The sequence below is a fragment of the Bombyx mori genome, chromosome 26, assembly GCF_030269925.1.
Source record: "Bombyx mori chromosome 26, ASM3026992v2".
Lineage (NCBI taxonomy): Eukaryota > Metazoa > Arthropoda > Insecta > Lepidoptera > Bombycidae > Bombyx > Bombyx mori.
In genome coordinates, this window is record NC_085132.1 from 3,531,602 (window position 1) to 3,765,186 (window position 233,585).

Here is a 233,585-nt window from a genome sequence, read left to right on the forward strand (position 1 = left end):
TAAGTTTGATAATTATTATTTTTGTGTAATTTTGTTTTATTTGAATAATAATTCTTAAATTAGGAAATCGTAGTTTGTTTGTAATACATGTCCAACTTCTTGCCGCATGAAATTGAAGCCACAATTGAAATATAATATCGACTGCCGATAACTTCAAAGAAACATAACTGAACTTGGGGCCGAGGTAAGTAGGATGATAGCAAGGTGATATTCTATAACCCTATAGACTAGAAGCAGAACATGCCAAATACTGTGAGTACAAAATATACAATGAAGCTAAATACTGGTATTCTACTGGTGGTAGGACCACTTGAGTGAGTCCGCACGCGTGAGTCCGCACGAGTAGGTACCACCACTCCGCCTATTTCTACCGTGAAGCAATGCGTAATGCGTTTCGTTTTGAAGGGTAGAGCAGCCGTTGTAACTATACTGAGACCTTAGAACTTATATCTCAAGGTGAGTGGCGCATTTACGTTGTAGATGGCTATGGGCTCCAGTAACCACTTAACACCAGGTGGGCTGTAAGCTCGTCTACCCATCTTAGCAATAAAAAAATAAATAGTCATTTTGAAATGCTAAGTTGAGAGTAGTTTTATTAGCGTAAAATATACTCATTAGTGTCATAAAATTTACTGTAGTACCAGCCTAAAGTAAAACATATATTTGGATTTGCTTGACTATTGTAACAAGCGCTATTTCGTTTTTATGGTAATATAAACTATTACGGACTCAGCTAAAATTAAAACAAAATTGAACTTATTATTTTAAACAAGGTTTTTGCCGATATTGGTCAATTCCTTGAATTTTTTTATATATCTCAGCTGGAAGATGCGCGGCCCTGCGTACGAGCAGCCTCTGCTGAAATGAAAGCTGCATGAGCCAGTGGTTCGCCTTAGTTTCCATTTTCTCCTCTTTCTACAACTACAGCTCACGATGTGTCTACTCTTGTTTGTTGTCCGCTATAGTCTAGATAATATAATGATTGATTAACATTCTTACTGCAGTGAGTGCAAAGAGTACCTGGTTAATTAATAAAAAGAACTTACTAAATATCGGCCTGATATTTGCAATGAAGCTTCTCTTAAGATGGCTTCGTCGACGAAAAACTGGGCTAATTATAAAAATAAATATTTATTTATTGTCTTAAAATATTAGATTCATTTGTTTAAAAATAATATAGAACATTAAGTTAATGTCTGACATGAAATTTCCTATTCACGTCATATTGCCCATGACCTTGGGTGAACATTATTTTGAATAGTCTGCACAGCTTTTATTTCCCTTCAAGCTGTGAAAGACTGCACTATATTTCTGGTATTCAAATCAAAGCCTACTCTTGCCAAGTCAAACAAATCCACTATCTATTACTTGATAAAGAATAGCAGCATCTCGCCTAGAATATCATCGACTGGTTGTTCTAGCGTTGTCGGCCTCATGTCGGCGTGAGATGGATTTGTTACACAGTTACACGTTATTATTGATAAAACCATAAAACTAACTCATTTATTCTAGAATTTACTATTTGAAATCGTCGTGGCCTAAGCGGTGTAGTAGAGACGGCCAACTTTCTAATAAAGATGCGACTGAACCAGTGTTAGAATCCCGCAGGCAGATATCAATAAATCCAATGAAACACGTATTTGACATATATACATGGAAGACTTCCATGATTATGGATTCATTCATCTTTTATTTAAAATCAAATTAGCAAATATTCTTTAAGAAATCGTTGGTGGTAGGGCGTTTGATTAACCCGCAAGACCACCATTCCGCCCATTTCTACCGCAAAGCAGTAATGCGTTGCAATTTGAAGAATGGGGCAGCCGTTTTGGTATACAGTTGAAACTCAGACCTCGTTTCTAAAGGTGGGGGCGGCATTCACGTTGTAAGGTCTATACCACTTAACACTAGATGGGTTGTGAGCATATGTACTTAATTGTTAATGAAATTAATAAATTAGGCTATAATTTTGATCCATTCTTTTTTAAAATAGTTTCGTAACGTAAACAACTATCTGATTACAAATTATCAAACGATTGCAAAAAAAAATGTTATCAGTGTTTGACATGACACAATTACATTTTTATAGCTATTTTTCAAAATAAAGCAAAAATTATTATTAGATCACTTATTTTTAGTAACGCTTCATCGAAAAGAACAGAATTAGCAGCTCTCACTTGGCGTTTCAAACGTGAATTCCACTTAAACATTTTGAAATGTTTATATGTAACGCGCTTTTATAAATTCATTTGCCGGTTTGTTCAGCAAAAAAAAAAGTAATGTGGCTTTTTAGTGCCAATTATTGCTACCCGATTGCGACTGGCGCTAGTTGTATGACAGAAAACTGCAGTAAGCGGTAAGCGAACAATCGCGGTACGTGATACGAAATAATTTGACGTTTTGCGATCGGTCGCGACGCGTCTGCACAACATCTGCAAAATTGTGGCTGTCGCAAATTTTTACGTGATCAGGGGGCCGGTCGGTTTGCTACAGAGTATTATTAAAAAAAATTAACTTGTGCAAGATAGGTAATAGTCTGAGGTATGTTTTAAAATTAATTGCAGACTGATTGTCGGTTAGTTACAAATATAAACCTCAAGACATCGAAAATTTAGGGTTCGGAGAATCACTCATGGACTCTCGGCGGGCCGGATTAAATACTTTCGCGGGCCGGAGTTGGCCCGCAGGCCGTACTTTGCCCATCACTGATCTATAGCTATGTCCGGTAGGTACTTAGTTAACTGTAAGAGGTGAACTCCCCCGATGAAGGTCAAAGGCCGACCTGAGCGGGTAGAGGCCGCGCGGCACGCTACCAGCACTCTAGCGCGCTGCCAAGGAGTATCTATAATAGAGCAACCGGTTGGCGGTGTATCGCGTCCCGAACCGACAGGTTGGCTCTGGTCCAACGGAGTACTCTGGGACACCAGCGGCACCGTCTGGGCGGCCTGACGGGCTGTCGTACCGAGACGGCCGACGTTTTAGAGCCTTCGATTAGCCTTTAAGATTCCGTCGACCGGGCTTCCTTGGGGTGAGCTGCGCTGTCTGGTTGCAGTGTTGACCGCGGTAACCCCCCCTACCTCATCCGGTTTCTGACCTCGGAGGGGATCGGATACTTGGACGAAGAGTGCAGGGGAGTCGTTTAGTGGGTAGAGCCTTAACATTCCTTGGGCCCGCGGTCTGCTCCCAACACCTTGCAGATCGTCACATACCCCTCGCGCCCCCTAGGCACGGGGACCTCGTAAGAGGTTCAGCCCACGGCCCAAAAAAAATATGTACTTAACACTAGATGGCCGTCATGATCTCGTACACCTCTAAATATAGTAAAAAAATGACCTCAGAATGATCTGTGAATCGTGCTCATTTTGGTTGGTCAAACATATACATAACTATTCACCGTGCTCCCTAAAATTTTAAGTATTATCTATGCTGAATAAGTCGTTGACAAAGTTACATTAAAAGCATCAAGGCCTACAAGTCAACTAGTAGACTGACATCGATGAATAGTCGTATAATATATTAGCAAGATCCATATCTTTTTCGTATCTAAGTAGACATAAGCAAACAAATTTTGACGTCGTAACGTCTTATAAATCTATGAACATCGGCTGCACGCACGAAAAAGTGTCACGTTCCGTCTGGGTCTGAACGTGAAAGCGAAATCACGGAACAAGCGATAGAGAAGCACGATTGGCCCAAGTGTTAATGTAACGAAAAAAATTTGAATTTTCAATTAACTTATTTGTATTATACAGAATGATGATAGCTCAGTAATATTAAATAAATTCAATTCCTAGAAATATGCAATATTTTTTTTAATGTTTCTGACGTTATCACCTAAAAATATCGTCCGTAAGCTGACTTTACAGAAAACCATTTCTTTTCTGTTAAAAAGTAACAAATTTATTCCTTTTATCTTAACCAGTCTCAACGACTTGAAAATTAACATAAATTGTACATCTTCCTTTTACTTTAAAAATTCAAATCAAATTACATTCCCTTCAACAAAAATAACAATAATTTGAATGTGTTGATGATTTATACCTTAACGTATTTTATCTTGTTATAAAAATCCTACATAAATATGTTGAAAATTATTCTAGAATAATAACAACCGATTGTACATAATTCCAAATCAGTGGAAATTCATCGATGGTAATATGAAATGAAATAACAACTTTTTTTTTTTTTAAGAGATTTTATGACCTGGTAACTAAGACCTTTAAGTCATATCTTATTTTACTTTATATTCTTAATTTTATGAAAAATGATAATATGGAGTGAAATGAAATGAAGATGATTAATTTGAGACATTAATCAACTGGGATGAAATTTAATGAAATTAAATGATATGGGATGAAATATAATCGCAGTAAAATGGTGGTCATTTACTGAGATTTTTTCAGTGGACTTTTTGGAGGAACCTGAGAAGTTACGTCCAGCAGCTTTGTTTCATTTTCCCACATTTGTGCACTTTCACAGATATTAAACAGTTAATAAACCACCATTATTACACATTTAAACCTGAAGAAACACTAAATAGACAAAATAAAACAAATCACACAACTTCACTCCTCGCGTTCCCGCCAAAAAGTCCTGAAATAACAACGATAGCATCTAAATTATAGATTATACACTTAGGGATTTAGATATATGTTAAATATTAATTGGGTAATCTATGTATTTGACAAAAGCGTTTGAATTTTTGTGTTTTACGTAAAACCAAAAGAGAAAAACACAACTTACAGAACAGGTTTTCACTAACAATTATAAACTGTTTATTATTCTAAGTTTGTAGTGTGTCATTACAATCATTCCAGTGTTTTATAAATACGTTAAAAGTACATATATTGAGGTCGTTGTTATCTTTTTATCAATAGACAAACTTAGTTGATTGAACAATTTTATTGTTGACAGTTTTCAGTGTTATTTAGTCTCCGTTTTAGAAAGACGTGTTCTTTAAATTTTTATAATGAAATTCGCGGAGCACTTGAGTGCTCATATTACGCCCGAGTGGCGTAAACAGTATATTAATTATGAAGTAAGTACTTAATGTTTGGTACTTCTGTTATTACTTATTATTTTATTTATTTCTTATCTCGTGTTTCAACACCAAGATGCTACCAACTATATTTTTTATCAATAAGAGTTATAAAGAAAAGATGACTAATTTTTCCAACTAAAGTAGAGGTGATAACTGAAAAATATTTTGTAAACATTGTACTCTGCAAATTTTTAGATTGTAGTATTAGTTATTATTAAATATAGTGGTAGTAATCAAATTACTATGCTGGCACAGCTACCCAGTAATAATTGTATTACAAATTTTTGAAGATATTGAATGAAAAAAAGTACGGATAAACTAAAAATGAAGTAATGCTCCTAAAAATGCAATTTAAAAATGTAAATTAGCTATACAAATTAACTTTAATTAAATTACAATAAAGGTCAGATTTCAATTTTATGGTCTTTAAATCAGCTAGGAGAACATGTTTGAAAAAATTGAACTTATCAAATAACATTGATGTAGGCCTACATTACTGAATAGGCAAAACAATAATTTCTCTTTGTTAAGTGTCTTTAAAAAAGAAGAAGATAAAAACATATAAGTTTCTTTACTTAGTTTTCCTCAAAATTAGGTTATATTTTGGGACATTCACCGAGTATCTTATAATGACATTTAAGTTGAAATGATTTGAATTTCAAAGGTAACTAATTTGCTAATGGATTTTAAGAGCTCTTTAAATTAGCTCACAATATTCTATACCACCAATAAATATCAATTAGCAATTGAAACATGCTCAATTGAGGAATATTTCTTCATGATGGAGTGGTGTTGTTCTCAGCCTACATCATACAGCTATGTATATTGTTAAGTTTATCTTCTTTCTTTCTGGTCGTTCCCTCAATGCTGAGGATCGTGACTGTATGTCAATCTTCTCCACTCGGTCCGGTTCTGCGCCATATGTACCGCTCCCCATATCTGGCCTCCAGTCACCTCCTTGAGTTGGTCAACCCATCTAGTTTATAGCTTCCAATATAACATGTAGAATGTTAAAATGTACAAAGACCAGCTTATTTGCTTTGGTCTTAATGTCAAGATAGAAGATTCAGCATCTCTTTTACTGTTACAGTCATACCGATTATAAAAATCAGCAATGTCAGCACATCTGTGAATGTAGTATCTGTGTTATGAAACAAGATATCCTACTTAACATACTACAAAACCCAACCAAAGCGCTTTGCTTAGATTGGTAGATAGATAATCTATTCCAGGTTTACTATAAAAACTGTACAATGTACTGGACTGATCTCATTCATTACAATCTAAAAAAAATCTTAAAATGTGTCAAAACAATAACAGGAAATGAAAGCAATGTTATACACAGCGGTCGAGGAGGCTCCTTCAGCTGAAAATGTGGAACCGGAGGTGTTGTCTAGACACTTTGCAAACTTTGATGAGACATTCTTCCATTATTGTGATCAGGAGTTAAAGAAAATTAACACATTTTACTCAGGTAAGTGTTTTTTTTTTTTTTTGCTTAGATGGGTGGACAAGCCCACAGCCTACCTGGTGTTGAGTGGTTACTAGAGTCCATAGACATCCACAACGTAAATACGCCACCCACCTTGAGATATAAGTTCTAAGGTCTCAAGTATACAACAGACAAGATTACAACTGCTGCCCCGCCCTTCAAACCGAAACGCATTACTGCTTAACAGCAGAAATAGGCAGGGTGGTGGTACCTACCCGTGCGGACTCACAAGAGGTCCTACCACCAGTAATAAGTTTAGATATGTTATAAAATGTGTATTTCTGATCATGAAAGGGAGTTGTCTGCTCTCAGAATAACTTGCCTGTGACCTTCATCGGGTGAATTAAATGCGTTTTTTATCATTAATATTATCAGTAGGTATTTATCCAAATAAAAATAATTGAATTCTTGAAGTTGGTATCATGTTATCGTCATTATTGTTATTGATAACTATTCATCTTCGTTTTGAGCTACGTCAGTTATTTCATTGAATGACGAGTTTAGCCCCAAGGCTGACTGAATCATGTCGCAGAGAACCGAATTCAAAGAACATCCTTCCCCATTCCAGAAAAATTAGCCGAAGCAACACGCAAATTCGCGACACTCCAAAGTGAATTGAAAACAAATTTCGACACAATTAAAACTAAAGGGGGAGGCGATAAAAAATCTGCGGTGCCTCGTCGAAAGGTCCAAGAACTGAAACTTGCATTCAGCGAATTCTATTTAAGTTTAATACTACTACAGAACTATCAGAATTTAAACTATACAGGCTTCAGGAAAATATTGAAGAAACACGATAAGGTCAGTGGCGGTCAGTGATAAGATTTATTTGGCCTCCTGAAACGTCTAGATAGAGATAGCCGTGAAAGGAGCCGCATCGTTCCAAATCAAATTGGGTACAGAAATTTTGATTGATAAGTAAGTCCATTGTCTCGTACTGACCATGATTTATCATTTGAAAGTTTCACGTCTTGATAAAGGTTTTATTGTTTCGATAGCAAATGGAAATTTCCTTATCGAATTATTTGTTCTTCCAAGTGCTGTCTGTCTGTCAAGTGATAGCCGTGACACAAAAAATCACAGTGGTCAGTGTGGGGCTGTTTGCCCAGTCTGTCAAATGCCCTAATATTTTAAGATAAGATAGGTGTAGCCGTGGCTGCGTAGTTTAATGACATCATAAGGCGTGTGACGCCACTAATCTTATAGACAAGTTTTAAATTTCAATTGGTTTAATTATATACGAACTGTGTTATACATGCAGTTGCGTATATATAAAGGGATTATAATAATCCTTCCGTTGTAATTGCAAAGGTTTTTTGATATCCAATAAATATATGAAGATCTGAGCTTAGAGTTAAGCTAAGAACTTACTTAGTATTAGTAAGAACGAATGATTCGGAAATGAATTGATAAGCTGTTTGTACAACTGCATCTCAATGATCCGTGCGTTGTAGTGGTATTACCGTTTTATTTAAATAAATATCTGGTGTTAAATAAACCTTGGGTTGCCCTGAAGGCCTACTGTTTCTAAAAGAAAACCGGCCCTTGTACTATGGTATGTTACAAGTAATCGTGTAATAATTCCAGTACGAATTAGTGCAGAATCTACCGAATCTGGTTAGCACAGGGTAGCACAACGTTACATTCATTTTCTGACGTATATACATATATTTTTAGTTATTAAATGTAAGCAATGGAGCGCAATGGCGCGCGGAACACGTTGAAACCTCTCAATTCTACACGAACAAAGACATAGATAGACTAATTAGTGATACGGAAGCGACAGTCACAAATGAACTGGAAGGAGGCGATAGACAAAAGGCGATGAAGAAACTAAGAGTGCCACCTCTCGGGGAGCAGCAGAGTCCGTGGACCACATTCAAAGTTGGATTGTTTTCAGGGTCATTTATAGTATTAATCATCTCAGTTGTTTTGTCAGGTGAGTCTGTTTTTATAACTCTAAAGTGCGCGTTCATTCCAAGCACCAAATGATATAATATTATGATGAATTTAAAGCTATGAAGTTGGACATCAAAAGTAAAAGCTTAAAATGAATGAACAATAGGCATGCGTTAGGCAGCGGCACACGTCATTACGGATCCTCCCGATCCATTAACGGTGATTTTAGGTACCTCAAGCACCGGTCTCCGTCCTCGCTGAACCCGTCGCTTGCGACGCAGGGCTCGACGAGTAAATTAACCCGTAGACACAATCCAATGACTTTCTCGCTGGATCTTCTCAGTGGGTCGCGTTTCCGATTCGGTGGTAGATTCTGCGAAGCACTGCTTTTGCTAGGGCCAATGTTAGCAACACTTTCGGTTTGAGCTCCGAAAGCTCACCTACACGCTAGGGTGAAGCTAAAATAGCCTCTCAAGCCTATCAGCATAGATAGGAAGGAAAAAAAGGCAGCGGCATGCCTTTCCAGCAGCCATTGTTGACTATGGAATGTCTATGAGTGACGGTAATCCCTAACCACCTGGTGGACCAATAAGCTCGCCTGCTTCGAAAGACTATAAAAACAATAATAGTCAAATGCGTCAGTGAACGTCTATAGGTTGATGATGCTGTTACGGTTTATTCACTAATCAGTTTGTACGATCGATCCAAACTATTATTAAAACCTTGAAGGTTTGTCTTTAATAGAATGAACAACCGCCACCGCTACACTATATTTATTTGATATTATAATTTTATATCCTTGAAAACAAAATATTCTTTAAATCTAAGTTTAGGTTTGAAGTCTTGTTCAGAATCACAATAGGCATAAAAATAATTTTAATTTCCGTAAAACAATTACGAAACGGCAACGATTACCCAAATATTGAGTAGGTACCTACCAAACATGCGATATTATAATATATTTTTAATTATTTCCTATTCTGCTACGAATGCTTCCGTGAAAATCAAGTTCTAGCTTCAATTTTAACTATTTTAATTATTATTAATTACGTTTATTATTTACATTTTAAGAATTTCGTTTCCGATATAGTATAGACTTTTGTGGTCACGTACAACTAAGATGTTAATCCGTCAACATTTCAATAATGAGTAGACTACCGTCAAAATTTGCTTAAAAATCCGAGAAAATTTAGTTTCCAAGTAGGTTTTAATGACAGTTGTCGAAGAAAAAAAAACGTAAGGCTACAAAATGGCTATTCTACACTAATATATTTATTTATTATGACAACCTTTTCAAACATATACAAAACCATTGACCAAAATTTTATGTTTAAAAGTTTGTTAAAGAAATACAAAGGAGACTGATTCATTGAAATCAAAACATGATGTTCACTGCTGTTATCGTTTTTCCTCGATGAATAACTTGTTGACCTAACGGTTTTCTGGAATTCGAAGTGATGTAGCTTTATCAGCGTCAAGACCGCGCACTAAACACATTGTGACTCGTGAAGATACATGATCATAAATATTTTAATTTATTTAATTATTCATAAAGCCTTTATTTCTGATTATTACTTTTCCCTTTGGAAAAGGCCTCCTCAAGCGTTTTCCAATCTTCTCCATAATGGTCCAACTGTTTTCTTGGTGCCTTCTTCCCGCGTTTTTATCTGTCATCTGTTTTTTTTTTTACTAGAAAACTACAGTGATGTCTTTTGACCATTTTTCTGTCTCGCTTCTGATTGGGCTATGTTATATGAGCTATCCAATTTCAATTATGATAATTTCTTATAGTCATAGTCTAGATTTTCATAGTCATAGTCATTTCTGATTATTCTCAATGCTTTACGGCTTTTGATATTTACTGTTTTATCAGAGAACCCATAAGATTCGATCGATTACGACGAAGAGTTTGATAAGCGAACTAGTCCATAGACACAACCCACTGAGTTTCTCGTCGGATCTTGTCAGTGATTCACAGTTCCGGTCCGGTGGTGGATTCTGCGACACACTACTTTTGCTGGGGCCAGTATTAGCAAATCCTTTCAGGTTCAGACATGTGAGCTCACTCACATATCAGCCAGGAATAGCCTCTTAGACTACCAGCGAATAGATAGGAAAAAAAGTTTGTCTAATAGTCTGGAGCGAACACTCAAATACTCTAATCTACTAAACTACTAATCTTTAGAACAAAAAATGGTTGGTCTTACCTATTGAATTAAAACATAACAGCTTAATATTTATCCGTTAAAAATGTGCAACACCAGAGTTTGCATGAGCAAAGCAAAATTGTTGTTTTGTAAGAACCAACCACGATTTACGTGCGAAAAATAAATTTATGAGATTCACTGATTTCATAACTTCGGCAATTATCGGTGTTACGTAACAGCGCTGTCCGATCTTGTGTCTAGTTTTAAACTAGTTTCAGCCAAAAGCCAAGGAGACGTAGGTACGCTCGATATTATTAAACAGTTAAATACATTTGGTAGAAATACATTTTTCTAGAAGCATATAGAGCGAGCATGTTAGATTCACATAAAAAAAATGTAAACAAAACGTAAACCATTGTAAAATAAACTAGAATAATTTACGTAAAGTTTACGGAAAACTTGACAGCTCCGATTAAATTTATTGGTTTTATTAATTTTAAATACGGTTTATTTTAAACATATAGTAATGTACTTATGAAATGAAATGCGTTTATTTCAGGTAACTTAAGCCCATAAAATTTCACATACAATTACATAATATTTAAATCGAAATACAATAAAATTAAAATTACAATTTATCAGAATGATTAAAAACAAAAATGAAACCAAATCAAATGAAACCGAATCAAAATTATTAAAATTAAAATTGTCAACTACTAATATAAAATTAAAATTAAATAAAGGAACTAATACAATACTTTTACTTTTTTAATACTTTTACTGGTGGTAGGACCTCTTGTGAGTCCGCGCGGGTGGGTACCACCACCCTGCCTATTTCTGCCGTGAAGCAGTAATGCGTTTCGGTTTGAAGGGTGGGGCAGCCGTCGTTACTATACTTGAGACCTTAGAACTTGTATCTCAAGGTGGGTGGCGCATTTACGTTGTGGATGTCTATGGGCTCCAGTAACCACTTAACATCAGGTGGGCTGTGAGCTCGTCCACCCATCTAAGCAATAAAAAAAAAAAAAAAAAAAAAAAAAAAAAAAAAAAAAAAAAAAAAAAAAAAAAAAACAATAAATAATGAAATAATGTTAACTGAGTAACCGCCACCATACCAGTCACTGTGTTAGATTAATGAGAGATGAGATGCTTATTACAACAGTAACGTATGTGAGTACGTATTGGAGTTGGAAAAAAATTTTTTTTTTTTTTATCGCTTAGATGGGTGGACGAGCTCACAGCCCACCTTGTGTTAAGTGGTTACTGGAGCCCATAGACATCCACAACGTAAATGCGCCACCCACCTTGAGATATAAGTTCTAAGGTCTCAGTATAGTTACAACGGCTGCTCCATCCTTCAAACCGAAACGCATTACTGCTTCACGGCAGAAATAGGCAGGGTGGTGGTACCCACCCGCGCGGACTCACAAGAAGTCCTACCACCAGTAATTACGCAAATTATAATTTTGCGGGTTTCATTTTTAATTACACGATGTTATTCCTTCACCGTGGAAGTCAATCGTGAACATTTGTTGAGTACGTATTTCATTAGAAAAATTGGTACTCGCCTGCGATTCGAACATCGGTGCATCGCTCACGCTCGAACGAATGCATCGGACGTCTTATCCGTTAGGCCACGACGAAATCGTTCTCAACAGAGATTTTACTGTAAATAGCGTCCCATATAGTAATGCTTGAGGCACGTTCCAAACGCTATCATCTACCACAACATAAAAAAAAAAACACAAAGTGCAAATTATAATCTACCACAAAACCATGCTATAAATTATCTCGGTAAATCCAATTGTAAATAACTACATAACCTCAAAATTTTCTAACATTTATCATTAAACAATAAAATACACAACGAGGGGATTAATAGACAAATGTAATTAAACATAATCGCGTAATGCCGTTATGTAAGCGTTGCTATTTGCGCGGATAATCCGCCGATTGCAAGATTCAACAAGCTGATATTGTTTCGTTTGAATTCAGTGCATTAAATAAACACTGTATTTGATATTCGAATATTTATGTAATACTAACTGTTACCGGCGCGGCTTCTGCATTGTCGGGGAAAAGTAATGTAGTTTCTAGTTTTCTAGTGGGACTGAAAAGTAATTTTGTCTTTTTGTCTTTGTCTTTGTCTCTATATATAAAAATGAATTGCTGTTCCTTATTCTCGCAAAAACTCGAGGATGGTTGGACCGATTTGGCTAATTTTGGTCTTGAATTATTTGTGGAAGTCCAGAGAAGGTTTAAAAGGTAGATAAATATGAAAATGCTCGGAATTAAATAAAAATAACAATTTTGTTTTACCTTTGATGTGTCGTCGGACGGATTCCATTTGTTTGTTTTAAGTTTTTTTTATACAAAAATTTAGGTCTTTTATTTTTCGATTGAGGCACTATGAAGTCTGCCGGGTCAGCTAGTTTTGGTATAAATCGTATCCATTCATTCATTTTCCTGGCCTAAAATTAAAGTATCAATTTGAAATATCATGTCAATCCGTTGCTTTGTTTCGACATGATTTTTTCCTACCTCTTACCTAATCTTTGGTAGCTTCAGGGGCTATTCCAACTTCACGCTCACCGGGAGGTGAGCTCACGGGCTCAACCTAAGAGAACTGCTATTTTTTTATTGCTTAGATGGGTGAACGAGCTCACAGCCCACCTGGTGGTTACTTACTAACCCCAAGTGGTTACTGGAGCCCATAGACATCTACAACGTAAATGCGCCACCCTTCAAACCGAAACGCATTACTGCTTCACGGCAGAAAAATAGGCGGGGTGGGGATACCTACCCGTGCGGACTCACAAGAGGTCCTACCACCAGTAATTACGCAAATTATAATTTTGCCAGTTTGATCTTTATTACACGATGTTATTCCTTCATCGTGGAAGTCAAGAAGTACATTTATTATGTACGTATTTCATTCTAACACTAGACCTAGCAAGAGCAGTGCTTCGCTGAATTTATTACCGGATCGAAATCGTGATCCACTAAGAAGAACCGGCAAGAAACTCAGTGGATTAAACTACATGACAGATGGACCTAGAAACACACAACAAACAAACATACTATCACTTTTATAATACTAAAAAGTATGAATAAGCGCACCCTTGTGGGGGATTATAACTATTTAGTTATTAAGCTTGAATGCTTAGTGTGCGCGAAATTCAGGTCATTCATATATAGATTGATGCATTCAAAATAGCGCCAATGTGTTTGTTTAATTATAAAATATAGGTCTTTAAATATACGAATATATTTACAATCATATAAGTGAGAGCTTGGACGTGTTCGTTGGAATTAATTTTACGATTGTTTGATAATGAAGCATACAGGTGATATTTACACATTGTTCAATTTAATAACCGGTGGAACTGGGCACGGCTTTTTTTTTACAATAACATATAAAAATAAACAAGACCTCATACCGACAACTTTTAACCCTAAATCTTAACGAGAAACAAATCCGGAACTGCTTTTTTTTATTACAGCTCTATTTCACGAAGGTGGATCGAGCGATATCAAAACAGCCATTCGATTATACAGAGGTCCGTTCCTCTTGGTCGAGTTCATATTTTTGATAGGCATTAACGTATACGGATGGCGGTCGTCAGGAGTGAACCACGTGCTAATATTCGAACTAGACCCAAGGAATCACTTGTCCGAGCAGCATTTAATGGAATTAGCGGCAATTTTCGGTGTCGTATGGGCGCTTAGTATATTAAGTTTTATATACAGCGCGAGCCTTAGCATACCGCCTTTTGTGAATCCCCTAGCGCTGGTTGTGATAATGCTTGCCTTCTTGATGAACCCATTCAAGGTTTTCCGGCATGAAGCCAGATTCTGGTTTTTGAGGATATGTGTAAGTATATTTTTTTTACTTTCGTACAAGTTTGTAGCTTAAAAACACATTTCGTCTTCTCGCATTAAAATTGTATAATCTCAAAACTTACTAATTTTAAATGTTTAACATGTGGTATTTTTAATATTAATCATCTTTGCAACATTAATTTTTTTTTTTTTTACCAGATGCATTATCTATCTTTTAAGGTAAGATAAAATTATGTATTAATTTTGTTAATAGTAGTCAAAATATAGGAAAACCATAAAAATAATAATTAAAAGTAAACTACGCTCTTTTGACAGTATTTATGAGAAAAATACTGGTGATACCAAATGATTCCGCATATTAACTCAATTTCGAATATTTTTGGAAATTGTACACTTTTAATGCGAAAACACGATTTGTTGCTTTGTTTGTAAGTTGTACAATTTCGTATGATACCTTGCGACAGCTTTACCAGTTGATCATAAATATGAGCACCACATTGTTTTTGTGACATTTGATGATAGGGTCCTTTGAGAACAATTTACGTATCAGCATTCTGTCGATTCGTGTCGTGCTGGTCATGGACTTCGATCTAATGTCTCTTAAGTGGCTGAGAGCATATATTTTGCATCTTTGAGATCCTGCAGTCGCTTAGCATTGGGTGAAAGAATACGTCAAATTCAACGGCTCTCAAACTCTAGTTTGTGAGTGCAAGAAATGTATAAATATCTACGTACAAAACTAAAGGTTTTTTTTATTGCCCTAGTAGGCAGACGAGTATACGGCCCACCTGATGGTGAGTGGTTACCGTCGCCCATGGACTTCAGCAATGCCAGGGGCAGAGCCAAGCCGCTGCCTACCGCAAAGGGTAATTACCTAGGGTAATGTCAAACAGCTCCAACCAAGGTTGACGGAGGTGAAGACATCTAATTAAGATTCATGGTTGAGTTCGCTCATCACAATGACCCGAAAAGTGTTCTGAATCTCATCTAATAGGATTAAAAACATGTGGACACCGCCGATTTGGGTCGACTATACGATAATCCTTTGGATTCCAGGGTCGGATCCTCGCAGCGCCATTCCTGCCCGTGCTATTCGCCGATTTCTGGCTGGCCGACCAATGGAATTCGTTCACGGCCGCCTTCGTAGACTTTCACTATCTGATCTCTTTCTACGTGGCGGGCGGTGATTGGTTCAAAGTTAATAGTATGATTATTATAAATTATAATGTGATTTGATTTGATATTGGAATAATGGTAGTGCAAAGTAGAGGTCGACCGAAGAAGACATAGATGGAGTGTGTGAATGATAATATGAGAGTGAGTGTTGAGATGACGGCTGATAGGAGGGAATGGAATAGAAAAATTCGCTGTTCCGACCCCACCTAGTGGGATAAGGTGGGGACAAACAAGAAAAATGTGATTTGATTTCGTGCCTATATAATTGAAAATTGCTAATGGTAGGGGGTTGTGAGACCAAAGGAGTGGATGCCACAGTACTGCTTGTTGTTACTGCGTAACAGTCCTCATTCCGGTCTGAAGGATGGGGCATTCGTTGAAGACAACAAATTTTTTTATTGCATAGATGGGTGGACGAGCTCACAGCCCACCTGGTGTTAAGTGGTTACCGGAGCCCATAGGCATCTACAAAGTAAATGCGCCACCCACCTTGAAATATAAGTTCTAAGGTCTAAGTATAGTTACAACGGCTTCACTGCAGAAATAGGCAGGGTTGTGGTAGCTACCCGTGCGGGCTCACAAGAGGTCCTACCACCAGCAATAAATTAAGATTTTATCCGCATGTCTCAAGGTCGGTGGCTGTTAAAACTATATAAGCCAGGGGAATTTATATAAAAATATTCGTTTTCAACAAAAATTCGCTACCAAAGCACGACGCTTGAAACGTAAACGTGACTAAGCGACAATAACTGCTTTATACGTAAATGATAGGCAATGACCATATTCGATGCGCAAAAAAAAATATTTCTAGGTCTATTAAAATCATTTCAATCCTACAGCTAGATTCGTTAAAATAGATTTTTTTTCAGGTATTTCAACTTTAAATTAGTCCACTGTAAAGTTCACGCTTTGTCGCTTAGTCACGTTTGCCTTTCAAGCGTCGATATATTACTGATATAATCTTAATATATATATAAATCACCTGTCACCGTTGTTTGTCCGCGATGGACTCCTAAACTACTTAATCGATTTTAAATTAAATTTGCACTCCTAATGCAGTTTCATCCAACTTGAAAGATAGGATGGTTTTTATTTCGATTAATGGTCGAGCGATATTTATTAATTAACAATAAAATGCAGTATAGTAATAATAAATAAACGCATTGTCGCTTAGTCACGTTTGCCTTTCAAGCGTCGACATGTACCCGAGTCGTCCGGTAACTGTCCGCAGACGAGTTCGAAGCGGCCCAATGGTTCGTGTTGAGCCGCGCGGTCGTGAGCGTGGTCCCGGCCTGGACCCGGTTCTGGCAGTGTCTGCGCCGGTACCGGGACAGCCGGGAGGCGTTCCCGCATCTCGTCAACGCCGGGAAGTACTCGACCACGTTTTTCGTGGTTCTATTCGCTACGTTGAAGACTTTGAACAATCGTGAGTTCGTTTTTTAAACGGTTAGCTACACTGATCGTTCGTATTGTTCAGCATTATATTAATATTATATCTATATATTAATATGTGAAGCAAAAACTTTGTATCCCTTTTTACGAAAATTGCGCGGACGGAGGAGTATGAAATTTTCCACACTTATAGAGAATATAGAGAAGAAGTGCATAATGCAATTTTTTTTTTAAAATAATGCATAAAAGATACATGAAATCAATAAAGAAAACATTACACACACTGCATACCATGTATTTGACGCACACACGCATGCATACTATTTATTGTCAAACTTTTGTTCTTGACGTCTGTTGTCAAATTGAGAATAGATTAAATATTGTTTGTCTTTGTTAATATTTTTTATAGTGTAGTCTTGGCGAAATTTGTGATTATAGAAGTATAAAATACAATCATAATAGTGTACAAACTTACAATTTCAATTAATTATAGTCGAATTTCGACTACTGCGGGACCTCTTGTTATATTAATAACGGCATTATTAGTAAACAGTACTGTATATTGAGTTCGAGAGACTTTTTGGCGGGAACACGGGGAGTGAAGTTTCTTCAGGTTTAAATGTGTAATAACGGTGGTTTATTAACTGTTTAGTATCTGTGAAAGTGCACTAATGTGGGAAAATGAAACAAAGCCACTGGACGTAACGTCTCGGGACCCTTCAAAAAGTCCACTGAAAAGATCTCAGTAAATGACCACCATTTTACGGAGATTATATTTCATCCCATATCAAATCATTTCATCTCATTTCATTTCGTTTTATTTCATACCATTTTTTTTTATTGCTTAGATGGCTGGACTAGCTCACAGCCCACCTGGTGTTAAGTGGTTACTGGAGCCCATAGACATCTACAACGTAAATTCGCCACCCACCTTGCCATGTTTCATATTATATATATAATATAATTTTTCGTATAAAATAGTTTTCATTAAAATTCAAAAAAGACTTGACCTAGAGGTCTTAATTACCAGTTCATAAAATCCCTCAATGTTGTATATTGAATTCACATCACATTTTTTGGTGGGGATTCGAAAGTCATTTTCTATCCCTTTCTGACAAGGCGAATGTAGGCATGACTTCATAGGGCTCAAGTTCCTCTCTGCTCTTCAAGTTGCTAAAGGATTTTTGGAAAAAGGCTTATAAAAGCTATAACTTAAAAAAATACAAAAATCAAGGCTAAATTTACAACAAAATCATTTTAAACGGTTATTTATAAAAATGTTATTAACTTATTATGCGCGCACTAAGATAAGTCCGTACAGAGGTCGATACTTAATACATATTATTATATATGCAAATAGTCGACCGCAAATAACCGACTTCAAAAGAGGAGGGTATCAATTCGACCACTTTTTTTTTATCTATTCTGTTTCTATTTCTTTCTTCTATTCTTGTACCTATTTCTGTTTTCATTTTTTTGTTCGAAAGGATAGACTTTCCGAATGCTCTTGTAAGAATCAGAATCAAGATCCGATGATGGGATGGGAGAAAACCAGAACAATTCTGTCGTACATGATTTTAACGAAACTTTAACCGTTTCCGCAGCGCACACAGCGGAAGCTCTCAAAAAGGAAAAAAATACGATTTTGAAACATTCTTTATTGGTGCTCCGTTTGTCTTAGCGTGATGTTATATAAGTGATGTTATATAGTACTGAAAGAATTTTTCAAATCGGACCAGTAGTTCCTGAGTTAACCGCGTTCAACCAAACAAACAAACAGACTCTTCAGCTTTATAATATTAGTACATATAGATAACGATTTTATTATTTGCGTTTTTTTTTTAATACAGATAAATATCCAGATTCGTCTTTCGACAATCCGTTTCTGTACGCGTGGTTCGCGTGTCAGCTCGTGTCGTCCGTGTACACGTACACGTGGGACGTGAAAATGGACTGGGGTCTGTTCAGCTGTGGGCCCAGCGCTGAGAATAAGTTCCTCAGGGAGGAGATCGTCTACAGTCCGGGGGTGAGTGACGAGCACTCATGATGGAATTTTTGAAGTGAAACTTCTTTGGAATCGTTGTAATTTTAAACTCGACGAAACTCGAACGAAATGAAACGAAACGAAAAAATAAGTGTGCCGCCATTGGCTTGCCGAAGCGGCTCCGAGCGGCGCCGACAAATCACGAAGTGCTCCACACGGTCTCGCGTCCCCGACTAGTTAAGTGTGTTTTTGAAGTCCGTGCACGCTGTCGTGACTCTCGGAGCGCCCTGAGATACTTTTATTTCTTAGTTTGTTATCGACAGATGTCGCTGCACACAAATTCAACAATTACTGAATAGCAGTGACGAGATTTTACACAGTTGATAGACGTTCTCGTATTTCTCTTGCTAAATTATACTTACCAGGCTTTGGGATACCGTGAGCATGGAGACGGTTCCTCCAGGGTGAGGCTGCTCCAGTGCTCCATTGCACTGCGAAGTGGTTGACCCTTGCGATTATTTTTATTTTTTATAAGATTAACTTCTACCGTGTGTAACTTGCACACACACACATTTCTTTTTTAAAGTATGGCAATGGCTTGGAGCGGCGTCATTGTTGCCATTGCCATCAAAGTGTGTATGTGTGAGTGAATTCATTTTACCAATTATTTCGAAGAATTTTTTCAAATTTCAAAAAAATATTTCTTTATCACTCTTACAATAAGACAAGTACAGCTATTTATGTTTGTGTATTTCATGTTGTGTATGTATAATATCATATGTATTTCATATGGGCCTCAATCCTCAGATTTTAAAGTAAATATCCGCTATAGGAGAATAGTTTATCATCATCACATTTCCACAGATAATCTGGCGTTATTGTTGTCAATGAGATAACATATCACATTCGAGTGAAAAGTCTTTGTCGGTGCGAAAACTATTTCTCAGAGAGTTGTTAGCAGTTATCTCATTGATAATATTTATTTATATATATATTTATATGTTTATATTTATCTATATGTATTTATTTAAGTACGAGTATTTGTATCTATAAATATTATGTATGTTATATATACTACACATAATATTATGTTTAAGTAATATCTCACTACACCTACCAAGATTCATCTCTGCACTCCCCTAAGGTAGACTGTCAGAGAATGCCTATGGCATTAAGTCCGTCTTTATACTGTCTAGTATATAAAGTTATAAATAAACAAAATAAAATTTGTTTTTTTTTTTTTTTCAGTCTTACTACTTTGCGATAGTAGAGGATTTCGTATTACGTTTCATATGGACTGTTTCGTTCGTTCTCACGGAGAATAAATATGTCGGCTCCGAAACTATGACCTCCATATTGGCTCCCCTGGAAGTTTTCAGGTGAGAATATTTAAATTACGTTTTCGTTTTTATTGAAATCACTGACAGACGGTTAGTATATAATTAATAAAAAAAACATATTTTATTTACACTAATAATTTATTATTCGATTAAAAAAGTTTCGTTCCGTGGTTCACAGATGTCGCCACATGTTCGTACCTTCTAAGCCTCACTCACTTCCATCAAGTTGTTATTGTTGAGTGACTGACGATTCTAATGATTTCGTGGGTCATTTAAAATAAAGGCTACCGGGCATTACTATAGAGAAAAAAGTATCATAATATTAAATATTGTATTTTTTTTTCAAGACGTTTCATCTGGAATTTCTTCCGTCTCGAGAACGAGCACCTGAACAACTGCGGCAAGTTCCGCGCCGTCCGGGACATCTCCGTGGCGCCCCTGGATTCTTCCGACCAGGCCGACATCATCCGGATGATGGACCATCCCGATGGAGTTATAAACAGGTACCACCAATATTTTTTTATTTCTCGAATTGACTTCGAAGGCGACTATTCGTGAGTTCTAAAGGTTGGCTCTAAAGTCGTAGCGGCCTCAAGGATTACACTCAGTGGCGGATTTGCAGTCTCGGCCGCCCCAGGCCCCAAGCCATCAGCCGTCCCTTTCTCAGCATCCACCATATAGACTACATAATGAAATTACTTTATTGTCAACTTTTATCTAAATAGATTTAGAAATTTAGGTTAGTTTTATGCGGCATAGATTCCACCATGCAGTGCAGTCCGCCCGCCATACGTTATAATAAGTTTTTTTGATACGATTGGAGCCGCCCCTAAATCTGGCCGCCACTGATTACACTATCGGTGTGTTCGAATCAACAATTTAGACATACGTTATATTAAAATAACAATGAATTTGACATTCAGATGCACTAGAGAATATTATGTTTTATTGCGTCAAGCAGCACCCATGTTCTTTTATGGAATCTCAATATTATTGTGAAGAAATACTACCTTAAGGATCGGATCGGACGCGTGCGTTTCAACAGGAATTGGTGGGATAGTTGTGTCCACCTTTTTTTTTAAGGGATTTTATGACCTGATAACTAAGACCTTTAAGTCATGTCTTATTTTAATTTTTATTCTTATTTTTATGAAAAATGATAATATGGAGTGAAATGAAATGAAGATGATTAATTTGAGATATTAATCAACTGGCATGAAATTAAATGAAATGAGATGTTATTATATGGGATGAAATATAATCTCCGTAAAATGGTGGTCATTTACTGAAATATTTTCAATGGACTTTTTGGAGGATCCCCAGAAGTTACGTCCAGCGGCTTTGTTTCATTTTCCCACATTTGTGCACTTTAACAGATATTAAACAGTTAATAAACCACCGTTATTACACATTTAAACCTGAAGAAACACTAAATAGACAAAATAAAACAAATCACACAACTTCACTCCTCGCGTTCCCGCCAAAAAGTCTTGTACCCACCTGTCACCACTCTAAGTACAGATTAACCTAATGTAATAACAATGGTGTCTTTTTTCCTGCAGATTAACGAAGAAGAAAAACGCAAAAAAGACAAAGGAAATCGACCGTCGGCCGCTGCTGAAGAAGGAATCGATACAAGATCTTCAATTAGAACTCGACTTGTCCTCCAAAATGATGTAACCAACTGTGATATGCTTATTACTTATATTTGTAGGAATTTACATAGTATTATTCGAATTATATTTATAGTAAAATGATTTTTTTTATGTTTGTTTGTTTTAATTGAAGCAGCAGCAGCGAATTAGTTATTCGGTCATGTCTCTTTAATGAAGACATTGCTTTGCTGAATTGTACAGGTGAAGGAAACGAAGTAATGGTGATTTCTGATACGACGTGTAACATTAGTTTATTTAAATTTTGTTGATTTTTTTTATTTTTTATTGGTTAGATGTGTGGGCGAGCTCACAGCCCACATGGTGTTAAGTGGTTACTGGAGCCCATAGACATTTACAACGTAAATGCGCTACCCGCCTTGAGATAAAGTTCTAAGGTCTCAGTATAGTTACACAGTTTTGAATAGCAATGTAAGACAAACATAAAAAAAATACAAAGCTCTTTTTGTACGTCCTTATTCTCTTGTATGCCGTTATTATCAACCCTAGGTTTGAAATCGAATTAAATTAATTGGGAATGTTTTAGGAAATGATTCAAGCGTTAAGATGCAGGTAGAGCTTTTTTCACCTGCCATAATGATACATATATTAAGTTTTTTTACGTTGTAGGTACGCTGCGGTTTTATTGAATTACTATGTCGATATTTTCTAGCAAATTTATATACAGGTGTACAATTTTAACTGAATTCACGAAGTGTTTAATCAATTAAACATTTGGTGTGAGACAATAAAATATATAACTTTTAAAATAAAATGTATTTTGTTAAAGATAACTTTTAATATAAATAAAAACTTAATACAATACATACAACAATTAGAATCAAAATCAATAAGATTTATTTACAAAATTATTTTGTAAGGCATCTGTTAATCTCCATTCGAGCCATGAAGCCACCAAATAAAGTAATACTTCTTTCGAGTCTGTAAAAATAAATAAAACATTTAAAGAAGCATTTTTTGATCATATATTCTACAGTGCGGGTGATACTTCTCAATACTTTGAAACAAAAATTTTGTACTTTGAACAGGTCAAAATAGAAAATTAATGCTACAAAGTATACTAAACTTGTCAAAACTTTACAAGGAACTAATAATAAGTAATTACATTAATTTTCAATTTTCATAAGAACTTGTGTCGGCTTTGATAAATATCCCGTCCCATTTCCCACAGGAAAAAAGATATCTATACCCCAAAATTTTAATGAGATTATATGTCAAAAATAAAAAAATGAATAGAAAATGACTAAATGATGGAGAGAACCCTAGCGTGTGTTACTGTAGTGCCTCTTCTTCCTCGTATTATATTGTATTATATTTTTTATATAGTTAATTCAATGAGACTGAGACTTGAACCTCATATCTAACTGTGTATGATGCAATTTCAATAGTGTCTGGTAAACAATTAGGAACCAATGGCTTATTAGTGACAAACCTGTCTAAATACATAAAAAAAAGTATATAATTTATTTACCTCTCTCAAACTCTGTTCAACTCTAAGACCGCAATGATTCTAATCTAGACTGCATTTCGTCCAGTTCGCTTTCGTCAGGCTCCGGGACTGGTTCCTCTTCTTGTTGGCTGGTGGACGGTGCTCCGACAGATGTGGGCGGTGCCGGCGCTTCTCCTAATTTTCCTTGAGTTAATTCCCATAGAACCTGTGCTCAAAAAGTTTCATACAAAGTTAAAACAATAAAAAAACCTATTCGGTTTCTATTGGTGATAGATATTCTGTATAAAAAAATATTTCATGAATTACAAATTCATTAGTGAATATGACAACATAAATAAGGGAAATTCAATGGTTGTAAAAAAATATACACAACATTTCACTGAGGTAGTAAAAACAAAGTGCCTATATTATTATTAATATTAACTCTTTTCCCTTACATAGTGTTAATAAGAAAAAAATCACTAGTGGACAATAAAGTTTATCTTCAACTAGAATAGTGGAAGAGACTTAATTACCTTATCAACTTCACTTTGCGCTGCTTCTTCCATTTCCTCTTCATCTTCCATCCCGGACATGGTTTCGTCCAGCATCTCCTCTATGATACCAGCTTTCATCATTTCCTTGCTCAGCTCCTGCATCGTAGCCGCTACTTCTGGGAGACGTAACAGAGCTTGCATTGCTTGCATCACCTGAAAATTAATTCATTATTTTCTAATTAATTTTCAGAGGAAGTGTTTGTTGAGTATATTGCATAATATACACAGGACAACGTTTGCTACCCCTTAAGGAAAAGGTCCTTCAAACTGAATAAGCTTCAGCCGTAACACCAGGTTCGTTATTCCACAAGTGGCGAGCCGAAGTTAAAAGGGCTCTAAGAACGTGATCTTGGATTGTTCAGTATATGGCAGATAAGCTAGATAGATAGACTTCCCAAAACGCAATGATTTATAATACAAAGTGTCCCTTCATAGTAAGATGAGTTTATAACACTTGCATTTGGCCTGATGCGAGTGTAAATCTTGCTGATGTGGCCTGCACCCACATAAAATCCAGCTTTCTGCAGGACCGCTTTCAGAGCACCGCGTTGGCTGACGAATCGTCATGATGACCTAGGTGTCGAACCCAAAGTTAAGTATGGGAAGTCAGCGTCGGAGCGGTAGAACCCGAAACCATAACTCTCTTATCTTGGCCGCAGATAACTACCTCCCTGAACCGGCTGATGCGGCAGCTAAGCACCGCCGACGCCCTAAACGCGGCCTGATGGATCCACCACATCCACTCCGAGTACTATTGGATGCTTCTAGTTCTAACACTTAGCAACCACAGCAGAAGTGACCGTAATCATCAAACTCGTCGATAACATCAACCCATAGAATTTAATTTTTTTCCGGCGTTTCGATCTTCCGATGCAGTTCCAGATCGATTCCCGATCTGCAGCAGCTGTTCTTGAGTTGTTAGGCCTTCAGAGGCGCTTAGGCAGTTGTTTGCCCACTCACCCTGGTGACGCTGGAAAGGCCTCTAGGCCATCAGCAAATCCTCCACCCAAAAAGAATCCTATTTGTAAAACACAATGCTCATTTTGGTTGCTTGTTTGTCTGCAAGCATTACCATTAGTAAAAATAATGAATTTGTCAATATTTTAAGCAGTTTTCTAATCATGAAATTATTAATGTAACTATTTTCTTTAGTTAATTTAATTTTGTAACATCACTCTAAATTGCCATTAGGCCATTGTAAGCATACCTCTGTTGACTTCTGCAACGATCCAGCAACTCTTAAGGTAGCTGAAAAGTAATTTAACAATTCAAGTGAGAGAACTGCATTTATTTAATTCAAATTTAGATAAAAAAGGTGGTATTATTATTGCTGTAGCAAAATCAGTCTATTAGATTTTGATGAATGATAGATTACTAGACTAGACTAGGTAGATTGACTAAATTGATTTGATAATAGGCAAAAATATAAAAAATAAAACATTAAAATGTAGAGAGAAACAAAATAATCATATGCATAAAAGAGAAATGATTTTTTAAAATTAATTTAACTGGTAATTTATATCCTATTTTCCTACATTAGTAACATGATTTCCCAGAGAAACTTTTTCCATGAAGTGCTTGCTATATCTGCTATTTCAAAAGGCTACAAAATATTCTTTCTAAATTGAGAACATCTTGTGTTTTTTTTGTTGTATAAATATCTGAATGATTTCTTGGTTCACCTGGTATAAAATGTCTACCGGAGCCCATAGATATCATCTTGAAACAGGAGAACAAAGTGCTGTACGACTCTTATAAGCAAAACACATGAGTACTCTGGAGCAGAAATAGGTAAGACAGTTGTACCTACCCATATAAGCTTAATATACCAATAATATTAGTAATCTCAATGTGACATAAAATACCAATTTCATGACTGACTATATATTATTTTACTATATTTTTTTACTGGTGGTAAGACCTCTCGTGAGTCCGCACGGGTAGGTTCCACCGCCCCGCCTATTTCTGCCGTGAAGCAGTAATGCGTTTCGGTTTGAAGGGTGGGGCAGCCGTTGTAACTATACTGAGACCTTAGAACTTATATCTCAAGGTGTGTGGCGCATTTACGCTGTAGATGTCTATGGGCTCCAGTAACCACTTAACACCAGGTGGGCTGTGAGCTCGTCCACACATCTAAGCAATAAAAAAAAAAAAAAAAATTGTCAAACTAACCCAATTGATTCTTCATTTGTAATTGTACTGAGTTGAGATGTGCTTTACTTGTGTATATTTTATTGATTGCTTTCCTGGATCTGATGATTTCTTTTGCTAGTATAGTGCATACTTGTTTATCGTTTTTAGTAGCTGCTTCTTTCAGTGATCGTTTAATTTTTTCTTCTTCTCTTTGGATAGCTGAAATTTTGATGAGCCAGTTTAATTATGACTGTTAAGCTTTGTGTGATTTTTACTAAAAGATTTTCACTTTATTCTAGACTGAAAAACATGTTAAATAAATAAGAATGTAATTTCTTATGTCAAAAAACTAAAATGTGGTTTGAATACAAATTTTAATATAGTGCTGTTTTACTGCAGGCAGTAACTCGGTCGCGCCCATATTATCGCTAACCCTTTACCGTCAGGTTGACCGCATACTCGTCGACCATCAATGGCAATATGGTGTACAACTTTCAGTCGTCCAGGATCGTATCCTTAAGTTTATTGTTATATCATTCATAAAATTTACCTCTAACTTGTCTGTCCAAATTGTATCCTTCTTTGCGAAGTTTATGCGACCATTCATTTACCTGGAATATAGAATCATAGAAAAATTTTCATGTTTCACAGTTCTGGGGTCTTCTGATTTATCTTTTTTAATTGACTTTACCATTTCTTTAGGGTTGCGCTCTGGGGATTTACCGAAAAGGCCCATTTTTGCTATATCTGTTTATTTAAAGCTTAAATTTTCACACGATTTCCGATTTGTTTTGACTAATTTTGACAGTTTTGGTCATTGACAGAAAAATGACATCATCGACATCTTTGAAGAAAATAAAACGCAATGTTACAATTTAAAAGTAGTGAACTTTAAATATTTATTATCTATTTATTTATACTGTAATCAATCAAATTTATCAAATTATTCATCAAATTAAAGGTTTTGAATTTAAGGATTACACTTCAGAATCTCTTGAAGGGATTCTTATTGTTTGTTCTACAGCAAATTTTCAATCATTTTAATGTAGTAAATTCATCAATTGCAATCATCATTCTTCATAATCACAATTTTCCCGAGTTTCATTACATCGATTTCATTTAATTCTGTAATATTCCATTCTATTTCGGTTTAGTTTTCATTCAAATAATGATGTTGGCATAAAATTACAAAAGCCTGAATTGTATGGCCTTTCAAGGAAACGATCTGAAGTATGCGACTAAGAAGAAGAAGTATGGTCCATGTTCCTTTAGTCTAACTGAGTCGACAAAATAAACAACAATAAAAACAAACAAAATTTTGTAAATTTCGCGGCATGTTTTTGCTTTAGTTAATTCCATAAAAAATTAACACATCGTGGGCTTATTTCCTACCAATCGTATCATATTCAGGAGAAAGTGTGAAACTTTCACCGGACAAGAAAAAGGTTAGTGTATTTATGTAACAAATAATATTTTAATGGATGTAACCTCTTAGTTTCGGTTAGGTTTAATTATTAATTATATACTAAAAACGCTGAGATCTTTGGGTACATAGTCAAATAGTATTTTTCGTTTATTTATATATTTATTTACTAGCTGACCCGGCAGACGTCGTATTGCCTCAATCGATAAATAAAAGACCTAAACTTTTGTATGAAATAAACTGAAAACAAACAAAAGGATTCCGTCCGACGGGGGACACATCAAAAGAAAAAGAAAATTTTTATTTTTATTTAATTTCGAGCATTTTCATGTTTATCTATTTTTTAAACCATCCCTGGACTTCCACAAATAATTCAAGTCCAAAATTAGCCAAATCGGTAAAGCCGTTCTCGAGTTTTAGCGAGACTAACGAACAGCAAATCATTTTTATATATATATAGATTAGGTTGTTTCTAGAATAGCCTGGTACATTAATAAATCCAAAAGACAAGATCCAAGAGTGGCGTACGGTTGAAGAGTATATAAAAGCCAACTATATAGTTATCTAAATTATTTTGAACTAATTTGAACGTTCTTAATTCGGTTTTATTATAAAATCAGCAATTTATGGTAGAAAACAACTTTTCAAACTGTGTTCGAACGTCTTTAATCCGATTTTTTAAACTTGCACTGTAGTGGGTTTTTGGTAAGGTTTCTAGCAACATTGTATACAAAATAATAAGTAAGTAATAAGTTTAAGTAAATTGTGCAATAGGCTTCATTAACAAAAATGACATTATTTCAAAGTTCTGTCTCTCAGAATCAATACAGTAAGTATCTCTGACAAATACATATTTCTGTAAAATGTACCTAAGTTTTGTATGTGTAAAATACATACAAAAGATCGTATAGTAATATAAGGCTATCATAAGATTAGTATTTAAACAAAGTAGTAGTGTAGTTTAAGTCATGAAACCACTCATTGGAAAAGTATAATTTATTTGTTTTAATCTTGTTTTTTAACAAGCTTTTATTAGCTTGACCTGTATTTATCATTATAATGGAATCTTTTAATGTAATATCAAGAATCAATGATGTAATGTTTTATTTATTACTTTGGCTTTATATTTGTTGACCGGGACCACTAAAATGTACCGTAAAACTATTAAAAAAAACTTTTTTTACCAATGTTCATAACAATAAAAATGATTTCTGTTTTTTACTATTGGTTTCTAAGAAAAGCAACACAGGCAAACTAATAGATATAGGAAATAGATATAGGAAACAGATTTAGTGGTAGGAAATCAAATTACAGATGGACATCTTGGTTTTGACTACTTTTATCTTTCTGCCACAAAGCTGTTGCTTTGCAGTAGGCAGCGGCCTGGCTCTGCCCCTGGCATTGCTGAAGTCCATGGGCGACGGTAACCACTCACCATCAGGTCGGTCGTATGCTCGTCTACAAACAAGGGCAATAAAAAAAAAATTTAGGGCTTGGAGAGGCACTATAAAAAAACATATTCAGGCATGTTGTGTGGCAGTATTCATGATGTCACATTGAAAATTATTTAACATAATGTGAGGATAGATTAAAATCTAAAGCAATCAAAAATTGTACAGATTCATAAATGTACTTGGTATTTATTGGTATGTATTGTTTTTTTGAAACCCTAACTTTTGTTAAGAATCTAAGATATAGATTGGACATACAAATTTCTGTCTCATTTTACAACTTAAATTTAATGTTCTTTTGAGAAGAATTATGAGTGCACTTCATATTACAATCTTAAACAAAAATATTGTAAGCATTCTCAATACTACATTACTCGTAAACGTTTATTGGTTTATCTAATAGGCTAATGAATTTCAGTATAAAAATACAGGTTAATTAGAATCATTCGTTATCTTCTGGGTCAACTTTAACGTTTGCTAAATAACAATATTATAATGTGTAAATTGTTATTACACAACAATGTATGACGCATGAAATATTATCTATCTGGGTTCCAATATAATGATTTAATTGAATGCATTTTACAAAATCAAATTAAGAGTTGCATTGAGCAAAGTTTTTATAGTAAATGTCAAAGCAATCCTTGGCACATAATAAAAACAGACCAATGAAATGTGATAATAATTTGATTAAGGTCACAATTAAGATTACTGTGTTTATTGTCATTAGGTTATTTAAGACGTTTTCAATACTTTAAAGGATTTGTGGTCACAGATGATTAAGATGTTATTCGTTGACATTTTAATATCGTGCTAAATATTGCATATTTTGCTATAAAAATTGCTATAAAAATTATGACTGTACTTCAATGATTATGTGTACTTGCATATTGACCTCCATAGGGTTATCTGGCTGGACTAGCTAATGCATCATTTATATGTAATATACCGTTCAACAGACCAATCTAATGTTTTAACCTTATCCTTAAACTTTTACTGGTGGTAGGATCTCTTGTGAGTCCGCGCAGGTAGGTACCACCACCCTGCCTATTTTTGCCGTGAAGCAGTAATGCGTTTCGGTTTGAAGGGTGGGGCAGCCGTTGTAACTATACTTGAGACCTTAGAACTTATATCTCAAGGTGGGTGGCGCATTTAAGTTGTAGATGTCTATGGGCTCCAGTAACCACTTAACACCAGGTGGGCTGTGAGCTTGTCCACCCATCTAAGCAATAAAAATAAAAAAAACATGGAGAGTAGTCATTAGGCGGCGCGCAGGGTGTATCGTCACAATCTTTTATTTTTTATTGTTCTTGTATCGAACAATCTCATAACACATCTGGTCTGAAGTGGTTATTGTAGCCCTTAGATTTCATGCCCCATGGAATGAGACAAGATATTATACGATTTTGAATATGTGAAAATGGAAACGTGATCCATACTGCTATGATAACAGAGCTCTAAGCCAAATTTTGCCAATTCAGTTTTAATATTTTCCTAGAATGTAACCGTTGTGTGACATGAGTGTTGAGTGTCATTGTTTCGTAATAACACCGCGGTACTGTGCAATGCGTATGTCGGTTTGCGAAATTCTCGTTATAGCTCTGTGTTATTATCGATGTCTCAGATGTGGTATGAGTAGGGCCGTTCGAATCACGGCTGGCTTCGGAAGAATCTCTGGACCTAAGGATTACTCTTGGTACTCATGGAATGATACGAGTAAACTTATGAAATAGAAAGTTTACTGGTTCCTAATATGCGGCTGTTGATAACCACAATATCACGGTAGGTTTCGGAAGAATCTCTGGACCTAAGGATTACCCTTGGTACTCATGGAATGATACGAGTAAACTTACCTATACTAATTTTATAGAGAGGAAAGATTTGTTTGTTTGTTTGTATTGAATAGGCTCCGAAACTCCTGAACCGATTTGAAAAATTCTTTCACTGTTTGGAAGCTACACCATTCCAGAGTGAAATAGGCATCCTTTTTGAAAAAAATTAGGGATCCTTACTAAAACTCCAATAATGTAACCCAAAATGTAAATAAAATACTTAATATATTCTTTACATCGCGTGCCCTCGAAAACTATTGACGATTGAATAAAATAATGTACTAGGACTTTGTAGAACACATTATTATTTACAAAAAGTGTCGCGGCAGCATATTTCTAACTATTATAGTTATGCCGCAATAAGTGATATTTTATTTAAAAAAATAAAACGTCAAATATCGTTGACATTTTTGTTAAAGACCCGAGCGGAGCCGGAGCGGGCCTCTTGTAAAAAAGAAAGTTTACTGGTTCCTAATTTCCCACCCCCAGTCTTCGGTCCACACGCGCGTATGGCGCTTGCAATTGTAATGAAAAATCGAATCTGAAAATCGCGTTAGGAATCTATCTAAAATCTATATATTAATACGTGAAGCAAAAACTTTGTATCCTTTTTTACGAAAATTGCGCGGACGGAGGAGTATGAAATTTTCCAAACTTATAGAGAATATAGAGAAGAAAGGCACAATGCTAATATCTTTAAAATAATGCATAAAAGATACATTAAATCAATAAAGAAAACATTACACACACTACATACCATGTATTTGACGCACACACGCATGCATACTATTTATTGTTAAACTTTTACTCTTGACGTCTGTGGTCAAATTGAGAATAGGTTAATATTGTTTATCTTTAATATTATTTATCTATAGTGTAGTTTTGGCGAAATCTGTGATTATAGAAGTCTTATTAGTCTTTGACAATAGAACCTTAATAATGTTCAAACTTATAATTTCAATTACTTAATTATAGTCGAATTTTACTGCGGGACCTCTAGTATATTTAAAATTTAAAGGTTTTTTTATGTAGATAACTGAAGGCTTAAACAAAGCTTGATATGATTAGATTAGAAAAGCTGTTGTTTGCACAATACTATACTGTAACTCGGTGCATTCAAGGACATTTGAACCCGATGTAAACATCGTAAATTGTTTTTTAGCATTGCGTCACATTGTTATCCTCGGTCTTTATCGGTCATGTTATTTGCTTGGAAACTGCTTATCAAATGTTTTAATAGAAAAAGGTACAATTACATTACTGCCTCATACGTTGTTTTGCCATATCAATTATTTCTAGGAGAGATAAATAACCTAGATACTGAGTGCAGCGCCCTTTGCCGGGCTGATTTGTGAATCTAAACCATCCAGGGTCCAGCCAAACGCATACAAAAGAAAATCATTCAAATCGGTCCAGCCGTTTAGGAGGAGTTTAATGACCAACACGCACAGAAGAAACATGTAGGTATATAAATACAGTCAAACCTGGATAAGCGAGAGTTCAAGGGAGCACAATCTCATTCTCGCTTATAGAGGTTTCTCACTAACCCGAGTTTCTCGCAAATACTCCCTCTAAATTTCATTTCGCGATTTTCCGGATTCAAACGCATTCACTATTTTAAGTTTATCACTGAAAGACAGTACTTTAATTTTCCGTTTTGACATGATGCAGAACAGAATTTTCCTTCGCAATTGGTTAACGATAAACTGAGTAAGTCCGACAAACAGGACGCGTGTCCATTCGAAAAGAATGCAACAAAATAACACTGTTATTTGGTTCCACGAAATAGAATAGGTTCAATATTGACGAGAAAACAATACAAAAACAACGGTAGGAAGTTCCATGAAAGTTAAGAATGAGTCATAAAATAGCAGATGTTAAATTTGTAATTTGTTTTGTCATTTGTTCCTCGTAATAATATAAATAAATAAAGCTCGACTGTCGCTTATAGAGGTATAGATAAGTAGCAGTCTCACTTACGGAGGTCCATAAGAGTAAAACGACTCTCTCTTACAGAGGTTTCTGTTTCTCGCTAATAGAGGTTTTGGGAGCTTAAAATGACGGGTCCTGGCTATTATTCTCACTTATAGAGTTTTCTCACTTATCCAGGTCTCACTTACCCAGGTTTGACTGTATACAGAAACAGTGAATATAGAATGGTACAATAGAATGGAACATACTTTAGTTGTAATAAGGTCTATTTTATTTTCTTACTAGCTTTTGCCCGCGACTTCGTCCGCGTGGAATAGTTCACAAATAATGCTTTATTTTTAGTACAAATTTGGTTAGCATAAAAACGTTATAGTGAGATAACCTTAACATATAATTATATGCTTTTTTTTAGATCTTTTAAAGGGGAACAATTCTGTCATGCATTATTTTAGCGAAACTTTAACCGTTTCTGCAGTGCACGCAGCGGAGGCTCTCAAAAAGAAAAAAACCCGATTTTGAAATATTCTTTATTGGTGCTCCGCTTGCATTAGTCTTAGCGTGATGTTATATACCCTATAGCCTTCCTCGATAAATGAGCTATCTAACACTGAAATAATTATTCAAATCAGACCAGTGATTCCTGAGATTAGCGCGGACAAACAAACAAACTCTTCAGCTTTATAATCTATATATATATTATATATATAAAAGAAAGTCGTGTTAGTTACACTATTTATAACTCAAGAACGGCTGAGCTGATTTGACTGAAAATTGGTGAGGAGGTAGTTTAGAACCAGGAGAAGGATCACATTCCCGTGGGACGTGTCATAAAACGTGGTGTAACAAAACGCAACTAATATGGAATAACAAAACGCAACTGACAGCTAAACGTAATATATTCTTTGGTTAATTATAGTAGAATTTTGAAGTTGACCGGTTGATGACCGTTTGAAACAAACCGTGTGGCGGAACAAAGTTTGCCGGGTCCGCTAGTATTAGTATTATAGATTAGTCCATTTGACGACGCGTTTACAAAGGATATTCGGTTGGATACCTACATATTGGAATCCTTTTCATCCACGCGTATGTACTTATGTGCCAATTAGATCGCGATTAAAGAAATCTTTAGCCGCGATTATGCGGTTTTAATATGGTTGCTTTTTTTTAAATCCGCGATTAGTAAAAAGTAGTAAAAACGCGATTGAAGAAAGCGGGCGATAAGGTTCTTCACTACATAGTATAAAACAAAGTCGCTTTCTCTGTCCCTATATCTGTCCCTATGTATGTTTAAATCTTTAAAACTACGCAACGGATTATGATGCGGTTTTTTTTAATAGATAGAGTGATTGAAGAGGAAGGTTTATATGTATAATAGTATCCATTAAATAGTGGAGAAATCAATAATAAATTACAGCTTCCGAAGCGAAGCGAGGGCGGGTCGCTAGTTTGCTATATATGTACCATATGTGTATGTACCATACGGTTCGCAACTTCATTTCCTCCTTTCACAGTAACGAATGTTAATATTTTGTGGCGGTAGCCATCATACAACGCAAGATAGTTGACAGATGCCTGAATCTCGATTACGACATTTTCAAGATAAGCTCGTATATAAACAAGTTCCGAACAACAACATTCGGCGTCGGTTTACCGAGCAAATATCACCCGCTCAGTGGAAGATCTTCCCTTTGTCGTTAAACATCCCAAAATGTAAAGAAACCAAAAATGTAAAGTAAACAGTATACTAAAAATTTACAATGTTCTATACAAGAAATACAGAAGCCTAATTCACGTTTAAGACGTGAAAAATATCTAATTCGAATGAAATCCACATCGAAGGATTATAAACTACTCAAAACAAAATAGGGCCCACCATGTTTTTTAACTGAATTTTACAGATTCTTTTTCTTTTTTCAGTTTTTTTGATTAGGAATGAATAAATTAAGGTTTTTGAAAGTGTGTAAACATTAACAAAAGTAAATTTTGCCAATTTTATGGAATTTAGTCAAAATTTACAGTTTTTAGGAAAGTTGACAGAAATTATTGATTTAAGTAAAGTTTGATTTTGATTTTTATTATTGACTAAATCAATGAGTTTGATAGTGCATAATAGCGAGTAGGTCCTCCTCTGTTCCGTATGCACTCTCTGACCCTATCTGGGACACTTTCCATCATGTGGGTGATGTTTTCCTCGGGTATTCGCCCCCAACACAATTTTAGGGCGTTTATGAGCTCTTGTCGATTAGTCACATTACTGAAGTTCGATTTGAGGCTTATTTTCAGTTGGTCCCATAAATGTTCAATGGGGTTAAGATTGGGACTCATGGCCGGCCACGGTAAAACCGTAATATTGGCCTCAGAGAAAGCTCTCTGGGTTGTTCGCGCTGTATATGGGCGAGCATTGTCTTGCATAAAGACGAAGTTTTCACCTACTCTTTGTGAAAATGGGATGCTATGGGGCCGAATTATTCGATCAACATACCGGGAGGCAGTTATGGAACCTTCTTCCAGAATTACCAGCTCAGTTTTACCGAGCAAGCTTATTCCAGCCCACACCATAACATTTGGACCTCCTAAACGATCCCTTTCACGTATGCAAGGTTCTGAAAAACGTTCTCCTTCTCTTCTCCACACATCACTCGACGATCATCGCTGAAAAACTTCACTTCTACTTTCATCCGTAAAGAGTAAATTTCTCCAGTTGTCCGTTGTCCACTCCACGTGCTCGCGAGCAAACCTCAAACGTGCTGCACGATGCGCTATTGTCAATTTTAGACGAATAACATGAGATCTGGAACGTTGTCCGTCTTCATGGAGCTGATTTCGAATGGTTTGATCACGAGTTCGTGTGCCAGTCGATTGCCGCAGTCGATTTTGTAAGACGCGGGCGAAAATCGTACGCTCTCGACGTGCAGTCAATCTGATATACCGGTTTTCCTGGACGGTTGTAGCTCGCGCTCTTCCTGATCCAGATCGCCTTGTGACACTACCTGACTCTAGAAAGCGTTCCCACGCGATTCGAATAGCTCGTCGCGACACACCAAGACGTCTTGCCTCTGATCTCTGAGATTCTCCCTCCTGAAGCATAAACACTGCTCTTGTTGTTGTTTCCACATCCATATGACGCCGAGAGCCAGGCATAATGATCGCGAGTAACACCGAAATCGAGTCAAAATGAAAAAAAGTAGACGTGCGACTGTAACATTCAGAATGTGACTGAGGGTACAAATGACTGAGAATTTGAGTAATAAACGTTTTTTGGAGTACTTCACTTTTTTTGTCTACACACCATTGAATTCATGACTTGAAACATTGATAACGTTAGATAAACATGTTAACAATACTTCGAAATGCTTAACTTCACTATCTACTACCAAACAATTTTTTTTAGACGAAATTCGAGATTAACTTAGAGTGGGCCCTATTTTGTATTGAGTAGTTTATAATCCTCCGAATTACATCTACAAGCACTTGGTATTTAGTTAGACCCTCCTAAGAAAATTAAAGATAATCTATTAGTAATGTCATGACTTACGTAGTCCAGTGTGTTTAGTGAAATTATTAAAGAAACATTAAGTATGTACAATGTTTTCTAAACATTATCGGAAGAAAATAGAACATATTGTCATTGACGTCACCATAATTATGTTGTTTATCGTGAAAGTAATTTTTGCGCAATGAATCTATCAGATGATTAAAGTTTTAATCTCCTTTTATTTATCGAGTCCTCTATTGTTTTGCTTGTCGCCAAGTACAATAATTATCGTACAAAGGAATTAATACATGTAGTTCAAGAACTAATGAAGTAGTTTAAAAATAATTCAATAAATTTTGTTGTAATTGATACGGATATAAATTTATAAGTGAATAACATCCGGGAGATTTATTGTTATAATTACTTCAAAGGATTCCGTTACTAAATAATGTGGAGATAATATAATAATAACTAGGAACAAATCACACACGATCATCCGGTCCTAATTTAAGATTCCACGTGTTATGGGGTATCAGCGGCTAACAAACAAACTTGTACCTACACACTTAAATATATACATAATAAACACCCAGACCAAGAGCAAACAAACCTGTTGATCACACAATGTTTGCCCGATATGGGAATCGAACTCACCGTCCCTGGGTGCAACAGTCAGAGGCGCTAACTACGGCACCACCAAGTCAGTTAGAGATACTACAATTAGGTATATGGGAACACGACCATGTAGCTACCTACAGTCAAATCAATGCCTTTTCGGTAATGAAGTCCCAGAGGCGTTTCCGAGGCAGACGTTCGTAAATTTTGCCTACTGCTGGGAGGAGACTAATGGGACGGTAACTAGCGGTTTCGTTTTTCGGTTTGCTCGGCTTATGTATACCGATAACGTCCGCTTCTTTCCACACCGCGGGAAAGATACAGCTCGTCATAGCGACATTTAAAATGGTAGCCAATATTGCTATCAGTTGGATTGGTAAGATTTTTAAGGCGCGATTGCGGATGCCGTCGGAGCCATGTGCTTTCCTAGGTTGTAGGTTGTGGATCGCTTTCTTAACTTCGTTAGTGGTAATGGGAGGTAACGCGTCCGAGGGCGGCAGGGAAGCTCTGCGCTCGACCTCCCTGTTCACTAACTCGGTGTGTTCGGGGTCCGCGTATTAGGTAAGCTGTGCCTTGTCATCACGCCTGCGAATTCGAACACCGTTGCACCGTTAGATACGAATGCCCAGGACATGTTATCCTTTAAGCCAAGACGACTTCAAGAAAAAAAAAATTAAGTTCTTGCACTAAGTAGGTAAAAAAAGCCTATGTAAATTGCCTAATATGTAGATAAGTATCAGTCGTTGTTTATTTCTAAAATTAGTAATACCTATTCTTATCGAACCGGACTCTGTAATCTACAGTGATCGTTAAAATAATTAAGCCGATGTACTTTTATAATCCGAACCCAGTGTACACATAATAACAAAATTTAAAATTCGAGAAGTGTTTTTGTTCGTTTGTTTGTCTTTCACGAAGTTTTGCGGAAACCGCCCGTCAGACCATCTTTTTTTTAAAATATGTTTTCGGAACACAGATTCGTCAATAATGGGACTTTTTATATAAGAAACGATGATCACAAATTTAGCGCCCTGGCTCGGCACTGCTCACCTAGCATTTATACGTTCGTAAGGCATGACGCAAATTTTAACTAGGAATAAATAGAAATAGATAATGAATGCCTTTTGAATACAGCCATTTGTAGTCATATTATTAGCATTTTTGGCATGTGATGTCCAACATTTTTTTGGCATGTAATAGACCAGTACCCAGGACCGTAGCTAGTATTTATTATTTACTTATTATTTGTGAAATCATTTCTTGTGCATATAAATAATTTAAGATTATGCGTATTTTGATAATATAATGCGTATAAGACCTTAGGTCAATATGACGTAGAAGATTGTTGTAATCATTTAAAACTAGATATACGACCTAAATTATTGAGTGCGTAGTTCTGTTTTTTTTGGAACGAAGTTCCTTATCGCGCGTTGTGAAAGGGGGCTAGACGGAAAAAATTCTTACGAAAAGTTGTCACGACACTTTTTGCTATAGTAAGCTATTGTAAGCTGTGCGGCGTCGCATGTTTCTCTGTCTGTCTGTCTCTCTCTCTCTGTCTCTCTCTCTCTTATATAACATTATATTTGTTAATAATAAAAAGAATATTATTATAACTAAAAAAAAAAAAAAAATTATTACAATTCCTTCACTAATTAATCGAAAGGAACTTCGTTCCATCCGGGTGTCCCTTGACACCTCTCAAGTTTTTTTTTACAAAACACGTTTTCTTAGGTTTTTTGATGGTTTCCTTATGCTCGATGTTACAGTATTGTGAACGAAATCGGGTTCGCTGGATGTTTTGAAATCAATTATGTTGAAACCAAATCCATTGATAAGCGTATTCATTAATACCGTCGGTTTATTGTTATGAATAACCGGCTGTTTTTAATATTATCTATTCCACCTTGGCTTAGTTTTAGTTTCATTCTCATAATTCAAAATTAAAATTTCCATAAATACAACCACTGAAGTATCTTATTGAAGTAAGTTTGAATGTATGTTTACATAGCTTGTTATATAGCTTGACTATTGCCTCAACACAACTGATAGTTATATTTAAAATGACTAAACATTAAAAAATAAGAACCTAAATTGAAACTTTCCACATTGAACGGCCCTAAGCTATGATTTCCTCTTCTGCTATAGGGTTCGAAAACATGATAGACCAGAAAACCGACAAACAAAGCCCAGATATAAATTTTTTTTTGGAATATAGATAAGTCACTGGTTACTCGACTAACATGGCAAGAAATGAAGAAGAACCTGTTTTTTTCTAAAGAGCATCTGGCAAAAAACTATACAAGTACCTTATAAAGGTATATAATTAACTAATTTAAAAGTTCTACTAGTTGATGTTTTCTGTCTTGCAAAATATATATGCTAGTGGAGCTGCTTTTATTTCGTGGGAAAGTTATTAACAGTGTCACACTGTGGCACTTATGTCTGTGTGTCAATTATGTAACCCTTACTGTTGTCGGAAAACAGAAACGAAGTTCCTGATATTGACTAGTTACCGTAAATTTGTAAGATAAATTCTTTTTTTTTTTGAAAGAAAGAATCACTGGTGGCCCGAAGGCCTTTCCAGTTTCACAAGGACAGGTGGGTGAGCACGGGCTCAGTCAGGAGGAGTGGTATTTGCTAACAGATGTCCGAACGCCTCCAAAGGAGACCTAACAACTCAAGAGCAGCTGCTTCACGAATGAATCTTCTACTGGATAGGAATCGCGACCCACTGAAAAGATCCAGCGAGAAACTCAGCTGACCGACGCATGGGTTATGATTATCCTGTAAATATCGTTGGCGCAATTACATGGCTTCTAGTACATAAGTGCTCTAGGTCGGAGGCTGTGCCCTATGTGCGGTGGCATTATACTAGCTGTGCTTACCTTACACCTGCCAGTACCGATCGAAGTCTGACTGAAGTCGGTCGAGACTAAACTTGATTCCTGTGTCAATACCGTGAGTGGTGTTACCTCGATTACTGAAGATATTCGCTCATAGGCTGCACGACTTTACCGGTGGTAGGACCACTTGTGAGTCCGCACGGGTAGGCACCACCACCCTACCTATTTCTGCTGTGAAGCAGTAATGCAATGCGGTTTGAAGGGCGGGGCAGCCGTTTTAACTATACTTGAGACTTTAGAACTTATATCTCAAGGTGGGTGGCGCATTTACGTTGTAGATGTCTATGGGCTCCAGTAACTACTTAACACCAGCTGGGCTGTGAGCTCGCTTCTAAGCAATAAAAAATAAAACGGGAACTTGATTTGTTCGCATAAAACGACTCTAACGTGATCTTGTTATCGTCAGCGAATATCTTAAGTGACATTTAAGTACATCTTTGCGCGTTTTTTTTTTCCTACAAATAAATTTAATTAACATCACATCCTTTCCATCCGTCGTTGTAGTTCATCGGATGTTCAATCTTCTCAAATGATAGGTTACACCCGAACACACTTAACCTGTTAATATCAAGTTTCAAGATCGCATTCGTGGTTCAGAGGCATCATTAACTAAGATGTCACAGATTACAAACTCGCAAGGCATCTGCAAATGTTCAATTGCTACTTCATTTTTATTTGGAACACATCATAGAGTTGACAAGCAGACAAGAAAAAGAAGCATAATTAGTAAATTTTAATTCTTACTTAGGTTTTCATGAATCGTGATGTCTAATCGCGAATCAGAATGTCATCAAAGGCATATAATATATAATAGTATTCGATATTTGTAGAGCGTGTTTTTTTTTTGTAATTTGATTAAATTTTAATAGGTCCGATAAATAGATGAATTGCGGTAATTACCATAAAATTCGTTAAAACCCATAATGCAACTTCTATATATTATTCTACGTTAGAATACGAGCACTACTTTACTAAACCGACCTGTTTATCTAAACTAGAGGTCCCGCAGTAGTCGAAATTCGACTATAATTAATTGGCATTGTACGTTTGTACACTATTATGATTGTATTTTATACTTCTATAATCATAAATTTCGCCAAGACTACACTATAAAAAATATTAACAAAGTCAAACAATATTTAATCTATTCTCAATTTGACAACAGACGTCAAGAACAAAAGTTTGACAATAAATAGTATGCATGCGTGTGTGCGTCAAATACATGGTATGTAGTGTGTGTAATGTTTTCTTTATTGATTTAATGTATCTTTTATGCATTATTTTAAAAAAATATTAGTATTGTGCACTTCTTCTCTATATTCTCTATAAGTGTGGAAAATTTCATACTCCTTCGTCGGCGCAATTTTCGTTAAAAGGGATACAAAGTTTTTGCTTCACGTATTAATATAAAGATAGGCATGATGACAGTAGTCAAGTATCGCCGAAATATGAAATTGATCTATAATGAAACAGGATTCAAGGATTTTGAAAAATGTATTTATTTTTATATTAATGACGAGATTGATGATTTATTTGTTAAAATAAATCTACAAAATACAACAATCAGCCATGACAGCTTGAACACCAATCAGAGTGAATTACGTCACGCCTTAATAAACGTCATCTTGTTTCGTTTGAGCTTACGCGCGATCACTGCAATTTTAACAAAAAAAAAAACTATTGTTTTCGCTTTACCTGTCGCTAAAATACATTTTATAATCGTAGTTTACCATTTCCACAACAGAAGTTCCACAAAAGCTATCATCAGCAAGCTCTCTAAATGGGTTATTTAATCCAATTTTCTTGAGTGAGTATCTTTTTTTATTTATTTTTTATTGCCTTTGTTGGCAGACGGGCATACGGCCCACCTGATGGTGAGTGGTTACCGTCGCCCATGGACTTTAGCAATGCCAGGGGCAGAGCCAAGCCGCTGCCTACTAAATCTTGTTAGCAGGAATATTAGTATGTTTTTCTATTTATGTAATAACAGCTTTTGGGAACTCCAATGTAAGATCGCGGGCTCTTTGTAATTTTAAGCAAGGTACATTCCAGAATTTTAGATGCCTCCTGTTTTCTATCGTTTTGTATCATCTCACTGTAGTCTAATATAGATTTAATTTGGAGAGATATTGTTGATGGTGATGATAGATCGGAGAAGGTTTATGTAATGTGGATGTCCATGGCAACGTGAAATTGCTTCTTGTAACTTTAAATGGTGATGTAGAAACAGAATGGGTATGAGGTTTCAAGGGTTTGATGTCGTCTGATTTATTAATTTATTTTCTCTTTGAACGGCTTTACTTCTGAACTTGTGAGTAATAAATACTTAAATAGACTTATCAGTCATTCTCGAGGCAATGTTTTCTGTTAAATTTTCTTATATGTTGTCATGCAAAACTAAAAAGTAAAAATAGCAAATTATTAGACACAAATAAAATGCAGGACTTAATAACATACCTAGGTAAATACAATCTGCACTTCTTTTTACAAACAATAAATCAAACAAAGTTGACAAAGCATTTAGTAGATATTTTATAATTTACTTTTTCCGTAATAAATGCTTAGCGGGTTAAAATATTAGATATGCATGATAACAGACAATGGTTTTAATGGTTATTGTCTGGGTTGATAAATTATGGTAAATAGTAAATGAAATTAATATTTTCTGTTATCTATAATAATCTTAATTGTTAGTTTTTTTCTGTCTATCTGGCATTCAAATTTTGTGAGAATACAGCCCGGTTTCATGCGAACCTGCGACATCAAACCCATTGTCCATAATAATTGACCATATCATGTGGTAACTGAAAAATGAATAAAGCATTCATTGAAATAAATATTACTGGTTATTCAAGAGATAAATTGTAATCTCAGAAAGTATTGAAGTTATGAAATTTTAGACCTCAATTAAGGTCACACATCATTGTAGAATTTACAAAATATGTACAAACTTACATCAAAATGATCTTCACAGAAATAAATTGAAATATTTAGACTTAAACCTTTTGGATCTCGCCGTGCAAGACTCAACCGTTTATTTCTTATTGTTTTTTTATTTGGGACGTAAACAAATTAACTTCTTAGGAGTTTTTATAGATTTATTATTGCACTGAGGGACCACACACCACTTATACACTTTTGAATTCATATTTATTATGCAAAATAACTTGATTTATTATACAAGCATCTAATTACTATTGACGTACTGAAGTTTACTAATCCGTGACGTAATTACCGACTCCATGACACTAAACAGCGTTTTAGCGCGAAATAAAAACTTTAAATTTAAATTTCATTTTATTGCATGAAAACCTGTATTTTCTACAGAAATATGATGTATTTTTGATATAATAGATACTTCTGAATATCATAGAATAGATATTGAAAATTATTCATCATGCCTATTATCAATAGTAGAGTATTTTCAATAAGATTCTCTGATCAAGAGATGTTTAAATATAATTTTGATTCATACAATAACAAAAATTGAGGAAGTCTTTGAGTTCTTATGAACATTACGCAACCCAGGACTGGAAAGTTTAAAGTAAATTCATTGTTTATATTAATTGTTTTTTCCTGACGCGTAAATGTTCAAAGTTCAATTATGTATGCTTTTGTTTTCGTCCATTATCGAATTCGATTATGGTAAGGACATTGTTATCTTATCACCGAAATTCAGGTGTAAATAATTAACGTTAAGTGCTATTGAAAGGAATCGGTTGTTGTCCCACGTTGCCCGATACTTCAAATATCAGCAGATAATAATACTTATAAATTTTCAAGTGTCAATAAAATTTATTACACAATCCGTATAAACAAATCGTTATCAATGTAAACATTTTTTGGACATTGGAATAACGGCTATCCCGACCCTTGTAACTGGAACGCATCACTACTTCGTCGTAAATAGGTAGGAAAATAGTATCGAACGCGCGGCTTCTTATCGGTAGGCAGCGGCTTGGCTCTGCCCCTGGCATTGCTGAAGTCCATGGGCGACGGTAACCACTCACCATCAGGTGGGCCGTATGCTCGTCTGCCTACGAGGACAATAAAAAAAAACTATTATTCTAACTATTATATAACTATAAGTTCGATTCGGCTCATGTTTCATAGAAACACTGAGTAGATTCACAAATATATCTCATCAACCAAGACCGGTCTTCGGACGTAAAAATCGATTAAATTCACAAAAAAATCGATACCATTATTACGATTCCGATTAAAACCTATTATAAAGCCTTATTAGTTCAATTTACTGTACACTGTTGCGTGTAGATGTACATTCGAGGGCTATCAATTACTGTCAGTGTTGTCCAATTACATGACCAGGGACCGGACAAGTTAGCAATTGTGTACCGTTTACGGTCACTGGATATACTCACTTTATCCACACAAAGAGATGATGATCGGTTTTGACGGTGAACTGGTAATGATCGTAAATTATGAAGTGTTTTGATGTACGCTATGGGTTGGATCAAAAATAAACGATGCTAAAAAGAAAGACAGTGCATAATTTATGCCACCTAAATAATATAGCTATAATAGCCGACTTATCCTATCGTTTGAAATAAAATGCATGATTGCTTCACTGTGATCCAACCTTACTTTTCTTACACTCAAAACACAATTCGAACGAGTTAGACAGCAAACTATGCTGTAGGGACTAAGGATATTTAGTTAGAGGGGGAGGGAGGTAGTTTCTTTTTTATTGCTTAGATGGGTGGACGAGCTCACAGCCCACCTGGTGTTAAGTGGTTCCAGGAGGCCATAGACATCTACAGCGTAAATGCGCCACACACCTTGAGATATAAGTTCTAAGGTCTCAAGTATAGTTACAACGGCTGCCCCACCCTTCAAACCGAAACCCATTACTGCTTCACGGCAGAAATAGGCAGGGTGGGGGTATCTACCCGTGCGGACTCTCAAGAGGTCCTACCACCAGTAATTATGCAAATTATAATTTTTCGGGTTTGATTTTTATTACACGATGTTATTCCTTCACCGTGGAAGTCAATCGTGAAAATTTGTTGAGGACGTATTTCATTAGAAAAATTGGTACCTGCTTGAGATTCGAACACCGGTGCATCGCTCAACATGAATGCACCGGACGTCTTATCCTTTAGGACACGACGACTTCAGATGATGGCGGAGACCTAATTTCATTAAATATTAATTAGTTTTAAACATCACGTTGATGAACTAAAATAAGAAACCCCGGTCACATCCTCGTCGAACCTGTCGCTTGCGACGAAGGGCTCGACGAGTGAATTAACCCATAGACACAGCCCACTGAGTTTCTCGCCGGATCTTCTCAGTGGGTCGCGTTTCCGATCCGGTGGTAGATTCTGCCAAGCACTGCTCTTGCTAGAGCCAGTGTTAGCAACACTCCTAGTTTGAGCCCCGTGAGCTCAACTACACGTCAAGGAGAAGCTGAAATAGCCTCTCAAGGCTATCAGCATAGGTAGAAAAAAAAAAAAAACTATTGGTGTGTATAATTTGTATGGGCGAGTTAGGTTAGAAGCTTGGAGGAGCTCGGGCAGCTGTTAGCCAAATCTCACCCCTCCCGACTGAGCCTTTGCTCGCTCACCTATCCTGGTGAAACTGGAAAGGCGTTTGGGCCACCAGTAATACCTCATTCATAAAAAAAGAAGCTTGATTCTTCCTAAAGCTACTTGTGTTAAAATAAAATATGCCTCCAGTCACGAAAGAAAAAGTAGCGGGTGATAGTCTTCAAAATCTTCGAATTACAATCCTTATTTAACAAATTTCGTTCACGACATACGTTGTTGCAAGCAAACGTTCGTTTTCACTGACCACACTCGTATTCAGTTATTTTTTGTTGACAAATTCGGAATGACTTGTTCGCGTGATGTCTAACTAGCACTACTAGCGCTGATGTAAGAGATCCGTTAGTTAGATGAACCGTGCTTGCTGCTAAATTACGCGCGCACTTAACATTTCTTTTTAAATAACATATACTATGTACTTTTAAGATATTATCACATAAAGACACATACATAAGTCTTCCTTCTTAATTTTATTAAAAATTGCAAGATTAGGATGCCGATGAATATACATCTATATATTAATCAATACGTGAAGCAAAAACTTTGTACCCGTTTTTACCAAAATTGCGCGGACGGAGGAGTATAAAATATCCCACACTTACAGAGTTTAAAGAAAAGGATTGCAGAATGCTATTTTTTTTTAAATATGCATAAATAATACATTAAATCATTAAAAAAAACATTACACACACTACCATGTACATATTTGACAAAACGCTTAAAGGAACATTTGTTATTGTATAAGGTTTGTGGTCAAATTGAGAATAGATTAATATTGTTTGTCTTTAATATTATTTGCCTATAGTGTAGTTTTCGTGAAATCTGTGATTATAGAAGTATATTAATGTTCAAACTTATAATTTCAATGAATTATAGTCGAATTTCGACTACCGGGTGACCACAAGTATCTATAGTAGGATTTTTTATTAGACGAAGTCAACTGACGTTTACTGTGCTGTCAGCTTTTGATGAAATAAAAATTGTGTTGTGACAAAGTGAACGATTGAAAAAACTCCTGAATTAATGAAATTGCCTCGATTGTCTAGTGAATAGTTGGTGTGCCGAATTGCCGGTATCGGGTACGGGGTTCGAATTTTAGGCGTGCTTTGTACATACCAACGAGTTTTCGACGAAATATTATGTTCCTATAGTATCTACCTGTACTGAACACCGAGTGTTTTAAACATTAAGAAAAACATTGCGAAGAAGCTTGTAAGACGGTCCTATTTCCAATACATCATATAGTTGAAACTATAGATGTATAAAATATAACAATTATAGGTAGGTAATGCAAATAAAAAAAACTGATTGTAGTTACATACTACTGTTAACATATATTGGAGCACTTTAATACAATTTTATTGTAAAATATAAATAATATTCTTTTATAGTTTGAAATTAATGATTAACTCTTCATACTCATTGTTCATTCATGTGATTGAACGAGAACTGAACGCATCACTATTACTTTAAATATAGCACCATTATTTCACAAAGTGACATTAGCTACTGTCAGCTGGCTTCGTCTAATTAAAAATCCGACTATAGTAGATATCTAATAGATGAGTGCGTTCGCATTTAGTTTTAATTTCTTTCGGTAGCATGCACCACTGTTAGGTCGGTAATAGGACACACGTATTGTATATGTGCGTGTCGGGCATATTTTCTACTCTGTCGAACGAATTAAGAATCTGTTCGACGAATCAGTATCGCGCCGACAACGCGCGTGCGCACACGTTTCGCGTTCTGTAATTTATCGTTCGCGATCCGGTAGTGTTACATAAAAAATCACATTCCTTCTTCATTTTCGCCTACCGCGTCTGTTCAAGTGTTCTATTCATAAATTCCATCGGAAATATTAAAAAATCAACTAACGTTTTAACTATCGAATGCATTATTTGGTTTTTCTAATTAAAATATTATTATATATGGTAAGACCAAAAAATACCTCGAATGTCTCTCGGCAATGTTTTAGCAGAATTATGTCTGATAAAACAACGTGGAACTTCTTTGTTAAAAGAATATATTAACATAATTATAAATTTACAGTAAATGCATAAATCACCGAATATAAAACTAAAAAAAAAGTGCCAATTATGTAATTGTTGTTATAAAAATACTGTAATTTTGAATTTATTCACGAAACAATTAGAGTCAATATTTTGTTTACGCAACTAAAACTGAGGGAACATAAAGTAATTTTGGTCATGAAATTTCAAATTATAAAACCAAAATGGCTGCAATATTTTCAAATAAATCATTTTACTCACAGATAATATGCTGTTTTGAAATAAATTCAACAATCAAGATATTGAAAAAGAAAACAAAGATATATAAATTATCAGATATGCAAAGTTAGAATTACGATAGTCCACTAATTCTTGATGACCTCTGTAAAACGAAGGTTAACCAATAAAATCGAGGTCCCATATCAAGAATCATCTAGAAAAACAAAATTGTCTAAAATATTGTTGTTTCAGAAATTACCCACAAAACGTTTGATTTTCGCGACACAATTTTGAAGAACCAAACCAACCTTATAAAGATTATTTTAAATGCACATTGTGTGGATTCTCTTGATGTAAACCGCCTTAAATACTTTCATTCGGTTTGTGTTTTGAGGTATTATTTTTCTTTGAAACCCTTCTGATGTTATCTGAGATGCTCTTCAACCATTCACACATATGACTAACTATCCGAAATATTCCTCAGAGAATATTTATTTTCAAATTAATTTACCTCAAAACCCTAATGTCTCATTTTGTATATTTTTAAGGGTATTCGTGTAATTATTTCTGTAACACAATATAATTAGGTTAATTAGCTATGTTTATCTTACGTTAATGATCTTTAGATACATCAGGTGGCCTACTAATCTGTTAAATTTTCCTACTATTAACGCCCTAAAGAATTTCTGAAAAACAGTACCTATTGCTTATAAATCTACATGAATCTATTGCCCTAACAACTAAAAATGTAAAAGAATTTGATGAAGAGAAATGCGATTGTCCCTATTCAATGACATCAAAATGTAAAAGTGTACAATATAATAGTTTCAAACAGTACTTTGGAACGATGATCGTACATCTTTTCTAGTTCACGTTATCATAAACAACTTTCTTATTTATCAGCTATCTCTGTGCCATGAGCTTAGTCATTACGGTCCGTACTCGAGTGTAAAAATTCCCATAATTAAACCTACTAGAGGTCCCGCAGTAGTCGAAATTCGACTATAATTAATTGGAATTGTAAGTTTGTACACTATTATGATTGTATTTTATACTTCTATAATCACAAATTTGGCCAAGACTACACTATAAAAATTTTTAACAAAAGTAAACAATATTTAATCTATTCTCAATTTGACAACAGACGCCAAGAACAAAAGTTTAACAATAAATAGATGCATGTGTGTGTGCGTCAAATACATGGTATGTAGTGTGTGTAATGTTTTCTTTATTGATTTAATGTATATTTTATGCATTATTTAAAAAAAATATTAGCATTGTGCACTTCTTCTCTATATTCTCTATAAGTGTGGAAAATTTCATACTTCTCCGTCCGCGCAATTTTCGTAAAAAGGGATACAAAGTTTTTGCTTCACGTATTAATATGTAGATTAAAGGTATCATCACAAACGATTTTTTTTGTAAGAAATTTTATTGTTACAAAATCTTTGCTAAGGTTAGTATGTTGGTTGCAAAAATCGTTATCTTGTAAGTTTTTCGCGTCTATTTGCTATATGCCGGTAACGTCTCATTTTCTCTCGAGTTTACGGGACACGAAATTCATTTATTTTGTAGACCAATCTTTCATTTGTGAATTTGTACTTAGTCTTGATCGATTTGAACAAAGCCACAGGAAAGAGGTTTATGTGTTTCAAAGACTTCCATTAGGATAACAGTCGGTTGTTTTTGCAGCAAAACATTTTATTATTCATGATGCATACTTGATTCAGTGTCGTATATATTAAGTCTTTAAGTACTGCGTTGTAAGATTTTACTTCTGTTTGGGAAGTATACTAGTGAATTTGAAATTATATGGCATAAATATTTTGTTAAAGAGTCTGTTTACATAAAGTAAAAGTCTCTTGAGTTTAATAGATTCCCTATTTAAAAATACTCATTTTTTTGGAATCACTGCCTTCTTATTATCATTGTAAATTGCATGTCTTTAAACAAGTTCGTACGCGGTCTTATTATAATTCCATTCGTGTTTGCATCTACTTCGTCCTTAGCTTTTGCGATTCACTGTTTAGCCTTGCTTAGGATTTTAATCGTCACCGCTTACATTGATCAACGAATGTTTTGCAACTTATTTCGTCACTTATAGCCGCAAATATGCGACTTGCGAATGTTGATGTAATTCAATATGATTTACTAATGTAATAATTTGACCCGAAATTTGATTTCCTTAGTGACCTTGAAATTTTAATGAAACTAGTATATATTATAGCCTTTGGTCGAAACCAGTCCGATTATATGACAGTAAATCATGTGTGTATCTCTAACGTAGTCTAGGTGTAACTGATTAAAAATTAACCAATTTTTAATGATGTTTTTGCAAAGTAAACAAAACTTTTTAAATTTTCCGTTATTCGCGATATTCACTAATTATGATTACGGTCGCAGAAATGCTGGGAACGCAGGACCGCAAGCTGTAGCGAATCTTGTGAGAGAGGCTACTTTCAGCATGAGATGCCGGAAGGCTAATTAGGGAGATATGAATTAATTTAGATCGTTTTATGTCAAAATATCGCTCATTAATCTATACTTCTATACTAATCTTGTAAAGAGGAAAGATTTGTTTGTTTGTTTGTATTGAATAGGCTCCGAACTACTGAACCGATTTGAAAAATTCTTTCACTGTTTGGAAGCTACAATATTCCCGAGTGACATAGGCTATAATCTTTTTTGAAAAAAATTAGGGATCCTTACTAAAACTCCAATAATGTAACCCAAGGTGTAAATAAGTTACACAAAATATTCTTTACATCGCGTGCCCTGCGAAAACTATTGATGATAGAATAAAATAATGTACTACGACTTTGTAGAACGCATTATTATCTACAAAAAGTGTTGCGACAGCATATGTCTAACTATTATAGTCATGCCACAATAAGTGTTCTTTTATTTAAAAAATCAAATTAACAAAATGGCAATTTGACAATTGACAATAATGCCCTATCCAAAAATAAAACAGTCGATGTTACACGCACCTTGTATTTTTACTATAAAGAGGTGCTGTTTGGATTTTTATTTTAGGTCTTGTCCCATTATGTATGTAAAATTTCCACAGTTGTTCCAACAACGTTCGATCCGAGTGTCCCGATTTCGTTACCTAAAATCAGACCACGGCTTTCAAATGCTCATTTGGTTACAATAGTATTCGAATGATTCATTATAATGCACCTAAGTGGGCAGCCAACGAATAATATAATGAATCTACTAATTAACTACGAGCCAACGCTGATTCTGCTTTTGTGTGCTGTGTCTATTTACGCCGACCTGAATGTATACAACACTGTTGACAGCGTTAACTAATTGGTGAAGCTACCCGATTCTTTATTTATTTGATCGCCTTGTTGGTGTAATTGCTAGTAACTCTTGGACACTGTACAACTGGTTCAGGTACAATACCCATCTGGAATCAGTATCTTTGTTAAATATGTTTGATATACAAAGTACGGGCACTTGTTCATCATAAACCGTAAAATGTGAAACATCTATTTACTTAAATTCTCCAACTATTGATTCTTTTAGCCCTTTTCCTTAAATGTTTGAATCTGCTTAGATTTTTTTTTGTCTTTGTAGGCAGACGAGCATATGGCCCAACAGAGGGCGAGTGGTTACTATTGCTGAAAAGAGAAAAATGTCTCTAGAAACGCATTGTATATGAACGGAGTAGTTTTGAGTGGTACGGATAAGCTCTGATGTAGTGGCGGTCGTTGCGACTGTTAAAACGAGATGACGGTTTATTTTATTTTATTTTTTATTGCTTAGATGGGTGGACGAGCTCACAGCCCACTTGGCGTTAAGTGGTTACTGGAGCCCATAGACATCTACAACGTAAATATGCCACCCACCTTGAGATATAAGTTCTAAGGTCTCAAGTATAATTATAACGGCTGCCCCACCCTTCAAACCGAAACGCATCACTGCTTCACGGCAGAAATAGGCGGGGTGGTGGTATGTACCCGCGCGGACTCACGAGCGGTCCTACCACCAGTAAAAAATCTATCTTATATATTATATTCTATAAATTATTTCAAACAATTTCTCAGAGCACTTCCCGTGGAACGTGCAGTATTAAAATAAACAGAGAACCGAAGACCAGTCGTAGACCCAGCGGTTCTAAACGTGTTATCTAAGAACTACGGATCCATCTAGTCTTACGAAAAGTATATAAAAAAGGCAAGGATTGACAGCAAGAAAATTAACATCATTAAATTGGAACACGTAATCTTCGAATCCAGCACCAATAATAAATTTCGCAAAAAATGCAAATTGAATTTTGTCGATGACCTCGGATAGGAATGGTAATTGGAAGAAATGAAACGTGTTTATGAACGTGAAAGAAAATGATAAGACGCATCTATCTCTATTTAAAAACTTTTGCCAATTTAATATTTTTTTTGATTTGAATTCACTTTTGGGGATTAAAAAAATATTTTTCGTTTTTATTTTATTTATTGCTTAGATGGATGGACGAGCCCACAGCCCACCTGGTGTTAAGTGGTTACTGGAGCCCATAGATATCTACGACGTAAATGCAACACCCATATTTATATAACAGTTCTAAGGTCTCACGTATAGTTACAATAATAAATAGAATAGAAAACAAATAGAAATGTTGACGGTTTAATTAAATAGCAATAATTATAAAGTTTTTTTTGTTTTAGCCGTGTGTTTTCTATTGTTGGATAAAGGCGTTTATTCGACTGCCTACATACGTGATAAAATACTTATGTGCTGTCGGGATTTTAATTTTCTATCTATTACTAAAGATCGACTGATCCAATCCAATAATCGGTCGTCCAATTTGTCTATCACGCTGGCCCCAAGCAGTTTATATTGATTTTGTGAGGCCTTCGTTTATTTGTAGAAAATAAAAACAAATTGTCACACATACTACCGTTTACATTAAAACTGGTTTTCGGTGAGCGATCACGCCACATCCAAAGTTCACAGTGAGTTATCGTTGGGTGTTAATTTAACGAATTATCGGACGCATGATATCGATTCTTATTAATACACCTTTTGAACGTTTGAACCCTGTGATCTGCACACGTAATGTAATGATGATAATGTGCATATTTTTTTATGGATCGACCTTTCTCTTGTTATAAAAGGTCCATTTTTTGTACTTGTCAAATTAAATAGCGTAAGTCTAGAGAACAAATATGAAAATAGTATAAAATAATAGAAGATTTATAAGTAAAATAATAAAAACAATAAAATTAAAAAAACCTGGACACATTCCCATACTTGCGCGTCATCTCTCATATTTTGATGAAAAAACTGAAATAGCATGATAAATACCAAGTTTAAAAAAAATACATTCTTTTGATAGGTTACTAAGAAGCTTAGAAATTTGTCTCAACTTAAATTTTTCGTCACGATGATCACTATTAGATACTTTTTTCCCTATGTTTAAGTAAGTAGATGAGCCCTCGGTGCCGCGTGGTTTTTATACCCTACTAGCGATCCGCCCTCGCTTCGCTTCGGAAATTGTAATTTATTATTGATTTCTCCACTTTTTTATTTATTTCTTTAGTGGGTGGACGAAATCACAGCCCACCTGGTGTTAAGTGGTTACTAGAGCCCATAGACATCTACAACGTAAATACGCCACCCACCTTGAGATATAAGTTCTAAGGTCTCAGTATAGTTACAACGGCTGCCCCACCCTTCTAACGAAACGCATTACTGCTTCACGGCAGAAATGGGTAGGGCGGTAGTACTTACACGTGCGGACTCGCAAGAGGTCCTACCATCGTTATTATACATATAGACCTTCCTCTTCAATCACTCTATCTAGTAAAAATAACCGCATCAAAATCCGTTGCGTAGTTTTAAAGATTTAAGCATACATAGGGATATAGGGACAGAGAAAGCGCCTTTGTTTTATAATATGTAGTGATGACATTGGCATACCTGCCTACTCCAGGTACGTGCTCCAGGATCGACTATGAGATTATCTCACGACTGATAAATTCATCATGCGATTTAGCCTCTAATTCTTTAACACAAAACGAAAGCTCTTAAGATTTTGTTGCATAAAACGCTCATATTATGAATAAAATAATTATCTAACTTCACAAACAGATAGATAATTATGAAACAATCTGGCATTGTTCACGTGAATTTTTCCGTCACTATCGCACATCTGGTCACGCGAACTTTGTCCTGTACTTAGGTCATTGGTTTATCGGTCACCAATTAGGTCGTATCATTTACTGGTTCCACAACAACCCCGCATGCTTTGTTAGTGTCAATGTTATATATTAAAGCTTCCAATGGATGCTTTGCCGCGCGTCCAACAACTTCGTGATAATTATGACTTGGTTTGTCATTATTATTCTGACTGCCGTCGAGGCAGTACGCGTTTGATTTTAACACAACAGTATTTTTTTTTTGTAATCACATAACGACATATGTCATATGAAAAAAAAGTTTTTACTTTTAGAAAGTATTGAAGTTATGTAATTATTTAAATAAATAATTCTACATTAACTTCCATACTGATATTATTAATGAAATTAAAGTGGATTTAGCTAGCAAAAACTAGTGATTAGAGAAATTCGTGAAAAAGTGTTAGTCAAGATTAGCCCTGGAAGCCTGTCGTGGAACTTGACCGGTGGTGATGTAAAACTGAAAGCTGACGTGATGGAAACGATGATCAGCGTGTGGACTGTGGTGGAGCATGTGAGGGTAGCCAGTGGTGCCGCTGAAGTGGCCATCTTCACTGCAATACTCTACTGGTTTTTCACTTCCAGGTTTGTATATCTATCTGTAAATACTAATTTATTTGAACGCAATAAGCAAAAAGCCTTCTTTCTATCTTCTGCCGCTTTTTTTTCCAAATCTCGTATTGATTTCGAGATATCGTAAAGTTTTATACATAATAGGGTTATTAATGTTATTATACTTGGGTTGTTACTTACGTTTTTTTTTTGTAAATTATATTTAGGCAGCAGTTATATTTTTTTGATAACCTTATAGAAATTGGGTATAACATAAAGCCCCCTGGCAATACTAACGTCCGTGAGCGACGGTGACTACTTAACATCTAATGACCCGCATGCTCATCCCTCATAACTGTCTACAATGTCAATAATTATTTTAAAACGATACTATCATGTTAGATTTTGAATAAAGAACATTTTAAGTGGAGTAAGAACCTTTTTGTTACATCACTACTACTCTCAACACTAGATTTAATCGATTCCTAATTTTCTTATAATAAAAACGTACTCAGATAAAATTTGGAGCTCCTTCCCAATTAAAGAAGGTTATTTTTGGTAAAATATAAATAAACATTACACACTCATCGTTATCCTGCCCTTCTCCCAGTTACCTGGGGTCGGCGCAACATGTTTTCTCCTTCCATACTCTTCTATCATATACCATTTCTTGGCTCACTCCCCGTGAGTATTCTTAGGAAGAATACCCCCAACCCAAACTTAGCTCATGGGTGTCGTAGAAGGCGACTAAGAGCCAAAGAAAGACCAAAGCCAATAAAACCTCGGCCCAAGGTCCACAAAGCATTCCCAAGGAGGGTTGACGTCAGGCAGGCGGCTGGTCATAAAAAAATTGCCAAAACTTAGAGCAACATGAGAAGGAATAAACATTACAGTAGGAATAAACATTACACAGTAAAGAAAAAAAATATTCAAATGTATAATAATACAAAACGAATTAAATAGACAAATTACGGCTATTATGTTACGTTAAAAAATATATATAATAAATATACCGCAAATCCAAGAAAAAACTGTAATTCATAATGATTAAGACATGAGTATTTTGTGAGTTGAATAAGTTTTTTTTTTTTTTGCTAAAATGAATGATTGTACAGATTCGTGATGGTAATTCAATTCAAAACATAAAAATATAATGAACTAGCGGACCCGGCGAGCTTTGTTCCGCCACACGGTTTGTTTCAAACACATCAACCGGTCAACTTCAAAATTTAACCATAGAACGTTTAGCTGTCAGTTGCGTTTTGTTATTCCATATCAGTTGCGTTTTGTTATACCACGTTTTGTGTCACGTCCTACGGGAATGTGATAAAAAGTATCTTATGTCCTTCTCCTGGCTCTAAGCTACCTCCTCACCAATTTTCAGCCAAATCCGTTCAGCCGTTCTTGAGTTATAAATGGTGTAACTAATACGACTTTCTTTTATATATATAGATTTATGTATTGCTGATCTTTTATGGTTTTGCCAGCAAGGACATAAATATGAGTAAACTATACTTACTAAACTACAGACTTGAGTGTTTAAGACAAAGTAATAAAGAGATTGAATGCCTTCATAATTTACCGGTTGTTGACATTTCCAATTGTATTCAGTATACAAAAGAATGTACATAACAATCTGTTAAAATAAATTATTATTAGGGGAAGCCTATATCCAACAGTGGACGTCCGTGGGCTAAAATAATATGTACGTAGTCAGGTCATAAATTCTGTCACATGTCTAATGTAAAATAAATGAAACAAGTTTATTCATTATGTAACCATTCATATACCAAAATGAACTTAACAAAACATAGATTCTTATGACACTAAAGTTTATTCAAAATGACCTCCGTGATTTTCAATACAGGCCTTCAATCTGCGCGGCCAGTCGTCTATCGCAGCACGAACGAGGTCCATGTCAATATCGGCGGCTGCCTTAATCAAGGATGTCTTGAGTGACTCCAAATTGGGATGAGGCTTTGAGCACGCCTTTTCCTCCAAGTGTTGCCATATCTTGTAATCTAACGGATTCAAATCTGGACTGGAGGAGGGCCAGTCTTCGTGCCGGATGAAGTCGATTTCACGCGCTGCCAACCAGTCTTGTGTGCTCTTCGCTCTATGAGCTGGCGCCGAATCTTGTTGGAATACCCAGTGCCTGTTATTGAGCATGGTATGAGAAACAGGTTCCACAAGGTTCGTCAGGACTTATTTTGATACACAACTGCATTCGTTTTTACACCTTTCTCACTAAAATGTACCTCTGTTAAGCCCCAATAAGAAACTCCCAACCATACCATGAGCGAGGATGGAAAATGACCTCGTTGGACACGCAGAATACGGTTGCTCGCTTCTTCACTACTGTGTGCGTACACCTTATCATTTTGTATGTTGTAGCTCTCTTCTACGGTAAAATTTTTTTCATCCGAAAAAAGAATTTCCCGATATTTTTTTCCCGCGTACCGCTTCAACAAAGCGCGTCATCTCTTCAGTCTCAGGTCCATTAGACGAGCATTCAAACGATATCCTGTTTTTCTTCGATGTGCCCGAAGTCCTAAGTCTTCATTTAACACCCTTTTCACCGTGGTTCTGCTTAACCCCATCTGAAGGGCCAACAGTTTCTGCTTACGTTTGGGATTTCTTTGAATTCGCGCCTTCACAGCTTTTATCACTGCTGGAGTCCTAACAGACCGAGGGCGACCACTTCTTGACCTGTCATCTACACTAGAGTCTTCATTGTATCGTTTGATTGTACGATAAACGAATCTTTTGGTTATATTCAAATTGTTCAGTATGTTAAAAATTTGAATTGGCGCGTAAGCGCAACGATGCAACGCAATAACTGCAACACGGTATTTTTTAAGCGTCCACTCTATATTTAAAAATGAGTAAAATTCTAAAAGTATACATGTTTATTTTCATGAACAATTCGAAATTCGAATTCAATAAACTTTTTTGTGGCCAGCATTCTAAAAGAAAAGTTTTTACTGTGTGACAATACTTATGACCTGACTAGTTATATAGTTTATTATTATATTCTCAATAAAAAAATAGATAAAGGCTTCGTTCACTGACCACGAGTATTTACATAAATAGTGTAATGATGAGTGAAATATAAAATAAAATATTAAGTGTATATTGATGTTTTTCATCTATTTGTTTGTCTGGTTTTCTTTCGGCATAGGCTTCCCTTAGTCTTCTTCTTACTGCTTAGTCATTTGTATTCTTGGTATGGTTGTAAAATGATTGTGGACATGAGTTCAGGTGGTGGTGCGCTTCATAAGACATCATTATTCCTCGTGTACCGCGCCTTTTCTTGTGCCATATACATTGATATCACAGTTCGCAATTTTTGTGACCTCTGGCGAGTTATTATTTATTAGCACGGTTGACAATCATGATCTTTGTCTTGCTGCGGTTAATTTTAAGTCCGAAATCAAGACTAACGCATTCCACTTTGCTGAGTAGCTCATCCATTGCACATAGAAGATTTGAAATCCTCCGATCTTCGGAATATTTCAAATCGAAGATAATCTTTCTATTCTATCCCGAGCCAATTTCGGAATACTAAAATCTACAGTGGTTTTTACGGATGTTCCGTTATAACTACTGAGCCATGCATCCGATTGACTTGAAACTTGGTATCCATGTAGAAAATACATGTACTTAATGGATAGGCTAATATTTATATGAGTGTTGGACTCCCTATACCAGTTGCGGGGGCGTTAATGATGAGAATCATTGTCAGGGTGAGAAATAATAATGTTAATTTTAAATGCCCAGCGAAGCGGACGGGTACAGCTAGTTATTCTATATGTTTATTTGACGTTGTTCTTTGTTAGTTTCTGGGATAAAGTTTCATAATATCTTTCGTTTACTTTTTGCTGTTTGGTCTCAAGATGTTTCCGGTTTAGCAACGTTTTTAATTTTTTTTGGTAATCTCATTTAGTCTTTATTTGTTGTAAATGTTTATTTTCGCAACAAAGCGATATTTGTACGTCAACAAACTTTGAATAGCCTTGATGACAAATTTATCGATATATACTCGTCTTCGTGAACATAGTAAGTAGGTACATGAACAAAAGACATTAGAAACATGTATTATCCGCAACAAATAATGAACCTTTTGCAAAAAAATGCTATCTATATATTAATACGTGAAGCAAAAACTTTGTATCCCTTTTTACGAAAATTGCGCGGACGGAGGAGTATGAAATTTTGCACACTTATAGAGAATATAGAGAAGTGCACAATGCTGATATTTTTTTAAAATAATTCATAAAAGATGCATTAAATCAATAAAGAAAACATTACACACACCACATACCATGTTTTGACGCACACACGCATGCATACTATTTATTGTCAAACTTTTGTTCTTGGCGTCTGTGGTCAAATTGAGAATAGATTAAATATTGTCTTTGTTAATATTTTTTATAGTGGCGAATTTTGTAATCATAGAAATATAAAATACAATCATAATATCTTAAATAACTTCTTAAATTAATTTCGTTGGTGATATAGGAGCTAAATGTTAAACGAAAATTGAATTTTCGTGTAGTTACGAATTTATTTTATCGTCCAATATTAAACGTAGCCTTATATGATTATGCCCGTAACGAGAATGAAACGCTAATATTACAGTAGTAGTAAGACAGATATTTGCACTTATATCTTGGCTGTGCACTAATCAATGCGTACATCAGCAACACGTGTAGACCGTGTATTCAGGTCTAATGCTAATGAAACTCGGAACTAGCGGCATAAATATTATAATGATGATAGTAATACAGTAATCGGGCGAGGGAGAACACATACGGTAAATTTCGTGAATATATTATCCGTCTGTGTTTTTTTTTATTGCTTAGGTGGATGGACGAGCTCACAGCCCGCCTGGTGTTAAATGGTTACTGCAGTCCATACACATCTAAAACGTAAATGTGCCACCCACCTTGAGATATAAGTTCTAAGGTCTCAGTATAGTTACAACGTCTGCCCCACCCTTCAAACCAAAACGCATTACTGCTTCGGCACGGCAGAAATAGGCAGGTACCTACCCGCGCAGACTCACAAGAGGTCCTACCACCAGTAAAAGTGTGTAAGAAAGTTGATTCGCTTCATATATAATAGCTCAATGAATTAAGTTGTCAGTATCGGTACCGTTTTGTTATAAAATCTTCTTCTTTTCTTTACCTTATCCCACTAGGGGTGGGGTCGGCACAGCTAATTTTACTCTTTCATTCTATCAGCCGTCAGCTCAACACTCACTTCTCTCTTTCTCTCATCGTCATTCACACACTCCATCCATGTCTTCTTCGTTCGACCTCTTTCCCCTCTACCTTGAACTACCATTTCCATACATCTCCTAGTCACATTCTCTTAGTCCTACATCTCCTAGTTTTGTTATAAAATCCTTTTAAATTTGAATAGTACCATTAAATAAAAAGAGTACTGCTTATTCTTTAAACCTTTATACTCCTTTTCCAATAAGACGTCAACTCTTTCTAAGCAGCAATGAAAGAAGAAAGCGGTCTTGTTTTTAATATTTTAACATTATCTGAAGTCACGGGCAAGATGAACCCGTAAGCTGTGGTCTTAATTACGTTTCATATTGAGTTTTACCGATAACATTCATATTCAACAGTAGATAATGAGCTAGATGGGAGCACTCATTATTTTTATGATTCTGAATTTTTGTGCCGGTTTTTTTAAAGCTGACAATAGGAATTTTTAATAAACGGTGTTTTTGAAATATCAAGTTTTTGCTAATAGTTTGCTATGTGAGCATAGTTATCTTTTTCTATTGCTTAAAAACGGGTGGGCGAGCTCAGGACCCACTTGGTGTTAAGCGGTTACCGGAGCCCATAGACATCAACAACGTAAGTGCTGCCACTCACCTTGAAACATGAATTTTGAGTCTCAGTTTGATAGTTAGCTAGTTTGATAGAAACGCATTACTGCTTCACGGCATAAATAAGCAGGGTGGTGGTACCTACCCGTGCAGATTCACACGACGTCCTACTACCAGTAAAAAGTAATTACCTAAAAATTTTCGAAGTTTTATCTATGTAGAACCACTTCTAGTAATGTTTTAACTTTTTTTTTTCACCACGAAATCAATTTACCCAAACCAGGCTTCAGCTCTATTCGAAAAATGTGGGTATTTTTCTGTCGTAAATTTCTAAAAATCGTTAGGACCATAATCGTGTATCGTGTAGACGAGAGTCTTCAAAATGACTGCTATTCTTTTTTTAACACACTTTTAAAAGCTTTGTGATGTATTTGTTTGGAACGGAATATTTGAACGTAATTTACATCGACTTCAAAGTGAAATAAAGGTACTTGAAAATTTGCACACGCATGAAGACTCAAGATCGATGTCAATACCATAACGCTTTAATATTGCTATCAGTGTCACCAATAGAATAAAAAAAATGTTATTAATGGTCCGTTGGGTATGCTATTTATGCGTGTGATTTAATATAGTTTTTAAACTACATATCGACGCTTGAAAGGCAAACGTGACTAAGCGACAATAACTGCTTTATTCAAACGAGGCTTGTGGAGAGTATTAAGCGGTAGGCAGCGGCTTGGCTCTGCCCCTGGCATTGCTGAAGTCCATGGGCGACGGTAACCACTCGCCATCAGGTGGGCCGTATGCTCGTCTGCCTACAAGGGCAATAAAAATAAATAAAAAAAAAACATAAATGATAAGCAATAACCATATTCGATGCGCAAAAAAATATTATTTCTAGGTCTATTAAACTCATTTCAATCCTACAGCTAGATTCGTTAAAATATTTTTTTTTTCAGGTATTTTAACTTTAAATTAGTCTACTGTAAAGTTCACGCATTGTCGCTTAGTCACGTTTGCCTTTCAAGCGTCAATGTGTACTATATTTTAAAGCTCGGTTTCACAAAATAGAGATTTACCTACATTACATAGGAATTCAAATTTTCTCGATAACAAAATTGAAAGCGTTAAAAATATATTTGGGGCAGCGCCGGGTGATAATGAACACAGCTAAATAAATCACCAAACTTCTCGACATTTGTTTGGCGTTTTTAGCCACTAAATTATTATGCTAAATTATGTGCCTCGACTGAACTTTTATTTTATTTATTGCTTAGATGGGTGGACGAGCTCACAGCCCACCTGGTGTTCAGTGGTTACTGGAGCTCACAGACATCTACAACGTAAATGCGCTACCCACCTTAAGATATAAGTTCTAAGATCTCAGTATAGTTACAATGGCTGCCCCACCCTTCAAACCGAAACGCATTACTGCTTTACGGCTGAAATTGGCAGGGTAGTGGTACCTACCCGCGTGGACTCACAAGAGGTCCTACCACCAGTCTGGAGCTCGTAACTAAGTGAGGTACATATGGCATTGCTGATAACAATTTCTTGTTGTTGCAGCCGGGTAGCGGATATGCTAGAAGTGCTTGGAGAAAGGGTCGGGGGATGGTGCGGACGAGAGTCTGGCTCGCTGCGGCAGGCAGTGCGTGCCCGCAGGAGACAACAAAATGCCGACATGTATGCCAAGCTCGACGCTGACGTTGCTGTAAGTTTTCATTGATCATTATCTCCACTGCACAGATATCGCAAGCGTGATGCCGCTATCAACTCTGAAACAGGAGTCCTAATAGGTCTTTATCTAGTTTTTAATTGTTGTTTTGCATTACTGGTCATTTGAAAGGTAGTTTATGTTTTTGCCTCTGCCTAATCTTTGGTAGCCTAAGAGGCCATTAAATGCCTTACGTTGCTTGAGGGGGCGGAACGAGAGAGAGAGAGCTCTTCTTCCTTCTCGGCGCTGTGCCGCCGCCGCCAAGCCGGGGTTCGGAGGAGGGCGTTCGTTCAGCTCCGGCCCCTTTGAGGAGGCAGACTCCTCTTGGTAATAGTCACGCGGCAACCTCAGGGGGTCGAAGTTGCCCTGCTACCGTTACTCTAGCGCGCTGGCACCAGGAGGATGGGACGGAACAAAACTAACATACTGTGGAAGAGCAACCCGGTCGACGGTGTATCGCGTTTTGACCCGGCGGGCTGGTCAGAACCAGCGGGTTATTCCGGAACACCGACGGCATTGCCCGGGCGGCCTGCTGGAGCCGTACCGCGGAGGTCGACGTCATTGATCGTCGACGATCGCCTGGACAATCCGTCGGTCGGGCGGAATCTTTGTGAGAATTGTAAGCGGTCATCATGTTGGTTAGACCCTGGTTTAGCACCTAGACAATGTCTTAAAAGAAACTTTACCCCTGAGAAAGTCATGGTCACTGTTTGGTGGTTTAGTGCCGCTTTAATTCATCACAGCTTCTTACAAAATTGTACCAGCATTAGTGTATATGTGTACTATGCTCGAGAAGCTCGCGAATCTCTGCCCAGCCTTGGTTGGCTTGGCTCTTCTCCATAGCTCTTTTACAACAACGCTCAATCTCATATGGCACAACCGAAGGACTCCAAGCTAGAAAAGCTACGGTTGTAAGTTTTGCGCCAATCAGCGTATTTCTTTTCAAAGTTTGGACAACTTTTTGGCAGAGAAATAATTCCACACCGAGCGGTACGCACCATCGCGGTCAGGGTCATTCGTGGTTATCGCACCATCTCCTTCGAGGCGGCGTGTGTACTGGCTGGGACGCCGCCTTGGGTTCTGGAAGCGGAGGCGCTCGCCGCTGACTATCAGTGGCGGGCTGACCTTCGTGCCCGGGGCGTGGCGCGTCCCAGCCCCAGTGTGGTCAGAGCGCGGAGGGCCCAATCTCGGCGGTCCGTGCTGGAATCATGGTCCAGGCGGCTGGCCGATCCTTCGGCTGGTCGTAGGACCGTCGAGGCGATTCGCCCAGTCCTTGTGGATTGGGTGAATCGTGACAGAGGACGCCTCACTTTCCGGCTCACGCAGGTTCTCACTGGGCATGGTTGCTTCGGTGAGTTCCTGCACCGGATCAGAGCCGAGCCGACGGCAGAGTGCCACCATTGTGATTGCGACTTGGACACGGCAGAGCATACGCTCATCGCCTGCCCCGCATGGGAGGGGTGGCGCCGTGTCCTCGTCGCAAAAATAGGAAACGACTTGTCGTTGCCGAGTGTTGTGGCATCGATGCTTGGCGACGACGAGTCGTGGAAGGCGATGCTCGACTTCTGCGAGTGCACCATCTCGCAGAAGGAGGCGGCGCGGCGGCGGGGCGCGTTAGAGACGCGCAAGCCCGCCGCCGTCGAGCGGGGGCCAGGGAGGCGGATGTCGCCCAAGCCCTGGCCCTCTAAGTGTTTCGGGTCCCCCTCATATGTCGGTCTGGGGACCGGCGAGGGGAACCTAAGAAGACGTCGTGCAAGCTGCTCTGCACGCGTTTTACGCAAGAGCATCCGGGATGGCTATCCTCGACCCACGCTGGTTCTGACCCAGCGGGGTATTCCGTAGGATAGCTCACTCTAACCGGCGCCATCTAAGCGGGCTCCGGATAGCCTGCCGACCGAGAGGGCTGGTGGTCGTGGCGCCGACGACCGCCAGTCCGGCGTCCCGAGGGGGAGGGTGATGGGAGAGATGTGCTCCGCACTAAACACTTCACTTTCCCCCCTTTGCCTTTTCATGAGTTCTGTCTCATGTGAGGTTTGGACGTTGGTTGTTGAGCGACAGGAGGTTTTAGTCGGTTCGACTCCGACATGCTCCGCCCGCCGTCCCCAGTGGAGGGCGGAAGTCCGGCGATTTCCTCCTGACCAAAAAAAAAAAAAAAAACACCGAGCGGTAGCACAAAATGCCTTTGAAGTGCTTGTTGGCTCTCGTAGAAATGATTTCTTCAAGAAGGACATTGTAAAATTACCATTGCGCTGATCCGATACCATAAGTTTGGTAGATCCATACCATATTTTGAATGATTGAATTAAAAATTATTAGTAGAAAAAGACTATTTTTCTGTATACTAAAAGATAATTTAACAGCTAGACTTAATGTATATAAAATATTTATCATATTTTATAGTTTTAATGAGTACACAGGTGTTTAGCATTTGCTTCAATAAAAATGTACATTAGTAATACAAAAGTAATTAATTATATTAATGTGTGTGTTTAAGTAATTATGTAAATTTCTTAACGTGTAGCAGGATGTCGGATAATTTTTGCAAATCTTTATGTACTCCGTATTCGTGTTTTTGAAGTTTCCTGGTGCTTCCACATCTTATTAGATTATTGTTACAGGAAATATTATCATAGATATCCGACTTTATACCTCGATCGTTATAATGTTTTATCTTATCTATCTCCAAAGTGTATACTTGTATGTCCTTTTCAAGTTTCTAAAGCATTCATCTGACAGTGATTAAACTTGGTACAGTTATTGCCATATTAGCGAAGGCTCGTTCATAGTACAACAGATGTCCTGTGAATAGTTTCAAGAAATCCATATTTTTCACACAATTAGTGATTTGCTATTATTTTATAAGTAATCATAATGAAGAGAACAATTAAGTTGAAGTAGTAAAAAAGAACTTAAGTTAATTTTTGAGACATTTGTTACTAAAGTAGATATGTTCACATTTATAATATACATATATGAATTCCATTACATTACATTAAATATGAATACAATTCATTTGTGTGAGATATAAAGATTTTTATTTATAAATAAGTTCTAATTTGAATGCAGGGTTTTTAAAAAAAAAAGATTTGTTGATACAATTGTCTGTTTCTAGACACGTTTTTGTTAGTATCACATGACCCATCAAGGTTAAGATTCAATTAAAATATATTTCAAAATCTTTTAAGCTCAATCAAGATATTTGTACAGTCGTATTTATTTTGTTATCTCTCGCGATAGTTAACACATAGGATTCATTTCCCGTTCGATACTTTTTTTTTTTTTCCTACCTAATCTGATAGCCTTGAGAGGCTATATCAGCGGAACCTTAACTAATAGGTGAGCTCACGGGGCTCAAACCTGACAACGTTGCTAACACGAACCCTAGCAAGAGCCGTGCTTCGCAGAATCTACCACCGGATCGGAAACGCGGCCCACTGAGAAGATCCGGCGAGAAACTCAGTGGGCTGTGTCTGAGGGTGTTCGATACTATATTTTTGTCGCAATAAGCAATAAGGTGAAAATCTCAATCGTATGCTGTGATACGTCTATTCGCCTTTTTTTATTTCTTGCTTAAATGTGTGGACGGGTTCACGGCCGATCTGGTATTAAGTGGTTATCGGAGCCCATAGATAACCGCAACGTAAATGCCGCCACCCACCTTGAGACATAAGTTCTACTACTACTACAGTACAACGGCGGTCCCATTTTTTTTGTTGCATAGATGGGTAGGCTCACAGCCCACCTGGCGTTAAGTGGTTACTGGAGCCCATAGACATCTACGACGTAAATGCGCCATAGATATTTGAGATATAAGTTCTAAGATCTCAAGTATAGTTACAACGGCTGCCCCACCCTTCAAACCGAAACGAATTACTGCTTCACAGTAGAAATAAGAAGGGTGGTGATACCCAAGCGTGTGGGTTCACGAGACGCCCTACGCCCAATAAGACCAGCAACTCCTACGGTGGGAACGCACGAATATTTCGCTATTAAAATGTTAAAATAATACACAGGATGGTAGTAACTACACGTGCGGCTCTTTAGCAAAAATTTTTACCAATACATACCAGGCATATTAACATAATATGATTCACAGGTTGACAGCTGTGTTAACTGGATGCCGTATGTGTTATTGAGCGTAACTGCTATTGAGACAGCGTTTAATATATGAAAAATAAATCTTTAATCCGTTAAATAATGCAGATGTTGATATAGTATAATAAAATTTAATAAAATTGAGATTTGACCTCGTATTTCAAGGTGGGTTATCTTATTAACAGTGATATAAAAGTATAAAAAAATCTATAGTAATATGTATGTAATAACGTATAATAATATGAGACCGTCAGTGCAAAAGTGGCCTAACCCACAATTTTTCATATTCGCGTTTATATATTGCAATTTATTTAAAACATAATAAATTTTGATGCAAAACCGGCTTATCCATAGTCTCACCCATAGAGAACAGATGGCTTTTTATTTTTGTGCGTATTATTTTTGCCTACGAGGCAGTGTAAAAGTAAATTCCTACCTCATTATCTTTTGTGTTTTTTGTTTTTTTTTTGCTTAGTTGGGTGGACGAGCTCACAGCCCACTTTGTGTTAAGTGGTTACTAGAGCCCATAGACATCCACAACGTAAATGCGCCACCCACCTTGAGATATAAGTTCTAAGGTCTCAAGTATAGTTACAACGGCTGCCCCACCCTTCAAACCGAAACGCATTACTAATTCACGGCAGAAATAGGCAGGGTGGTGGTACCCACCCGCGCGGACTCACAAGAGGTCCTACCACCAGTAAAAAACTCCATACTAACTGTGATAAGCTTAGGACACTTTTGCGCTGACTGCCTCATATATGTGTGTATATTTATACACGTAAGTCGACCACACCTAAAGTGGGATAAGGAAGAAAAAAGGCTATTATAGTTTTTTTGTCGAATCGTAATAGCGTGGTTTTTGTGAGACGAACGTCTATTTCGCATTTTGTACTGTCCAATTTATGAGATGTACACCTTGATAATTAAATTTTATTTCTTAGTCTTCTGATATTAAAGATTAGATATCTACTATTGAGATCCTAAATCTTAAAACGTTTTTCTATTACTTTCACACCTGAAAATATCGTTAATTGAATTCAATACTAAATCGCACTTTACTGTTAGCGATCGAAGTAGATTGGTAGGCAGCAGCTTGGCTCTGCCCCTGGCATTGCCAACGTCCATGGGCGACGGTAACCACTCACCATCAGGTGGGCTGTATGCTCGTCTGCCTGCACGGGCTATAACAAAAAAAGCTAAAACAGTGCACATAAAAAAGCCAGACATCAAAATTACGGCTCTTAAATTGATGCCAGCAGAAACGGCTTACCGACGTAAACTTAACTAAAATAAACTGTAACTATACTTGAGACCTTAGAACTTATATCTCAAGGTGGGTGGCGCATTTACGTTGTAGATGTCCATGGGCTCCAGTAACCACTTAACACCAGGTGGGCTGTGAGCTCGTCCACCCATCTAAGCAATAAACAAAAAAAATGGTTGTGCGTATTCAAAATTATCATCTTTTTGCCCTGCGTTACTACCGGAATATGGGCGTGAAGTATTATTCTGTAAGCGTTCTTAAATTTTCAGTCAACAGCTTATTTAAAATTTTATTACGACTGAATTCGTAAAAATAGTCCAAAATGATTTAACTTTGCTTAATGTTCTTAACGATCCTTCATAACTTGAGTGGTGTTGTGTCATTACTCGTGTTCATGTGTGTGGTAATTTGAGGTGTTATTCGTATATTGTGTGGTAACATTTAAAACGGTGTTGCATTGCGAGATTACGTTGCGTGTCCGCAGATTTTGCTTCCTCTTATTCGCCGAAACTGTAAAACTACGAGTGATGTGGTGGTCGTTTTTTACATTATGCTACATTGCATTAATGTCATAGTTATTTTGTAATTCTTGCCCGAAATTTATCGGAAATACGATAAAATAAAATTAATTTCCGTTATCACATTTTTTTTTTTTTTTTTTTTTATTGCCTTTGTAGTCAGACGGGCATACGGCCCACCTGATGGTGAGTGGTTACCGTCGCCCATGGACTTCAGCAATGCCAGGGGCAGAGCCAAGCCGCTGCCTACCGCTTAATACTCTCCATAAGCCTCGTTTGAAGAAGGACATGTCATAGCGCTCGGGAAACACCGTGGAGGGGAGCTCATTCCATAGCCGGATGGTACGTGGCAAAAACGCACTGTGGATGACCGCAGTGGCTCCAGGTAGTATGGATGAACTCTACTCCGGTGGCGGGCGGTGCGATGGTAAAAACGAGATGTTGGTATCATCTCGAACAATTCCTCAGAGCACTCCCCATGGAACATACGGTACAAAATACAGAGGGAACCGAGGTCCCTCCGCAGACCCAGAGGCTCCAAACGATCCGAGAGAATGGGATTATCGACAATCCGAACGGCCCTCCTCTGTATGGAGTCAAATGGAAGAAGCTGGTATTTGGGAGCCCCGGCCCAGAGATGGGAGCAGCACTCCACGCGAGGCCGGACTTGTGCTTTATAAAGCAAAAGTCTTTGTCCAGGCGTGAAGCACCGCTTCGCTCTGTTGAGGACTCCCAGCATTTTGGACGCCAACTTGGCTTTGCCTTCCAAATGACTCCGAAACTGGACATCGCTCGAAATGTCGACCCCAAGTATCCCGATACTCTCGGAAGGTTGCAGGGATACTCCTTGGAATTGCGGCGCCATGACAAAGGGGTCCTTCTTCGCAGTGAACGCGCAAACTTGTGTCTTTATCGGGTTGAATTGAACCAAGTTCAATTCACCCCATTCGGAGACTCGCCCCAGAGAGTTCTCCACTTCAGACACAAGTTTTGATCGTCTCTCTTGCACCACGCTCCGAGAGAGACTCTGATGGCCGATATATCGCGCATCCCCCGTGCTATCATCTGCATAGCAATGCATGCCATCAATAGACAGCATGTCATTGATATACAGGATGAAAAGCGTGGGGGAGAGCACCGAACCTTGTGGAACGCCAGCGTTAATGGTCATGGTATTAGAACAGTCACCGTCTACAACGACTGTGATGCTCCGCCCATCCAAAAAGCTAGCGATCCACTTGCAGAGACCCTCGGGGATTCCGTAAGATGGTAACTTCGATAGAAGTGCCCTATGCCAGACCCTGTCGAAGGCCTTCGCGATATCAAGGCTCACAGCAAGAGCCTCGCCCTTGCTCTCCAAGGCTTCAGCCCACCTGTGAGTAAGGTATACAAGAAGATCGCCAGCTGAGCGACCGTGACGGAAACCGTACTGTCGGTCACTGATCAGCTGGCGATCTTCAAGATACTTCAGGAGTTGTGTATTTATAATTCGCTCCATCACCTTGGAAAGCAAGGAAGTTATCGCGATAGGCCTGTAGCTCGATGGGTCCGACCGGTCACCCTTCTTGGGGATAGGGTGGACGTGGGCGGTCTTCCATGAAGACGGAACCCTGTTAGTGCAATAAGAGAGGCGATACAAACGCGTTAGCGCAGGTGTCAGCTCAGGGGCGCACGTTTTCAAAACCACTGCGGGGATGCCGTCTGGCCCACTCGACTTATGGACGTCCAGGAGTCGGAGCTCCCGCCTGACTACACACTGTGTGAAGCAGATATCCGGCAGGGAGCTATCACACCGGGGGATGTTCGGTGATGTGGCACCCCCGTCGTCCACAGTCGAGTTCGAGGCGAAGAGTTTGACCAGAAGGTCAGCCTTCTCTTTCGCGCTGTGGGCCAGATTGTCATCGGACCTGCGCAGTGGTGGGAGACTAGACCTGCAGAAGTTTCCTTCTGCAGCTTTGGCGAGCGACCAAAAAGCACGGCTCCCGGAGGGATAGCTCTTCAATCGCTCGCCAACTCTAGCGACGTGCTCCGACTTCGCCTTGGCAATTACCTTCTTGTAGGACCTGGAAGCGGCGTTATATTTCCGCCTTTCCCCTGAGATGTTAGGATCCCGACGTCTCCTGGCATTATCCCATGCCACGTATGCGGACCGCTTGAGGTGTGCAGCATCCCTGCTGGCATTGTTATACCAGGGTCTGCTGCGACCCCCAACGGGCACTTCAGAGGAGGGAATAAACAATTCCATCCCCTGGAGCACCACGTCTTTAAGACGGTCCGCACAGACGTCAGGATCAGCAGAGGAAAAGCAGAACCGCCCCCATGGGTAGGATGCTTAAAATTCACGCAATCCATCCCAATCTGCTGACATATACCGCCAAACTCTTCGATACCTGGTCGTCGTTCGACGATCAGGACGAGAGAGTGGTACGGCAGCACGAATAAGGCAGTGATCAGACGATCCAAGCGGAGCGTCGACCACCACACTGTATCCGGCCGGATCTGTGGTCAGCAGAAGGTCCAACAAAGAAGGCTCGTGCCCCTCGATATCTGGGACACGGGTGGGCTGTGTCACCAGCTGGGAGAAGCCGTAGGCCAAGGCGAAATCGTAGGCAGTCCGACCCGGGAGGTCAGTGGTTCTGGATCCCAACCACTCTTGGTGGTGAGCGTTAAAGTCTCCAAGAACCACCACCTCCGCAGATGGGTACTGCTCAAGCACGCGGTTAGTCCCCTCTTGCACATGCTCAAACAGAGCTGAACCTGCATCACTGCTGTGGGACCTGTACAGGCACGCGTAGATTCGGCTACGGCCCCCGTGATCTACGCGCAGCCACAAGAGGGACAGGTCCCGTTGTTCGAGGCCCCGAAGACGGCGACAACAGACATCAGCCCGGACGAATACGCACACCCCGGCTTTACGTAGGAAGTTGTGCTCCAATACGTAGCCGGGGTATTCAAGGTATGAGGTATCATCCGGAGCAGATATCTGCGTCTCCGTTAAAAAAAGCAGGGCAGGCTGCGCCGTCTCAAGGTGGTGGTGTACGGCGTCAAGGTTGCTATGTAGGCCCCTGACATTGCTGAAATCCACATTAAATATGGAATGGGGGACCGCCTGTGAAACCCTTTTCTTTTTTTTTGTCGTCTTCATGATGTTTAAGTTTTCGGAGAGTAGGATTAGGAGAGGTAGGATGTTGGAGGTGAGATCGAGGCAACACCTGAATGAAGCGCGGAACATAGTACGTGCTCGACCACGGGTTGCGTGAGAGACTGACGCAGGGCATGGAAGGGCCCCCAGTCCACTCTGCGTGCGATCGCCGGGATCCACTCCGGTCTCCGACTCCGGCACGACGACCGCACGGCAGGATTTTACACCGGTTGGCGGGACAGCTTCCCGGGGCGGAGTTTAGTAGAGACACCCGGGTTCAGGTCCCCTACTGACCGGCGGGCGGCAGCGGGTACCGTTTCACTGGGTCTCCCCATACCCCCGTCAAACAATCACGCCCCGTGAGTTCGCACGCACGTCTGCTCCGCAAGTTCCAGGCGTCACCAAGACTCAACCCCAACAAGGAAGGGGAAAGGGAAGGGATAGAACTGGCTCTCCAACCCACACGCCGGAACACAGCTAGGCTATTTGGCGGCGGACTCTAGTTGGAGGGTGGTCGCCAGCCAGTCGGACTAGGTCCTACCACCGGTTATGTTTTCGGCTCCCGTTTAGCACCACCCAGGGGTCACTTGTAGGGAATCGCGGGTTAAACCTACGGAAGCGGGAAGCACCAACCCCCAAATATCCAAAATCATCATCCAAAATCACATCCAAAATACTCCTGTTTACTAATAAATGATCTGTCACTTCCTACTCTTAACACAGGTGTTTTGATACTGGTGGTAGGACCTCTTGTGAGTCCGCACGGGTAGGTACCACCACCCCTCCTATTTCTACCGTGAAGTAGTAATGCGTTTCGGTTTGAAGGGCGGGGCAGGCGTTGTAACTATACTGAGTACCTTAGAACTTATATCTCAAGGTGGGTGGCGCATTTACGTTGTAGATGTCTATGGGCTCCAGCAATCACTTAACACAAGGTTGCCATCTAAGCAATAAAAAAAACAGCCAGTTTGACTAATCTTCGGGTTACATGTGTCTGTATGACGGTTAAGATAAACTTTCGAGCAGGCTTAGGGAATCTGGTAACTGTACTCGTCGAACTCGGCAAAGAATTCGATGTGCAACCTAATCAATGCACCAACCCGCTGAGTTTCTCGTCGGATCTTCTCAGCGGATCGCGTTTCCGATCCGGTAGTAGATGCACTCGCGAAACAGTTGTCCTTGAGCTACATTACGTTACATCTCTTTCGGAGGCGCTCGGGCAGCTGTTAGCACACTCCACCCCTCCTGCCTGAACCTTTGTTCGCCCACCTGTCTTGGAAAAGCCTCCGGGCCACCAGTAATCCTTCCTCCATAAAAAAACCAACAAACGAACCTTGCGACTCCAAAAAAATAGTTTAACGAAATAGGATCTTACAATATGAAACATAAAATTGAAATCGGCTTATTGTTTTATACACAATTATTTCAGTTTTTTATTATTTATTTTAATTTTTATTTACTCCATCATTTGGACTGCACTTACATTCAGCAGTCACTGTCACACCGAATTTTCGTATAAATGGTGTCTTTATTTGTGGAATTAAGTTTTTATTTGTGTTTATTGTCCTCATAGGCATATATGACCATACGGCTCACCTGATTGTTAATTCATTCTAGAACTTAATGGTATGGGATAAAGATGAACTTTGATTTACTTTTTAGGTTCGTACGACGTCTCTGTATAGAGTGAAAGAGAGCCCCGTGGTTCCAGCGCCGCAACCGGAGACAAGGCCCCCAGCTGGACTGGCGTGCGGCCGGTGCGCTCCTGTTTCAAGGGTACGTAGAGTTCAATTTACAAAAAAAAGGTGTTTCATAATTTGGTATTGTTACGATGAGGTCTTTACAGATATAATCTATACTAATATATAAATCTACAGTGGTTTTTGCGGATGTTCCGTTATAACTATTGAACCATGCATACGATTGACTTGAAACTTGGTATCCATGTAGAAAATACATGTACTTAATGGATAGGCTAATATTTATATGAGTGTTGGACTCCCTAATAATAATGACAATAAATAATAATGTTAATTTTAAATGCCCAACGAAGCTGGCGAGTACAGTTATGTATAAAAATGAATTATTAACTGTAATTTTGTTGAAAGAGTGTAGTATTTCGAGACTGTTCGAACGATAGATACGATAAGTAAATTAGAGGCTTTGACGATACAAATCAATATAACCGCAAACATACTGTAAATTCGCATTACACATTTACAAGCTGTTAAGTTTGACTATGTTAGCTGTTTGTTAGCAACTTATATTATATAATTTTCTAAAGGAGTAAAATTTTAAGGAGAATAAAATTACGAATTTACCTTCACAATATATTTTTAAAAATTTCATTTAATTGCGCGTTAAAATATTGACTAGGAATAAGTATAGACCTGCATTGTCAGCCGCGGTATTTGTAATATGTAGTAGGCAACTCTTTTGCAAGCCCCCTAGGCTTTGTGTGCGCATTGTCTACAAGATATAGATAGATGTAGTGAGAAATTATTTTCCTTCGGGAAAACTCGGATCTTTATCGGAATACGATGACACTCGAACTGTCAATGAATGATCGTATTAAATGAGTGACATATTCATATCCAATTAATAAGGAACTTTATTGTTTAGTGTCAAATGTCAAAATGAATAATGTCATTGTACTTAAGTTATTTGAGAGAGCACGATAAATACGAACTTTTCCGAAAAATTACGAAGGAATATCTTTTATATGCTATATCTATACATAAAACCTTCAATTACTACTAGTTTATAGATTGGAGAGATCTGTCAAGGAAAATTAGTGCTTAAAGACGTATTATAAAGTTCAGATTTTTATTTGATGGCGTTGAGTGAGAGACGGTGCGATTGAGGCTCTCGCTACTGGTCGATTTAGTTATCTGAACTATGTGATATCTCTTTTTTTTATTTGTATCATTGTAATATCAATAAATTATTAAATACACGATATGAAAAAAAAGACATGTCCGCAGTGTTTGTTCCGCCGCCGCGCCGGTGCTTCTCTGAGCTGTAACTCTTAGAACCTATGGTTGAGTTAACAACGAACTTCAACAAGTACCAACGGTTGATGGTATTTAAGTTGAAATAATAATGCGATGTATTGAAAAGGAAACGAACACTCCCAAGGAGAGGGTTCTGCGACACCAGCAATGTATTAATCCAAAAAAAGTTATAAAGTCGTTTATTAATACGGTTTTATTCAGAATTAATTCGTGAAATGAACGTAGTTAGGTATGTAAGGCGTTGCATGCCCAAGTGCGGCCTTAATGAGGCGCACCTTGAATTCGTTCCGGTGTTGAATTGAAATCAATTAGGTCAGGTTCATCATCGTTCAACTTTTCCTTGTGAGATGTGTCGCCTTTGTTTTTCTACAAGAAAACTAAGGTCACGTCCTTTTGCCTGCTATTATCGTGCGTGATCATTATTCAAATTCTTCTTTTAAAAGACTTGGTTTCTCTTGAGTTAGGAAGAAGCTGTTCATGCCTTATATTTTCAGCACTGCTCAGGTCCATTGTCGTGATGACCATTTGACGGTAGTTGTTAGGTTTACAAGGCCTTCATTCGTTTTGCTTTACTCGAAGTACGTGCTAGAGAACATTTCTTGGTAAATGGCTGTAACGTTGACAGGAATAAGTACTAACGAGTAAATAATCTCTGTGCCTTAACCGATATTTTATTGAAAACAATACTCACTGTTAGCGATACGTTAAATATAAATTTGGAGCTGTGATTGGTATATTTGGTGTATGTATGTTTGTGTGGTGAATTCGTTTTGTTAAAAGAAGTTAGCAAATTTTTAGCTTAGTTTTAAAATAACAAGATTTGTAAGAGGGAGTGCGCGGGGTTCAACGAGAGGTGAGGGGGCCTCGGACCGGTGACCTGAGGCGAACGAAGTCAGCGCTGTGAACTGCTGTGACCAAAGCAACGAACGCCGCGCGCTTCCTAACCACTAAAGTTTTTGTCATCCGACGCCACTATAGGAAATAAATATTTTTCTCACAAAAACCTCTGTTAGTGCATTCCACCAACCTACGAACCAACATAAATTACACTCACCTTATTAAACTTAAAACTAGCGAATTGCGTATAAGAATAAATGAGGCAAAAAACAATTTCCGGAATCGATTAAGACTTCATACGGAGGTCGTCTCGTCTGACTCCTCAACCTAGATGTGTTATGACAGTGGCCGATTTGCGTGGCATTTTTAAATAACGCGTTGAAGACCGTCGATCGATCTTAAATGTACCGGTTTTTTTTTTTAAGTACATAATATACTTCACAACTTTGTTTTTATACGAATAAAATAACCTTGGATATGCGAATAGATAAAAGTAAATATTTTTGTGTCGTAGAATATTTTTTTAGTCAAAATAGAATTAAGGAAAAGCCATTCTTCACATTTCAATCCTATTCAATCAATTTCAGTCCTATGTGTAAGGCTTAATGTTCTGAAAACTGAAAAAGGAAAATACGCTGTCCTCCACATAGGCTGGATGCAATTATTCATTTGCGAAGCCTTGCAACGTTTTCGCTTTAGTAAGTGCGTATTAAACTCGAAAACCAAAACAAAGGCAGCTTACCTTCGATCTAGCCTGTGTATCTCCGCAAATAACCAAAATTTGGCTTGTGCTACGTTGCTGGCTGATTTAGATGTGTTGTTATCTGCGGTATTAAGTATCCAATTAAATAGAAATATATTTTTCTTTAGATGGATAAATGATCTGGCGTCCCTCTTGGTACTAAGATGTTACCGGAGCAAATAGACATCACATTGTAAATCCCGCCGCCATCTTTGGACACGAATTTGAAGTTTCAATTGTTTTATATTACTGCCGTCCCACTTCTTAAGCCGGATATCTTCTTTTTTTTTTATTGCTTAGATGAGTGGACGAGCTCACAGCCCACCTGGTGTTAAGTGGTTACTGGAGCCCATAGATATATACGACGTAAATGCGCCACCCACCTTGAGATATAAGTTCTAAGGTCTCAAGTATAGTTACAACGGCTGCCTCACAAGAGGTCCTACCACCAAAAGAGGTCTTCGTACCAAAATAGCCATATTAGCGGTTCTTACCCGTGTGGGGCTAAATATTGTTATCGTAATTAAGGAATTAGCTTGCCTAATCCTTTCGCCCTCCTATCTATGTATCACATTTTTTTCGTGTTAAAACTAAGCTATTTTGAAAACAAAGTTTTATCGTATTTCCAATAACATTTTCACTATTATTGTGAATCATAGCTTACATTATTCGCGTGCTAATAATACCTTTGTTATTGTAACACTGCCTATCGTGCACATGGATTTTATCATCACGCATATTTAGTGCTATTATCTATATGTTAATACGTGAGCAAAAACTTTGTATCCCTTTTTACGAAAATTGCGCGGACGGAGGAGTATGAAATTTTCCACACTTATAGAGAATATAGAGAAGTGCACAATGCTAATATTTTTTTTAAATAATGCTTAAAAGATACATAAAATCAATAAAGAAAACATTACACACACTACATATCATGTATTTAACGCACACACGCATGCATACTATTTATTGTCTAACTTTTGTTCTTGACGTCTGTGGTCAAATTGAGAATAGATTAAATATTGTTTGTCTTGATTAATATTTTTTATAGTATATAGTGTAGATTTTATTTTTGGCTTCCAATTGCAGCCTTAGTTCTATCTACCTGATATTGGCAGAGTCATTCGTCAAAGAAGAGACTCGAGCCATAAAAAAAATATATTACCGTCATTTTTTACTTCAATCACTGCCACACTGTATTTATTTACTACCGCATTATAAAGTTAAAAAAAGTTCGTGATAATAATATCCTATGAACCTAGAAATACTGAAATTTACAGTCGGCTAACCTACTCGTGTTGTTCACTATTGAGAGAGCTATGTTTAGGTTGTTTCTCATATTTTAATGTTCTTCCCTCTACTGTGTGGATTGTGCTGATACGTTTTTCTCTGAACCAGGCTTTTTTTAAGGGATTTTATGACCTGGTAACTGAGACCTTTAAGTCATATCTTATTTTAATTTATATTCATATTTTTATGAAAATTGATATTATGGAGTGAAATGAAATGAAGATGATTAATTTGAGACATTAATCAACTGGGATGAAATTAAATGAAATGAAATGGGATGAAATATAATCTCAGTAAAATGGTGGTCATTTACTAAGATTTTTTCAGTGGACTTTGTGGAGAATCCTGAGAAGTTACGTCCAGCGGCTTTGTTTCATTTTCCCACATTTGTGCACTTTCACAGATATTAAACAGTTAATAAACCACCATTATTACACATTTAAACCCGAAGAAACACTAAATAGACAAAATAAAACAAATCACACAACTTCACTCCTCGCGTTCCCGCCAAAAATTCCTGAACCAGGCTTCGAGAGAGTAACTCTGCCTACCCTCATTTAAACTATATAATAACAATCATTGTGTGCTCTCGTGATCCGCATGCCTTAGTATATATCGCAATCTAGATTGTGTTTCTTTGAAGTCTTTCATAACATCATTATGTCATCAGGTCATTTGTCGAGAACTTTCTGTTCATACACACTACCCCTTATTGTATTCATGGACTTATTATGCGTTTCTGATGTCGGTTATGAAATAATTTAAAATGTATTAATCACTACATAGTATAAAACAAAGTCGCGTTCTCTGTCCCTATATCTGTCCCTATGTATGATTAAATCTTTAAAACTACGCAACGGATTTTGATGCGGTTTTTTTTAATAGATAGAGTGATTGAAGAGGAAGGTTTATATGTATAATAACATCCATTAAATAGTGGAGAAATCAATAATAAATTACAATTTCCGAAGCGAAGCGAGGGCGGGTCGCTAGTAAATAATATAATATTATCTGTACTTTCAGTTAAAACAATTATTTACGATGTATTAATAGGAATTATAAAGATGTAGGACTGCTTGGCGATGTTTTATAAGATATAGAATGGTTTTGTCTGTCATTGCGGGCTCAATAATATTTTTCATCGCCACTAAATTGACTTTTAACGTTTGACTAATCTTACTCTTTTTTATTTCGAAACTTGATGGCGCCGTACGAACTACCATGTATATTTTTTTTTTATTGCCTTTGTAATGAAGATGTTGCGCTGGGCGGGTGGAGTGACCAGGATGGACAGAGTTCGGAATGAATACATAAGGGGGAGCTTTAAAGTCACATCAATCACAGACAAAATGACGGAAAATCGCCATATGGTATGGCCATTTCATAAGACGGAATGAAGATCATGTGGTGAAGGTCGCATTGGGCTTGCCAGAAAAAAAGAAAGGTAGAGGCCGCCCGCCGTCGACCTGGTGGTCAAACATCGAAAGAGAACTTAAGAAATCCCAATTGCCAAAACCGACAACCCAGGACAGATCAGCCTGGTGCCGTAGAGTGAGGAGACCCGACCTCAGATAACGGGAACAGGGACGGATTGTAGTAGTAGTAGTAGTATTGCCTTTGTAAGCAGAAGAGCATACGGCCCACCTGATGGTAAGTGGTCATCGTCGCCCATGGACGTCAGCAATGCCAGGGGCAGAGCCAAGCCGCTGCCTACCATAAAGTACTCTGTATTTTTTCTTTTAATTTTATTGCATTACCACGGTATGCAGTCGGATAATTTTAATAATCGCGTGAAACGGTTCAGGCAAATTGTTCTTAATTTGTTTTTAACGCTTTTACCATACAATGTAGCTAAACGTTGAACAATTTCAATTAATTGAAACGGGCTTCTAAGTCTTGGCCAGCAATATAATTTCCGTTGGTGTTGTTGGTGATCGAACGTTGATATCTTCATTGACCCTGTTAATTTTTTTTTTAAATCTATACTTGACTATTTGTTGACAACTTAATTGGAAGCACGTTTAATTAGTCTTCTCAATGGTCTTCGTTTTCTTGAATGATAATAAAATAATAATGAAAATAAAATTTAAAACAGAAAGAAACTACACGGCTGTACTTCTTAAAGCTGGTGAAAATTACGTTGAAGAATTCTGTTGCATAAACACATATTAGTCAAGCTAATAAAAACATGCTAAAAGTTTCGCTTACTCGAGGTTACCTATAATACGGATTGATGAATGGATGGTAATAGTCGGTGGCATGGAGAACTGGAGATTGCATTCAAATAGAAAGATATGCTTTAAGCGGATTGTGCTTAGTCCATACAAAAGTATTACCGGTGACTCCCAAATTTTTTTTATTTTTTTTTTATTGCTTAGATGGGTGGACGAGCTCACAGCCCACCTGGTGTTAAGTGGTTACTGGAGCCCATAGACATCTACAACGTAAATGCGCCACCCACCTTGAGATATAAGCTGTAAGGTCTCAGTATAGTTATAACGGCTGCCCCACCCTTCGAACCGAAACGCATTACTGCTTCACGGCAGAAATAGGCAGGGCGGTGGTACCTACCCGCGCGGACTCACAACAGGTCCTACCACCAGTACCTCCCGACACTATACCAAAAATTATTTATACCTGTGTATCAAATAATTTTATCAAAAGTAATTTCGATAAATAGCAATAATTAAAACTATACTATACGTACTACGAGATTATCCATGTTCTCTGGTGCTAGGCAGGTTAGGCATTCCACAAACTTAATGCAAAATTTTATTAACACAGCCAAAGTGTTCATAAATGTCATTTGTGAAACAAATTAAAATTGGACTAATTTGGAAGCAGGAAAGTTCTAACAGGACAATATAAATATCGTTTTCGACTTTGTTTAATGGACATTCTGAGCTGCAACTATCTCTTTCTCGCTCGTTTCGGGGAAGTATGAGTGACGAGACAGCAATCGAAAACGAATGAAAAAATTATTCTGCGAATTTCCACGCACCTGTGTTTCGTCTCAACAGAGTGAATTGGCGCAATGCCCATTCAATGCTTCTCAGTTTTTATCGGAAAGCTTATTAATATCATAAGAACATTAATTCACAAGACGCCCTGCTTTTTTCCTCCTACCTATTCGGTGTTATCTTAAGAGGTTATTCCAGCTACGCCTACCCTAATACGGTCGGGTTGGTGAGCTCACGGCCTCAACCTGCGAGAATTGGCTAACCTAGCAAGAGTAGTTATACGTGTGTGTGTGTGTGTGTGTGTGTGAGCGCGTGCGTGCGTGCGCGTGTGTGTGGGGGGGGGGGGTTAGTTTGGAGTAGACGAGGACGGTGGCCGGTATTTGAGGGGCTTAAAAGCATCGAGGGTGAGTTCGGAAGATCCGACAAGACATATTTTGGACGACGGCGGCTGCTTTGCGTTGCCCCGTTGCCTAAATCGGATAAGAACGTCCTACCAACATTTATCGCTACGTATGAAAACAACAAACAAGCAAAACAATCAATTGAGAACTGTATAAAATAAATGCATTATTCGTAGTCGAGAACACGTTTGTGTATTGTGCGCGGTAATTATTTAAAATATAAAACATATACTTAATATAAAACATCTATATATTAATACGTGAAGCAAAAACTTTGTATCCCTTTTTAGGAAAATTGCGCGAACGGAGGAGTATGAAATTTTCTACACTTATAAAGAATATAGAGAAGAAGTGCACAATGCAAACTTTTTTTTTAAATAATGCATAAAAGATACATTAAATCAATAAAGAAAACATTACACACACTACATACCAGGTATTTGACGCATACACGCATGCATACTATTTATTGTCAAACTTTTGTTCTTGACGTCTGTGGTCAAATTGAGAATAGATTAAATATTGTTTGTCTTTATTAATATTTTTTTATAGTATAGCCTTGGCGAAATTTGTGATTATAGAAGTATGAAATACAATCATAATAGTGTACAAACTTACAATTCCAATTAATTATAGTCGAATTTCGACTACTGCGGGACCTCTAGTATACATAATAACCCCTTGTCATGCAATATTTGAACAATGTAGTTCACTTAATATTGTAATTGGCGTTTGAATTTCAAATAAATAGTCTGGCTTGGATTTAGTCAGGTATTAATTTTTTACAAAAATGTAATTGTAGGGTTAAAGTGTATGAAGCATTCGTGACTTAACAAGTATATATTACAATTCTTACACTAAAACGTCCGATTCAAAGTCATATTTCCATGGCGGAAGTACCAGATTATATAACTAATAAAACGTATCTTAAAAACTAGTTCACCAGTCATCGTATCTAAGATCAATCCCCTTACAATTTCCGTGGGATTAATTATTTCTGCGAATACTAAATAAATAAATAAATAAATAATAAATAAATATTTACTAACAATCACGCCACGTTAACTGGTCCCGTGGTAAGTTCGTAAAGAACTTGTGTTACAGGTACCAGATAACGGAAATATATTTAAGAATTTAATTATACACATACATATATTTAATATACATCCATAACCCTGGAAAAGACATTTTATATTTATCATACAAATATCTTCCCTTGGCGGGATTCGAATCCGCGACCCCCTTGTGTAGTGACCATGTCACTTACCACTACACCAGACGGCCGTTATTAGTAACTTACCGACAAATTGAATTAAATTACGACCAGTAAATTACCGATAAGCATTATAAACGTTGGTTTAAAACCAAAGTGTTTTTATTTATTTATTGATAAAATATTTCATGTCATGTACACGATCTTCAAATGTGCTTAACCTCCACAGTACGGTACGGTTTTCAAGAGCACATCTTACCTTTTGCCTGTTGAATAACGATCACTTCTAAGCTATAGTTGAATTTGAAGTGGAAAACAAATTCAATAGTGAGAATCACAAGGAACGCGTACAATTTACAGAAGCATTGTCCTTACGGTATTTCCGACCTCGGACGTGCCCAGCGTTAGGAATATTCGAGAATACACAAATAATTCTATAGAAATACTTTCACGATAACGCGTACCTAAATTAAAATAATAAATAATAGATTAAATATATTTAATTCTTCCAACATTCTAAGTTGATAAAATATTTCGGTGAGTAATGTCCGCGTTTGCTAAATTTACTGATTGTATTTTAATTAATTAAAAAATAAAATTAATTAAATTTTAATTTTAATTAAAAGCTGTCGTAAGTTAATTTTGTAATAATACGAATAGATTAGCCAAATTGAGGCACCAAAAATACACATACATCTTCGCGAGACTAAGGTAATATTTAGTATACTTAGTAGGCAGCGGCTTGGCTCTGCCCCTGGCATTGCTGAAGTCCATCGGCGACGGTAACCACTCACCATCAGGTATGCCCGTCTGCCTACAAAGGCTATAAAAATAAAGTATACTAAAATGTTTACGATAAATTATCGACTTCTGTTAATCAATGCAATTAATATTGTAAATAAAATTCTTTACGTTTGCAATCGCATCAATTGAGAATGGCTGAACCGATTTTGCTATTTTTAGTCTTAATGTTCGTGAATTTACGTGATAGTCCAAATGAGGTTCTTAAAGGTAGTATTGCAATGATGAGGATTTTTTACGTTGGAAGGGACCATACGTCGGGGTTCTGCTAGGCCAATTCTAGGAAAATTATGTTGAGTTGAACTCGGTAGGTGGCGCTGAGGCCAGATTCTTGTTTTTCAAGATCAGGACAACGTCTAGTAATATCCTATTTATTGTACTAATTATTAATTGCAGAATGGCTAATTTTCCGCGATACACAGATATATTGGTCGTTCTTACTTTTATCTTTTTTATTAACAGCATTACATTCGCCTTCTCTGTAAGTGCGTATAGAGTAAATGAAATATTTCAATCCTCATTCACTTCTAATTGTTATATGATCATGAAAATTGGAAATTTTTATGAATACATTGGTGTCAGTCCGTTGTTGGATTTTTTTTCTATAGCATACATACATACCTTGACCTCGTTTTAACTCCATCAAGTTTGGGCTCGTTCGATTGGTCCTGACAAGTAGTGTTCACTAGTTAGTATTCATTATAAATTTAAAAATTATTCTTTAAAAATTTTAGCTGTCGCGTCTCAAGGCCGTTTGCGTTACATGTTAATTAAACAGCAATGACCTTTGCACGAATGTTTTTGTTGACAAAACTCAGTGGAAATTACCGATGTCGTTACATCCTTTCCATTCTGAAATTCATTAGAAGTTTGCTTAAAAACACAATAGATTATGGAACCGGAGAGCTCTATGTGTTTCCTTTACTAAATTCGGTTCAGTGCAAAACTTTATTGTATGTTCAATGATGTAATCAGCAAATATGTATAAAAAAAAAATTCGTACTTAAGCACGTGTGATCACAAGCCATTTCATTTTAAGTCAATACAAAAAGGAACGGGTTCTCTTATTTGTGAATGTCACATGTGTATATCTGAAGCAATAAGGATGTTTACTTGGTTTAATTTTCTTCAATACATTATGATAACAATCGATAAAAAATACCTTTTGCCTACCTACCGTCGCTCAGTGATGTCATAAACCGCAATTTGCAGTTACAAACTACCCTCATTACAAGTTTTGAAAGATTTCTAACTTGGCCATTACGGAACCATTATGCACGATTTTTGTTTTTAATTTATTTGTGTGTTCGATTTTGGATGCTAGTTTATCAATTGATAAAGTAATGCAAGAAAAATATTATGTCTATTGTTTTGACGCGGATTATTTATCACAGGTATTGGTGTTACTAGAAAATAATATTACATCGTTGAATACTTTGACAAGCACGCGCACTTCTGTAATTTGGTTGTGTAATTTTAGTTCTCGTTTTTGTTGGATAATGGTCGCGTTCGGCACTAAAATAATGTACCTACCAACACAAAAAAGGCAATGATGCAGCCTTTTTTTCGCTAATGTTGGCTATCGTTTAATATTTTGATTTCTGACATAAAGAAAGTCCTTTCTTTTGAAATATTGATATTATTTCACAATTCTCTTCTAATAAGTACGAGTATGTACCATCAAAGTTTGATATTTGATTTCGTGCCATCACGACTTGCTCGATTAACTTTGACTACACACAAAAAAATTACTGGTGGTAGAATATTTTGTGAGTGTGCACGGGTAGTTACCCTGCCTATTTCTGCCGTGAAGCAGATGCGTTTCGCTTTGAAGGGTAAGGCAGCCGTTGTACTGTAAAAACTGAGACCTTAGAAGGTGGGTGGCGACACTTGTGGACTCCGATAACTTAATACCGGGTGGGCCATGAGCTCATCCACCTATATAAGCAATAAAAAAAATCGGTTGTCTGTAAAGTCGGCTTACTCACGATAGTTGAACGTGACAACGTCATAAGAAAACACGCCTCAGAGCGAGGTAACGCCGCATGAGTCGTGTTTTTTCGTGCGTGCAGCCGGCTCCATCGAATTATAAGACGTTGTCACGTCAAAAAAAAAATTAAAATGAAAGCAGACTTACAGAGTTTCGAATTTACTTTTAATTTATATAAACAGTTGGCAGTCTGTTCATTCATTCATTCCGTGTTCGTTGTTTATCCACCAAGGCGGTGGCGTGACATCCTCGGGCCAACCGGCGGGCTCGCGGTGCGTCGACCTCCTGCGACTTAGACTTTTATTATTACTTACCGATCTCAATTACACTTACACTCATTGTTCTTCGATACAGTTCCTATTACGTTTTCACTTATTTTAGATCGTAACTCGGTATGCAAAAGGAATGGTTTACGTTTCAATTATCACGATTGGTGTTATTTGTTTAAATGATTTATTAATAGACTTGAGTGTTAGGGCGTACTGTGATCGCTCACTGGTAAAACCCGAAAGTCATTCGCAGCCGTTATATCATGAAATTGAGAAGACCTCACGTTTCATGATGCAGCATTCATGTTGCAAAGTTTATGAGCAGCGGTTACTTTGTAAGTCGAATAAATTGTTATTTCTCTGCGAGATATTGATAGTACATGTTATATGCGTAGACCTCGTTAGTCGAAGTTAGTAATAAAAAAAAACATGAATTTTTCGGTAAGTACCTACTTGAAATCACCCGAACGCATGGCAACAAAATCTAAAAATAAAAAATCTAAAATTTTGGAAAGATGCTTCTGTAACTACCACATCAAACTGATTCAAAAGCTGTTGTTTTTCGATGAGACAAGAAGACGCTCTAGGAAAAGCTCAAGCCCATGAACTTAGCAACCGACTGAAATAATCTTCAATATATAAAAGCTCAATTCGAAGATTGTTATATGGACTAACTGCTATAGGAAAAGTTACGGTCTAATAATTGACATAGTGACATTGATGATGCTGATCGAGAAGATTCTATGGCATTGATATAAAAAAAAAAACAAGTCAGATCGGCAATTAACACACTACAAACACCTATGTACATTGAAACGTATTTGTTATATAATTATTGTGTTTGTTGTCTGTGTTTTTTTTTAAAATCAACAGAAGATATCATATTTTTGTCTTTTCAAATTCAAATTCAAAATCATTTATTTCAACTTAGATGTCAGTATGACACACTTGTTGAATGTCAAAATACAAATAACTCTACCACCGGTTCCAAAAAAAGCCACAGTCCTGAGAAGAACCGGCGAAACAAACTCAGCGGGCTTCTTTTTTTGTTTTTTCTCTAATGTTTTCTTTTTTTTTAAATAAATAAAAATATTTACAATAATGGAAAAAACAAGTCAAAAAATACAATTAAAAAAAATATATAATTAAAAAAAAAAGAAAATGAAAACAATAAATTTGTTTGCACATTATAATGCACTTATAAAATGTGTTACATTAAATACTGTATACGAAAAGTATACAAGAGATTGTATCTTTCGTAGTTAAAATTTCAGCAATGGAATTAATTATCCTTTGTTTCACGGAATTCTTGTTAATACAAAAACTCACTATCTCAACGTCTGTTTAAAAGTTTTTTTTTTAAGTCGTCTGATAATTTTTTTCATTATTAAGAATTTTGTCACAAATCATCAATACGTGTGATTGAATAGTCTAAAAAAATCGTATTTTTTTTTTCATGATTAATAATTTTGTCACAGATCCTCAATACGTGTGATTATTGATTCATGAATAGTCTAAAAAAATATAATTACATTAAACATTATACTTGTAGAACAATAAATATTATCTATTTTTAGTTTGAAACATCAAAACGATTGCACTACAACTGTCGAAGAACAGTGAACTACTAACTACTAATACATAAAATAATTAGGCACACAATTTCTCAAGAGTAACAACGAAAGTTTTTTATGTAATTTCATTCACATCTTACAATGTTCGAAATCAAATCACGCTTGTTTTAAGTTGAGATGATATTTAATATGTTTTCTGCTGCCTTGTATAGTGTAAAGCATTCTAACAATCATTATAAGTTTTTAATAGACGGTGTAATCTTTTTAAATATATTTAATTCAGTATCGTGCTGTTTTTCGAAGAAAGCTTTAATTAATAAGCTTGTAATAATACTTTACTGGTGGTAAGATCTCTTGTGAGTCCGCACGGATAGGTACCACCGCCCTGCCTATTTCTGCCGTGAAGCAGTAATGCGTTTCGGTCTGAAGGGTAGGGCAGCCGTTGTAACTACACTGAGATCTTAGAACTGATATCTTAAGGTGGGTGGCGCACTTACGTTGTAGATGTCTATGGGCTCCAGTAACCACTTAACACCAAGTGGGCTGTGGGCTCGTCCACACATCTAAGCAATTAAAAAAAAATTGTATATTTTTTTATAGGCCTTGTAGGCAGACGAGCATACGGCCCACCTGATGGTGATTGGTTACCGTCGCCCATGGACTTCAGCAATGCCAGGGGCAGAGCCAAGCCGCTGCCTACCTACCTATTAATTGATACTTTGGACGAAATGTGTGTTTATTTCATTCAAAAACGAATTTTTTTTGGATTCAGTATTCCCACACAAATATGTTAACTCGTCTAGCCCCCAAAATAAAGTCGAGTTTTTTTTTTTGTTTGGCGTAGATTCGAGTTTTGACGTAATCACTATCGCCATCGTGACACTGAAATTATTCTTGCCGCACAAACACGTGCGCCTCTTGTAAACGATGCTATGTGTTTATTTATAAACTAGTTTCAATATTATACAGTGTTGCGTACTACGAGTTATTAATGTAAATTTTCGTCTCATTAACTACTGCGCCGTCTTGTCTTTAAGTATAGACAGTATCTCAGAACCACTCTTCAAAAGCAAAGGGAAATGGGAGTGCTGGTTTTTTTTTAAGATGACCTCACGATCCACCTGATAAGTGGTCAGCGAACCCCATAGCCGTTAATCACGTTAATACCCCACCCACTTAGAGACATGCGCTCTCAATATTTTAGTACAAAGGCTACCTCGCTCTTCAAACCGAAACGCGTTATTGCTTCACGGCAGAAATAGCCAGGGTAGTGGTGCCTACCCATAGCCCACTGAGTTTCTCGCCGGATCTTCTCAGTGGATCGCGTTTCCGATCCCGTGGTAGATTGTAGATTGTGCGAAGCACTGCTCTTGCTAGGGTCAGTGCTAGCAACACTCCGGTTTGAGCCCCGTGAGCTCACCCACACACGTTAGGGCGAAGCTGAGATAGCCTCTCAAGGCTATCAGCATAGATAGGAGAGAAAAAAAGTTGCCTACCTGTGCATACGGATTCCCGAGTAATTTACATTAAAAAATAACGTTTCACTGGTCTGTGTAAATGTTTTTGGCATTATCATTAAAACTAGTCATTCTCAATTACTTTCAAACGAAACAGTATTATTATTATAACTAGCGACCCGCCCTCGCTTCGCTTCGGAAACATTAAAATAAACATGAAAAAAAAAAAAAAAATTTAAATTCTTCAGGGACAATGTTGGCTTCTAATGGAAAAAGAATTTTTCAAATCGGTCCAGTAGTTTCGGAGCCTTTTTTTTTTTTTTTTTTAACGCTGGGGAATCCATTTAGTAGTTTTTAGTAGTTTCGGAGCCTATTCGAAACAAACAAACAAACAAATCTTTCCACTTTATAATATTAGTATAGATATAGATATAGATAATAATGATTTATTTCGTTTCTTTTTGGACACATACGAAGCTCACAATGAAATCTGTTGAACGTGTACAAGTAACTTCAATTGATCAACAGAGGACCCCCCTTCATTGATATATCCGGTCGTTTCTAAAAAATAATAATCAATGCCTAATGCATTCTTGTTCAAGAGCGTCGCGTTATTTCTGACGAAAGTGTGTCAAAACGAAAAAGTGTCTGTTCGAAAGGTGTCAAAATTTTTTTGACACATTTGTCTTAATTCATCATCAGCGTCATCATAGTCGGTAACTCTTGGCATAGTAGTCGTGGCCATGTGGAATCCCTGTTTATTATAACTATGTTTATTAATATTTATTAATATTAATTTCTCTCATAAAGTATTCAAATTGTGTGTGCGCTTCTTTTGTATAAGGAGAATTTTTCTAATACAGAGACATGGTTATGTTATGAATTTACAATAGATATGTGCGCGGAAGTGTAGTTTAGTGTTGAAGATCGAAGATTTCCTTAAAGATATCGCAGCAAGGACGTCGTTTTGTACCATATATTATTATGCATATTGGTCAATAATCGATGGCTCGTGGAATACAGAAGGTTTTAATTTTGTTTGTTTACATTATTAATGTCTTTCCGTCACATGCTCGCAAACAGGACACGTATCTATCGATGATTTCAAGTATAATGTAGGTTTGTTTACGAATGCTTTTTTTTTTTATTGCTTAGATGGGTGGACGAGCTCTCAGCCCACCTGGTGTTAAGTGGTTACTGGAGCCCATAGACATCTACAACTTAAATGCGCCACCCACCTTGAGGTATAAGTTCTAAGGTCTCAGTATAGTTACAACGGCTGCCCTACCCTTCAGACCGAAACGCATTACTGCTTCACGGCAGAAATAGGCAGGGCGGTGGTACCTATCCGTGCGGACTCACAATAGGTCCTACCACCAGTTATATTTTCTTGTTTTTTAGATGAGAATTAATAAATAGAATTAAGAAAAATTACATCTTCTTTAAAACAAAGAGGTGTTTGGATTGAAATTAGATAGTGTAGACTGGTATACGTTGCTTTATAATGATAACTTTGAACAAAAAATTAAAATCTTTAGACGCATTTAAACTGTCATGCTTAGGAAGTATTTTTATTTTTTTATGTAGCAACCAATATGGCGATTGGAAAACGATTTGAATAAAAAATTATAGGCCACTATCCTTATGTTTAACTGATCTTTAATAAAATCACCCTCAGTGTTATGTGGGCCGTGAGCTTCTTCTAAGTACAAGGGCAATAAAACATTAAATTATTAAAATTAAATATATTATATATTATCTTTATCTATATATATATGAAAATGAATTTCTGTTCGTTAGTCCCGCTAAAACTCGATAACGGCTGGACGGATTTGGCTAATTTTGGTCTTGAATTATTTGTGGAAGTCCAGAGAAGGTTTAAAAGGTAGATAAATATGAAATTGTTCGGAATTAAATAAAAATAAGAATTTTGTTTTTCGTTTGATGTGTCCCCCGTCGGACGGATTCGTTTTGTTTGTTTTAAGTTTATTTTATACAAAAGTTTAGGTCTTTTATTTATCGATTGAGGCACTAAGAAGTCTGCCGGGTCAGCTAGTATTATTATATTATATTAGTTATTATATAATTAATTATAGGGCAGTCGCAACATAAACATTCAATCAAAACAATTACTTAATATAACCTGGTAATAAATAGATCGATCTAGTTTTACGTTTATCGTTTCCTAATTCCTATTTGTGTTCTAATTGGCGGGGACATCAAGAAGTACGTTTAGGTGCCAAATGCTAGTCTAGAAAGACTAGTGTTTGCCAACACGCATGTTGGTCGTGATAAACTTAATGTCTTGGTATTATAATGTACGTCTCATATGGGAAGTAGAAATTCCTGTTAATTTAATAGTTGAATGAATTTTGATCAGAAAAATACAAAAGAGGTTTTATTTGGAGAAGAAAAAAACTGGTATCATATTAATCCATTAATACGCGACTAAAGAATAAAGTTTAATTAGTAAATATTAGTATGTCGTTTTAATTGAAAAAATATTTCTGATTAATAAATATTAGGTTGTCGTTTTAATTAAAAATAATAATAATAATGTAATAGTAAAAAAAGCTTATCTCGTTTTTAAAAGGAACTGAAAGGATTTGAAGCTTCTTTTTCCTACTTTAAGAAATGTTCAAAAACATAAGTCGTAACTTATCAGGAAGTCGGTTCTAAATCCGAAATTCGGAATTCTCTTTAATTAAATTGGAATATATTAGTTTAAATTTCAACATAATGCGTGACTTGAGATACATAATATATTATATATAAATATGGTCTCTTTCAGGATTCCTGGCACGACCCGAAGATCGAAGACTCCGGTACCGTGATCAACGTGTTAGATATAGGAAGACAGAACTTTGCGAATAGTGGCGTTATCTCAAGATATTTCTGTGATCTAGCGCAATGTTTCAATCTTGTCAAGTTCCAGTACAAGGATGTTATTCCAGATGTAAGTTTCGTGTGATAAGTTTTTTTTATTTTTTTTATGTTTTTTTTATTGCTTAGATAGGTGGACGAGCTCACAGCCCACCTGGTGTTAAGTGGTTACTGGAGCCCATAGACATCTACAACGTAAATGCGCCACCCACCTAAAATGGTCCTGGTTTTTTCTTTTTGCTGATCGGCCTAAGAGTCTATGTCAGCTATGTGAGCTCACGGGGCTCAAACCTGACGACGTTGCTAACACTAGCCCTAGCAAGAGCAGTGCTTCGCAGAATCTACCATCGGATCGGAGACGCGACCCACTGAGAAGATCCGGCGAGAAACTCAGTAGGCTGTGTCTGTGGGTTAGTTTACTCGCCGAGCCCTTCGCCCTAAGTCCGATTAATTAATACGCTTTTAAAGTATTTTTTTTTCTACCTGTGCTTGTAACCTCGAGCAGATATGCCAGCGTAATCGGCGAGACTTTTATAGTAACTTGTCTTGTATCTGTTTGTATGTTTTCTTTTGACCTACCTAATCTTTGGTAGCCTAAGAGTAGCCCAAGGTGGCCATTCCAATTGATTAAGTCTCATACATATTAATCAACGTCAACTCGTTTCATTTAATATCATTTTTAAGATAACAGAATATCGATTTAACAATTAAAATGTTTTCGTAAACTCGACCCTGGCAACAATGGAGTCGCAAAAGAGTCATACTTTAAAAAAAGAAGAAAAATTACTTATTTGCTTACGAAAACAAGCGAGAACTTTTCCAGTAACTACAGACACAAAATATATATCTAATAAAACAGCAGAATTACGTAGCTTTGGGAGTTGGATGTGTGTTAATTGTTCTTCGTTGGTAATCGCATCACTCGAGATCGGCCAGACCGGTCTGGCTATTTTCAGATATTACAATGTTCCTAATACTCCAAATTGAGTATTGATAGAAAAACAGAAGTAGGTGGCGCTGCAATCGTGCAATGTTTAATATACGAGAGAACGTACTGGATTATTGAAAAGTCATTTTTAAAATAAAATAATACGATTTAATCGTTCATAGAAATACGACCATTGATTTATTTCGTGATTCTAAATATTATACAAGGGTGTATTAGATTCGGAATTGTTTGCACCCTTACGGTGTGGAAAACGATTGGGAACTGAACTGTATTTTTTTAATTTTATTGACGACCTGGCATTATAATCTGTGTACTCGGTTATTTTATATACAAAGCCGAAATGTAAGATATGCCATTATTTTATGATGTTATGTGCTTTTTCAATTGGGCCTCTGAGTAATTTTCATTTGTCACAGGACCCGGTAGGTGGCGCTACGGTCATAGCCCAGTAATATATTATATTAATGGGTCAACGTCGGCGGGGCACGGTAGTTCATATAATAATTACTACATACGATTTTCGCTTCTAAATTCCAGGTGCAAAAGGATCCAGCTTACATAAAAGCTATCGAAGACACAACCGAAGAAGAACTAAAAAAGACTGATTTGAACCTAGACGAAAAGGGAGATGGAGATAATCGAAACAGCGCCGGCTATCTGACCGTGAAGAAACGCGTCGAAGCCAGAGCGAAAAAAGTCTTGACCGATATTAGTTCGGCCATGTCTTACAATATACTAAGGTATGTTGTCAAAGATTTTTAATTAAGGATAAGGATTAGGATCCGGCGAGAAATTCGGTGGGCTGTGTCTATGGGTTAATTCGCTCGTCGAGCCCTTCGTCACAAGCGACGGGTTCGACGGGAATGGTGACCGAGGTTTCTTATTTTAGTTCATCAACGTGATGTTTAAAACTAATTACTACTTAATGAAATCAGGTCTCCGCCATCTACCTCCCTCCCCTTTTAACTAAATATTCTTAGTCCCTACAGCATAATTTGCTGTCAACTTTTGAGTGTAAGAAAAGTAAGATTGGATTACAGTTTATTTTTGTTCCAACACATAGCGCACATCAAAACACTTCATAATTTACGATCATTACCAGTTCACCGTCGAAACCGATCATCATCTCTTTGTGTGGATAAAGTGAGTATATCCACTGACCGTAAACTGTACACAATTGCTGACTTGTCCGGTTCCTGGTCATGTACGTTTTTTTTAAGCTATTGCATAGATTTTATCGCGGGCTTTGAGCGCGGCGACCGAATCAAGAAATTCCGTAACGAAAATAACCTGACACCCCCACTACGCCTACTATGTAGCTCGCGTTCAACACATTCACACCTTGCGCTTGTGTAGTGTTTGTGAATAAGCGCGCGGCGTGACGTCGCACTGCCGCATGTACATAATGAAAAGTCTGTCCATCTCTCCCTCGCGTGGTCTAGGTTATGAGCGTGAAGGGGATAGTTAATGTTTTGCTTTTGTTAATGTTTATAAATATAGCGTGGTCTTATTTTATTGTTGTTTTAATATTAAATTATTATTGTCGATTTATAATTGCATAAGTTGATAAAAAATACTATAAAATAGCTTACCGTGGCAGTCTCCGAGTGCCACATGTGTTTTTTTTTTGTACGTGTCTGATACGCGTTTGATGTCCGCAGAGTGGTGGCGTGGCTGACGCACAAGGCGATCCGTCGCGTGGCGGGCGGCGGGTGCGGCACGCGCGCGGGCTCGGTGGCGCGGCTGCGGCGCGCGACGGCGGCGGGGCTGCCGCTCGTGTTCGTGCCGCTGCACCGCTCGCACTTCGACTACATCCTCGTCACCTTCGCGCTCTACCTCACCGGGCTGCGGCCGCCGCTCGTGGCCGCCGGGGACAACATGAGGATACCCTTCTTTGGGTACTAGATCCTACTCAATAAACACGTGGGCGGCTCTGAGCGCACATATCGCCTTTTCGCATTAAAAGTGTACAATTTCCAAAAATATTCGAAATTGAGTTAATATAGTTAAGTTATAGTTGAGTTAATATGTAGGCAGCGGCTTGGCTCTGCCCCTGGCATTGCTGAAGTCCATGGGCGACGGTAACCACTCACCATCAGGTGGGCCGTGTGCTCGTCTGCCTACAAGGGCAATAAAAAAAAATTGCGGAAACATTTGGTATCACCAGTATTTTTCTCATAAATACTGTCAAAAGAGTGTAGTTTAGTTTTAGTTTTATTTTGTTTTTTTAGGCTACCTTTGTTTTGACTACTATTAACAAAATTAATTCATAATTTTATCTTACTTTAAAAGACAGATAATGTTACTGGTAAAAAAAATGTTGCAAAGATGATTAATATTAAAAATATTACATGTTAAACTTTTAAAACACTCTTCTGTAAAATTATTAAGTTTTGAGATTATACAGTTTTAATGTGAGAAGACGATATCAGGATCGCTCTAAACAGGTGGTAGGACCTCTTGGGAGTCCGCACGGGTAGGTACCACCACCCGGCCTCTTTCCGCCGTGAAGCAGTAATGCGTTTCGGTTTTAAAGGTGGGGCAGTCGTTGTAGCTATACTGAGACCTTAGAACTTATATCTCAAGGTGGGTGGCGCATTTACGTTGTAGATGTCTATGGGCTCCAGTAACCACCTAACACCAGGTGGGCTGTGAGCTCGTCCATCCATCTAAGCAATAAAAAAAAAACATAAACAAGTTTGACAAATTTAATAATTGCTCATTAGGCAACTAACTTCCTGAAAAGATTACGTTTTAAACGCAATCGAAAAAATATAGTATTAATCTATTGTTCTTACGTTACTTGAAATATAATGAAATATACATTAGATTGCTACATATTAGTTTACCACAGTAAAAACTTTCCGAAAATACAAAAAAAAAATCCTTACATACAAAACAACACGCTGTATATCCATACTAATGTTATAAATGGGAAAGTGTGTTTATTTGTCTAACTTTCACAACGTAACTAAGCAATTATTTTCTTAAATTTATGATTTTAAATTAGTCAGGTGTACTGCCTTATAATCTCGAAAAAAAAACACCTCATTTCCACGGGAAACGGACTTTCACGGTGAACACAAAACAACGGATTGACATTATTATTTTAAAGAGATAAGCTTAAGTCACTCACACAAACGTACTTACCTTTACTACTACTACCTTTTATCCCGGAAAAAACATTTCATTCCCACGGACCACTGAATTAACATTTTTCCTCCAATACACCTTCACCTTAGTGACAGTCATGTAAACAATAATCTAAATGAACCCCATTCCGTGCTCCAGGTGGATACTGCGCGGCTGCGGCGCTTTTTACATCAGACGAAGAGTTGACGGTTCCGAGCACAACGGCGACCCCGTCTATAAAGCAGCTTTAAGGTAACCGACTCGTTAATTCCTAGCCCCAGGGCGTAGTGAGGTCCATACGGGTCCATACAAATCATTTGATCTTTTGCAACAGTCATGCATTTCATTTTGATGAATGGGACATCCGCATGACAAATATACCTTATGCCTCAAAAAGATATGATAACGCGAATGCCCCAACATTTGAAACACGTGGTCTAAGTCTTAATTGTATAAGGCCTGAGCGTATAATTTATTTACGTTACAAATAGTGATAGTAAATTATCATTATCTCTGAGCTTCGTACCTACCTTACCTATAAGTCAAGTTATAATAAAACATGTAAGATTTAAACGAATCTACATATGTATGTACATTAGTACAACACTAGATACATATCGTGAATTAAATCAATTTCAGATCTTACATCATAAACAGTTTGGCGGCCAACAACAATCTGGAGTTCTTCATTGAAGGCGGCCGGACTAGGACCGGGAAGCCGCAGCCTCCCAAAGGTACACACTGCGCTACGGTACCAACGTACGGACGCGCGCTGTACTGGGCGGGGGGCGCAACTCGCCCCCCGCGGGGGGAGGGGCGACCACTACAACTTTAAATCTGGTGCCCTTTAACTGTGGGTAGCCCAGTCACCGTCCTAGCTGAACCCAAGGGCTCGACGAGTAATTTAACCCACAGACACAGCCCACTGAGTTTCTTGCCGGATCTTCTTCGCGTTTCCGATCCGGTGGTAGATTCTGCGAAGCACTACTCTTGCTAGGGCCAGTGTTAGCAACACTCCCGGTTTGAGCCCCGTGAGCTCACCTACACGCCAAGGAGAAGCTAAAATAGCCCCACAAGGCTATCAGCATAGGTAGGGAAATAAAATGTGGGTTATGTGCATCTCTTTCAATATCTATCGAGGTATCCAACTAAGGGCTCGTCTGAGAATGGACAGCCTTCTCTGAGTATCGTACGAGCTTACTGCCAACTGACGTGCACTGGTGGTACCGCCATCATGCCTAATTCTGCCGCAAAGTATCACGCCTTTGTTATGACACGGTCAATGGTTGCGTTTATTAAACTTGTAATAATTCCTATGACAGTGATAAAAAAATATCTTGAAATAGTTTAAAGTTTGTTTTGCACACTAATTTGAGTAATTTTGTTTATGCTCACGAGGAAATAGAGTGTGGAAATGGTATGTTTTTAAACCCTAGAATTTTTTGGCAAGTGCAATAAATTTTTGGGTACTAGCTTTGATTTGACTGAATCTCATCTCTATATCGAATATTAACCGATACATTTTCTTGCACTGATAAGATAATCAAAAAATAATTTGCTTAGTTAGTAGATTTGAGTTATAAAATATATCTTTCTTCTTCTATTAAAATATATATATCACATATACCTGGCTTAGATTTATCAGGAACGCCTTTGTAGATAGTCTCACTTTTGAAATTCTGTCTCTAAGTATTTTAAAGTCAAGACTTCATATAATCCGATAAATAAAAAATATTAATTAAGGCACCCTACATCCATTGTTATCTAACAAAAATTGTTTCTTCATTATTAATTCGTGCGTGTCAAGTCTGTCTGATAATAACGTAGTTTGTTAACTGTTAAGCTAATAAAATGCCATAATCTTTTCAGCTGGAATCCTGTCCGTGATAATGGATGCGTATTTGGATGGCACCATAGACGACGCCCTCCTAGTCCCGGTCACGTTGAACTACGACAAGTTGGTCGACGGTAACTTCGTGAGGGAACAACTCGGCATGCCCAAGCAGATGGAGACGTTCTGGTCGGCCCTCAGAGGGATCTGGAGGACAATGAACACTAATCACGGCTCTATAAGGGTCGATTTCAATCAACCCATCTCTTTGAAGGTAAGGCTCGGTCTATTTCTACAAACTTTACATATAATATTAATGTAAATTGCGAATCGTTTATATCAGTTTATTTACACGTATTTGGCTTTATTGACTTTTTAAAACTATAGTGTTGATTATCTTTATTCTTCGTAAACCAAATAAAATATTGTTTATTTTGTTTTCAGGAATTGGTGCAATCTTTCAAAAAGTATAATCACTTCAAAGCTCCCATCGAAGCGCCTCTTGGTCCTGCCGATGACAAATTTTCTTCGGATCTGGACCGGAGACTGTTGTACAACCACAGCCACTCGAGCTTGTACGGCGACGACGTCAGCACTGACCACAAGATGATGGTCGAGGCTATTGGGAGACATATTGTTTATGGTTAGTTTTGCTTAAATATGTAACTTATGTTTTAAATTATATTTTAAATTTTAAAAAAATTACAAATACCAGCTTCGCTTCAACTGAACCAAGACCTGGCAACAGTTCTGCCGTGCTTACGATAAATACAGTAAGTCACATTTTTGTCGATATTGAGTTAAGTATATATTTGGAATGTAGAGATTGAGATCTACATTTCTGTATATTTAAATTTTTAAAATGTGGTATAGAAACTTAAATAAGCTTAAGCATAATTACAGTAAGAAACATTTTGCCCCAAAACATACTTATTATAATTGCAGTATGGGCACATACGGTTGATTTTTTCATAAAGTTTAAACCATTTCCTATGTATTGATACAGTAAGTAATTTTGCTATTATTATTTTTAAGATATGAGTATTTTTCATCAAGTATCACTGAAACATATTAACAGTAAGTACCACATACTATGATTATATTAATTGTTGAAAATAAAGCATTAGTTACTAAACCTTAACATATCTACAGTAAGTTCAACTTACTGTGTATATGATAAGTCAGCAAATTAAAATATTTATTTTTATGCATAGTCGTAACAACAGCAAGATTCACTACTGTAATTATGTTATGGAATACTTTATATTAAGCGTAGACTTGTCTGGAACATGTTAGGTAAACACGTTACTTACTGCAAATATTATAAGGTGTTTAGTTAAAGTTAGGAGGGCTCAATTCATACTAATGTATAAAACAGGTCATAATGAGATGTTTCAATCATTGGACCTTTTACCATTTTACAAACTAAAATTGTGAAAACCCAAAAGTTTCCTGAGGTGAAATCTAAAAATAGTCCCAGAGGAATCACTGCAGACCATAAAGCAGATATTATATAGAAGCTTGTACCTCTGATGCCTGAGGATAGAAGAGATTTTTGGTTAAACATTTCGAATTCTGCAACAAATCTATTAACCGAATAGTTTTGAGTTCTTTTTTTTTTTTAAATAACAGGGGTTAAAGTATGAAATTGCCGTTTTGTTGTAATAGGTACTTCGAATTGACATAGAACCTTCATGGTTTGAGATTTTTTAGTAAACATGTGCAACTTTCCATTATCGACTTTCAGTTTTTTTTTGTTATTCAGCTTAGACAAGAAAGATGGATACTTCGAAAATTCGAGTGATTTTTTAATACGATTTCCGACGCGGAACTAACGCTGCAGTAACAGCTCGCAATATCAATGTTGCGTTTGGAGAGGGGACTGCTAATGAACGCACCGTACGATTTAGTTTAAACGCTTTCGTGATGGAAATTTTGATTTGAAGAACGAACCACGTGGTAGACCGCCCACACATGTGAACAACAATGAATTGAAAAAGATGGTGGCAGCCGATCCGAGCCAAACTACCTAGGAATTAGCGGCATGGCTTAACGTTACCTTACCAACAATATTTACTATTTGGACCAAATCAATAAAATAAAAAAAAATGAAAAATGGGTGCATTATGATTTGACTGATCTGCAGAATGAAACGCGTGCTGAACCTTGTGTTGCCTTGTTAAATCGATACAGAAATGAAGTAATATTGGATCGAATTGTGACATCTGATGAAAAGGATTCCTTACGATAACCGTAAGCGAAAAATGCAATGGCTGACCTCATGTCAAACGCCGCAACAGTGTCCTGAAGCAAAGCTTACCAATCCCTGTATAGTAATGGTACCTAACTGTTTGGGGATCCCAGCATGGTGTTATTCACTATAGCTTTCTCCGATCTAGTCAAGAAATAACGGTAGATGTCTACTATGCCGTACTCCGAACAATTATAGTTAAAATTGCAGTGAAACAGCCCTTAATCATGAATCGATTTTCACCATTATTGGTCCATGATGACGCGAGACCTCATACAGCACGAGAAACCGTTTTAACTCTACAGGAACTACAATTAGAAACCATTGGTCACCCCCCGTATTTGCTAGACCTTGCTCCAACGGACTACCATTTTTTTCGTAATTTGGACAATTTTCTACATGATAAAAACTTTTCTTCCCAGGAAGTAGTACAGAATGCTTTCACACAGTTTGTAGAATCTAGATCACCAGAGTTCTATCGCAAAGGCATAAATGACCTTTCTATTAGATGGTAGCAATGTATAAAACAATATAATAATGGAAGATATTATGACTAAATAAATATGTTAAATAAAAAAAAACCAATTTCAATTTTTCAGTACAAATCGGCAATTTCCTACTTTAACCCCTAATATACTTATATTACTAGTCAATTAAAGGACATTTACTATTTTACCATAAACGATTTATTATTAATTTGTAAGATTGACGACTTATTTGATAAGTTCTTATATCGAGGATTTCATAATCTACATAATAGTTTAGTAGTAATAACCGTCTTAAGAGGTTAAATGACTTATTAAAGATTTTAAAGTACCTTATTAGATCAGGGTTGTGCAGAGCGTTCTGTCAATCTACGTATTAGTATTTTTATTATAAAGATTCCAAAGAGAAAACTGTCTTAGTTTTTTTAGAAACAAAGTGTTTATTTTTGTTGTTTTTTTATTGTGTACAAAGAAGTACACACACGAATTGAAAAAAAAAGGTACGGTAAAGGTGTTGTTTGTGTAGATACCTACAGAGCTTAGTTTATTTGGTTTATGATTATGTCATGTACGAAGCAGATTGTAAAAACACGAATTGATTCTTTTTAGTTAGTTTATGATATGATTTTCAATGCTTAAAAAATTCAATAAATGGAACTTATTTTAAAATTTTATAGTATTAACTAACAAAGTTGTGTAATTATTCTATTAAGCTGTGATTTCATAAGATCTCTTTTGTTTCTTTTATCTACAAATAATATCGAGGAAGAGTAATTAATTATGGTTCCAGTGCTTTATGATAGATGCCATAAGTTTACATATTGCTCCTAGATATAATTACAGTAAGTGATTAAGTTTTATTACGCAAATTGTGCAATTTTTGTTATTCTATTCAAACATTTACCTCATTCCGTAATCATAATTGCAGTATGTAGTTCAAACTAAAGATTGTTACAGTAAGTCACACACTTACTGTACCAATGCTTAAAAAAATGTTTTTTTTTAATTATTAATTCCTTAATATAAATATTTTTTCAAGCTTTATAATTTAAATATTATTTCTAAATAAAAATAATAATAGGCAAATTGTTAAAAAAGCCTATATTTATCTTAAAAATTTATAAAAACTTAGGTATGCTTTATACTTCGCGAGAAACGTCAAAAGTAAAATTGAAATCTTTAACCGCGTTTTTCTCAAAAGTGTCTCCAAGGCACTTACTGTATATATCACAAGCACGGCAGAGTTCTAGTTTTGACTTAATAGAAGTAATATCTATTTTACCCCAAGATTAAATTATTACAATTATTAACCTATATTTTTTGTTGATGTTCTCATAAATATATAAATAAATACATATGTTGATTTTAATAATTTAATTGCATTATGACGCAGAGTAAATAATGTTTTTGCACGTGAGTGTACTATGCGCAAATTTACCCCCACTACGTCGACAAATGCTCAAGAAGTTTGCCGGCTATTATACATACTTGTTGAACGTCAAAATAACTACTGCACAAAAAACTAGCCTCCGTCCTGAGAAGAACTGGTAAGAAACTAAGCGGGCATGTCATTTTTCTTCTTTTTTTTTTTAATCTTAGATTATTATTTTTTGGTTTGGATTGGATTGGATTTTGGATGGTCAATAATGATAAAAGTTTTGACAAATGAATTGTGATGTTCCAGAGGGTGCTCAGGCCACGGCGGTGATGTGCACGAACGTGGTGTCGTACGTGCTGCTGACGGAGGCGCGCGGCGGCGCGGGCGTGCGGCGCGCCGTGCGGGCTCGCGGCGCCGCGCTGCGGGCGGAGGGCCGGGACCTCGCCTACCGCGCCGACCCCGACCGCTGTCTGGAGCACGCGGTGCGTACCCCGCTATACTACGACACGAATCATAGTATTGTCATCGGTTTTCGCGAACCCTACATATAATACTATTTTACGATTTAATCTGACATATATTATTTTAAGTTTTTTTTTACGATTTTCATAAGATTCGAGATTAAATCGTGGCTAAGATCTTCAATGGTTGAAGATCGCCTAACCGGACTGGCACTTCTCCACGTTCATAAAAACGTACCCATTGACGTAAATGACGTAATAACGCGTTTCGGGAGAAGACGTAAAAGAAAAATTGATTTTGTTATTTAAATATATATGTATTTTGTCTATTTATATTATATCTATAAATTAAATTATAAGTTCTTGACTTGGCCACGACTATGTGACCCCCTCCTGGCGCACAAGCTGGATCCGCTCTTGCATATGACTGTAATAAGATCTAATGAGAATGTAATAGAGAATTTTCTAGAACTCAAACAAAATCAAAAAACTTAACTTTCTGTTTCTTATTTTCATCAATTTCGGTTATCATTAACTACGTTAAAAATGGTCCGTTAAAAACACATTATTTCATGATCAATTACAGTTGGAAATGCTCGGGCCCCTTGTGCAGCGAGAGCGGAGAACCGAAACACTTCGTCCTACTAAATCGATAGCCGCCGAGCTGGAACTCTCGTATTACGCCAACACTCTGGTCGCGCACTACGCCGCGCCCGCTATCGTCGGTGAGTAGAGAATTTGATGATTTATGAAAAAGAAAAAAAACAAGATTTTGAGGGATATTGTTCTCGTATAAAGGTAGTTACCTGTATATTAATGCCTGAAGCAAAAACTTTGTACCCCTTTTTACGAAAATTTCGCGGACGAAGGACTTTGAAATTTCACACACTTAGAGTCTAAAGAGAAGAAGTGCAGAATGCTATTTTTTTTTTAATTATGCATAAACAATACGTAAAATCAATAAAAAAACATTACACTCACTACCATGTATTTAACAATCCACATATAGGATTTGTTTTTGTTTAAAGTTTGTGGTCAAATTGAGAATAGATTAATATTGTTTGTCTTTATTATTTGTCTATAGTGTAGTTTTCGCGAAATCTGTGATTATAGATGCATAGTAATGTTCAAACTTATAATTTCAATTAATTATAGTCGAATTCCGACTACTGCGGGACCTCTAGTAACAATTCAATCGAGATCTCAATTTAAAGTAATGTTACGCGCTGGGGTTTGGGATAAAAAAAATCACCAAAGTACAACTAAACACTATTCAGCACTTAATACACTTAAACACCTCACAAACACTTTAAAACTCTCAATTCGCTTGTTCCGCTTGGCTCCAGGTGATCCGTTCGCTGTTTCGCTTCGAGTAGTTCCGATTACTGACTGACTGCGTGCCATCCCTACAACGCTTTTATAGTCGATACCACATCCCTAGAATTATCGAGAATGTTCCACACAACTCTAGTCGTAGTTTCCGCTATCTGTCAATAGATGGCGTTGTAATTCTCGAGCATTCTGGATTCTATATTCGTTCGACTATTCGGCGATAGATGGCGTTAATCTTACCGGCGTTTGAACATTGCAGCCACGGCCCTCGAGAGTATAGTGTGTCGGCCGGATGCGGATGGGGACACGGTGCGGCATCAGGAGCTGCTGGGCTCGGCGCTGCAGCTGTACGAGGTGCTGAGCGAGGAGCTTATCCTGTGCGCGCCGTGCCACACCATCCACGAGACGCTGTTGCGGGCGCTCGACCAGCTCCTGGCCAGCGGGGTCCTTGTTAATGCAGAGGTATCCTTTTTTTATTGCCTTTGTAGGCAGACGAGCATACGGCCCATCTGATGGTAAGTGGTCACCGTCGCTCATGGAAGTCAGCAATGCCAGGGGTAGAGCCAAGCCGCTGCCAACCATAGCCGCCTTCCTGTCAACTCTAACGCGATCAGACAAATAATCGAGATTCAAAATGTACATATACACTAGTGTTCGCCCAGTAGTCGCCTTACTGACAACCCTAGATATGAATTAATTTTATGTATAACGTTTTTGTTTTCTTATAATTAACATTTGTTTATGTAAAAATAAAAACAAAATTAACTTAGATTTATTTTATAAATTCATATATATTTTAGAATACTGAAAATCCTATACAATTAGATCGCAATAAAATTAACTATCACTGTATATGTGGCCACAAGAAATATAAATTCATTCTAAACGCAACTCTATTTGCTTGTGTTAATTATCGTTTTTCTCACACCCTGGGGCAATTACCTAATTACTGTATTATAAAGTAACGTATTCGTATTATTAAGACCGCTCGTGGATCGGTATATTTCATCACAGTACTTTTATCGGTGTAGATCAGCCTTTCCCAAAGTGGACGATAACGCCCCCTTGTGGGCGCTGCAGACTTAAAGGGGGGCGGTAAGAGACCCCGAAAAAAATAGGGGCGTTGTGTAGAGGCTTGGGAGGCGATTTGTAATTTCATCTAGGAAGACTCTTAGACACCGACCGAGCTCTCGCTATAGTGGTTTTTAAGTAGGTGAAAAAATGGGGGCGCTAAAAAATATATAAATAATTTATTCTCAAAGGGGGCAGTAGACAAAATAAGTTTGGGAACCGCTGGTGTCAATGAATGAACGTTTAAGCATTTGATAGTCAAAAATAATGCCATAACTTTAAAGTTATTTTATTACAGCGCACTGACGGCTTAGAGGAAGAGAAGTGGTCTCGTCGATTTGCCAAGGCTATAGATGACGAGGAAGACGACGGCTACGAGCGACCCGACCCGACCTTGAGAATCAAGTACATCATTCAGAAAACTCCTGAAGCGATCGCTGAGAGGTAGATAGATACATCCATTGAATTTAACATGGTATTACTTAAGTATAATTTGCGTAATTAATTACTGGTGGTAGGACCTCTTGTGAGTCCGCACGGGTAGGTACTACCACCGCGCCTTTTTCTGCCGTGAAGCAGTAATGCGTTTCTTTTTGAAGGGTAAGGCAGCCGTTGTAACTATACTGAGAACTTAGAACTTATATCTCAAGGTGTGTGGCGCATTTACGTTGTAAATGTCTATGGGCTCCAGTAACCACCTAACATCAGGTGGGCTGTGAGCTCATCCACCCTTGTAAGCAATAAAAAAAGAAAGATGTGTGATGTCGTGGGACACCGGATAGGAACGAAGTTCCTTATTGTAAAAATATTAATTTTAAGTTCTATTCGAGGTATAAATAAAATAAAACTGGTGGTTTCGCAATAACCCACGGTCATTCGGTAACGTGCGAACTTATTGTGGTACATTTCATTCACAGTTTTATAAGAGTTAGTGTATTGCGCAAACGAACGCACTGAGATCGTGGTCAATGAATGATAAAAAATATGTTATTTTTTGTACGTTATTATTAAGTTAAGTCGTACACTGTGTGCATTACTAATAAAAATTTTACGTTACGGACGTTTTTTCCCGGTTAGGTTGTCCCTCCGCATTGTTCCATAAAGAACTTCGTTCCAAAAAAAAGGACCAATGTAAAACAATGTTTCTTTCAATGTTCCCAGACGTCGCCTGCTGCTGACCCTGCGTCCCCTCATCGAGTCGTACAGCGCGTCGTGCCGGCACCTCGCCCCCGGGACCGTCAAGTCGGTCGTCAAGGCGACCATCGACGGTCTCGTCCACGACTACACTACTAACAAGATGCCCTACGGTCAGTATTGCTAGGACACAAGGGTCGTGATTTAATGACCATATTCTCAAATAGGCACTCAGTAGGCAGCGACTTGGCTTTGCTGACGTCCATGGGCGACGGTAATCACTTACAATCAGGGTATACACTGATATGTCTAAAAGGGCTAAAAAAAGTATATTTTAACACTGACTCTTAGTTTTAGTTATTGGCGATTCGATTATGATTATATTTTGTCACGCAAGATAATTCATTCGACTATCATCATAAATAATGAATAGAAGTTTTTAATTCAACAAATGTTAGTCTATAGGCTACATACGTTTAGTTTTAAATAATATATTTAAGAATAATAAATATATATAGCACTAGGTAAAAAATAGAAATTGTATTTCAAACAGATATAAAAGGACAATGCCCATTTTCTATGGGCGTTTGGGCCCCTAAAAAAAGTTGTCGCGCAATGATGGTTTTTAACTTAATTTGATAGACAAAGAAATATCGTTTCATATTCAGAAAACGATTTTTATATTCTCACCCAGGTTTAAGAGAAACCTTTTTTTTTCTGCAGCTAAAATTAAGTTGTTAATTGTTTTCTTCGAAATCAATAATCGCTCTCATAATTATTTACAGTATGAAATAAGTTAATTGTGGTTAATGTTGCTAGAAATAAGGCCTTACGTACATTTTGTTATTATTATATCCTCATAATAATAATAAAATGAAATGAAAATCCGGAAGCCGGCAACGATATTGTTGTTGTTGTTTTTAAATTCACCAATAAGCAGGCAAAGAGCGTAGCCTATACAGCCTAGTCTGTCGAAGTTATATATTTGTTTATGTCAATAAAAAGCCGGTGTATCTCTTTTTATTGCTTTTTGGAAGTTTTGACGTCAACTCGATGAATAGCACATTGAGTCAATTTCCGCAGATCTTTTATCTTGAAAAAAAAAACAGTCACTGCTGTGTGAGCCACAGTTTTATTCCAATGCCTCAATAATCGTGAACAACGATTATTGACGTTTAATACACAAAACAACACCCAATTTATATATTATACATCACAATAAACTATTAAAAAAACATTAAAATAAAACTTCAAATGACGCTTCACTCGGGTTGCTGCCAAAACTCTCTGATCATATATAATAAGAATAGAGTAATGGTAGGCCATTGAGATTTTTACTAATGGAATCATTAATATCTAAAAATAATTATATAAAGTATTAATTATTATTACATTAAATGAATATTGAATTGAACAAAAATAAACTAAAAAGTCTGTGAATTATAACCATTAGCTATTTTTTTTTATTTGTTGTTCAAGTTACAGACAACTCTTTCGTTTGGCAGCATATAGGTTTACTATAAGGCTGTATGGGCTAAGCCACGGAATAGATAAATAAGGTTGGAATGGTAATGTAGGCGGGGCAAGCGTGCCACAGTTATGATAGAACAAACATAACTCGACCGATTCTTTCATTCACCGCGTTTAGTGCGCTTCGGAATACTTGGGCGAACAGATCTCCGCTTTATAGTGCCGTGTTGTGCAATTATAACTTGTAAAACAAAAAATCAGACCTCAAGTATAGAGCGAGGAGGTATATCTTTCGATCGGTAAGTCGAAATTACCATTTAATTACAATATTATTTGTCTAAAACATAAAAATATACTGAGCATTATGAAATTCCAAACATTAACAATATTATTGCAACAAGTTATAAATGACATACATTGCGCGATGTGTACTCGCCCAATGAACGCAATGACCAAGTCAGATTCCAATGTACTACATGCATTGCGTTCTCTACACTTCAATCTTTGAAATTTCGGCCTTTGCCCTGATTGGCCGTTGCAGTTTGTCGATAGTGAGGTGACCATGTGGTGAAATAAAATCATCGACAGAATTCTCGACTATATTTACATTTGACATGGATAATTTTTGCATTATTTTATATTTAATTAATGATACCTAGTATATTCTTAGTGAGACGTATTTTAAGTAAAATAAATATGTATTATTATTATTGAATTATTATCATTGAATTAATGTGAAGGTATAATATAAAGGGACATGTAGACCTCTCATTTACGGGTATTTACTATATTGTATAAGACGTATTAAAATCTAAGTAAAATGCTATTTGACTTATGCAGTAAACTAAAAATTTTAGGTTTCCTAAAGAACCTAACGCCAGGGAACAATGGATTGACGTGACAGGTAGAGGAAACTGGAGACAAAGACGAGTACTATTTGCTCTAAACATTTTACTGAAAATTATTTTACCATAAAAAAATCAGAATACACTTAGTTTTGAAAAATTCATTCGCAGTTAATAGCAAGCGCCAACTGCTTAACAAATACGTTTTATTCCAGGGACAGTGACTATTTGTAATTAATAAAAGTAAAATAGTTTTCATTTTCAATATTTATTTCATGTTTCATTTTCTCCATTCATTCATCAGATAATTTATCGATAAAGAATATCGATTTTATCAAGCACTAGTGTGTATGAAAATTTTTATTGTCTTTTTGCGTGTGTGAGTGTGTATGCCTACAGGAGTTTTGTGCTAGTTTGCGAACGAATATCTGTCCTGAGATTTATGTGTGGGTGTTTTTGTTGTGTGCGAAATACTTGTAATCACAGTATGTGTATGTGTAGAAATTAAAATAGTGGGGATGAAGCGGCGACACTGGTTCTCATACAAAATTAGAGCAAAGGCCTTTCCAACCTTATTTATCTATTCCGTGGGCTAAGCCCTTTGCCTATTGGCGAATTTAAAAACTATGGCACTCAGTTTTGGGGTGTTATCAAATAAGTAATTTATTTTTTTGTTAAACAATGCCAGGGTGAAATAAATGTTGATACATAAACTAAACAACGTGAAAAAATAAGGCATAGTTTTTCAAGTACAAAAAGTTTAGACATAAAGTTGGCCCACTTTTGGGCATTCTCCTTTGTATATTATATGTTTATAGTTAATATATTTTGTCGAATATAATAACGTTCGATGCGAAATAAAGAGCTAAATTACTGATTGAACTCCACAGGCGCGGCCGTCTCTAGCGACGCGGTCAGGAACTGCCTGCGTCTCCTGAGGCAATGGGGCGTCATAGAAATGTACACGGACAACAAGGAACGGAAGATAAGGCTGAGGCCTCCCTACGACGACGCGCAGAAACTGAATGACATCTGCTCCCACATCTACAAGTTCAATGTCGACTCGCCTTTGCTCAGGGAGGAAAGCGCCACGTGATCTCGACCAGCTGACTGTAAACCTTTATCCGAATTAGGACAACTAAACTTGAAACGGAGTGGACCTGATGTGGTCTATTAACACATTGACTGCCGTGTAGGTGACCTACGCGGCGCACTGAAGTAATTATATCGATTTCTGTTACTTAAGCGCTTGGATTGTTACGTAACTTTGCCTTCTTTTGTTTGATAATATATGTTTTAGTCTTTTAGGTCTTACAAAAATAGATTCATTGTCAGTATCATCGCATTCGTCTTTCCCAGAGTCTACTAGATATTCCGGTTCCTTAGTAAAGTAATAGTTTAAAAAAACTAAAAAACACGCTTTACATAAAATTTAAAAAAATTTAAAAATAGAAAATAGATTTATATTGAAAATGGTGTAAAACATATATATATTTTATTGTAAAAAAAGCGTGGGGTGCTTTTTAAGATATTATTGAAATAATAATTCTTCTACTCATATCTGTCAGAAAAATATTTATAACTAATAACAAACACCATGCACCCCACGCTTTTTTTTTCAGTTTAAATTTATTTTCTATTTTTAGTTGAATTTTATATAAAGCGTGTTTTTTAGTTTTTTTAAACTATTATTTATTTTTCATTTTTTAGTTGAAATTCAATTTTTTCAATTTTTTTTTTTTTTTTTTTATATTGAATTGTCATCGGTCCTCGATAAATCTACAAACTTTGAATGAAATCTGGCCGTTTAAATTGGGTCGAAGTCGCGTCTAAAGGAATCAGTTACAAACATACATACAAGTGAAGCTAATATAAAGCATGTAAAAAGAATAAAGAGAGAAATCGATATAATTACTTCAGTGCGCCGCGTAGGTCACCGGTGTCCTACACGGCAGTCAATGTGTTAAACAATACTGATGGGTTTTTTTTTTCGTCATAAATCTTATACAACCAAAATTAGTGACTTATATGATTTAAAGTAAACCTGAAACTATGACGAATAAATAGGACAATTCGCCGATATTTTTGCATTTAATTTACATTGGTGCTTATGTTTGTGCATTTGTGTGTGGTCATAATGGGTTTTTATTTATTGCTTAGGTGGGGGACGAGCCCACTTGGTGTTAAGTGGTTGTTGGAGCCCATAGACATGTACAACGTAAATGCGCCACCCACTTTGAGATATAAGTTCTAAGGTCTCAGGTATAGTTTGAATGGCTAAAACGATTTGAACGTGATTTTCATTGGAGACATAATGAGGGTCGTGTGGGTTTTGGATTGTGAATATACCGATTTAATAAACTCTAAGCAATAATTTATTTTTATCATTTAAAAACCGTTGATCGACTTACCTTCTATTATGTTTGAATCGTTTCTCCATTGTACTATAGTGACCTGGCGATAAATCAAAGGATATCGTTTCTGTATGGTAAACCACATTAGCTCCGCTATCGTTAATTGTAAAAATGTAAATAAATAAGGTTTTAATTACGTATGATATCTTAGTTCACTTCATCTAGTGTAAATGGGACAGAACATTATTATGAACTTTAGATTTTCAATTGGAATGAGAAAATGTTGATCTTTTTGTACTTTACTGCTCATCAAAATACAATGAAAAGTAATAACGTTTTTGATGTGTTTGACAATAAAGAGCTTATGTTAGGTTAAATTTAAGGTCCTAAAGACTCTTCGATTGTGTGTTATGATCAGTGGTCGGAGTAGGTAGATTGATTTTATATAATTGCGTCAAGATATTATAATATGGACATGCCATTTTATCCATAATGATTATTTTTTTAAATTAAAAATAAATATTTTTAATCCTCATCGGATACAATTTCTATATTTATGAAATAAAGTAACAAAAAGCCCTGTCTAAGTTTTGTCTCATACTGACAAGCGTCATTTCTAATTCAACAGAAAGGGACAAAATGCGGTGTAACTATGCCAAGGCGTTTTTGAATAAAATAAAATACTGATTTCTTTCACCATTAGCTAGCACTGGTAGCGTAGATTAATATTATTAATACGTTTTTCACCTTAAACACAGATTCATGCTAATTTCAAAATTCCGGAACAAATATCACAATAGATATGAAGTTCCGGTATTTTCGAAGCATATCCATATTATCCTCTACGTTTGAAGTCAACGACCTTAAATCAATCTACCTACTCCGACCTCTAGTTATGATCTACAATTTTTACATTTGACAATATTTTTTTTCTACAAGTTTCGTTGATATTTGAACTTTGTTCTAAACATTAGGTGTTTTTGGTCGATGTCAGCACGATTAGTACAAACATATTCAATGAGGGGCGAGAGTTTTTCTACTTTTGTCTCAAATAAGTAAAATCGCGTTTTTCGGACTCAAAACACAAAAATGCTTTTAATTCTATAATACGTAGTTCGTGTGGAAACCAGTTGAATTGTGACTTTAAAAATGTGATTTAGTTTTAAGTAACATAAGTTATTTTTTACTTTAAAATGTAAAGGGGAACTTGGAAAAAATTGTAAATATAATAAGTCAAATAGAATTAAATATAAACGGACGCGAGTCTATGCATGTTTGTTTCTAAAATGTACCTAATTGTTTTATCTTTACGAGTACTATTGACAATCAATATGAACCTCATCAGTAGATTCTTATTGATAAGCGCAATCGTTGACTTCAAACAATTGAATTTTTAAATGATTTAAGTTTATTCTAGTTTACAATTTTTTTCTGATGTTTCCTTTATAAACAAAATAATGGGCTTAGAGATATAATTCGGGAGTACAACCTATGTCTACTAGATTAAAAAATAAATAATAATAAATAAACATATTTATGAATAGCATTTGCGTTATAACGTTAAGATTATTATTTTTTAAATTACGCACTTCGTACCAAAATATGCGATAGCTGACGGTTAAATTATAAAAAATCAGTAAAATAAAATCCGAATAATCTGTAAACTATTTATTGGCAAGTTATTTTTGTTTATACACATAGTTTCAATTAATTTTCCGCCGACGCAGCTACATATACACCTATATTCATAGGTTATATCTGTGAATCGGTTTAAGCAATCTTCCTCTCGATTTGATTCGAATTTCACCGTTGTGCGGTGAGACTATTCGAACTTTGCTAATAGCAGATTCTAGCGACGTAAAACTTCGTCTAATAAGTCAAAAAAAAATGGAAAAGTAATTTTAAAAGATTGAAAGATACGAAAAAATAAAGGGGAGATAATTAGAGCGTCTTTTCTTTATGTTGTTTCTTATTACAAAAACGTTCGTCAACTTACTCAATCGCCATGCGTTGCTCAATTTAAACTACATATTTTTAAGTTAATAAAAAATAGATTACTTGTATCAATCGTTAAAAAACAATATGAATTTGTAAATTAATTGTTACAGGGCTGTATAGGATGTGATCTCAATGCTTACATTGAATTAAACGAATGACCCGAATCAGAATTTATTTTTATTTTGCCATCTTTAGGAAATATTTAGTCAGGCGCTGGCTTAATTAAACTAGTTTTAACGGAGTACCTGCCGAGCTAAGGGTCGTGGGTTCGATTCCTACATCGGGCAAACATTTGTGTGATGAACAGCTTTGTTTGCTCTTCGTCTGAGTGATAAATATCTATGTTATGTTTTTTTTATTAAAACTATGTACTTCAGTTCCTGGATCCCATAGTACATGATATCCTAGGAGTCAAGTGACCATCTCAAATATTAAGTGTATAATATATGCATGTGTGACTTGTCCCTGGTCATTAATATTTATTAATACATATATATTTTTTAGGGATTTTATGACCTGGTAACTAAGACCTTTAAGTCATGTCTTACTTTAATTTATATTCTTAATAAGAAATAGTTAAATAATATTTTTATGAAAAATGTTAATATGGAGTGAAATGAAATGAAACGAAATGAAAATGATTAATTTAAGACATTAATTGACTGGGATGAAATTACATGAAATTAGATGATATGGGATGAAATATATTCTGAGTAAAATGGTGGTCATTTACTGTGATTTTTTTCAGTGGACTTTTTGGAGGATCCTGAAAAGTTACGTCCAGCGGCTTTGTTTAATTTTCCCACATTTGTGCACTTTCACAGATATTAAACAGTTAATAAACCACCCTTATTACACATTTAAACCTGAAGAAACACTAAATAGATAAAATAAAACAAATAACACAACTTCATTCTTCGCGTTCCCGCCAAAAAGTTTTATTTAATACCTACATATATTTACAGATAATTAAAGTTTTTTTTTCATATTACCGTTAACCGACTGTAAATAGCGTGCGAGTAGTTTCAACAAATAGTTTGCTTTCATAAATTTCATTATTAAAATAATGGAGTTTAAATTAGTGAGTTGGTTTTGGACAGATAATTAAAATTAAACAACAACAAACATTAAAATTAATGAGAATAACATAATCTTACTTAAATTATAAAATAAATGTGAAAGTTTGTAAAAATGTATGGATGTATGTTTATTACTCTTTCACGCAAAAGCTGCTGAATGGATTTTGATGAAACTTTTAAATAATATATCTTACACATCAGAAACACATAAGCTATAATTTATAATGAAATAGTGTGAATTACCCAATATAGTATAAAGATAAGTGTCAAGTAAGTAGGAAAGAAATCTACAATCTGCGAGCTATTCAACCGTGCGCTGCAAAAACCGTTGGAGTTAGAACGTATTTAATGTATAACTTATGAAATGGAATGGTATCTTAGGAAATATTTATCTTAAATAGTTCTACAAAATAGCGACGGCATATATCTATCTTTTATATGTATTATCGCCAAAATAGTGAACCAAAAATGCAATAAAAATTGATAATTCATTAACGCACATTTAGCCGTCAGAAATGATCCTTATATAAAATTAATACTTTTATCGCATCTGGTAAATAAAATATACAAACTTTGTCTATTACACTTCATCATTTGAACAATTAATTGAATAGTTATGACTATAAACAAACGAGTGCGCCATATCATGAAAGATGAAGAATCAAAATTCAAAGCTCATAAATTACAGTTCCTGAAGTTACATTATAAATTTCTTCAGCATACTACTGTTACGCCGCGCCGGTAAGAGTAACGTCATCTATCGCCGAATAGTCGAACGAATATTAAATGATCTAGCAGCATCTAGAACGTTCGAGAAGTACAACGCCATCTATGGTCAGATAGCGGAAACACAATACTCGAAATGTGTGGAACGTTCTCAATAATTATAAGGATGTGGTATCGGCTATAAAAGCAATGCAGAGATGGCACGCAGTCAATCAGTAATCGAAACTATTCGACGCGAAACAGCGAACGGATCACCAGAAGCGAAACGGAAGAAGCAAATTGAGAAGCTTAATGTGATTGTTGAGTGTTCTAAGTGTTGAATACAGTGTATACTTGTAATTTGGTAGAACTTTATTTATCTCGAACCCTATCGCGTAGCATTACAAATGTATCAAGGGGAAGCCTTTGGCACATCTGTACCATTTTCATGATTCTTATATAATGCTTTGATATATGCTTTCCCTCAATTATCTTCTATAAATACACAGAGTCGATACGCATTCATTTGAAAACCTTTGATTTAGGGTCTCTTTAAACGCTTATCTCAATAGTGTTAAATTATTGTTACAATGAGCTGCCGCTGTCTTAAGTATATTATTTATATCTGTCATCTTTCATTCTTTTCTTTTTTGGCTTTCTCCTAAATAGGTTGAAGTATTTACATAAATATGGTAGTGGCGTTTTTAGTCGCCACACCCTTTAGCCATAGTGAGGATGCTACAGTTAAGTATAAATTCATGACAGACACATCGCGAAAAAAAACACAGGTGGTAAGATTTCACACAGGTATTCGAGTGGAATTGTAATGTACCCTAACACCAGAAATTGAGATAAGAATGTAGGAGGTGAGATAGGAAAATACCGATGCTGCTGCTGCAGACTCATGATTGGGCAGCAGTACTTTTTAGAGGTCGAGGTCGTACTCCTCTGTCTTCAGTTCATACATTAGTACAAAACGAAGGCAAACATTATGCACCTGTTTTTGAAGTGAAATTTAAGATTGAAATACGTATTCTAAGTACAAATTCAAGTTTTTAGTTCGGTCACGCTGTTTGTGTCTAGGTCTTCTATATCGTTCCCTCACTACTGAGGATCGCGACCACATGCGACGTACTTCCAATGTGCCCAATCATGGGTGGCATGGACTGCATGGTACATACTACCACCGAGTGCTTCTCTTGCTAGATCTGACCATCTGGCTGGTGTTCTGCCCACAGCGCGCTTGCCCTCTATGCGATCCGCAATTATTATGAACTTCTCTAATTCATGTCTGGGAGACCGCATGATGTGTCCGAAGAAGCTCATAACACGTTCTCGGCAGATGGAAGAGAGCCTTTTTCGGATGTCTAGCTGCCTTAGAATGAACTCGTTTGTTCTCATGGCAGTCCACGGTATTCGTAGCATCCTCCGCCACACCCACATTTCAAAGGCATCGATCTTTTTGATATCCTAGCTTTTAATGCACCATGTCTCCGCCCTGTAGAGGAATATAGGAAAGACCAGTGCCCGCACCACGCGCACTTTGGTTTTATACCGGATGCTACGATTTTTCCAGATCTTCTCGAGATTGGCCATCGCACTTCTAGCCATACCGGATCTTCGGCGTATCTCCCCCGTGCAGCCACCCTCGGATGTTATTTGCGACCCAAGATATATGAATTCCGCTACTTTCTCGTAACCACTGAGTGCATCAGAACGTGGAAGAAGTTGCGCTCTATCTATTATCATTATTTTGGTCTTGGAGTAGTTGATTTTAAGACCAAGTTTAGCACTTTCTTCTTCCACACGGTTCAGCAGAATTGCCATTTCCTCTTCATCTGATGTAAGCATGGTAGTGTCGTCAGCGTATCTCAGGTTCGTGAGTATTTCACCGCCCACGGAAATACCGTCGTTCCAGCCTTCAAAGCCTTCAGAATGTGTCTAGGTACCAAAGATTAAATCCTAAATAATGTAAATCCTACCAGTAACAGTGGAAATTAAACTACAATCTACCACGTTAGTAGCTTTAAGATCATCGGGACGTGATTTAATCTTTTTCTTTGTCAAATAAAACTCGTTGATTCCAAAAATTTATTCCTTGGTTTCAGTATTTCAGATTAGTTACCTACATAATACGTTATAATATTTAAGTGTTGCATCCCTAAGCTTTACCAAAAGTCAACATTCAGTAAATGTCAAACGTCAGTTGAATGTCGAAACAAACGTCAGAATTGAAAAAAAAGCTATCAAATCAAACACAAAGGTGATGCAGGAACGAGCTGTGGCTTTGTGATGGTCGTAGGAATTCGGTAGTTTGCACTTCTATTAAAGACCAGTGCCTTGTTTAAACATTAATGAAATAGTCCGTACATATATTTATTTGAGAAATATGCTCTACTCTTCATTCGTAAACATTGTGGTGTAAATATGTCTCTGAAAACTTTTAATGTAACAATGTTTGGTGATTGTGTAGTGTTGTGCATGGTTTTATTATTTACGTTTGCAGTGATACAGGATGTTGGTGCACAACAACTTAGTAAGTATAAAAGTTAAATTGATTTCTAATAAGCAAAAGGATTCCATTGCCTCGAAAAAATCTGTTCCGAATTCAAAACTTGAAAATTAGGTAGATTTTGTTTTGCTTGGAACTTCATGCCGTAAATAGAATTATTATTTACTGTGGTTTTTTAATGCATAGAATTACGTGGAACCTAATGTGATAATATGTTAATGAGGTGATATTAAATAAATTTTTATTGTGGCCACTAAAGTACCGAAAATCGAAGATGTATGATTTTGAAAAACTGCTGTTTCGCAAGTGTGAGAAGTTAAATCAGACATTATTAGACTTATGCCAGAATTATGACAGTGAACTTAATTGCATTCTCAAACATCCCCATTATCAATGATCTACAGTTTTACCAAGTACACTAATGCAAGGCATTAAGTCCTGAAGCTAGGTCTCCTTTTTTATCCAAATTCTGTTGCCTAAAAATTTCAACTCTATTTCTTGTAAAATTATTTGAGGCATCACTATTAAAAGCCAGATACTTGAACATACATATAGATCTCATATGCAGTTATAATAATTAAATAATGCAGTTATAATAATAATTAAGTATATGCAGTTATATTATCATAAATTTCAATTAAACCAAAAAACTCAGACTGTAAATTTATTTCTTAAGTGTGATGGATAAATATAATGGAATAGCTTGAGTTAGTATTTTATTCAATTTGTGTGTGTTTTTAATTGCAAAAAAAATGTTATCCTAGATTGAGTATAAGCTATATATTCCTTGGCCTACTAATTTGTTAAAATGTGATGATGATCTTTGATGATGTATGATGAAATTAAGAAAGTGTAAACTTTATTAAATATGTTAGCTAAGCTGTATGTATCTCTCATATCTGCAACTTTGACCAGCCTGTTTGTCTTCTTCACAATTGCTTTTAACTCCTGCCACTTCCAGAACATAACACTAACAGTCAAAACTACATTCACAGTAAATTGAATATAATACACATATGTTTAAGTAATATCACCTTCACACTACACCTACCAAGTTTCATCTCTGCACTCCCCTAAAGTAGACTGTTAGAGAATGCCTATGGCATTAAGTCCACCTTTATACTTTCTAGTATATGAAGTTATAAATAAATAAATAAATATAATTAACCTTTCTGATTCTGACGACGGGGCAATGGAAAGTCACCATCACCCTAAACATTACTTTTCAGATCCCATAGATCCACTCTTTGATCTGACTCACGAATCTCTTATAAGCTCCTCAAGTACCAGTTACCATCATCGTCGAAATCGTCGATTATGACGAAAAGTTGAACGAGCAAACTAAGCCATAGACTAAGCCCACTGAGCTTTCACTGGATCTTCTCAGTGAGCCGAGATTCCGGTTACCGAATGTAGATTCTGTGAAGCATTGCTCTGGTTAGGGCTAGTGTTTGCAAATTCTCATAGCCCACCTGGTTTCTCGCCAGATTTTCTCAGTGGGTCGCGTTTCCGATCCGCAGGTAGATTCTGCGAAGCACGGCTCTTGCTAGGGTCCGTTTTAGCAACGTCGTCAGGTTTGAGCCTCGCGAGCTCACCTACTAGCTCGGCGAATCTAGAATAACGGCCCGAGGTTACTAGAATAGGCAGGAAAAAAAAGCAATTTCTCTCAGGCTGAACTTGTGAGTTCACCTACCCGTCTGCACGTAGTTTGAATAATCCCTTAGGCTACCAGTGAATAGGCTGGGGGTAAAACGCCCGCATGACCCGTATTGATCGATACGACTGTACCAGGGCTCTAATCCCGTAAGCAGAATCAATTTCTCAAAGAAATTCGTACCGTTGTGTTCACAAACGAATGGGAGGACAATGGGGAATGGGAACAAATGGGATGAAGGAAGAACGTTTGGAAAATAAAGATAAATCCCGAAAATGTATAGCTAATTATTGATATTGGGCGTATTATAAGCCTGCACGGTTAGGTACGAATGTCTATGCCGCGAAGGGCAAGGCAGCTCTCACGCAATACAATTGACCACTCAAATAAAAAACAAAACGAAATTTTGCTCATGTTTTTAAAGTTAAGATCAATGTGATATCCTATATTTTTATTAGAGAGTAAAAATTAGGCAGTTGAAAATTAACTACAAACATAGTTTTCGCCCTTTTATTAATATAGCTATTATATGTTAAATGACGGTATGCATATTAGCATGCCTGCAAAGGAAGTTCATATCAGATTTTAAATCACAGAAAAGGAATTCGCCAATCCTAATGCGAGGACAGCACGAAACTCCGGTAGCGGATATACTGCCTTTTTGAAATCAAACGGTATCTGATAGGCAATCAATCACATGTCATTGTTGTATGTTTAAATATCTTTCAAACGTCAATTAGTTACGTATTTCATTTTTTTAAAGGGATTTTATGACCTGCTAACTCAGACCTTTAGGTTAAGTCTTATTTTAAATTCAATGAAAACTTTTTTATATGAAAAATGATACTGCAAAATGAAATGTAATGAGATGAGATGATATGGGATAAAATATAATCTCAGTAAAATGGTGGTCATTTATTGAGATTTTTTCAGTGATCAGGGTTCCCGAGAAGTTACGTCCAGCGGCTTTGTTTTATTTTTCCACATTTGTGCACTTTCACAGATATTTAAGCAGTTTATTATTACACATTTAAACCTGAAGAAACACTAAATAGACAAAATAAAACAAATCACACAACTTCACCACTCGCGTTCCCGCCAAAAAGTCTTATGTATTTCAAGTATTTAAAAAAAAGCAAATGGCGATTTTAAATGCGTTTTTCGATCAACCAATCACCCGATGTTGAAGTGTGTGCCGTCATCCAACTCGAAATATGAAGTTTAAGTCACAATTTTATTGTAACAACAGAGTTAAACTTACCCGTAACACATGCATCCTTCGCATTAAGAAACACGCGTCCCGTTTAAACCAGTAAATAAATTCTTCAAACATATATTTATACACTATTTACTAATAAAAAAGCTGAGTCTTTAATTTCGACCAGACGATTCATGTTTGTTTCAATCGTAATGCGAAACATTGTAGCTTCAATGCAAAATTTTGCCTACCTAACCGATGATAGCTTAAGAGACTATTTCAGCTATGCTCGGACCGGTAGATGAACTCACGGGGCTCAACCTAAGAGGGTTTGCTAACACTAGTCTTAGCAAGAGCAGTGCTTAGCTAAATTTAGCACCGGATCGGAATCTCGACCTACAGAGAAGATCCGACAAGAAACTCAATTGATTGTGTCCATGGGATAGGTTGCATGTCTAACTCTACGTTGCATTCAACGCATTCGCCAAATTCTACCTTAGACGGTCTTCATTATATTAGAAAAAAAAACCCAAGACTTAATGCCAGGAAAAAACTAGTTTAAGGAAAAGATTTTCACGTGAATAATTCGCAGTAGCTTTAGAACAGTTAAATGATTGCGGATGTAATGTAATATTATTTTTAATTCATCGCTGACACTACCTACTCGTTTCCTAATGATTCACTTTGGTTTCCGATCGGCGCCGCCTGCCTTCACACGTGATTCACCCGACGCGACGTTGCGATGAACAATAAGCTAGTATGCTAATTGTTTGCTATTCATTTGTTTGTAATAAAAATTAGCATCTACATACGTTTTTTTTTATAAATATTATTTTGTTATGAGGATTTTATTGAGAATGAAACCAAAGTAGCCATTTGTAATTTAGAACGAAATCAAAAGTACGATTGTCATATAAAAGTAGTTAAAATCCTAAAGCTTTGTTTTTTATTCTATTTTTTATGAATGCCGTACTATTTGTAATAATAATTGCTTACGAATAAAGTGTGGCGTACTTAAAAACAAAAAAAAAAACGAGATTTATGTATCAATCGTAATAAAACTATATCGTTTTAAAATCACTGACTTGAGAATTATCATTGTGCTGTTATTGCTGCTGCAAAGAAATTATACGTTTTAGATTACGCTAATAAAGTCTGTGCGAACTTGTATGGATATTTCAAGGTAATTGTCATTGTAGAATAAACTCGAATTCACTTTGTTAAGGTTGTAATTACCGCGCACAATTTACTGCCGCATACGTTTGTCCATCTAAGTAATACTTAGAAGGGCTCATGCTGACGAGACAGCCAGTGTGACCAGTGTTGTTTCTGTGTGCATAGAAAGAAAAACCTTGGAGCAATGCACTTTTATGTTCTTATTGTATATAATACTAGCTGTACGAGTCCGCCATTTAAAATTAACCTTATTATTTCTCACCCCCACAAAGATTCTCATCATTAACGACCCCGCAACTGGTGTAGGGAGTCCAACACTCATATAAATATTAGCCTATCCATTAAGTACATGTATTTTCTACATGGATACCAAGTTTCAAGTCAATCGGATGCATGGTTCAGTAGTTATAACGGAACATCCGTAAAAACCACTGTACATTTATATATTAGTATAGATTTATTGTTATTGCTTTTTGATCGGAGATTATGCTTTATTGTAGTCCTTACTTATATTGTGTTACATAAGTAATACTAAAAGAAATGTGTGTACGTAATATTCTTGGCTCAAAAAGGTCGCCTCTGCATAGAAGCAGTGACATCGGTATCGCAACAATAGGTCAGTTTTTTGTTACTTGTATAATAAATACACAATTGATGTTGATATGAAATGGTGAGGATTCTGGTGACGTGTGCCGTGACTTCTGACAAAAATTGGAGATGTCGAAAAGTGTAATTAAAAGGAAGAATTAGGGCCTCGTAATAAAATACAATATTTGCATAGTAAAAGTAATAATAATCTATACATCTATACATATGAATAAAATTGGAGTGTCTGTTTGTAATATTGAAATAACCGCTTTTTACTACACTCATATGAATATATATACGGTACATACACCAAAATAACATTTTTTACAATTTTTGTCTCTCTGTCTTTCTGTCTGCCTGTCTGTTTGTTCCGGCTAATCTCTGGAACGGCTGGCTTTTTTTAGACTAGCTTCGCCCCGCTGCTTCACCCGCGGTACGACAATAACATTGCGGGACTCAGCTATCAATAATAAAATTTAATGTTCCGAAGCGTAGCGAGGGCGGGTCGCTAGTTCTGTATATATTCTACGATACATTTTCTTGGTTCACTAACATACTTAATTAAAAGTTTTCCTTACATAATTATAAACGACCCATCTGGTCGTAAGCGGTTAAGGCCATAGATGTCATAACGTGGATTTCGCCATACACTTTCAGACATGCGGGGGGATATGATCACAACATCGAATTACCAAGTGTATTGCCCATTCTTCGGCGAAAACTTTAGTCATCTTTTTCGACACCCAATCGAAGTGACGATGTATGTTATTCTTGGCCAGATACTGTCACGTTTTTTGAGGTAATTAACACAGAAGATTCTGTATTCTGAGCACGCGGTGTTCACTTTCCTGAAGTTGCATTTGATTAACCACAACTGCAACATATTGTATTGATTTATCCTCAATCATTTCAAGTTTAATAAATAATATTTTTATATTGATTTATCTTCAATTCTGTGGAATTCATATTCCACATCTATAAATGGATCATTAACAAAAGAAAATCGTCACAAGTGACTTTTAACGAGTTTTGTGATAATAGCACGGGAATACGTGATTTCTTGTCTGCTGTCTGTTCTTGATTCTGCGTCCATAAATCTCGAATGATCGATAATTTGTAACATTATACTTGTCTGATAACGTGTAGGTACTGTGCCCATGACAGAATTGACTTCAATGATCGCTTCCATAGTAATATAGGCTTTGTACTTGTCTAACATTGAAATCGCCTTATCGTTGCGGCCGCTGACTAGTCCCCGAATGTCCCCTAGTTCCCTGATCATGCAGGAGCCAGTCATCGTCGATGCCCTAGATACGTCCTTACGGATCCATCAGATCCAATAACCTTTGCATTAGCGTCTTCAGCTCTAACACTAGGAGCAGGCTTAGGGATTCCGGTAACCGTACTCGTCGAACTCGACAAAGAGGTCGACGTGTCAACTAACCCGTGCATCACCCCGCTGAGTTTTTCGCCGGATCTTCTCAGCGGGTCGCGATTCCGATCCGGTAGTAGATTCACTCGCAGTCTCCTTCGGAGGCACTCGGCCAGTTGTTAGAAAATCCCACTCCTTCTGGCTGAGCCTTTGCTCGCTCACCTGTCCTGGCGAAATTGGAAAGGTCTCCGGGCCACTAGTAATCTTTCAATCATAAAAAAAACATTTAAAGTAAAAACAAAACTATAAGATTTTTCGTTCGTGCCTTCAAATTACTTTCAGTTTTAAGGACCAATGCTCGCCTAAGTATTTTAGTGCTTTAGAGAAACTATCTCATCTATCTATAGGCTCACTTGGTGCGAAGTAGTTACTGGTCACATGGAATGTTAACACCCTCGATTAACTTGAGACATGAAAGGTCTCAATTTTGTTCTAATTTTTTTTCCTACCTATGCTCATAGCCTTGACGCTATTTCAGCGTAACCTTAACTAGTAGGTAAGCTTACGGGGTTCAAACCGGAGTGATGCTGACACTCTGACCCTAGCAAGAGCCGTGCTTCGCAGAATCTACCACCAGATCGGAAACGCGACCCACTGAGAAGATCCGGCGAGAAACTCAATGGGCTGTGTCTGTGGGTTAATTCGCTCGTCGAGCCCTTCGTCGCAAGCGACGGGCTTGACGAGGATGGTGCCGATTGGAAGCATTAACTGCAACGCGTTAGAAGTAGGTAGTAAGGATGGTGATATCCACCGAAGCGCTCGTGTGCCTGTCATTTGAATAGTGAATCAATCTACTAATGAGCTGTGACTTGGCCAGTCAAATTATGTGTAAGTACCAAATTACCACAGCAATATTATATAAAAATGTTTTTTTTTAAATTATTTTTTCTCACTGTTTTTAGTACTCAGTAGTGACGTAGATATATTTTTTTGTTAATATTTTGTGTTAACAAAAACAAAAATACTTCAAAAAAAAATTAGACTGTCATTAATGTAGTCGAAACTCAGTGAAATATACATTATTAAGGATAACCCAAAAACTGCTAGCCAGATCTTGATCTAAATGGGACCACACTAGAGGCACCATTCAAATAACTAAATCGGTTCATCCTTGGGTTTGTTTTGGGTTAGTTGCTTGCTTAGACTGTATTTTTATTTTATTTTATTTTATTTTATTTTATTTTATTTTATTTTATTTTATTAGGAAGACAAACAGTGAACTTAAACTATATAAACTCTAAACTTACAACTAAACACCATTTAAATGTCTCCACCATTTAAATGTCTAAATGTATGGTACATGAAGTTATCATGATTTAATAGCAACATATAAAGGCTTCCTTGAATTATCGTAAATCGATGTCCGAATAATTGGTAGATAAATGATATAGCTATGTTTCGCTATCGGATATTTGGAGAGATAAAAGCCGATGCTAGTTGCTGGTAGGTGAGTTTTAACTTGCAGTGGGGGCTAGATAAGCGACTTCGACCGGTCATTGGTCAATTAACTATGGCTCTCATTTCCAATTGGTTTCGTTACCGGTAAAACCAGTTCGTGATGTGTCTGCAAATTCTAGATTCAGATGATATCCTACAATCAAATATTAGGTACAGTAAACAGTCATGTACCCTTGTCCTTCAAACGAGGATTGTGGAGTGTACTTAGCGGCTTGACTCTGCCTCTGGGATTGCTGATGTCTGTGAGCGACACTCACCATCATGTGGGCCGTATGCTCGTCTGCCTATAAAGGCAATAAAAAAGCGATAGAGTTGTATAGTGCATAATCATTAACCCAACTATATTAAATTAATTAATGTTCGAGCAATGATCGAAATTCGATCATAATTACTAATAACTCAAGATTCAGATTTAGAATCAAGATACGAACAACATTTTTCATAACTTTTTTTATGAACATTAAAAAAACTATTGACAGCACCAAATCAGCACCTTTAATACCACCTACTATTAAATATTAACTGTGACAAGCAGATTAGAAAATAGTACCGAAATTTAATATAGGCAAAAACCAAATGCTTAAGTAATAAATAGATTAATAATCTTAAAGTATTGAGTTGGAATAATCAATCAGATATGCTCTTTGTTGTATGATTGAAGTTGTCCAATCGCGTTAACTTTTCTATGCGAATTATATAAGAAGAATATTTCATTAATTTATTCCAAGTCTAGCTAACTCATAAGAGCTCTTATAACTCCGGACAAGACAATTTTTGTACAAAAAAACTAAATTCTAGAGCAGACTGCTCCGTTAAATTGTTTGATCAGGTGCATTGTCTACTTAAACACAATATGCAAACAAAATTATTATATTAATAAGAATAATAATTTAATAACTAAAATATATTACTAAAAGGAGTCCCTTTAGGCAAGGTTCCGAAGATACTGGCAGCTTTCCCCATTTGAATAGCTAGACTAATTCTTTGTCCAAGGTAGCTGCCAGCTCTTCGGTCTCCTGTGGTGTCGACTAACCTTTTTGCTATTTCCTTAAAAAGACTTATAGCGCTAGGACCCCACGGACCAAGGGTCTCGACACCGAATGGCATAAAAACATATTCCGAGCCGAGACCCCTGTATTTGCATGCTTTGGCTTCTTTTTTTTTATATTAATTGTTTTTAGTTATAGTCACATAACTACTGTTCCAAAGTCAAACTAATTAAAATGATTAAGTGTTGTAACTGAAATAAATGAAAAAAAAGCTCGACTTCCGCTCCCGACACTTTATTCCACATTCGAAAACGTTAATTTAAGCGTCACGCAGTCATTTCGTTTGTTAGAATAAAATATAAAAATCTCCAGCTTGGTGGCAACGTACCCAAAGACCCAACAGCTGTTTATAGATGCGTCAATTTTATCTTGGTCCCTTTGTAAGATGAAGTTGGAACTACGGTATATGAGCCGATGTATCTTTGTCATTTGGTGTTACTTATTTCTGGACATGGCGGGGCTAGTGTCGGTATGGGAATGACGGGTTCCACATCGGGACACGGTGAGTTTCCTTCGGATGACGTCATGTCCGATACTCCGGAGAAAAAGTATTCGGTTCGATTTCATTAACTTATCAAATAAGTGCATCCGTGCTTTCTATGCACCTCATATCTGTTTCTTTAAAAATTTGGAACGTAAGATTGTCTTTCGGAAGAAATAGGTGACAGTTTGATATCATTCATTCACAATCATCATTGTCATAATTAATACGTGAGGCAAAAACTTTGTATCCCTTTTTACGAAAATTGCGCGGACGGAGGAGTATGAAATTTTCCACACTTATAGAGAATATAGAGAAGAAGTGCACAAGGCTAATATTTTTTTTAAATAATGCATAAAAGATACATTAAATTAATAAAAAAAACATTACACACACTACATACCATATATTTGACGCACACACGCATGCATACTATTTACTGTCAAACTTTTGTTCTTGACGTCTGTTGTCAAATTGAGAATAGAATATGGTTTATCTTTGTTAATATTTTTTATAGTGTATCATCTTGGCATCTTGTATGTATGTGTATATCATCTTGGCAAAATTTGTGATAGTAGAAGTATAAAATACAACCATAATGGTGTACAAACTTACAATTCCAATTAATTATAGTCGAATTTCGACTACTGCGGGACCTTTAGTTGTCATAATTTCGTATTGAAGTCATAAGACGCCTTGTTTACTCGTATCCACAATAAAGTCCGAATTTTTCTAACGAAATACGTATTTCACTCATGTTCACCAATAAATGAAGCCGTCAGCGCAAAAGTGGCCTAATCCACAATTCATATTCGTGCTTATGTATTGCAATTTATTTAAAACATAATAAATTTTGATGCAAAATCGGCCTATCCCTAGTTTCACCCATAGATAATAGATGCCTTTGTAAACATCATCATTTTAGCGCGTATTTTTTGCCTACGAAGTATTGTAAAGATAAATTCAAGCCTCGAACCTCATTATCTCCATACTAACTATGGTAAGCTTTGGCCACTTTTGCGCTGACGACCTCAAATTTCCCCACGAAAGAAAGAAATGGTGTAATAAAAATAAAACCCTCAAAAAATATTGTTTACGTAATTGCTATATAATTGAAAGATTGATATTAACATCAGGTGGGCCGTGAGCTCGTTCATCCATTTAAACATTAATGTAAATTGATTCTCACGCGAGGACTTTGTTGTCGATTGTTTTAAGTTAAATTACTACCAAGACTATATCGCTCATATTTGGAGCAACAGTGACATAATTGCTAAAAAATGTGAAATTGATTTAATTATACCACAATGATTTTTTTTTCACTTACATATGGTTGGATTTCAAGCCTAGACTTCAAACTACAAAAGAAAAAATAATAGAGATATATATTTTTTTTATTGCCCTTGTAGGCAGACGAGGATACGGCCCACCTGATGGTGAGTGGTTACCGTCGCCCATGGACTTCAGCAATGCCAGGGGCAGAGCCAAGCCGCTGCCTACCGCTTAATACTCCCCACAAGAGATAGTCATTACCTGTCAGAAATATTTAGAATCTTCATTAGTATTACGAAAAAATCATAAAACTGGCGTAGTGTAAAATTTACAAATTCACAGTTGTGTCACAGTCGCTGCAAATGAGCGATACTATGTATAACGTGCTCTACATCCAGTTACCAATATATCAGCCGTATGAAGTATCACCATGACAACGTGATTCGGTTAATGAATACACAGGATCTATGTGACGTCATGAATCGCTCGCCGGAATACGGAGTGGGTCGCGAAACAAGTGAACGACCGTACGTACAAATTTATGATGATTGTTTTCGCCTATATATACCAGTTTATACACGATAATATTGAGGTCAAACGCCATTGTGGCGTTGAATTCTTGAACGAATGAAAGCGCGTAATTTCCTATAAATGTTACTGTGACATGCGAAGGTAAATATGCTTTAAAATAAATTCAATTTTTATTTTTTATTGCTTAGATGGTTGGACGAGCTCACGGCCCACCTGGTGTTAAGTGGTTACTGGAGCCCATAGACATCCACAGCGTAAATGCGCCACCCACCTTGAGATATAAGTTCTAAGGTCTCAGTATAGTTACAACGGCTGCCCCACCCTTCAAGCCGAAACGCATTACTGCTTCACGGCAGAAATAGGCAGGGTGGTGGTACTCACCCGCGCGGACTCACAAGATGTTCTACCACCGGTAAGTTTTACAGGCCAATTTTTTATGAAATTTATATGTAACTATGCTTGAGACCTTAGAACTTATATCTCAAGGTGGGTGGTGAATTTACGTTGTGTTTATCTATGGGCTCTAGTAACCACTTAACACCAGATGGGCTGTGAGCTCGTTCACCCATCGAAGCAATAACAAAAAAAAAGCAAAAACATTTGCTCGCGATATGTGATGTATTTTCTTCCTATGATACATGTTACTCTGGTATACATGACGGTGATTGTTCATTGACATTATATATTTTATCATTATCATCACCGTTTACATAAGCAAAAACAGAAGATTTAAATTCACCATTAATCTCGTCTGTCTCTTGGGTAGTTTTCAGTTAGTTATAGAAATATCTAGTTTTTTATTTATTTAACATTTTAATACGAAACTCTTTTGAACTAAAATGATTGGAAATCTTGAAGTGTCAGTGATTCAACATTCGTAGAGCACATTGATAAAATGATTGAAAGTGATAATTCTATTTTGTCTATTTTGAAAAAAAAAATTTTTTAATGTTTTAAAATTCTCGAACCACAAATGCATAAAATAGGCACATGACTGACATACTAATAATAATTCGGATATGAGTTATTATTTCATTAGTAATTAGTATGCCACGTTATGCCTATTCGTATCGCGAAAGGCTAAAAGCGATCTCTTCTCGACAATCAGAATTTTAAAAGAAAAACGTACTCATTGCTATTTCGGTAAAAATGGGCAGCTTGCACAATTCATTTCGGACTCAGCCTTATATCCGTGCTGTGAATCGAGAATAGCAATTAGCACCCAAACCCCATTTCCTTCGATCGATAATGAAAAAAAAATTGTACTGTTATTACCTATAATTTTGATTTAGAGTATTAAAAATTGACCTCCGCATACTTAGCTAATGTTTTTAAGTACATATATGTAGTTAATTAATTTAACTATGCATTTAACCTTGGAATAGTGAATGGGTATTAGTGTAAAATGAAGTACGTCCGTTTTGTTTTGTAAGGTTCTGAATTAAGTAACTAAAAAGAAAGATAAATAATCTGTGTGAAAAGAATCGTAAATATCAAGAAATGCTTCTTTTTTAATTCGACGGTAGTTAGCCAAAATATTCAAATGTCTACGAATAAGACCTTAGTCGTCTACAAAAAACTGAAATATTCGAAACGTCCAAAGTAACAACGCAAAGAAATGCGAGATTAAACCGTAAAAGTAGTTTTAATTATGTCTACGTCTCGCGAAAACCGAATAAAATGCTGTAAAATAAAAATGCTTCTTATAAATTTTTTTTTAGAAAATGAAGAAAAAATAGAATGCACAATGGATCAAAGATATATCTATGCTTTGTCCTTTTTCCTTAATATATACATAAATAAAAACCAAGGGCTGTTCACGTTCCATAGTGTTCGTGAAACATGAAGAGAGTAAATTAAGTGTTACCTAATGCTTAACTCAATAAATGAACAATATTTTCCGTTCACACTAAGTTATTAGGTAACTTGCGATTGGGCTCTGAAAACAGCATGCTCACCTCCTGTCTACGTATACAGGGTGTGTTTTATTCGCTATCCTTCGCTGCCCTCAACACGTGTTTACGGATCCTCCCGATCCATTAACGGTGCTTTCAGGTACCTCAAGCACCGGTCACCGACCCCGCCGAACTCGTTGCTTGCGAGGAAGGGCTCGACGAGTAACTCAACCCATAGACACAGCCCACTGAGTTTCTCGCCGGATCTTCTCAGTGGGTCGCGTTTCCGATCCGGTGGTAGATTCTGCGAAGCACTGCTCTTGCTAGGGCAAGTGCTAGCAGCACTCCCGTTTGAGCCCCGTGAGCTCACCTACACGTCAAGGAGAATTGAATTGAAATAGCCTCTTAAGGCTATCAGCATAGGTAGGAAAAAAATACTCTATACGTTGTATAGTTATTGTTTCCGTTTTTTTTCTCTGTATTTTATATACTTCAAGTCTGGTAGGTATGAATAACCACATACGAAATTATCGGACTGGTATACAATCAACAATATGTTAACTTATTTTTGGCAACAAGTAAGGCTAAACTAAAGTACCGATACCAAATAAGTTTCGTTACGACTTAGAGAATCAGAAAATACTATCATGTTAATTGTTGGCGCATACTCATTGTTATACGCTAAAAGTTTTGTAATAGTAATTACTAATAAATATTTTGTACTCAGTATTTAACAGGTAAACGGATACCATTAATAAAACAATCTAAATAGTAGTTATGACAGATGTGACATTTAGAAAAAAAGTCGTTTGATTCCCTTTTGTATAATTTACTAAGTTATGGCAATTACTTCTTCAAGTGTGGAAGTATTTCTATCAAAAACATGACTTGATTGGCGTAACTCTGCGTCAGGGCCGTAACTAGAAGATATTTGCAGTAACCGTCTGTGAAATTAATTAATCAATTTAAGTCTGGTATTTTTATTGTTTAGATTAGTGGTGTCTTTAAAGTATCGTGGGTCAGGTTCGTTCATGCCTATGTAATAAGATTTTAGTGCTAAATCTTCAAAGAAATATATTTTGTTCAGTCTGGTACCAGTGGTAGTATCCCGTTCATACAATTCGCACTTTTGAAGTCCATCTGCATTCGTCATTGCCCAATATCCCGTATTTGCTATCGTAAATCTAATATTGTAAAACGGCCGTCTGGTGTAGTGGTAAGTGACATGGTCACTACATAAGGGGGTCGCGGGTTCGAATCCCGCCAAGGGAAGATATTTGTATGATAAATATAAATGTATTTTCCAGGGTTATGGATTATATTAAATATATGTATGTGTATAATAAAAATCTTACATTTATTTCCGTTATCCGGTACCTGTAACACAAGTTCTTTACGAACTTATCACGGGACCAGTTAACGTGGCGTGATTGTTAGTAAAATATTCATTTATTATTATTACTGTAGTGTATAATGAAAACCAAACTTTTGTGTTTTTGTGTTCAAATCGAGGCTCGTGTTGAACTGTTATCACCGTAAATTAATGAAACCTAATTAAAAGAAGTGTACCTAATAAATAACATCGCGTGAGACTCGCCCACTTGGACGCAATTAGAGCGTCCTCTCTCCGATCCCAGTTCTACCCATAATTTACTGTTTCAACGAAACAAGAGCACCTAATTTACGGAAATTTGTTTGACACTAACCGACTACAATTTACGTAGGTAATTGACGAACTCACGTTATTAGAAAATTGCGGTCCGAATATCAATGTTCATAGTCCATTTTTGGGCTTGGTTCTTTATTGTGTTAACTACGCTGTTTCACGGAAGCCATTTTTGTCTCGTTTACATTGTTCGTGCGCTCTTGTGGCATGATACCCTCTAAATGTGTTCTCATTAAACAGCAGTGGACGGTTTTATGTACGGAACGTTGATATCATGTTTTTTTTTGTTTTGTTTTAAGTTTGATGTTGTTTGTCATAGAGATCATGTGGTAACTGATTTTTTTCCCGTACCTATTAAAAAGGTTTTAATGGTGAATACAAAAGTATTAATCTTTAAAATGGTAATTGATCAGAAAACTAAAAGAAGTTTTATTAATAATTCAGCTCGATAATCGATTTGAATCGCTCGATTAATTTGCAACCAGTGCTGTATTATTATCGATGCAGTTATACGTGTTGTCCCAGTGAATCAATACAAAACTTTTGTCAACAAAAGCTCAACAAGACAACAAAAACACACGCTGTCGGAACAATTCAGAGACCAAATGCAACTGCTGTAAATGCCTTTTTGACACGTTTTAATTAGCTTAGTATGTACTGGTGGTAGGACCTCTTGTGAGTCCGCGCGGGTAGGTACCGCCACCCTGCCTATTTCTGCCGTGAAGCAGTAATGCGTTTCGGTTTGAAGAGTGGGGCAGCCGTTGTAACTATACTTGAGACCTTAGAACGGATATCTCAAGGTGTGTGGCGCATTTACGCTGTAGATGTCTATGGGCTCCAGTTACGACTTAACATCAGGTGGGCTGTGAGCTCGTTCACCCATCTAAGCAATAAAAAAAAACTTATATAAGTTTGTTTGTACGTAACGGATTTTTTTTATCGTAAATTTTACTGACTCAATTTAATTAGTTATTATTAACTAGAAAATTGGCACATCCATCAAAGGCCAGTTAACTGGGCCAGTTAGAATACCATAACTTTATAACTGCGCTCTGATATTCTGACTATATAGTAGCAACAGGGTAAAAAAAAATATGTTGACTGTACTATACAAACAATGAACAAAAATAATCTTTATTAGATTTAGGTGCTTCAAATTGATACAAAAATGTTTGTGGTTACGTATTTTTTTTATTTATTGCCTTGATGGATGATGGACTTACAGCTCATTTGATTAATAGCGGTTACCGGAGCCCTGAAAAATTATAACAGGGACACCGCCGTCTACCGTCTCTGAAAATGATGAGGTGGAAATCTTAATTGTATTTTTTTGTTTTTATTGCCCTTGTAGGCAGACGAGCATACGCCCCAACTGATAGTGAGTGGTTATTGTCGCCCGTGGACTTCAGCAATGCCACAGGCAGAGCCAAACCGCTGCCTACCGTTAAAAATGGCTATAATACTCAGAAAACTCGACTTCTGAACGCTGCCTATTGTCCGGGCAATCGCGTAATCGCCGGCCTTAATTAACTTATGACATTCACGGGAAGAGCAGTGGTGCCATTTTAGGATATATTAACGAGTTTAGATAACTTCAGAACATGCCTAATGGAATAACTATAAGCTAAACAACAATAGATATTATAGTGAGATGACTAATGCGACATGATCATCGTTAGAGTATTCCGTAACTCAACTCAGCCAAGTTTTGATTCAAGATGAAAGTCCGGAACGCGTTAATAGGCTTGGACTTGCGAAACATTCGCTTGATTGGCGCAGTACACACAGGGCCGTACGCGCGGGTAGTCATAATATTATTATTATTTTTTTATTTTATTGCTTAGATGAGTGGACGAGCTTACATACCACCTGGTCTTAAGTGGTTACTGGAGCCCATAGACATCTACAACGTAAATGCGCCACGCACCTTGAGATATAAATTCTAAGATCTCAGTATAGTTACAACGGCTGCCGCACCCTTCAAACCGAAACGCATTACTGCTTCACGGCTGAAATAGGCAGGGAGGTGGTACCCACTCGTGCGGACTCACAAGAGGTCCTACCACCAGTAATATATTAAGTTTATTAAAGTTCGGTACGAAATGTTTCTGTAAACGTATGTTTATTCCAGTCTGTTTGTAATATTAAATAAGCGCTTTTTACTATATGCATCAAAAATGTTTTCGTCTGTCTGTTTGTGCCGGTTAATCTCTGGAACGTCTGGACCAATTTTGACGGGGCTTTGACTGATAGATAGCTGATAATATAAGGAGTAACTTAGGCTACTTTTCAGACTAACTTCGCTCCGCGGCGTCACTCGCGGTACGACAATAACCGCGGGTAACATCTCGGGACTCAGCTAGTTTGTTAATAAAAATCTACTGTTGTACTTTGAATGTGTAAAAACTATAGATAGAGTAAAAAAGACAGATTGCATTACATAAAGTTTGTGTTTTGTATGGTAGAGCTATGAAGCACCGTCTTGTATAAGGGGCAGAGTGTCCACCTGGAAACAGTAAGTTATTGTCGGAAGACTCACCGAAATAGCGCTAGTGTAGGAAGTGGAAATTATATGAATATAGCGTGTTTTCAAATGGAGTGAAGTGTGCTGGGTTGATGTAAAGTGAGGTAGTTTATGGCGCTGTTTTTAAAATCTTTCCACTTGCTACTGTGGCGCCACCTTAATTGTTTCATTTTCATCGGACACTTTTTAAAACACTAAGATAGTGCTGCTCACTTCTACCATCCATAGTGTTTTGTCTGGAAGTGGGAACACAAAATTAAAAAAATATTAATATTTTTATTTCACTTATACGAGTAGTTCATACTGTTGCGTATGTTACTTTATTCGGCTCTTTTATTCAAAAACGTCTTATTTAAATAATAATTCACTACAATCTGTGTGTTACTCAAATAACGGATATTATACTACATACAATAGCATTGCCCTTATGTCGACATAAAATCAGGCCAAATGAAATCAGCGAATATTCATTCGGTAGACTTATCGAGATGTTCGTGGTCAAATAAATAAAACTGCCCGCTAAAATGGCCCTATATTGACCAATAATTGTCCACGATGAATAAACTTGGGCCAAAAAATTTGGAATGCCCATCAATCAAGAAAGTCGGCGCAAGACTTGATGAACCTTGCTGTATTTAGTAATCTCTCAAAGGACATCTTTATATATCCTTGTTAAGGTTCATTCTCAACTATGGGTGGCTAGGAGGATATATTACTAAAGTTTTATGGAGATGTTTCAGTCGTGCAAGGTATTTCGATAATTTGAAACCTCCCACGCCACTGAATACCCTGGTTACGGTACTGGTATCCTGGTACTCTGCTCATTGGCCAGCAGCCAATCCTCGCCAATACATACATCATGATGGGTAAACAAAGATTAAAAACATTGTTACGGAAATAAATTGCGTTCATTGATCTTACACCTAGATTGTTGTACTACGGATTTTTACGACCGACTCGAGATGAGTTTGTGTGGGATCTTCAAATTAAGTATTACATCTTCTTTGAAATACATATACAATTGATATGTAATCTGAAATTAAGGACTTAGTTTGTATAAAAAAAAATCAATGATTATAATGACTGCAGATCACAGATTTATATAGTTTAAAATTAAAATAAAATATCATTTATGGACTACGAAAACAATTCATGATTTTTAATAAAGCAATTATTTAATGTCTGAATTATTTCCTCCGATGGCACTCTAAAAAAATTTTAGATATCTTACTATGATACATTAGAACAAATTAAAATTGAAATCGCAGTGCGCTCTAAAGGATCAGAAGTCTGGTATACTTGTATTCAGTGATGTGATTATGCCGATCTTCAAATCCCACAGACAGTTATCATTTTTTCTATTTAAATGCGTACTCTTAAATTACTTCCACGATGAAAAGATAACTTTGTGTAATATAAAATCGAAAGCCCTAATATTTGCGTAATTACTGGTGGCAATGTCTTTGTAATCGTGTACCAACATCCTGTCTACCTCTGCTGTGGTCCAAACGCTGATGCGGTCCGATTTAAAGGTTGAAACAGCCGTTCTTCATGAGCCCAGGAAACAACTAGAAACCAATACCTTATATCTTGATTTAATAGCGATATTTCCATCATATCTATCGGTTCCGGTAACCACTTAAAGCCAGGTGGGCCTTCACTCATCACTCATTAAATTTTATTTGCTTCTCAGTTTTATCTTTTGTTTGTGTAGCAATAACCCATTTTACCGGCTTGTTTAGTCTGCATAGAAGTATAGGTTGAAAGAAATATATGCATGTATTTATATGTAATATGTTTATGCATATACATATTTATATGTAATATGTTTGCACTCTTTAAACGCGATGAGCACGCTTAACGAATCGATCTTGATTGCATATTGCATTACATTGCATTTGCATACACAGAAGTTATTGAGCTGGAGTGTGGGAAAACGATAGTGTTGATTTATATGCATTAAATTTAATTTATAATGCGCTAAAACTTATTATAAAACAAGGTCGGTATTTCGAGTGTAATTTTAGACGGAACCCATAAAGCGTAATTGTCGATTACCTTCAAGACAAGAGGTCAATGTTTTAATTGATTAGAATAACATATTTCACAGCCTTTTTAAAAAAATTGAAACAAATGGCAGACAATCCAAATCGATTGCTTTAGAAATTAAGAACTGTTAATTCGCCTTGCTGTCCAGTGAATGCACAGCCCGCTGGGTTTCTCGCCGGATCTTCTCCGAAGGTCGTGATTCCGATTCGGCGGTAGATTCTGCAAAGCGCTGCTCTTGCTTGCTCCTGTAAGCACACTCTCCCAGATTGAGTCTGTTAGATAACTTACCAGACATAGCGTAACTGGAATAGCCTCTTAGACTGAGCCCGGAAGCTGAACTACCCATCCGCGCATCGGAATACGGAATAGCTCCTTAGAAAAAAGTTATAGGCATAGCTTAACGAAGCGAGCAAAACTAGTTTCAATTGATAAATACGTTAGATCGATATTTGATCTTCCCGTTTTTATTTCTGTTTCTATCACGCAAAGGGGCTCGTTTAGGCAGTTACCTTCCGGACCTGTTAATTGTTGCATCGCTAAAAGACTCGCGAAAATCTACGTGACGATAATTGAACGTTAATTTTGTTCACCTCCATTATATTCCGTACGAAAAACACGATAGCATTTTTTTTATTTATTGCTTAGATGGGTGGACGATCTTAACGGCCCAAGTGGTGTTGAGTGCTTACCGGAGCCCATGGACAACAACAACCTTTAACACATCAGTTTTAAGTCGCAGTTTTTATAGCACAACGGCTGCTACACCCGTCAAAACAAAACTCGTTACTGCTTCACGGCAGAAATAGGCAGGGTGGTGGTCTTATATGTATTCTTGACCTTTATTTCCACCGCAAGGCAACAACGCGTTCCGATTTTAAAATTGGCACACTGGGTGGTGACGTGCAACTTATGACTATGCTCTTGAAGCATCGGTCATCTTACTCTTCGATTACGACGAAGAGTTCCATGAGTGAATTAACCCGTAGACTCAGACTCAGTGGGTCGCGATTCCGATCCAGTAGTAGATTCAGCGAAGCACTGCTCTTGCTAGGGCTAGTATTAGCAGTTCTCTTAGGTTGAGCCTGTGAGCTTACCTACCGGTCCGCGTGAAGTTTGAATAGCCCGTAATGAATGATTAGGTAGGGAAATTAAGTAAAAACTGTAACTCGTCTTGTTCCCAATAATAATACCCTTCACAATAAATAATCTTAATTCGCTTATTCGAAGCCTACGTTCTTACCCACTGATTTTTACATTTAACTTGAACTTGAAGTAAGCGAACGTTAATCCGGTTGCTGTTGTTACGTATTAAATATTAGAACAACCTTGTCTACATGCACACACAGTATTTAGAAGTATCTACACACATATATATTTTATGGAGGTTCTATGTAATTTTAATAAAGTTTGGTTATGCTATATTATAATATTTGTATGCCTATTGGCATAGAATTTAGACGTAACCATATTGTACCAACGAAGTAGATTTAAAGCATAAAACAATATTTTGGATGCAAATAAAATGTAATTGTAAACTACTCGTATATGTCACCATTTTAGAGTCAAATACTGAGACTTCGTTGAGAGGATTGTTTGTAATTAAATTTACAGTTGAATGTGATGTTAACAAAACTTGAAAGGACCAACAAAATGTCTCCTTTCTAAATATAAACCAGACGAAATGTAAAATGGACCGATTCTAATTCGGTGCGTGCGCGCCTAACGGGCCGTGTGTGTGTGTTGCCGCATGCAAAAAACATTCGGATGTTTGGAAGTTTTTCACTTAAGCGGGTGATATTGATGATAGAGATTATATATAGATATATGTGTAAATTTTATATTATTATCATGATATAAAATTGTGTACGTTATTTGTGTGATTATATATATATACCGTGTATGTGTTTGTATATTGTATAATGTAGTTTGGTTGTTTCACATTAAGTTATGCACCTACCACAGGATTCTGTACCCTTGGTTGACTGGTAGAGAATGCCTCAGGCATTAAGTCCGCCATTGTACTTATGTGCATTAAGTTGAATAAATAAATAAATAAATATTGTTCGGTATATTGACGCTTCGAATGTTATCCTTTGGAGCGTTTTTTTTTTATTGCTCTTGTAGGCAGACGAGCATACAGCCCACCTGATGTGCTGAAAAAAAGTGCTGTTATTACCTACAATTTTGATCTAGAGGATTAAAAATTGACCTCCACATACTGTTTTTAAGTATATGTAGTTAATTAATTTAACTATGCATTTAACCTTGGAATAGTGAATGGGCTTAAGTTTAAAATGTAGTACGTCCGTTTTGTTTTGTAAGCTTCTGAATTGATTATAAAGAAAGATAAATATAATCTGTGTGAAAAGAATAGTAAATATCAAGAAATCCTTTTTTTTGTAATTCTTTTTTTTTATTTCCCTTGTGATGAGTGTTTACCGTCGCCCATGGACTTCAGCAATGCCAGGGGCAGAGCCAAGCCGCGGCCTACCGTCAAGTAGTCTCCACAGGCTTCGTTTGGAAAAGGAAATGTCATAGCGCTCGGGAAAGACCGTGGAGGGGAAGCTCATTCCAAAGCCGGATGTTACGTGGCAAAAAAGATCTCTGGAAGCGCACTGTGGATGGACGCAGTGGCTCCAGGTAGTATGGATGAACTCTACTCCGGTGGCGGGCGGTGCGAAAAACGAGATTATGGTATCATCTCAAACAATTCCTCAGAGCACTCCCATGGAACATACGGTACAAAATACAGAGGGAACCGAAGTCCCTTTTCGACGAAGCTTGTCTATGTACAAACTTATTTTGAAAGAGTCGTATACGCGATTCACGCATCTGTCATGTATACTCTTGTTAGGCGGTGAGCAGTTTTATAGTTTAAAAAAAAAATCTTTTAATAAACACTGAATTTATTTATCCTTTACAAGAATCTGATGTTACACGAACAGAGAGACTGTTACCTAAAGATTGATGTCGAACTTTTTGAGTTTCAAGGAGAAAAAGAATATATACAGGAATAGTATTTACTAGACAATTAGTAAATGAGTCATTTAGACTATGAATCTTATTGGTAAACATATTTAGGATCCCAAACAACAACATTAGTAAATGACAGGATATTAGAAATGTGAGAGGAATGTATATTAACTAATGTTCTAATTACCAATGAAGATTTGATGTAAAGTTAAAAATATACAAATTATTTAGTAACATAAGGAAATAAGTATGTTATATATATGTAATATATTAATAACAATGATTTAGAATTTAAGAACTAAATGTTAGAGTTCATTATGTGTTTATAACAATTAATATATTATGACGTTTAATACTAGTGTGAGGGGCATAACATAACATTATTTTCTATGATAGCTACCTCTAGAACATATTAACAAACGAGAGAAACATAGTTTCTTTGTGGCCTCAAATGTTCAAAAAGTTTGAAGAAGGACATGCCTTAACCTTCGGAAACCGTGGAATAACACAAAGTTCTCTAGAAAATTCGCTTGCGAAACAAAAGCACTGAAGTCTTTCCATAGATGTAGGCTCCATATTTGCAATACCAACTGCTAGGTTTTTTAAAAATTCCTGATGCTGTTTACACAAAAATTGATACTAATGGTATCGTCTAGTACGTAAAAAATGCTGCTGAGGAGTTGTTCGAGATGATACCGGCATCTCGTTTTTACCATCGCACCGCCCGCCACCGGAGTAGAGTTCATCCATACTACCTTTTTTTTTTTTTTTTTAACGCTGGGGAATCCATTTACGGATACCCGGTCCGGGGGGGTAACGAACCGGGTTATGTCGGACTCCGGCGCCTCCTGAGAGGAAGAGGGGGACGAGAAGGTCCCCGAATTCCTCGCAAGAGACTACGCCTTGAAAAAGGCGCGCGAAGCACTTGCCTCGCAGAACGACTACCGACTAAACCCCATCGAGCTCCACCACACCGGCTACACCAGACCTACGGTACCGCAGTGCGCGCCGAAAGTCCGCCATCGCCGGTACCCGTCCTGATGATAAGACGGGAGTTCATCTCCGGGAAAATCCCGAAGGACGTCATTTCGGGAGATACACCGTGGGCGGCGCACAGGAGCCACCTTGCACCGCCCCACCACCGGACCGACAGTCGAGTACCGGGCGCCCCCGCACCCGCCACCTGATAGTCCCTACGGGGGCTGAGCGGGAGCTTCACGCCCGCGCCGGCCATCCCGCCTTCTGCGCAGAGGTGCTGAAGAGGGATCCCACTCCCTTTCACGCTCCTCAGCCTCACGGGATGCCATTACCAGATCACAAAACCTGGCCATGGCCTCCCACGAGCCCTGATCCTCTAACATGCGGGCGACGACAGCCCGCAAGGAGAGGTTTCTCCCCAGCACCGCGACGAGATCTCGCCGCGAGTGCTCCCAACGCGGGCACGTTTCGAGCGCGTGCTGCGCGTCATCGTCCGGGTGCCCGCACTGGTGGCAGCCCGGATGTGGCTCTCTCCTGCAGACCTTCCACAGGTACCTCCCGAAACAGCCATGTCCCGAGAGGACCTGCGCAAGGTGAAAGGAGAGTACGCCGTGACGCCGATCCGACCATGCCTCCAGCACGGGCACCAGGGCCTCGAGGGTGCGCCGGCGGGTGGCCGAAGTTTGGCCAAGTTCCTTCAGCAATCGCTCTCTCCACTTAGCGTATGCCACATGACGCGCAGCACGCTTCCACCGACCGACAGCCGACGGGCCGGGCGACCGTCCCCGACTCAAGGCCTGCGCCTTACGCCGATATACCGCAGTCATCCATACTACCTGCGGCCACTGCGGTCATCCACAGTGCGTTTCCAGAGATCTTTTTTGCCACGTACCATCCGGCTATGGAATGAGCTCCCCTCCACGGTGTTTCCCGAGCGCTATGACATGTCCTTCTTCAAACGAGGTTTGTGGAGAGTATTAAGCGGTAGGCAGCGGCTTGGCTCTGCCCCTGGCATTGCTGAAGTCCATGGGCGACGGTAACCACTCACCATCAGGAGGGCCGTATGCTCGTCTGCCTACAAGGGCAATAAAAAAAATAAAAAAAAGTAGTAATATATGTATAGGAACAGAACGGTATGGATGAATGACAGATATGGAGCATGACTGAGTGATAGAGATAGGAGATGTCGTGTTAGGAAGTAAGTAAGACGACGAATGAATGCGGAACATTTAGTTTTATTTAGCGAGAGGAGGGTAGTTACCGGACGCGATGGCAGACAGACGCGGTGTAACTCTGAAGACGTAAGACGCTTATGTTTTAGAGAAAGAAAGAGAGAGAGAGTATTCTTTTTTGTACACAAAAAAAAAACAATGCGATACGTACATTTAATACAAAAAAAGGATAATTGGCGGTCTTATCGCTAAGAGCGATCTCTTCCGAACAACCACTAGGTGGACATGAATCATTTAGCAACGAATTGAACGCGGTGTACCCATCCATCATATATTTTAGTTACATAGATTAACACGGTTAAGACGACATTAAAAAATCAAGTGTCAATTCATCAACCGTTTTACTGGCCCACTCTGAATATAAAACCCCACATATATAATATAGTTATTGAAATACAGGAAAACTTCCTATTAACACAGGATCTGGTCTAATTTATGACAAATTCACTTTTAATTAATTGTTTACGTAATTAGCAGAAATCCGGTCGTTGACCGAGTTTAATTTTGTGTGTTTATCGAACGAAGGTTATGTTCTAAACTTCCGTTTTGCACGCGTCTGCTGGGTGTTTTATATTAAAAAAATATATATAGAATTTTTACTATATATGTACAGATATTGTAGGTGCAGAGGTGAGTAGACCAGTCTTGGCTTCGGAGCGTGTTTTGAGCTTTTTTTTTTTTTTATTGCTTAGGTGGGCGGACTATCGCACAGCCCACCTGGTGTTAAGTGGTTACTGGAGCCCATAGACATCTACAACGTAAATGCGCCACCCATCTTGAGATATAAGTTCTAAGGTCTCAGTATAGTTACAACGGCTGCCCCACCCTTCAAACCGAACTGCTTCACGGCAGAAATAGGCGGGGTGGTGGTACCTACCCGCGGACCCGCGAATTCATGAATTATCGATTTTTTTTCAGCTGAATACTTTTTTTTCCTCTGGTAATTCCCGGATGATGGTGATGATTTAAAATGGTTTAATTTAAATTAAATCTATGAAGCGACATAGACCAGCGCATTATTTATTTTGTTGAGTCTCTTCATCAAGTGTTTTAGTTATGTATACCCGCCGATTCGGACATCTGTCAAATGAGTATTAAATGAAGCGGTTTCTCGTGCAGTTGGATTCGAGGTGGAGGAGGCGTGAGTGACATACAGACAACATCCTAAATTGTCAATATGACAATTGGAACTTATGGAATTATTTAAAATAAAACACCTTCACTCGCATCAATGAACCGTTTGGTTAAGGGTCTTCATCAAACGACCGCAAACAAAAGATGCAACCATATAAAGTAACAGAACATGGTCTTCGTAAAATATAAACAGATAACTCGTTTTGAACCTTTGTCAGCAAGCAATCTCAGGATTGTTGGTGATCACAATCGACAGTAAGCACAAATCAATTCGCGTAAAGCACAAAAAGACTTCATAATAAATTTTAATGTCTCTTAACATCTTAAGTAACCTACAAAACATAACAGCCCAAAATAAATATAAACTACAGGATGTTAGAAAAAAAAATGTTCGTCAGAGTAACACGCTTACGCCCAACAACAGCTGCCTAATGGATCGGGAAAGTGTCAATGTAATGTGCGATGCAAAAAAAATTCAAACTCAAGCAGACGGCGAGCTTTTTTGTTACGAACATTTTAATGCAGATATGGTCTTAACACGCTTTCATTAGTCTGCAATGTCACTATGAAATCAAATAGATCGTGAATCTATACTTATACTGTTTTTAAGCATTGATTCGAAACTTTGCGTTATGGAAATACCTTACGACCATACTGTTGATATTTGACGCGAAGGAGTAGCGCAGTTTTGTTTAAAAAAAAACACGTGTGGTACTCGGGGACTGCGGCGGTAAAGCTATTGCATAGCATTTTTTATCAACTTATGTAATTATAATTTGACAATAATAATTTAATATTAAAACAATAATAAAATAAGACCACGCTATATTTTTATACATTAACAAAAGCAAAACATTAACTGTCCCCTTCACGCTCATAAGCTAGACCGTGCGAGAGAGAGATGGGCAGACTTTTCATGATGTGATGTGCGTTGCATGCAGTGCGACGTTGGGCGGAGCGGGGTGTGTTAGGTTTTATTTTCGTTACGGAATTTCTTGATTAGGTCGCCGCGCTCAAAGCCCGCGATAAAAGCTATGCAATAGCTTAAAACCGTGTCATTAAAATTGTATTAAACCACCCACTGAGCTTCTCGACGGATCTTCTCAGTGTATCGCGATTCTGATCCGCTGGTAGATTCTCTGAAGCACTGCTCTTGCTAGGGCTAGTGTTAGCAAATTCTCTCAGATTGAGCCCGTGAGCTCACCTACACGTCCAAGCGTAGCTGGAATAGCCCTTTAGGACACAATCGATCAGTTTATTGGATATATTAGTGGACGAGCTTACAGCCCACCTGGTGATAAGTGGTTACCGGAGGCCATATACATCTACAACGTAAATTCAGCTACCCACCTTAAGATATGAGTTTTAAAGTCTGAGTATAGTTACAACGGCTGCCCCACCCTTCAAGCTGAAACGCATTATTGCTTCACGATCTTAAACTAGTCACGTAAGAAATGATGCCATGAATTTAATCACTGGAAGTATTGTCCGCGCTCATCTACCATCAATCGTATACGCTTTACGTCTGTCGCTGCCTTTATGTCAACGTTTCCGTTGTGTCGCAAAACATTGAGGTTTCCTGGGCTTGCGGTTCAATTTGACTACGATTTCGCGATGCAAATTTAATTCAATTATTGTACTGTTATTTTTTATTTATGTTGGGTGACGACATCGATACTGCGGTGTTTTGGGTTGTGGTAGCCACTCAACATCAAGCCCGGCGCGAGTACTTATACTTCTAGTCAAAAAATAATATTGAAATTTTAGTTAAAGTTTAATTATCAGTTTGTGACCATTTGGGTCGGTTTTTGGCTAATGCGCCATGCAGTAGGACTTTTCAATGTGAACTTCCTTAGAATCTCATTCTAATCTCAAAAAATTAAATTTTCGAATAGGAAATCGTACATCCGTGAATTGTGTCGACTGTCTCGCAAAGACATGATCTTATAATGCTTATCATCACGGGTGACATAAACTTCAATATTTGCCTAAGCATAAATATAGATAAAGCATGCGTGTGTGCATTCGTTTTTCAAAACTAATCTCGACCCAATTTTTTGCACTCGAGAATGGAATGGAGTGGAATGTAACCCGAGATAGAGATGTTCTCAAACATAAAACGTTTGTCTTGTTTGAATATAGTTTTTTTTTTTTTATCTCGGGCTGCCTATAGCTGTCACTTGTCTACAGTCCGAAAGCAGTAACAGTAACGATCGTTATAAAAATAGGAAGAAAATCTGATTAAGGCTAAAGAAAATTTCAAGATCTTGTAGAGAAACAAGATTAAAAACAATGTGTAGACCCTCAGTCTAGTGAACAAAAACGTCTGCACCGCGGAAGATTTTCCCTTTGTTGTTTCCTATATACTGGCGACTCCAACGTGACTTAAATTCATTCCCTAATTCCTAACACTAGTTCCTATATTAAGTACACGAATCAATCATGCTTTCTGATTTAAATTGTTACTTGTTCTAGCAATTCAATGTGAGGTTTTTATCTTTTTCAGTCACAAATTGCTGTGCAAAATTTATAATAAAGAGGAGGTTACAAGGTTTTGATTTTAGTTTGCAATTGGTCGTGGACAACTATTTTTCGCTTTCTACACACTACGTATTTTTGTATTCAATGAATGGCTATTCGACTCATCAAAGTACATGATCGCTTTGTGTCTGAATTTCTAGGGCGGTTATACAATCGCGTCAAATTACGAGCATTTTAAACCCCTTTTAAAGTTCTGCATTCATTTACTTTTCATTACTATCAGTATCAGTAGACAAGATCACGACCTGCAACACTGTACAGTGGATGCACACCTTTATACAGCCACACAGGATTCTCGCTTTAAAAACATCAATATAAAGGCTCTGTTACCTACATCTTCTTAGTGGGACACTCTTGACAAAGTGCTCGTGATTTCGCTAGGTAGTAGCATTCATTAGGTCCCCAAAATTTTTAAGTATTGCCTGATGCGCTTCCAGATCTGGCGGTTTGAAGCGTTTCTTGTACACCGGACTGTGGTGGCCTTCGTTGCTTTCTTTGTCAGGTCAGTTCATCAGGTTAGTGATTGGCTGCGTGATCTCCTACAGTGATTGCAAAACAATACTTCCATTCTTTGAAAACTAACGTAAACATGATTTATCGCCACTAACGTCCTGCTTCCTTTCAATTTGCAAAACTATAATATAATTATTTACATGAAATCCCTCGTATCGAAGGATGAGAATCCGTTGATAAATATGATTCTCGGTGACAATTAAATTTATTATTCCACTTTATCATTATATACAGTGTCACGTGTAAGGCCATGTAAAAATAACCATAACAGGAAAACCAAAACGTTTTAATTGGAAATTTTGCAGTTTATTAACCGCAAATATGTGTAAATTAATAAACATTATTAATTAGCAAATCAGACATTTGTTCGCGAATAAATCTATTATAATTATACATAAAAGTCGATATTTCCCCTATAGATTAATAGTAGATATAGTTAAAGAAAAAAGAAAATTTCACAGGAAATGGAAATGTTATGGTCGATTGGCCGACTATTCAAGTTTTTCTGTTCTTCGTGAAAGACAAAAAGCCTTAAAAATTTGCTGTTACAATGCACACATAACAAAGTGTGAGGATGATATCTTGAAGTGCAGTAAGCAATTTTGGAGATTTGTTAAATCCAAGAGGAGTGCTGGGGATTTTCCTAACGAATTGTTCTTAAATGATAGGTGCTCATCTGATGGTTCTGAAATATGTAATTTATTTAATGTTCATTTTGGTTCTGCCTTTTTAACTAACAATACACAGTCAGCATCATCGTTAAGTTATACCCCTGCTTCTTACGACCTTAACTGTGTAGATATTTCTTCATTTTTTATTTCGGTGGGTAAAGTCAAGCAATATTTAAAAAATCTTAATATTTCCAAGGGTGCTGGTCCGGATGGTATTCCGCCTGTTTTTTTGCGACAATGTTACGCTCAGCTGTGTTACCCTTTGCATCTTCTTTTTAATCACTCATTATCAACTGGTGTTATGCCCCGTATTTGGAAGCGGTCGTTCGTGGTGCCAGTCTTTAAGAGCGGTGATAAACATAACATAGCTAACTACAGACCAATTTCTAAAATTTGTACCATCCCTAAGATGTTTGAACGTATAGTTTATGATTTTTTATTTCCATTGATTAGGCCTCATATTATAGAGCAACAACATGGTTTTATAAGCCATAGATCTACTGAGACAAACCTCTGTAAGTTTTTGGATTATGTATTGAGCTCCATGGAGGATGGTCATCAGGTTGATGTGGTGTACACGGATTATTCCAAAGCGTTCGATCGAATAAATTTTGACATTTTGATTGAGAAATTGCATGGACTTGGGGTCCACGGTGATTTGCTGCGATGGCTTGAGTCTTATGTTAGAGATCGCAGTCAGGCTGTGACTTTCAATGGTTTTTGTTCATCATTTGCACCTGTTCCCTCGGGAGTTCCTCAGGGCTCTCATCTCGGTCCTATGTTATTTAATATATATGTCAATGACGTTTCGAATGTTTTCAGGAAATCCAAATTCATTATGTACGCTGATGACAAAAAAGTATATAAAGTTATAAAGTCCTTAAACGACTGTTTGGAATTACAGGATGATTTGAACAACTTATTTGTTTACTGTCAAAATAACTTACTCACAGTGAATACTAATAAGTGTACTATTATAACATTCTCACGTGGAAGATCGAATATCTTGTATGACTATTCTATGAATGGTCAAACTTTGGTACGCAACACAGTTGTTCGTGATTTGGGTATTTATTTGGATTCCAGTTTGATTTTTGATTTTCATGTTAATGAAATAATAAATAAGGCTTTTCGAATGTTAGGCTTCATACTTAGAGTTGGTAAAGACTAAAATACCATCTACTTTGATTCTGTTGTACAACAGTTTTGTACGGTCTATATTGGAATATGGCTCCGTCACGTGGAACCCCCAATATAATATTTATATTCAGCGACTAAAAAGAGTCCAAAAAAAGTTTTTTAAGCATCTTTTATACCATTGTCGTCGCTTTAACTCTCCAGAACCGACAGAATTTGTCTCTCTAGTCGATCGCAGGCTACTGAGGGATCAAATGTTTTTATATAAAATAATAAATAACGAGATTGAATCTAGCTATCTTCTTTCCAAAATTTCATTTAAATGTAGTCGTATTTCCGCGCGTTCTAAACAGACCTTCCACATGTCCACGGCTCGAACGAAATATGCTTCTAACTCTTTTGTCCGTAGATCTTGTAGGTTGTATGATGCTAAGTTCTCTAATGCTGATATCTTTTGCTTGTCACTTGTAGCATATAGAAAAGCTGTTTTGGAGTGTTTATAAAGTGATTTGGCCCGATAAGTGTTGTAGTTTTATAGTGTGAGTTAATGTATAAAATTATATGTGCGTATTGTGTTGCTTTTGTTTTTTTGTAATTTAAATTTCTAAATTTCTCTTCTTGTTCACTGTCTACTTATATGTGATTTTGATTGTGGAAACATATTTGGTTATTGTTTTAGCTATTTTTTTTAAATATTGTATGTTTTGTATTGTACTGTTTGTTTCCCAAATAAATAAATAAATAAATAGATTCTGAAACGCATGGACGGATTTTGTAATAATTTCCAGGAAATTTTGAAGTTTGTTAACGATTGATTCAAAGTCAAGTTAATATATTATTTACCATCTGCTATTTCCGTTTGTCACCTGAATTTCTTCTTTCTTTTAGTAACAACTATTTACGATATTTTTTTTAAAACAAATTGTCTGTAAACAAAATAAAAATTATATGTAAAGTAAAATTAATCCAAATTTTGAGGGGTCAATAGTCATGGCCGAATTTCTAGCATTCGAACGTTAGTATAATAAATACAACAATCTAATATAAGAATAGAAATTATGAATCGAGAACTTATTTAAATTGATTATTAAGAAAACAATACATAAGTTAAAAGTTTAAAACCGGCTAAAGCTAAACTTGTAAGATAACTGAAATTCAGGCTGGCTACTTTGTTCAAAATCTTGTTTGAAATTAGACGTGACTTAGTTAACCCTTAATAAATGTGTATTGGATGTAGCGATAATACTAATCAACTATTAGCGTGTCAAATCAAATCTAGATGTCAATTAATAAAGACGGGCAGAATTACCCCAATCCTCCTTAGAAATGAAGTCTTGGATTATGTCACAGTCTATGAAAATAGCAATCCTAGCACTTCAGTTTTTCTTTTGGTTAGTCATAACAATCTGGAAATAGCAATACTGAGAATAACGCGAAAATTAAGACAAATTTAAAAAAAAACATCGATTAATTTTCATTAAACAATTTGCTCTAGGCAAGTAACCCAGGACCGATATTTATGACTAGGCTCGGGGGAGACCTTTATCCAGCGGCTGAAAGTGTAACAAATTTCATTCAAAATATTTGTTCTACTCGTTAATAAAAGAAAGGTTGTTGACACAGGTACCTAACAAGGGAAAGCATCGACCGGCTTCTACCCTTTACGACTATTTTATGTCCTTACAAAGTGCTTTAACGGGAATAAATTATATGCTCGTGATTATATCATCTACGGTGTTTTGTTAATGTTAATATTTTTCTCAAGGAAATTCCAATGTTCGAATTACATAGAGGCTTCTTGTAATATTATTTTAGTATCCAATGAAGAAAGAAAATTGGTCTCTTTGTCGTATAATTCATAACTGTGACGTGTTGTGATGTTTTTGTCGTTTTACACCAACCCACATAAGTCATTAAGCACTAATTTGAATGGTCTTCATTCTTGTCATCAGGCATTTCCTCCCCCCTCCGGTTAATTGAAGCGATGACTTTTGAAGTCTGGAAGTGGTTTATGTCTATTTTCATTATTACAACGTACAAACTAGTATCATTATATATTTCTTTGTTTGTCGTTAATGATCGCGACGGTATAAATCTTATTTTTGTATACATCATACCGAGATAGATGATCATACTGTGACTTTGCAAGTAATGGATTTTGTTTTTTTGGAACCAATATTAGGAAATTACTTAAATAAATAAATAATAAATAAATAAAAAGCCTTTTATTTCCTGCTAAAATACAAAGTAAATAGGTATTTAATAATTTTATTTTTCTTCACTAATGTTTGGCAGGAACCCATTAAGCATGGTGAAGGCCTCCTCCAAGTCCTTCCATTTAGTTCTATTTTGGGCTACCTGTATCCATCGAGGGCCAGCAATAGCTTTTATATCGTCCTCCCATTTTGATATCGGGCGACCCTTTTTTCTTTCCCTTGTGGCCCTTCCCTTCTTGCAGTTCATCTCTGGTCCTTAAGTCTTGCTTCGTGATCAGCCCACTTCCACTTCAAGTTTCTGGCATAATCAAGAGCATCTATAGCTTTTTGTTTGTTCTATAATTTTTGTGTGTCTGATTTTATGAATTTTGCCTTTGATGTAAACTTCGAAGTTTGGCAGCCATAGGTCAAGCATGGTAGAATGCAGGAATTCAGAACCTTGGTTTTTAAGTGTATTGGCAACGTACTTTTAAATACTTCACGTAAATTCCATTACTACAGGAAATTACTTATCATAATTTTTATTCCTGATGTTGCGATCAGGTACAAGTAATTATTCGCTTCGGCTGAAGTTATGTGGGCAGCGAGCGGCCCTTGCCTCATTCACTCCGAGACTAGGGCAGAGGAAGTTTCAATTGGACACAACACGATAATAGTTCTGTTTCCTTCGGTGTATTCTTGAATGCCCGTATTCTTGGCGAAATTTATAATGTACTAGTCTGCTAGTACAATTGGGGGCGATTTGTTTGGGAATTCAGTTGAGTACTTTAGTTCTGAGCGATTGTGTTTTTGTGATCGATGGTACTTTTATTGTATTGTACAAATTGATGATTTTCTTTGTTGAAACTATTTTGTGCAAACATTCGTTCACTAGTAATATTTCGATTCAGTATTTACTTCGGTTTTCACAAAATAAATCGAATTCTAAACAGTTTTCGTGGTCACAGTCAATCTTGATTTCACTTCACAAATTGCGAGTGTTCCAAACATTTTTTTTTAATTAATCCATTTATTTATTTTATTTTATAAAACAAGCATATTGTTTGCCACTAGCTATGAAAGTTCAAAGTCGAACTAATAATTTGAATGTTCAAATTGAAATTTGAAGCGCGTAATGATCTAGAGAGTCTAGACGCTCGTTCAGAGCATTCATGAAAACAGCCTTGATTTCTTTTTTGTTATTGAATTTTAAACGAAAGAATCAGTGTCTGTTTTATTTTAGTACAACTAGATGATAACGCCATCTTGTTGTGTCTTTAAAGCGGTCAGTTGCCCTCAATTAAGAAAAATAGTATTATTATTCGCCAATAGATGTCGGGAAGAATTGATTATTGAAAAAACGAATAAAACAACATTTTTTTTAAATAAATCGTAGCTAGATCGATTTATCGCCCCCGAAATCCCCTGTATACTAAATTTTGTGAAAATCGTTGGAGCCGTTTCCGAGATTCAGATTATATATATATATATATACGAGAATTGCTCGTTTAAAGGTATAAGATACAAGAGTAACAAACATTTGTCGATGACACTGATGCTATCATCAACGTTGATGTGAACGAGTTCATTGTCAAGAACGACTTTAATGAAGAAAAAACAAAACGCGTTCTATCTGCAATTTCTGTGTGAGAAATCTACGTTTTGTTCGCCGATTAACGTGGCCTCGTTGGAACTCACAAGAAATTGTATCAGTTCACGTAACTGCGATTGTTAAGTAATTCTGGCCGTTTTAATCGGCTCAGGTAGTTGATGTCAAATCAAATCAAATCAAAAAAATTTTTTTTTTTTTTTTCAAATCAAATCAAAAAATTTTTATTCAACATAAATGAAAGTACATACTTGTTGAACGTCAAAAGAACTACCGCCAATTCACAAAAACTAGCCTCCGTCCTGAGAAGAATTGGCAAGAAACTCAGCGGGCATGCCTTTTTTTTTTACATATAAAATTATTATTTATTTATTTTTTAATATTATTATTTTTTTAAATATGAATTTTTTACACTGAGTATTATAACGTAACAATTACTACAATATTGAAATGCCTGGAGCGAGCAACTCATTCCCACTTTGTGCAAACTTCTAGATAATCATTGACTTTATAGTAAGCTTTATTGCACAGATGTTCTTTAATAGTTTTCTTAAACCTATGTATATGTAGGTTCTGAACATCATGTGGGATTTTGTTGTACAGGCGCACAGACAAACACCCGAATGAATTTCGTATCTTATGTAACCTACTCATCGGCACAACAAGCTTGTGTTTGTTCCTAGTATTTCTATTATGTATGTCCGACTGTTTAGGAAACTCCTCAATATGTTTACGAACATACATCAAATTTTCAAAAATGTACTGGGATGGCATAGTCAGAACTTTAATTTCTTTAAATTTCTCCCTCAGGGATTCCCTTGAGTGCATGTTATAAATAGCACGTATAGCTCTTTTCTGCAGAATAAATATCATTTCTACATCGGCCGCATTGCCCCATAGCAAAATGCCATAGGACATGACACTGTGGAAGTAACTAAAGTAAACTAAACGAGCCGTGTCCGCGTTTGTTAACATTCTAATTTTTTTTACTGCGTATGCTGCAGAGCTGAGCTTACTCGCCAATTTATGAATATGAGGTCCCCACTGCAGTTTGGAGTCCACTGTTATACCAAGAAATACGGTTGACTCAACAAGCTCCAATGATTCCTCAGAAACAATTACATCACTATCCACTTGTCTCACATTTAAAGATGGTTTAATACATTTTAAAGTAAATTTAATACATTTAGTTTTCTTACTATTCAATAATAGGTTATTGATACGGAACCAATGAACCACACACGAAATCGCATCATTCACTTCGTCATAGACTTGTAGTTGTCGTTTAATTTTAAATAATAAAGATGTATCATCTGCGAATAATACGACCTCGTGTCGGGACTCAATAAAACTAGGTAAATCGTTTATATATATTAGAAATAAAAAAGGACCCAAAATGGAACCCTGAGGTACACCCATTTTCAACAAGGTGCCTGAAGATCTATTACCTTTCACATCTACTGTTTGTATCCGTCCTGATAAATAGGAAGTAATAAGTTCCAATGCACCATCCCTAATACCATAGTGATGTAGTTTCCTCACCAATGTTTCATGTTCAACACAGTCAAATGCTTTGGATAAGTCACAGAAAATTCCAAGACAATCATGCGATTCCTCCCAAGATTTAAAAATATTTTTGACTAGATAAGCACCTGCATCAGTTGTAGAGCGACCCCTGGTAAACCCGAATTGTTTATTATGAAGCAGGTTATTTGAATTAAAATGTTCTAAAAGTTGGGTCAAAATAATTTTTTCAAAAATTTTACTCAACGTAGGGAGTACTGAAATAGGTCTATAGTTAGAGGGGTCATCAGTACTACCAGATTTAAAAAGAGGAATCACTTTACTATGTTTCATTAAGTCAGGAAATACACCACACCTAATACAATCATTAAAAATACTAACAAGATGAGGAGCAATAATGTCTATTACAGACTTCAAAATCTTTACTGATATTCCCCACAAGTCAGCTGTATTTTTTACATTAAGGCTATTAAAACTTTTTATTATACAGCTTGAATTAATTTCCTTAAATTTAAAAATTTCATTACATTTGTTGACATGTTTATGCAATAATATTTCAGCTGCTGTGGGGGATGAATTTAGAGAAGTGGTAGTTGAAACTGGAATGTCAGAGAAAAACTTTTCAAAAGCATTAGCCACATCTTCATGACTAGTTACCAATTTATCATCTATTTTTAATGAGAATTCTTGGTGGCTATTTCTGACTTTTCCACTTTCTCTACCAATGATGTTCCAAGTCATCTTTATCTTGTCAGTGCGGTGTCGGTGGTCTTTCTAAGAAAATTATTCCGAAGCGTATCGTGTGTTTTTTTTTTATTGCTTAGGTGGGTGGACGAGCTCACAGTCCACCTGGTGTTTAGTGGTTACTAGAGCCCACAGACATCTACAACGTAAATGCGCCATCCACCTTGAGATATAAGTTCTAAGATCTCAGTATAGTTACAACGGCTACCCCACCCTTCAAACCGAAACGCATTACTGCTTCACGACAGAAATAGGCAGGGGGCTGGTACCTACCCGCACAGACTCACAATAGGTCCTACCACCAGTAAATGTGTGTGTGTGTGTATTTGAATGGATTTGATTGGTTCGATTTCGAGCGAAATGTGCCGTAAAAGTTTTCATTCAATCACGTCATCCTTCCGTTCTTCCCTACTTAAATATTCTTAATGCTTTTTGAAATAAGGTACTTTATAAAATAAAAATAAAACTTAGAAAAAATAATACTAAATTTACAGCAATAAAATTTTAAATGGTTATATTATATAAATGTTATTAATTTATTAAAAAGTTATACAAGCGCGCGCTAAGTTGTGTCCGACACTCCATGCTTTATACGCATCAATAGAGAGTCGATCTATCGACAGTTTGCGCTCAAAGGATTAAAATATTCATTGACAATTAACTTTTCAAATTTTGGAAATTGGAACGAAAGTAACAAGAGTAATCTATTCATAATTTGAATACTGTAGACTACCTACAAATATCAACCACACGTGATTCAACAGTCTCACAAGCTCGCAAACTGAAAAGTTGTCCTATTTTGACGCATTTTTCAACCGAATCGCTGGGAGACCCCGAAATAACAGATTAGTTTAATGGTGTATAACTGTTATTTCTCGTGCTCTGGTAACTTTAGTTTCACCGTAACGTAATTTCGCCCTCAAATCGGTGTCCAATATCCATGGGAAGCAATTTTAACTGAACGGCCAAGAAAAGAATAGTGGACACGCTTCATTGAACTTCAGAGGCGAGGCAAACGATTATCAAGAAACAAACAGAGTGAATTTCGTGTCGATAAAATTGGGGTTTTGTTCAAACTCTTTATCATAAACATAAAATTCTCTGTCGATTTAACAACTTTTGGATGGTTAGTCACTAAGCTGATATACAATATTGAATTTAAATGCAATTCAGATATACGTTGGTAATAAATTTAATATATTAAATTGCAAATACCTTATTACACACACATACAATTATTGAAAGGGTTCTTTTCACCACGATTTCCGAATTTTATGAGTTGGCGCGATATTTTGGGGGCTGTTGAAAGCATCAAGATCACGGGAACACTGATAATGTAGATAGCCGCGAAAAATTAAACGCAACGAAAAGTTAATAAAAAAATTAAAAACAACGATCCATGTTTCCGTAGTGTTGTGCAGGATATTGAGTATGGAGGAACAAACCCTTTTTTTTATTTCTTTCGCTCACTAAATTTATTTTCTCTATATTTACTTATTTAACAAAAGAAAATTTCAGGCAGTGATATAATTGTCACTCAAGAAAACCAGCAGTGTTTAGGGGCCCGATAAAGCCGCTGCTTTCCGCTGACATCGCTTTAAGAAGCACATGTGACAGCGATCGAGATATAAAGTGTTCAACCCAGACCGCGATGCATCTGGATGGTACGATGTAAAGTGATCTCTTGAAACGCAATATTATAGATGAATGCAATAGCTCCAGATGAATTGCTGTCGCTATTACTGTTTTTTTTTATTGCTTAGATGGGTGGACGAGCTCACAGCCCACCTGGTGTTAAGTGGTTACTGAAGCCCATAGACATCTACAGCGTTAATGCGCCACCTACCCTGAGATATAAGTTCTAAGGTCTCAGTATAGTTACAACGGCTGCCCCACCCTTCAAATCGAAACGCATTATTGCTTCTCGGCAGAAATAGGCAGGGTGGTGGTACCTACCCGTGCGGACTCACAAGAGGTCCTACCACCAGTAAACCTAGTGTTCAACCCAGACCGCGATGTATCTAGATGGTACGATGTAAAATGATCCCTTGGAGCGCATTATATTTGAATGCAATGGCTCCAGATGAATTTCTGTCGCTATTACTGAAATCTTTAAATGTGAGACAAGTGGATAGTGATAGTGATGTAATTGTTTCTGAGGAATCATTGGAGCTTGTTGAGTCAACCGTATTTCTTGGTATAACAGTGGACTCCAAACTGCAATGGGGACCTCATATTCATAAATTGGCGAGTAAGCTCAGCTCTGCAGCATACGCAGTAAAAAAAATTAGAATGTTAACAAACGCGGACACGGCTCGTTTAGTTTACTTTAGTTACTTCCACAGTGTCATGTCCTATGGCATTTTGCTATGGGGCAATGCGGCCGATGTAGAAACGATATTTATTCTGCAGAAAAGAGCTATACGCGCTATTTATAACATGCACTCAAGGGAATCCCTGAGGGAGAAATTTAAAGAAATTAAAGTTCTCACTATGCCATCCCAGTACATTTTTGAAAATTTGATGTATGTTCGTAAACATATTGAGGAGTTTCCTAAAAAGTCGGACATACATAATAGAAATACTAGGAACAAACACAAGCTTGTTGTGCCGATGAGTAGGTTACATAAGATACGAAATTCATTCGGGTGTTTGTCTGTGCGCCTGTACAACAAAATCCCACAAGATGTTCAGAACTTACATATACATAGGTTTAAGAAAACTGTTAAAGAACATCTGTGCAATAAAGCTTACTATAAAGTCAATGATTATCTAGAAGATTGCACAAAGTGGGAATGAGTTGCTCGCTCCGGGCATTTCAATATTGTAGTAATTGTTACGTTATAATAATCATTGTAAAAAACTCATATTTAAAAAAAAAAATGTAATATTAAAAAATTAATAAATAATAAATGCTTATTAAAAAAAAAAAAAAAACATGCCCGCTGAGTTTCTTGCCAATTCTTCTCAGGACGGAGGCTAGTTCTTGTGAATTGGCGGTAGTTCTTTTGACGTTCAACAAGTATGTACTTTCATTTATGTTGAATAAATTTTTTTTGATTTGATTTGATTTGATTTGATCTAGTCTAATAGTCTTGAAAATTCTGTGCCTATTTTGAATCATATAGAGTAGCGATATTCGTGCTGTGGTCCACTGACTTCGATAACCACTTACACGAGTCGGTCTGTAACATCGACTGCCTTTTTTTATACATACAATAGTTAAATTGTAACCGTGAAATTAGATAGCGCGACTCTTTCTATGAAAGTCGACCCATTTTATCAGCATAATTAACTAATGTACATTAGTGTGCCGCGTCAATTACAATTACATCATCACGCTTAGTTACCACAGGTCGTAGGTCGAGTGGGGGAGGAAGTGATTACGAAGCTCTAATTATATTTCACAATTATAATCCCAGTGAAATGTACTGGTTGTATTGTTGGGGGAGTTAGGCAGACAGAAGGTAGCGGTTTGGCTTTGCCCGTAGCATTGTTGATGTCCATGAGCCACGGTGACTCCTAACTATCAGGTATGCTCGTCTGCCGACAGTGGCAATGTTGTTAAACTGTGGTAAATAGATATATGATTGGCATTACAATACAAACGCCATTGATAACCACTTAAGCATTGTGGCTAACTTTTCAAAAGTAATCGTGAGTGTTTTACGGCGCGTATATTCGAACTGGATGGGATTTTCTCTACGATACTATACGAATCTAAGCCCCACTTTATTATAAGTGTTAACTGTTGCCCTATGACAGTAACAAGGGCACATTTACACAGCTGAATTCCTGTCGCGGAAATTTTGCTGGTTCAATTAGGGCTCCATTTTCGGGTGTCATATTGAATAACATTGTGATAGATATCATGAGTTTCACCGTGAGTTTTATTACTTGTTAAAGATCCAACAAAAAAACATACTGGTCTGTTTGCGGCTTCTGGCATCTGAGTTATACGCTAGACCCTAAATTTCATCCGGGTGATGGAAGGCCGACTATCCTCGACCCACGCTGGTTCTGACCCAGCGAGGTAATCCATAGGATAACCCATTCTAACCGGCGCCATCTAGGCGGGCTCCGGATAGCCTGCCGACCGAGAGGGCTGGTGGTCGTGGCGCCGACGATCGCCGGTCCTTCGTCCCGAGGGGGAGGGTGAAGGGAGAGATGTGCTCCGCACTAAACGCTTCACTTTCCCCCCTTTGCCTTTTCATGAGCTCTGTTTCATGCGAGGCTTGGACGTTGGTTGTTGAGCAACAGGAGGTTTTAGTCAGTTCGATTCTGACATGCCCCGCCCTCCATCCCCAGTGGAGGGCGGAAGTCCGGCGATTTCCTCCTGACCAAAAAAAAGACCCTAGACTTAGTATCTTTGGTATGTAGGACACGTGCTCCTTAGTCGTTTGCTCTTGTCAGAGTGGGGACGCTGCATTTTCATTGGCTAAAGCAGCTCCGCGATGCGCCTCTACTTGTTACGACCGTCATCGTCCCTCGGGCTTATATCTGTGGAGGTTTAATGATGTCTGTCCAATGTGTAGGTGATCAACGGCATGCCCTCTTCCTCTCCACCTCGATAAGTATAGTGTCAACTATTTAATTTAAATCTTTTATTAACGAATTCAAATTGTTTTTAATTGAAAGTCGCCTTAATAAAATTAACCTTTTTTTAATACTGAAACTCAATTGGCAATTTTGATACATTAAAAAGTTCGCTATCAAATTTGTTGAATGTTTACGGAGTTACGGTTTTCCGATAAAAACTCATTTATTGTTTTGTTTTGTCGGTTTAATTAATTTGACCTTGTTCTTGCGTCCATTATAATCAATTAAAATCGCGAAGCTAATTTTGCTGTACCTATACGTTTTTGGCGATAGCTGATGACGATTACTCTGAGGATAAAATTTGAATACTCAGTTTTTTCCCGTTTTTGGCATCGTGCCGTTGGCCACCGGAGTTTATCCATGCTACCCAATGACAGATTTTATAAGCGTGACGGTGTATCATCCACTAGAAGCCCATTGAGTTTCTCGCCGGATCTTTTCAGTGGGTTGCGTTTCCGATCCGGTGATAGATTCTGCGAAACACTGCTCTTGCTAGGGCCAGTGTTAGCATCACTCCCGGCTTGAGCCCCATGAGCTCACCTACTATTTCTGTCAATCTAGAATAACCTCTCGAGGCTTCTAGAATAGGTAGGTAAAAAGATCCACTAGAATGTACATCTTAGATGACTTCTACCCGAATCGAGATGTTAACAACAACTAATCCCCGACACTGACACACAATTAAACGAAGTTGTTTGAAAGAGACGATTAGAGAGGATCAGGGGCTTGACACAAATTAATATCGTCCCCAATTGCTCAACAATAAGATAAGATAAGAACCTCCCATAAAAGAGAACCATGAATGTAGAAAAAAGAACCGGAAATACCTGAGATCATCAAAAAGAATCAGAAAATTTTAATTTTTTTTTTATTGCTTTAATGGGTGGACGATCTCACAGCCCACCTGGTGCTTAGTGGTTACAGGAGCCCATAGACATCTACAACGTAAATGCGCCACACACCTTGAGATATAAGTTCTAAGTTCTCAAGTATAGTTACAACGGCTGCCCCACCTTTCAAACCGAAACGCATTACTGCTTCATGGCAGAAATAGGTGGGGTGGTGGTACCTACCCGTGTGGACTCACATGAGGTCCTACCGCCAGTAAATTAGTTACTCATTCGTAATCTACTGGCGAAGCGACCATAATCTGGAAGATTCTCTTGTATAAAACCTTTCATTGATTATTCGGTCCAATTATAATTCAACTATCAACGCAGCCGTACAGTATACTGGGCGCCTCGTTTTCATTAAAGATTCACAGACCTGTGTTTGTATAAGCGTATTGTTATCGTTTGCTAGTGTTCATTGAAATGTTTATACAAAATTGTGGAGGCCTTAGTTTATGATACGATTACTTGAATTGTTCATGATAAGGTTATAAGTGATGGATATTTAGATAGAAATATTGGCTTTTGGTGAGGTGTTTTTTTTTATTTATTGCTTACAAAAGTGATCGAGCTTTTTTTTTTATTGCTTAGATGGATGGACGAGCTCACAGCCCACCTGGTGTTAAGTGGTTACTGGAGCCCATAGACATCTATAACGTAAATGCGCCACCCACCTCGAGATATAAGTTCTAAGGTCTCAGTATAGTTACAACTGTTACCCCACCCTTCGAACCGAAACGCATTACTGCTTCACGGCGGATATAGGCGGGGTGGTGGTACCTACCCGTGCGGACTCCCAAGAGGTCCTACCACCAGTCATTACGAGGGATTGCCTAGTATTAAGTGGTTACCGGAGCCCGTAGACATCGACGTAAATGCCACCACTCACCTTGAGATATGTGTTCTAAGATCTCAGTATATTTACAACGGCTGCCCCACCCTTAAAACCATTAATCAAAATCAAAATCACCAGTTAACATTATTGTTAATGACGCGCGAACACTCAAACTATGATGATGCTCTGACCTCTGCGTCCGAGAATTCAGGCTTGCGTTGTCTCAAAGCTAAACCATGTCTATAATACTCGTAATCTGAGGCATATCAATTTGTATATAATACTAGAATAATCATAATTTTAGTAATTGAAGAGAAACTCATTATTATGAAGAAGAAAAAAAAAAACAATTTACTCATAAATGAACATCACGAGTGATTCGCAGCACCGTATCAGGGAAAGTGCTATATGAAATTCAGTTTGAAAGCGAGCACATACATAATATGAATATTAGTTTCAATTATATTGGGAAAGTTATACAATATCTATTCGGTAGCCAATCGTGCTTATTTCATGTATTCGATTTTGTAGTCTTGTTTGTTGAAGAAGCAATTGTTTTTGCTGCATTTCTGTTTTGGTTTAATATAATGTTGTAAAATACAATATAGTGTGCGTCGTGGCGTTTGTTTACTTAAAATACGGCCAAAAGTCTGCTGTTTCGTTGATACTTCAAAAGATTGTCTTTTTAGAATCGAAAATAGAGTTAACATTACTTTTTTTTAAAAACTACGAGTATATTTAGTGTTATGACATTTTAGATGAAATATTATTTGGCTTTTATTGAGTCGTACAAAGAAGCCTTATTTTTTATTTTTATTTAGCGTAAAAGAGCAGTATTATATAGTGAACACAGAATTTAGAGTGTAGGGGATGAATTAGAGAATTAGAACGTTATCCGATTTTTAAATGTCTTATTTTAATAGTGTCTTATTTTAATAAATCAATTTATTATAGAATCGCAGATTTTAAAGAAAATGTTTGAACTCCCTTGACGGAACATCAAATAATGTTGGATTCTGTTGTTATAGACAGAAATCCCGTGATGGAACCAAGAGTCGATATATTTAATATGCGTTTCATGGTACAGATCACCCTTTATTTATAAAGGACTAGCTGACCCGGCAGACTTCGTAGTGCCTCAATCGATAAATAAAAGACCTAAGCTTTTGTATAAAATAAATTTAAAACAAACAATAGGGAATACGTCCGACGCGACGGGGGACACATCAAAGGGAAAACAAAATTGTTATTTTTATATAATTCCGAGCATTTTTATATTTTTATACCTTTTAAACCTTCTCTGGCTTCCACAAATAATTCAAGACCATAATTAAGCCAAATCGGTCCAGCCGTTCTCGAGTTTTAGCGAGACTAACGAACAGCAATTCATTTTTATACATAGAGATTGTCATAGGTTTCTCATTATATTATAATATGATAATGCTGTTATAACATTCTTCGTTTGGACCTAGTACGGACTCTCAATATATATCTGTGTCGTCTTTATACAAATAATCTTGTATGTCCGTCTTGCCCATGAAAGATATTCAAAAGATCTTTGATGAATTTTACATGCTTCTATGTTCTGTTATTTCTAATTAACTGTATAACAGGCTGTTTGTTATTTTAATCTAAGTAGGCACCGTGAATTATTGCACTTGCTTAAAATCGTTTCTTTGCAAAATTACTATGTCAGAATATATTGTTTCAATAGTCTATCTCAACGTATGAATTCCTTATTTTGATCCTTGACTTTTCCCAATTCCCTTTATCTACTACCATTGGCAAGTTTAAAATAAATTGAAAACTTTCTAATAAAGGTAATTGGCAAGAATTGACTCTAGCGAATTTCTTTATATTATTTATCTTTCATGACTAATTCTGTAGTAAGCACTACTGTGGAACGTTGATTGAATCAAGATATAACAAAGTATTCACGCTTTTTCGCTACTAAAGCGCACAAAAATAAACAAATTAAAAAATAATCGGTTATAAAGATAACAACTGCGAAACTTCCTATCATCTGTTGTTCGGCGAGTGAAACCAAATAACAACAAGGGGTCAAGAGCATCACGTCTAGTCGCATCGAATGTCTGACTCACTCACCTCAGCGCTTCTGTTTTTAAAACGGCCCAACTACAATTATAAGACAACTTTATTGCAATGAGATAGAGTCGTTTTTTTTTTCTTCCTTAAAGCAAATGTTTGCAAGACTCTTGGTAATTTGTAGTCTACGGCATGTGTTTAATATAGCCGCGTAACTGTAACGATGTGTTCTGGTTGAAACACTGAATTGATTGGTTCCATTCTATTATCTTGCCAAGTGAAGTGCTAATAAACATTGAAAATGAAGCTTACATGATTGTCACTGTAATTCTTACTTTTCTATATCTATTAGAGGTCCCGCAGTAGTCGAAATTCGACTATAATTAATTGGAATTGTAAGTTTCTACACTATTATGATTGTATTTTTTTTTATTCTTCTTTTATACTTCTATAATCACAAATTTCACCAAGACTACATTATAAAAAATATTAACAAAGACAAACCATATTCTATTCTCAATTTGATAGCAGACGTCAAGAACAAAAGTTTGACAATACATAGTATGCATGCGTGTGTGCGTCAAATACATGGTATGTAGTGTGTGTAATGTTTTCTTTATTGATTTAATGTATCTTTTATGCATTATTTAAAAAAAATACCTATTAGCATTGTGCACTTCTTCTCTATATTCTCTATAAGTGTGGAAAATTTCATACTCCTTCGTCGGCGCAATTTTCGTAAAAAGGAATACAAAGTTTTTGCTTCACGTATTAATATATAGATACTAATATATAAATCTATAGTGGTTTTTACGGATGTTCCGTTATAACTACTGAACCATGCATCCGATTGACTTGAAACTTGGTATCCATGTAGAAAATACATGCACTTAATGGATAGACTATTTATATTAGACATATTTATATGAGTGTTGGACAACCTACACCAGTTGCAAAGGGCGTTAATTATTATGAGAATCTTTGTAGGGGTGAGAAATAATAGTGTTAATTTTAAATGCCCAACGAAGCGGATAGGTACAGCTAGTATATTATAAACGCGAAAGTGAGTTTGTGTGTTACGATTTCACCTCTTTACAGCTAAATCGATCATTGTGCAATATTGGGAATACATTGTCAGGGGTACACAAAAGGACAGATGGTACCATAAATTAAAAAAAAAAAAACTATTTCGATGGAATATTTTTTTGTTCTAAATTAACTTTATGAAGCCACGGTAACAGCTGGCGTAATTTTAGCTAAAAAAATTTACCATTCCTGAAGACTTGTGACTTCGAAGCCGACGCTTTAATTATTTTACTGTAGTCTGTAGTCACTGTCGCCCATGGACATCAGCAATGGCAGATTTATTAATCATCTATCTAATACCTAACTAGCCTACTTCTGTCGCGAAGTATTCATACGTATGTACTATATACCGGGAGATTCCGGCCCAATATCTAAAGGGTCGTGGCAATCAAGGTCTGATATCTCTGGATACAAATAACTACTAAACACCTGGTGGATGTCATACATGTAGAATAAAAGCGTAGAATAGAATCCGTAGCATAGATCAGCAATATCGACAACTTACCGGTCATCGTTCTCGTCGATCCTGTCGCTTGCGTTGAAGGGATCGACGAGTAAATTAACCCATAAACACAGCCCACTGAGTTTCTCGCTGGATCTTCTCAGTGGGTCGCCTGTCCGATCCGGTGGTAGATTCTGCGAAGCGCGGCTCTTGCTAGGGTTCGTGTTAGCAGCACTCCGGTTTGAGCCCCGTGGGCTCACCTACACGTCAAGGAGAAGTTGAAATAGCCTCTCAAGGCTATCAGCATAGGTAGGAAAAAAAGTTAAGGTTACGCTGAAATGGTCTCCCAAGAAAATAAGCGTAGGTAGAAAAAAAATCTATAACTCGATACGATTTCATATCATTTAAATTTGATATATCCTCATTGATCTAGATTGATTCGCATGTCTATATAAACATCAGTACAATATCTAGGTTGCGGTCCATTCACAATTAGACCGTTAAAACTCTCCCTTCTGGTTTTGCAACGTTCAATATCTGGGCTTGTATCAAACCTACAATCCGATTGCGTTTTCACCGCCCACCCGTATCCTGTGCTCGCAGATTGTAGTGATTCATTTTGGTCTTTAAGCCCGTTTTATCTATCTTCATTTTCATATACGATTTGAATTTCTTGTTTACAAATTCACGTTTAGAACGTATGATTGATGTTTTTGACAGAAATAAGTAGTTCTTCTGTCGATTACCTTTGCTGTGGCTGTGGTCTCCGAAACGACGGCATTGCTGACGTTGTTGGAGGACGGTAACCATTCACCATCCGATGGGCCGTATGCTCGTCTGTCTACAAGGACAAAAAAAGCAACCACCTTTCAGCATTCACGACGCCTCCCATTGAATTAAGAAAGAAAAAACACCTAACAACGCCAATAATAAAAGTTAAACTAGAATAAATGCCCACAGAACCACGCTTTGTGTATAATAGGTTGGAGAAAAAGTCTTTTCGCTTTATAGTATGTATGAACTTGTAATAAAATCTCTTTGGCTATACTATTTGTATCTGGCTGGTTTTTTGGTATCATAAAAAGTTTAAATTGTAAAGAAGATAATTCCTAATTCAAATTAGGAAAATGTGTGATTTTTATTTATTTTTCGTACAGTTAAGATGAGTGAATCTAATGAAGAAATTCGATACATTTTAAATTTTTACTAGCCGCGGAAAAGAATTGCGATGTTTATGGACCTAGTGCAGTGTCTGTGAGAGCAGCACAAATTTGGTTTAAGCGTTTTCAATCCGAAAGTTTTGATGTCAAAGATGCACATCGCTCTGGTCGCCCTATTACGAATAAAGTGGATGCCATTTTTAAAAAAGTGGAGCAAGATCGGCATATCCGTAGTTACGACGTAGCTGAATAACTGGGAATTGACCACTCTTAGACACCGACTGGGCTCTTGCTATCATCATCATCATCATCATCATCATCATCATCATAATCGGTTGCTCTTGGCAGAGCAGTCGTGGTCATGTGGAATTCTTGCTCATTAAAGCCTTCACAGATGTTTTCCACAGTTTGCGAACCGAGGCCCGGCGCACACACTAGTTAAGTGGGGTTTCAGTAAGGTCTTTCACCTGATCAGTCCAACGCATGGGGATTCGTCCACGAGATCTCTTACCATTGACCCTACTTATATACTATAGCTCTTGCTATAGTCGTTTTTAAATAGGTGAAAAAATGGGGAAACTAAAAAATAATTTATTCTCAAAGCGGGCAATAGACAAAATAAGTTTGAGAACCCCTGGTGTACAGTAAAGGTTGTTCTACTTTTTAAATAGAAATGACTGTATGTCCAGTATGAGTGCTCCGTCACGGTATGCTTGAACTGATCCATGCTTCTAAAGTAGGTAAACGCGTTTTCGCGAATTCACTCTCAATAACATATCAAGGTGACTGATTACGAAACTTCTTACGTTTATATATTCGTGTTATAATATTATACCGTGAATGATTTGAACGCGCTTCGAATCCGGTTACTTAGTGACCGTTATATTTTGAATGATCTTTTGTTTTAGTGAAGACTAGCTGACCCGGCAGACTTCGTAGTGTCTCAATCGATAAATAAAAGACTTAAAATTTTGTATAAAATAAACATAAAACAAACAAAAGGAATCCGTCCGACGGGGGACAAATTAAAGAAAAAACAAAATTGTTATTTTTATTGAATTCCAAGCATTTTCATATTTATCGACCTTTTAAACCTTCTCTGGACTTCCACAAATAATTCAAGACCAAAATTAGCCAAATCGGTCCAGCCGTTCTTGGCTCCGACGAAGGACTCGGCGAGTAAATTAATCCACAGACAACAGCCCACTGAGTTTCTCGCCGGATCTTCTCAGTGGGTCACGTTTTCGATCCGGTGGTAGATTCTGCGGACTAGGGCCAGTGTTAGCAACACCTCCGGTTTGAACCCCGAGAGCTCACTTACTCGCTAGGGTAACGCTGAAATAACCTCTCAAGTCTATCAGCATAGGTAGGGGGGAAAAATAGATTTTTTCCAATAAGATACATACTTTACACGTGTCACAAATGACTTCCACGATGCACGAAGAAATATTAAGTAACAAAATTTGCTCTTGCCGTTCCACCCGGGTAGGTACTGAACTGGTAGGACCACTTGTGAGTCCGCGCGGGTAGGTACGACCACCCTGCCTATTTCTGCCGTGAAGCAGTAATGCGTTTCGGTTTGAAGGGTAGGGTAGCCGTTGTAACTATACTTGAGGCTTTAGAACTGATATCTCAAGGTGGGTGGCGCATTTACGTCGTAGGGCTCCAGTAACTACTTAACACCAGGTGGTCTGTGAGCTTGTCCATCCATCTCAGCATTAAAAAAAGGTACTAACACCCTGCTTATTTCTCCCGCGAAGCAATCATGCTTTACGGTTTCGATTTCAGTTAGATGACGTCTATGAACTCCAGTATCCAATTATTACCAAATGAACCGTGAGCTCGTTCATTCGTGTATGTAATAAAATTAATATGAAATCAATGTCAGACTTGACGAGCTGGCTATTAGATATTCGAGAATTCCGCTTCATTACCAGAAATACACGATGTCTTATTCATATAAGCATACAGGCTATATTTACTTGGATAGTTTGAAAGTTATACGATATTTTTAGAACAAACAATATTTGCTTGTTTTTTTTATTGCCTTTTCTTTTTAAATGCTTAGATGGGTGGACGAGCTCACGGCCCACCTGGTGTTATGTGGTTACTGGAGCCCATAGATATCTACAACGTAAATGCACCACACATCGCATTACTGCTTCAAGGCAGAAATGGGCAGGATGGTGGTACCTACACGCGCAGACTCACAAGAGGTCCTACCACCAGTAAGGTGTAGGTTGTCGAACATATACGGCCCACCTGATGGTGAATTGTTATTTACGAGGATGTCAAAGAAAGAGCGAAATAGAGGGGAAATTTAAGGAAAGCTGACCCCATTACCAAGTGTGTTGAATAGTCAGGAGCAGAGAGAGAATATTTGTTTGCAGTTATCATTTAAAGGCAATGTACGTGTTACAAAACAAAAGGTTTTTAATCAACGCATAGTTTTACCTGAATACCGAGAAGCAGCTAAACTAATATACGTTGCATAATATCTGTAAACAATACGATGATATTACAGTCCCGTGCGGGCTCCGCGTGTGCGGGACTGGGGCCACACACAGTCCGCAGCCACCTGTAAGAATCGTTTACAATAACAACTTTCTCGCAATCTCTAGGAACACGGTATTGTTTACATTATGTCGTTCAATAAACAGAGTATCATAGAGCTATACTATATATTTTTTATATGACAGGGAGGAGCTTCGGTTACTTCTTAACACCACGCACACACACGCACGCACGCGCACACACACACACACACACACACAAATGATTCAAACTATAACAATCACATCTATCAGTTAAAAAAAAATGTTTATAAGTCGACAAAATTACAATGAGTTCTTGTGATGCATCAAAATATGTGTAACAATAAAAAATATGTAGGTATGTCAACCGCACAGTGCAACCGAGATAACCCGGGCTGCTGCGGATGCGTAATGCAACTGTTTTGTATCAGGGCCGATAAAGTGTATGAAACTAACCAATGGATTCGTTTGCGTCTCAAATAAATATTGTTAACTAGCGACCCGCCCTCGCTTCGCTTCGGAAACTGTAATTTATTATTGATTTCTCCACTATTTAATGGATGTTATTATACATACAAACCTTCCTCTTCAATCACTCTATCTATTAAAAAAAACCGCATCAAAATCCGTTGCGTAGTTTTAAAGATTTAAGCATACATAGGGACAGAGAAAGCGACTTTGTTTTATACTATATAGTGAAGATGATTTTGAAAAACGCTCTTACACTTAAATATCGCGTTAATTTTTTTTATTTTTTTGTCGTCGACGATTGAGGTGAAATTATTGAGAATTATAATTCAAAATTAGATTCCGAATATCTCGCTTAGCTTTCTATTCTTTATTATAAAAAAAAAGTAGTTTTGATAAATATGTTTTTGCGTTTGTTTGCACACAGAACGAACTAATCACATAAATCGGTCCTTTTAAGCATTCCAAGCGCCGGTCACCGTTCTCGTGGAACCTGTCGAATGTGTGGTGGTAGGACCTCTCGTGATTACTGATGGTAGGACCTCTTGTGAGTCCGCGCGGGTAGGTACCACCACCCTGCCTATTTCTGTCGTGAAGCAGTAATGCGTTTCAGTTTGAAGGGTTGGGTAGCCGTTGTAACTATACTTGAGACCTTAGAACTTATATCTCATGGTCGGTAGTGCATGTACGTTGTAGATGTCTATGGGCTCCAGAAACCACTTAACACCAGGTGGGCTGTGAGCCGTCCACCCATCTAAGCAATAAAAAACAATGCGACGAAGGGCTCGGCGCAACGATTAACCCACAGACAGCCCACTAAGCTTCTCGCCGCATCTTTTCAGTGGGTAGCGATTCCGATCCGGTAGATTCAGCGAAGCACTGCCCATGCTAGGGCTAGGGTTAGCAAATTCGGCTACACGTTCGAACCTAGTATAGCTCCTCGAGGCTACTAGGATAGGTAGGCAAAAATGATATCACATACTAAGGCAATAAAGGTAATTATTCCTAGAAATTACTAGACACACACCCAACGGATTCGGATTTTAAATTGGTAATTAGGAAAATAACAAAATATATTACATGTTCTCGGAACAAATTGATGCTTGTATCAAACTTTGGTCCATAAACTATATCAGTCTTTATATAGATCCGTTGATGCAACGTTAATAGACAAACCAGCAAACAAATTCCCGGGTAATGTTTTTTTTTTTATTGCCCTTGTAGGCAGACGAGCATACGGCCCACCTGATAGCGAGTGGTTACCGTCGCCCACGGATTTCAGCAATGCCAGGGGCAAAGCCAAGCCGCTGCCTACCGCTAATAATACTCTCGAGGCTTGCCTCATTTGAAGAAGGACATGTCATAACGCTCGGGAAACAGCGTGGAGGGGAGCTCATTGCAAAGCCGGATGGTACGTGGCAAAAAAGACCACTGGAAACGCACTGTGGATGAACGCAATGGCTCCAAGTAGTATGGATCAACTCTACTCCGGTGGCGGGCGGTTCGATGGTAAAAATCAGATGATGGTATCATCTCGAATAATTCCTCAAGTTATTTAAAAAGTTAGTAGTATTGTTATATGTAAATAGAAGGTTAACTTTAAAATCATAACTACACGAAAGAAAAAAAACGCAGAAAGGACCGTACTAAATTGAGGAATACCGGCTGTGATGATGGATAATAATGTGGATCTCTTAATTATGACCTACATGTCATAAGAAATTAATGCGATTATCATTCGTGGAAAAATAACATGAATCATTCATTCATAACGTCTTACAAATAGTGAATCGATTGAGTAAAAAGTTACTACTACAGGTGCTAATACTCGATAAGTCATCTCTCAATGTTAAACAAATGTTACACTCGTACTGATTGTTTGGATTGTGAGTAATCGAGTCGTTCCGATGTCACAAGTTATTCACTTAATTGACGGTACTCTATTGTGTTTACATGAACGAAAACATACCCGATCCTGTAGACCGAATGGTAAACAGTCGACGTCGCCCAAAACACGTCATTACGGATCCTGCCGATCCATTAACGATGCTTTTAGGTACCACAAGCACCGGTCACCGTCCTCGTCGAACCAGTCGCTTGCGAATTAACCCATAGACACAGCCCACTGAGTTTCTCGCCGGATCTTCTCAGTGGGTCGCGTTTCCGATCCGGCAGTAGTTTCTGCGAAGCACTGCTCTTGCTAGGCTTGCTAGTGTTAGCAACACTCCGGTTTGAGCCCCGTGAGCTCACCTACACACGTTAGGGCGAAGCTGAAATAGCCTCTCAAGGCTATCAGCATAGGTAGGAAAAAAAATGAACTTAACATGGTAGCCCACTTATTTTTTCGTTGAACCTTCTCAGTGGGTCGCGATTCCGATCCTGGTGGTAGATTTTGTGAAGCACTGTTCTTGCTAGGGCCAGTGTTGAAAATTTTTTTCTGGTTGAGCCTGTGAGCTCATCTACCTATTCGCTGGTAGCCAGCTAAAAGGTAGGGGATAAAGTAATAAGATAGATACAGAAAAATAACATAATACCCATCTTCGAAACATCTATTCCAACGATATTAGTTTATAATAATAATCTTTTAATTTGCAGACTGTACGCTTTAGAACAAAAATATAGCTAGAGCCCAAATATGTCCAGATGTAGATGGGTTATATATAATGCGTGTACGTTTTTATATAAAACCAAGAAGTACTGCAGTAAGAAGATTATCTTAATCTGAGAATCTCAATAAAAATTTTAAGCGTCACAAAAGACTATCCGTATCTATTTGATATCGCGTTGATGCCATAAGTTTATATGAATTAACCAATTTAATGTATTCACCAATCGAAATACAACGAAAGTATGCATCAGGCTTAATCTAGACTGATAAAATATTAGAATAACTATAGTATTATTTATTTATTTTGAAAGAGTCCTTATTCTGTATTTTGTGTCTTTATTTAAAATATCTAACCAATCCAACTCTATGATTCTGTATAATAAAGGTACTACTACATCGTATATCGGAACACGGTAAATTACAGCACGTACTCACAGTTGGTAAATATCTAGAGGGTTTTGTACAAATAGAAAAATGAATTCAAAAGCAAATTATTTATAATCAATGAGATTTTCTGCCCCAAAAGTTTTAATATACGACACAGGTCGAAATGCAGCTTCAAACAAATTGAAGAATGATACGTACGTTTAAAAAATTCAAACCACCTCATGAAGCCAGTTAAAACTAAACACAGTGAAGTCACATTATCATAGTGTGATTCACTTACGAGTCATTCTCGCTCACGACTCGGTCGTGCGCGGACGTGCTTTCCGATCCGTGGCCCGCTTGCGAGCTGCGTCTCAGAACTCACAGTTGTGCTCGACAGTGTAGTGACCGTGAATACATCGTGCTTACAATTCGGTAGTGCGGACGTTCCGATCCGTTGGTCGCTTGCGATCTGCGTATCGAAGTCCATTTTTGTGCGCTAAAGTGTTGTAACCGCGAACCCACCCTTTACCAACTGCCTTTTTCAAGGCAAAACCAATCGCTACGATCAGGCTTCCTGTGGCACTCACAGGCTAGCGATTTCCTAACCCTTCCCAAAACAACAGTCTTTTTCAAGACTAGACCCCCGCTCGCGATTCTGCCTGCTGTAGCACTATACAGCCCGAGCGGGTTCCTTTCCTTTTCCCCGCCGATTGCCGTTTTCACGGCATAGGCATTCCCCCCCCCTGCTCCTTGCTGTCCTGCAGCACAGGGGGGTTACAAATCCTATCCGGGGCCTCGCCTTTCGGCGAGTTCAACAAAAGTCCCGGGGCCGCCCCCCCCGGGCAAGAAGACCGAAGATGCAGAACAGTGAAAGTGTCAGTGACAGTGATTTTGTCGGGTTCCTCCGGGAAAGGTACCCGACAATTAGGGCCGAATATTTAGCCTATAGGGCCTCCCGTGGCAATCCCTCCCCCCCCGCGTCCGTCGCCGCGTATTTCAACCGTGCCTCGGAGGCACGCCGCGCGCCCCCCGCCGCCGCGTTAAGTTCGAGCGCACGTTCCGACGATGCGACTCACGAAGCGCCTAGCGCTACCCCCACCCCCGCGCCCGCGTCGGTTACGTCATCACGCGCTACGTCCGCCGCGACCTCGATCGTTTCAAGTTCAGGCTCCGATACCGAATCGGAGATGGATTTCGAATCCGCGTCCAGCCCTCAGCCCGGAACCTCGGATGGTTTCCAAACAGTGACACGTGGAAAGAAGCGTACTCGCGCCGTGGAGTCCCGGAACTCCACGACAAAACAGACGAAATCCGCGTCCGCCTCTCGACCGAAAGTAGTAGTTACACCGGAGTCGGACTCCGCGCGCCGCGTAACCCCACCGCCGCGTCCCAAGCCCGCGCCCGCTCCCAAAGTAGCTGCCCCGCCCCCGCTGATACTTCAAGAGAAGAAAGCGTGGAATCGCGTGTCCCAGGCCCTTCAGGCAAAGAAAATTAACTACACCCATGCGCGTAACGTCGCGCATGGGATTCAGATAAAGGTCGCAACGCCGGGCGACCATAGGGCCCTCTCTTCATACCTCCGAAAGGAGAACATAGGTTTCCACACCTATGCTCTTCAGGAGGACCGCGAGCTCCGCGTAGTGATACGCGGAGTCCCTAAGGAGTTAGACATCGATTACATAAAGGAGGATCTGACCGCTCAGTCCCTCCCGTTAGTTAGCGTGCACCGGATGCACAGTGGGCGGGGCAAGCAGCCCTACAACATGATCCTGGTAGCTCTAGAACCCACCCCGGAGGCCAAAAAGAAGATCGCATGTCTCACGACAATTTGCGGCCTATCCGGGATCTCGATCGAAGCCCCCCATAAGCGTGGCACTCCCGGGCAGTGCTACAGGTGCCAACTCTATGGCCACTCGGCGCGTAATTGCCACGCGCGCCCCCGCTGCGTGAAATGCCTCGGCGATCACGCTACGATAGATTGCGTTAGAGATAGGGAAACCGCGACCGAACCTCCCAGCTGTGTCCTATGCCTTAAGCAAGGGCACCCCGCGAACTACCGTGGATGTCCCAGGGCTCCGCGAAAACGCCCAACTCACCCAGCTCCGCGAACCGTCGGCCCAAAGACTTCGGCACCTTCAGTGCCGAAACCCGCCTTCGTGCCGGCTGCAGTTCCCACGGTCTCGGCGTGGAAAAAGCCGCTGCCGTATACGAAGGCGGGAACGGAAACCGCACCCCCGCCCCCGCTCGTGACACGCCCCGCGCCCCAGCCCCTGCTCGCACCTCGCCCCGCGCCCGCGTTCCGTCCCCCGCAACCCTCTGCCGTCAACGACTTCGCGCTCGTGCGTGACTTCGTCACTGCGGTGAACTTCGACCGTCTGCGATCGTTCGCAGACGCGATACGTAGGTCGGTAACCCCCGAACAGCGGCTCGCGGCCGCATTCGATCACATGGACGTCTACGAGTCCGTGTCCCGCACGTTATAAAAATCTTTACCGGTAACCAATGGCGCAAAAAGGTAGAGAAAAACCGTTTTCCCTTACGTTAGCATTCTATAATGCTAACGGACTCGCGCGGCAACGCGATCAAATTTTTGAATTCCTCCGCGACAATCTTGTAGATATTCTATTAGTGCAGGAAACCTGTCTGAAGCCCTCGCGTCGTGACCCGAAAGTCGCGAATTACGTCATGGTTAGGAATGACAGACTCACCGCCTCCAAAGGCGGGACTGCCATTTACTATAGGCGGGCCCTGCACGTTGTCCCTCTCGATACTCCCTCGCTCTCACATATCGAGGCGTCAGTGTGCCGTATCTCGCTGACGGGACACCAGCCGATCGTCATCGCATCCGTTTATCTCCCCCCGGACAAGCCCCTCCTGAGCAGTGACATCGAGTCACTGTTCGGCATGGGAGACTCTGTCATCCTGGCAGGCGATTTAAATTGCCACCACACTAGGTGGAACTGCCATCGTACAAACGTTAACGGTAGGCGTCTCGACGCGTTTATAGACGACCTCACCTTTGAAATAGTCGGCCCCCCAACTCCAACATGTTATCCGTATAACATCGCGCTCCGTCCGAGCACTATAGACCTGGCATTGCTTAGGAACGTAACTCTGCGCTTGCGTTCCATCGAAGCAATGTCAGAGCTCGACTCAGACCACCGACCTGTCGTTATGCAGCTCGGTCGCCCTCACAACCCAGTCACTGTTACGAGGACCATGGTGGATTGGAATAAGCTGGGCACGTGCCTAGCCGACGCCGCTCCGCCAATCCTCCCTTACGGCCCGGATTCGAATCCATCCCCCGAGGACACCGTCGAATCCATAAACATCATTACCGATCACATCTCTTCCGCGATCATTAGATCTTCTAAAGAAGTCGATGTGGAGGACAGCTTCCACCGCATCAGACTGTCCCCCGATCTTAGGAATCTCTTAAGAGTTAGGAACGCGGCAATCCGGGCCTACGATCGTCTTCCCACGCATTCAAACCGGATTCAGATGCGTCGTCTACAACGCGAAGTCCACTCCCGCTTAAGCGACGCGCGTAACGATAATTGGCATAGTTATTTAGAACAACTCGCGCCCTCCCACCAAGCATACTGGCGACTAGCTAGGACTCTCAAATCCGAAACTACCGCTACTATGCCTCCCCTCTTACGCCCTTCAGGCCAACCACCGGCATTCGATGACGATGACAAGGCTGAGCTGCTGGCCGATGCACTGCAAGAGCAGTGCACCACCAGCACTCAACACGCGGACCCCGAACACACCGAGTTAGTCGACAGGGAGGTCGAGCGCAGAGCTTCCCTGCCGCCCTCGGACGCGTTACCCCCCATTACCACGGACGAAGTTAGAGACGCGATCCACAACCTCCAACCTAGGAAGGCACCAGGCTCCGACGGCATCCACAACCGCGCGCTAAAATTTTTGCCAGTCCAACTGATAGCAATGTTGGCTACAATTTTAAATGCCGCTATGACGCACTGCATCTTTCCCGCGGTGTGGAAAGAAGCGGACGTTATCGGTATACATAAGCCGGGCAAACCGAGAAACGAAACTTCTAGTTACCGTCCGATTAGTCTCCTCTCGACGATAGGAAAAATTTACGAACGTCTCCTTAGAAAACGCCTCTGGGATTTTGTTACCGCGAACAAAATTCTCATAGACGAACAGTTCGGATTCCGCTCAAAACACTCGTGCGTACAACAAGTGCACCGCCTCACGGAGCACATTCTGATAGGGCTAAATAGGCGTAAACAAATCCCGACCGGCGCCCTCTTCTTCGACATCGCGAAGGCGTTCGACAAAGTCTGGCACAACGGTTTAATTTACAAACTGTACAACATGGGAGTGCCAGACAGACTCGTGCTCATCATACGAGACTTCTTGTCGAACCGTTCGTTTCGATATCGAGTAGAGGGAACTCGTTCTCGTCCCCGTCAACTGACTGCCGGAGTCCCGCAAGGCTCCGCGCTCTCCCCGTTATTATTTAGTTTGTATATCAATGATATACCCCGGTCTCCGGAGACCCATCTAGCGCTCTTCGCCGATGACACGGCTATCTACTACTCGTGTAGGAAGATGTCGCTGCTTCATCGGCGACTCCAGATCGCAGTAGCCACCATGGGACAGTGGTTCCGGAAGTGGCGAATAGACATTAACCCCACGAAAAGCGCAGCGGTGCTCTTCAAAAGGGGTCGCCCTCCGAACATCACTTCGAGCATCCCACTCCGTAGTAGGCGCGCAAACACCTCCGCCGTTAGTCCCATCACTCTCTTTGGCCAGCCCATTCCGTGGGTCTCGAAGGTCAAATATCTAGGCGTCACCCTCGACAGAGGGATGACATTCCGTCCCCATATAAAAACGGTACGCGACCGCGCCGCGTTTATTCTAGGACGACTCTATCCAATGCTTTGTAGTCGAAGCAAACTGTCCCTCCGCAATAAGGTAACTCTCTACAAAACTTGCATACGCCCCGTCATGACGTATGCAAGCGTAGTGTTCGCTCACGCAGCCCGCACCCACTTGAAATCCCTTCAGGTTATTCAATCACGATTCTGCAGGATAGCCGTCGGAGCGCCTTGGTTCCTTAGGAATGTGGATCTCCACGACGACCTGGAGCTCGACTCTCTTAGTAAGTATCTACAGTCGGCATCGCTGCGCCATTTTGAGAAGGCGGCACGACATGAGAACCCTCTCATCGTAGCCGCTGGAAATTACATACCCGACCCAGTAGACCGAATGGTAAACCGTCGACGTCGCCCAAAGCACGTCATTACGGATCCTCCTGATCCATTAACGGTGCTTTTAGGCACCACAAGCACCGGTCACCGTCCTCGTCGAACCCGTCGCTTGCGACGAAGGGCTCGACGAGCGAACTAACCCATAGACACAGCCCACTGAGTTTCTCGCCGGATCTTCTCAGTGGGTCGCGTTTCCGATCCGGTGGTAGATTCTGCGAAGCACTGCTCTTGCTAGGGTCAGTGTTAGCAACTCTCCGGTTGAGCCCCGCGAGCTCACCTACTAACGTTAGGGTGAAGCTGAAATAGCCTCTCAAGGCTATCAGCATAGGTAGGGAAAAAAAAAAAAAAAAAAAAAAAAAAAAAACTTACGAGAAGAAATGAATATTATCATCGAGTGTAAAGGTTTGCGTTATGATTCAAAACGTGTTTCATTTTATATCTGATTCCGTGTAGCGATTTCGAAAACTTATCTTTTTTTTATTGAGTAGACGGGGGAACAAGTCGACTTCCGTTTGGTCCTAAGTGAAAAAAACTAAAAAGATTCCCTTAAATAGCAAACCGAACTAAAAATTGCTTCCAAATCGAACCAGAGATCCTTGACGCGTGTGTTCCGAGTTAATCTGACGTCTTGAAGGCGTTGAAAATGATGTTAAAAATCCATAACATACAAACAAACTTATATTTCTACATACTTAACAAGCTATAACCCACTGAGTTTCTCACCGGATATTTTCAGCGGGTCGAGATTTCAATCCGATGGTGGATTCAGCTCCTTTTTTTTCCTACCTAAGCTGATGGTCTAGTCTAGAGAAACCATATCAGCGTAACCTTAACTAGTAGGTGAGCTCACGGGGCTCAAACCTGACGATGTTGCTAACACGAACCCGAGCAAGAGCCGTACTTCGCAGAATCTATTACCGGGTCGGAAACGCGACCCACTGAGAAAATCCGCCGAGAAACTCAGTGGGCTTACAAAGCACTGCTCTGGCTATTATAGATTTTAGCAAATCCTATCAGACTGAACTCCGTGAGTTTGCCCACCGACCAAGGAGAAGCCGAAATAGCCTCTCGAGACTACTGGCAGTACCTAAATTCAAGATAAAAGAGCGTGTTCGGAACTTTAATACTATTTGAGTACAAACAGCTAATTACCTACTCGCGCCTTTAAATCAATGCCACATTAGAACAGTAGTAAGTGAACACAGATGTGTGAAAATAAACACATGCACTGACTTCTATCTTAAGTCACTGAATAAAAATGCATGATAGATAGTACTGATCTTTTTAGTTTATGATATAAAATAGGTACGTTTGGTAAATGTTAATCTATCGGTCTCTACCGAACTGATTTTCAATATTACATGCAATGCGAACGAAATATTCGAAAAATGGTGAAACCACCAACGGCTTATGGCCTTAGGTTACAAGATATATCTTAGACCAGAGTGGTAATTTTTTTTGTACAAAACCACCTGGATATTTGCCAACTATGAGTATATGCTGTCCTTTACCCTGTTCCGATATGTGATATAACACCGACTTCAAAAAAGGAAGAGGTTCTCAATTCGACTGTGTATTTTTTTTATGTTTGTCACTTTATAACTTTTGACTGGGTGAATCGATTTTGATGATTCTTTTTTTATTTTGTTAGAAAGTTGACGCTTCCCGTGTGGTCCCATTTCAATTTAGTCCAGTTCTGATAATTGTATCCATGTGAAAACCATATAAGCCTTCAATTTGCAAATAGATGAATAACTCAATAAGTCAATATTACGCCAACCGATTTCGATGATCTTTTTTTTTTTTTTTTTTTTTTTTTCTATTAGAAAGTCGGTTTTTGTTAAAGCATGTCTATTTACAATTATATTGTACACGGTCATAGAGTTCGATTGGTTACACACTTTAAATAACGACATAAAATACAGAATAAGGACTCTTTCAAAATAATACTACAGTTATTCTAATATATTATTAGTCTAGATTAAACCTGATGCATACTTTTATTGTATTTCGTTTGGCGAATACATTAAATTGGTCAATTTAAATAAACTTTTGGCATCCACGCGATATCGAATAAATCCGGATAGCCTTTTGCGAAGCTTGAAATTTTTATTCAGAATCTCAGATTAAGATAACCTTCTTTAGCCGAAATAGGTCCCGAAATCACATGCCTCGTAACATCAGACGTTATAACAGGACTTTCTTCAAACGTAATTTGAAATGTTATTTATATTACTATGCTTGTGGCATTTTAAGGTATCAAATCACGTCTGCTGTTGGACATAGGCCTTTATGAAGGTTTTACACAGCAACTGGTTCTTCGTTCCACGCTTCTAACGAATTCTAGTGGCCTTCGCTGACAATTTCTCGGATTTTCGGGGTGTTGGGCTCACCGGATGCGAAGTACTGCTCTTGCTAGGGCTAGTGTTAGCAACGCCCCCAGGTTAGAGCCTCCAGAGTTCACCTACTCACTCGGTTACGTTGACATAGCCTGAGAGGTTATCAGCTTAGACAGGAAAAAAAACCCACTGACATTGTAGTCATTTCTTTCTCGACATTCATGAAGGCCTTCATCGAAACTACCATAAGAATCACCCCCATTAAAAAGTACTCAATATTGTAGACGTAGAACATAAGTACGATATCGCTCTCTTAAGCCTTGTTCGGACTAGGCGAGTATTTTAGTCGAGTACCGAGTAATTTAGTGGCTAAACTACTCTCTACTCGCTACTAAAAATAGAACAAAATGGATTGACTTGACTAAATTATTTACTAACCTACTCGACTAAATATTTGGTGCTCAGACACATTTAGCTACTAAATTACTCGGTACTCGACTAAAATACTCGCCTAGTCCGAACAAGGCTTTAGAGACAATCGTCAGCGAACATTACGTATTAGCATATTGAATACATTATCTTCGGATGTCGATCACGCATTCGACTGCTGTTGACTCATTTGACAGGTGCAAAATCGTGCAAGCTGCAAGCTGATTGTCCACGTGAAACTTGGGCAGGTGCATTCGGAATATTGAATGGATTGGTATTGAATGTTATTGCACGAAAAATTGTGGTTTATTGTAATAATATGATAGTAGGGCGTACAATAAATGAGATAAGTCGGGTTTTTTTTCTTTTTTTCCTATCTATTCACTGGTAGCCTAAGGTCTATTCCAACTACGCTACGTCTGGTATCTGAGCTTACGCGGCTCAACCTGAGAGATACTCTCTCACAAGAGCAAGAGCAGGTCTTGGCAGGATTATCACCGGATCGGAATCGCGATTTACTGAGAAGATCCGCCCCGAAACTCAGTGGCTTGTGACTATGTATACACACACAGGATATAAGCATACCAGATTTTTTATTAATGGCATATTAAATTTTAAGATTTTTTTATAATTGTTAAGTTATCACCTTAAAAACGAATTAATAAACAATTAGACGATGTTGTTCCTTAATAGATGAACTCGTTCATAACACTGCATGTTGATCTAGAAGAAATGATTACTAGCCCAGAAACAAGGTACAGTATAGTTTTTATACTGTATCTAGTGATCTACCTAATACAATCCTCCCGATCCATTAACGGTGCTTTTAGGTACCTCGAGCCCCGGTCACCGTCCTCGCCGAACCCGTCGCTTGCGACGAAGGGATCGACGAGTAAATTAACCCATAAACACAGCCCACTGAGTTTCTCGCCGGATCTTCTCAGTGGGTTGCGTTTCCGATCCGGTGGTAGATTCTGCGAAGCACAATCTCAACGTCAGGCTTGAACCCCGCGAGCTAACCTACTAGCTCGGCGAATTTAGAATAACCCCTCGAGGTTTTTTTTTTATTGCTTAGATAGGTAGACGAGTTTACAGCCCACCTGGTGTGAAGTGGTCACTGGAGCCCATAGACATTCACAACGTAAATGCGGCACCCACCTTGAGATATAAGTTCTAAGGTCTCAAGTATCGTTACAACGGCTGCCCCACCCTTCAAACAGAAACGCATTATTGCTTCACGGCAGAAATAGGCAGAGTGATGGTACCCACACGCGCGGACTCACTAGAGGTCCTACTACCAGTAAAAAAGGTTACTAGAATAGGTAGGTAAAAAAGAATTCTAATGCATTTTAGTTTCGGACACAATAGTAACGTTGTCCTTTGACTTTCTTACGGTACTTATTCATTGTTAAAGTCATTATTCCGTCATGTTTGTTCTCCAAAAGCCTAAGTCTCCGTACCCGATGCCCGTTCGCGTCGGCTTTTATTCGGTGACGGCCTCGTGCCACTTCCCTTATTCGTTCGTCATGGAAACTGTTAAAAGAATATTGTACGAATGGGCCAAACGGCGTCTCGTGAAAGAGGTTGACTTTGACCGATTGTTTTAAAGTGTACAAAAATTCGATATTCACCGTTTTTGTACGAAGAGTCTTTTTAATTTTTTTTTTTTTTATTGCTTAGATGGGAGGACGAGCGCACAGCCCACCTGGTGTTAAGTGGTTACTGGAGCCCATAGACATCTACAACGTAAATGCGCCACCCACCTTGAGATAAGTTCTAAGGTCTCAGTATTGTTACAACGGCTGCCCCACCTTTCAAACCGAAACGTATTAATTACTGCTTCACGGCTGAAATAGGCAGGGTGGTGGTACCTACCCGCGCGGACTCAAGAGGTCCTACCACCTGTACCAAATGTAAATGCTCTTCTATTACATTGTGACTCTTTTTTTTTTATCAGGAGGAAATCGCCCGACTTCCGCCCTCCACTGGGGACGGAGGGCGGGGCATGTCAGAGTCGTACTGACTAAAACCTCCTGTCGATCAACAAGAAACGTCCAAACCTCGCATGAGACAGAACTCATGAAAAGGCAAAGGGGGGAAAGTGAAGCGTTTAGTGCGGAGCACTCTCCCATCACCCTCCCCCGCATTGTGACTAGATGAGAATTCGGAATACAAAGTAAATTTTATTAAGGTTCGGAGACGCACCGATTTTCTTGTATAGTTTGAAGGATACCTACTTGTTCATAGATATATTATGATTTCAAGCAAGGGTATTTTCTATCTCTTCTCTTGGTTTTTCATTTACTTCCTACGATTTTGGTTCTATAGTTTATATTTATTTTAGTATTATAAACATTTACAATAAAATTTAATTACTCTCAATTACCTACCGGAAGATAAAAATGTCATATTTTGGTAACTTGTGTCATCTTATATTTTTTTTATATTGCTTAAATAGGTGGATGAGCTCACAGCCCACCTAGTTTTAAGTGGTTACCGAAGCCCATAGACATTTACAACGTAAATGCGCCACCCACCTTGAAATATGAGTTCTAAGGTCTCAGTACAGTTACAACGGCTATTCAACCCTTCAAACCGAAACGCGTTACTGGTTCATGGCAGAAATAGGCAGGGCGGTGGTTCACCTACACGATAGGACTCGCAAGAGGTCCTACCACCAGTAATATGCTCTACTGCCAGCCAAAGAATAAAAAGAGCAGCAGCTATTTCAGCAGGCAAAGCCTTAACTGTCTCCGACTATTGCTGACGTCCATGGGCGACGTAGACCATATCAAATGGCCGTATTTTCGTCCGCCAACAACAGTAATAAAAAAAGTAGAATTATTAAAAGTAACTCAACGAACCGTCCAGTTATGGATAATTATTTTGGTGAAAGTAGGTACACGTACGAGCATATACGTAATTCGTATGACCTTGTCTCGTTATTATGCAGTTTTATTTTTTTATATTTCACAACGTACATTGATTACACCCGTGCTTATTTCGCGTCCTTGCGAATTTACTATCTTAAAAGTGAATAATAGTACCACGAAACGGCCGGACTGATTTACATGAAATTTTATCGAAATCTTAGGTTAGCCTTAGATTAGGGATCGTGTGAAGCTTGGTAGCGATCGGATCAAAGTCATATTTTTTTATTGCTTGGATGTGTGGACGTGCTCACAGCTCATCTGGTGTTACGTGGTTACCGGAGCCCATAGATATCTACAACGTAAATGCCGCCACCCACCTTGAGATATGAGTTCTGAGATCTCAGTATAGTTACAACGGCTGCCCCATACTTCAAACCGAAACGCATTACTGCTTCACGGCAGAAATAGATGGGGTGGTGGTACCTACCCGTGCGGACTCACAAGAGGTCCTACCACCAGTAATTACGCAAATTATAATTTTGCGAGTTTGTTTTTTATTACACGATGTTATTCCTTCACCGTGGAAGTGAATCGTGAACATTTGTTATATACGTATTTCATTAGAAAAATTGGTACCCGGCAGCGGGATTCGAACACCGGCGCATCGCTCGATACGAATGCACCGGACGTCTTATCCTTTAGGCCACGACAATTTTTTTATAGATGCCCTTAAAATTATCCTTTTTACTTTTTTAGTCGTCGGACGATCGCGTAGTGTAAACTTAACAATAGCAAAATTAAATGTCAGTAATAACGGTAAATTGTCTGACAATTGGCCAATTATCAATGAGCTCGAATCACATGTGCTCTATTTAATGTAATTGTAAGAGAATGCGCTTCCAGAGCTGAAACAGCACATAATAATAGATAGCTTTACTGGTGGTAGGATCTCTAGTGAATCCGCATGGGTAGATACCACCGCCCTGCCTATTTCTGCCGTAAAGCAGTAATTCGTTTCGGCTTGAAGGGTGGGGCAGCCGTTGTAACTATACTTGAGATCTTAGAACTTATATCTCAAGATGGGTGGCGCATTTACGTTGTAGATGTCTATGGGATCCAGTAACCACTTAACACCAGGTGGGCTGTAAACTCGTCTACCTATCTAAGCAATAAAAAAAATTTGTAACTACTGGAACGTAAATGAAAACCAGTAATAACGATGGTAAGGCGTCTCACATGAACTCGCACGTGTAGGAATCACCACCCTGCCTATTATATCGCTGCAAAAATAGTAATTTAAAGCTATAATAAAAAAGTTCTACATTCGTACAATATTCAAACTCTAAATACAGACTAAAGTAACTTTTAGTAGCTTCTTAATAGATAAACACGCAATGTAAATCTGACAAAATCTTGTGATCAACAATCTCGCCGAGGCAGCTGGTACCACAATTATGAAACTAAAAAAAATGCTTTTCGCTCGCATCTTTAGTCTTTAGAACAAATCTAGACCGCTACCATGAGTTTTCGTCGATTGTATTCTGTACAGTTTAGTTTTTATTGTACGCATAGCTCCAGATTGGCAAAATTAATATTTATATATCAATACAGACTGCCTAAAATATTCAATATGACTTAATTGATTATATTCCCGCAAATATTCGATTTCATTATCTGCGCATCCTTTCAAATACACGCAGACATTAAAATATTGGGTTATTGAATTTAAATGCAAGGAACGCCACATCGCTACGAGTCACTTTGAATCCGTTCGTGTGAATAAATAAATGTACAAACAAGTATATCGCAATTAATAAGAAGAAATAATATGATGTTATTTTCACATATTCGCATGTTCATATTATGCTAATTAAAGAAATTAACGACAGAATACTGTAAGAACTTTAAGATAAAAATCAACAACACATTGTCCAAACAAATAAAAGCTCTTCATAATCCATAACGGGGTTGGCAGCGCTTAAAGCAGACACAATTCTCACAATGGGAGGAAGTTCACAAGCCGTGCGTCATCGCCTCAAGAAAAAAAGGATAAAAAACAGGATATAGAGCCGCATGATGTCTTGCCTCTCTGCAGGATCGCGGCAAACTTTAAATATAAAACTCACGTACGTTTAGCTCAGGCTCTATGCGTCCAGAATACGAACTTGTATCTATCTATCTGCTCTATCAGGCCGTGTTCTAAATTTCACCTTGACAATGTCTTTGTGCAAGTCAATTACGATTTCGTTACGGTACAAGTGGGGCATTCGGTTTTGTGGCAAAAAAACACTCGAAGCAATTTGAGGCCGTCAGCGCAAAAGTGGCCTAAGCTTAAGCATAGTTATTATGCAGCAATGAGGTTTAAGTTTGTCATGAATTTGAATTTGAGAAGGCAAAAAAACAATACGCGCAAAAATAATGTTCACAAAGCCATCTGTTATCTATGGGTGAAACTATAGATAGGCCAAGCCGGTTTCGCATCAAAATTTATTATATTTTAAATAAATTTGAAAAATTGTGGGTTAGGCCACTCTTGCGCTGACGCCCTCATTTAATGTTTTTCTTTTCTTAGCATACAGATCACGGCCCAGCTAAAGGCGAATATCGCCGTCCGCGTTTAGAGGTTTTAATGATATCCCAGTTGTATTTGAATAGTGATTATGGCGCCCTGTAGAAGTGGCACGTGTTTGATTGTTCCTCAACGATAGGACGCTGATATCTATTCAGATTCGCAGCATCGTCCTAAAACAAGAGCAGAGAAAGTTTGTTAAGAAAAGATGATGATACTATTATAGTACTACTGTGGAGGTATGACATGGAAATATAAGCGGTTGGTCAAGTTCGATGTTTTTTTTTTAATGGATTTTATGACCTGGTAACTGAGACCTTTAAGTCATATCTTATTTTAATTTATATTCATATTTTTATGACAAATGATATTATGGAGTGAAATGAAATGAAGATGATTAATTTGAGACATTAATCAGCTGGGATGAAATGAAATGAAATGAGATGATATGGGATGAAATATAATCTCAGTAAAATGGAGGTCATTTACTAAGATTTTTTCAGTGGACTTTTTGGAGGATCCCGAGAAGTTACGTCCAGCGGCTTTGTTTCATTTTCCCACATTTGTGCACTTTCACAGATATTAAACAGTTAATAAACCACCATTATTACACATTTAAACTCGAAGAAACACTAAATAGACAAAATAAAACAAATCACACAACTTCACTCCTCGCGTTCCCGCCAAAAAGTTCTCAAGTTCGATGTATTGACTTTTTTTTCCTATCCTCTTTCTAGTAAGCTCGAGGTGTTATTCTAGATTCACCGAACTAGTAGGAGAGATCGGGGGGCTCAAACCTGACGTTGTTGCTAATACGAACCCTAGCAAGAGCCGTGCTTCGCAGAATCTACCACCGGTTCGGAAACGCGACCCACTGAGAAGATCCGGCGAGAAACTCAGTGGGCTAGTATTGACGTGAAACAAACATTGCTATGTATAATAGTTTTCAATTTATAAGTTGGTTTTTCTTCTTGTGGTTCAGTTCAACAGGAAATATACTTACTCGATTCACAGAGAATATCTATCTTAAAATTGGATCAGACTTTTTTTTAAACATTCATTTACATTAATTAATACGCTTTCATTAGATTCAGAGGTATGTCAGTATGTAACGGAACTTTTGAACATGATTTTGAGTAGTTATAAATATTTTATGAAGAGATATGAGTAGAAGGGTTATTTTGATAATATATATCCTGAAAAGCACCCCACGTTTTTTTTTCAATAAAATCATATTTTCTTACACTATTTTTAATTCAAATTTATTAATATTTATTTTCTATTTTTTAGTGGGATTTTCTATAAAAGCGTATTATTTTAGTTTTTTAAAAACAATTATTTATTTTTTATTAATAACGTTTCATGGTTTAACGCATGTCTTGAAAGGTTGTTAGCACTTTATTTACACTTTTATTTCATGAGTTCGTTTGGGTGATTGCTTGAATTCCAGCACGACTATTAAAAAATCCTTGAACGTTGGCATCGTTGTGTCTAAGTATGGTATGGTCTTATTTCATTGACTGAGATAAACATGTGCTTTTTATAGAACACACTGCTCGTTCACGACAATATCTCGTCGTTTTAAGTATACATTAGCTAGTTGAGTTAACTTTCGAAAAGGCAACGAAACTTTTCAACCCCGACGTCAGTGACCCTTGAAGTGTCTGAGTCACACCGATATTCTTGCACAAGACTTGACCTTTGTGTGTAAGGGAATTGGGATTAAATTCGCTTGGTTCGTTGAGGTTGTCTCGAGGACCGTTAAGGCTCGCTGGCTGTCGAAACTGCAGGACAATGGGCGTATCGCGTCACACAAACTGCATGCGAAGCGTTTCGGATCGATGGTTTTACGGTAACGTCAAATTGTAAGAGAAAACGTAAATGGTTTTACCTAAAGCAACCATTAACTATTTATTTGTGACCTCTTGTGAGTCCGCGCGGGTAGGTACCACCACCCTGCCTATTTCTGCCGTGAAGCAGTAATGCGTTTCGGTTTGAAGGGCGGGGCAGCCGTTGTAACTATACTTGAGACCTTAGAACTTATATCTCGAGGTGGGTGGCGTATTTACGTTGTAGATGTCTATGGGCTCTAGTAACCATTTAACACCAGGCGGGCTGTGAGCTCGTCCATCCATCTAAGCAATAAAAAATATATATTTTTTTACAAAAACATGTTAGTTGATACGTTATGGATAATAATGTCCGGTAGTTGTGCTGTTTCATTCGCTGACGTATGCCAACTGCGGTCGGTACCACGATGTCAAAAATTTAGAGCACCTCACTTTTAACAATGCGATTGATACACATAATTCTGGATATTTCCTAAGCTGTTTAGTCGTAATGCAGTGAGCTTCATATTATTTAGTATCCTTTATACATAAATATTACACGCATTCCAGAAATTTCGACGATTGAATTTCTATGTAGTGAAGAGAATTCGAGATAAACATTTCGTGTTCCAGTTTCATGCTCCAAAATTGTACCGATTTTTTTAAAAATGTTATTGACCATCCCTGTATGTTTTTTTTCTTTTGTTAAAGGCAATTATAACAATTTTAGTATTCTTGGTAATAATTATTCCGTTTATTAAATAAAAGTTGGAAAATTGCGTTTCGATTGATATTCATTTAGTATTCATATTTATACTTATACTAGCGACCCGCCTTCGCTTCGCTTCGCTTGGGAAACTGTAATTTATTATTGATTTCTCCACTATTTAATGGATGTTATTATACATATAAACCTTCCTCTTCAATCACTCTATCTAATAAAGAAAACCGTTGCGTAGTTTTAAAGATTTAAACATACATAGGGACAGAGATATAGGGACAGAGAAAGCGACTTTGTTTTATACTATGTAGTGATTATACTAAATTATATATACTATACTACATGAGAAATAAATATAATATATACATATATTAAGTATAGCTATTCAGGGACGAAACAATGAGAGGCTTGTGTGTGGATCAAACCGAAACTGTATTTCCTCTTAAGCGGACAATTTTAATGTGAATAAAATGTATGAATAATATGGATGTAATAAAAAAAAGAGAATAACGTCTTTGTTCTATTGTTTTATTGAACAAACTTAACCTAAAACGTGATATTCGTCACAGTAAACGAATCTAGAGTTCCACCACTATTTTTATTTTTAGACTATGCAAACGGTTGCTGGCACGTAGGGCTTCGAAACAAGAAGAAATACAAAATTAACAATTATAATAAGACACGTTTAATTCTCAATCTCACGTTTGTTCGTTTTGTAAATTTCGATTGTGTCTGTCAGATATTTGATTCGGTTTTGTTTCGTAGTTACGAACGACCAGTCGCAAAAACATTATGTACTGTCGGGAAAAAAAAACGCAATTTATATTTATAATTTATTTATTTATTTGGGAAACAAACAGTACAATACAAACATATAATATTTAAAAAAAATGTAGCTAAAACAATAACCAAATATGTTTCCACAATCAAAATCACATATAAGTAGAGAGTGAACAGGAAGAGAAATTTAGAAATTTAAATTACAAAAAACAAAAGCAACACAATACGCACATATTATTTTATACATCAACTTACACTATAAAACTATACTACTTATAGGGCTAAATCACCTTATAAATATTTTAAAATAGCTTTTCTATATGCTACAAGTGACAAGCAAAAGATGTCAGCATTAGAGAACTTAGCATCACACAACCTACAAGATCTACGGATAAAAGAGTTAGAAGCATATTTCGTTCGAGCCGTGGACATGTGGAAGGTCTGTTTAGAACGCGCGGAAATACGACTACATTTAAATGAAATTTTGGGAAGAAGATAGCTAGAATCAATCTCGTTATAATATTTTTATTATTTATTTATTTATGTGCACACAAAAAAGAAGACATTGTGCAGAGTAATAGGAAAATTATGTACAAAGGCACCGCTTATTTCTTTAAGAAATCTCTTCCAGCAGACCTGCTAGAGGATTATGAGAATAATAATTAAAAGTGATGAGTGTGTGTAGAACAGCTAAAATAACAAATACAACATGAGAATTATAGTATTGCACATACACATATAATATTTTGTATTCAAGTTTAACAATATTTGCTAAGTAACACAGTATATACGAAGAGTATATAACAATGATCATTCGGTTGATTTTTCTTAGTATATCAATGATTGTAGGTTTGCTTTTTGTTGATATTCTATGCGATTCAGTTAAAAACTGCGCTGTTGTTCTTGGTAGTTTAGAGGAAGGTTTTTGGCATAGTATCATGAATGTATCCACAATGTTTCAGTAAATAAATGAATCTGATATAGATAACGATGGTCACGTACGTAGCTAGAATTTATTGATAAATATTATTATTGTAAATACAAAGTAGACAATATACTGAAAATTAGCGCTGTTGAACGCATCCAATACGGATTGCATCAGCTTAGCCATCTTTTGCCTCTTCTTTTTAATTTTATTTTAATTTTCTTATAAACGTTTCAGTTTTATGTGTGAAAGACAGTAAAATATTTGTTCTTAGTATTATTTATTATTAATAGTAAAGTAGATATATGGTATAATAAGATGATGATATTAAAGGCGAATGGTTGTTGGTTTCGATTTGTAACTTTGACATAAAGCTGAGACACAGAAATGAGTGATAGTCAAGCATATATTGGAGTCTCTAAGATTTCAGGTGTAACAGTCATAGAATAGAAAACAATCTACCAAGAATCTGATCTAGCTAACGACATTTAAAAGACAGCTTGCGTGTAATACAAATTATGAATGACAACCTATTGGCCGACGTTCCACTCGTCTTGTGGAAGATCTTGGCATTCTCGTTTTCTATATCCTTTAATATCTTAGCGCAAAGTGGATCATGAATTTGTTTGCATAAATCTATCTATATCTGAGACTAATCCACTGAGTTTCTATCCGGACCGTCTCAGATCAAATAGAGAAAGAAAAAACACCTCACTTTTGTAAATGTAATTAAAATATACTAGTAAAATAATCAATATTCGCTTTTAAAAAAGATTTTATTATTACACGCATGTTTCGAATGATCGCTCACTAAATGTCCAAGTGTCCATAGGTACTACACTGCTTACTTCGAGATTCCACGGCCGTTAAAACGTATGTCTCCCATCCTAGTCCGTTTAATTATTTCCTTCTGTCATTTAATTGTCATTGATTGCCGTACTGGGCCAATAGCGCGCAGAGTGATGGGCGTTGGGGCAAACATTTGCGGAATGTAGGCCAAACTATGGTAAGCGCAGTGCGGAAGTCTACCGAAAAGCCCTCTTGATCGATCGCTTTGGAAATCTCCGAGAAGTCTTATGGACTCTCAGGTTTGTTTACGCTTACTGACAGCATTAGCACTTATCTATTTGTTACAACTTTACCTTTTTTTAATTTCATTACTTAGCAGGGTGAACCAGGTCACTGTCCATCTGATTTCAGTCATTATCGGATCCCTATACACTTGAATAACGTATAGGCCACCACCTACCTTGAGACATGCTCCACCCTTCGAACGGGCAAACATTACTGTGGTAAATATATGCAGGAAAGTGGTATTTACCCGCGCGGACTCACAAAATGACCTTTTTTTTTTTCGGGTAGTGGGCCGAACCTCCTCCGAGGTCTCACAAAATGACCTACCACCCGTAATCATGCAAATTAATTTTTTTGCGTGATACTCGCCCGCTTCGCTGGAGATTTAAAATTAACGTTATTATTTATTGTCATTATTATTGGGGAGTCCAACCCTCATATACATAAATATTAGCCATCCATTAAGTACATGTATTTTCTACATGGATACCAAGTTTCAAGTCGAATCGGATGCACGGTTCAGTAATAATAACGGAACATCCGTAAAAATCACTGTAGATTTATATAAATTAGTATAGATGTTATTCCTTCACCGCGGAAGTCAATCGTGAATATTTCTTGCCCGGCTTCACAGGACTCTCTACCCACCTGTAATAAGATAGTAATAAGATCGGTACGAAACATTAAACATACTCATTCTTTTTCAATTGTGAATATTCCTACCCAAACCTCCATGCGTTTTGTTGTTTGTAGGTAACGTTTCTTATCTCGAAATCAGAAAATTGAGTTCATTAATAATATATTTTACGTAACGAACCTTCAGTCGGTCGTTGCAACCGGTAAATGTATTGCAGACTATGTAAAAGCTTTTGGAAGTCGTTGTTACATAACTGCGACCGATCGCGAAACTTATTTCGTCCGATCTAGTCTGGGTGTCGGTGATGTCTTATTATGTTAACTAGTAGTCGAAATTCGACTATAAAAATTATAAGTTAGTACACTATTATGATTCTATTGTTAAAGACTATTTATTATACTTCTATAATCACAGATTTCACCAAGACTACACTTTAGACAAATATTAATAGAGACAAAAAATATTTAATCTGTTCTCAATTTGACCACAGACTATAGAAAAGTTTGACAATAAACACATAGTATGCTAGCGTGTATGTGTCAAATATATAGTAGTGTGTGTAATGTTTTTTTTTATCAATTTGATGTATTTTTATGCATAATTTAAAAGAATATTTACATTCTGCACTCCTTCTCTATATTCTCTATAAGTATGGGAAATTTCATACTCCTCCGTCCGCGCAATTTTCGTAAAAAGGAGTACAAAGTTTTTGCTTCACGTATTAATATATAGATTCCATTTATAGTTACGCCTAGGAAATTAAAAACTAACCTTATCTACGGATTGTCATCCAAGTTGACAACCTGTTAATTTCGCTAGTGGAGACTATCTAAAAAGCTGCGTTGATAAGTAAACAGGATTACGGCGTGGCTTTTAACCATAAATCAGATGGTATCTCAGCTTATCTTAGCATGAGCGGCTAATTCCACGTTAAGTGTTTCTGAAATTTCTGTCACTATGAAGTTCGGAGAATCTCTTTCTTAACTTTAATGAAGCCGGGCCTGTGTTGAAATTTATTTATAATACTAATTCTTCGTAATATATTTTAAAACTTCTTAATAATCGTGTATGTTGTAGTATGTTTGTTTATTATTTAATTATTTATTATATTATTATTTTATTATATTATGTTTATTATAGAATACACAGACTACACATTGTACTATGTGTATTCTATAATACTGAGATGTTATTTTAAGGAAGATTTTTGTTTTGAGTTTGTTCTTTTTTTTTGTTTTGTTGTTGTTTGTTATTCGTTTGTTAATGCACCTACCATGCATTATCTTTGCACCACCCTATGGTCGACTGGAAGAGAATGCCCATGGCATTAAGTCCGCCTGTGTACAAGTTTTGTTTTGTGCATAAAGTATAAATAAATAAAATAAATAATAATTCTTTTTTTTTTTTTTCTAGAACATTGGCGAAATAGCTTTGTGTAAATATGCAATTGATACGTTTTAATAATTATTTTAAATGATCAGGGACGCTTCTAAAATCCTACTACCCTAACTAATATTATAAATGCGAAAGTTTGTAAGAATGTATGTATGTATGTTTACTACCCTTTGACGCAAAAACTACTGAATATTTACAATAATGTAGCAGCTACACATCAGAATATAATAGAGCGCTATGACATGTCCTTCTTCAAACGAGGCTTGTGGAGAGTATTAAGCGGTAGGCAGCGGCTTGGCTCTGCCCCTGGCATTGCTGAAGTCCATGGGCGACGGTAACCACTCACCATCAGGTGGGCCGTATGCTCGTCTGCCTACGAGGGCAATAAAAAAAAAGAATAACACAATTTACAAAGATACAGTGTGAATTACCCAAAATATAACGATAAGTGTCAAGTAAGTGGGAAAAGAATCTGCCATCTGCGAGCTATTCTGGCGTGCGCCGCAAAAACCGTTGGAGTTACACGTACATACACAATGTTTATAAAATGGAAATGTGTATCTTAAATAGTTCTACTAAAAGTCTGTGACAGCATAATATACATATCTATCCTTTATCTGTAAGCCATTATCGCCAAAAGAGTTAAGTTAGTTAATAGTATTATGTTTGATACGTTATTTTTTTATTGTGTTTGTTACTGCCAGGATCAGATTTGTGTGAAAGAAAATTCAATAAGATCAATAATAAATTACAGTTCCCAAAGCGAAGCGAGGGCGGGTCGATAATATTATATAAGTATACATAATTCCATTTTATACAATAGCCTAAGGAAATAATTATACATATATGTGTAATTTTTGGTGAGCCGTTTCTTTTTTGTGATAAGTACCGTTGCACATGGGAATTCAAAATACATATAAGTTTTATAATTACAAGAACTGCTCTGTTTAGTCGGATAAAAGATAACAGAGTCTGCATAATATTATTATAAATATTATCATCAACAGTTGAACCATACAAAATTGGGAGAGCTCACAGAAACATACCGGATTCATTGTTTTATATTTACACTATTCTATGTAGGTACGTAGAAAATACAAATGCATCAGACGATTTTTTTTATCGACTAGATGGGTGGACGAACTCACAGCCCACCTGGTGTTAGGTGGTTACAGGAGCCCATAGACATCTACGACGTAAATGCGCCACCCACCTTGAGATATAAGTTCTAAGGTCTCAAGCATAGTTACAACGGCTGCCCCACCCTTCAAACTGAAACGCATTGCTGCTTCACGGCGGAAACAGGCAGGGTGGCGGTATCTACCCGCGCGGACTCACAAGAGATCCTACCACCAGTCGATGAGGGGAATTTGTTCAGATGTAAGACCACGGCACCACTCAAAATCTCTCTCTTTTTCTCGTTACAACGTGAGATCTTAAAAAAGCATGACCTAATTTTTTTTCATTTAAATTCAATAACTTACACATACAAAACCACACGCGTTGTTTACATATGGATTTTTGGAGTGCCCCAGATATCGAGCTATTTAGGATGCTCTCTGTAATTGTATGTATATTCCATATTTAGCGAAACGGGAGTACCTATTGTGAGCGGACAATGGTGCTTTTGTCCTACTCGTAATGCGAAGTACTAGTACTTACTTATCTTCAAATTTAGACAAAGTGTTTATTTGCGATTTTATTGTATTACTAGCGGCCCGCTCCGGCTCCGCTCGGGTCTTTAACAATAATTTCAACGATATTTGACGTTGTTTTATTTTTTTTAAATAAAATAACACTTATTGCGGCATTACTATAATAGACATATGCTGTCGCGACACTTTTTGTAAATAATAATCTGTTCTACAAAGTCGTAGTACATTATATTTTTATTCTATCATCAATAGTTTTTGCAGGGCACTCGATGTAAAGAATATTTTGTAAATTTTTGTACACCTAGGGTTACATTATTGTTAGTAAGGATCCCTAATTAAAAAAAAAAAGATTATAGCCTATGTCACTCGGGTATAGTGTAGCTTTCAAACAGTGAAAGAATTTTTCAAATCGGTTCAGTAGTTTCGGAGCCTATTCAATACAAACAAACAAACAAATCTTTCCTCTTTATAATATTTGTATAGATTAGTATAGATTATAATATTAGTATAGACTAGTGAGCGTTGTGATACGTCCATCGTCAAACGAGGTTTCTAGAGAGTCAGCAATAGACACAGCCTTGGTTGGGCCTCTGATTATTAAAATTCATGAACAACAATGATGACTTACCCTCTGATGGATCGTTTAATCGTCTGCCTACAGCGGCAATTAAAAAAAACAGGCCGCAATTCCATCATTCAGATTCTGATCCAGTGGTAGATTCTGCCTTTTTTTTTACCTATGCTGATGCCTTGAGAGGCTATTTCAGCTTCACCCTAACATGTAGGTGAGCTCACGGGGCTCAAACCGGAAGTGTTGCTAACACTGGCCCTAACAAGAGCCGTGCTTCGCAGAATCTACCACCGGATCGCAAACGCGACCCACTGAGAAGATCCGGCGAGAAATTCAGTGAGATGTGTCTATGGGTAAATTCTGCGAAGCGCTGCTCTTGCTAGGGCTAGTGTTAGAAAATTCTTTGGTTGAACGCGTGAGCTTACATACCCGTCCCGATCGAGCTAGAATAAAGCCTTTTAGCCTAACAAACTTAAGTTTATCAGTGAATACGCAGGGAAGAAAGCTTTTAACTAGTATGTAAGACGACAAATACAATCGCTTTGTTCTAGAAATAATCAGGGCGATATAACAGTTATGATTTAAAGGCACAGCTGTATCAACGAGAAACAGGCTCCGATATTGTTAAACAAACTCCCCTAAGCGAGTCATTCTCTCTCAAATAAAAACTTCTTTTTTTTTACGAGTCGAATTAAATAGGTCTCGGCATATGGTGGCATTGTTTAATATTCGGCTGCAAACGTAAATATGTATATGGCGGTAGGTCGTTGATCTTCGCTGTCTGGATCGTAATTTGTCTGAAATTATTTCATCAAGACGTTCGAAGTTCTGTTGTAACTGTTCGTTGTATTGTCTAACCCAGCGGCTCTCAAACTTATTTACTGAGCGACGCACAAACATGTTTTACACTGCTTTGTAGGCAAAAACAATACACGCAAAAACAATGTTAACAAAGCCATAATAAAATGTAATATATGGGTGTAATTAGAGATTAGTATAGGGTTTTGCATCAAAATTTATTATGTTTTAAATAAATTGCAATATATAAATACGAATATGAAAAATTGTGGGTTAAGCCACTTTTGCACTGATGGCCTCATATGTACTACCGCAAAATTGCAGTTCCTTCGTGACATCTTAAATAAAAATGTATTTTATTTTATCGCGATAGGACTGTTGGGAACCGCTGGTCTATCCTATAAACGACATCAGATATTCCATTGGCGGGCTTGCACCTATTCATTACGCTAGCCGAAAAGAGAGACGGTTCTCGAAGACACAACAATGTTTTCTGTCTATCTGTTAATATAAATCTGAGGATAAATAAATATTCAAAAACAAAATTGACAACACCTATGAATTTATTAAAAGTAAATCTCGTCATTAATTCATTTATTCACCGTTGGATTGTGTGTTCATCACTTTGCATGGAAGTTATTAAAGGCGAGCTTAATGAATCGAATCCGGTTATATATCACTTAACGATGTATGTACGCACGTTAGAAGGCAAATATTGGCTGTTGCACACATTCGTTCTTGTTCGTGACTAATGAGGAGTCTTGACTTTAGTAATCGACGTTTGTGATTGTAAAGAAAATGTTATAGTTGAAATCAGTTTTTTTGGAACGAAGTTCCGCATGAGACGATACGGAGGGGTACCCTAATCGGAAAAAAAACGTCCGTAACGTAAGACTTGTATTAGTAATGCACACAGTGTACTACTTAACTTCGTAATAATGTACAAAAAATAACATATTTTTATTATATATTTTTTATAAATCATTGTGAATAAAATAAAGTTGATAACTTTGTAAAGTAGTTTATTTTTTTTATCAATAAAAAAATATAAATAAAAAATGTACACCCGAATTTTTTTTTTCTTTATACCTCGAATAGAACTTAAAATTAATATTTTTATAATAAGGAACTTCGTTCCTATCCGGTGTCCCACGACACCACACATCTTTTTTTTTTATAAATCATATTGCATTTTATCTCGACCTTTTTTTTCCTTACAACATTTTGTGGTTGTATATAGATTTGATATGAGACACGTAGACGAACAGTCAAAATCAAAAAAATGCTCTTTTTATTCGAATAGGCTTGTGCAGGGCTCTTAAATTGCCACGGCTTCACCACTGATGAGGAATGCAGTTACATCATTGAGAAAAACAACACAAGAATATTTTGAAAGTGTTTATATACGTTATGTGCTCAGGGGTGTTCATAGTGGATCTGTTAGTATGATATTAACAGTGTCAGTAACGATAATAGAGCTGTTTATTTAACTGCTTGCATTACCCTAAAGAAAGGCCCACTGAGTTTCTCGCCGGAACTTCTCAGTGGGTCGCGTTTCCGATCCGGTAGTAGATTCTGCGAAGCACGGCTCTTGCTAGGGTTCGTGTTAGCAACGTCGTCAGGTTTGAGCCCCGTGAGCTCACCTACTATTTAAGGTTACGCTGAAATAGCCTCTCAAGGCTATCAGCATAGGTAGGATTAAAAAAAACAGAAATCGTATATCTCATTCCCTCGCAGGTTAAATCCTATTGCATGTATATGTTTGTCTCTTTTTAGTGTTGCTCTTCCGTTACACCATAACTGTGTTAAAGAGGCTTTTTATTGAAATGCACTGTTTCTAGCAGTATTGTTTTGTGGTGTCACATTTCAATTCGAAATTTTCGATCTCTTTTGTAACTCACTATTCACTGTTAGATGCAATTAGATGAGACGACATATCTTATAATGATATGAAATTCATTAAAATGAAACATTATCTCCTACGTAGTATGTATCTGGGACACTTTCAGCAAATTTGAACACGAGTCTCCCATTTTTCACATTGCAACGTATTCAGATATCTTTACCAATCAATTTAAGATATAGGCTTTATTCGAATCACTATACGAATTGGGGATGGACTTCATTAAGGAATAACTTGTTTACGCTTTCCGGTAGACAACGGGTAGCTAGGCTTCATGCACGGAATCGCCGTCTGATTTAATTCACAGCATTCGTAACCTCTCCATAGCTCTTCCATTCTTTTCCCTGCTTCTTTGAGTTGAGTTTCCTATGAGGATTTTTTTTTTATAGCTTGGATGGGTGGACGAGCTCACAGCCCATCTGATGTTAAGTGGTTACTGGAGCCCATGGACATCTACAATGTTGATGCGCCACTCACCTTGAGATATAAGTTCTAAGATCTCAGTATAGTTACAACGGCTGCCCCACCCTTCAAACCGAAACGCATCACTGCTTCACGGCAGAAATAAGCAGGGCAGTGGTACCTACCCGCGCGCACTCACAAGCGGTCCTACCACCAGTAAATTATATTTAATGCGTCAAACAATGGCTTTGCAGAAAAACAATAAAACCATCACAAAACCGTTACTAATATGCTAATCGAAATTCTTTGACAGTGATTCGTTCGTGAATTAACTACGTTTTGTTCCTGTACAGTACCTTACTGATTATCTAAATGGAATGCTTAATTACTTGCTAGAATTAACATTGAGCGATGATATTTATTCGTGACACGCGCGCGTTTGCTGTATTTTTAACCGACTCCAAAAAAGGAGGAGGTTCTCAATTCGACTGGTTTTTTTTTTATTTCTTTTATTGCCCTTGTTGGCCGACGAGCATACGGCCCACCTGGTGGTAAGTGGTTACCGTCGCCCATGGACTACAGCAATGCCAGGAGCAGAGCCAAGCCGCCTAATGCCAACCTAATGTTCGTTACCTCATAACTTTTGACTGGGTGAATCGATTTTGATGATTCTTTTTTATTGCAAAGATGATGCGTCCCGTGTGGTCCGATTTCAATTTAGTCCAGTTCTGATAATGGTAGCCAAGAGAAAACCGTAATAAGTCTTAAATTTGCATTAAGTACGTGCACGACAAATAGATGAATAACTCAATAACTTAATTTGTTTTTGAATATCTTTTTTTTTCTATTTGAAGTCTGTTTTTGTTAAAGCGTGTCTATTTACAATTATATTTTATTATTTTACGTTTAGACCACTGTGTGTAAAAGGTTCAATGAATTGTAACGACATTGAATGTACTTATTAACATAATTGCGTTATTGTTTTTAATTGTACGTTAAATTATGTACATTGTGAATTCTAATGTGCGACGGTAGTTATGACAAAAACAAAAACGTGTCAGTAAATATTGCATATACACACACGCATATTCCATTATAGTATAAAATAAAAATAGAATATTAGAATAGAATATAAAATATTAGATTAGCATCTCTGTTCATATAAAATAATTCATAAAAGGATTATATTTTTGTTTGTCGTGTCTATTTATTATAAGTCATGTATTTTTCTATAAGAACTTATTTATTCTCTACCTATTCGCTGGAATACCTGGTTCAACCTCAAAGAATTTGCTAACACTGGTCCTAGTAAGAGCCAGTGGTTCCCAGAGTTACTCAGTGGGCTGTGTCTATGAGATGAGAACTGTCATATGCTTTCACTCATGGTTTGGAACCAGATTAATATTACTTACGAATTGAACTAATGTGAAACTTATGCAAACGAAAGATATGTATAAAATAAGTTATAAATCAATCAAATTTCAAGGTGGACGGCGGCATTTACGTTGTAGATGTCTATGGGCTCTTATGGTAACCACCTAAACTCAGGTGGGGCGTAAACTCGTCCGCCCACCTTTTTTTTTTTTTTTTTTAACGCTGCGGAATCCATTTACGGATACCCGTTCCGGGGGGGTAACGAACCGGGTTATGTCGGACTCCGGCGCCTCCTGAGAGGAAGAGGGGGACGAGAAGGTCCTCCACCTCCCCGAATTCCTCGCAAGAGACTACGCCTTAAGCAATAAATAAAAATATCTAGGAGGACGGCAGACAGATCATCACGACAATTGCGTCAAGATAGATTCTCACATAAATTATTGAGTAACTCTTTCTTTATTTATTTATTTTTTGTTCACAGAAACTCCCGCAAGCGACTTCAGAAGACACAGAATCGTTCTGCCGACCGTACACCATCCGAGGACGAAACGAGAACTCACAACGACAAGGGACACGGTTAGTTTTGATTTTATTATAATACTAGCCGACCCAGCAGACTTCGTAGTGCCTCAATCGATAAATAGAAGACCGAAATGTTTGTATAAAATAAACTTAAAAAAAACAAAACGAATCCGTCCGACGGGGGACACATCAAAGGAGAAACAAAATTTTTAGTTTTTTTTTTATAAAATTCCGAGCATTTTTATATTTATTCAGCTTTCAAACCTTCTCTGGACTAACACAAATAATTCAAGACCAAAATTAGCCAAATCGGTCCAGTCGTTCTCTAGTTTTAGCGAGACTAACGAACAGCAATTCATTTTTATATATACATAAGTAGATAGATAGATTATTACAGTCATATCGAAGTTCAGAGTTTTCGTGGTCACGAACGATTAAACCCTTCTATATTGATCTTTATTTGTCAATTCTGTAAAATACCGAAACTATTCTAACGTAAAAATAATTTTGTGTCTACAATAGTCTCCATATAGAAGAGGGTCGCCTGGATTGTCGATAATCCCATTCTCACGGATCGTTTGGAACCGCTGGGTTTGCGGAGTGCTCTGAGAAATTGTTTGATGATCCCATTACTTGGTTTCTACAATCGCACCGCCCGCCGCCGGAGTAGAGTTCATCCATACTACCTGGAGCTACTGCGTTCACCACAGTGCGTTTCCAGAGTTTTTTTTGCCACGTACCATCCGGCTTGGAATGAGGTCCCCTCCACGGTGTTTCCCGAGCGCTAATGACATGTCCTTCTTCAAACGAGGCTTGTGGAAAGTACTTAATGGTAGGCAGCAGCTCGGCTCTGACCCTGGCATTGCTGAAGTCCATGGGCGACGGTAGCCACCATCAGGTGGGCCGTATGCTCGACTGCCTGCGAGGGCAATAAAAAATAAATAAAAAGCAACTTCTACAAGTCACGATATTCGATGAGTGTAATTATATTGTGATCTAAAAATATTTTAAAATTAAATAGAGATGAAATCGCGAGTTCGTTCAAGTACCACATGATACGCGAAGGCATTAAGGCGGTAAATATTTAATATTAGGATCGTGTTCAGGTCCACCTACCTGCCTGAGTATTAATTGGATTAAGGTTGATAACTTGGTAACTATACTTGAGACCTTAGAACTTATACCTCAAGATGGGTGGCGCATTTACGCTGTGGATGTCTATGGGCTCCAGTAACCACTTAACATCAGGTGGGCTGTGAGCTCGTCCACCCATCCAAGAAATAAAAAATAAAGATACGATAACATTAAAACAAACACCATAGAAAACACTAAAGCATCACGCTATTTATAAAAACAGTTAAATTTAAAAATTTGCACCACTCTATGTGTTTGACAAACATGTGTTTCGATCCTTTGGTCTAGCTTTATAATTGGTTAACGATTATAATGTTATCTCAATCGGACGACAGTTTTATGAAAAATTGAATAATGTAATTCAGATTTTATAACGCGACTATACGATAGTACGATACAATCCGATAATATTTTTGTCCGCGCGAGTAGGTACCACCACCCTGCCTATCTCTGCCGTGAAGCAGTAATGCGTTTCGGTTTGAAGGGTGGGGCAGCCGTTGTAACTATACTTGAGATCTTAGAACTTAATCTCAAGGTGGGTGGCGCATTTACTTTGTAGATGTCTATGGGCTCCAGTAACCACTTAACTCATCTAAGCATTAAAAAAATATATATTTAGTGAGTTATTACATACCATAATTGAATTATTACCTTAAGCCTTTAACTGCCATGTCGGTCACCGGTGCCCTACATGTCGCTCTGAAGTAATTATGTTGATTTCTGTTATTAAGACGCCGGAATGTCTAATGACTCTGGGAAAGATGGAACCGAATACTGAGAATGAATCTATTTCTAAGAGACCTAAAAGACAAAAACCCATTAAAAACAAAAGAAGGCAAAGCTAGGCAATACAGGCGCATAGCAACAGCAATTGACTTAATTACATCAGCGCACCACGTAGGACTCGGGTGACCTAAATGGAGATCAAAAGGTTAAAATAACAAATAAATATTACATTTGTATGAATAAGATAATTTAACTATTTCAATTTCGAATTCAGTTAAGGGTTTTTTAACGGACAAATGAACTCATGAATCATCTAGTGCTAAGTTGTTATAGAAGTCAACAGACACGAGAATTCGCTTCCTATCCCTGAGATATGAAGTGGTAACTTAGTGTCGTAAAATTCCCTTCTGTCTGTTTTCTAGTGTCGTAAACTTTATTTCCGTCTTTCTTCTAGTGTCGTAAACTTTACTTCTGTATTTCTTCTAGTGTCGTAAACTTTCCTTCTGTTTGTCTTCTAGTGTCGTAAACTTTCCTCCTGACTTTCTTCTAGTGTCGTAAACTTTCCTTCTGACTTTTTTCTAGTATCGTAAACTTTCTTTCTGTAGTCTTCTAGTGTCGTAAACTTTCTATCTGTCTCTCTTCTAGTGTCGTAAACTTTCTTTTTGTCCGTCTGCTTCTCTCTTTCTTTCTGTCTCGTCCTTTGCGGTAAATGATTTCGAATACAATTTTTAGCAATAGATTTTAAGGCAACCGCTGATGTACAATCTACAATTACGAAGATAACATTGGTCGGTAATGATACGGTTCTCTGGCAAATGGAACGGAAGCCCCTAATGTGACTGACCCTCGGCTCTCCAATCACGCTACACTGCAACTTGCAAAATTATATAATTTTTTTTTTCTTTCTAAATAACTCTCGTTAAATGAGTTTTTGATAGCATTTTTTTGTTTGTTTTTATATTATATGTAATTCGGGTGATTTGTATACGAGTTATTTCGGAGGTATCGCTTAGAACGTAGATATAATGTTATAATCACTAAATGTATACTGCAAACAGCTAGCTATAGTTTTGTACATTATCGTTTGCCAGTTTTTTTTTATTTTTATTGCCTTTGTAGGCAGACGGGCATACGGCCCACCTGATGGTGAGTGGTTACCGTCGCCCATGGACTTCAGCAATGCCAGGGGCAGAGCCAAGCCGCTGCCTACCGCTTAATACTCTCCACAAGCCTCGTTTGAAGAAGGACATGTCATAGCGCTCGGGAAACACCGAGGAGGGGAGCTCATTCCATAGCCGGATGGTACGTGGCAAAAAAGATCTCTGGAAACGCACTGTGGATGACCGCAGTGGCTCCAGGTAGTATGGATGAACTCTACTCCGGTGGCGATCGGTGCGAAAAGAATTTTTTTTAACTGAATTTGTTAGAGATTTAACTGCATTTGTTATAACATGAAAACACTAAAGCGTGTCCAACTAACTAAACAAGATAGCGCCATTGTTAATCCATTTTACGACATTATGGCGTTTAGCTGCCTGTGACTTTATAGGCCTCATATATAGATAATAAACACCCAGACGAAGACCAAACGAAACTGTACATCTCCAAAGTTTCTTTAATGTGGGTATCGAACCCACGACCCTAGGCGCAACAGTGTGGGGCGCTAGCTACTCCTCCTCCTCTCCTCTATCATTTCCTCACTGCTGAGGATGGTAACTATCATGTATCAACAGGATTTTCCTACTACAATACTACTACACCGATCAATCAAAAGAGAAGATTAGTGCGTTAAAACTTTTAATAGGTTTTTTTAGATTGCTTATATGGGTGAACGAGCTCACAGCCCACCTGGTGTTAAGTGGTTACTGGAGTCCATAGACATCTACAACGTAAATGCGCCACCTACCTTGAGATATAAGTTTTAAGGTCTCAGTATAGTTACACGGCTGACCCACCCTTCAAACCGAAACGCATTACTGCTTCACGGCAGAAATAGGCGGGGTGCTGGTACATACCCGTGCGGACTCACAAGACGTCCTACCACCAGTATAATAGGTATACAATCTCTATATTTTCTAACAACCGTAAAGCTGATGATTAAGGATGATTAATGGTGTTTCCAGAACGGTGGACACCACAGGGAGTTGAGGATGTCTTTGCCCGTTGACGAAGAAGAGTACTTACTGGAACTCAATCTCAACGAAGATCTGATCACGGATGACCACGTGCTGAGATACCAGAAAGACGGGAAGATGATCGCGCACAAACCAACCATAGAGGTTAGTGTCTTTTTGTTTTAAATTCATCAAATCATAAATCCTTCAAAGAGGTCGATTTAGGTAAACAAAAATATAGTTTTTTAACAATAACTTGATTTAAGCTTGTTTCTTTTTTAAATAAAAACAGATATAAACTAAAAAATTATGTTTATTGTGTGGGTTCTTTTTGAGACGTGTGCAAATTTTCACCTTAATTGGATGTAATTATAAAATACGTTTCAAAATTCTATTATGGAAACGAATACATACATACGGTTTAAGCTAATAAAAGCGTAAGAAAAATATATATATTTCTTAACAAAAAAAAACACGTGTGGCACTCGGGGACTGCCGCGGTAAAGTTATTTCATAGCATTTTTTATGACCTTATGCAATAATAATTAGACAATAATAATTTAATATTAAAACAATAATAAAATAAGACCACGCTATATTAAAATTTATAAACATTAACAAAAGCAAAACTTTAACTGTCCTCTTCACACTCATAAGCTAGACCGCGCGAGAGACAGATGGGCAGACTTTTCATGATGCGCCTGCAGTGCGACGTCACGCCGTGCGCTTATTTACAAACACTACACAAGCGCAACGTGTGAATTCGTCGAACGCGAGCTACATGGTAGGCGAAGTGGGGGTGTTAGGTTTTATTTTCGTTACGGAATTTCTTGATTCGGTCGCCGCGCGTTTAAATCCCGCGTTAAAAGCTATGCAATAGCTTAAAAACTTTACACATCTTTTCAGGATATAGATCTATGTCAATACTCTGGAACTGTGAGGGGGAAGCCGGATTCAAGAGTGGCCGTTTCTACGTGTCACGGCGTCAGGGGAATTATATACGACGGAGACAGACTGCGGTATATCGAGCCCGCTGAAGGTAACTTTACATGTTATTAAATTCAGCCTTTGACTTGGCTATAGAGATACAAAAATATACTAGCTGGCCCGGCAAACGTTGTTTTGCCATATAAATTATTCTCCATCTCAGGTTGGTCTCCGGTAACCACCTAACACCAGGTGGGCTGTGAACTCGTACACCAATCCGAATGACCGTGCGTGACTTGTTCCCAGTTTTTGTTATTATGATTATTAATATAAACGGATTTGTCTGCTTCTGACATCCCACTCGCAGTCTTTAGTGTACCCGTGAACAGATCTTGCAACAGTGCCATTCCCGATCCTGCGGACAGAATGGAAAGCAGTCGACGTCGCCCAAAACACGTCATCTCGGATCCTCCCGATCCACTAACGGTGCTTTTAGGTACTTTAAGCATCGGTCACCGTTCTCGTCGAACCCGTCGCTTGCGACGAAGGGCTCGACGAGTAAATTAACTCTCAGACACAGCCCACTGAGTTTCTCGCCGGATCTTCTCAGTGGGTCGCGTTTCCGATCCGGTGGTAGATTCTGCGAAGCACGACTCTTGCTAGGGTTCGTGTTAGCAACATCGTCAGGTTTGAGCCCCGTGAGCTCACCTACTAAAGTTAGGGTTACGCTGAAATAGCCGCTAGGGCTATCAGCTTAGGTAGGGAAAAAAAAAAAAAAAAAAAAAAAAAAAAGCAACAGTGCCTAGATATCTGAAGCTCATTGAATGTAAAAAAACGTGATAAGGGCCCGTTCATAATGTAAATGGCAGGGAGAGTATTAAATATCAGTGTGGCGGTATAATATACACATGTCGTGTTGTATGGTCGTCTGATCCCACAAGGTGGACTGACGACCTATTGAGGTTCGCGAGGATCTAAGCATGATGCAAGCAACACAGGACCTATCTTTGTAGCGATGCTTGTGGGAGGCATATGTCCAGCAGTGGACGTCGGTGGGCTGACAGATAGATAGCGGCGTTTTTTTTGTCCTTGCAGGCAGTGAGCATACGGCCCACCTGATGGTCAGTGGTTACCGTCGCCCATGAACTTCAGCAATGCCAGGGGCAGAGGCAAGCCGCTGCCTACCGTTAAGTACTCTCCGCAAGCCTCGTTTGAAGAGGGGCATTAAGACGTTATCGTGTCCTAAATCACTAATAAAGCACAGACTACATGTAAACATCGTCTCAGGGGGCGACATCCAATCACAGCACTATATGTACGATCACACGGATTTACACACGAACTACAACTGCGGGTATCATGGTGGTGTGACCAACAACAGTAATTACGACCCCGAGCTGTATCACAAATACCAAAAGGGCGAGGAGTTGAGCCGGACTAGAGTTGCCAGGGTAAGTGAATCATAGTGTTTTTTTCTCCGGGTTTCGCGAGCCGTGAACGTAGTTAACACATTGTACGCGGGTCTGGCGGTAATGCGGGATTCGAAGTCTGTCGCTTGAGCGTCAACCCTGTGATAATGCGGGATTCGAAGTGTGTCGCTTGAGCGCCAACCCTGCGATAATGCGGCATTCGAAGTGTGTCGCTTGAGCGCCAACCCTGCGATAATGCGGCATTCGAAGTGTGTCGCTTGAGCGCCAACCCTGCGATAATGCGGCATTCGAAGTCTGTCGCTTGAGCGCCAACCCTGCGATAATGCGGCATTCGAAGTGTGTCGCTTGAGCGCCAACCCTGCGATAATGCGGCATTCGAAGTCTGTCGCTTGAGCGCCAACCCTGCGATAATGCGGCATTCGAAGTCTGTCGCTTGAGCGCCAACCCTGCGATAATGCGGCATTCGAAGTCTGTCGCTTGAGCGCCAACCCTGCGATAATGCGGCATTCGAAGTCTGTCGCTTGAGCGCCAACCCTGCGATAATGCGGCATTCGAAGTCTGTCGCTTGAGCGCCAACCCTGCGATAATGCGGCATTCGAAGTCTGTCGCTTGAGCGCCAACCCTGCGATAATGCGGCATTCGAAGTCTGTCGCTTGAGCGCCAACCCTGCGATAATGCGGCATTCGAAGTCTGTCGCTTGAGCGCCAACCCTGTGATAATGCGGGATTCGAAGTGTGTCGCTTGAGCGCCAACCCTGCGATAATGCGGCATTCGAAGTGTGTCGCTTGAGCGCCAACCCTGCGATAATGCGGCATTCGAAGTCTGTCGCTTGAGCGCCAACCCTGCGATAATGCGGCATTCGAAGTGTGTCGCTTGAGCGCCAACCCTGCGATAATGCGGCATTCGAAGTCTGTCGCTTGAGCGCCAACCCTGCGATAATGCGGCATTCGAAGTCTGTCGCTTGAGCGCCAACCCTGCGATAATGCGGCATTCGAAGTCTGTCGCTTGAGCGCCAACCCTGTGATAATGCGGGATTCGAAGTGTGTCGCTTGAGCGCCAACCCTGCGATAATGCGGCATTCGAAGTGTGTCGCTTGAGCGCCAACCCTGCGATAATGCGGCATTCGAAGTCTGTCGCTTGAGCGCCAACCCTGCGATAATGCGGCATTCGAAGTCTGTCGCTTGAGCGCCAACCCTGCGATAATGCGGCATTCGAAGTCTGTCGCTTGAGCGCCAACCCTGCGATAATGCGGCATTCGAAGTGTGTCGCTTGAGCGCCAACCCTGCGATAATGCGGCATTCGAAGTGTGTCGCTTGAGCGCCAACCCTGCGATAATGCGGCATTCGAAGTGTGTCGCTTGAGCGCCAACCCTGCGATAATGCGGCATTCGAAGTGTGTCGCTTGAGCGCCAACCCTGCGATCATGCGGCATTCGAAGTCTGTCGCTTGAGCGCCAACCCTGCGATAATGCGGCATTCGAAGTCTGTCGCTTGAGCGCCAACCCTGTGATAATGCGGGATTCGAAGTGTGTCGCTTGAGCGCCAACCCTGCGATAATGCGGCATTCGAAGTGTGTCGCTTGAGCGCCAACCCTGCGATAATGCGGCATTCGAAGTCTGTCGCTTGAGCGCCAACCCTGCGATAATGCGGCATTCGAAGTCTGTCGCTTGAGCGCCAACCCTGCGATAATGCGGCATTCGAAGTCTGTCGCTTGAGCGCCAACCCTGCGATAATGCGGCATTCGAAGTGTGTCGCTTGAGCGCCAACCCTGCGATAATGCGGCATTCGAAGTGTGTCGCTTGAGCGCCAACCCTGCGATAATGCGGCATTCGAAGTGTGTCGCTTGAGCGCCAACCCTGCGATAATGCGGCATTCGAAGTGTGTCGCTTGAGCGCCAACCCTGCGATAATGCGGCATTCGAAGTCTGTCGCTTGAGCGCCAACCCTGCGATAATGCGGCATTCGAAGTCTGTCGCTTGAGCGCCAACCCTGCGATAATGCGGCATTCGAAGTCTGTCGCTTGAGCGCCAACCCTGCGATAATGCGGCATTCGAAGTCTGTCGCTTGAGCGCCAACCCTGCGATAATGCGGGATTCGATGTCTATCGCTTGAGCGCCAGCCCTGCGATAATGTGGGATTCGAAGTCTATCGTTTGAGCGCCGACCCTGCAATAATGCGGGATTCGAAGTCTATCGCTTGAGCGTCAACCCTGCGATAATGCGGGATTCGAAGTCTTTCGCTTTAACGCCCCATCCCTTTTGCTTCTATTTTTCGTTATCGTTAAATTGTTAATGACGAATATTGAAACACAAAATATAGTGTTTTACGAAAACGTACAAAATTTCAAATATTTTCTTCGCGTATTCATTGATATTTGATTATTGTTGATATTTACAATAAGTGAATCTTCTAAGCGGTCGATACGGTGGCGGCGCTGTCATTAAATGTCTCACATGCCACCGGCGTACAATGTGTTAAAACTATGTACATTTTACGGTTAATCTCGCGTTATTTACTCTTATTGTGGTATCGTAAACTTCGAACATGCGGTCGGTCCTTTTAACCAACAATATAACGATGCTTATGTAAGATTTCATGACCTTAAATATCCGTCAGCGCATACTGCTTATTGGGTATACTTGTCAGAAAAACTTTAAAAAAAACAGAACGTCCTCAATGACGTAATAGCAATTTTAACACACGCAAATTAAATCCAACTAGAGGTCCCGCAGTAGTCGAAATTCGACTATAATTAATGGGAACTGTAAGTTTGTACACTATTATGATTGTATTTTATACTTCTATAGTCACAAATTTCTCCAAGACTACACTATAAAAAATATTAACAAAGACAAACAATATTTAATCTATTCTCAATTTGACAACAGATGTCAAGAACAAAATAATTAGTATGCATGCGTGTGTGCGTCATATACATGGTATGTAGTGTGTGTAATGTTTTCTTTATTGATTTAATGTATAGATTACCAAACGTACTCGTTGTATCGTCGCAAATAATACGTGAAGCAAAAACTTTGTATCCCTTTTACGAAAATTGCGCGGACGGAGGAGTATGAAATTTTCCACACTTATAGAGAATATAGAGAAGAAGTGCACAATGCCAATTTTTTTTTTAAATGATGCATAAAAGATACCTTAAATCAATAAAGAAAACATTACACACCCTACCATGTATTTGACGCACACACGCATGCATATTATTTATTTATTGTCAAACTTTTGTTTTTGACGTCTATGGTCAAATTGAGAATAGATTTAATATTGTTTGTCTTTATTAATATTTTTTTATAGTGTAGTCTTGGCGAAATTTGTGATTATAGAAGAAGAATAGTCTTTGAAATTAGAATCATAATAGTGTATAAACTTACAATTTCAATTAATTATAGTCGAATTTCGACTACTGCGGGACTACTGGTCGTCGCAAATTATTATCGACTTGCAATCGTTTTGGGAACACCCTGTATAGCATCGTTTCTATATATTGCAGTACAAAAGGAGCACTGACGACAATCAAGTACGCGAGCCCTTCAACGCGAACACGCTGTCGCGTTACGTGGAGCTTGTCCTCGTCGTCGACAACAAGGAGTTCAAAGCGAACCACGGAAACCTGCGAGCTGTGTACCAACAGATAAAGGACGTGGCGAACATCATTAACTCTGTAAGTGTTTTGTTTAATACTAGCGACCCACACTCGCTTCGCTTCGGAGACTGTAATTTATTATTGATTTCTCCACTATTTAATGGATGTTATTATACATATAAACCTTCCTCTTTAATCACTCTATCTATTAAAAAAAACCGCATCAAAATCCGTTGCGTAGTTTTAAAGATTTAAGCATACATAGGGATATAGGGACAGAGACAGCGACTTTGTTTAATACTATGTAGTGATGACAGTGCAAAGGATTTATATCATCAACTTTGTAGTTCGATTAGCATCGTGCTATAGATGGAGATGGAAGTAGAGAAAAATATAAAAAACTAGCTGTAGGTACCGGTCCGCTTCGCTGGGTATTTAAAATTAACATAATTATTTCTCACCCCCACAAAGATTTTCATCATTAAAGCCCCCGCAACTGGTGTAGGGAGTCCAACACTCATATAAATATTAGCCTATCCATTGAGTACATGTATTTTCTACATGGATACCAATTTTCAAGTCAATCGGATGCATGGTCCAGTAATTATGACGGAACATCGTAAAAACCACTGTAGATTTATATATTAGTATAGATGTAGGAGTAAATTCAAGGCATTCCTGAACCTACTCAGTTTCTCGCCGGATCTTCGAGTGGGTCGCGATTACGATCCGGTGTTAGATTCATTGAAGCACTGCTCTTACAAGGGCTAGTGTTAGCAATTTCTCTTACATTGTGCCCGTGAGCTCACCTACCAGACATAGCGTTGCTGGAATAATCCCTTAAGCTACCAAGGAATAGGTTGGGAAATGCATTCTAACTGTGAAAAATATTGAACACGTTACGAACGCAATCATTAAAGGCGTTGCGAATTGAATTTTGGAAGGTTCTGTGAATATATCGAATACTTAAGACGGTCCTTCCAAAACCTCACAGTATTACAGTGAAAATATTACAGGTCTATGCTCCACTGAACATATTCATAGCTCTAGTCGGAGTAGAGGTTTGGACGGAAAGAGACGAAATACAATTAGAGGAGGACGGCGATGAAACGTTGAAGCATTTCTTGCACTACCGGAGAACGACTCTACTAAGAGAAGTGCCCAATGACAACGCGCATTTGTTAACGTGAGTTCTTGAAGATAAACTTAAGTTCCATTGTAACGTCAATCTTGTGCCTTAAATTGGGACACTGTGTGGTCTCGTCAAATCATTTAACACCAGTCGGGTTTTGTGCTCATTGCTTTTCTCATAGTGAACAGAATAACGTGAATTTATCGAATTTTTTTTCTGGTGTATGTAGATGTTTGATTAATTTGGATCTCCGCTTAACCTGGTCTGAGTAATTGCGTTGACCTCATCATCTCGTACCATCGCAGCACCTTTTTTTTGGGCTGGGTTCCGAACCTCCTACGAGGTCCCCGCGCGCCCCCTAGGCATTTGGGACTTGACGATCTATAGATGTTGGGAGCGGACCGTAGGCCCGAAGACGTTTTAGGGCCCTACCCACTAACCGACCCCCCTTACGCGATACGGACGCGGGCGTCTCCAATCACCAAGTGGGCCCCGGGATGCGGCTTTCCCAGCCCTGTGAAACAGCAGGGCCTGGGATTTCTCGAGCGCCACCTACCAACGCAGCACCCACCATTGGAATCCACCATTCCTTGAACCGCTGTGTTCAGCGAGTCCGTTTCAAAGGATCTTTTTGGAAATTCTTCCGACACTGTCTGTTCCTTGAGCTTTATGATACGTCCTTCGAAATGAGACTCGAATGGAGCAAGTTTTGGAGCGAAGGGAGTGTAAGCTTATGTCAATGATTGCAGTCGGCAGGCGTTCAAAGACGGCGTCGTCGGTAAAGCGCTAAAAGGGCCGATATGTACGTACGAGTTCTCCGGCGGCGTGGCCACGAATCACTCTGAGGTGCTGGGCCTGGTGGCCACGACCATAGCCCACGAGATGGGCCACAACTTCGGCATAGAGCACGACACGGAGGAGCACTGCGAGTGTCCAGACGAGAAGTGTATCATGAGTCCGTCCAGCACTTCGGTAATCCCGGTCCGGTGGTCGTCGTGCAGCCTCAAGTCGCTGGCGCTCTCTTTCGAACGAGGAATGGACTACTGTCTGAGGTTAGCTTAGCTTTCATTTAGTTTTAAGGCTTAATTTATTCATTACGAGGCTTGTAGGGAGTATTTAGCGGTAGGAAGCGGCTTCGCTCTGCCTCTGGCATTGCTGAAGTCCATGGGCGACGGTAACCACTCACCATCAGGTTGGCCGTATGCTCGTCTGCCTAAAAGGGCAAAAAAAAGTAGAATCATTCCTTATATTGTTTATAGGGTTGTCACGCAAAGAAATTCACTATTCAAAATTTCAATATTCGTTTAAGATTGTTGGAAAAGAAAGTATATATATATTTTTTAAAGGAAACACCAACCATTTGTTGAAACGCCTCGCTCATCATTAACTTTCGTGGTTTTATGGTCCTATAGTAAAAATCTACTCGGAAGTTTCAATAACTAATGACCCATGCTTCAATTAAGTCTGATAAATGAGTATTACCTAGATTATTGAATCACAATGGCCACCCATCATCAGATATACTCGTTTGTCTGTAAACGACGTAAACATTCATTTTGCTTTAACAAATTACATATTAGGTGTTTTTTTTTCAAATGTTGCCACACTAATGAATCGTCGGTGTTGCCAGGAACAAGCCTCGTCGTTTATTCCAATCTCCGACGTGCGGCAACGGCTTCATCGAGCCCGGCGAGCAGTGCGACTGCGGGATGACGCCGGACCGGAGCGGCAGGAGCGACTGCCACCGCTGCTGCCACCCCACGACGTGCATGCTGCGTGCCAATGCGACGTGCGGCGCGGGGACCTGCTGCGATCTGCAGGTAAACCGCTGAGGAAACTTGTGTAGCTTCATTGAGTGACTTTATTTCAGGTATAGATTAATGCGCTGCCCTTATAAGCCGCGCCAATAAAGAAACGAATCTAAAATGGCGGCGGTGATTTAACCCATAGACACAGCCCACTGAGTTTCTCGCCGGATCTTCTCAGTGGGTCGCGTTTCCGATCCGGTGGTAGATTCTGCGAAGCGTTGTTCTTGGTAGGGTCAGTGTTAGCAACACTCCGGCTTGAGCCCCGTGAGCTCACCTACACACGTTAGGGTGAAGCTGATATAACGGCCGTCTGGTGTAGTGGTAAGTGACATGGTCACTACACAAGGGGGTCGCGGGTTCGAATCCCGCCAAGGGAAGATATTTGTATGATAAATATAAAATGTCTTTTCCAGGGTTATGTATGTATATTAGATAAAATATATGTATGTGTATAATAAAAATCTTACATTTATTTCCGTTATCTGGTACCTGTAACACAAGTTCTTTACGACCTTACCACGGGACCAGTTAACGTGGCGTGATTGTTAGTAAATATATTTATATATTTAAATATATATGATGATATGATATGATGATGATATAGCCTCTCAAGGCTATCAGCATAGGTAGGGGGAAAAAAAGGCGGGGATCATACGGTTTCACTCTAAACTATTACTGTCTGTAGTCGCACGTCGATGAAGTCGTCGTGGCCTAACGGATAAGACGTTCGGTGCATTCGTGTTGATGTGCACCGGTGTTCGAATCTCAAGCGGGTACCAGTTTTTCTAATGAAATACGTACTCAACAAATGTTCACGTTTGACTTCCACGATGAAGGAATAACATCATATTAAACTAAAGATAACATTAACATACCATACATACATAACATTAAATTAAAGTTTTCTAAGGACTTTTTTTGTAAACTTTGAGGTTCTTTAGCCTACGTTGTTTTTATGACTTAGATGGGTGGACGAGCTCACAGCCCACCTGGTGTTAAATGGTAACTAGAGCCCATAGACATTTACAACGTAAATGTGTAACCTACCTTGAGACTGAGAGTGGTCGGTCGTGGTCATCAGTTCAGCTGATGGTGCACTCGACAAGACATCGCTATTCCTCGATTATTCAATATTTGTTCTTCTTAGTCGAATACTTCATTGCTTAAGGTCGTGTTCTTGAAAGCCCTTCCACCTTCCATTTGCTTCGGTTTTCGGCTTCTCTCAGGGCATTCGCAACAGAGAGTCCAGGGAGCGCAGTTATCTGATCCGACCAACGGTTTGGAGGCCGGCCGGCGGGTCTTTTCGCTACTGCCATTTATTCAATACAGGCAGTCTCTAATTTTCAATAATTCGTACGAGACAGACTTGCCGACCCAAGTCAGCGGGGACGGTGTGTCGGAGATCGGAGAAGGAGTGCGACCTCCCGGAGTACTGCACCGGGCAGTCCGAGTTCTGTCCGGACGACGTTTACAAGATGGACACCATACCGTGCAACCATGGACAGGTACGAACGCACACAACAATGGTCGCTCTATAACAAATTTTGATACTGTATACCGTTAAATTGGGGGGAATCGGGACACTTTTTAAGTTCGACATTGATTTTTATCGTTTTTTTGTTTTTTAGTTATAGTAATAAAACGGAGATAATAATTGATCCGTTTGTTTAAATTTTCATTTATAATGCATTAAGATATAGTTTATTAAAGAATAATCATAAAAAGTTACAAAAACTCACTTGTCCCTATGCATCCAGGCGTTGGGTGAATCGGGTCGCTTAAGGGACAATAGAGTTTTTCGATAGGGCTGGCACTATTTAGTTGTTAGGTAGGTACGTAACTTTAGGTAGTTAACTTTTTAATATCTTTGAGTTACAAAACTTTTATGACTAAATTAAACTATTTAATATTCTTAAACACTAAATAAAAGTCATTTTCAGTTCAACAAAGTTAAATCTAACAACTGAACAAAATAATTGTGACATCCAGATTTGTCCCTATTCTACCTTTAGTCCCTATTCCTCCCAATCTTATTGTACGTGGTAATCTAATGATGTTCATTCTAAATATAGGTTTCACGTTAAAATTATAAAAACTAAAATTTAACAAAAAATAAACAAAGAAACATAAATTTGTAATTTTTTTGTTATGTTTACGTGTTGAACAATTAGATAAATGATATTTTAAAAAAAGTATTAAATTTAGTTGTAACCGGTTCGTTCCGGTTTTAATTTATTTGACCTTCTTGACAATTCTTGCTTCTACTTTTTGGCAAGACAAAGTCAGACACACACAACGATTTAATTATTCTTAATTATTCTTAAGACGTTGACTGCCGTGTGGGTCACCGGTGCCCTGCGCGGCGAACTGAAATAATTATGTCGATTTCTGTTACTAAACGCCTGAATTGCCTAACCATGCCTTCCTTTGTTTGTTAATATGTGCATCTTTGGATTCGTCATTCGCAGATTCTAGTATATATTCCAGCGCTTTAATAAGAAGATCAGAGAAGAGATAAATCCGACGCAATTACTTGAGTGCGTCACGTGGGGCACCGGTGATCTAAGTGGCAATCAACGTGTTAAGATTCGTATTGGTTAAATCGTTTTACTCCAATTGGCCTGACTTTGTCTTGCCAAAAAGTAGCAGCGAGTAGTGTAGAGGGTAATTAATTAAAACCGGAACGAACCGGTTATGAAATGAATATGAAATCTCATGAATATGAATGGTTGCAGGCGTACTGCGTGAAGGGCTCTTGCCGCTCGCACACGGACCAGTGCCGGCTGCTGTGGGGCGTCACCGGGGAGAGCTCGCACGACAAGTGCTACATGTCAGCCAACGTCAAAGGGAACAAGTACGTGATTCAATAATATTTGTTATCTGTGACCCCGCAATGTACTGTAAAGTCGGTCATGTGCTGCCGCGAAGCAGTCCGCTTATACAGCACGTCAGTAAGTATCTATAGTCGGCATCAGTGCGCCATTTCGACAAAGCGGCACGACACGAGAACCCCCTCTTCGTGGCCGCCGGTAATTACATTCCCGATCCTGCGGAAAGAATGGAAAGCAGTCGACGTCGCCCAAAACACGTCATCTCGGATCCTCCCGATCCACTAACGGTGCTTTTAGGTACCTCAAGCACCGGTCACCGTTCTCGTCGAACCCGTCGCTTGCGACGAAGGGTTCGGCGAATAAAATGACTCATAGACACATCCCACCGAGTTTCTCACAGGATCTTCTCAGTGCGCCCCTTTTTTTTCTTTTTTTATTGCTTATATGGGTGGACGAGCTCGCAGCCCACCTGGTGTTAAGTGGTTACCGGAGCCCATAGACATCTAAAACGTAAATGCGCCACCCACCTTGAGATATAAGTTCTAAGGTCTCAGTATAGTTACAACGGCTGCTCCACTCTACAAACCGAAACGCATTACTGCTTCGCGGCAGAGAGGTGGTACCTACCTGCGCGGACTCACAAGAGGTCCTAACACCAGTAATTATGCAAATTATAATTTTGCGGGCTTCATTTTCATTACACGATGTAATTCTTCACCGTGAAGAAGTCAATCGTGAACATTTGTTGTGTACGTATTTCATTAGAAAAATTGGTATCCGCCTGAGATTCGAACACCGGTGCATCGCTCGACACGAACGCACCGGACGTCTTATACGTTAGGCCACGGCGACTTCAACCTTCAACGGTCCTACCACAATACAAATATTAACTCAACAGGAACGGCAACTGCGGCTACATCCGCCCCGCCCAGCGGTACGTGCCGTGCGCTTACGAGGACGCGCGCTGCGGCCTGCTGCAGTGCAGACACCTCAATGAGAAGCTGGAGTTCGGCATGGACTCGGTGGCGGCCGTCTCGGCGGTTTTCATCAACAATAACGGTACGCGATCGCCCAGCGTAACCTGCTCCGTCGTGCTTACTGAGCTGTTGCGACCGAGGACTCATCTGAGAATGGGCAGCAACGTTCTCTGAATGGCGTGCTATTTCACACCAGTAAAGAGTTTATAGCCGTTACTTAGCATCAATGAGCTCATTTAAAATCCGAATCCGCGAGACTCTTTTTTGATTTGATGGTTGGACGAGCTCACAGCCAAATCAAATCAAATCAAAATTTTTTTATTCAACATAAATGAAAGTACATACTTGTTGAACGTCAAAAGAACTATCGCCAATTCACAAAAACTAGCCTCCTTCTTGAGAAGAACTGGCAAGAAACTCAGCGGGCGTCTTTCTTTTTTAAATACATATTAGATTTTTTTTTAAATATCCATTTTTACAATGAGTATTATAACGTAACAATTATTACAATATTGAAATGCCCGGAGCGAGCAACTCATTCCCACTTTGTGCAATCTTCTAGCCCACCTGGTGTTAAGTGGTTACTGGAGCCCATAAACATCTACAACGTAAATGCGCCACCCACCTTGAGATATAATTTCTAAGGTCTCAGTATAGTTACAACGGCTGCCTTACCCTTCAAACCGAAACGCATTACTGCTTCACGGCAGTAATAGGCAGGGTGGTGCGGACTCACAAGAGGTTCTACCACCGGTAATGTTGTCGTTCTTAATTCTCAGCGGCCGCTGGCGGCTTGTTCCTTTGTAATCTGTTACTGATGTCCCTGAGCAACGGAATATGTTATTAAAATTTATGATCACCGAATTTTCGTTTTGTGTCGCGCGGTGACTTCCATGGGGAATGCGCTGAAAAATTGCTGAGGCGATTTCGTCTTCCTTTTAAACAGGGTTGAAGGGGCAACGACTTGGCTGAGCCTCTGGTATTGCTGATGTCAATTAGCGACGGTAACTGTTTACCACCACGTGGGCCGTATGTCCCTCTGCAATGCGCGTATCATAGATCGCAAGTGATATCGCAATGTTTTGATGGTAAAAAGCCATCGCTAATGAGAAAAAATACTAAGTAACAGAAGTTGTACTTTTTATGGCATTTGGGGGAAAAAATGAGAGTGTATTTTTTGTATACGATGATGGACTGCGCGTTGTAACATATAATTATATTTCATTGTGAAGATTTGGGTATTAATGTTTAAAGTTAAATATAATTTCGAATAAAATTATATACGGTTAGTCGGTAAATAATTCAATTACGCCACAGAAGTACAACTTCTTGCGTACTTTCCGTACTAATGTAAACATTGCTTATGGTTGGTTTTTGTTGTTGTTGTTGATTCTACACATAGTAATTTAAATAGAACTGTAATCGAATGAACACAGGTACGATAATACCGTGCCGGACGGCCATCATCGATTTGGGACTGGGAGACGTTGATCCCGGCCTCGTGCCCGACGGAGCCGCCTGCGGGGAGCACAAGGTGAGACGCACAGACGGCCGCACTCATGCGTAATGTTTGTATACACAGATGGCACGATAACGTATTGTCTGTCCGCCGGCAACTTGCACTACATTCAAGGCAGAGATCAGGGTTTGGTTCCGGACGGAGCCGCTTGTGGTGACGGGCGGGTGAGGCTATGTGTCCGAGAAGCGAAACGTGATAACGCTTCCCGCTAGCGGATAATTTGAAGCTTGCCATATGTTGGGACTGCCTTGTCCTTCCCCCCCCAATCCTCCCAATCCACTAACGGTGCTTTTAGGTACCCCAAGCACCGGTCATCGTTCTAGGGCTCGACGAGTAAATTAACCCTCAGACACAGCCCACTGAGTTTCTCGCCGGATCTTCTCAGTGAGTCGCGTTCCGATCCGGTGGTAGATTCTGCGAAGCACGGCTCTTGCTAGGATTCGTGTTAGCAACGTCATCAGGGTTGAGCCCCGTGAGCTCATCTACTAGTTAAGGCTACGCTGATATAGCCTCTCAAGGCTCTCAGCTTAAGTAGGAAAAAAAAGATCCTTTTCCTTTATTCCTTCTCAATCCGCTGTCCACGCCATCTTTTGACACTATAGTAAAAACTACGTGTGTGAAAACGAAGAGTGTGTGTAAAACTTAAACACGGTGCAAAAACGATAAAATTTTGATTCGTTGATCAATCAGCACATATAACTCTCGCCAGTGAGAAAATAGAAAAGATCAACGAACTATGGAGTGAGTCCTAAAACTTTCCTCAGTCCTTTTCTCAGTCCCTAACATATTTAAATTCAAAACCAATTAGTATTAGGTACGGTCAACAGAATAGGCACAATTAAAAGCGTGGTGGTATAGGACGTGTTGTGAGCCCGCACGGGTAGGGACCACCACATGCATACGTCCCACTTTGTAGGGTGGGGCAACCATTTTTCTATAGAACTGAGACTTGGAATTAATTTTGCAAGTTGGGTGGTGGAATTTAAACTGTTGATGCCTATGGACTCCGGTAACTGTTTAACTCTATATGGGCCGCGATATCGTCGACCCATCTAAAAATAAACAAAGAGTAACCACCACAAAGGATTCTTTCAAAAATCACTTTTAACGTACTAATAATTATGTTGTATTTTGTTTATCTCTCGTTCGCTTACAAGTGCTCGCCGCATCGCCAAGCCGTTTCACTAACATTTCAGCTTTATTTATTAACTTACCTTCATCTGTTTTTAATGAATTTACAATTCAAACGTGATAAAAATGTGGTAAATAATATGAATTTTTCTCTGGTAACAACTAATACTATATGTAAAAAATGAATATTTCTTTGTCCAAGTTTTAGGGAAATCGCTCCTCCGAATGAGTTGATTGTTCTGAGGTAATTGAGACAGATAGGGATGGGGGTCATTGTGGGAATTGGGAGACCCTAATATTTTTAACCTCATCTTTGACTGACAGTATGGTGCCTTTGTGATCACCCATGGGTAGGTCCAATTGCCATGTTTAGTTCTGTCGTGAAGCACCATATGGGTGGTGTTATTTATGTAGCCATGCTTATTAGCTCTAAGAACCACTCAATACCAAACGGACCGTGAACTCGTTGGCCCGTCAAAAAAAAACCTAATTTGCTTTCGAATATCGAATAGTTAAAAACTGTCACATTTATTTAGAATTCGTCGAGAGAAATTTGCCGAAACGATTATTTCTAAATTCCCAATGTACTCCGGTGCGATTTGTACCGGTGTTCGAGTTCCGAAAATAGTTACCAATCGCCATAAAAAGAACTAATGCTTGATTCATATTCACGAGACAAACTTCCACGATGAAGGAGTAACATCTCCAAATAGCATTATACACGATCGGTGTTTATCTGTCTCTTTCTCCGCTGTCTATCTGTCTCTTTCTCCGCTGTCTAACTATCTCTTTCTCCGCTGTCTATCTGTCTCTTTCTCCGCTGTCTAACTATCTCTTTCTCCGCTTTCTTCTTTCAACGCATGCAGGTGATTTTCGTACGACTCTCGGTAATGGAAAGAGCGATAAACGAGGAAGGTTTGTTTATACAATTTCTAAATACGTTAGATAAGATTGCTGGACCATCGCGGTGCTATATAAAAAGAAAGGGGTTTCCACGCTAACGAAACCGCGGGCGGAATACTAGTCGTGTAATGAAATTGATATTCGCAATTTTTGGTCTATTTGCGTAATACCTGGCGCTGGGGTGCATTGTAAACCCGCTCCGGTAAGTGCCGCCGTCATCCCTGTTTCCGTCACGAAGCAGTAATGCGTTTCGATTTAAAGGGCCGTGGAAGGCGTTGTACTGTTAAAATTGAGGCTTAGAACTCATGCCTCAACTTGTGTGGCGGCATTTACGTTATGCTAATATCTGTGAGCTCCAGTAACCGCTTAACACCAGGGAGGCCGTGAGCTCATTCACCCATCTAAGCAGCGAAAAAAATATAGTGCGCGTGCAACTTGGTGCACGTGAAAGAAGTGAAACTTCTCTGCGGTGTGTAGTATTGTGATTTTCTTAATTTTTCATCCTTAAGTAAATCAAATTTCTCTTGTAATAAGGAATGGTGTGCTTAAGAAAAACGACCTAGCTCTCTTTGTACTTTCCCTATCTCCACGGTCGAGTGGTTCGCGAGAGGCTCTGCCTATTTTCTCACTCTCACTCTTCCTAAATTGTATCTTCATTCTCTAGCCATAATGAATCTATCGCGAGTTTAATTTTACTTTCAACGCGCCTAAAGAAGTTTCACTTCAAAAATGTAAGAACTGCATGATCTTGTAATAAAGGGTTCCCTTCGATAATCGTTTTTCAGATGTGCTTGAAACAAAGGTGCGTGTCCGTTGAGTCCGTCCGGGAGACGATAGTCAACAAGCACTCGTCGATCTGCCCGTCCAACTGTTCCGGGCACGGCGTCTGTAACTCCGAGGGTGGGTACACGAGCCAATAAAATATTATGGAGGGTAGACGTAAAGAGAGTCATCTTTTTTTTTAAGGAATTTTATGACCTGGTAACTACGACCTTTAGGTCATGTCTTATTTTAATTTATTTGTGTGAGTGATTTTATTTCGTAAACTCTGAATGGTAAGATTATTGATTTATTAACACTCCATTTATGAAAAAGTATCTATCAAAGTATTTAACGGTAGGCAGCAGCTTGGCTTTGCCTCTGGCATTGCTGATGTCCATGAGCGAAGGTAACAACTCACTATCAGGTGGGCCGTATGCTCGTCTGCCTACAGGAGCAATAAATAAATAAACTTATATAATATTTGGCGCTTCCGTTAAGTTTACCCTAATGTGGCGCCACCCTAATTTAATACATTTAGACGGACACATTTCATATACACAGTTGATTCTCCTTACATCTACCCTCCATATAAAATATATGTCATTGTTTTTGATTCTTCAATTTGCGGATACTTTTCTCTTGTGAGTTCGCATGGGTAGATACCACCACCTTGCTTATTTCTGCCTTGAAGCAGTAATGCGTTTCGATTCGAAGGGCGGAGCAGCCGTTGTAACTATACTGAGAACTTAGAACTTATAACTCACGGTGAGTGGCGCATTTACGTTGTAGATGTCTATGGGATCCAGTAACCACTGAACACCAGGTGGGCTGTGAGCTCGTCCACATATCTATAAAAAATAAAAATAGCAGCCCTAGACGTAGGCCTTTTGAGTCGACCCGTAAATATTTGCACGCGATATCGAGTTATCGCCTCGCGTTTGTTCGACAGGTCACTGTCACTGTGAAGCCGGATTCGCGCCGCCACTGTGTGCCTTGCCCGGCCCTGGTGGCTCCGTGGACTCCGGTCCGGCCACTGACCCGACCAGTAAGTATCTACACGTACACTCAAAGAGTCAATTTTTTTAAGGGACTTTATGAACTGGTAACTAAGACCTTTAGGTCAAGTCTTATTTTCATTATAATGAAAACTTTTTTTTAATGAAAAATGATATTATGAAATGAAATGAGATGATATGGGATGAAATATAATCTCAGTAAAATTGTGTAATTTACTGAGACTTTCTCAGTGGACTTTTTGGAGGATCCCGAGAAGTTGAGTTCGGCGGCTTTGTTTTATTTTCCCACATTTGTGCACTTTCACAGATACTAAACAGTTAATAAACCACCGTTATTACACATTTAAACCTGAAGAAACATAGATAAAAGAAAACAAATCACACAACTTCACTCCTCGCGTTCCTCCTCAAAGAGTCAAGCACACTTGAAGTCATACACATAAATTAGTTATAGATAAGCAACTCAAGCATTCAACAAATATTATTCACGGGCGTCAGCCACTAGATGGCTCCACTTCGATTAGTTTCTCATTGCTCCTGTACATGGCAGTGACATATTACCTTTCCTGTATATTATTTTAAATGAAGGTTTTTGTAAATTTTGAAAAACCACAAATTTATAAAATTTAATTTGTCTATAACAAATAAGGACTTGTATGATTTATTAAATTATTTATTTTGTCTTTAGTTCTACCATAATTAAGTACCTTAACTTTAAAAACATATAAGTTTAGGGGAATTCGCTACAAGATGTCGCTAGTTTCCATACAGAAAAATATTTGTCTTAAAGTATCGTAGTTTCAGGGCCCTCCTTGAAGTTGTCGTTAGTGAAGTTTGGCCAAGACAACTTCAGAGTCAGTCGTCGATATCACTATACTACACATGTGTGCGTTATGTTAAAATGATATATTGTGTTATTACAATATGTACATAACTTTTTTATATGTATATATCATTTCAATAATTCAATGAACCTACCACAGCTTTCTCTACACTAGCCTTGTTTAACTAGTAGAGAGTGCCTGAGGCATCAAGTTCGACAATACTATTGTGCATAAAGTCAAATAAACAAGTATAATAAACTTAATAACAGCATTAATATAATGAGCATTCTATTCTTCAAATATTAATTCAAGATTAGTTTGAATGGGGATCCAATGCGAACCCACAACGTGCTGATGGATTTTGCGCCCTCAAACCCTAACAAATAGGGCACTAAGCCCGGTTTTCACGATGTTATTCGTACTTATTAATAACAAGCGGCCCGCTCCTGCTCCGCTCGGGTCTTTAACAAAAATTTTAATGATATTTGACGTTGTTTTATTTTTTTAAATAAAGAACCCTTATTGCGGCATAACCATAATAGTTAGACATATGCTGTCGCGACACTTTTTATAAATAATAATGTGTTCTACAAAGTCGTAGTACATTATTTTATTCTATCATCGCAGGGCACGCGATGTAAAGAATATTTTAGGTAATTTTTTTACACCTTGGGTTACATTATTGGAGTTTTAGTAAGGATTCCTAATTTTTTTCAAAAAAGATTATATATAGCCTATGTCACTCGGCAATAGTGTAGCTTCCAAACAGTGAAATAATTTATCAAATCGGTTCAGCAGTTTCGGAGCCTATTCAATACAAAAAAACAAACAAATCTTTCCTCTTTATAATATTAGTGTAGATGTGAAACTGGTACTATTGCGATTGTGGCTCACCAGATAAAGATATGGAATATATAAGGATCTCTGATATAATAAACATGTTTTGTTACAGTCCAAAGGAACTTCATGGTCGCGATGTACGTGATCTTCCTCGGCATCATACCGTCGGTTCTGCTCGTCATGTTCCTCGTGTACTACTCGAGACACAACGTGCTGTACTGGTGGAAGAAACCACGGAAATCGTACGTAGACTATTTGCTATGTAACTGGAACGCTCCCGACAAGGGCGCTTACACAAACAGATTCAAGAAACGCACCAGCTCGCTCCGCAACTTGCTAAGCTTCAAACGCAATAAGAACGCGACAAGTGAGGCATGCGACGACAACCCACCGGCGCAAACTCAGAAACCTGTGCGCTACAAGATAACGGACTTTAGTGAGAACGGTCAAAAGAAGCTCCTGAAGAAACCTACGAAGAGAATCAACAAGGAGGACATACAGATCGGCTGCGATCCGAAACGGCCCCAAGTGCCGCCGAAGCCGAACGATATTAAACCTAATCTGGTCATAATAAAGCAGGGTTTGGCGTCCACGACTAACGAAATGGTTTTCGTCGGACACAAGAGAATGTATAACGTTGGGAACAACGGGTACGCCGATATGTCCGGTGCTAACGTGAAAGTGCACGGTCGTAACAAAATCTGATATCGAATCTTCATTTAGTACTAAATATATTAATACGTATATTGAGAATTAAATTGTAGATAAGACCTATATTATTAATTCACACTAATTTAACAATAGACGTGAATTCGTTTGGCATGGCGTGATAAAGCACTCACATGATTCAAAGCTCACATGAGCTCACAGTTCACAAACGCGATCGCGGAGCTTGCAAAATTTATTGATAGTAAAATTCGTGGTAAAAGCCTGTTAAGTATTGCAGTTGTCTGTGTAATGTATTTTTTTTATTGCTTATATGGGTGGATGAGCTCACAGCCTACATGGTGTTAAGTGGTTACCGGAGCCCATAGACATCTACGACGTAAATGCGCCACCCATCTTGAGATATAAATTCGAAGGTCTCAAGTATACTTACAACGGCTGCCCCACCCTTCAAATCGAAACGCTTCACGGAAGAAATAGGCAGGGTGGTGATACCTACTTTCGATATTGGTCACAAATTCTACAATAGCAAAGCTCTAAGTTGTTCCCTGAAATCGTACGTGCTTAGATCATCAAATGAATATTCTGTGTTTCGATTTCGTCACTCCTCATATTCATGTTTTTGTTAATTTTTTCCGTAGCATCATGTAGTTAGTAACATTAGTTGGGTATTGTATGTTCTAACTTAGCATTGGCGTATGTAGTACTAATCTCTTTTTGATATCTATCGTAATAAAATTTCATATTTCCTATGTTTTCTTTTCAGTCTTGTTTCTGTTCGCTTCACCCTTTCTTTTCTAACTACGTTGTTGGCAGTAAAACGATAATGTCGTGATAAAAATACTATAATTTGTTTAGTCATGTTTTGTACGTAGGAAAAATAAGTATGTCAATTTTTGAAGTGAAACTTGTTTAGAATCGTTATGATTTCAAACTTGATGAAACGAAAAAATAAGTCCGTAGTGTTTTTTTAATACAGCGCCATCTATGAGATTTTTTAATACTAACGTGTGTATGAAACCTCTTATAGTGAATTTTAATTTAGTATTATACGTGAAGTTAAAATTCAATTCACAGAGGACGCTACCTCATACTATAAAATATTATTTTCAATTATTTACTAATGACAAAATTTTACATATTATTATACTTAGACGTTTAGGATAATTGTATTTTAATTTTTGAAGGTTTCACTTCTACCATGTGTGAATTGCACACATGTACTTTTTTTTTTTCATGGCAACATCGGTTGTTTTGTTAAAAAAGCACTACTACAGTCGTATATCTGACTAAAACGAATCAATTTAATTCCGTAATTTTTTTTCTGCTCCCCTTTACTGGCAACAACGTTATTCACTTTAATTAAATGTTCTTGGTGTGACGGTTTTTATCGGTGAGTGGTTTGCATATTGGGTTTTAGCATGTTGAAAACTAAATAATCATTCCCGAATATCGAAAGCATAAGGTCGTATATGTATGAGTTGCCTTAGCCTAAAGCCCCGTGAGCTCACCTACTCGCTCGGGGAATCTAGAGTTATACTAGAGTTATATCGAGATTTCTAGAATAGGTAGGAAAATAAATAATTGTTTAACTCGTCTAAATTATTGCAAAGTGAAAATTAAAAGTTTTGAAATTATGGTCTAGAGGTCAGGCTCTCACGATCCGAGAAAAATTAGACTTTATGCTTGAGATATGAGAGATATGTGTCTGCTTAACTAATTACACTATTTAAAAAAAATATATACATTGTAACACCTATATGTATGCGTTATTTGTTGGCTTTAACATCTATTTGCTTTTCTTCTAACTATTCTTCTGCTATTTTCTAACAAACATGAAATTAATAATTATCTATGGGTTATTTTTAAAAAATTGTTTGAAATATCATTAACATACGTACATATTTTTTTTTTGAACTGGAATACTAATAAATGCATGGTTTGTTTTCTCATTAACATTATTTCCTATAAAATACTAAACATAAACGCCCTAATTCATATCGAATTTCTAAAGGAGATAAAAACAGTATTTTTTATCTTTAATATTCCGTCCCAGGTCTCCGTCACCGAAGAAAGCGAGCCTCCAGCACCGGATATCGCGGAGTGCAAGCAAATTCGCTGCCAATTTCCAAAATGGCCCCCAGAACGGTGCCCAGCCCGTCGTGCATACGCCTTCGAACCCGGACGACATGAGCTCCAGCCTCCTGAGAAGCGATTCCGACAGGAACCCGTCAGGTAACATCAACCCATCCGTCAATTTCTTCGGAAACTTCAAAGGTTTCACGTTAACGCCCATAGAGAAGTCTCAAGACGCCACCGACAAGAGCGAGGTTGACGCGAAGACTGTCAAGACTGCTGCGGAATCTAAAAGCGCAAAGATCACGCCGGTACATCGCAGCAGTAGCAACAGTCAGAGCTTAATGAATCAAGGAGTTTTGAAGTCCACGTTACGAGCAGCCCCGCCCCTACCCGTCGTCCCGGCTGCGGCGAAAACCAGTCCGGCAACAAGCCCGGCCGTCAAAAGAACGAACAGTTCGGTACAAAACAGGATAAAAGCTTTAATGACCGCAGAGAAACCGGAGGAAACTCCTGTTAATCCACCGTCCCGGCCAGTCATATCCAGTCCTATACTGGAAGCTTCCACTTGTACTGCGAAAGAATTGATATCTCCGCTGCAGGGATCCAAAACTTTAGGTCCGATAAGGGCAGCGCCTACAGTGCCGAGCGCGTCACCAGATTTCCCTACAAGGCCCTTAAGCATGCACTCAGCCAGCAGCGTGCTCCAAAAACCCCTACCGGAAGAGCCTAAAAGGGTCAAAGAAGGAATATCGCTAAACCGCATCGCTTCATTCTTGAAACAAGACAAGCCTAAAGAAAAAGAACGGAATCCCGTTGAGAGAAGTCACTCTCTGCCCAAAAACCAGAACCATCAGATTAAAGTGGCTCTAAGGAATTTACAAATCTCGAAGCCTATTCCGCAGACAGAGATCGAATTGCCAGTCGGTGCTGTTTCCGTTGTCTCCGATTCTGAAGACGAAGACTCTAAAGCATTCGTGAACAGAGCTCAAAGCATGAGAGCCCCGCAGGCTCAGAAGCCGACTATACAAAGTTTTGGTTCAATGAGGCAGGCGCCCGGGGTTCAACGACCTGTCTCGATAGTGGGCAGGCCGACCGCACCGCCGCCACCATTGCCACCGCAAACCGAACCCAACGCCAACCAAACTAACTTCCCCATTGAAAACAAATCTGTAGACTACGTTGATTGCATTGAAGAGAAGCAGGCTCCTCTAGCCGATATAAACGAAGAGTCTCCCGACAATATATACGCGATCATCGAAGAAAGTCCCGAGAGTCATTCGAAGCCAATACCGCCTCCCACTTCGACCATACCGCAGCCGAACTCCGGAAGTTCGGAGAGCATGGGCTTACTGGGAGAGATAGTTAACGAAATACAAAACCGGAATCTCGAATCGATATATTCGGTATCGACACTGAAAAGGAAGCAGAAGGATCGAAAAGAGAAGGAGGGCTCTAATCGAGACAGCACGTACACGAACTCAGAGCACTACAAGACGCCTGAGAGCGTGTATAGTAACTCCGGAGCGAAGTCGACAGTTTCGACAACAAGCAGCGGGTATCTACTGCCGTCAGCTGTGAACGTACCGAATTTTGTAACCAAAGATACAGGAGAGGTCACCGACAGTGAGAAAGCACCTCCCTCGCCCACTCTGAAGGGAGGGCCAAACTCGAAAATCCCTACATTCTCGCGCCAAGTGACACCGCCCGGCTTAAAAACATTCAGAAACGCAACGCCTTCACCGAAAAGTACCCTGAAGAACGCTCATTTATCCACCAAAATATCGAACAGTCCAGATTTAGTTTCGAGCTGTAACGTACCAGAGACGAAGAACAAGACTCCAGACGTAATCAACAATAATAAAATACCAAACGAAGCGCCTAAAGTTGCGACGAAGCCCGCGGTGACGGCCAAACCAGTTGACAACAGACCGCCTCTAAAACAAGGCCCGAACGCAGACAAAAAACTCTCGGCCAAAACAAATCAGCCATTGAAACCTGTTAATTCATCGTCAAACTTGAACAAAACCGTAGAAAAGAATCCGCCCTTGAATCGTGCCAATTCTAAACTAGAGAATAATGTTAAATCTATAGCAGATAGTTTGAACAAGAATAAGCCTAAAGTAGTACCTAAGCCCACGACCCTGGTGAACAAAACCGAATCCACTGTCAAACCAAATTCCACTAAATTGACAGCGAAGCCCTCAAATGTTGCCAGTTTGCAGCAAAAGTTCGAAAATAGAAAATCTATAGGCAAAGAGATCAATGTAAGAAAATAGTATTTGAATTTCTAAAGAGTTTTAGGTCTTAATTCGCGTTATACATATTTCTAGTCGACCATAGTACATAAAGAAGGACATTTCGAGAAGTAACAAATATTAGCTATGAAAGATCTGATATTGAAATTGAAAGTAGAAAAATGTTTTTTTTTTAAATATTTTGTAAATTTTTTTTTATAATTCTAAATATCCACATTTTGATTGGAATTGTTTGCGATAAGAAATTACTTATCATTTGTGAAATGACTGATTTCCCTTGTAAACGAATATTAAAATTACGTATAACATACTTAATTTGCAAAAAAATAAATTTAATATATTTGAAAGAAAAAAAAACAATAAAATAATAGTTTTTGACGCAAAAAGGAATTACTTTGATCGTTATTTTTGATAAGTAATTTTACAAAGACACTTGTGACACGTAAAATGAATTCTATAAAAACAAAACAATAATTTATTATATAAGTGATCTCTGTAAATATTATAGTGTATATTCCTTTAAAAGTTAGTGATATAATAATATTAATAATGATCAAGTGTCTTATACTATGAAATGTCGTAAATGAGAATGTTCGGTTTGTATTTTTATAAAAGATTAAATGTTTGTGTGAACTACACGTGTATGTTTGAACGTGTGTTGTGTTTGTGAGCCTCGGTACTAAAGATTTATGACAGAATGAGATTCAATGTGAAATGATGCATTTTTAAGTTAGCGGGGAACTGTATTAGGCGGATAGACAGCAGTGATCAATTCTAATTAGTTACTTTAATTCTTAAATTCATAAAGCTTTAAATAGCCGAAGAAATCCGGTAAAAACCTGAATCACGCTAACGACATTTATAAGATAAGTTTGCCTATTGTCTATTAAACCCAATTTGAACCGCGCGTCTGCTGAAACCCCGGTTGCTAGATCTTCGCTTTTTCGTTTCCCTATAGGCAAACTTAGTCAATAACAGACTATTACCCATATAATTCTTTGCTATTCGTGATCTAAAAAAAACTTACATAAGCCTAATATAGTTCCGCCTTAACACACCTTTATAATATAATTAAAAATATATCAATTATGTGTTCGCCATATTTTATTGATTGGTGCTAAGGCAACGGAATATGCTTTCAAGCAATGAATTGTATATTTTTATAACGATTAAATATTTAGCTTTAGCAACAAATATGTTTATAATGATGGCAACACTGAATTTCTGTGTTGCCGTACGACACAACGATTCTTGTTTACTTGACTAGTTACGTTATAACGATTGAATGTGTTCTGTATGAAAAAACAATCTTCCGTCGGAATGAATACTGCCATTACAGCTTAGTACAAATATAACTGGTGCTGATTCATCGCAATCAAATGTTATTATCATTAAGGTAGGTACTGTTTAAATTACGTAAAAGCCAAGAGCTGTTAGTGAATTATTTCCATTAAATTTCATATTCTTATGTGATGTACTTGTTTGAGAATCGCTTTCATCTCAAAATTATTATAATTTTTTACTATAATTATGCGTTCTCACTCTTTTCATTCAATCTTCGTTCTATTGTCCGTAGCAAGATGCATTAATGTGTTTCTTGACTATATTTAGTGAAATTCTTTGGCTATTTTTTTTTTATTGCCTTTTTAGGCAGATTAGCATACGGCCCACCTGATGGTAAGTGGTCACCGTCGCTCATAGACGTCAGCAATGCCAGGGGCAGAGCCAAGCCGCTGCCTACCATAAAGTACTCTCCGCAAGCCTCGTTTGAAGGACATGTCATCATATTATAAAAAAGTTCAAAATCATTTAGCAGTCGGTTAATAAAATTAAATTTAAATATTAGTCAATGAATATAATAATATCGTAGAAGATAAACTATGAATTTAGATAATACTTAGGCAGCTTTGTTTAATGGTTTAGTGCAGCAGATCTTAGTGATACGCTAAAATATCAACTGGTGCTCATATTTTTGCTGTGTGAGTTCACTAAACTGGTGATTGTAAAAATGGATAATAGGTTTTTTTATGATACCAAGAAATATTCGCTAATTGAGTGACAAACTTTATGCCTAAACTATTTTAGATTATCATGTGAAGTGGCCGTGATCTAACATGGCAAGAAATAGAACAGAAAAACAATGAAAATAAAATGCATCAGGCATTTGTTGATAAAAGAGCGCGGGTAGGTACCAGCATCATGTCGCGAAACGGTCATGCATTCCGCTTTGAAGGGTAGGACAGTACTCAGGTGTTAAAAAATAATTAGGTATTTTATCTAACGCCTCAAAATGAGCAGCGGAACTAATGTTGTTACCTGCATACGCTCCGGTTACCACTAAAGACCATTTGACTGCTCATATACAGCAATCAAAAAGTGTTCACTAAACTAAGAAATGCTGACTGGATGGATGGCAAGGGCATTTAATTTGGCGGCTGTCATTTTTGACATATTAAACGTTATACGGTCTTGTCAACACAAAAAAAAGAGCCATGTTATTATAATTTATATTAAATATTTGTTACAAATATTAGAATTTGTAACCAAGGGCTGACCACACAATTGTGATATTCAATAAAGATTGGTTTAAATAGATAAATTACATTAACTCGTTTACGGAACCAAAGAGATTAATAATTGAAAATTAATCAACGTCTTATGTTAATTTGGAAATCTACTAGCCTCTACTACATATTAGATATTAACTTATCAGCGTATGGGGACAAGAAATTAAGCAGTGAATCGTGCTTACGTCCTTGGGCGACGGTGAGCCTAAAGTCGTATCCATAGATTATACCCTTAATATATTCGAGAGTCGTATCCCCTAGAAAGTAGTAACAAAACGTTAACGTCATTAATAAAGGCTTAGACTAAAAAGAAACCTATTTATTCAGTACATAGATTAATTTATCAAATGAAAACAGAATGCGTTGAAATTGCTCGAAAATTACCAATCGACCAATTTTGCCAACCTACTTAGACTATAAAGTAGCTTAAAAACAAAATAAAACAACAAATTACAAAATGCAAATAGAATTAAAAAAAACTCAGTGAGGTATTAGATGACAAAATAATAAATTTATTGCGTTATCATCGATCCTTGGTACGTGTCCAAACTTTCAAGTTATTCGAACTCTTAATGTTTATAAAAGTTACGCGATACAGATCAAGCGAGTGAAAGCGTCTAAATTGGTACTCGTCGAGATTCTAATGTTATCTGCCTTGTAGGAAGGAACAAGGGATATGAATTCAAATGTCGGATTGTAATGCATCTGCATCTTTTTGTATGCAATTGGAACAGCGCCCCTAGCGGCAAACGCACGCAAACGACCCCAATCCATACAAATATGAAATAACTTTTACGCTATCGAGTACGTAAAAAAACTCGCACTAAGCACACTGCTCTCTCATTGACCCACGCCCGATGTAGTTTAGGCAAACGAACGAAAGTCTGACATTCGAAGTAAACTATAAATATCTTTGATTAACTCAACCTGATTTTACTGGTGCATTAAGATCCGCATCAGCCAGCATCCGTCGCGAAACAGTTTCTCATTCCGTTTTAAAACATTGAACACAAGTTGTGTGATGCATTTATTTAGACTATCCAAACTACGATAACAAATTCACTTCAGACGGGCGAATTTCAAAACAAACATGAACAATTCCCATTAATTACTATTGTCTCTTAAGTTAAAGGATAGTTACCAAAATTATTATATTATGTAATTTAAACCCCCATTGTTAATGATGGTAATTTATGATAAGGTGAAATAGATTTCCAAAAGCATAACGTATGTTAGAAAAACTAAATATATTAAACTAATTAAAACATAAGGCAGCGTCATACGCGTTTTAACTACGCCCTTTTTAAAGCTGTGACTTCAATATTAATTTGGATTTTTCCAAATAGGATCAGTATATAATGCATTATGTTATTATTAACATAAAATGTATGTTATTAAGCACATAAAAAGGTTTTGTTTTTTTCTAGCAGCACATGTTGCCAGTTTAAAAAATGATACTTAAGCTTCTATTTTATATTATTGCAAGACTGTGAAAATATTTTTTTCTGTATTTTTTGCACATAAGTTAATTAAGTTAAACTGTAAAATTAATGAATAAAATTTATCATACATTGTTAAATTCGTTGATCACTTAACTGAATAAAGTGTGTCATTGAATTAATGGTTTTAATTTCATTTAGCTATCCAATTCAGTTTTTTTTACCAATACTACGAAAACTCTCAAATTCCCAATCCTCCAGGATCTCTCAGAAGGTAGGTCATCGTTAGAAGTCATTCACAGATTTTCTTCGCCATAGACAAATAAGTGATGGGTTTCGAAGTTGTGGCCTAAGCCATAAGAGGCTCGGCTTTTCATAGCAAGTAATGCAACTACGCCAGTTTTCCGTGCTCGCAGACAAGTATATAGTTAGGTAGTGCAGTGGTAAGACAGAGAAGGCGCCAATTTTAACATTTGGTTAGAATGCTTCCTTGTAGAATATGATGCAAGCACTGAAGTCATATTATCCTACAAACCCAATTCGCTAATGTACCTAGAATACGGTCAATACTCACCTAAATAGTTTTAAGTGTCATAAAAAAATGTATTTCTGTTTTCCCATCTTTTTTTCTTTTATTTTAACCACTTGGGTGGTTGGCTCACAGCCGACTTGATGTTAAGTAGTTACCAGAGCCTATAGACATCTACAACGTAAAGCTGCCACCCACTTTGAGACATAAATTGTAAGGTCTCATTTTTAACAGTACAACTGCTGCCCCGCCCTTCAAACCGGAACGCATAACTGCTTCACGGCAGAAATAGGCAGTGGTGGTACCTACATGTGGACTCACAAGACGTTCTACCACCACCAGGAAAAAATATCTTACATTAATTTCTCTTTCGCACTACACACACCACAGGAAGTATATCTACCTGCTGTTGCAGTTGTATTCCAACATACTCACTTTGATTTAGATTTCATAGCTTTGAGACATATAGTTGTCTATTATACATAGTTGTCTATTATAAAAACAGACAGTATAACAAACAGACAGTAATAACAGTAATTTTATTATAGTTTCATTTTTGAAAGTTCCATGAAGTTCTTCCCTTATTGTGAAGACCTTTGCATATATTCAGTTCTAATTTTATTACCACATTGAACACCAGACTAGAAATCATGTTTAGTCCAGTGGAATGGTGGACACCCTGTAACAACCATTTACTTAGGTCTATGACGACACTGTCTGCCATTTGAAATATCTCAGAAAACAATACTTAGTCACTGTTTCCATACCTCACTCATTACTTTTGAGTAATTTCTTGAGAATATTTTTGAAAAAACACTACATTTTTTTACCCTAGGGGAAAGTATGCTGTGGACTCATAGTGTCTGTCATGAAACCAACATGTTAACAAAATATTGGACTGGACTGCACAGCTTAATCCCATGATGTACATCAGATCTAATTTGCACAAATTAATAAGGGGCTATGAAAAAAATCATATTAAAAACACACTTTTACACTTTGGTTTATTATAGAAATTATAAACTTATTGACAGGTTTGTGGACTTCTTGACCATTGTAATTTTGCCATGTTTCTTTAAAAATGTTAAAGCATCTATATTTTACAAAATTGTTAGTTACTACTTGCACCAAAAGTAAGTATCTTTTTTTCAATTTTGGTATGTTCAGCCACTAATATGAAGTTATTTTATGCTAATATTAACAACAATACTGGTGAGACTCTTTTAATGCATCATTATAATAACTGATCGTTTTTAGCTTTATCTTACAATATGTGAACTTGATACAATTTCAATATATTAAAATATCGAGTTTGTTTATTTATTACATATAGTTGCAGAATCATAGAACTAACACAGTTTCCAATTTTGTAAAAGTATTATTACAGTTTAAGGAATGAACCAGTAAAGCTATTCATTTCCTGAATATTTTATTCATTAATACTTAAACTAATTACTGCATTACTTCCCTGCAGCTGTAGCAAGAGGATTCCTTAGTACTAAGATCACAGAATCACCGCGGAGGAACATTTTGGAGATGAATTTGTCCTTGTTTACAGCTTTGCCCTGAAAATAAAACCAGAAGTTATACGTATTTTGAATTTGAAGAGTTTTAATGAAATGAGCTAACACAGAATGTTTCATATCCACATAATTGTCATCTTGGGAATTTCCAGTGGTTTGTATTTTATCTCCGCTAATATTGGCCTAAAATACGCGACATCATGTCTTATTGTGTACTTTTCAAGTTGGAGCTGTAGCACTTTTATACATGAGCGCTTGGGAGTGGTTCCTATTTCCAATACATAACCTCAAATTTCTGAATCAATTGAACTGAAATACAGTAACATCTGTTTACCTTCTTTCCTTTGCCAGTTCTCGGTACCTCAGTCCACATTTCCTTAACATTCTCCAATACCATGTTACAATGCCGGTCGAAAGCCTTCACTCTACCCAGGAGTTTCTTATTGTTACGGCAATTTATCAGAACTTGTGTGTTGTTCTTTACTGACTGCGTGAGCACGGAAAGAGGTCCGGTACTAAACTCTTCCTCTTCGATTTTAGATAGCTCTTCTAGGGTCATTTCAGAGCGTGGCTTAGTTGTTGACGTCCTATAATAAGGTTAACATTAGAGTTATTGTTGACCATTACCGGCTAAGCAGATAATATGTTAAATATATTGTTAAAACTACGTAAATCATATTAATACTTACATTTTGTATTATTTTATGGGCTTGTGAACTGAGAAATTGAGTGAAAAAGATTACAATTACAGCAAAACTATCGTACACACGCTAAGTCGACGCTTTATTTTGTCTATGGTGACTCTGCTTTTTAATTCAACAATTTTTTGTAAGGAATTTTGTGACCTGGTAACTAAGACTTGTAAGTCATGTCTTATTTTAATTTATATTCTTAATTTTATGAAAAATGATAATATGGAGTGAAATGAAAATGATTAATTTGGGACATTAATCGACTGGGATGAAATAAAATGAAATGAGATGATATGGGATGAAATATAATATAATCTCAGTAAAATGGTGGTCATTTACTGAGATCTTTTCAGTGGACTTTTTGGAGGATCCCGAGAAGTTACATCCAGCGGCTTTGTTTCATTTTCCCACATTTGTACACTTTCACAGATAATACACAGTTAATAAACCACCGTTATTACACATTTCAACCTGAAGAAACACTAAATAAATAGACAAAATAAAACAAATCACACAACTTCACTCCTCGCGTTCCCGCCAAAAAGTATTATTTCAACAAACAATTATGGCCACTAAATGTCAGTTTTTAACTCGACACTGACATTGATGAAATCGTAAAAAGACGGTGGTAATACTGAAATTAAAGTTAACGAAGAGTTTCGAAAGGAGACTGCACGTCAAAATGGATCGTGAAACCCTTTCAAGATTTATTGAAAGTTATAAGTTCCACATTTTTGTGGAATGTCTCAAGCGCAGACTATATGAATAAACCAAAAATAATAAACGTATTACAATTTTTAGGCCCATTTTAGGGGAAGCTGCAAGGATTGATAGCGTGCGTAAAAAATGATATTAATTATTTGAGTATACTCTGCACGTTTAAAAAAATCATCCAAAACCTCTTGCTATTTTTTGCCTCTCTTCTGCTGCTGCTGACAACATCAGAAGGACTCCCATTTTTGGCGTTTTGATAAAGCAGCTGGCATTTTAACTTAAAACCCTCATTTAATTCGTTCGATTTATTCTGTTCGCGCTTGATACATCCAGCACTGCGGTCTTGAGCTGACGTACAGCCGTGACGGATCGTGAATAAAGCGCTAAATGCATCGTGCATCGTGCATGGCCTTGGCGGGACGTACAGCAAGATGGATCGTGAATAAGGCGCTTAAGGAAATTTTAAAATACAAAGTCATGATCATATAATCAGCAATTTTGTATATGCCATGCTTATTTTATGTTAACGAACTTCATATTCAATTAAATTTCTTTATTTCATTACCGTATTAAAGAAAAGGAAAATAAATGAAAGCGATTTCAGTATATTTTATTGTTTAAGGAACTCTTAAAATCGATTTTTGTCTGTTTGTCAGTGCGTTCGAGCCGGTAAGTCTCCACAGCAGCTGAACCATTAGGAGATGTTCTCTTATCCGAACGCGACGCGGCAACGCAAAGCCACCGTCGCTCGAAACATGTCTTGTGAGATCCCCCGGATTCACTCTCCGTGCTTTAGGCCTCTCAATCACCGGCTACCCTCCTTATCGAACTCGTCGATCACTAGCAAATTCACCCATAGACGGAGATCA

At 37.9% G+C, this 233,585-nt stretch overlaps 7 protein-coding genes and 2 long non-coding RNA genes across 26 annotated transcripts; 3 read left to right on the plus strand and 6 right to left on the minus strand.

Annotated features, from left to right (window-relative positions):
- Positions 1–4,633: 4,633 nt before the first annotated feature.
- On the plus strand, positions 4,634–22,080 carry LOC101739894 (solute carrier family 53 member 1). Its single transcript, XM_004932993.5, has 11 exons — positions 4,634–5,038; positions 6,362–6,515; positions 7,102–7,334; positions 8,211–8,472; positions 14,083–14,453; positions 15,479–15,626; positions 16,830–17,024; positions 18,841–19,016; positions 20,223–20,353; positions 20,662–20,817; positions 21,877–22,080. The coding sequence occupies exons 1-11, from the start codon at positions 4,970–4,972 to the stop codon at positions 21,992–21,994; spliced, it is 2,013 nt and encodes a 670-aa protein (XP_004933050.1). The 5' UTR covers positions 4,634–4,969; the 3' UTR covers positions 21,995–22,080.
- Positions 22,081–22,745: 665 nt separating this feature from the next.
- On the minus strand, positions 22,746–27,307 carry LOC101740115 (charged multivesicular body protein 3). Its single transcript, XM_004932994.5, has 7 exons — positions 26,798–27,307; positions 26,657–26,717; positions 26,146–26,325; positions 25,181–25,221; positions 23,953–24,126; positions 23,459–23,642; positions 22,746–22,908 (listed from the first exon to the last, which is right to left on the minus strand). Exons 1-6 carry the CDS (start codon positions 26,840–26,842, stop codon positions 23,481–23,483), a joined length of 663 nt encoding a protein of 220 aa, XP_004933051.2. The 5' UTR covers positions 26,843–27,307; the 3' UTR covers positions 22,746–22,908; positions 23,459–23,480.
- Positions 27,308–27,416: 109 nt separating this feature from the next.
- LOC101740254 (glycerol-3-phosphate acyltransferase 1, mitochondrial) lies at positions 27,417–111,145 on the plus strand. 15 transcript variants are annotated; one of them, XM_062676276.1, is made up of 19 exons: positions 47,006–47,235; positions 48,436–48,552; positions 48,677–48,735; positions 54,081–54,302; positions 61,687–61,831; positions 72,519–72,632; positions 90,199–90,363; positions 91,777–91,979; positions 92,901–93,137; positions 94,531–94,623; positions 95,011–95,105; positions 96,241–96,476; positions 96,647–96,845; positions 100,623–100,798; positions 101,364–101,502; positions 102,369–102,571; positions 103,479–103,624; positions 104,342–104,487; positions 107,520–108,112. In XM_062676276.1, exons 4-19 carry the CDS (start codon positions 54,193–54,195, stop codon positions 107,723–107,725), a joined length of 2,613 nt encoding a protein of 870 aa, XP_062532260.1. In that variant the 5' UTR covers positions 47,006–47,235; positions 48,436–48,552; positions 48,677–48,735; positions 54,081–54,192; the 3' UTR covers positions 107,726–108,112. The 15 variants fall into 15 exon arrangements, 14 of the variants coding, with proteins under 14 accessions (XP_004933052.2, XP_062532265.1, XP_062532258.1 ...); XM_062676274.1 differs by lacking the exon at positions 48,436–48,552 and having other exon boundaries at positions 47,003–47,235; XM_062676275.1 differs by lacking the exon at positions 48,436–48,552 and having other exon boundaries at positions 54,072–54,302.
- Positions 50,511–53,601, minus strand: LOC119630643 (uncharacterized). The gene is made up of 3 exons (XR_005246360.2): positions 53,461–53,601; positions 52,774–52,824; positions 50,511–50,644 (listed from the first exon to the last, which is right to left on the minus strand). It is a non-coding gene; the product is annotated as an uncharacterized LOC119630643 (long non-coding RNA).
- Positions 74,034–75,142, minus strand: LOC134201475 (uncharacterized). The gene is made up of 2 exons (XR_009976798.1): positions 74,925–75,142; positions 74,034–74,480 (listed from the first exon to the last, which is right to left on the minus strand). It is a non-coding gene; the product is annotated as an uncharacterized LOC134201475 (long non-coding RNA).
- A 3,090-nt stretch (positions 111,146–114,235) lies between the features above and the next one.
- Positions 114,236–114,616, minus strand: LOC101738018 (uncharacterized). Its single transcript, XM_004933055.1, has one exon. It carries the CDS (start codon positions 114,614–114,616, stop codon positions 114,236–114,238), a length of 381 nt encoding a protein of 126 aa, XP_004933112.1.
- Positions 114,617–115,005: 389 nt separating this feature from the next.
- On the plus strand, positions 115,006–229,436 carry LOC101738149 (disintegrin and metalloproteinase domain-containing protein 12). 2 transcript variants are annotated; one of them, XM_038020719.2, is made up of 17 exons: positions 115,006–115,301; positions 196,540–196,634; positions 200,564–200,719; positions 201,461–201,593; positions 202,769–202,932; positions 206,417–206,587; positions 207,526–207,695; positions 208,391–208,693; positions 209,272–209,461; positions 210,814–210,954; positions 212,185–212,303; positions 213,179–213,339; positions 214,694–214,791; positions 217,596–217,710; positions 218,522–218,617; positions 220,365–220,494; positions 222,975–229,436. In XM_038020719.2, the coding sequence occupies exons 1-17, from the start codon at positions 115,193–115,195 to the stop codon at positions 225,271–225,273; spliced, it is 4,650 nt and encodes a 1,549-aa protein (XP_037876647.1). In that variant the 5' UTR covers positions 115,006–115,192; the 3' UTR covers positions 225,274–229,436. The 2 variants fall into 2 exon arrangements, with proteins under 2 accessions (XP_037876647.1, XP_037876646.1); XM_038020718.2 differs by lacking the exon at positions 214,694–214,791 and adding an exon at positions 214,840–214,940.
- LOC134201472 (uncharacterized) lies at positions 202,943–205,361 on the minus strand. 3 transcript variants are annotated; one of them, XM_062676289.1, is made up of 2 exons: positions 204,721–205,361; positions 202,943–204,677 (listed from the first exon to the last, which is right to left on the minus strand). In XM_062676289.1, exon 2 carries the CDS (start codon positions 204,296–204,298, stop codon positions 202,985–202,987), a length of 1,314 nt encoding a protein of 437 aa, XP_062532273.1. In that variant the 5' UTR covers positions 204,299–204,677; positions 204,721–205,361; the 3' UTR covers positions 202,943–202,984. The 3 variants fall into 3 exon arrangements, with proteins under 3 accessions (XP_062532273.1, XP_062532274.1, XP_062532275.1); XM_062676290.1 differs by having other exon boundaries at positions 202,943–203,621; positions 203,709–205,361; XM_062676291.1 differs by having other exon boundaries at positions 202,943–203,621; positions 203,665–205,361.
- A 1,560-nt stretch (positions 229,437–230,996) lies between the features above and the next one.
- LOC100036587 (small nuclear ribonucleoprotein sm d2) lies at positions 230,997–232,077 on the minus strand. The gene is given in 3 exon segments (NM_001083627.1): positions 230,997–231,352; positions 231,645–231,897; positions 232,000–232,077. Coding segments are annotated over 3 exon segments (360 nt in total). The 5' UTR covers positions 232,002–232,077; the 3' UTR covers positions 230,997–231,247.
- Positions 232,078–233,585: the final 1,508 nt, after the last annotated feature.

Bases quoted from the DNA above. Each gene is read 5' to 3' on its own strand.
- LOC101739894 (XM_004932993.5), top strand. From the start codon at position 4,970: ATGAAATTCGCGGAGCACTTGAGTGCTCATATTACGCCCGAGTGGCGT. The intron at 17,025-18,840 runs GTGAGTTCGTTT...TTTTTAATACAG, and splicing joins GTTGAAGACTTTGAACAATC to ATAAATATCCAGATTCGTCT. The intron at 19,017-20,222 runs GTGAGTGACGAG...TTTTTTTTTCAG, and splicing joins AGATCGTCTACAGTCCGGGG to TCTTACTACTTTGCGATAGT.
- LOC101740115 (XM_004932994.5), bottom strand. From the start codon at position 26,842: ATGGGCCTTTTCGGTAAATCCCCAGAGCGCAACCCTAAAGAAATG. The intron at 26,326-26,656 runs GTAAATTTTATG...TCAAAATTTCAG, and splicing joins TTTGGACAGACAAGTTAGAG to CTATCCAAAGAGAAGAAGAA. The intron at 23,643-23,952 runs GTAATTAAGTCT...TTTTGAGCACAG, and splicing joins CGCAAAGTGAAGTTGATAAG to GTTCTATGGGAATTAACTCA.
- LOC101740254 (XM_062676281.1), top strand. From the start codon at position 54,193: ATGGAAACGATGATCAGCGTGTGGACTGTGGTGGAGCATGTGAGGGTA. The intron at 61,832-72,518 runs GTAAGTTTTCAT...TTTACTTTTTAG, and splicing joins AGCTCGACGCTGACGTTGCT to GTTCGTACGACGTCTCTGTA. The intron at 91,980-92,900 runs GTATGTTGTCAA...TGATGTCCGCAG, and splicing joins ATGTCTTACAATATACTAAG to AGTGGTGGCGTGGCTGACGC.
- LOC101738018 (XM_004933055.1), bottom strand. From the start codon at position 114,616: ATGCTTACATCAGATGAAGAGGAAATGGCAATTCTGCTGAACCGTGTG.
- LOC101738149 (XM_038020718.2), top strand. From the start codon at position 115,193: ATGTCTCTGAAAACTTTTAATGTAACAATGTTTGGTGATTGTGTAGTG. The intron at 196,635-200,563 runs GTTAGTTTTGAT...TGGTGTTTCCAG, and splicing joins TCACAACGACAAGGGACACG to AACGGTGGACACCACAGGGA. The intron at 207,696-208,390 runs GTGAGTTCTTGA...CAATGATTGCAG, and splicing joins GACAACGCGCATTTGTTAAC to TCGGCAGGCGTTCAAAGACG.
- LOC134201472 (XM_062676289.1), bottom strand. From the start codon at position 204,298: ATGCCGCATTATCGCAGGGTTGGCGCTCAAGCGACACACTTCGAATGC.